This window comes from Sus scrofa, chromosome 1 (assembly GCF_054392235.1).
Source record: "Sus scrofa isolate SSC_HxYL_T2T_F1_AM1 chromosome 1, Sscrofa_HxYL_maternal_Yorkshire_Landrace_v2.0, whole genome shotgun sequence".
NCBI lineage: Eukaryota > Metazoa > Chordata > Mammalia > Artiodactyla > Suidae > Sus > Sus scrofa.
In genome coordinates this window covers 179299859-179588216 of record NC_139383.1, presented here as the reverse complement: position 1 = coordinate 179588216, position 288358 = coordinate 179299859, and the positions used below count along the sequence as shown (strand labels likewise).

Genomic DNA, 288358 nt, shown 5'->3' with positions numbered 1-288358 from the left:
GTGGGGGAAAAAATGTAATTGTAATGTATACATGTAAGGATAACCTGACCCCCTTGCTGTACAGTGGGAAAATAAAAAAAAATAAAAAATAAAATAAATCTGCTTTCCAGCAGCTTGCTTAAAAAAAAAAAAAAATACTGCCTAGCAATAAAAAGAAATGACGTCCTGATACATGCTACAAGAAAACATTATAAAGTCAAAGAAGCCAGGTACAAAAGGCGACATACTGTAGGATTCCATTCATAAGAAATATCCAGAATAAGCAAATCTATAGTGACCAAGAATACATTAGTGGTCACCACCGTCTAGAGGGTGGGGAGGGGCTGATGTGAGAGTATGAGATTTCCTGATACCCTCACATTGCAGGGGGGTGACAAAGATGTTCTAAAATTAGATTTGGTAATGGCTACACAACCCTGTGAATATACTTTCCAAAAGTTTAATTGTACGTGTCAAATGAATGAAGAACATGGTACATGAATTACATCTCAATAAAACTCTTCCCAAAACTTGGCCTGGAGAATAGAGGCGAGTTGTGAAGGTGAAATGAATGAGTGGACACATGTCATATGCTTAGCTCCATGCCTGGCACAGAGGACAGTCAATTAAAAGTAGCTCTGATGACACTGATGCAAGAGGTCAAGCGACACTTAAAAACAGGAAAGTAACAACCCCTCACCTACAAATACAAATACGACTTCATTCAGAAACCTTCACTAAACACAATTTCTTAACATTGTCAAATGAGCCAACAAGTTCAAAGGTAAATTCTAAAAAGCATCAGAAAGCCCAGGACGGGAGATTGGGTTGGAACGTAATGAAACTTGGGAAGAAAAAACATGGCCTATACGCCTCTCCTCCCAGACCTCCTTCCAGAGGAAGACAAAGAAGTGAGGCAGGGTGTCCGAGGTGCCCAGAAACCCTCTCTAATAAAGCCAGAATTTTCCAAAATCACTGGTTTCTGAATTCGGAGCTCAGGACTTTAAATTTCCTTCTCACTAGAAAGGCAAGATGGGGATAAATTACAAGGACTTGCAAAAAGACAGTCAGGAGAATCAGAAAATGCCATTTGCAGGGGGAAATACTCAAGATTTCAAAAGTTACCACCAGCCTTTTCTGGGGGTTACTAAGAAAGTGAAGCCTCTTGACTGTAATCATCCCTAATTAGCCATCAGCAACTCATGAAATTACTCATGGTATTGAAGACCCTTAAATTCTTGGGTCTCAGCCAAAAGTTACACTGAGATCCACCAGGAAGAAGGCCAACAAGTGCAAATTGGAACAGTTAAAATCCCTCTGAATCAGAGGCACAGTCATCTTGCTCTTGGCTGGGGAGCAGATACGCACAAAGACGGGATTTAACCTGGGAGTCAGATGAAAATCTTTGCCAGGCTCCTGATAATGATCAACTAATCAGCAACTATTTACTCAATCTGGGTCCAGGCCCTCTCCGAGGTGCTATGGAACTCAAGAGAAGGTGAGGTACTGCAGGCTCTGGCTTTACAACCTAGCTTACATGGATAAGAGTTATAGACATGAATTCACGCGGGAAAAGGTTGGTGTTATCCAGAACAACATAAGGTAAATAGAGTTATACAGAGACCCTAAGCATACATCAAGCTAGTTCAAGAGGAAGAAAATCACTAGAGAGGGCTGGTCAGGTATCAGCAAAGAAGGTGAGACTTAAAATCAGCCCTTAGCCTATGCAGGTTACAAAAAAAAAAAAAAAAATCCGGAGTGGCTGGTAAGAGTGTACACACTGTAATCTGAAAGATCTGGATCTGAGACCAATATCCTCATTTGTTAATGAGGTGACCTTAGGCAATTCACTCTTTTGGCTTTCAATATCCTCATCTGTAAAATGGGATACTGCCTATAACGACCCCATGCGGTTGTTGTACTAAATTTTTATTGAGACTACAAGACCTGGGGGCTACACACACACACTCACACACACGCACACACCAGGCATGATCCCTGCACTCAAGGAAATTACAATCTAGATGCTAAAGGGCCACACACACTTTAAAGAAACTGAAACATAAATAAGTATAAAAATAAAATTGTGACAAGAGCCATGGACAAAAGTGCAAGGTGTCTCAGTTTACCGGGCAGTGGTCAGAGAAGGTCCCTCTGAGGAGGACCTTTATGCTTGGCATTGAGGGGTGATTAGGAGTCACCCAGGTGAAGAGGGAGGTGGGCCAGGAAGACAGAATCGCACATGTGAAGGTGTGTGAGAGACTGGGAGGAAGAAGGGAGCCATGTGGTGGGAACATAAAAATGGGCTGAACACGGGAAGAGCTGACCCCCTATGGAGAGGCAAAACCCCCAGAATGTGGTAGATGAACGGCTGAGGTGACAAGGGACAGAGGTATTAAGACGTCCTCCAAACTTCTGGTGGACGGATGTAGCAAAAGGAAGTGATAACAGAACTCTCGGTTTCATCAGGGAAGGAAAGACACCGTTGAGGAAGAGCATGTGATGTAAAGCAGTCGTTTCCAATGCAGTAAGAAGTCAACCAGGAAAACATATTAAATTATCAAAATCATTTGAAAATAGATTTACAACTGCTGCTGATAACCATGAACCTCCTTCTCTCTGTGTATGTTGCCCTCAGATATTTGCTGATGATAGAATGAAACCATCACAATTAGCATGTCATTTTAAAATGCAGTTCTGGAGTTCCCGTTGTGGCTCAGTGGTTACTGACTCCAACTAGCATCCATGAGGACATGGGTTCAATCCCTGGCCTTGCTCAGTGGGTTAAGGATCTGGCATTGCCATGAGCTGTGGTGTAGGCTGGCAGCTTCAGCTCTGATTAGACCCCTAGCCTGGGAACCTCTATCCATATGCCATGGGTGTGGACCTTAAAAAAACCAACCAAACAAACAAACAAAAAAAAAAAAACGGTTCCTTTCATCTTTATGCCACCCTTTAAAAATGTAGCTTGAATATATCTTCCACATGGTCACATCATACATTGTTAGTTTAAAAAAAATAACCAAACATAGATGAGAGCTATATGCACAAACATTTTTTAATGCTGGGGTGTGCAACCAAAAAAAAAAAAAAATGGGGGGAGGCCACTACTCTTGAATGTTTTTGGACCAACTTCTTGTCAGATTTGACTGGTCACTTTTATTTCATAAGATGGCTGAAGAGTTTGTTCTGGTACCTGCCTTGCCATTTCCCTGTGTCCACTTGGGCTTCCGTGATTGTAACAGCAAAGAACAAATCTGACTCCAAACTGGATCTCTTTCTTTTACTTTAAACTTCGTATTCTACTGCTTTTGCTGTAAGATAATCACTGAAGGCATGTTGCCTATAGCTTCAAGGATACATCTCCCGGAACCCTGACTCACATGGCTGAGTGTTAGGCTAGAATACCTCTATTTAGCTCACGGGAAACCTCCTGACCAGGCCCACCTGAGAATGGCTGCAGGAAAGAAGAAATTAACACATCCCCTCTGGAGTGTGGCCAGAACAAGGAAATATTACCAACTCATCGGCATTTTTACTGTACCTCTTCACCTCCCCTCTTTGTTTTCTTTTGTTTGTCTGTTTGTTTTTGTTTTTGCTTTTTTGCTTTTTAGGGCCACACCCACGACATATGAAGGTTCCCAGGCTAGGGGTCCAATCAGAGCTATAGCTGCCGGCGGAGGCCAGCCACAGCAATGCAGGATCGAGCCACATCTGCAACCTACACCACAGCTCATGGCCACGCCAGACCCTTAACCCACTGAGCAGGGCCAGGGATCGAACCTGCAACCTCATGGTTACTAGTCAGATTCGTTTCCCCTGCGCCACAATGGGAACTCCACCCCTCTTTGTTCTATAAAAGAAACTAGCATCCAAACTTGGGTAAGATGGTTCTTTGAGACAAGTTCATCACCTTGGTCTGCTGGCTTTCCCAGTAAAGTCGCTATTCGCTGCCCAACAACTTGCCTCTTGATTGACTGGGCTGTCATGCGGCGAGCAGTATATGGATGATTAATAAATGTGTTAAATCAGCTCTGCTTTTCAAACTGTGGGTCACGACCCATTAGTTTGTCAGGAAATCAGCTGTGTTAAGTCATGACCTGCACTTTTCAAAATGAAACAGAAAAGAATGAAAGAGAAGAGAAAACACCAGTGTTTATCACACACAGTAAGGTTAATTAAGTGTGTCTGTCTGTGGCTCGCGGTCAGAAAAGTTTAAAAGCCCTGGGAGGATCAGAGTCACTGCAGGATTCTCGCTGTTACGGGGGAGTAAAATCCTGAAGGTGAGGCAAAGACATGTTATCCAAGCCTCAGCAAGTGCCAGGAGAATTTTGATGAAATGGGCAAGAAAGAGCCCTTGTAGGCCCTGAGCAGGGAGGAACCTGAGGAAGGTGAGGTTTCCCAAAAATCCATTTGGCAACAGCGCCATGGATTTGAGTAAACATGCTATCTGGGAGCCACTTGCTTTTGGGGGTTTGCTCCTGTTGATTTATAACTTTTTTGACAGGGAACAAAAAATTTGAACAATCTAGTTTCTGTTAGAATGTATGCTCCCCAGACGATGGAGTCCCCTCTCCCTGCTGCCCCACCGTCTTCCCTTTCCATAAAGACCCTGCAGGAAGGCTGGACCATCATCTGATCTGGATTGGGCCAGTCACAGTCCCCAAACACTGGGGGACATGGAAGGAGGCTCTAAGGCTCAGGATGGAGGGGAACGGAAAGAGCGGCCACTACAGATCTAACCCAGGGCAGGAGACGGCTCCCCTCACCCCCAGAAGGGGCCACTGTGCCCCAGGCACTGCCCCTTATCCCACACCCACCTCTCAGTATCCTTCCTGTCCCTCCTCTTTCTGCCCTGACCAGAACTCCTGGAAGATACCCCCTCATTTCCATGCTCCCAAAGAGAGGGATCTGCTCAGCCCACCTCGTGGCCACATCCCAACCGCAGGCGCCAGTTCCCTCTCCCTCCCTTCTTCCCTCCCACGTGCTGGCTTCTCCCTCTGGAACTCCCATAATGTAAAGCAACCACCCAGACAAACAAAAGCCCTAGTCCTTGGGGAGAGGAAGTGACTCAGCAGCACAAGAATGAGAACCAGAGGTTTCAAAGAGAGGTCTTCAGACCCCACATCAGCACCCAGGAACACGAGCACCTGCCTGCTTCTCTGTGAAAGCAGCCCCCGAGGGTCCAGAGACCGGAGCCCCCACACTGGACCTCCATCCATCCTTCCCTGTCCTGTCTTCACCAACATCACCCACACCTCCTCCTGCCCTGCCACCTTTTCTTCTTACGGCACTTTCTTCTCACAGAACCCTGGCCCCTACCTGACACTCCAGTTCTCTGTGGACCAAAGTACCAGGCTGGTGGCTCCCAACACCAGCATCAACCCACCTCTGTCTTCCATTATCAGGAAAGTAGAAGAAAAGAAAGTTAAGAATCAACTTGTACTACCGTACCTGACATGTTACCTAAGTCATATAATCTGATCATCCTAGCGAAACTGAGGCCACAGGACAGGTGAAGGGTAGGACCTGGATTTGAATACAGACCACCAATGACAAGGCTTTGCCTCTGTTCACTCACTGCCTCCCACCTAGAAGAGAATCTTGCAGAGTTAGACACTCAATTAATGAAGGAAAGAGCAGATGGATGAATGAATGGAGGGATGGATGCTAGCCCAAAGGGACTGGGTGCTCCTCACGTATTTGCCCGGAGATGAAACATTTCAGGACATGATCTGACTGCCATGAACATCACCTGGAGCAAACTGAGCCAAGATGAGCAATTTAATAACCTATCATTTCAGATAATAATAACAATGTGGCGGACACTAGCAAACATCTACTGAGCGGTGACCATGTGGCCGATGGTCTTCAAAGGGCTTTGTATGAACTCATTTCGTCCTCACAACAACCCCATGAAGGAGGCGCCATTGAGAAATGGAGGTACAGAGAAGTTAAGTAACTTTCTCAGTCACCCAGCTGGTAGGTAGGAGAATCAGGATTCAAACCCAGGCAACCTGAGTCTCGAATTTAAGCACTTAACCATCTTTTGATGCTGACCTCTACCCACAACAGAGGCTCTGTCTGCTGCTGGTCCATGTCTTTTCCCAGATATCATCTTGAGTACTAGTTTGGAGATAAAGGGCCATTCTAGGTCTCAGTGGATTCCTCAAGTCATGACACAGCAGAGTGGCCCGATGTCTCCTGTAAAGTTGGGCCCAGTCACCTTGAGGTCCCTGAGTATTTGTATGTGGGACAATCAGGTTACCAGCTAATGAGCTTTCAATACATATTGGGTCAGGCTTCGTGTAAGATACTACATATAACAAGGGGGGGATCCCTGCCCTTGAGGCACTTACGTGCTTACAGAAGCAGACCAATAAATGCACACATATAAAAGAGTATTTCTTTCACAAGAATACATTATCTGGAAGTTCCTGTTGTGGCACAGCGGAAACAAATCCAACTGGTACCCATGAGGATTCAGGTTCAATCCCTGGCCTCGCTCAGTGGGTCAGCAATCTGGCATTGCCATGAGCTGTGGTGTAGGTCTCAGACGCGGCTCAAATCCTGTGTTGCTGTGACTGTGGTGTAGGCCACCAGCTGCAGCTCAGATTCAACCCCTAGCCTGGAAACTTTCATATGCTGCAGGTGCGGTGCTAAAAAGCAAAAAATAAAAATAAAAATAAATACGTTATCTCAGACTGAGCACCCAGTGGCTGATATAGGCAAAGGGAATGCAAACATTCCAAGGAAGTAAACAGCAGAGCAGACTTTCATTGCTTTTTTTTTTCTTTTTTTTTTTTTTTTTGGTCTTTTTGCCTTTTTCTGGGGCCGCTCCTGCAGTATTTGGAGGTTCCCAGGCTAGCGGTCGAATTAGAGCTGCAGCTGCTGGCCTACGCCACAGCCACAGCAACGTGGGATCCAAGCCACGTCTGCAACCTACACCACAGCTCACGGCAACGCTGGATCCTTAACCCACTGAGCAAGGCCAGGAACCAAACCCACAACCTCATGGTTCATAGTCGGATTCGTTAACCACTGAGCCACGACGGGAACTCCCCAGACTTTCATTGTTAACACTTACATTACTCTCTCGAGAGAAGGATATCTTTTGAAGAGTCATCATAACAATGCAGTGGGCAAGTCTTCCAGTCAACAATGGGAGATACAGGACAGAGTCTAAAAGCTTCCAAGAGAAGGGACTGTCATCTTTTAACAGATGCTCTGTTTCTTCTTGTCCCTCACTGGATAGGGAGGCTTCTCAAGGCCAGGTATATGTTTTCTTCATCTTTACATCTTTTCTTATCTCTGCCTGGTACAGAGCGGGCATGCAAAAGAACTTTGATGATTGCAGGGAAAAATGTGTGAAGGATGAATAGTCTGTGTCTTAGGAATCGGGCCATGTCTGATTTCTACGTGCTGTTGCTGATGCTCTGGGAATGACTAGAGATAGCCCTGGGGACAGAACGAAGGCACCAGCCCACCTCAGATCTGTGCTGCCTTCACAGAGGGTCTGGCCCTCCCAAGCCCTCTGCTGGCCATCATCGCTCGCCACAGCCCTTTCAGCCCTTTACTTTCAGGAAATCCCACCCCTGGCAGCTGGGTATTCAAGAAAGCTGACCTTGAAGCCCTAGGCCTGGTCACATTTCCAGCTTCTCCTTCCTGGGCTGAAGCCAGCCAGAGGGATGTTCCCTTGACACTCCCTCTGCTGTCTTCTCTCCTACCTCTTCCACAGTTCATCCTTTTCCCCATCACTTTCAAACTCAGCCACAGAACTCATATCTTCCCAATGAACCTCCGTTCTGCAAACTGGCTGCCTTGCCCACCGCATCCTGAAAACCCAGAGAATCTGAATTAGGAAAAAATGTTGAGAAGATCCTAAAACCCCCTGGATAGTTTAAGCAAACATATTACAGTGGGTTTTGTTAACTCATGAAAGAAAACACCTTACTTCTCCTTTCTTCCCAGGAGAAACTAGATAATCAGCATAGATTAGTCAAGGACTTCTATGCAAATTACATCATTTTCATGGTCATCAACACTGATGTGGTGTATATTTGTTTTCAGTCCTAAAAAACGTTTCCCAGGTAACTAAGGGAAACAGTCAAGGGTAGAAATATTAGGCAGGCAAGATATTTTATATACATGAGCCATTTGTTCCTACTTCTGTACAGAGTTGCTTTTTCAATTTCCGATGACATGATACTGCAGATCAAAGAGAGAAATGCATTTGGAGTAAGAGCACTTTCTCTTCTCCAAATAGTACTTACTTAGTGACTTGTTTTACAGCACTTGATAAACCTGGCTAAATTTCCTTACTTCTGTGTGAGTCTTACATGCAGAACTCTGACCTAGCAATGGTCACATGCATCAGCATGATCTGTGCTTGCCTTTCCTCCCCATAACATGACACTACGGAAGAGAAAAACTCTTCTTGAAGACTTATTTTTTATTATTCCTGGTGCCTAGAAGAGTGCCTGGGGCACAGCAGGTGTTCTGTGAGGACGGAAGGAACTCACATTCAATCTCACTTGGAGGGCCTTCTCTTCAGTAATGATTATACTACATTCCCAGCGTACTGATGCCCAGCCCAGGATCTGAAGAGTCTTTCCTGTTTTGTAGTGACTGCTAGTTGTTTCTGAAATGAACACCCTCAATGACATCCTCCACTCTACTCCTAAAGTCTGAGACACATAAATAAACACATGTGAGGGGATGCAGGCTACTCTACCTAAGGAATCAAAGATGCCTAGAAACAGACTCCAGCCTTCCTCCCCACTCAGACTCAGCCTCTCCCCAGCATCCTCTGCCAAGGGTGACTTGTAATCCCTGGGTTGTAGTCATCAAAGGAAACAAGATCAGACAACCACAGCCTGAGCAAGGCATGGAAACCATGGATTTTCTAGTGTGCAGCCCAGGCCTTCTCCAAAACGATGATCCATCTCATTCTAAAACCCAATATTTTCTCCAGCCACTTTTGGTCAAAGGCAGGTGGCCATGGGACTAACAGCAGCTTTGGCTCAGGCTGAGCTACTCTCCTGGTCCACCTTCTCTTCCTTCTTTTTTTTTGCCATTTCTTGGGCTGCTCCCATGGCACTTCTCTACCTTTTGATACAAAGCCCAGGTCTTGGCATCTACAAACGGCTTCTTGGCACTCTGGCAAGTACCTGGGTACATCTGTGTGTGCACACATACACATGTACACACACACACCCCCCCCAAGTGCACTAACATTAAAAGAACAAATCAATTTTCAGTTGACTTTTTAAGAAGCTCCTCCTCTATTAGACATTAATCTTTATCTTGTCAAGTTCTTTCAGTTTGATTTTTGTCTTTTAATTTTGCTTCTAACTTTTATGCAAATATGTTTTTACTCTGACTTTAAAGCTATTGATTATTTCCTTTGTGAATTTTCTGATTGACATCTTATTACAGAACCACAAAGCATGAGAAAACTGGGAGAGGAGTTCTCATCATGGCATGGGTCACAGATGCAGCTCAGATCTGGCATTGCTGTGCCTGTGGCATAGGCCCCAGCTGCAGCTCCAACTGGACCCCCAGCCCAATGCCGCAGGTGTGGCTGTAAAAAGAAAAAAAAAAAACAAAAACCCGGGATGGGAGATTCTAATCCAACTCTCCAATTTCATTATTTTGTAACGATGACTCACAGATGAATAAACTGATGCTCAACGAAATAAGATGACTGGTAGAAAGCATCACAGCTCATTAGAGGCAAAGCTAGGACTAAAGATTTTAAATTTTTATTGATGTATACTACTTGATAGGCTGTGCTGAACACCTTTCAAACACTGTTTAATGAGGTAAGTACTATGGATAAACCCATTTTACACGGGAGGAAATGAGGCTGCGAGCAGTGACGTGCTGTGCCCTAGGTCACCATGAGCAATGGGCCCCTGGCAAGGGGCAGCAACAGGCTGGAACCCAAGCTCATCCGCTGTTGAGTCACGGCTTGTCTCAGCACTCCATTCAGCTGCCTCTCAGGTCCCCGGGCACCCACATCAGATACACATTTCCAAGAGAGCTTCTGAATTCACATAGACCTGGTGCACAACACAGGCTGCAACCCCCGCCCCGCCAGGAGAGCTGCTGTGCGTGAGCTTGTGCTTTGGTCTGTTCCCTCCATGACGGCTTTGGCCTTGAGTCCAAGATATCAACTCAGTGCCCCCACACACTTGCCCATCCAGAACACATCTCGGCTCTGTGGGCCTGGGCCACCATAAATCAGCCGGCCACACGTGCTGCTCTTGGTGCTTTTGAACATCAGAGGAAGGATTTGCCTTTTCCTGCTTGGCTCTCAGGGCTTTTGCATTGACATTTGAGTTATGTCATTATTTTTTTAAGCGATAGAAATCTAGTCAATGATTTGTAGCAATCACTGCTGTGCAATGTAGGCTGAAAGGCTCCATATATCCTTACAGAGGGAAGCAGAGACCCAGCAAATTAGTCTCACTTCCTCGACACAATTCTGTGATGGGCTGGTGCTAGGTAAAGCTGAAATCAGCTGCTGTGATTAAGAGATGGTGATAATGTAAAACAGATGGTCATCTTGTGAATCCGGAGATATTTTCAAGGAAACCAAGAGAGGCAAGGCCTTGGAGTCAAAGATCACCCAGAGGTCAAGGGGGCCAATAAAAGGCAATTGAGTTTAACAAGAATAAAACTGTGACCATACCCCTTTCCTTGAAGCCCACTGTCAGTGCCCATGCAAGTCTGTTCTCTTCCTGTCTCCTCTGTTTGCCTTGTTGGCTTTCCCTGTGACCAAAACCAGGACTGAAAAAAATATCAGCTATAGCCCACCCCCTACTAATGAGCTATGTACACTGCGTAAGGACTCCTACCCTCTGACCTCTCTGATTATTATCTCATGCTGAGGTCTCAAAAACCCAACAATTCAAGACCTGCCGTCTCACTCAGACTATTTTCCTATAGTTCCAGTTTCCTCCTGCGGTGGGCCCACCCAAGATGAATAATTGAAGAACCTGGTCACCAGCTCCAGGCCAAGCCCTCTTCCTACCGAACTTTTCTACTTTGGTGGTAGCATTGCTATTCTTCCAATGAATAAAGTGCAAAGCCTACCTGGGCTTCCTCAATGTCCTTCTCCCAGGAGCCCTTGACCCAGGCTCACCAATTCTCAATTCTTCATGTGTATTAACTCTCAGACAAACACTCCTCTCTTCTCTGTCTTCTACCAGACTCTTCCAAGCCATCATCCACATCATTATAGTTAATGTTTCTCTGATTTCCCTACACATCTTTATCAAAAAAAAAAGATGTGCAAATTTCTGCTCTGTGTGCTTGTCCCTCTGCCAATACCACACGGTCTTAACTACTGTGGCTGTTGGTCTTGAACCCTGGCAGACTGAGTCCTCCTACTTTCTTCTTTCTCAAAATTATTTTCAGAAGTCTAAGTATGACATACCTCAGTGTGGATTTCTTTGGGTTTATCCTGTTTGGAATTTACTAAGCTTCTTGAATCTGGAGGCATGTGTCTCATCCTCACCTAGAGAAGTTTTCAGCAATTAGTTCACTGAGTGCTTTTTCAGTCCCTCCCTTTATTGTCTCTCCTAGCATTTCAAAGATACATATGTTAGATCTTTTGTTCTAGCCTTTCAGGTCTATGAGGACCTGTTCTTTTTTTCTTCCCCCTATGATCTCTTTGTTGTTCAAATTAGGTCATTTTTATCATTTTGTCTTCGAATTCATGGATTCTTTCCTTTGTCATCTCCATTCTGCCAGTTAACTCATGCAGTGAGATTTTCCTTGTTATTGTATTTTTCAGGCCTAAAATTTTCATTTGGTTCTTCTTTATACCTCCCATTTCTTTGCTGAGATGTTCTGTTTTCTTCTCATTTGTTTCAAGTGTGTTCATAATTGCTCACTGAAGCATTTTTAGAATCATGGCTTTAAAATCTTTGTCAGGTAATTCCCACATCTCTGTCATCTCAGTGTTGGCATCAAGTGACTCCCTCTTCTCATGAAGTTTGAGATCTCTACGCCGCTTGGTATGACTAGTGATATTCAATTGAAACCTGGACATTTTAGGTATCACATTATGAGGCTCTAGATCTCACGTAAACCTTCCGTTTTAGCTGGCTTCCTTTGACACTGCTCCAGCAGAAGGGGGACCCTCCCTCATTACAGCCAGCTGGGGAAAGAAGGCCAGGTTCCCACCTGGCTTCCACTGACACCTGAAGATGGAGGGGATGCACCATTACTGCTGAGCCAGGGTCTCCCCAGCAGGTCTCCACTGATACTTCCCTGTGCCTCCTGTGGCCTCCACTGGCAGCACTAGTGGGGAGGGGAAGCAGGAAAGGATGCATGGCCTCCTTACTGCTGGGTGGTACCCCTTACTCCTGACTGTCCACTAGGCCTCGTCTGACCATCCAGTGCAGAGGGGCAAGGACATCTTCTTGCTACAGGGTGAGGGTGAAAGTCCAGGCTCCCCTACCTCCCCATGTCTCAACTGAGAAATGGGCCCTCAGAAATGGCTCTCACCTTCATTTAAGAGTGAAAAATCAGTGACCCCAGAGACAGAGTAGAATGGTTACTGGAAGTCAAACGGCAAGGTGGTGGCCAAGTCAGGACTCAATGCCCATGCCCTGGGCACCAAGACCACTTGTCTATAAATCATAGAGCTCCTAAACCACAGGAAGCATGCCAGCCCCCTGTCCCACGTAACAGTGCAAAATCTTACCAGCCAAAGGTCAGTGGCTGCCTCTCTTCACATCCTGCCAGACCTCCGGCCAGAAAGTACACGTGGTTATGCACCATCAGCCTCTGAACAACACAAAAACACGTCTGCTCAAGACGGGCCTTCCATCCAACACACACAGCAAAAGCACACTCGAGAGCCAAGATCCACGGCATCACAGTCACCTTCGGGGCTGGTGGTCTCTCGTCTGGAGAGGATCCTGGCTTTCCTACCATTGGAATCTCTGAAACCAAGATACACCCAGGAGCTTCGGAACTCAGAGCAGCCAGCAGGCCAGGCACCCCCCCTCCTGGCTGGAGAGCTGTGTCTGCACCCAGCTGGAGGCGCCTGCCTTGGACCTGGGGCCTCTCTTCTGGCCCCAGCCGCAGTCTCAGCACAGCACTGCCGATTATCTGAGTCTCCGGCAAGAGAAAGCTGGTGACCCAGGAGGGGAAACTGCTTTCTAACTGCCTTTGTTTTTGTTTCCATTTAAAAAGGTTAGTGACTTTACTGCATGTGGAAAGAACCAAAGTAACAATTTCAAAGAGGCTCAGCATGCTTTGGAGCTGACCAAATATACAGAACATTTGGGTGGGGAGGAAAAGAAAGGGAAGAGAGGGAACAAGTTTATCCCACATTTACCATGTGCCACACATACGCTTTGGTGCTCCTTCCCATGCCTTCCCCTGGCTTCTGCAACAAAAATCCCAGCCAGAACCAAGCTCCAAACCCCTTAACACAGGCCATCAGGCTGTCGAGAGGCAGGCAGGGTTGCTAGACTCCAGCATGGTATGCAATAATTAACAACAGTATGGGATACAATCTGAATCATGAAATAGAATGATCCAGCTCTTAATAAAGTCATTTGATGCCTATATTTGAAAATAATATGATTTAAAGTTTAAAATCCATTAGAATAACTACTTAAGGAATTACAGGTTAGGGAGCTCCCATCATGGCTCAGAGGAAACAAATCTGACTAGCATCCATGAGGATGCAGGTTCGATCCCTGGCCTCACTCAGTGGGTTATGGATTCCAGGTTGCCATGAGCTGTGGTACAGGTCACAGATGCGATTCAGGTCTGGAGTTGCTGTGGCTGTGGTGTAGGCTGGTGGCTACGGCTCCGATTGGACCACTGGCTTGGAAACCTCCATATGCTGTCAATATGGCCCTAAAAAGATTTAAAAGAAAAAAGGAATTTCAGCTTGTACTGAAGTACTTGCCTACGTTGGCATCACCCAGGCTGACAAATACCCACAATGTTTTGATAGAACCTGTGAACTAAGCTCTACTCTTATGAGCACTGCATCTTCTACGAGTGACTTTGTTGACCACAGGGAAAATTTAACATTCACTCTTTTTACTTTTTTAACATTCACTCAATGAAAATAAGTTTTCAAATACTAGAGTCATCTAGACCAGGGGTCAGCAAACTCTGGCCGGTGGGCTAGACCTGACCCACTGCCTGCTCTTGTCATGTTTTCAAATGTCTGAACAAATACCAAAAGAAGAACGCTATTTTACAATGTGAAAATTATATGAGACTCAAGTTGTGGTGTCCATAGATAAGGTTTTACCACCATTTATTTATGGATCTTTGATGGCTGCTGTCAGGCTCAAAAGGCAGAGTTGATTAGTTGCAACAAAGACCATACAGTCTACAAAGCCAAAATGTTAACTCTCTGGCCCTTTATCAAAAAAAAAAAAAAAAAAAAGGAGTTCCCATCATGGCGCAGTGGTTAACGAATCCGACTAGGAACCATGAGGTGGCGAGTTCGGTCCCTGACCTTCTCAGTAGGTTAAGGATCCGGCGTTGCCATGAGCTGTGGTGTAGGTTGCAGACGTGGCTCAGATCTGGTGTTGCTGTGGCTCTGGTGTAGGCCAGTGGCTACAGCTCTGATTGGTCCCCTAGCCTGGGACCCTCCATATGCCGCGGGAGTGGCCCTAGAAAAGGCAAAAAGACCAAAAAAAAAAAAGATTTTCAGACCCCTGATCTAGACAGCCTGTCACATGGTGGTGCTGGATTGAAAACACACTGAAATGATAACAGAAACAACCACCACCAGCAGCCTGGGATTAAGGAAGCCAAACCACTGTCCTGAGATACCGAGTGGGCCATTTATGAGTGAGCCCTCTGTGCCGTGCTGGAGATAACAGTGACAACATAAAAAGCCATGCTTCAGCAAAACTATGCATTCTGAGGATGCACCAAGCACACATGCACGCCCCGTACATTTCTTTTATGGGAAAATGTAGTCTGAATGATGAGAGATCCGAATCGTGTGAGGTCTTCAAGAATGCAGCCACCCCATGAAACAACAGACTTCGACTTTCTCCCTCACTCACCCCCCACACCCCAAGGCTGTTTCCCATATGAGGGTGTGGCCCCTCTTAAGGCTCTGTGACTTCCCTTCTATGTCAGTCTGATGCTCATCTCCCGGGCCTTCCTCCTGCATAAAGTTTACCACACTGTTTGCCTACCCGCCTTCCCCCTCCAGAGGTGTAACAGCTGCCAGTGCAGGACTGCCATCTTTCTCTTTAAGATGGACAGATGTTCCAATGCTCACAAAGGCAGGGGGCAGGCCCTTCATTTTGTTAGGGAAATGGACAAATGCTAAATGCTGTCCACATGCTGTCTCCTCTAGCTCCCACAGCAGGTATAGGGATCGTACAGATTGTCATTCCACTTCACAAAAGAGTGAAGTTCCAAGAAGTTAAGCTGTTCACAGCAATACGTGGCTGAGTCAGGACTGGAATGCATGGCACTTGCAATGCAGGGCTGGACCATGCATGGCAGTGACTCAGAAAGTACTGGAAGCAGGGGCAGTGAACACATGGCAAGGCCCACACAGAACCACGAAAGCACAGTCTCAGAAGTCACCAAGACCCGCCCCTTCCCTATGCCTAGTGAAAGCAGCCAGTCACAAGACCACCTATTGTACAATGCCAAGTATACATGATCACACACGAACACTGACATAATTTCACCGCATGGACCTCGGAAAGCCCCAACTCACACACCTCTTATATCCCTCGTAGGACCGAGGTGTTGAGTTCCTTGACGTGAGTCTGAGGAAAGAACAGTTCCTAATAAGGAGAGGAAAAGGGGAGGCCAAAACAAGCACTGGTTCTGTGTCTGGGTTCTCTCACCTGGGCCTCCCAGGTGCCTTTTCTCTGAAGGCCCCTCAGCAGCATTCACGTTATTACAACAGCTCCTGCTATGGACCTGGTGATGACATGACCAGGAACTGAATTCCCAAAATGGAATGTGAAGTCATGAAAACAAAACAAACAAACAAACAAAAAACCCAGCAACTTGAATGTTCAAGTTGGAAGGACGAATTTTTTCATTAAGAAAAAACTAGAAACAACCTTGATCCCTAACAAAGGATGGGGAAACGGCTAAGGAAATCATGATAGGGCAAGACGTTGGAAATGATCACTGCATTTAAAAATAGGAACCCCCAACTGTGTTCACATAAAAATCATTCCATGTGAAAAAAAAGACATGCTTACATTAAAATACGGGCAAACACCAAGGAGAAAACAAGATGAGCAGTTAGTGCACTATGCAGATGTGGCGGGGGGCGGGGGGGAGCTGGAGGAGGCGGGCAGAGGGGAATGAGAGATGCTTTGGGCAAGTTACATGTATAATAAAACTCATGTTAAAAAAAAATAACACAATTGTGGAATTATACAGTCTTCCTGGAAGGCCAATTTGACCATATGTGTCAAATACCTTAAGAGTATTTATATCTCTTGGGAGTTCCCGTCATGGTGCAGTGGTTAACAAATCCGACTAGGAACCATGAGGTTGTGGGTTTGGTCCCTGCCCTTGCTCAGTGGGTTAAGGATCCGGCATTGCCGTGAGCTGTGGTGTAGGTTGCAGATGCAGCTTGGATCCCGAGTTGCTGTGGCTGTGGTGTAGGCCAGGGGCCACAGCTCCGATTCAACCTCTAGACTGGGAACCTCCATATGCCATGGGAGCAGCCCTAGAAAAGGCAAAAAGATGAAAAAAAAAAAAAAAGAGTATTTATATATCTCTTGTCCCAGAAACAGCGCTATGCATTGACATAAGTACAAAAAAATGCACAAAAGAAGTTTTACTTATAAACAACATTGAAAAATGAAAAACAACCAGCATGGCCAGAGGACTGTTTAAGTGAACACTAATATTTTTAAAAATACAGTTCCAAAAATCATGCTTTGAACAATAGCAAATGTCAGTACATAAGAAAAATTTTTATGATGTATTAAGCAAAAACAGTAGTGAACAAAACAACATGTTTAGCATAATATCAATTTATAAAACTCTGTGCGTGTGTGTGTGTGTGTGTGTGTGTGTGCATGTGCTCAGAGAGAAACTAGGAAGATAAACATTCAAAGTAATGGTTGTCACTGGTTGGAGAATTATGGGCAATTTTCATTTTTCTCCTTTGTGTTTTCTGTATGTCCTATGTTTTCCACAATAAATATACCTTACCTTTATAATCAGAAAAAAATAAAGTGTTATAATATGCAGAAACTTCAAAATCAAATCAGCAATGTCGTCATCAGCCTGCAGCTTTTGACACCGGAGTCCACCTGGAGGTAAAAGCAATGTGACAGACAGTGCAGGGGTGGAAATGTCTACCCACCACTGAAACTAGGCAGCCTGGCAAAGAGGGCTCCAAAAGCCTCTAGCCCACCCCTCCAGGCAGGGGTCCACAGCACCCATGTAGCCTCTCCAGGATGCATCTCAACAGGCTTTGCCAATGGCACAAGCCAAGGGCAGCATGAGAAGCTGAGCACACCTGCCACCCCCAGACGTGGGGAACCAGCCAACCCCCACCTGCCTCCACCTCCGCACTCAGGCGGGAGGACTCTCTCCACCTGCCCCTGTGGCCACAGTCCTTTCACATCTGCCCACAGCAAAAAATAAGCACCCCTTTGTGCTGCATCTCTCCTGAGATTCTAATCCATCCCTTCTCTAAGCAAACCCATCAGCCTTACTCTTTAAGTGGGTTACACAGCAGTAAAAAGGAATGAAGCCCTAGTACATGCTTCAACATGGATGAACCCTTGAAGACATTATTCTTAATGAAAGAAGCCAGTCACGAAAGACCACATATTATATGATTCCACCTGTATAAAATATCTACAATCCATAGAGACAGAAAGTAAATTCATGGTTTCCATAGGCTATGGGGAGGAAGGAGCAGAGAGTGACTTCTCATGGGTGTGGAGTTTCTTTTAGAGGTGCTGAAGATATTCTGGAATTAGATCGTGGTGATGGTGGCACAACTTTATGAATAAACCAAAATCCACTGAACTGTGTACTTGAAAATGGTTAATTTTATGATATGTGAATTCTATTTAATTTTTTTAAAATTTCAAGTGGGTTACAATGAGACTTTTAAGCAGTTACACTTAGACTTCTCGGGGGTTATAATTAGACTGAAGCACAAATTGACCCATTAGCCCCACAGCACATATTTTGGAGTCAGATAACTTGGGATTCAAATATCACTCTGACATCCACTTGCTGTGTGAGCCTGTCTAATTTCCTTAACCTCTCTGAGCCTCAGCTTTCTACGCTGTAGGACAAGAAGACTCATGCCTAGCTCACATGGACAGTTGGGAGGATTAAATAAGTTAATGCAAGTAAATCCCAGTACCTGACATGGAGCTCCATAAACATCAGTTCCTTCTCCCTTACCTGGCCAGAAGAGCCTTTGAACTTCAAGCAGAATGAAACCCTGAGCCTTGACTAATGTCAAACAGGACCTGAGTACTTGTCTGTTCTGGAAAAGACACTAAGCTAGGATGTCAGTACACACCCTGTAATGAGACTTCAAAAGTTGAAGACACAGCTCCACATTCAAGGTTCACTTTTTAAATAGCAATAGACACAGCTCTACCCTCCAGACTCACCTTATAACTAGCAATAAACTCCCCTCCCCCAGTCTCAAAGAGCTCTGTGTCCGCTGCTGCGACCCTCTCAACTCTTAGATAAGTGTTACTATTCTTGTGTCAATTAAGGATGAGGCAACAGGAGCTCAGAGGAGCCAGAAGAGGAGGTGGGCAGAGCTGAGATTTGCACCCACATCAGACGGTCTCCACAGCGCCTCATCTTGCTTTCAGCTGTCCTCTCTATTCTCAGCCACTATGCTCTGGGCAGTCAGGTCACAGCAAGGCTGGCAATGGGCTTAGCGGGTGTGGAAGGGCCATGCCACGAGAGGACTGGCAGCCAAGCATAGAGGTGGGGGCAGGGGGCAGGCAGTGGAATCAAAAGGGCAGCTGGAGGCCAGGGAGCCAGCAGCAAAGGAAGGGGTGGGGGGACCAGAATTCAAGGCATGTGCGGGTCAGAGGTCAAACAAGTGAGAGATCAATCACCCTGAGCAAATCTGAGAGGTGCGGAGGAGAAGCTGCTTTCATCCTTCCCACTGAGGCTCTGGTCTCTGGATTTAGCCTGAGAAGTGAGAAAAAAAATGAAGGCCGCCCTTCGAGGGGCACTTCCACGCGTCTGAGACTGCTTGAAGCTTTTGACATTCTCATGAATCTCACCCACAGTATGTATGCTTTATGACTTGGCCCACCTTACAGGCCAGAAAACTGCAACACCAGAGACTGCGGAACTGTTCAGGGCTCCCAAGCAGGGCGGAGCCAAGGCCTGAACTCAGGGAACTGGCTGGAGAGTGCTCCCACCCTCCACACCCAGAGCCACCTGAAAGGAGGAGGGCCCCACTGCCCAGACGGTGCCCACCCAGTGCCTGAGGACTCCCTCTTCCATCCTCCTCAAAAGGACCAGCGGTCAGAGGCCCTGCCTTACAGAAGGAACAGTCTGTTTGGCAAGTACAAATTTGTAACTTGCTGATGTGATCAGAAGGTTTCCAAGAAGGAAGCAGGTAGGGCAGCCTCCCCTCAGTGGGCGTATCCATTTTCAGAAGAAATGAATCTGAGCTTCTGAGAAAAATGGTTAGGTCAAAGACGTCGCTTGTCACACCCTGCCTCCCTCCCCCTGTAGTCATGTGGCTGCATCCCTGCTGTAAATCAAAGGCCAAGCTGCCCTTTCATCAGATGCCTACAGATAATTCCCTTGTGATTTCCCTGCTGGGGCTCAGAGGGCCACGGCCTAAAGGGTTAACATCTCATTTCCTCTCATCTTTCAAGCCTTAATCCCCATCCTGAGCTGGGTGCATTCCAAGCCCACCTGGAGCAGGTCATGACGAGCCCCGGCCCACGGCTGCCCCTTCATTTCCCCTGGCAGGAGATTAGATGGGGCGCCCATTAATCACTCATTACTTGGGTCCTTGCAGCCGGCCAGCCCTCGGGCAGTGGGCCAGCTGGCTGGAGGGTAGGGCCGTCCTGCCCGCTGCCCAGCCCAGGTCGTGGGCTGCCGAGTGCCACCCTTCTGGGACAACTACAGTGTAAGCCGGCACTTAAGACCACGCCCAAGAGGAGAGGGTCTTAGGGAGAACACTACCGGGGTACCACTCGGCGATCACTGGACCAAGGCACCAGGGATCTCATGAGCATGCACAATTCCCTTCCCAATTAAGGGAAAAGAGAAAAAGGAAGGCAGAAAGGCACCAGTCTCTTCTGGAACAAGTAACCATCGGTAAAGAAACCTGCTGCATAGCTATTTCTTAGGTTCTTCTTGGAGGAAACTAAAGGGAAACTGGAGGAGAGAAATGGAGAGGTGAGAGGATGTTGACTGTGTAATTCATAATCATCATTATCATCATATAACTACACAGCTGGGGGTGTTCATTTCTCAGGTTTGAATATTTAGCCCTCCAGACACAAACCCCTTGGACTTGAGGGGGCCTGAAATCACTTTTTCTTTAGCACATATATTGAGCACTAATTGTCTGCCAAGCACTGAGGGGGTACAGAGCAGTTAAATGGGATGAGAACTGGCATGAGGCACCCACTAGATGCCAGGCTTTTGCCTAATGCTCTGTGTGCCTGTGCCTGGGTCCCCACACCAGGCCATAGCCACCCTTTGTTACAGATGGGGAAACCAAGGCTGGAGGTGTGAGGGGGGCCAAATAAAGGCCTGGAGAATGAAGGAGATGTGTCAATAACCAGAGCCCACCCTGGGGCAGAAGGTGTGACTCACCATGTGCGGAGGGAGGAAATGAAGGCTCTGATGCTCAGTCCTATTTGGGGAGTCCCAGGCCATTGTGACTCTAGGAGGCTTAGGGCCTCAAACCAATCCACCCTAGTCCTTCTCCTTCAGCACTTGCTCATCCCAGGAATGCCATGAGCCTGATGGCTAGGATTACCTGCTTTTGTGGCAAGGGGGCAGGGAGCGTGTTTTCAGGACTGAACTGAAGACCTCTTGGACCAAAAGAAGTCTCTGCTCTATGGTTTACTCTTCAGAGTCAAGGTCAAGGCCTCTGTTAAAAAAGACCTCTGCTACCTGGGATAAAGTGGCTTATTAACTCACCACCCACCCCTAGAACCTCACTGCAAAGGCAGCCTAGGGCAGTCGTCCTCAAACGTGAGAGTGCAGAAGCATTATCTGAGGCCATCTTTAAAATGCCCATTCTCAGGCCCTGCCTCCACCCTGGAATCTGGGTGGGTTTTTTTTCCCCCACCAGATCCATGTTCTGTTTCATGTATTCCAAAGATACCCCTTTCTGGTGCTCAGTGGAAAGAGCACCAGACTTAGAAAGCTGGGTTCTAAGACAGGTTCAAAACCTGAGTTAGTGACCTCAGGCAAGTAAGTGGAGTTTCCTTCCTTGTAAAATGCAGATGATACCATCTCTGTCACAGGTTGTTGGGAGGATTAGAGCATCAAGCACAGCACACACAGGGCTCATTAAACATGACCTGTATGCGTTCATCAGGCTAACAAGGCTCCAGAAACCAGAGAAGTCAGTTTTGATGGGCTGGGGAAAGAAAAGAAGGCAAATCAGGCCCAAAGATGAGGGGTGGCCCAGTATCACCTCCCTACAGAGAGTGGTAAAGGGGGAGGGGGGAATCCTGTAAAAGGGCAAGAGTCAGCAAAGCAGCCTCAAGACAGAGCCTCCCACCGAAGCTCCCCCACCAGCGTCAGCCTATGTCATGCAGTAGTTACGGGCATAACGTTTCTAATCCATTATCTTCAAAGAAAAGCCAGCCAATAAACACACATAAAGCCTTTAGATCTGCACATATGTAAATAAATATCACAATTCTGCACACACACGCACAAAATAAAGATAAGGGGTGGGAAAAGTGGAGAGGAGAAGGAAAAGGAGGGAAAATTAGCCTGGAAGGTCAAATCCAGTCACATTTTCAAGTTTGCTGGGGCCTGAACAGGAGAGGCTCCAGGAGCAGAAGCCCAGGAGCTACCCTGGAGAAACTTCAGGGTGGGAGATGAGGTTTGCCCACTAGGACATGTCCAGGCTGAATACAGGCAGCTGCAAAGAATGTAGGGCAGCACCTAAAATGGGTTCAGGGAAGAGAGGGGTGAGCATGTGCAAGAAGGGCTGGGGTCCACTTTCTGGCAAAATTCAGACCAGCAGAGCGGAAGTGTGAATTTCTGAGCTGGGGGAAGGGGGCATACAAAACCACGATTAAAAGACCAGGTAAGTGGAGTGAAGGATTTCAGACAGGGAAGAATTGGGCTGCCCTTGGATCAACAGAACAGACTCAAATTAAGGCAGGCTTTAAATGCCCAGATGAAGAATGGCCTTGATTGGCACCATGTCTGTACCGCACTTTGACATCTCTGGGTCTTCTCTTAAGCTCTGCCCTCTGCCTAACATGCCTTCCCTCCTTTCAGCCTGTCCCAGCTCCCTGAACTCCTCTTCATGCTTCAAAGCCCAGCTGAAACTTTCCTAGCTCCTTCCACACTGGAAAACATTTCTCCCTCATCTGTGTCTCCTTGATGTGTTGCACCCCCACCCCCTACCATGTTCCGCATTGTTTGTGGTTATTTCTTTATGTCTCTTTCTCTTCTGGGTGGCTATATATCATCTGCTGGCCTGTCAACAAAGCAAGGGCCAGGATATTGTCTTGTTCTTAGTTTAACAGTCCCTGGCACACAGCCGATGCCCCAAAATATCCGTTGGAGACGATTTAAATAGATGTGGATCCTGGGGAGTCATTGTGATTTCTTAAAAGGAAAGATGTGGTGAAATCAGAATTTTAGGAATATTAATCTGTCAGCATGAATGAAGACGGATTAAAATGAAGAAAGGGCCTGGTGGTCAGGAGTCAAGAGGGGGGACTATCACTGTAATGTGGACATGGTTTAAGGAGGGGGTAGAGGAAATTAAGACAGGAAGATAATTTCCTGTGATATCACAAAAGAATGTGGAAGGGACCTGATAATGAATTAGCTATAAATAAGAAAGATGGGAGGGGGAGTCGGGAGCCCTCAAACATTGAGACTCCCAGCAGCTGAGAGAAAGGTGGTGCCAGGGAGAGAAATGTGGGGATGGAGAAGGATGGATAATCAATAACCAGACTCTCTTTAGGGCAACTGACTACAATCACAACAAGCATCTCTAGGCCAAACAACAGCAACAACAACCCTCAAGTCAAAATAGCCAGTGCTGATTACTCCCAAACCCCCAGGCTGTATTTTATTTATTTATTTATTTCCTAACAGCCAGTTGGAACCATTTCTTCAAGGCAGGGGAGACTGAAATGAAGATAAGACCAATCTGGTGCCCTGCTGGGTGCCAGGCATGGAGGAGATCCCAGGAGCTCAAGGGACCAGCCCTCCCCACAAGAGGCCACCCAGATTGCTTGTTCAGTAGGGGATCCAGTATTTTGATCACCCAAACGCATTTCCAGGACCTCTGGGAAATTCCTGCTCCAGCCCTACAGAGATTTATAGGAAAGTCCCAAGACTCTCATCTGCTTCCTCACATTAATTTCAGGGCTAGGATTTTGTTTTCTAAAGGAATTCAACTGTGGTGCCAACAGAAATCTATAGGCATTGAGTAGTACTGTATCGAAATCATCTTTAAAATGTTTTCTTCTTTGTATTTTGAGACCCAATAAAATCCTATTAAGCCCAACCACTCCATCACTTTTATCAGTAAAGTAGAAGACATACGCAGGATATACAGGTTTTTAAGGGCTATGTGATCTTTGAAAAATCTTTAGCCTATCCTGTGGCTTCAGCTGTGAAAGGACAGTTGGACAGGATGATTCCTTAGAGCTCTCTCAGGTCTCTATTTCTCTTATTCCAACAGGCATCCCAGGATTGCTCCAGCTACCCTGGTCCAAGGCTTCAGATTTACTCACTGCCTGCCAAAGGACGCAGGGCTGCCTGGAGCGGGTCACAAAGGAGACGGGGAAAAAAACGCAAGCACGCACATTCAACAGGCACTAACCGAGGCCAGGGGGCGTGGGGCTGGGTGGGGACTGCTTTAGGAGACCCTGCCCCCAGACCCCACAAATTCCAGATACTAAGTGGGCCTGAGAATGACCTGAAAGCCTCTTTCCAAGTTAGAGCTGATGCTATTTCTAAGAAGCAGGAAAAAAAAAAAAAAAAAAAATGCTAACTTCCAGATCGCTAAAGCTCCATTATGGGCTAGTTTGGGAAAAGCGAGTTCTCTAAGCGCGCCAAGAGGCTGCAGGTACTTGGGCTGCACTTGAGGAAGTGTCCGGAGTTGGCAGAAACAGCCCATCCTCTCGGGCTTCACACACAGTTTTGAGGCTTCCTAGAAAACCGTGGGGCCGAGGCCCCAGGCTTCGGCTCGACGCGCGCGGACCGAGATTCAACCAGCTCTCTCTGGCCCTGGGCGGGAGGTTGGCGGGATGGGATGGAGGCGCGCAGGCTGGGTGTGCACTCTCCTATCCCCATCTACTCCGACCAAAAGCGCTCGGGGCCCCAACTCCACGATGGCCAAGGCTGACTGTCCTAGAGTTTCCGAGTGGAGAATGGAGTGGTGAGTGCCGGCACTGGGACAGAGCGAATCCTCCAGAAAGGGAAAGGGAGGCGCAGCCGTCCGCACGGAACAGGCGCGCGCTAGCTCCCTTTGCCCGGCTCGGGCGCAGACCCCTGGCGCCCCGGACACACCCACCGCACCTCGCGGGCCACGCCAGCCCACCCGGCCGTCCACAGGGGGCCCGAGAGGCGGGCAGCGGCCGGGTCGAGGCCCCGCGGGCTGGGGCAGGGGGCGCGCGGTGCGCGCGGCTCTGCTCACCTGGCGGTTCGCGTCCCGGAGCGGCGGACGGCCGCGTAGCCTCGCCCCCGTGTGGTTCCCGGCGCCGGGCAGCCCGGAGCCCGCCGCATGGACGGCCGCCGCTGCCGCCGCCCCGCGTTCGTCCTGCACCGGCTCCCGCTGCGGCCGGGTTCAGCGTCGGGCTGCGCGGGCGGCCAGCTGCTCGGGCGCGCGCAGAGCTCTGCCTCAGAGTTTGCTATCCCGAGAGCCGGGATCCGTGCTCCTTCGCTCCCTCCTCCCTTCCCTACTCACGGCCTTTTGCTGTCATCTGGAGCCGCTCCTGCCGCCCCCTGGCGGTCACCTTGGGAAGCACCGGCCTCTCAACCCACTCCCGCACCCCTGAGGGCCCCCTTACAAGGATGAGCACCCGGGATCCCTGGATCCCCAGAAAACAAAGGTCAGCCCGTCCTGGCCGTCCTGGCCCCCAGACAGTCTAGGCCAAGGAAACTAGGGAGGAGGGTGACAAGAGTGAAAGGAAGAGTGGTCCGGGCAGGCCAAGTAAGAGCAAAAAGCGGTGAGACTAGGAGGTAAGTAAGCTAGGGCCACATGGTAGAAGGTCTTGAATTCCGCACTAATCTTATCTTGAGGTTTATAGGAGCCATTGAAGGATCGAGGCACAGGAGGAATAGAGACATCCTTGCCTTTTGGAATAACCATTCTGGCTGCAACAGGGTGAAGATGAGGCTGAAGCAGGGAGCCAGCAAGAAAGTTTTTACTGTAAACAATAGCAGAAAAGAAGCCAGTGAACTCTGAGGACAGCCAAAGAGGAGCCCGGGTCTAAAAGGCACACACAATCACAATCTCACACTCACACACAAGACCCGACTCACTGGGCTCCTTCGAAGGCAAGGGAAAAGAGAATTGGGAGCCCTCCAAATTCTAACTAAGGTTAGACAGCATGGGGGAGAGAGAAGACACTTTCTGACAGCCAGAGGGATTCAGCATTTCCCTTATCTTAGGGTAATACTGTGTGGGACGAAAAAAGCCTGCTGCAAGACAATAATAAAAATCAAACTTTGATCTATATATCCAGGCCCTTCTTTTTACTATTATTTGGTAAATACTGTCCCAAAGAGGGCATGATGAAAGTAACCCAACTAGCTAATGGCAGGAAAATTACTAGAGCCCAGTTTCCTGGTTCCTAATGCAGTGCCATATTCTTTAAATTCAAAAGCAAATGTTTAGAGCTAGTGAGGTAGTAAATGGAGTGAGTGACTGTGAGAAAATGTCCCCCCTCCCAGGAGGGGGTGGCAGTGACCTTAAATATTTGAAGAGGCTGTCCAGAAACAGGTACCCTTGTCAGCTTGTTTGTTTATGACTGTCTCCAAAGCCTGCCTGCAGGCTGCACCTGCAGACAATGGAGGTAGCTGCAGAATGTAAGCTCACTGCCCCAGAGCCAGGCCAAACCAGGGACTGGTGGGGTGTGTGGGAGCAGAGAGGAGAAAAGCGGGGCAGGTAGAGGAGAAAGTGACAACCCATGAGATTAGGCCAAAGAAAAAGCCAGTTCTGCCTGATTCAAGCTGGTTCAAATGAGATGAACTAATTCCACACTCAAACATTTTGATTGGAGGCACCTGGTATGAGTGGGATTAAGTTAATTCTGAGTGTCACGAGTCCCTTGCCTCTAACAGCTCTGGCCAGTTTAAACTACCTAAAATGATAGAAAAATTATACAACATTGTGATACCAATGCCAGTGAATTGAACACTTAATTTGGTTAAAATGGTAAATTTTATGTAATGCATATTTTACCACAATTTTTAAAAAGAAAACAAAACTAATAAAATTTTTCAAATTGAACTGTTTTATTGATTTATTGAAGAAGTCTGTGCCGAGTGCCGAGTAGGGCCTTGGTACTCAGAGGTTAAAATGAAATAAAACATTCCAGCTTCCAAGACGCTCAGGGTAAGATGAGAGAGGAGCAAAATAGTCAAAAATATCATCCTGGTAGGTTGTAGGTATAACTGGGGCATCTGCAGAAGATCTGGGATCTCGTGAGAGGGGATGAGAAATCTGCGATGTTCTGCCTGAGCTGAGTTGTAAAGGATGAGGGAAGGTTGTTCCTCAGGCAGGGCATGTATGAGCTGGGGCAGGAGCAAAGGATATGAAGTTTGGTTTTGGTTTTGGTGTTTTTTTCTTTCATTAATTTTAGACATTCAGACAAGTTGCAAAAATAGTACAAAGAATTTCCTTATATTCCCACCTTTCTTCCCTTGATGTGAACATCTTACGTAGCCAGAATGCAATCGATATTGACCAGATCTGATCTGAGTGACCTAGGCTGGCTTTTCAGAACTGATTCTGATCCACTTCAAACTTGGTCACAGTCTTAGGACCAGGTTTTGCCTACATGCTACAGGATGTACTCTTTATTTAAAGTCAAGACTAAACTGTGAAATCTAGTCTCATTTTAAACAGAGATATATACATTTTGTATAGACGCAAGAGAATATTAATTATACAAAAACGGCAAGTTTTAAATCTTTCAGACCCGTTGCATTTCTAATTCTATCTGTGTGTGTGTGTCTGTGCGCAGATGGGCAGGATTTGGTCTTCATGTATGACATAGGCAACTATCCCTCACCAACAGAGAGGGCAAAGCAGACTGGGTGCCTCCAATCACAATTACAGGCCACCCCACTGTCATCCAGCCCCGGCAGTTCCCTGGCATGTCGATGTTTTTTATATACAACAACTTGGGGGGCCAGTTGTGGGCTACCTCATGCATATTTACAGTGCCCAGGTGCCCACCACTCATAAAACAGCCCATACTCTTTTCGGGGCTGTTAGAAAGCCCCTTTTAATAGTTCACCTTTTCCCTGTGACTATTGCCCATTCGCCTTAGAAGTGGCTCCTAAACTGAGAGGAAAAAAAAAAAACCTCTGGTCAGCTCCATACATGTAGGGCAGTCCTGGTTTCCACCTGCTGCCCAGTATAATTATGATTTATTAGTGCCACCTTCACTCTGTTGTCCCAGGTGCTATGATAGATGACCTGATCATCCTGCACAAGACTGCCGCCATGTCACCTCACTAAGTCTGCCCCCTGCCCAGCACCACATGCTCAGCATTCCCCCACTCCTCCTGGGGGCCCCCAGCCTGGAGCACGGCATCAGGCCTAGTGAGGGCTCCCAAATGTTGGAGGACCAATGGCATGATGCTGAGAGAATCTTCCTGGGATTTCAGAGCATGTGGGACTGAAGCAAAAGCCATGTGTGAACAGACTGCAGGAAGGCAGCTTGGGACAACCGGACCTTTGTGGGGGAACCTAGGAGTAATGCAGTTTCTTGTACCTCACTCGTAAGCACTGACCAGGAATCCTTTTATCAGCAGAGTATTTCTTAGGGCTAGAGTTCTAAAAATTACACCTTGAAAAATACTGCTCTCTCCTCTTGACAAACACTAGTGTTTTCATCCTAATGGCCCTTTAGGGAGTTGCATCCCAGCAGAGAAGAGAACCCCTTCATTATCCCTACTTTGTTAACAATCAGGACATGGAATGGAAGCAGATGTGTAATCAAACCTCTAATTTCAGGCTCCACTGAGATACCAGGGTCCATCATGAGGTTTGCAAAATTGTTCTTTTTGTTTTCTTGGTTGTAAACTTTTGTAGACTGTAAAGTCAAGGCAGGCTTGTGCCCAATAAATAAGAAGGAAAGAAGGGAAGTGTGATTTACACAAAATAAAACACAACAAAACACCACAATACAACATAGTGCCTTGCAAGCTGGTCAACATGTTGTTTTAAGCTGTTTCTAAGTAACTTGGATGAGTATTAAGAAGTCCTCTCTCCTCTGTTTACCTCCCTAACTTCTTTCTCTTCCTCTTTCAGGGCAAATGGGATATGGACCTGAAAACCAGGTTCCCCCTGAGGGCCTGCCTGGGGTTGGCCCCGACTTGACCTGGAATCTGCAACTACACAGGAGACTAGCCCCAAGCTCAGACAGAAGCAAAACAGCTTCTCCATGGAACACTGGGTTTCCAATGGAGTGTTGGGAGTCAGGTTATGTTCCAGTAAGATATCTAATTCCTGTTCACTCTCTTACTTTACTCTCATTCTCTTTCTTGCCTCATGGCCGGGAAGAGGAGACAGGAAACTTCAAGTTCCCTGGTACAAGACAACTTTTGGAATCCCAAATATTCAGATTATGTCTCTTTTCCCTCCTGGCAGCTAAGAGGCATCACCCAAGCTGAAGCCACATCTCTCCAGGAGTAGCAACGCTGAGCAAAGTGGAAGGTGGACATCTCAGCCTCGAGACCCACAGGCTCCCTTCCTCCTTCTGGCGATGATTAACTAGGCAAAGACAATGGACATGGAGGGAAGAAGTCCATGTGCAAGCACCTGCTCCTCTCAATCGTGAATGGTCCTTCCTTCATTCATCCATCCAACCTATATTTATTGAAGCTGACTCTGAACAATTGCAAGGAGGATGAGAAATGTTAACCCAAGTCAAAAGGGGACAGGGTGGGAGAGACCATCAAAGACAGACAAGCATACTTGCAAGGACCCCGAGGAAAGCACGATATAGCTGAGGATCATAAAGAAGGGCTGTTCGAGATGGCCAGCAAACACATGAAAAAATGCTCAACATCACTGATTATAAGAGAAATGCAAATCAAAACTACCATGAGATACCACCTCACACCAGTCAGAATGGCCATCATTAATAAATCCACAAATAACAAGTGCTGGAGGGGCTGTGGAGAAAAGGGAATCCTCCTGCACTGCTGGTGGGAATGTCAACTGGTACAGCCACTATGGAGAACAGTTTGGAGATACCTTAGAAATCTATACATAGAACTTCCATATGACCCTGCAATCCCACTCTTGGGCATCTATCCGGACAAAGCTCTACTTAAAAGAGACACATGCACCCGCATGTTCATTGCAGCACTATTCACAATAGCCAGGACATGGAAACAATCCAAATGTCCATCGACAGATGATTGGATTCGGAAGAGGTGGTATATATACACAATGGAATACTACTCAGCCATAAAAAAGGATGACATCATGCCATTTGTAGCAACATGGATGGAACTAGAGAATCTCATCCTGAGTGAAATGAGCCAGAAAGACAAAGGCAAATACCATATGATATCACTTATAACTGGAATCTAATATCCAGCACAAATGAACATCTCCTCAGAAGAGAAAATCATGGACTTGGAGAAGAGACTTGTGGTTGCCTGATGGGAGGGGGAGGGAGTGGGAGGGATCAGGAGCTTGGGCTTATCAGACACAACCTAGAATAGATTTACAAGGAGATCCCGCTGAATAGCATTGAGAACTATGTCTAGATACTCATGTTGCAACAGAAGAAAGAGTGGGGGAAAAACTGTAATTGCAATGTATACATGTAAGGATAACCTGACCCCCTTGCTGTACAGTGGGAAAATAAAATAAAAAAAAAATAAAAAAAAAAAAGAAGGGCTGTTCGGCCAGGGCTCTGGGAGACAAAGGGGGAAGTGGGGCAAAAGGATGGGTTTGACTGTGCTAAGCCTGCTGCAAAGGCTCAGGCACATCCCATCAAAAAAGACAAAAGCCACAGGCTGGAGCAATGTCCTGGGGCCCCTTGCTGTCCTAGATGCTGGATTTCAGGAAGGCCCAGGGATCCTGGAGGGGAAGAAGGGGTGGTGCAACTCGAGGTAGTGGCTATTAATCAACCAATAAAAAAGCATACCATTTTGTAATCGATAGGAAAAGCTGTCCTGTGCAAATCTGTTAAAGGTCAGTGATGCTCAGGGTCATTTTGGTGAGCTGGGGTATTTTCAAACAAGCAAGAGGGAAGCTTCTAAGGGGGTTGAAGCAGGGGCTGACCTGACCAGATCTGTATTCATCCACAGGGAGAGAAAAAAATAGCCCTTTTGTTAATTGGGGAGGAGGGGGAAGGTAATGCAAAAACATCATTCCACAATTCTTTTGTAATGAAAAAAAATAAATGCAAAATGAAACAAATCCATCATTCTAAAGGAATGCCTCGTGTTTGCCTTCCCCTGCTTCCTGGGAGACTCTCCTAATAAGGTCTTGGCCTTCACTCATTGCCCATGCTGCCCTCGTGACCAGCACTGCAAGTCTCCAAGACGGCCGTGGGCTTAGAGGTCTCGGCACCAGGAGCAGAGTCATTGTTTGAGGCTAATCAGCTTATATGGTGCCTGAAATTGCTGTCACCTTAGCCTTCCTGGCAATGTTCCCTCTTTTATCAAACCCACTTTCTTGTTGAATGAATTGACTTTTATAAAGTCTCTGAGGTGCCGCCTATCCAGTGAACACCGGCGAGATATACATTGTACATAAACCCAGGCACTACAGGCCACAAAGTCAGTCTCTAAGTTGGGTGCTTCACTCTGCCAGTCGCCTTCATCTTGCCTCTACTGGCAATATACAGAGACCTACTGTGTGCCATTTGTCAGATTTTGCTGCTAAGCGTTGCATGGGTTGTGCATTCCTTTTTTTTTTTTTCCTCTTTCCTGTTTCATACTCGCTGCATGATGGTCACATCTTCTCCTTGTGAGATGCAGCTCAGTGTAGCACATGGAGGCAGGTACCCCCAATGGTGTCAATGTAGAAATCACCAACCTCAGGACTGCAGTCGCCTTGTTTATAAAACAGGAAGAAGGCATTGAAACCTGTTGGAAGTAAAGGAGCTCACACCAACACCCAAAGCCTCTTCCAGCTCTCAGATCTATGATTCTCTCAGAAATTCTACAATAGGGAAATTCTGTGGTTCGTTTTGGATCCATCTGGGAAAAGACCACATACACAGAGAGGTATGTGACTTCCTTTTTAAAAATTTCAAGCTGCATTTGCAATGGCTTCTTTCATTCCTATAACATAGAGGATTACTACACAACTCTAGTGCCCCATTTTGGCATCAAGAGAAAATTCCCCACAGCCCACTTTTTGAGTCTTTAGGCTTCACTGACCTAGCTGCTGTGTTCATTTATCTGAGAAGGATGAGAGAAGACCTGCCCGTGCGGCATGAGCCCTGGAATGGGTTCCTATGTTCCCCTTGAAGTAACTGGCAGTCCAAAGTCTATAGGATCAATGACCATGGCCAGCTTCTTCCCAAGGTCACCTTTCTCTAGTTCAAATTATGGAATTTCAGAGGCGGAAGAGAGCATTTCCTCTTATACAGATAAGTGAGTGGCAAACATTCATACTACGCATATGTGTGTGTTTGATCAAGAACAAGAACCACTGATAAATGCTGGGCCAGTGTCCTTTCCATTACCCCACCGGGGCCAGCTCACTTGAGCTGTTTCAGTGAGCCCCCTTACATTGGCCTGCCCTAGTCAGCCCATGAATTGAGAAAGCTGGAGTCTCATGCTGACAGAAACAACTACCAAAGCCACTAAAAACATCTTGAGTTTCAGATCTCATACACATGAAAGGTGAAGACTCCAGGCCCTATTCAAAGCATATGTAATCAAGTAGTGTTTTTCCTTCTTTGGGGTGAAAACAAAAGCACTGCTGGATCTCCCTTGGGAGCTTGTCCAGAGGCTCAGCCTAGCAGTATGAACACAAATTTCTACTATTAGCCACGCCTCTTTCCAGAACTCACCTATGGATCTCAGATTTGTTCAGGAAGCGTTCTGAGGTCTGAGAAGCTTTCCCTTTTTTTTTTTTAGGGCTGCACCTGTAGCATATGGAAGTTCCCAAGCTAAGGGTGGAATTGGAGATGCAGTTGCTGGCCTACACCACAGCTCACAGCAACACCAGATCCTTAACCCACTGAGTGAGGCCAGGGATTGAACCCGCGTCCTCATGGATACTAGTCAGGTTTGTTATCACTGAGCCACAAACAGGAATTCCGAGGAACATTTCTTTTAAAGTGTTGGGAAGACTACCACCCCTGAGCAGTGGGGTTGTTGCCTCACCTCTGTAACTCCACGGGAAAGGGCTGCACCTGCTCTTGTACCCATCAGGGAGCAAGCCATGTAAAGCTGGAGGTCTTAGATAAGGCAGAGCTACCCCTGCATCAGCTGGCATGATATACTTAAGGGCAGGTGTGCCATGAGTAGGAGGGTAGACAGAAGGCTGCAGAGTAGGGTGGTCTGAAGCTATGATTCAGAAAAATACTAGCAGCTGGTTTTCATCTGGTTCCATGTACGTGACCTTGAACAATGTCTTAAGCTCTCTGAGCTTCAGGGTCCTCATCTGCAAAGACAAAACACTCACTACTGATTTGGCTCAAATTGGGCAGTGGATAGAGTGCTCCCATGCCCTCTGCCTTCCCTCTTTGAATTCAGAGAAGGTGGGCTGTGTGGACACCCCTTTTGTCTGCCTAGCTATATTGCTATTCTTCCATTGTCACGGGAACATTCCAAGGATAAATGAAGGGTATGGGATCCAGCAGAGAACAAACATAAGCAAGAACAAGCACGTAGATTAATATACAAACTTTTGACCTGGTCCTACGAATGGAAAATACCACACAGTGGGAAAGAAAGCAAATTACCCTGACATGCAATCAGATAGTGCTGTAGGTCAGGGGTGGGCAAAAGCCTGGTTTTTATTTTTTTTTCTTTTCTTTTTAATTTCTTTCTCTTTGCTTTTTTATTCTTTCTAAAAACAAACAAACAAACAAAAACAGACAGAAAATTCCCTTGTGCAGTGGGTTAAGGATCTCTTCTCCTTGTCACTGCAGCAGCCTGGGTCACTGCTGTGATGTAGGTTCCATCCTTGGCCTGGGGAACTTCCACATTTCTTGGGTGAAGCCAAGAAATTTTTAAAAAAATAAAAGACAGATTGTTTCAGAAAGAGAGAAAAAAGATACATTTTCACAAAATTAAATTGTGAAAATCAGGGGTTAAGCTTTTCACTTGTCTGCATCTGAAGTCCCCTTGAAACTAATAAGAACCATCTTCTGTGTAATGGTTTCCTGAAAAGGAGACATCCTAGCTGAACAAGTGGGCACCTGGATCCCTGCTCTGCTGACTTACTAACACTGTGACTTTGGGAAAAGGCCTTGGTAGAATCTGAGTTTTTCAACTCTAAACAGGAGATAACAATTCTTCAAGGCACCATTTGGGCAGTCATTACTGAGGCTCACTACTTTCCCCTTAGGGGAAGAGAGGATTTAAATTCCTTTTCCCTTTGAAGTTAAATGTGGCCCTGTGACTTGCTTTGGCCAATGGGTGTGACCCTTTTTTAAAAGAAAGAAGAAAAGAAGGAAAGAAGGGGAAAAGAAAGAAAGAAGAAAAGAAAGAAAGAAGTAAAAAAGAAAAGAAAGGAGTTCCTGTCGTGGCACAGCAGAAACAAATCTGACTAGGAACCATGAAGTTTCAGGTTCAATCCCTGGCCTTGCTCAGTGCATTAAGGATCAGACGTTGCCATGAGGTGTGGTATAGGTCGCAGATGCAGCTGGGATCTGGCATTACTGTGGCTGTGGTGTAGGCCAGCGGCTACAGCTCCAATTAGACTCCTAGCCTGGGAACCTGTGTATGCTGCAGGTGTGGCCCTAAAAAGGACAAAAAAGACAAAAAAAAAAGAAAAGAAAGAAAGAAAGAAAGAAAGAAAGAAAGAAAGAAAGAAAGAAAGAAAGAAAGAAAGAAAGAAAGAAAGAAAGAAAAGAAAGGAAGGAAGGAAGGAAGGAAGGGGAGGGGAGAGGAGGGGAGGAAGAGAAGCCAGCAGATGCTTTAAGTTTCCATGAACCAATCATGTTCTCCTCCCACTGGTGCTGAGATCATGGAAGCTACAGTTAAGATGTTGTCTTGATGGAATTCCCATTGTGGCTCAATGGTTTAAGAACCTGACTAGTATCCATGAGGATGCAGGTTTGATCCCAGCACAGTAATGGGAGGGTCTTGAAGAGCAGCAATACAGTCTGGGAACCCAACTGAGGAGGGAAGTCCTTAGCAGGGGGAAGTTAAGCAAACCTCTCTTGCCTTAACACTTTTGTCCTCACATCTTCCATGATAACTTCCATTAGAAGTATGGTTTTTCCTTAATCAAAGAAATCAAAGAAGATGTAAAGAAATGGAAAGATATTCCATGTTCCTGGATTGGAAAAATCAATATTGTGAAAATGGCCATCCTACCCAAAGCAATCTACAGATTCAATGCAATCCCTATCAAATTACCATGACATTTTTCACAGAACTAGAACAAACAATCCAAACATTTATATGGAACCACAAAAGACCCAGAATCGCCAAAGCAATCCTGAGAAACAAAAACCAAGCAGGAGGCATAACTCTCCCAGACTTCAAGAAATCCTACAAAGCCACAGTCATCAAAACAGTGTGGTACTGGTACCAAAACAGACAGACAGACCAATGGAACAGAATAGAGAATCTGGAAATTAACCCTGACACCTATGGTCAATTAATCTTTGACAAGGGAGGCAAGAACATCAAATGGGAAAAGGAAAGTCTATTCAGCAAGCATTGCTGGCAAACCTGGACAGCTGCATGCAAAGCAATGAAACTAGAACACACCCTCACACCATGCACAAAAATAAACTCCAAATGGCTGAAAGACTTAAATATACGACAGGACACCATCAAACTCCTAGAAGAAAACATAGGCAAAACACTCTCTGACATCAACATCATGAACATTTTCTCAGGTCAGTCTCCCAAAGCAATAGAAATTAGAGCAAAAATAAACCCATGGGACCTCATCAAACTGAAAAGCTTTTGCACAGCAAAGGAAACCAAAAAGAAAACAAAAAGACAACTTACAGAATGGGAGAAAATAGTTTCAAATGATGCAACCGACAAGGGCTTAATCTCTAGAATATATAAGCAACTTATACAACTCAACAGCAAAAAAGCCAATCAATCAATGGAAAAATGGGCAAAAGACATGAATAGACATTTCTCCAAAGAAGATACACAGATGGCCAGCAAACACATGAAAAAATGCTGAACATCGCTGATTATAAGAGAAATGCAAATCAAAACTACCATGAGATACCACCTCACACCAGTCAGAATGGCCATCATTAATAAATCCACAAATAACAAGTGCTGGAGGGGCTGTGGAGAAAAGGGAACCCTCCTGCACTGCTGGTGGGAATGTCAACTGGTACAGCCACTATGGAGAACAGTTTGGAGATACCTTAGAAATCTATACATAGAACTTCCATATGACCCTGCAATCCCACTCTTGGGCATCTATCCGGACAAAGCTCTACTTAAAAGAGACACATGCACCCGCATGTTCATTGCAGCCCTATTCACAATAGCCAGGACATGGAAACAATCCAAATGTCCATCGACAGATGATTGGATTCGGAAGAGGTGGTATATATACACAATGGAATACTACTCAGCCATGAAAAAGGATGACATCATGCCATTTGTAGCAACATGGATGGAACTAGAGAATCTCATCCTGAGTGAAATGAGCCAGAAAGACAAAGGCAAATACCATATGATATCACTTATAACTGGAATCTAATATCCAGCACAAATGAACATCTCCTCAGAAGAGAAAATCATGGACTTGGAGAAGAGACTTGTGGTTGCCTGATGGGAGGGGGAGGGAGTGGGAGGGATCAGGAGCTTGGGCTTATCAGACACAACCTAGAATAGATTTACAAGGAGATCCCGCTGAATAGCATTGAGAACTATGTCTAGATACTCATGTTGCAACAGAAGAAAGGGTGGGGGAAAAACTGTAATTGTAATGTATACATGTAAGGATAACCTGACCCCCTTGCTGTACAGTGGGAAAATAAAATTAAAAAAAAATACATATACTTTAAATAATAAAAAAAAAAGAAATGGAGTAGAACAGGAACTAAATGTGCTTTTAAATATTTTTATCACTTTTGCCATTAAAAATGTTAAGTATCCCATAGGTATTTAAAAAGCAAAGAAATAAATTATATTTTCACTATGGTAAAAAAAAAAAAAAAAAGAAGTGTGGTTTTTTTTTTTAATGGCTGTACCTGTGGTATATGGACTCTGCTGGGCTAGGGGTCAAATTGGAGCTGCAGCTGCAGCATATGCCACAGCCACAGCAACACAGGATCTAAGCTGGATCTGTGACCTATGCTGCAGCTTGAAGCAGCACTGGATCCTGAACCCACTGAGCAAGGCCAGGGATTGAACCCGCATCCTCACAGAGATAACATCAGGTCCTGAACACGCTGAGCCACAACAGGAACTCTAAGAAGTGATTCTTCATTCCAGCCAATCTGACTACAGATCGCCAATTCCAGGCTTCCATTTCATGGATATTTGGGGAGAGTCTTCTAGTCGAAGTGTTATAGACAGAGCATATCACTTCCCACCACCCAAACCACTGCTTCCTTCCATAGTCCACATCTGAGTGAAGGGCTGCTGTCCTCCCAATCACTTAGGCTTAAAATCTCAGCATTCTTATGGCTTTCTTGGAATATTCTCTTTCTTCCCATGAATGTAAAAGGGGAGAACATAAACAAGGAAAGCAACTGAAAGTATCGTGCAGGCCAGGTAAGATTCAGTTTTAGTGTGAATTTGTTCCTTTGAGATTTTGTCTTTGGGAGGAATGTCTCTGTAGATTCATAAATTAGGATGTGGACTGCCTAATTCTTGCAGGCCATACTAAAGAGCAACTGCTGGTCAATGAAATTTTAAAATGCAACTTCTGGGGGGGGGGCGATAAACACTGTATACATAAATCAAAATACCATTTTCCACATAGCAAAAACCCAATCATTTAAAAAGCAAAATGAGATGCTGCTTTCATAAGAGATGGAATAAGAAGGGCACTTAAATGCAACTATAAATTCTGGACAGAATGGACGGAGCAGCTCTCTGAGGGCTCTGAAATATAAATGTTAGCAGGCCGATTGGGGGAGACCAGAATTCAAAGTTCCACCAAGCCAGCAGTGATTTTACCATTTCTTCCCCTCCAGTGTTGTCCAGCCTGGACTCAAAGGCAGCCAGAAACCCAAAAGTGTGCACCAGGCATCAGAAAGGGCTCTAAGAGAAGTCCTCTGTCCCTGGTCCAGGAAACAAGAAAGGGGACTCCTAAGAGGCAGACAGAGAGATGGGGAAATCCTCTAGTTTTTGTTTCTTTTTTTCCTTCTTTTCAGCCTCTCTCACAGGCAACACTGTGGTGGCAGTGGTGGCAGGGGTGACAGGCAGGCACCTAAAGCCATGAGGGAGCGGGGTTGGGGGGCAGACCACTCTGTGTGACCAGAGGGGCAGGGATCTGAAGAATCGGAGCAAGAGTCCATCCCTTTTTTCTTCTCTGTCTTCCTTCTACTTTGCTTCAGACAAAATAGGAAGTGTGTGGCAGAGCAAGGAAACTCTAGTCCAAGCGTCCTGGCTTGAGGACTATGGTGAAGGCTCCAAGGAGCCAGGTGGTGTTGGGGAGATCATGGAGAGTCAGGAGATTGAGAAAGAAATCCCATGAACTTACTGTACAAACTCCTGGGTTCACCTCCAAGCTGAACATGTGTGGATCTGACTTTAAATAGCACACCACAGGATTTGAGAACTGAACTACAGGTTAGACCATGATTCTGCCCCAAGACTCTCGCCACTGGGTGGCACACACGCAGGACTAATCTGAATAGTGGTACACTTCGAAAACAACTGATATTGGAACCATACCCCACAGAGGCAAGTTGGAACTTACAGCCAGAGAATGATTAGTTGCTTGCTTAAAAAAAAAAAATCAACATTTCTTTCTGGAGTTATACAAGACTCAGAGCCTCATAATGTAATATTCAAAATATCAAAGATACAGTCCAAAATTACTCAGCCAATGAAGAATCCCCAAAGTCTCAACTGACAAGGAAAGAGAGAGCCAACAGATGTCAACCCTGAGAAGATGCAGATGTTAGAATAATCAAAGGTTTTTTTGTTTGTTTTTTGTCTTTTTAGGGCCTCATGTGTTTTTAGGCTAGGGGTCGAATCTGAGCTTCAGCTGCTGGCCTACACCACAGCTCATGGCAACAGCAGATTCTTAACCCACTGAGTGAGGCCAGGGATTGAACCTGCATCCTCATGGATACTAGTTGGGTTCATTACTGCTGAACCACAATGGGAACTCCAGAATAATCAAGATTTTTAAAGCAATGATTATAACCATGCTGCAAGAAGTAAGAGTAAGCACTCTTAAACAGAAGGAAAAATAGGAGGTCTCTGGGGAAAAAAGAGAAGATATAAAAACAAATCAACTAGAAATTTTAGGAAAGTACAATAAATGAAATTAAAAATGCAATGATTGGAAATTAACTTAAGGATAAATTGACAGAAAGTAATCTGAAAAGCAGAAGAAGAAAGACAAAACAAAACAGCTAACAGAGACTTAGGGACCCATGGAAAAAATACTAAAAAGTTTAATATTTGTGTTGTTAGACTCCCAGAGGGAAAGGAGAAAGAGTGTTGAATGGAGACAAATATCTTAAGAAATCTTGGTAGAAAATTTTCCCACCTTTCACAAAAGACGTAAATGTAGAGACTAAGGAAGCTCAATGAAATCCACAGAGGATAACTCCAAGAAACTGAGACCTAAAAATCAAACTGATGAAAACTAAAGACAAAGAAAATTCCTGAATGCAACCAATAGCAAATGATGTATTTCATACAGGTGAGCAAGATTTAAATGTGCATTTCTCTTCAGAAACCATGGAAGCTGAAGGAAGTAGAATAATATTTTTACCATGTTCAGGGAAAGAACTGTCAACCCAGAATTCTATATCCAGTGAAAATGGGCTTCAGAAATGAAGATAAAATAAAGACATTCTCAGATAAATAAATGGTAAGAAAACTCATTGCAACCAGACCTGTTCTATAAGAAATGCTAAGGAAATTCTTTAGACTAAAAGGAAATTATATCAGAAGAAAACTTATAACAACAATAATGAAGGAAGAGAAACTGAAATGGTAAATATCTGGAAAACATAATTTAAGTTTTTAAAAATATATATGATAGTTAAAATTATAATAGTATTTAATGGAGTTTTCAATGTATGTCAATGTAATAGTATGATGACTAATATAAATAGGGGATGTCAAAAGTACTTATGTGGTATTAAAATTTCTATAATTCACTTGAAATTGTGGAATAGAAGGTCTACATATGTGTGAAAGTTAAATATGTACACTCTAATTCCTAGAACAGCTACTAAAAACTTTTTTTCAAGGATATATAGTAAATCTCAATAGAAAAACAAAATATGGAGTACTCAAGTCATACCAAAAAATAGGAACAGGAACATGAAAAACAGAACAAACAGAAAATAGATAATAAAGTGGTATGTAAGTACAAACATATCAATCTTAAATTTAAATAGACACATATTAGTTATCTGTTGCTGTGAAACAAATTACTTCAAATCTAGTTTACAAAATTTATTATTTCAGTTTCTGCGGGCCAGGAGCCTAGGCATGGCTCAGCTGGGTCCTCCACCTCAGGGTCTCTGATGAAAGTGTTGGTCAGGGTGGCTGAAGTCTCCTTTGAAGGGCTGACTGTGGAAAGATCCACTTCCAAGCTCACCTACATGGTTGTTGAGACGATTCAGTTTCTTTTAGGCTAGTGAACCAAGAGCCTCAGTTCTTAGCTGGATGTTGACTGGCAGCTGTCCTCAGATCCTTGTCATGTGAGCCTCCCCATCATGGCAACTCGCTTCATCAAAGCCATCAAGAGAGTCTGCTAGAAAGATGGAAGTTATGCTCTTTGGTAACATAATTAAAGACATGACATCCCATCACCTTTGTCATATTCTATTGTTTAAAAGCAACTCATAGGATCTGTCCACTCAACAGAGGGGGTTAAGCAGGAACATAAATATAAGAGGCATGGATCACTGGGGACCATTTCAGAGTGTGTCCACCTTACCTACCAGTTAAAAGACAGAGACTGAAAAAAATGAATTAACAAAAACTATACTACCTAAGAGAAGATCACTTTTGGAATTTTCTGGTGGCCTAGCTGGTAAAGAATCTGGCATTGTCTGATCACTGCTGTGGCGCAGGTTCTAACCCAGGCCCAGGTACTTCCATATGCTGTGGGCACAGCCAAAAAGAAAGAAGGAAGGAAGGAAGGAAGGAAGGAAGGAAGGAAGGAAGGAAGGAAGGAAGGAAAGAAGGAAAGAGAAAGGAAGTAGCCTGGAATGGTTATTTTAGTATTAAAGTAGATGTTAGCACAAGGAAAATTACTACGTATAAAGAAGAGACATTCCATAATGATAAAAGAGCCACTTCACAAAGAAGACATGGCAATCTTAAATGCATGTGTGCCCAGAACAGAATTTCTGAATACAAAAACCAAAAACTGATAGAACTGAATGCAGATGTAACAAATTCACAATTAGAATTGAAGATTTCAAAACTCTCCCTGTAATTGATAGTATAAATAGACAGAAAATTAGCAAGACCGAAGACCTGAGGAACATCATCAACTGACTGAATCTAATTAATATTTATAGACTCTCCACCTAACAGCAGAATATACACTCCTTTCAAGTACACATAGGACATTTGGGGGCCCCTTTGCACAAAACAACTTTTCCTTGAGGGAATCAGAGATGGAGGTGTGATGGATGATGGGAGTAGAGTAGGGGAGAGGCATTTTCTTACTTCACATTCCAGCCTCTTAGAGGACTTTGGGGGACCACTCTCATTTTAATCCAGTTGCAAGCAGCTTAAAGAATTGAGAACAAATTCACCTGCATACAATTGTTTAAACGAGTTTGACTGATCAGACCAGGATTGCAGGTTTGTAGGTGTCTGGTTTTGAAATATAAAATCCAGTATTTTCTTTCAGTCTCTGAAATATATTTTTTAAAATGTAGTTCATCTAAATTACTTTTCCACTTCAGTTTTACAATTAATTGTATTATAACAACTCTTATTCTCATTCAATATAGCATATTGAATGCTATATTGAATATATTGAGTTTATAGAACATACTAGTCCTACTTCCATATTAGCTTGTCATTTGGATACCTAAGTATGATTAGGTATCAATTCAGGGGGCTCCTAAGCCATCAATCAACATAATAATTCTGAATACATTCATGTTTACACTGTCCATCAGTATCACATTATAATTCAATTAAGAATATTTTGAGAAAAAAATACAAAAAGGCTATTATTGGAGAGCTATATTCAGGTTATGGAAAGACGGTTCAGCAGTTCATGTAGTCAACATATTTTCCATAAAAGCAGCACCACCTTGGGACAGAGTTTTTACAGATCTGGAGAAATCATTTCTCTTTGAAAATGTGTTCTGTTGTAAGTCTGACTTCTCATTAAGGAGCTTCATTTTTGATGAAGCAATTCAGCTTAAACCGATGAAAAAAGAGGTTCTCCCAAAATACCAGTGAGAAGGTGGGAGCCTGGTCATATAGTTTACCTCCACTGAGAATCTCATCTCTAGAGGAATGGTGGGAAAAAAAAATTTTTTTTTTTTTTTTTTTTTGCAAAGAACTTGCCTTAGTTTTGATTAAAATCTGGGAAACTAAACAGTATAAGAAATAATTTTAATGCTGAGAGAAATCTGTAAACCAGTGAACAGTGCAGATTGCTGAATTGGTAAAGAGCTTGCTTTGGATTTTATATACCTTTCAATGATTCATGAAAGCAAAATGTAAATTATAAAATGCATGACATTATAACCTATCCATCTCTTCTCTTTCCTCAATAAATTATTAATAATATATATTTTTAAGTTATCTGGCAATGCTGCTATGTTGATCTGGTTTAAACTGGCCAAAGCTGGCTTAAATCAGCAAGGGCAATACTACTGAGATTAGAGCTGATTTTATCCAGTTTGAATCAAGCTGCTTTGACAAAAGCGACTCCCCACCTTCCAGGCCCCACCAGTGGCATATGGAGGTTCCCAGGCTAGGGGTCCAATTGGAGCTATAGCTGCAGACCTACACCACAGCCACAGCAACATGAGATCCATCCGAGCTAGCATCTGCAACCTACACCACTGCTCACAGCAGCACCGGATCCTTAACCCAATGAGTGAGACCAGGGATCGAACCCGCAACCTCATGGTTCCTGGTCAGATTTGTTTCTGCTGTACCACGATGAGAACTCCGACAAAGGTGACTTTTTTTTTTTTAAATGATTTTTATTTTTTTCATTATAGTTGGTTTACAGTGTTCTGTCAATTTCCTACTCTACAGCAAAGTGACCTAGTCAGACATACATATATACATTCTTTTTCTCACATTTTCCTCCATCATGCTCCACCACAAGTGACTAGATATAGCTCTCAGTGCTATACAGCAGGATTTCATTGCTTATCCACTCTAAATGCAATAGTTTTCATCTATTAACCACAGACTCCCAGTCCATCCCATCCCTCCCCCTCCCCCTTGGCAACCACAAGTCTGTTCTCCAAGTGCATGAGTTTCTTTTCTGTGGAAAGATTGATTTGGGGCCATATATTAGATTTTAGATATAATATCATATGGTATTTTTCTTTCTCTTTCTGACTTACTTTACTTAGTATGAGTCTCTAGTTCCATCCATCCATGTTGCTACAAATGGCATTATTTTTGTTCTTTTTATGGCTGAGTAGTATTCCATTGTTTATATGTACCATATCTTCTTTTTTTTTTTTTCTTTTTTTTTTTTCCCACTGTACAGCAAGGGGGTCAGGTTATCCTTACATGTATACATTGCAATTACAGTTTTTCCCCCACCATTTCTTCTGTTGCAACATGAGTATCTAGACATAGTTCTCAATGCTATTCAGCAGGATCTCCTTGTAAATCTATTCTAGGTTGTGTCTGATAAGCCCAAGCTCCCGATCCCTCCCACTCCCTCCCCCTCCCATCAGGCAACCACAAGTCTCTTCTCCAAGTCCATGATTTTCTCTTCTGAGGAGATGTTCATTTGTGCTGGATATTAGATTCCAGTTATAAGTGATATCATATGGTATTTGTCTTTGTCTTTCTGGCTCATTTCACTCAGGATGAGATTCTCTAGTTCCATCCATGTTGCTACAAATGGCATGATGTCATCCTTTTTTATGGCTGAGTAGTATTCCATTGTGTATATATACCACCTCTTCCGAATCCAATCATCTGTCGATGGACATTTGGGTTGTTTCCATGTCCTGGCTATTGTGAATAGTGCTGCAATGAACATGCGGGTGCAACTGTCTCTTTTAAGTAGAGCTTTGTCCGGATAGATGCCCAAGAGTGGGATTGCAGGGTCATATGGAAGTTCTATGTATAGATTTCTAAAAAGGTGACTTTAAACTGGTTTAATTTGGTTAAAATCTTTTTGCTAACAATCATTTTTTATTGTTTTTTCCTAATATGAAGCAGTATCACCTGGCTGAATCCACTTTTCTCCTTCTGAACCATTCCAACTCTATTCATGTGGGTCTGACCGAGCAAGGACAAGTTAGAACCAGGCTCATCTGGTCTCAATCAATCATGAATTGATCTGAATCTGATTTGTCCTGAGTTGGAATGTTTTATCCTGCTTGAGCTGACTTTATCCAATTTGAACCTGGAATGTTGGGTTTGACCTGGTTCAAACCAGTTAAAAACTGATTGTAAGCAATCAGTTTGCTACTTTGGTTACTGCTGAGAACCAGTTGGTTTCTGCTACAAAACTGACGTTCAGAAGTGGCTCAGCTACAATGAACCATACAGATTCAGATAAAGTCAGAACTCTTCAGTCTGATCTGAAACACCAAAAAAAATGGAGGAGGAGGGTTAGAAGCCCAGGTTACACAGGCAGGGACTAAAAGTGGTGGGGGAAAAACAGAAGGTATTGCATTTAGACTTTTCTAGATATAGGTTAAAATGAAGATTCAGGGTCAAGAGATGATTTTTTAAAATATGGATCAAGGTCCCCAAAGAGGTAGGAGGACAGAATAGAGAGACTGGGTCAGAAACAAAGTAGGAATACAGGAATATTGTAATTAAATTGGAGGGAGAGGGAACTTATATGGATGTGGTAATCATTTCAGTATCATAAGACAATTTTAATTTTTATCATAGCATTGTAACTTTGGTCAAACAATTTGTGTAGCTGACTGTAGTCTTTTGACAATTCCCTCAGTTTCTCAATAGCTACAGTTTTCCCCCTTGAGACATTTGGCAAGCACACGTGCATCTGTGTCCTTTCCTCACCATACCTGCCCTGTCCCCGAGGAAGGATGAAAAGATGGGAGAAGGGATAGAGGCCTTTGCCAGCCAAGGGAGGACAAGGTGCACTTCACCATGGCCCCCTCAGGCGTGCAGGTCATTTCTGCACTACAGTAAATGACCAGTTCTTCACCACTTTCTGATGTCATGTAAGGAGTGTCAGGGCTGTGGCAAAGGCAATCATCACCAGTCCTTCAATACAGGTGACCCTAAGTGTTAGGGGGACCACATGTCCTCGAGTGCCAAAGACAGTTCTGTCACTATTAACTGTAGCCCCTATCTCTCCGAAAGTTGTCTCAGTTTGGCCAACATATTATAGGATCAAGCTACCTGCGGCTCTATCTCCTTCCACCAGTCACACTCTACCCCTCTCTCTTTTTTCTGCTACAGAGATTGCATCCATTCTCATACCTTAAAATTTCTTCTCTCTGGAATTTTTATCTCCACTTTTTTCCCCTGGGTTTCAGTTTTCAATTTCCACCGGGATATTAAAACAGTAACCCAGTTGGTGCTGGTGAAATGGTCCTGACTGACAGGTATTGCTTTGGCCTCATCCACCCCTGCCACCCAGAAACATGTCACCCGAGTACTTATTTAGCCCAGCCCCCACACTAAAAAAAAGATAGGAAATATCTATTGCCAAGTTGGGAAATAAAAGGGAATTTGCACATGTTGCCAAGGTGCCTCTGGAAAGCATCCAAGAATCATTCTAGACATTTCATTTTCAGGTGTGTGTTTCTTTAAGGAAACGCTGTGCTGCTGAGAAGGAACACCCTGCGAGGTGCCACTGGCTGTAGGTGTTGCTATGGTAGATGGGCCTTATTGTGGAGCAGCAAAGGAGGACATGAACAGACAGGGCACACACTCTACCCCTGAGGAAGCCATAACCAGGCAGCTGATATGTTTCCAGAGATACCACCTTCTCAGGCTTCAGACCCACAGCAAGGACATGCTGGAAAGAGAGATGTGCTTCACTCCAGGATCAGGGAGTCAGCCCGTATTCCTGCTTGAACCTCGGGCTCCCACTCAAGGCCATTTTGCTCCAACCTAAGCCCTTAAGAGAACTGGGGTAACTGCCTTCTTCAGGAGCCTGAGAAGAAGCTTGGGGTAAGGTCAGAGGTGGTGGTCAGTAGCTTGTCCTGGAGGTGGGCAGCTTGTCCAGAGTCAAGTTTGAAACCTTGCCTGTGAAAAAGGAATGAATTCCAGTGGGGAATTTCTGAACCATGTGCATGTATTCACCTAAGAGAAGGAATGGCTTGAGGTGCCTCTATTTTTTGATTATGAAATATGGACCCAATTCCATTGACAAAATGGCTTGAAAACTTTTATTGGAGTAATAAAAGTTAGGAGAGAAAAGAGAGAGTTAGACTTTCTCCTGGATGCAGTATAGAGAGTTTATTTGATGTCTACATAAATCTCCTGGGGGAGTGGCAGCTGACCTGGAGTCCCTGTAGTCAGCAGCTTAATTTACCTCCCTGAGCCTTGGTTTTCACATACGTAGAATGGGCTGACCCTACCCCCAACCAGTGCCTACTACAGAATGATTGAGAGCATTAAATGAAATTATGGCAGAAGCTATGAAATATACAGCTTATTGAAATGTAATTTAAGGAGTTCCCGTTGTGGCGCAGTGGTTAACGAATCCGACTAGGAACCATGAGGTTGCGGGTTCGGTCCCTGCCCTTGCTCAGTGGGTTAACGATCCGGCGTTGCCGTGAGCTGTGGTGTAGGTTGCAGACGCGGCTCGGATCCCGCATTGCTGTGGCTCTGGCGTAGGCCGATGGCTACGGCTCCGATTCGACCCCTAGCCTGGGAACCTCCATATGCCGCAGGAGCGGCCCAAGAAATAGCAAAGACAAAAAAAAAAAAAAAAAAAAAAAATGTAATTTAACATGGAGGAAGGTAGGCTGATGACTCCTGGATATTATTCTGTTTAGGAGTTTTAGGAGAGGTGGTCTGTCTTGGGTCAGGTTTCCCCAAAGGCAGACAGAGGTGAGGATTCCAGCCCTCCTAACTTACTTGGGGGTGACAAAAGGAAGCATGTGAGGGAGAGAGGAGGTGAAACAGGGAAGAAAGGAAAGCCGATGATGGGTATGTTAGTGAGTGGATTACCACTGCAGGCAAGTTGAGGCTCCTTATGAGGAATTGTGTGCAAATGAACTCTAGGGCAGACCCAGGGGCTGTGGTTGGGGGACTGAGAGAGTCTCTTAAAGAGAGCCTCACTCTTCCATCCAGAAGAGGAGGAGGGAAAGCAGCAAGAGAGAAGTGAAGCTGGACGATGAAGACAGCAGGAGAACTTATGGAGTTTGCCCTACATCAAAGCCTAGACTGGAAAGATTAGAAATCTGGGTCTCCAGTAGTAGAGTGCTTCTATCCCATCCTACTTGTACTCTTCCCCCCACCCCACATTTGAAAATTGACAGAACACTGTAAATCAACTACAATAAAAAATGTTTTTAAAAAACAATTTTAAAAAGAGAAAAAAAAATGAATCCATTTGGAGAGGCAGTGCAGGAGAACTGGAGGCTGAGAGTCCTCATGACTCCTTCCTAAGCAACTATGGCTCTTTTCAGCCCTGTTAGACAATGGAAAGAGTGCTGATGGTGCCCACATGCAGAATTCATAAGCAGGGGCCCTTAATATGATTCCATTTAAATCTTAAAATGATTCCAGTTAAAGTCTGGTATGGGAGCTGCTTTCCTTGGGCACAGTATAATCTAAAGGGTTAGGAGTTGAAGCTTGAATGAGACCAAGCTGGTTTCAAGGTTCAGTTATATCTCCTGAATGTTGTGTAAATTTAGGCAAATGTCTTCAAATTTTTTTGCTGAAGTTTCCTCATTTCTGTAAAACTGAGTAAGAAAATAGTAAATTTCTCAAAGGGTTGCCATGAGAGTTAAATCAGACAATTCATATAACACCCTTATCACTTATATGGCACATAGTAAATACTCAATAAATTCTAGTTATTATTATTTCTCATTCATTTAACAAATATTTATTGAGTCTCTTCCATATACCAGGCCCTATTTCAGACACAAATGATACATCAGTGAACAAGACAGACTCAACGCTTGCCATGAAATTTAGACTCTATTGCATTAGATGCAGATAATAATCAAGTAAACAAATTAATAACCATTTATAATTTCAGGTAACAATAACTGCTTGAGATCTAAATAGTGTAAAGACATAAGAATGCAAAAAATCCTGGGCAGTGTTCTAGGCAGCGGGTATAGGAAATATGAAAGCAATGAGGTGAGAATAGTTAGTGGGTTGAGAAAAAGCAAGAAGGTTGGCATAGTGAGAATAGGAGAACAAGAGAAGGTGAGAATGAGAGGCAGCCATGGTAAGGAATTTGGGTTTCATTCTAAGTTTTGGGAAGGAGTTGCCACAATTTGATTTCCATTTTAGGAATATCCACTTGAGTGGCCATGGAGAGACTAGACTGGGGGAGGGATGGCAAGAGAGGAAGCAGAGAGATGAGTTATGAGGTTATCAGTGTTGCTCCAGAGAGAGAAGACAGTGTGCAGATGGGTGACATTAGTAGAGATGCTGAGAACTGACTTAATCTGGGATGTATTATGCAGATGGAACCAACCAAACTCACTGATGGTTTAGATGTGGAACATAGGATACAGAGAAGACTCAATTATGACTCACAGGTCTGGAGCCTGAGCATCTGGATAAAAGGTGGTGCCCTGGAAAGAGAGGGGAGAACTGGAAAAGACATGGGCATGAAGAGGGAGAAATTCAGAGTTCTATTTTGGACACACAAACTATGAACTGTACTGCAGATGTCCAAGTGGGCACAGTTAGAAAGCAGTTGGCTTAGGGGGGAGGTCTGGGCTATGTTTTGAGGGTCATTAGAGTATGAATAGTATTTAAAATCATGAGGCTGGATAAGATCACCTAAGAGTGACAGGAGATAGAAAACAAGTCTGATGACTGAGCCCTAGAACACCCCAACATTTAGAGGGAAGGATGAGGAAGAGAAGCCAGTAAAGGGTATGGAGGAGTAAGTAGTGAGTAAGAAAACCTGGAGAATGGGCTACCCCAAGATTCAAGAAAAGAAAGGGTTTCCAGGAGAAGGAAATGGCCTACTGCGTTAAATGTTAATGAGAGGTCAACAGATGTGAAGATAAGAATTGACCAGTGGATTTAGCAAGATGAAAGTTGTTGGTTCCTTTGAGAATTGTGGTTTCAGTATTGCTGTAGAAAATAAAGTCTGCCTGATAGGAGTCAAAGAAAGAGTAGGAAGAGGGGAAGTAGAGATAGGAGCAACAGCTGTTTGGAAGAGTTTTGCTACAAAGAGACCAAAATAAATAATAGATGAAGAATTGGAGGTTGAGAAGAGATTTTTTTTTTAATATCTTAAGGGATGTTACTACATATTGACATGCCAATGTGATAAACCATTTGAAATAGGAAAGTTAAGGATACAAAAGGAAGATGCAATGTCCTTAAAAGAAAGAAGGGATAAGCCCCTGTGAACAGGTAATGTGTTGCCCTGGACAGAGACAGAGACAGGCCATCCTTTGCAATAGGGAGAAATACAGAGGATACAAATACAGCTGCATGAAATATGTCTGTGTGCTTAGGGAACTTGCTTTCTTTTTCTCTAGAAAATTTCTAAAATTTCAACTTAAGCACCTATTAAATGGCTCAGCTGGGGCTGGAGGTTTTGTGCTGCTGGCCAAGCAATGACTTGGGGTTCACAGGCAATCTCAAGAGGATAAAAGGAGGGACCCTGAGGTTTCAGACCACATTCTTTCCCATTCTTGCAGGCCCTAATAAATGTTGGATTGACTTGAATTATGAGTAACTACAATTCACTTGTTGAAGACCTCCTTAAAAGAGATTTACAGATGGTGCAGAAAGCCATTATTCAGGGGAATGAATATAGCCTCTATGGTCTTCTGAGCAAATCTGTCTGCAGAGAGGAAATATGTAAGGATAGAATCCTCCACTGATGAGGGTTAGGATTGGTGCATGGACTTGTTCTCTGTTCAATAATACGGCATGTCTTAGTCCTACTCACTGATCTTACCATGTTAGATTACAAGCTCCCTGAAGGAAGAAGTTATGTCTTAGTCATACTCACTCTGTGGTTTCCCCAAACCACCCCAGGTGCTCAAAGTGTGTCAGTGCACATGATATGGCCTCTGCTCACAGTCATGGAGGTGGAGAGCAGATCCCCTAGATGTGAAAGGAGATCTTCACATCATATTCTCTTAAATACCTCAGATAAAGAGACTTTTGAAGTTAACCATGAGGAAAAGCTTCCAGATACGAAAGTTGGAGCTCTAGTACACTCCACTGATCATCTAACACTTCCTACAGTGCTACTTGTGAGATTTTCCTATTTTCCTACTTAGCTCATAATGTTGGAAGGGTAGGGAGCACATTATCCAAAAGTAATACTCTCAGCCTGTGCATCACAGAGGCAGAAAATGTGCAGTGGTTTCCCTTTTTGGATCTGAACCACTTGTAAGAATCCTCCTATAACATCCCATGAAAGTCCACATTGGGTTAACTATCATAATTGTCCCTTAATTCTATTCCACTGTTCAGTAGGGTGCTAAACTTCAATCAGAAAAAAAGTCCTTGGGGTTTCCTGGTCTCTCATCCATGGACACTCTTTCCTTTCCTACTACTCTTGTTGGGTCCTGCAACCACCTAGACACTTCTGTTCCTTTATTCCCCTCACCTGCAATCCAGGAGTCCCACTTTTTTTTTTTTTTTTGGCCTTCTATGTGGGCTGTCAGACCCCTGGACTGTTTTCTTCCAAAGCCAATCAGGGCTAGGACATTTAGAAAACTAGCTCTCGGAATCAAAAGTCTATAAGATAAACAAATCTTCCAGACTTCCAAGAATGGCCTCCTCTCAGCATGCCTCCTGTGTACTTCCCAAGTCCCCTTCTCATATCCTCATGGATATTTGCTACGTCTGCAGAAGGGGATGAGGCTGGAGAAACAGACTCATCCCGCTAGGAAGGCCTCCACATCTGAGTGGCTGTCTGGGAACCACAACTGGAGACATGGCAAGTTGCTCTCTAAGGCTCAGAACTGCATGTACAAGCTGACAACTTGCTTTTCTCTGTGGGAAGGTTCAGAAATGACACCAGGTGTCAAAGCAATTCTTCATGCAAGGTGGTGACTGCAGCTGGAGGAGGGAACCATGAGTCCGAGATGCCCCAAAACTCGGATCAATTTGCTCTCTGGGAGCCAAATCAACACATTGGCTTATGGACAGAAATAGCCGCTTACAGTAGCTAAAGCCACAGGCCAGAGCACACTCAGTGTTAATTAATTGACTACATCAGCATATCTAAGGAAAGAATGTGTAGAAACCAGGTAAAAGTAGGTCAGCTTGGAATCTAGAAAAACCTCAGTCAGAAAAGCACACTTGGGATCAAGTTATCCTTACATGTATACATTACAATTACATTTTTTTCCCCACCCTTTGTTCTGTTGCAACATGAGTATCTAGACAAAGTTCTCAATGCTATTCAGCAGGATCTCCTTGTAAATCTATTCTAAGTTGTGTCTGATAAGCCCAAGCTCCCGATCCCTCCTGTACAGTGGGGAAAACACACACACACACACACACACACACACACACACACACACACACACAAAAGGAAAAGCACACTTGGGACAAGCCCATCTATGCTCTGCTGAAAGGATCTGTCCTGAACTGAACCTGTAGGCCAGCTCATCATGGCCACTCTTCACTGGCTTAAGAGCTGAACTGCAAACACCGATGGAGTTCCTAGCATCAACCACTGATAGATCCAAACACTCTTCCCTTGTCTCTGATCTGCCTCTGCTCCATAGTAGCTAAGCAGAGACTGAGACTAGCCTGCACACAGTGGGGAGGGTCCAGGTACAGGGAAGCAATTACTCTGTGATTCAGGGCATGGGATAGGAATAATAGGGGTCACCAAGAATAGGTCAACAGAATTATCTAGACTGGAATCAACACCTCCCTTTAACCCTAATTAAAGAATACTTCAAATTCTTTAGTGTGGAGGAAGCTGATCATTAATTTCAGAACCTAGCCCTATAGTTTGTGTGGTTTAGTGATGTGTCAGGGTCCCTAAGACCACCTCCAGGTTCAGTGATATGCAAGGACTCACAGGAGTCCACATATGGCCACACTCACGCTCGGCTATGATGTATTACACTGAAATGATACAGAGCCAAATCAGCAAAGGGAAAAGGCATATGGGGAGAAGTCTGAAGGAAACCAGGTACAAGCTTCCAAGAGCCCTCTCCCAGTGGAGCCACACAGGACAAGCTTAATTCCTCCAGCAACAAGTTGTAATAACATATACGAAGCACTGTCTCTCAGGGAAGCTCATTAGAAACTCAGGGTCTTGGGAGTTCCAGTCATGGCTCAGTGGTTAACGAATCCGACTAGGAACCATGAGGTTACAGGTTTGATCCCTGGCCTTGCTCAGTGGGTTGAGGATCTGGTGTTGCCATGAGCTGTGGTGTAGGTTGCAGACACAGCTAGGATCCTGCGTTGCTGTGGCTCTGGTGTAGGCTGGTGGCTACGGCTCCCATTAGACCCCTAGCCTGGGAACCTCCATATGCCGTGGGATCAGCCCTAGAAAAGACAAAAAAAAAAAAAGAAACTCAGGGTCTAAGGTTTTATTGGGGGCTGGCCATATAGATACACTATGGTACCAACATTCCAGACTCCCAGAAAGAAACCAGGTGTTCAGCATAAACCACGTTACACAAACAGAAGAGGCACTAGGACCTACCCTTATCATATAGGCAGTTTAATATCGGTGTAGGGAACAGTTCACTAGCCAAGTTCCCACACACCAGCCAAGGGCCAACAAGACAATCTGGCCTTTCTAAGGACAGCAGTCTCAGGCTTGTTATGCTAACCCTTCTGCACAGTGCATATAATTAAACTTACATTATGTATATAGTAACAGTGTAAAGTTCTTATTCAAATGTATATGTTCAAGTACTGTCAACAAAATCTTCTGCTATCTTCTTAAAGTCCTAAAATAAAGCACTTCTCCAGATATTGCTGTGAATATAGTCTTCTCCCAGGAGGACCCCAAGTGCTGCTGCCACCAAAAACCTAGTGCTCCTAGGTGGCAAAACCGAATTCAGGCCATATCCCACCCTCCCCCATCCTTGCCTTCTACCACCACGTGCACCATGACCCCTTACCGAACTGGAATTTAAAACAGCCCACCTGACCTGGAGGGTTAAATATCGTTCATAGACCGTTTCTTTCTCAGCCTTCCCCAAACCAAAACTGACCAGCGTGGTGGTCCCAAGTCCTAGTTCTGAGACCTAGAAGGGTCACACCCCTCACCCTGCAGAACTGTTTCTGGGACTTTGCTGAAGCTCAGAGAGGAGCACTTTCCTCTGAGCCATCGAAGACCCCTTCACATGACTTCTTCCTTTGTATGTGTTCCAGTCTCTACCCCACCTCCTTCTATAGTTAGGATGTTACTTACTTATTTTTGCTTTTCTGAAGCAAGCTGTTGCTCTGGCTTAGGCTAGGTAGCAGTGAATTTTTCTTTAGACAGTTTCTCAAATATCCTGTAATATATGAATGTAGCCACTCTGAAATCAACTTTGAATCTACGCAATGATAACAACTCTATTGCTCTTGGACCCATGGAAATCCTAAACCCACCTACCAGCCCCATTTCACACAGTATGGACTTTTCCCAGTTTATTTTTCTTTTCTGTTTTCAAAGGACAGAATCTAGGGAAGCAGTGAGGGGAGATTAACCCTCTTGGGTCTACCTGGCTCAATCAGTCCATTCATGGGTCCCCTCCACCTCCAGCACATTACCCCAGTAGGAATTCCCCTTCTGTGTTTCTTTTTTCCCTCTAAATTTAGAATCTGGGCTGTCTGTGTGTGGGGCTGGGGGTGTTTCAGGACAAATGACATCATTTAGACCCATAGAAACAGATGTTCAGACTTTCTGTGCTCCATGAACTGAGTTTCGTGCCATCCACTGGAATGGAAACTGGCCAGGCCATCCAGAGGGAGTTTCTAAGATGAGTGGGTGGGACTGAACTGCTTTCCTTTCATTAAAACAGGAAGGGCCTGGCTTGGAATATATTAGTGAGGACATCCAGAAATGGGCATGGAAAGCCCGTGCTCATACTCACACACAGCAGGTAAAGATTCTAGTCCTCTGAGCAGATTTGTAAGTGAGATGCTGAAATAATTTTTCCGCTCCCCTACCTCCAGAAAGGCACAGGATATTTTTAGCAGGAAAAGTAAATGCCCCATAAAAATGAACATAAAAATACCATACAGAGGACAGGGCACCCTCCCAATGGTTTCCAAGAGATCCCTGGAGTGACCATGAAATTAAACAGGCCTCAAAGCCAGTACTGGGACTGCACTTGGAGTCCCTCTGCCAGGAACACTTTCCCCCCAGATAGCCTTACGGTTTGCCCTTCAATTTCTTCAGATCTTTACTCAAATGCCACTTAGTCACTTCTAAAAATATAACCATCCTGACATTTCTCTGTTCCTTTCTTTCCTTCATTTTTCTCCTTACTGCTTACCACCATTTATCCTACTCTAGAATAAACATACTTATCTTGTTTATCTGCCCCACCAAGAGAGTGAAAGCTCTGTAACAGCACAGGCCTTTTGTCTCTTTTTGTTTGCTTCTGCTGCTGCATCTCTAGTAGAATCTCTTATGGAATAGATAGAATGATATTTAGCTCTGTGCTAAATATCTACAATCTCTCCTAGTTCCCCACTCTAAATGTTGACACCACTACTTGTCACATCTCCCAGCTCACGGCAGCTCTCCTGAGCTGCTCACACCTAGCCAGACACTCAGTTGTGCTGTTTCTTCCCCCAACATATTTCTTCTTCCTTCTGAATTAATTCAGTCTCTGCTTAAGTCAGAAAAACCATGACAAAAAACTTCTCGAAGTGATGCCAAGGCAAGTGGCTTTGACAAACCCCAAGCCCTTAATTCCTCATGTGGAAAGTGGTTGTAATAACACCCTCTTCCATTAGATGGTTGGGAGAAGGAATTGAGGTGACCTGCCTAGAGCATTTCTCCTGGCACCTGATAGAAAAGTAAACACTGCTTCCCTTCCCTACTGTGTGTGTGCCATTCCGAAAGCCTATGGTAGTGGCTAGAGTCTCCTGAGGACCTCTCCCTTCAGCCCCTTTACCTTGTCCACTGCTTCACCTTTGCCTTGTCCACTGCTGCATGATTTCTTCAGTTATTATCTGGTTCACAAATCCTTCTGAAGAGGGAAATTTCGTTGAACCCCACCACCCAGAGTCACATATAATCAAGCCACATGAATTCACATGGCCAGCACAAACAAGCCAATTTCTAAGCAGAAGGGACTCAGGAAACACTGGGGTGAAGAAGAGGGTCCTAGCCCACACAGAAGCATGTGGTCAGTTCATCAGCTGAGCTCTGTGAACCACTTGGAGACTTCCAAGCCCCAGGTGCCCTTTCTTATCTCTCAGCCATCCTGAAAGCCGCCCCCGAGCCTAGAATGCACCTTCCTCCCCCTTCTCCCACCAAATAAACACCATTCTCTTTAGGACCCTTAAGGTAGGCCCTCCTTTGAAAAGCCCCCTGAGCCCCCTCCCAAAGGTGGCTTAGCTGCCCCTCTCCTGTGCTCTCACCACCTTTCCTTTTCACCCTACTCCTGTGCTTCCACCACCATTATCTGCTCCCTCCACAATGCTGTGGACCATGCTGAGCAGCATCTGCCTCCCCAACCTAGGCTCTGAGCCCTGGTGGGCAGAGACGGTGTCCTATCCCTCCATGTGAACTCAGTACCTAAGACAATATTTGGCACATGGTAGGTGCTGAAAAAAAGCTTTTTTGAATGAATAAGCAAGTGAGTAAGTGAAAGAATGGATGATTCAATAAGTGATGAAGAAATGCAACACTCCACTAGCTCAAATGGGAGTAGGTGAAGGCATGAATAGACTGGAAAAACATGCTTCCTAGGAACAGACCCAAGATGGCACCCACCCTACCAGTGCCTCTCCCAAGTCATCTCCCCTCACTGCACACACCTGTTCTCTCTGAGCTGCCTCACCCATCCCGGAGGCTTCCACTCCCATCTGGGTATTGATGACTCCCAAAGCAATGGTCCAAACTCTGTGCCAAACTTACGACAAGCTTTTCTTGCCTATGGCTTTTCCATTTGAATTTCTGCAGCCACCACTTCCTCCATGGGAGATCTCTTGTATCTTGGGATTTGGGGAGGGTCTGTATTCTAAGAACAAGCAACTCTTCTCGTACAGGCCACATTCCGAATTTCCACCAACTGAAAGGCAAATCTTGCTACATCACATTCTAGAAGGATTTTAGTAATTTTAATGAAAGTAAAGGTATTCTCTATTCCCATGGAGATAGGGTATTTCACAGTGACAGAGGACAAAGAAGCAAAATTAAAGTTACTTGCCTTGAAGTGTAGTAAAAAATGCAAAAGCCCAAAGCCTAGGTGGGTAGGGCAGGAGTGGGAACTTCTGGCCTCCAGCTCTTGGCTCAATTTTCTTCCAACCTTTGGCAAACACACCAAATCATGGTTACATTAATGAAGAGTGATGCTTATCAGTCAGTCCCCACCCAGTCTGGAAATTATCCAGAGCCAATTGGAAGGTACTTGGGTGGTGATACATTTTACAAGCACATTCTCATTGTCCTGCTTCATTTCAGAATTCTTTTTGGCTCCTTACCTTTCAAATCAGTCCTCTTTTTCCTCCAGAACCTTGCTAAGTTTTAAAGGAAGTCTTTTGCTTTCCATTCTTGTTTTATATTGTTGACTGAAGCCATAAAGTCACTAGATGTGAGAGCTGGAAAGACCCTGAGAGATTATCTGGTCTACCCTCCTCGTTTTACGGGCAAGGAAACTGTCAGCGGTGACTTTAACTTTGAATTTTATGAGGCCTATTTGTGTTGACAACATGATTGATTGCTCTGCTTCTGAGACTGAAGATTTGCAAGGGGAAATATAAAAAGAGTCAGTGCTCTTCCTGATGGGAGGGAGCATGGAGTAATAGCTCTCACTGCTGTAACTTTTCCTGTACCACACCCTCTGTGGATATAATGCAAGATCTCTTTACCTGGTGCAAGCCAACCACAGTGGGAATGGCTTATAGGAAGTTGCTGCTCTTCTTAAAGAGGAAAGTATTGAAAGGTCAGAGGTCAGTCCCCATCCTGGGGGTGATTCAGACTGACAGAAAGGAGTGAAGACCTCTGAAGCAATAAGATGTCCAGTCAGCACCTACTGTTCCCAAAGAGGGCTTCACTTAAGGGTTCTGGCTGTTTGGACCTTTGAAATGAATCTGCTCCTATACACCATAGCGTTAAATCTCCCTCCCCATTGAGCAGGGAGGCCACATAAAGTGGCCACAGAAGGTTCCCTGGTAGTGAGGCATGGCTTGGTTTAGGAGCAGTATACATCATAGACTATATGGTATGACACTGGAGGATTGATGCTTGAATCACCCTGGAAAAGGCATGAAGTTCAGAGCTAGAAAAGCAAAAGCAAAATCTTTTCACAACCAGTGAAAAAGATCAGGAATGGAGGACTGGTTTCATGTCAACTCTGACTGGTAGTGCCTGCCTAGAGTCCTGGATTGAGAAGGGTTGGGAGACTGTGAGTCAGTGGAAAGAAGCACTGTTATAGGTTACTGATGCCTGCATTAGGTCCAGGATGGGGAGGAATAGCAAGCACGTTAGACTTTTTCTTTTTCCTTTTAGATTTAATATTATTTTGTATAAGAATTACATGTATACAGTATAAAAAGTCAAATAGTGCTTCCAAAGTTTATAATGTAAAACAGCAGTCCTCTTCCCACAGTCTTGCCAGCAGGCTCCCTCTTCTCATTGAAGAAACTATGTTAACAATAAACTTGGGTTGGAGGGTACTCTGGAAATATTAAAGTATGGAGATTATTATGAAAAAAAATACGGGTGATTTGAGAGTAAAAGCACAACAGAACTAGCCCTAGATAGAGTACATAGGAAATAAAATGTAAGCTGGTAAGCTCCTTGACATAGATCTTGGCAATGATTTTTTGAATCTGACACCAAAAATAAACAAGTGGAGCTATATCAAACTAAAAACCTTCTGCACAGCAAAGGAAACCACTGACACAATGAAAAAACAATCTACTGAGTGGGAGAAAATATTTACAAATCATATATCTGATAAAAGGATAATGTCCAAAATATATAGAGAACTCAAAAAACTCGGTAGAGAAAAAATAAACATTTGGATGGATAATAGGCAAAGTATTTAAATAGACATTTTTTCCAAAGAAGACATGCAGATGGCCAATGGGTACATGAAACAATGCTCAACATCATTAATCAAAAGGAAATGCAAATCAAAACAATGAGATATCACTTCCACCTGTTAGAACACCTATTATAAAAACAAGAAATAAGCAGCTGGTGAGAATGTAGAGAAAAGGGAACTCTTGTGCACTGTTGGTGGGGATATAAATTGGTGTAGTCACTATAGAAAACAATATGGAGATTCCTCAAAAAATTTAAAAAAAATTAAAAATTAAAAATTGAACAACAAGTGGATCTAGAAATTCCACTTTAGGGTATTTATCCAAAGGAAAGGAAAACACTAACTTGAAAATATACATGCACCCATGTGTTCATTGCAACATTATTTACAGTAGCCAAGATATAAGTGTTTATTGATGGATGAATAAAGAAAGCAATATAGACAGAAAGAGAGAGAGAGAATGGAGTACTGTTCAATCATAAAAAACAATATCTTACCATTTGTGACAATGTGGATGAGCCTCAAGGGTATTATGCTAAGTGAAATAAGTCAGTCAGAGAAAAATAAATACCATATGATCTCTCTTATATGTGGAACCTAAATAGAAATGAACACAAAAACAAACAAAAACAAAACAGATTGGTGGTTGCCAAAGGCAAAGGGTCGGGGTTAGAAGAAATGGGTGAAGAGGGTCAAAAGGCAACAAAACAAACAAATAATATCCTCCAAGGCTATATTTACATGCATTCATGGAGACCTCACCCACATAGTCTGCTCAGTAAATATTTAATAAAAGAATGAATGAACACAACTTTAAAATTCCAACTTACTACTCCAAGAATAGGAACAGAAAGAATTTTCAGGGAAAAAATATAAACATACTTCGTCATCCATCCATGATGACAAAAGGGTAGGGTGGGTTAAATGGTAAACACTGTTCATCTGCCATAGCAAAGCCACTAAATGACTACTTAACCCTCATCAAGGGAATGCAGTGAGATAGTACCTTGGTGGTGGTGGTGGGTGTGTCAGTCCCTATGACTAGGGGAAAGATGATTGGTTGGAACACCTGGCCACATATAACCCTAAAATCAGAGGATGAAATTAGTAGCTCAAGATGGGGGCTACACGTCTGATGGATCAGGCAGTAGGTGGGAGCCATCACATAGGCAGATCTGGGAACTGCCATGGCAAGGCAAAGAGAAAGCCTCTCTGTCCACTCCCTGGACCCAACTCAGAGGCGAGAACCCCTTAGAGCAATCGGATGTCTGTGTGGAGGGGCTACTACACAGCCTCTTCCTGATGTTCCCCAGTCCCTGTGCATGGGCCACAGGGGAGGCTGTGAGTAACAACACCAAGTACTTTTTCTGCACCTACTCAGATAATCATATGGTTTTTTTCCTCTGTAGTCCATAATGTAGTGAATTACATTGATTAACAAATGTTAAACCAGCCTTATATTCCTGGAATAAAAGCCTCTTGGTCATGATGTATTATCTTTTCATATATCAGTGGATGTGATTTGCTAAAATATTGCTAAGAAGTTTTGGGTCTATGAGAGATTTTCAATTGTAATTTTCTTTCTTATAATGGCTGTCTGGTTTGGGGATCAGAGTAATGTTAAAGAATGAGTTGGGAAATGTTTTCAATTTTTTGCAGAGTTTATTTAAAATTAATGTTCTTTTCTTTCTTAAATATTTGATAGAATTCACTAGTGATGTCATCTGAGCCTAGAATCTTTTTAGTAGGAAGGATTTAAAAATTCAGTTCCTTTAATGGATACAGGGCCATGTGTGTTATCTATTTCTTCTTGAATGAGTTTTGCTAGTCTTCATCTTTCAGAGAATTGGTCCATTTAATGTAAATAGTCAAATTTATGTGTATAGTACTCCCTTGCAGTATTCCCTTATTATCCATTAAATGTCTGTTGAAACTGTGATTACATCACTTTCTTCTAGTATCTTCTTTTTATCTTAATCAGTCTGACTAGTGATTCATCAATTTTATGGTTTAAAACAGAATAGAACAAAACAAGAGTTTGGTTTTATTGGTTTTCTCTTTGAGTTTAAATTGCTCTATTTTTTTCTACTTTATTAAAGTGGAAACTCAGGCCATTAATTTGAGGACTTTCCAACAAATTCTCACTAAGCACCACTTTACTAGTATTCTACAATATTTGATATGATGTGTTTTCATTTTCATTCAGTTTAAAATGCTTTCGGAGTTCCTGTCATGGCACAGTGGTTAACAAATTCGACTAGGAACCATGAGGTTGCGGGTTCGGTCCCTGCCCTTGCTCAGTGGGTTAAGGATCCGGCGTTGCCGTGAGCTGTGGTGTAGGTTGCAGACGCGGCTCGGATCCCTCGTTGCTGTGGCTCTGGCGTAGGCTGGTGGCTACAGCTCTGATTTGACCCCTAGCCTGGGAACCTCCATATGCCGTGGGAGTGGCCCAAGAAATGGCAAAAAGACAAAAAAATAAAATAAATAAAATAAAATAAAATGCTTTCTAATTTCACTTTTGATGTCTTCTTTGATCCATGGGCTGTTTAGATGAATGTTAGTTTCCAAGTTTTTGGAGGTTTTTCTGGTATTTTTCTCTTGTCTTCTAGTTTAATTCCATTGTAGTCAGAGAACATATTTTGCATGAGTTGAATTGTTTTCAGTTTATAGAGGTTTTACATCCCAGAATATTGTCTTATTCAATATTCCATGGGCATTTGAAAAGAATGTGCATTATGGAGTTGTTGGGTGAAATGTTCTATAAATATAAATACATAAAGTTTGGGGTTATGGTATATTGTATTTTTCAAGCCTTCTATGCCCAAACAGATTTTCTACTTGTTCTACTTGTTCTATTAATTATTAAAAGAGGACACTGAAATCTCTGAATGTAACTGTAAAGTTGCCAATTTATCCTTTCAGGTCCATTGGTTTTTCACTTGATGTATTTTGATCCTCTGTTACTTGGTGCAAAAACATTAATTGCTATGTCCTTTAGTGAAATGACCCTTTTATCATGATGAAATTACCTTCTTTATCCTTACTAAGAAAGATTATTTGCAATGAATTCTACTTTGTCTGATATTAGCATAGCCACTTCAGCTTTAATTTGATCAGGGTTATTTTAGTGTATTTTTTCCATTTTTTTCTTTTTAACTGCTTGTGTCTTTATATTTAAAGTGAATTGCTTAGAGGCAGCATATAGTTAGATATTACTTTATTGCCCAATCTGACAATCTCTGCTTTTAATCTGGTGTTTATACCATTTGTACTTTATGTGATAAATCATATGCTTCTACCTTACTGTTTGATTTCTATTTGTTCCATCTTCATTTATGAACTCTTTTCCTATTTTATTGACTCTTTTTGGATTAATTGAATATTTTTATGAACCTATTTTTTGTCCTTCGGGGACTTACTAGTTATAACTCTTTTGTTTTTTATGTAGTAGTTGCTTTAGGGTAATACAGTAAACAGCTCTAATTCAGTCTATCTTATTAGCATAGCCACTTCAGCTTTAATTTGATCAGGGTTATTTTAGTGTATTTTTTAGTATAAGTCTATTTACACATATGTATATAAATGTATATATGTACCTGAATGTATATAAAAGAGTTTCACTCTGTGTCTACACATTCTATTGTTAACCAAAGACTGAGATGTTTTTATTCAGTTCTCTCTTCCCTGGAACTCTGCCTACAGAGCTTCTAGCTACCTCAGACTCCCAGAACTCCAATCTGGGCTCCTCAACTCAGAGAGAACACTGTGTTCTGCTGGAGAACTCCCTATACACTCTGCTATTCAGAATGTACCTCCAGGCAGAAAGCTACAGTGATGGCAGGACTCATCTCATTGCTTTCCCTTTGCTCCAGAATCACGGTCTTGACCTTCCTGCCATTTTATATCTTAAAACAGTTGTTCCACATAGTCTATCTCGTTTTTCTCATTGTTTAAGGCAGGAGGGTAAACCTGGTTTTGAGATATATTTTTAATACTGTTGTTGGATTCATTTAATGAATATTTATGGAGGATTTTTGAACTCATTTTCATAACTGAACATGACTCTATGTATCTACAGAGGCACAATTCACTTAAGAATAAAAATGCATATGTGTATGTAAATGTGTGCGTGTATATGTGTTCTTCTTATGCAGTTGTGGATTCAGTTATACTAGACTTTTAAAATGTTATAATGATCTGGGAAATTTTTGCTCTTTTTCTATTTTCTTGACTAAAATTAGGGAGTATTCCTTAATATATATTTTTTTTCATTAGCATCTCCCCCTCTCTCTGGAGCCTTTTTAGATGTTTTTTCCTCATCCCCCACCATGAAGTTTTAATACCACAGAGACACTTATATCTGTTTATGTACTGTGACCCCCTTGGAGGCCCACACACTATTTTAATATCTAACATTTTTCCCTCCCAAAACCTATGGATTTTGATACCATTGAAAAAATATAAAGTAGAGAATTACCCGTTCCTTAAAAGTTTGTAAAGCTTTCATCTAAAACACTTTCTGGGGAGTTCCGTCATGGCTCAGTGGTTAACGAATCTGACTAGGAACCATGAGGTTGCAGGTTTGATCCCTGGCCTTGCTCAGTGGGTTAAGGATCCGGCGTTGCCGTGAGCTGTGGTGTAAGTCGAGACGTGGCTCGAATCCCATGTTGCTGTGGCTCTGGTGTAGGCCAGTGGCTACAGTCCGATTCGACCCCTAGCCTGGGAACCTCCATATGCCGTGGGAATGGCCCAAGAAATGGTAAAAAGACAAAAAAAAAAAAAAATGAATAAATAAAACACTTTCTGGGCTGTAGCTTTTTGGAAAGTAAAAGCTTTAATACCCACTTTGCTTCTTAAGTGCTTACTGGCCTGTTTGATATTCATATTTCTCCTCAGGACAAACGCAAATTTAATTTTCATCTCAGAAATGCAGAGCTGTTGTTCAGGCAGGACACACCACTCTGGCATCTAGGCAGCACCCTTTCTGACTGGCACATGCTCATCCTGATTAGCCACCACCAACCTCTACCTGCTGTTGAGTAATTTAAACATTATTATTATTGTAGAGTAAAATCTACTATACCTACAGTTTCAAATATATTAGACTATAGTTTTCACAATATTCTTATTATTTTTAAAGTTCTTCTACATCTGCATTTTCCCCTTTTTATCATTCTGCATTTTGTTTTAAATGATCTCTATTTTTGACCAGTCCTCCCAGACCACCTTGTTTATTTTTTCAAAAAGTATTAAAGATTTGCCTTTAATTTTACTGACCTTCATTATTGTTGCTGTTGCTATTATTATATCTTGTATTATTATTGTTTTATTCTTTACTTTGATTTCTGCCTTTAATATTTCTTTCTTTTTGATTTCTTTACTTTTGCTCTAATGAAATTAGAGCAAAGTTTCCTTCTTCTTGAACTAAATACTTAACTCATTAGTTTTCAATCTTTCTTGATTCCCAAAATATTTATTTAAATCTATAAATTTCCCTCCAAATACTATTTTAGCTATGTTCATGCATTTTGGCTTAAAATACTTTCAGTTTATTCTGCTTTCTATATTATCTTCACAAATTCCTTTTTAATTTAAAGAGTATTTAGTTATATGCAATTTCATATCAGACTTAAAGGATTTTTAAACGTTATTATCAAGAACTGTGAAGTCTTGAATTTTCCTACTTGTAAACAACAAGGTAGCCAGTCACAATTTCAAAAACACAGGTAGAAGACATGAGACTCCTGGACTTAATGACTTTATTTTTTCACTGGTTCCCCTTGCTTCATAAGTCCTGCAAGAGTGACGCAAACTGGGTCCAGGAGGATGCTGCACCTGGAATGGGCTTCAGTCAACCCCCTAAGATTAGGATAAGCCAACCTATCCAATCTTTGTCCCACAGGGAGATATTATCTTCATTTTACTTGACAGCAAACAAACCTGCCCCCTGTCATAGAGGGAGATACTATATTTATTTTCCTCAGCTGTTTGCTATATAAACATCCTTGAAAAAGCAGTCCAAAGCCGACAATGCTTCTGTTCAGAAGACAAACATAAACATGAGAGACCATGGAGAACTGTCTCTAGACAATCATTCTTTTGTAATTTATTTCTAGCCCAATTGCATTGCAGTCAGAGCATAGTCTGTGTGATATTGGTCCTTAGGACTATCTGTGGAGGCTGGGGGAGTTCTCTAGGAATGATAGCATCACACATCACAGAACCTGCAGATCAACTCCTTTCCCAGTTTCTTCAGCAGGCACTACCTCCATCCAAAGAGTCTCCCTTAAATTCTTGGAAAGAAGCAGATTATCGCCAAGAGGAGATAAACTTCTTAGGTTGCAATCCACTGTCATTGAGGGTATGGGAATGAGGAAGCAAATGCCTTAGGGCAGCTGATCATCATGCATGTGTTCTTGCCAGATTCTCACCTTGGGAGGGCCTTGACATTGGCTTCAGCTACCCCAATGTCTCCACACCTCCCCAACAATTCCATGCCCCCACATGCATACCTGGTGTCTTGGCTGCTCTTGCTAATTTCCATTCCACAGAAGTGATGGGGCCAGAAAAAGTCCTGCCAAAGTAATGTAGGAAAAAGTAAGAGCAAAATTTACCCTCCATAGCTACACCTACTGCTCCACTATGTCCCCATCCCAGGCTGCCATGAACATCTCCACCAACTCATAGCTGTATTTGGTCTCCTCGTGATCTTTTCAAAGTTTTGATATTAGTTCCACAGACTCTTCCTTCTTTACTCCTCTATCAATTTCTCAACCCTAACTGCATACTAGTTGGAACTGAGGAGTTATTTTAAAAATTCTGGTGTCCAGAATCTGCCCCTGAAGATTGTGATACAAATGGCCCAAGGAGGGCTCCTGATTATCAACAGTTTTTAAAGCTTCCTGGGCAATTGTAGTGTGCAAGAAAAGTTTCCAATCACTGTCTCTAATTTCCTCCAGGATGATTTGGAGGGAGGGACCTCACAGTCCTGGTTTCTTAATTTTCCTATCAGGAGCTAGAAACTTGTATTTTGTTTAATGCTCAAATTATTGAACTCATATACCTAATAAACTGATATTTTAATAACAAATTATCTTGAAATTTTAAGATGACTATAATTTAAGTTCTCCTATATTATTTTAAATGCAATTGTGAATTGATTACAGCTGATATTTTTGAACACTTCAAATATCATACAACTTTCACAAATTCAGTGACTACAAACCTTATTTTTATACTTATACACATGAATGTATTCTAAAGCCTCAGAACAATAGACTTATTCATTTCTTTGATAATTTATGTGCTTGTTTTATACCTTCCTAGGGGATATTAGTATACTTATTTTAATATCTTCCTATGGTTTCAGTAATATATTTTTATTTCTTCCCAGGGGTAGGGTAACATTACTAGACTCAAAAGACAAGGTATACATACTCAGCCCAGCCAGGGCTGTAGGATGTGGATTACTGGCTGATCCATTTTTGGTCAGGGTGCAGGACTCATCATCTGGCTGCATTAACTTCCGGCCTTATTGCAAAATAATTTTTAAGGTCACACCTTCACTTGGGTTTTATTTTTATTTTTTTACAACCTGGTGTCTTTCAGGAAATGATGTACTTTTCAAGTCTCACTTTGCCAGAGTTACAAAAACCCAATCCTATCAGTATGATATATTGACTTGGTCTGTTAAATTTTTAAAGAATTATGTATTCCTTATTGGTGTTTTATTAAAATGAGTAGAGCCATCTAGTGGTTTAATTTCCTGTAAGATGAGGCATTGGGTCTGGGTTGTATATTCTTCCTCTTTGGGACATTTCACTAACTCATCTTTTTGGAAGACCCTGTTGACCCTTTCTTCTACTTGGTAATTTTGTGTGATTGCTGATCCTAAATGTCGAACATTCTTTCCACCTAGATTACATGTTAATCCCAGTACCAAATAAACCAGTCTTTCTTCCTCTTGATAGAATTCTGTTTTTTTTCCCCTAGATTATTGGTTTACTCAGTTCCAGAATTTTATTTTTTCCTTAGAAACAAATATGTGCATATATATATATGTGTGTATATATATGCAGTTTTAATACAAAACAATATGTGCGGAGTTCCCATCGTGGTGCAGTGGTTAACGAATCCGACTAGGAACCATGAGATTGCGGGTTCGATCCCTGGCCTTGCTCAGTGGGTTAAGGATCCGGCGTTGCCGTGAGCTGTGGTGTGGGTTGCAGATGCGGCTTGGATCCGGCGTTGCTGTGGCTCTGGCATAGGGCGGTGGCTACAGCTCCGATTTGACCCCTAGCCTGGGAACCTCCACATGCCGCGGGAGCGGCCCTAGAAAAGGCAAAAAGACAAATAAAAATAAAATAAAATAAAATAAGTTTAAGCCATGAAGTATTCAAGATACATGATAAGATGTCCCATTGATTGCAGTGACAACTTTGGATCCTTAACCCACAAGGCCACCAGGGAACTCCAAGTCCATGGTCTTTCTTAGACTCAAATTGCTCCAAATTGAGCAACAATAATAACAGTAATAACTATAATAAAATAATATTTTGTGCTCAAATTTTTACAACTTGGTCAACGGAAAACCTTAAATTGGGTCCTTTGGCTTTCTCATATTGTCCCTAACATTGAAAAAAAAAAAAAGATTCTTACTTTCTAGTGGCAGCAAAAGATTCCAAGCTTATTCTGATCTTTTTTTTTTTTTTTTTTTTTTTTTTTTCTCTTTTCTAGCCATTTATCCTCTGGTCAGTCCTATTTTTTTTTTTATACTTGATAATGGGTGTTAGAATTGTGGGCATGGGAGATGTATATGAAAGGTGGGCAAAAGTTCCACTACTGCTATTGAGCCATTTGCATTGAAAAAATATTATTTAGAAAAATAAACTATGGTTTCCAATAATTTTTCAAATTTAACATTATTGTTATATTGGTGTACCCTACTTTTCTCACAGTAAATGGTATCACCTGATACCCAGACCCCAGCAACAGCAACAATTATATAAATATATGTGCTCCTGATATGTCCCAGCACTGTCCCTGCTTTGAGGAATTCACGATCTAGTAGGAGACAAGCTGGATGTAATGTGTTTCTATTCTTCACACCATAGGACCTTGGACGTTTCTTGTCAGAATATCTCACTTCCTCTGGCACATAATACCCCTGAGAACAACTTCATAGAGATTGAGATCAACAGTGATTTTTTTAAAAAAAGCCACAGAGATCTTGAGAGAGTGACATACAAAGACTGTGGCTGGAGACACTCAGAAACCAAGAAACAAAAACAAAGACAGGAAGAGATGAATGGCAAGAGAGGGAGGGAGATGTGTTTTGTGATGAGAAGTGTGGGAAAGAGAGAGCACTGAGAGAGTGGAGCAGGAAAGACAGCAAGAGGATTACAGCAATATTTGAGACAAAAAAAAAATAAGGGGAAAAATATAGAAAATGTATATGGAAAAAATGATTAATTTTCAGAGTTTACAGCAAGATAGAAGTAGGGAGGGATGTAAGGACAGTAAAGGAAAGAAAACTGGACAGAATGAGAAAAAAAAAGTAGAGAGAAGTTGGTTCTCTTGTTGCCAACCATTTCTTCCTGTTAATAAGGGTTATATCACCTGGGGTTTGCTCAGGTTGACTTTCTCACGATGGTGAGGCTCAAGTGTATTCCTTTCCAGCCTACAGGGATAGGCCAAGGAGCTCATGGCTTCAATGTCAGCGTCTACTAAGCATTAGTCCCCAAATCTGATATGCACGAAAGTTATCTGGGAGTCTGTGAAAAAGGCAGGGACCCACCTGCAGGGATTTGGTCTGTGAAAAGGGAATGGGGACAGGCATCTGAATCATAAGACTCCCAGACATGAGTCTAATGTGAGCATGCCTATGCCATCCTTTGAGAAATGTTTCTCAGAGTAATGACAATATGTCTTTTTTTTTTTTTTTTTTTTTTGTCTTTTTGTCTTTTGTTGTTGTTGCTGCTGCTATTTCTTGGGCCGCTCCCGCGGCATATGGAGGTTCCCAGGCTAGGGGTTGAATTGGAGCTGAAGCCACCGGCCTACGCCAGAGCCACAGCAACGCGGGATCCGAGCCGCGTCTGCAACCTACACCACAGCTCACGGCAACGCCGGATCGTTAACCCACTGAGCAAGGGCAGGGACCGAACCCGCAACCTCATGGTTCCTAGTCGGATTCGTTAACCACTGCGCCACGACGGGAACTCCCAGTATGTCTTTACTTACAGTTTAGAAGATGCCTTGCCAGTCCTGAACCCTGTCTGATCCTCTGCTTCCGTCAGGCAGAGGAATATCTAAGTCTTCAAGTCTTCTTCCTGGACTGCATATCACACTATCATCATCTTCAACCTCAGTTTACAGCCTGGATACACTGTTAAACTTGACTTGCAGAGTTGATGTAAACTAATTATGAACTTTATTTCTCTTTTAGGATAGGCAGTCCACTCTTAGCACACAGTATATCCCTATACATCTGCTAGAAATCAAAAGTTCAACAGAAGGATTTATCTATTATTGAGTGGTTTCCATTCTGAGAGAGCTAAAATAAGTTATAAAATCCATAGTAACATCCCATCCTTTAGATTTCATCTTTGATGATGTATTTTCAGCATTTTGTATATGTTCTTCACATTTTGTTCTTTTCTTGTTCTTTATGGTACGTTCATCATTTTTTTTTTTTTTTTTTCATTTTAGGGCCCCATCTACGGTATATGGAAGCTCCCAGGCTAGGGGTCAAATCAGAGCTGCAGCTGCCAACTTACACACAGCTACAGCAACACAGGTGCCAAGCTACGTCTGTGAGCTACACCACAGCTTGCGGCAGATTGTAGACCCAACGGATTGCAGACCCACTGAGCGAGGCCAGGGACTGAACCCACATCCTCATGGATACTAGTTGGATTCTTAACCCACTCAGCCACAATGGGAACTCCACTTTCATCATTTTTGATAACTCTATTGTAGTACTTGTGAAGTTTCACTTCTTATCACTAGTATCAGAATTATATATTTTCCTTTTTCCACTTGCTCTGCTGTGCACACATGATGATGTTTATAAGACTGAACGGTTGGCTGCCAGGTATGACCACCATGAGGTAGCTCCGAACATTTTTGCTTCCCAACTTATAAAAGTTTGAACTTTGCATCTGGAAGTGCAAAGTGCTCAAAACTGCAGGATGTAAGGATATGAAAAGTCAGAAGTTGAGGGCTGTCTCAAAAATGAGAATCCAATTTAAATGAAATTGGTTTGCTATACAAAGTCCAAGATAGAACTCTATTACTCATCCGTAAATTTTGCTAACTATCCTGGATTACAGCAATGAAGACATGAAGACAGACATGGCCAGGGACCTGACAGACTGGTGGAGGAGATAAGCAGGTAAATTAAAAGTAAACTCTTTAAAAGAAGTACAGGGTGCTGTGTATACATTGATAGGGACTCCTCTCACCCAGATGAGGTTGAGCATGAAAAAGGTAGAAAGAAACAATGTAAAAATAGCCAAGGCCTTAGAAATAAGAAAGAGCATCATATTTGTGGCAAATGGTAGTTTTCAAAATCAATTCAATATTATTTCTCATTCACATGTTTTTCTGACAATGTGACTTTGCTAATCCACCAGACTAGAGCTAGATTGATGTGATCTCTGAGCTGAAAGTGATGCTATGTGACTTCTGAGGCTATGTCATAAAAGATGACAGAGCTTGGGATGCTTGCCCTTTGAACCCAGCCACTATGCTATGAGGAATCCCATTCAGCCACTTGAAGAAGCCATGTGTAGGTATTTTGGGTGACAGCACTAATAGAGGTCCCAGTCAATAGCTAGCATAACCACCAGACATGTGAGTGAATAATCCTTCAGATTATTCCAGACCCCAGCCTATGCCTCTTCCTTCCTGACATGAGATACCATTCAGGAGAGAAAAAGTTCAGCAATAGGGAGGGCTTTAAGCATAGTTTAAGCAGGACTCTTCCAGTCCTCTTCTAATTAATGGAAATAATAGAAACTTAAACAGTGAGCTGATTCCAATGTAAATAAAGAATGAGAAAATGAATATGCTGGGCAAATGGAACTGTGTAAAATGATGATTTGATATGAACAGATGACAAATAAAAGTTTATCAGCAATCCCCTTCTTGGTACGGCTTTATTCCCAATGATTCAAAGCATAAAACAAAACAGAACAAAACTGTACTATTCTCTGATTGGCCCTACTAAGACAATTACTGATCCTAGAGAAATCCCTTATGTTGATTAGCTTAAGTTTGATTCACTGCACAATGACTGCAGCAAGAGACCTGAAACTATGTTAACTAGCTTTTGTCAATCAAAGCTCAGCCCTGGAGCAAGGAAGTGAGGTCAATCCCACCTACCAAGATTCTGCTACATTGCTGAAGGGGGGAGGGTGTGTTTAAAAAAACACACCTAAATGTAATTTCTCAAATCATTTTCTCTAGATCACTGGTGATCCCCAGCAGTCTACATGAACGGGTTACAGATAGCTTGGTGGTTTCAGAGAGGTTGAAAATACTTTAAAAATTGTTTTTACATATATTCCACAAATTTGGAACATAAAATTTTCATGGAAGTGTGGACATATTCTTGTATTTTTATGCTTAAAGATTATCTATGTTCTAAACAGTTTTTTGCTGTTGTTGAAAATCAGTCAATAGACTTCCTCTGGGTTAATGTGGCTTTCACATTCACCGTTTACATTCTATTGTCCACTTGACTATGAATTCTATGAGGCTGCATCTATTATTGCTCACTTTTATATCCTTAGCCACAGCACAACGCCTGGCGTATACTCAATATACTGAATAAACATTTGTTGAATGAATGTTTCCATAATTTGCAAATTTCTCATTTCTATTATAATGTATTTAGCCACAATTTACAAAAATGGTTTATTGAAGGCCAAGAATAACGATGAACATATTAAATTAATGGAAATAATATAAACCTAAACAATGAGTTGATTCCAATGTAAATAAAGAATGAAAAAATCAATACACTGGGCAAATGGAACTGTGTAAAATGACGATTTGATATGAACAGATGACAACTAAAAGTGTGAACATGAGGTACAAATATACATTATTAAGACTATATAAAATCTGGGTTTTATTGAACTGGTGATGCTTTTACCTCTAACTCTCAATTCACTGTTTATTATAAAACTATCATATATATATACATATATTATACATATATATGTTCTAAGGAAATCACTCAAAAAATAGAAACAGGGTATAATTTCTAAATCCATACAGGGAAACTTGGAATCCTCTCTATACATGCTAGAGGAAGTGTTAACTTATAAAAACGCTTGGAAAAAAATGTTAAAACTCTTCTATGACCCAGCAGTCCCACTGTAAAAAGACTTGTATAAATGTCCTTATTCATAATAGCCTCAAAGTTAGAAACAACTTAATAGAATGGATAAATAAATTGTGGTATTTTCATACTATGTAATAAAAAAATATCAATTACTGATACATGAAGTAGTATAAGTGATTCTCAAAAACATACATTGGGTAAAAGAAGCCTGACACAAGTACATTCTGTATTTTTCTATTTACAGGAAGTTCTAGGAGTTCCTGCTGTGGCACAATATGATCAGTGTCTCTGCAGCGCCAGGACGCAGCAGCACCAGGATGCAGGTTTGATCCCCTGCCTGGCATAATTGGTTAAAGGATCTGGTGATGCACAGCAGCACTGCAGGTCGAAACTGCCTCTCGAATCTGATCCCTGGCCTTTTTTCCTTATGCCACAGGGCAGCCAAAAAATAAATAAATAAATAAAAACAATACAGGAAGTTCTGCAACAGGAAAAATTAATCAATCAACAGTGAAAGAAATTAGAAAAATAGTTGCTCATAGGGTAGGGCAAGGATTGACCAGAAGAACTTTTCTCAAGTGACTGAAATGTTTTATATCTTAATTTAGATGGTGATATTTTCAAAATTAAGCAAATTTTACACTGAAGTACATTTCACTGTATGTAAATTTCATCCTTTAAAAAAGTTCTTGGACAGTATCTTCTCTGCACAAAAGCCACCCTCAAGGACACACATATATCTCACATTAACACATCAGACTGCAAAAGTGAAAATCTAATTGTCATTGAGTATGTGGAACAACTAAACTTGTATTCTCTGCAAAGGGGAGTGTAAACTGATACTAAATGACTTCAGAAAGCAATCTGACAGTATTTAACAGAGTTGAGTGTGCACATATAACCTTGAAACTCTACCACTAATTGTGTACTCCTCTCGAACTCATATGAACAAGTATATTCAAAGCAGCATTGTGTGTAATAGTTATAAACTAGAAACCACCCAATGCCCACCAGCAGGAAAATAAATACATAAATCATGCCTTGACCATACAGTCAATGATCAAACAGCAGTAAAAAAGAAAGCAGAGTTATTCCCATCAGTTATGATTCTGGGTAGAGCTACTCAGAAACGGAACACTGAGTGGAAAAAAATATGCAGAAAAATACATATTGCATGATATTATTTATATAAAATTTGAAAATATAAAAAGTCAGTTCAATGAACTCCCTACGCATGTGTGCATAAATAGGAATGGTATGAAAACATGAATGAATGCTAAGTATCAAATTTAGGATACTGGTTACCTCTACGGAAAGAGGTACACAGAAGCTCCATTTCTACTTGTGATGTTTTATTTTTAAAACCTGAAGCAAATATGGAAAAATATTAATATCTGTTATGCTTGGTGATGGATACAGGGTATTTATTTGAGATACTATTCTATGTGTATCTCTGCATGTTGAAGTACTTTAAGATAAACAAAGAGAAGGAAAAGTCAACTGTCTGACAACTCAAGCTTAGAGAGATTGGTGTACGGAATTAAGAGTTTCATTGTCTACTGAAGAGAAACTCTAAAGTATTTCGTCACCTAAAAATATAGGAGTAATTTATTCTTTAGAATTTTGAGTACACTTTAGCTCATTTATTTATCCTTATCCTTATTTCAGAAAATATTTGTGGTAGCTTGCAACAAAAGATACATACAATGAGCCAGGAAAACCTAAGTAGAAAATCAGGATCAAAGATAACAAATATTCCATCAATACTAGTTTACCACAGTTGCTGTGATCAAGTTTCAAACTTGGCTCTGAACTTCTTCTTGGCAGCAGTAGCCATTCCATCTCCAGCTCACCCATAAAAGCAGATTAGCAAAACCAACCTTTGTTCTTCAAGATTTAACATAAAATTCTCCTGAGCAGTATCTCTGTATTCTGTTTTGCATTTTGCCTTGCTAACTAGCCAGGTCCTTCTTTCATTTGTTATTTTGTCCTTCTTACCTTTCCTTTCCTTCCTCTCTTTTCATTCTTTCATTTATTTTATTCAGATGTCAGATCCTTAAGACTAGCAGTGGTTATGAATGCAGATCCCATCTACTATTTACTGAATGAAATACCCTTGGGTCAAGTTTTTAACTTCTCTATGCCTCAGTGTTCTAATATTCAAATAAGGGTAACTACTACACATATATCACAGTGTGGGGAGATTAGCGAAGAGCTTAGAATAATGCAAGACACCACTCAATAAATCTTAGTTGCTGTTATGATTACTATGAGTCAATGGAGGAGAATAGGAATCCTAATGTAGTCCCTGCCCTGGTCAGGGATAGATCAGGAGCAGGGCAAGGTCTCAGTCTCACGTGCCAGGCCTTTAGTGGAGTGGAACTTGGGATGTGGGAGCTGATATCGGCACCATCCGTAGACAACAGCACAGTTAACTACCTCCAGATCCAAAAGCACACTGAGCAACCACCTCCAGATCTGGCAACATGCATAATCACCTAACTGCTAAACCAGAACATGGGGACAGTATCTCCCAAGATGGGGAATACTGGACAGTTCCTTTTGTGAGGCAATACTCTGTTTCTATTTGAGATTCCTTTTGGAGAAAAGCAATCCCTCACAACACCTTAGCCTAGACAGTCTCAGACTGTGGTGGTGGTGGGGGGTGCATCTCTTCCCCCTTCCCGGAGACCCTGGAAAACCCCAAGTAGAAATGGGGACTCGTTCCACTAGCAGCAGAGGGCCCTCACTTGATTTCAGACACAGTTGACCCTGGTCCCCTCGTCCTTTCTCCTGGGAAATTACCCTTACCCAGGAACTCCAGCGAGCATGGGAGAGGAAGCTGAGCTTCAGGGGATAAAAATTAGATGGGAGAACACAGCCATTGGGAGTTTGGGACCAGGCAAAATAAGGATTCAAGAAATAGAAATCAAACAGTCTGAGACAATAAGTGCAGACAAGAGGGAGTTCAGGTACAAGGGATGAGAGACCATGTGACTAAAGCCAGGGCATTAAGGAGGTTTGGTTTTAGGAACAGGACAGAAACCCTATTACTAGGCCTGAAGCAGGAGGTCTGGGTAGAGCCAGCAGTGCTTTCAGGCTTGTCACCAGGTCAGTGAGTGCTGATCTTGGGTTCCTTAAATTCCCAAGAGCACTGGGGAGGGCCAAGAAAGCATGTGCATGTGAGTCCCTTTAGCATCAGGGGTGGGAGGGTTAGGGGAGAAGAGGCAGCATTCAGGAAGCTAGGGAGGTCATTTATTAAACAGCCAGGCATTTACCTCCACAGCCTAGAGTGAGCAACCATTGCCCACAGGCCTGAGGACTCACATATTCTTACCTCTCCCATTTCCTAGAAGCCCACAAACAAGATATTCTTAGTTTCTTGTCTCAATATCACTGTCAAGGTGGGATCTCATTTCTATACCAAACAAGACAGAAACCCCAGAAGAGATCATCCTTTACCAGACAGATGAGATGGTCCGTATGTTTCAATTTAGAGAGACGGAGGATCATCAGGAAACACTAACAGTTCTTCCCATTCTGGGGCACCAATTCCATGGTTCAGCCTGTTTCTAGAAGAAGATGAAGAACAGTTTCATTTACTGGGTGGTCACGTTGTGCCAGGCGTTATGATAAATGCTGTAAGTGCATTATCTCATTTGATCCTTACAACATTCTTATGAAGTAGGTACTATTAGGAGGAAACTGAGGTGCAGATAGGTCATAAGCCAAGTTGGGAGCTGAAGTGCTGAGATGCAAACCCAAGACAGTGTGACTTAAAGGGCCAAGTTCTGAAACATGATGTTAATTAAACTCTTTGAACACTCCTTCTTGGGGGAGGGCAACCAGGAACCCTTAAGGATGCAAGCCTTTTTTAGAACCACAAAAGCAGCTTACCTGACTTCCTTCCAAGAATTCCTGTAGGACTTTGTTGTCCTATAACTTCTAGTCTCATTTTCCTACATCATGATGGTCCTGCTGCCATAGAGCTGCCAGGTGAAATCTGAGCAGATTGGAGAATTCCTGTTTATTGGCCTGTAAGATTGTTTCTGAAGTTGTATCACCTCTGGCTATGGTCATGGGCTCCAGACACTCTCCTACCCAGCATGAACTAGGACAACTCTCTGCTTACATCCTATTTACCTGCTTGATCTTCAAACGGAACTGGAAAAATCAGAACCTTTTCCTCAGGAATCTCTTATAATTCTGAGGCACAGGTAGACCTGCTTATCTGAAAAAAAGAGCCCCACCTGGAGAGCTACCAACAGAAGGAAACATGGTTCAGAGAAGCAGACTTACTGATTAGTCACATTTCACTCAGGATCTCTTAAAGTATTTTCTCCCTGCCCCTGTTTTGACTCATTTTCTGCCCAGAGTGACCCCCCAAACCCCTGTGGTGTCCTGAAGCTGCATCCCTAGAAGAAATGGGACCTCTTCCTACATAAGTGAGGAGAAGGGCTCCTACCCCCCGCAAAGAGGAGCATACAATAAATGGGACAATTCTGACTGGATTAAGGAGGCAAACACACTTCTTTTAAACTAATTTATTAATAAGTTTATTCTTCACTCATAAAAAAAGAACATATTTTTGGCTTTGAAATCATGACATAAAATAAAAAAGGCAAATAACTAAAAATTATCGGCTGAAAGTAGTTGGAAGCAACTCATGCTGAAGCATGAGCAAACACTACGTGCTTTGGGCTGTAGCGGGGGCACCAATCAAAGCAAGAACCAAAGATGTGGGGCCAATCCAAGGCCTACGCTATCTCTAAAGACTGCTTACTTCCCAAAGGTCATTTGGTCAACATACATAGGAAATTAATCCTCCATTTATCTCTCTTTCCTTCTTTCCTTCCTAACCTTTAACTAGAAGGGTAGGCAGTAATGCATTGATGCGTGTCTTTCTAGTTGGTAGGATAGTGTTGCTGTTTTAACATGTTTAACCTACATTTTTTCAACCTTTAAAAACATAAAACTGCTAATATCAACTGTAACTAAAAGCCATTTCTATTTTTGGTCAGTTATCTGCTGTAGGCAAAGCTTCATATAGGAATTTTTATTGCGAATTTCTATGACTGCATCTCTAACAAGCTCAATGAACATCTGAGGCCAAAGCTTCTGCAAAGCCTCATTTTTCATGTTGATTTCTGTAGCTTCCTTCACAAGGTCCTCGATATACATCTTGCAGAATTTCTTTTTTTCTTTTATTTCCTGTTAAAAAAAGAGGACATTTTGCATTGAATCATAATTAATCCCAAGCAGCTTACCTCCCAAACCAAAGCAACAATTAGCTGGACCAGAGATGCTTCTATATATTCTAGAAATAATCTCTTCTGACTCCACCCACTCAGAGCAGGAATAGTTCTCCACACACTCTCAACACAGAGCTTAACACACTCAACACAGTTGCTTGAGTAAAGACAGCAACTGGGAGCTCCCTTCTTCCCAGTCCACTCCACCTCTGTAGGAAAGCTCTGTAAAAAATGTGCTTCTTGGAATCTATAGGAAGAAAACTTCTAGTTGAACTAATATCAAACTCATTTGCTATTTGTGGGGGGCAATAAAGCTTTAAAATTCCAACAAAAAAAATGTTTCTTTATTGGAACCACCGGATCATAACTACTATTTTTCCATTGATAGACTTTTTCCTTTCTCAGTTCAGGTAGCTTACCTCACACAAGCCAGCTAAATGCACAGAATGATGGCTTCCAGTGGCAAGTAAATCAGGGCACAGATGCTGACAATCTTAGTTACTGTGAGGTCAGTTAATATCCATATACATACTTGAAATACCCATACTCTGAATCCACTCTGTATTCTAAGAATGCATGTAGTGGTACATTACAGAGACTTGTGGCTGAGACCATTTGGACAAAGTGGGGGAAAGGTGTACAAGGAAGAAGAGGAAATATATACAAGCCTGGGACCCAGAGAACGTTGCCTTCAAAAGCAACAGTGCTCCCACTCAATCTCTGGGTTTGGCAGTCTGTGAATGAAAAATCTGGGTTCAAAACAACAGAGGAAGTTTGGCGCCCAAGGCTATTGGGGCATTGGGCCCCCATTTCATCTTAGATCTGACACAAAGCCATTTTGTTTAACGCAGGAATTCAACATTTATTTTGGCTGTTGATACTTTTAGAGAGTATCTAGGCATGATGATGGAAAGTGCCAAAATATATATGGAAAAAAAACAATGAATAGGTCAGATAATGAGAATTATAGGGGAAGAAATTCACATCTGGAAAGAAATAATAAATGTCAATGAGATAATAGGTTTAACTACTTGGAAAAGGATCTATTGAAACCTCCAACTCAAATCAAAACACCAAAATAATTTTAAAATAAAAAGTTAAGTTTAAAATATCAACAAATATTGCCATTGAAATCACACTATGAAGATCTGCAATAACTTGAAAAATTCTTATATTACAATGTTAAGTAGAAAAAGAAAAATATAAAATGAAATTTTGATAGAGGTTAGGCTACATGAGTATGTATTTACTATATGTACTTAGAATTGGACACAAAATTTGTATTTCATTGTATATAAATATTACTTCAAAATAAACTATGTGAAATACCGAACTCTAATTAATGAACTGCATGTTAAATTATTTAAAGAAAAGCATGGCGGAGTTCCCGTCGTGGCGCAGTGGTTAACGAATCCGACTAGGAACCAAGAGGTTGCGGGTTCGGTCCCTGGCCTTGCTCAGTGGGTTAACGATCCGGCGTTGCCGTGAGCTGTGGTGTAGGTTGCAGACACGGCTCGGATCCTGCGTTGCTGTGGCTCTGGCGTAGGCCGGTGGCTACAGCTCCGACTCGACCCCTAGCCTGGGAACCTCCATATGCCGCAGGAGCGGCCCAAGAAATAGCAACAACAACAACAAAAAAAAATACAAAAAAAAAAAAAAAAAAAAAGAAAAGCATGGTAATGTCTGCAATTACTTGGAAATGAATTTTAAAAATAAGGCGGATTATTGATGGATAGAGAATGAGTAAATGCATAGATATGTGACAAAGCAAGTACATCATATAGTACAATATTAACAGTAGAATTTAGGTTTGAGTGTGATGAGTATTTACTATAAAATTCTTTCAACTTTGTTGCAAGTTTGACATTTTTATTAACAAGTTACAAAAATATATAGAAAGTTAATGGAAGAAAGTATATTGCAGTGTCATTAAGACTGTCTTTGGGTAGTGAGACCATGAGTGTTTTTGCTTTTTTTTTTTTTTTTTTCTTTTTTAGGGCCACACCCATGCCATGGAAGTTCCCAGGCTAGGGGTCGAATCAGAGCTGCAGTACTGGCCTATACCACAGCCACAGCAACACCAGCCCCTAGCTGCATCTGCAACCTACACAACAGCTCATGCAATGCTGGATCCTTAACCCACTACGCAAGGCCAGGGATTGAACATGCATCCTCATGGATCCTAGCTGGGTTCGTTTCCACTGAGCTACGATGGGAACTCCCTTTGCTACTTTTTGCTATTTCTCTTCCTTTTCCAAATTTTTACAATTTATAAAACAACAAAATAAATATGTTTTAGAATCCTGATTAATCAATATAAGTTAATGATGGGTCCCAACTGTCACTAACTCCCTTTTACAGAAGCATATTTTGGAAATTTCCTTATGACATATAAGATTTCTCTAAATAATCACTCACCATTCAGGGGTCAACATGCTGATCTGATTTAGTTGATGTGCTAAAAACAACAGGCCACAAATTGAACTATCATAAAAATATGTACAGATTTTGATGGGTGATAAATAACAAATGGTTCCAGCTGGAGACTTCTCTGGTGAACCTAACTTCTTTAACTCTGAAATACAGACTGGGACTTAGTCACCTGTACTAAGTTAGCTTGTTGGTAAGAATAACATTTTACTGCTCCCTTTTAATACTCTGTAAATCTGCACTACAAAGGGACTACCAGGAAGAAGGACAAGTGTGAATCACTAGAGATCAGTAACTACAATGAGCAATGTTTTACAATGAGTAATGTTTTTACGCAAGTAAAAGACCTCTCTTACAGATTTCCAACTTCCTTAAAACACGATTTTAAATTTCTGAAATCCTAGTTCCTAGCAGTAGAACTAGAAAATTTTTATAGCAATAAAGGATAAAAAAAATAAGAATTTTTAATGATGTATTTTGTTAAATAATTTATACATAATAAATTAAAATGAACTTTTCATAATTGGCATAGTGCAATTTTTGGTGCTTTAAAATTTCCTGCTATAGTTTCTTCCATGACGTCTTTATAAACATGTTGATACAGAATTGTATCTACTATAATAACCCTTAATTTAGTCAGTGTTTGAAAGCACCTTTACTTCGTCATTTCTTCTCTTGTCTAAGCCAATTACTCTGCATCTCCGTGCAGTATACTCTAAAACTCATTAGGTGCTGCCAGGACAACTCACTTGGCACCTCCACAATGATCCTGTTAAGAACACATCAGAGATGCATCTCTTGCCCTGACCCGTCAAGGAGTTGTTACTCTTTGAATAATGCCTTTTTTTCCATTCTCAAATGCTTTCATACACTTTTTTCCCCCCATCCCACAATATCCCTGTTGGGGGTCATAAAGCAAGTATTTTACAAGTTCAATCCTGATGAGGTGACTTCTATACAATATTTTTATATTATTTCTTCAAACTAAAATTTTGTCATGAAAGATAGGAAAAAAAGGTCAAAGGTGGATTTGTTATACAGCAATTTAAACTGTAATAACACTTGTATAGGGATTTAATCCATATCTCTATTTTATAAGGTCATTAAAGGTTGAGAGACTTGCTCAGGATTAGATATCATCTACTAATACTTAGAGAAAAGACTAATCTAGTCCTTGAAGAACCTGAAGTTTAGTTGGAGACCTGGCCTGCACACATTAAAACCTGACTAAAACAAATGAAAGAGTAAGTGCTGAACAAGATATTTAGGCAGCAAATACTATCACTGTTCAAAGAAGCCGGAGCCCTTTGCGCTGGGGTGGTCAAGAAGAAGTGAAAGTAGGAAGTAATATGACAGTATGAAAGAGGCCAAGGTCAGGAATCAGAAGTCTGAGCTCTAGAGGCAGCTCAGCCAGGAACTTACCATGTGATCACCATTAGTTCACCTAAGTTTGCAGTTTTCCTCACCTAAGAACAGGTATGGATTCTTTCAGCTTTCCAACTCTCCTGTCCATCTTAAATCTATTTAGAATGAGTCAGGAGATGGATGGACAACTACCAAGCAACAGAATTATACATGTCACATGTATAATTATACACATCATTCATACAATGAAAGGGTCTGCCTACCCTGATTTGTGAGGAACTTATTTCAATTAATTCCCTCAACAACTCAGGATGTACATAGAGGGCAGAGAATGAGTACTTTGTGTTGTAGTGATTTAAATATTCTTCAAGAAGTAGAGAATGCTGGGTTGTGAGTCAAGAGAAAGTGATTAAGGGACTAGGGCAAGGTCTTTCAGGTAATAAATAAGTGGAGGAATCATGGGCTCAGATCCAAGTCTCCTAATGTCATAGTATTCTTTCAAAATGTTATGTGGCTTCAGATTTTTTTCCCTTTGATATTTCTCAAAACAGGAGTCAACACTTGCTGTTTTTACTTCTTGATTGCTTATTTACTGCTCAACCCTTTAATCGAGGCTCTGCTTCTATGACTGCATTGAAACTATTCCTGATTTTGAAACAGCTCAATTGCTCAATGTATCAGATATCCCCCCTCTGGTTTGTGCCACTGTGGTGTTAAAAAACTGTAGCCTACCTAATCAAGGTTATATTTTCATCTATTTTTACAATGAGAACTTTAAAGTTTTGCTTTTTGTACTTGGGTTTTTATTTGATCTGGAGTTAATTTTTGTTGTAAGGTGTTAATAGGGGATCAATATGTATTTATGATTTGATAGTGCATATCCTCAGTAGCATTTAGTAGATAGGCTGTCTATACTGGTCTGTAATATCTGCTATCTTTACAAAGTTTCTCCTTACCCATGGGGTAGTTCTGGCTCTCTATTTTGTCCATAGGTCTATGTAATCTATTCCTAGCCTACTTTAACTACTACAGCTATAATACTCCTATCTGACAAGGCAAGTTCTCCCCACCTCTACTCTTGTGTTATTTTAGGTCCTCTGCTCTATCAGACAACTTTAGGATCAACTGGTGAAGTTCCACAAATAACCCTGTCCAACTTTTAATTAGAATTGCCTTGTATTGATAGATTTAGAAAGAACTACATCTTTACTATGGAGAAAGTTTCTTCCATAAAGCATCTATTTAGTTCTACAATGTCTTTCAATGTAATTTAATAACTTTCCCTATAGAAGGCCTATATATATTATTATTACTAATCTCTATATAGTGTTCATTTTTATGGTAAATTACATTATTTTAAATTTATTTTTGAATAGGTAATACAACCTATATTGGATTATTGGTTTGCTTTATTACTGACTTCTAAAAGCTTTTTACAATTCAGGGAGTTAGTTGCAATTTTTTCAGTTGGTTCTTGCTGCTTATTTTATCCCCCTGTAGGCCTTTCTCATCCCAATGCTAAATATTAATTATCCATGGTTTCTTGTGGGATTTTATGCTGCCCTTATAAACTTGAAATTGATGCTGATGTAAGATATCTGAATACAGCTTTTTTTTCTCAATTTCATAGTTATTCCCAAATCACTAATTGGATAGTCCATCTGACTTGAGATTACTCTTTATCACATAAAAATTCTCTTTCATATTTAGATGTGTATTTGAATTTTCTATTCTATTCTATTAGACTATCTTTTTATGACTATCTTGCTTTAACCGATAATACTTTATAATATAGTATATCTTAATACCTTATAGTGCTAGTCTTCTCATTATTTTTCTTGTTCAGTTTTTATGGCTGTTTATGTTTATTTTTCCACATGTACTGCAGGATCAAATTCAATGAAAAATTTTTGGTATTTTTACTGGAATATAAATTTTTAAATTAAGGAAAACTGACATTTTATATTAGGTCATAGCTATATGGTAGATTTCTCCATTTGCATACATCTTTTGTGTGCTTCATTAATATTTTAAAGTTTATTTCATATAGATCTTACATACTTATTAATTAGTTTGTTACTAAGTATTTTATCTTTTTGTGTTGCTGTTGTGAATTGGGTCTCTTTCCCATTATATTTTCCTATAGGCTGTCATTTACTTAAATGGAAGCTGTTGATTTCTGCTCCATTACTGAATTTTCTTATAGTTTTTTTTACAGTTTCTCAATTAACTCTCTTGGGATTTCCAGGTATCCAATGATATTGTCTGCAAATAGCCCTTTCTTTAAAGTTATCACCGATTTCTTTCTCTTGTCTAATTGTATTGTCTGTATTGATGAATAATAATGGTGATATTGGACATCTTGTCTTGAGGCTAACTTTATGATGCATTAGTGTTCTACTGCTATGCAAAAAAAAATTACTGCAAATTTGGGGGTTTAAAACAACACACATCTATTATCTCAGTTTCCCTTATCAAGAGTCCCAGGCAAGGCATAGCTGGGTGCCGTGCTCAGGCCTTCTTTGCAAGGCTGTAATCAGTGTGCTGGTCAGGCTGTGTACCTTTCTGAAGCTTGACGTCCTCTTCTAAATTCAAGTGGTTGTTGACAGAATTCAGTTCCTGAATTCCCATTTTGTTGTAGGCTGTCAGCAGAAGGGGCTGCTCTCAGCTCCCAGAAACTTCTGGAAGTTCCTTGCCATGTGACCCTCTCAAAATATAGTGGCTTACTTCTTCAAGACCAGCAGAAAAATCTCTCAGGAAAAGCTTGGATCCTCTTTTAAAGGATTTGCCTGATTGGGTCAGGCTTATCCAAGATAATCTCTCTTTCCATTAACTCAAAGACTTAGTTATATCTACAAAATTCTTTACCCTTGGCCATATTTCATTGGTTAGAAGCAAGTCACGGGTTTTATCTGCACTTAGGGAATTTTACCTGAGTGTTATCAGGATTATACCAGAAGACATCAGGGGGTGGGAATCAAGCCATCTTAGAATTCTGCTTACTATTAATGCTAATATTTCTAGAATTTCCCTATCAAGTATGATGCTTACTATCCAGTTTCTATTTATCCTATTTTTTGAGATGAAAAAAAATAAGGATTGATGTTGAATTGTGAGAAATGCCCTTTGAATGTCAATAGAAATAATCATAGATTTTCATATCAGATCTATTAATTTGCTAAAATTGAATTTTTCTCACATTCCTAGGAATAAATCACCCTTGGCTGTAATTTTTCATTATTAATTTAATCTTTTGCTATATTCTGCTTGATGTCATTTTTTAAGGATTTTTGGATTATCAATAGTCTTAGGTATCTGGTCTAGCTTTTCTTTTTCTGTGAAATCCTAGAAGATTTGGATTCAACATTACATTATAGGACTTAAAAAAATGAAAAAAGTTTTCCTTTTTTTTTAATACTGTTAAATAACTTAAAAATCATTTCAATTGTCCATTCCTTAAAGAGTTGTAGGTTTCTCTATGAAATTATTCTTATGTTATAATCAGTTCTTTGATATTTTTCTAATGTCTTTTATTGAAATCACTATTAATTTTTGACTCCTAGAACCAACCTCTTTCAGGAAGACAAGGACCCAATAATCCTGCCAGACTGGCTTTCATTTTCCTCTTTTGGCAATTCTCAAGAAGCTCCTCTTGGCCAAAGGATTAAGTTCCATCTCTTTGACATATCCCTCTTGCTACCTTTTCAGTCTTTTAACACCATCCACCTCAGTATCTGTGCTGCTAGAACAGTGAACTACTTATAATTCCTGGCCCTCTCCTTATCTATTTCATGCTCCCATACCTTTTATTCAAACTGTACTATTACCTAGAATTGCCCTTTTCACGTTCTCATATAGCTACATTTTATCCTTTAAGATTTCAGGAAGCTTCTTCTCTGGAAAGCCTCTCTTGACTGTATAAGCTCCTCTGTTTCCTCCTCTATTCTCTTGACATAGCGATTTACAATTATCCCTCCATATGTCTGCCTTCCCCATTAGAATGTTAGATTCATGAGGATAAGGACAATAATAACTTTTTACAGCCCAAGTGTTACGTGTGATAGGGGCTCAACACTTGATTTTGGAATGAGTGAAAGTATGACTGTAGAGTGGACTTCAAGAAATTGACTTCAAATATCTGAAGAAGTTTTCACAAGAAGAGGTGTTCTCTTTACATATGGCAATTCTAGGGTTACTAATAGAAAGTTATTATGAGGCAGATTTCAGTTTAATATGCATAAGAATTTCTTCACTGTTGGAGTTGTTCAGTGATATATAGCTACCTCATGAAGCAGTAACCTTTCTTGCACCAGAATTTAAAGCAGAATCTGAACATCTTTCAGGATGCTATAAAAATATTGTTGCATTGAGTTCTCAAGTACTTTTCAAGCTGTAATCCTTAGAGCCCTATGGGTTCCAAAAGATGCTTCAGGATTGAGGATGAGGTGAGAGGAAAGAAAAAGAATAGAAGATCCAGTCAAACAAAGCTCTGAACCAAGCCCTCCCCTTCCCTCTACAACAATAGCACTTCTGCTGTTTTGCTTTCTTTTGACATACTGAGTTTTCAGCTATGATATGGTTTGAATAAAGAATCTCACATCTGTTAAAAAATTTTGAAAAATGATTGGCCATTTTGTATATACACCACACACACACACAATGTTAGTTCCCTCAAAATCTCCTGTAGAATATTAATATTCTATTGCTTTTTAGATAACTTGTTTCTTCAGCTATCTCTGAGTTCCATCAAGGCAGTCACTACCTGGCTTTCTTCCTTGTAGCTCCTGCAGCACTCTAACATAGTATTTACCTCTGAACACATAAAGAAATAAAGAATTGGCTCCAGCTTTTCTGTCTAAATAGCTATAGTGGAAACAGAATAGGTTATGTGATTAAGAGCACATAATTTAATGGTGTAGGAAAAGAAAACAGTGAATTAAAACATCAAATACCTAAGCAAAGAGAACAGAAATGGGGGTTCTTCTATGTCTTCTGCCAGCCTGGCACAGACTAGTTAAGTACTCAGAGCAAGTGTATAACGACTTGGGCCCTTGGTTCTATTTTGGTCTAGATTTTTGGTACCTTTCTTTGGGGCATTTTTTTTGTATTTAAATATATTGAAACTATACACTCTAGTTCTTCCTTTTTTTTTTTTTTTTTTTTTTGTCTTTTTGTCTTTTGTCTTTTGTTGTTGTTGTTGCTATTTCTTGGGCCGCTCCCTCGGCATATGGAGGTTCCCAGGCTAGGGGTTGAATCGGAGCTGGAGCCACCGGCCTATGCCAGAGCCACAGCAACGCGGGATCCGAGCCACGTCTGCAACCTACACCACAGCTCACGGCAACGCCGGATCGTTAACCCACTGAGCAAGGGCAGGGATCGAACCCGCAACCTCATGGTTCCTAGTCGGATTCGTTAACCACTGCGCCACCACGGGAACTCCTCTAGTTCTTCTTAATACCTTGGTGCCTACTGTCCTCAGCTTTGTATACAAGGCTAGCTAACATTCCAGAACAAAAAAGGTTATCTTAACTGATTAAGGGAGAAACGTAGAAGTGCCAAGCCCCAAGACCTTTGGGATATATCCAGGCACCAGGTTCCAAAGATAATGGTAGTTTTACCTCTAGCTTTTCATTATAAAAGTCTCTTGTGGTATAATTTAGCGTAGCACGATTTGTATTTTCTCCTACAAGTCTCTTGCTATCATTATTTTCTTCACTGGCAATACCAGGCTTTTTCCCTTTGGTTTCTAAAAGATACCGGAATTGCTTCTTCCTATAAAAAGACAGTAAGGAGATTTAGAGAGTTACTAAATGTATGAATATATGTCTATTTCTGTTGACTTTATAGGGTAGCATATGCTTTTCTGAACATCTGTTGAGTTATTTATTTGAAAACAGTTCACTACCCCAATCTCTCTACTAATTAAGCTATACAGCTCAAATTCTTTTGTTTCATAACTACCAATCATTGACATACACATGTCTCAATCACTTCTAAAGTGAAAAAACTATCTTTAAAAATCAATGTAAAACTTAAATCACAGAGCACAAAAAACCCCAATTAAACATATAGTAGACCACATTTTCAAAGTCTTTATATCCCAGAAAACATGTTAGTTACATATCATATAAATCACACAAATAGTTCATAATTCCATTATGTGGCTCAGTAGTATTACTCATAGCTAGAAAACAAAATGGTATACTCGTTTAAGTTTAGGTAAAAACAAAGAAAAAACCCAAAACCCCCAAATTTTAGCATATCAGGGCAAGATTCTCGTAGGGGGTAAATAATGAAACAGGAAGCTTTGTTTGATTTTGAAGAATATAAACAGTGCTCACAGCATCACTCACAGACCCATAAGCCTAGAATTCCAGAGGACTGTCATGAAGGTCACTTTCTAGTTTCTACCACTAGGGTGTTTTTAAGGGAAGTGATATTACTTCTTTACTGTGAACTGAAGATTGGGAGCAGAAAATGAAGGTTTAAAAATTGTCTTCCTTTTTCCAACCTAAGGGTATAACACAACCATTTTAGAAACTGTAAGGAGTACAAAATTTGAAAAGTATAAAGAAATAGAATAAATCAACATCGTTCACTTTAGACATATTTCTTTGCAGGCTTTTTCTATGAATCTTTATAGAAAGTTAAGATTATATTTTACATTGAATTTTTTATACCATTTTCACTTAATGCTACATAATAAACATTGTCTATGTCACTGAAATTTTTTTTTCATTGTAAATCAACTATACTTCCATTTATTTATTTATTTATTTATTTTTGTCTTTTTAGGCCCACGGCATATGGAGGTTCCCAGGCTAGGGGTCAAATCAGAGCTGTAGCTGCAGACCTATGCCACAGCCACAGCAACATCAGATCCGAGCTGCACCTGGGACCTACGCCACAGCTCACTGCAACGCTGGATCCTTAACCCACTGAGTAAGGCCAGGGATCGAACCTGTGTCCACATGGATGCTAGTCAGATTTGTTTCCATTGAGCCATGTTGGGAACTCCCAGCATCCTGAATTTAACACCATCTTGAATTTACCATTTATTTCTTTTTTTTTTTTTTATTTTCCCACTGTACAGCAAGGGGGTCAGGTTATCCTTACATGTATACATTGCAATTACAGTTTTTCCCCCACCCTTTCTTCTGTTGCAACATGATTACCTAGACAAAGTTCGTAATGCTATTCAGCAGGATCTCCTTGTAAATCTATTCTAAGTCTGATAAGCCCAAGCTCCTGATCCCTCCTACTCCCTCCCTCTCCCATCAGGCCACCACAAGTCTCTTCTCCAAGTCCATGATTTTCTTTTCTGAGGAGATGTTCATTTGTGCTGGATATTAGATTCCAGTTATAAGTGATATCATACGGTATTTGTCTTTGTCTTTCTGACTCATTTCACTCAGGATGAGATTCTCTAGTTCCATCCATGTTGCTGCAAATGGCATCATGGCATTCTTTTTTATGGCTGAGTAGTATTCCATTGTGTATATATACCACCTCTTCCAAATCCAATCATCTGTCGATGGACATTTGGGTTGTTTCCATGTCCTGGTTATTGTGACTAGGGCTGCAATGAACACGTGGGTGCATGTGTCTCTTTTAAGTAGAGGTTTGTCCAGATATATGCCCAAGAGTGGAATTGTGGGGTCATATGGAAGTTCATATGTATGGATTTCTAAGGTATCTCCATTATGGTTCTCTATAGTGGCTGTACCAGTTTACATTCCCACCAGCAGTGCAGGAGGGTTCCCTTTTCTCCACAGCCCCTCCAGCACTTGTTATTTGTGGATTTATTAATGATGGCCATTCTGACTGGTGTGAGGTGGTATCTCATGGTAGTTGATTTGCATTTCTCTAATAATCAGCGATGTTGAGCATTTTCTCATGTGTTTGCTGGCCATCTGTATATCTTCCTTGGAGAACAGTCTATTCAGGTCTTTTGCCCATTTTTCCATTGATTGATTGGCTTTTTCGCTGTTGGGTTGTATAAGTTGCTTATATATTCTAGAGATTAAGCCCTTGTCCGTTGCATCATTTGAAACTATTTTCTCCCATTCTGAAAGTTGTCTTTTTGTTTTCTTTTGGGTTTCCTTTGCTGTGCAAAAGCTTTTCAGTTTGATGAGGTCCCATGGGTTTATTTTTGCTCTAATTTCTATTGCTTTGGGAGACTGACCTGAGAAAATATTCATGATGTTGATGTCAGAGAGTGTTTTGCCTATGTTTTCAGAATTCTAGGAGTTTGATGGTGTCCTGTCGTATATTTAAGTCTTTCAGCCATTTGGAGTTTATTTTTGTGCATGGTGTGAGGGTGTGTTCTAGTTTCATTGCTTTGCATGCAGCTGTCCAGGTTTCCCAGCAATGCTTGCTGAATAGACTTTCCTTTTCTCATTTTATGCTCTTGCCTCCCTTGTCAAAGATTAATTGACCATAGGTGTCAGGGTTTATTTCCAGGTTCTCTATTCTGTTCCATCGGTCTGTCTGTCTGTTTTGATACCAGTACCACACTGTTTTGATGACTGTGGCTTTGTAGTATTTCTTGAAGTCTGGGAGAGTTATGCCTCCTGCTTGGTTTTTGTTTCTCAGGATTGCTTTGGTGATTCTGGGTCTTTTGTGGTTCCATATAAATGTTTGGATTGTTTGTTCTAGTTCTGTGAAAAATGTCATGGGTAATTTGATAGGGATTGCATTGAATCTGTAGATTGCTTTGGGTAGTATGGCCATTTTCACAATATTGATTTTTCCAATCCAGGAACATGGAATATCTTTCCATTTCTTTACATCTTCTTTGATTTCTTTGATTATATTTTTATAGTTCTCGACATATAGGTCCTATACCTCTTTGGTCAGGTGTATTCCGAGGTATTTGATTTTGTGAGGTACAATTTTAAAAGGTATCGTATTTTTGTATTCCTTTTCTAATGTTTCATTGCTGGTATACAGAAATGCAATTGACTTCTGAATGTTAATCTTATATCCTGCCACTTTGCTGAATTTATTAATCAGTTCAAGGAGTTTTGGGGTTGAGTCCTTAGGGTTTTCTAGGTATAGTATCATGTCATCTGCATACAGTGTATGTCACTGAAATTAAAATTTTAAGGAATGAGTAACATTCAAATGGGATGTAGATTAATTCACCTCATCAGTCCCTTTTATTGGATATTTAGTAGCATAATTTTCTCACTGTTGTAAAGAAAAAAGTAACATATAGATATTTCCTGCATTTATTTTACTAATTTTAATTACAAAAATTATATACACATTTTCCATCAAATTTTCTTTAATTTTGTTTTTAATGGCATTATTTCTTTTCTTTAACTTCTTCAGGGTAGTCTTTCTGTTGTTTTTCTAACTTCTTGAGATAAATATTTAGCTCATCCATTTTCAGCCTTTATTATTTCCTAATGTACCCACTTCAAAGCTAAAATATTTCCACTTAGCACCACTGTAACTTAATCCCACAAGTTTTTAAATATTCTCTTTTTATGATATTTCAGTTCAAACTGGTCTCAAATTTCCATAATAAAACTGTCTTTAACCTGTAGGTTATTTAAAAACATGTTTCTTAATTTCCAAATATATGAGGATTTCCTGGTTAACATTTGTAATTGACTTAAAGCCTAATTGCATATTAATTGAGAGTATGATCAATATGAATCCCTTAGAATCTGTTGACATTTGCTTTCTGGATAGTATTGGGTCAATTGTTATAAATATTCCATGAATGCTTGAAAAGCTGTATTCTACAGCTGTTGGGAGCAATGTTCTCTAAATGTGTAAGTCAAATTTGTTAATCATGTCATTCAATTATTTTACATCCCTTTTTTATTAATTACTCAGAGGTATATTAAAACTTTCTGCTGCAACTGTGGGTTTGTAGCAATGTCAATTTTTGGTTTATAAGTTTTTAAGGATAATTCAGCTGACCCTATAGATTCAGGAAAAAAAAGCTCTTGTCTTAAGCCACTGAGTTTTGATACAAGTGTAGTTCCTGACAGACTAGTATTTAAATTAAATGTAACACTTTCTTTTCTTTCTATGTGACCCCAGTGTTCTATGTTTCTTTTTTTTTTTTTCTTCCCATTCCTCACCCCTGTCCTTCTTACTTATTCTTTGGCTACCAAAGAAATTACAACATTCACTCTTAACTTACTAACATCTAAACTTAATTACTATATCTTCATCTTAGATAACACAAGGACCTAGAAAACTATATCTCCGTCTACCCCTCCCATATACTTCTGTCATAGTATAATTCTATATCTTTAAATACAATGTATTATTATTATTATTGTTTTATATAGTAAATGTTCATTTAGTTTTATCCCACAAATTTAATACTTTCCTTGTTCTTTAGATCTTCTTATACCTCAGAATTTCTATTTGGAAACAATTTCTTTCTGCCTTAATCACAGGCCTTGTCATTTCTTTTAGTGCAGAAATACTGATGGGAAATCTTTTAGGTTTTATTTTTATTATTTTGCTTTAAAATAACTTTATTTCACCTTCATTCCTAAAAGATTTTTTTTTTTTTTGTCTTTTTGCTATTTCTTTGGGCCGCTCCTGCAGCATACGGAGGTTCCCAGGCTAGGGGTCGAATCGGAGCTGTAGCCACCGGCCTACGCCAGAGTCACAGCAACGCGGGATCCAAGCCGCGTCTGCAACCTACACCACAGCTCACGGCAACGCCGGATCGTTAACCCACTGAGCAAGGGCAGGGACCGAACCCACAACCTCATGGTTCCTAGTCGGATTCGTTAACCACTGCGCCACGATGGGAACTCCCCTAAAAGATTTTTTTGCTGTGTATAGAATACTAGCTTGGCAATTAATTTTCTTTTGTACACTGAACATATTTATTACCCTGTCTTCTGGCTTCCACTGTGGCTGTTATGAGGTCAACTGTTTTTTGTTTTGTTGCTTTTTAGGGCCACAACCACATCATATGGAGGTTCCCAGGTTAGGGGTCTAATTGGAGCTACAGCTGCTGGCCTATGCCACAGCAACTCCAGATCTGAGCCATGTCTGCAACTTGCACCACAGATCACAGCAATGTCAGATCTTTAACCCACTGAGCAAGGCCAGGGATCGAGCCCACAACCTCATGGTTCCTAGTCAGATTAATTTCCACTGCACCACAATGGGAACTCCATGAAGTCAACTCTTGATGTATACTCCTTTGAATATAATCTCTCTTTTTCTTAGTTGCTGCAAAAAAATTCACCTTATATTTGGTGCTCTGTAGTTTCACTGTGATTTAACTAGGTGTAGATTTCTTTTACTTTAACAAATTTTGGATGGTTGAGCTTACTTAATGTGTAGATTAGTGTATTTCATCATTTCTGAAAAATTCTTTGTCATTATCTCTACCCCATGCTCTCTATTGTGTCCTTTTTTCCCTTTTGGCCACACCTGAGGCATGTGGAAGTTCCTGGGCTAGGGATTGAATCCAAGCCACAGCAGTTATGCTGCTGAATCCTTAAACAAAAGACCACAGGGAACTCCTCTTTTGTGTCTTTTTGAAACTCCAATCAAACATATTTTAAATCTTCTAAGTCATTCCATCTTCAACCATTTTTCTATATGTTCTCTTTTCTCTTTGTGCTACATTCTGCAAACTCTTCTCTAGAGTATTTTTCAGTTTACTGATTCTTTTTTCAACTGTGTCTAATTGGCTGTTAAACCTCTTAAGATTTAATTTTGCTTATTGTATTTTTCATTTATAGTAGTTACCTTGGTTTCCTTTCAAATCTGCTTGATCACTTTTTAAAAATTTCCCATTTTTTTAAGACATTTTCAATCTTATCTTTATACCAGGAAATAAACTAGACATAGTCATTTTATAATCCATGAGTGATAATGTTAAATCTAAAGTATTTGTGGGACTGTTGCTGTGGTCCATTTTGTTCTGCTTGTTCTTATACATGGTGCCTGATTTCCTTGTGTGCTTGGCTATTCAAAAAAAAATTTTTTTTTTTCATTGTGTGCTGGTCATTATCCTTAAAAACTATCCATGGCGATTCTTTGAGATAGGATGAGAATAACTTCCTCTGGAGATAAAATGCATTTGCTTTTACTAGTTACCTAGAGGTAGTAATGTTTAAATTTTGATATTATTTTAAATTATGCATTTTAATTTAAATTACTGAATTTAGGCTATAAATCTGTATGAGGACTGGCTTTGGTTACAACTTCTTAGAGATAACTCTGCCCCTTCTCTGCTCACACCAAGGCAACTTTCCTTGTAAAGTTCTGAGAGTGGGAAGGAAGTGAGGTTTATTTCTGACACACCCTTCCTTTGATGGTGTTGTCATGGGGGTTCTAGCTTAATTCTGGGAATATCTCAATTTACATTCACTAATTTAGATGGGGCCCTGGGCTTTGATTTTTATTTTTCTTCCTTTGCACCTTGCAAAACCAAAATTTATGTTTACCTGAAATGTTTCCAGGTCAAACAGTCTGTGTCCTTGCCTTACTTTTTTTTATATCATATATATGTATATATATATATATATATATATATATATATATACTGTACAGCATGGTGACTCAGTTACACATACATGTATACATTCTTTTTTCTCACATTACATGTTCCATCATAAGTGACTAGACAGAGTTCCCAGTGCTACACAGCAGGATCCCATTGCTAATCCATCCCGAAGGCAACATTCTGCATCTATTTACCCCAAGCTTCCAGTCCCTCACACTCCCTCCCCTTCCCTCTTGGCAACCACAAGTCTATTCTCGAAGTCCTTACTTCTTAATGTTCTTTTTCTCATGATCTTGGTTTGGTAATTATTTTTTATCTTATAAGAAAATTCAATACTTTAATGGAGTGCTTTTTTTACTTTACTTAGTATTTTTAGTTGTTTTTAATGCAAAAGATTATCAAAACAACCAAACTCACCCTTTTCAGAAAAGAAATTCAATATATTCCCCCCAAATTTCAAATTACACAGACATACATGGAGTAAAACTTGAAAACCACTTTTCAACTATTCCACTACTCCAAACATCCATGTTCTGTCAGCTTTCAGCTGTTCATCCTTCTAGCTTCCTTTCTATGCTTTTATACTTATATACATACATATTTATTTTATTGATTTTTATAATAACTTATGTCACAATATAAATATTGTTTTATGCCCCATTTTATTTAATTAACTATCTTTCTCTGGATCATTTTATGCAAGAACAGGAGACCTACCTCAATATTTTCTTCTTCTTTTTTTTTTTTACAGTTATATGAATGTAATGCAGACAGTGTATAGATACTTCATTCATAGTGTAGAAATATCATAACTTATTTACTTTCCCTATTATTAGGCATTTAGTTATTTCCAAAGTTGGACTATTACAAAGAATAAAGTAATGGCAATCTTGTATATAAATCTTTTGTGCTCATATGTGTCATTACAATAAAATACACTCCTACTACTAGAACTTATGGGTTGGAAAAAGGCTGGATATTGCCAAAACACCTTGCTCCAAAAGTCAGCATCAAGTTATACTCCACCAGGAGTGTAGAATGTATATTCCCCTGAATACTAATAAACTATTGATTTTATTAAAGTCAATCTCATTGGCAAAAGTGACATGTAATTATTTTAATTTTTATTTCTCTGATTACAAGTGAGTTTGAGCTTATGTTATTTATCCACTTGTATTTCTAATTTTGAATTCTCTATTTATAAGCTTTGTCCTTTTTTTCTATCATGTTCACTGTCTTTTTCTTGTTAAATCTGTAGGACTTCTTTAAAAAATTGTTTAATATGTTGCAAACATATTCCTTCTGTCTGCTCATCTCTCTTTTTTTGGCTGTGCCTGTAGCATACAGAAGTTCCTGGGCCAGGGATCAAACCCATGCCACAGCAGGAACCATAGTCACAGCAGTGACAACACTGGATCCTTAACCCACCAAGCCACCAGGGAATCCTGCTCATGTGTTTTAACTTTATGGTGTTTTTTACCACACAAAACTTTTGAATTTTGTGAACTAAATGTGTCAGATCTTACAGAAGTAATAGAAAGTATAGCAGAATCATTTTTATAAACTTGGAATGATGAATACCTTTCTAAGATACAAATTTATCTTGTTTAGTTGGCTGAAAATATCACACTGGGGTTTTTGACTGGGAATTTAGTAAAATTTTATTTAATTTGAATAAGTTTTCATTTTTACAATATATTAAAAAATTAAAAAATATAGCAAAGGTGACAGTTTCCTTGGTGGAATGGTTCTGTGATATCGATCTGGGATCTTCTTCAGACCCAGTCTGGAGACTGCTTCGCCATCCTTCCCAATGGTTTTGTAGACAACTAATTTCCTGTATATCAATTGCTTTTTTTCCATACTCTAGCCAGAGTGATATCTCTCATGTACGAATGAATCATGACTGACACCCATCTTCAACTTTTCTCCGTCTATCCATGCCACATCCTGTCAGTCAGTGCTTTCTTTCAGGTATACTTTTTCTAAAGATTTTTCAAATTATCCTCTTCTCCATTCTCACTGTCTTAGTTCAGACCCTCATAATCTCTCTTCTGGACTACAGACTAGCGTCTTGATTGGTCCCCATTCCTTCCATCTCTATCCTCTCACATGGCAGCCTTTCTAGAATATGAATCCAACCATATGATTGTTGGGCTTAATTACAAAGCACAGTATTCATTGTCATTTTTCATGGACTTCCAGGCTTTTCAAAATCAGATCACAATCAATCTTTCTAGCTTCATTTCCTATTACAATTCCTAACCATCTAATGCACCAATTACAATGAACTATTTACAATTCCCTGTACCTTTGCAGATCTCTTTCTCCCATACTTTCTACCTGTATAATTCCTATTCATTCCTGAAGCACTAGAAAAATGTTTCTTTCTTTATGAAGGCTTTCCCAATGTCCTTCCAAAATGTAGTTAGTCTCTCCTATGCCCATATGGACCTCTCTTATAGCATCTGAAATGTTACACACCCTCAATTTATTAGCTTATAAGCCATGCAAGAGCAAAGACTTTATCTTATCATCTTTATATCTCCAATACTTTGGAGAGGGCCAGACACAAAACAAATTTATAATAAATGTTGGCAGGTTGCATAAATGGCACAATTAGGAGTTTGCAGAATGTATCCCCCTTTTCTAGTACAACAGTACTTCCATAAAAACTATAGAAATTAAGCTTACCTGGCATCACCCAGAATTGAAATCAGACGGTACTGGGGTAACTCAGAAGATGCTACATGTGCTAGGATTCCAAAGAGCCTTTCAGCCATTATCATATCATTTTGTGTTACCTGAAGAGATATAATGAGGAGGGGTCAAAAATGACATTGTATCTTAGCTTGATACCACTAACACAATTTCAAAAAAAATGTCCAGATTAAATATTTTCTTTTAGTCCAGGAAAGTACATATTCCTGGGCTGTAAGAGGACAGTTTTCCCTGATAGTTCTCTTTTCTCTCTGTGCTTGATTAGAATGGAGATGTTCAAATGTGGCTTGTAGTGATGCAGTATGGCTGAGAGGTGATGAGTTAGCTCTGACTTAGAAGCCATGTTTCCTGAGAATTATACTTGAGACACCTTAAATCTTAATGAATTTTTTTCAGAAATCCTATAGCTTCTTGGTTGCACCCATGGCTTAAGGAAGCTCCCAGGCTAGGGGCCAAACTGGAGGTATAACTGCTGGCCTACACCACAGCCACAGCCGCAGCCACAGCCACAGCCACAGCCACAGCCACACCAGATCTGAGTCTTGTCTGTGACCTACACCACAGCTCACAGCAACGCCGGATCCTTAATCCACTGTGCAAGGCCAGGGATCAAACCCGCATCCTCATGGATACTAGTCAGATTTGTTTCCACTGCACCACGATGGGAACTCCTAGATTAACTTTAATAATGTGGCAAAGGTAAGCTGAGGTGTTTTTCATACCTTGTTCCTAAAAGGATAATTTTGTCCCTTCTTCAGGGAATGAACATTGGATTAGGAAAGACATTCCTATTCATTCTGAAATTATATTTACCTTTTTCTCCCCATAAGGAATAATTTGTCACAGGTATATTCCCTGTGAGGGCTCATTCCTAAGTTAACCAAGAAACTACTAAAAGCTAAAAGAAGGACTTGTATTAATATCTGGGAAATACTTTTAATATAAAATAAGGTTGCTTGCATTTTAAGTACTATTAGTCTGTCTATATAATTCAGTGGTTCACAGCAGGGTCATTTTGACCCCTAGGGAACATTTGGCAATGTCTAGAGACATTTTTGGCTTATCGCAACTAGTGGAGGGGTACTACTAGAATCTTGTGGGTCGAAGCCAGGGATGTTGTTAAATGTCCTACAGTGCACAGGACAGTCCCCAAAACAAAGAATTATCTAATCCGAAACGTCAACAGTGCTGAGGTTGAGAAACTCTGGTATAGTTAAATTTTGGATCTTTAAAAAATATATTCCTAATACTAGCTATAATATACTCCACAGGCATTTTCAGGAAAATAAACTCATAATTCACAAGCATCTTATACCCATGTATGAATGCAGACTGACTCTTTCCCTTCCCTTCCTTAGAAGTTCATAGTTAATGATGCTGCTGCTCCCTGGAATCCTTCCTTCAGCTAATAACTGAGTTGTTTGGTCTAATATGGTCACCTAGTGGCCAATGCAGGCCACTACTCCATCTTCTTTTGATGCTCAAAATTCAATTTAATTCCACCTCTAGCAATATCATTCTTTCTTATACAAAGAGAAGTAGAAATAGAGTATAATAGTATTATATATCTTCAAGGATAAGATAAACAGGTTTAAGTCTTTTATTAAAAGGTCAAATATCCCTGGTATTGACATTTTTAGAACTTTAAATCACAATAAATTACATTGGTTCTTTCTCATTCTTCTCTACTTCATATGACTACATTATACTGTTCCTTCCTATTTCAAGGTTCTACAATAATTAGTGCATTTTTAGTAGTGGTGTACATTTGGGTAAATACATTATTTAGAGTTAACTGAGACAATGGTTTGGCCATTAATGAGGGAGAATTCCTCACTCATAGCTAAAATAACCATTCTACTTTTAGTCCAGTCTAGCTTTGGAAACTTTTGGAAATAACTATTAGCTCTGAGCAGTGACTCACAACCTCTCTGGGGAAGTACCATGAGGGTAACAAAACTGAACCAAATCTCTTGAGAACTAGTCAGTGAAATCAGTAGCCATCTGAAGGTTCTAGATTTGCACTACATCTTCAACGGATGGCTGAAACTGCTGTCACGGGCCTACCATGGTTGAGACAAATTTCACACGGCTCTTGTACATTGACCCAGAGGCCTCCAGTCACCCCCATGGTATGCTAGATTTTTGGAGTTTTACGCCAGAATTACTTGTAGTGTATCAGCTGCAGGGAAATACAGCTTCTATTACCACCATGCTAGCAAAGTTGATTATAGTTCATCTTACAATAAGGAGGTCTGAATTTTAAGAGACAATCACAAAGATACTAACAGCATATTAAAGTATTTTCCTTTGGGGGAATATTTTAATTCAGTTCTGGAATTCCACGGTAGAGGAAGAGGCATCGTTTCTCTCTTTTCTTCCAAAGTGATATTTTAAAGAGAATATGATCTTTGGATAGCTGGGGGATTACCTCTGATTCTGTGAAGCTCAGCAGAATCAATCTGAAAAATAACCCTTCACTAATAATCTTTCAATTATTCAGGCTCCAGGTCCAAGTTATACAAAGCAGATAGGCCACAAGCAGCTGTTATGAACTATTAACACAGCAATCCAGATGTTTACTTACAACTATTTTAGTTCCTTCTTCACTCATCTTTTCTTCCTCTTCTTTTACATTTCCCCCTTGCTTATTTCTCCTTCTCCTCTCCTCTGCTTTTTAAAATCACACATCTTTCCCTATGTACATTCTTTTTTCCCATGTTATTCTTTCCTTCCTTTATCACAACCCTGATTGATATTCAATATCACTTCCCCATGCCCTTTTGCATGCCAGATGGTTTGCAAAGCACTTTGAAAAATATGAAGATCACATTACTTACATAAATGTTATTTTTTTCTAAACTATCATTCTACCAACACTTTACTTCTCTGAAATCTTACAGGCAATATAAAAAGTACTATTCACCTTGACCTGGTTACTATTTTATTTTCAAAATCTGTCTGGTATCTTAGAAGTTTTTAGATAAATAGATTTTTAGCTTTTTGATATTTAAATATCACAATAAAAAAAATTGTTTCTCAAAAGTTCTATCACAGTTACTTAATTCCTGGCCATTTTTAAGACTATTTCCCCTATAAATGAACATTTTATTTATTTACTTATTTATTTTTTTTCCCCACTGTACAGCAAGGGGATCAAGTTATCCTTACATGTATACATTACAATTACATTTTTTTTCCCCACCCTTTGTTCTGTTGCAACATGATTACCTAGACAAAGTTCGTAATGCTATTCAGCAGGATCTCCTTGTAAATCTATTCTAAGTCTGATAAGCCCAAGCTCCTGATCCCTCCTACTCCCTCCCTCTCCCATCAGGCTACCACAAGTCTCTTCTCCAAGTCCATGATTTTCTTTTCTGAGGAGATGTTCATTTGTGCTGGATATTAGATTCCAGTTATAAGTGATATCATACGGTATTTGTCTTTGTCTTTCTGACTCATTTCACTCAGGATGAGATTCTCTAGTTCCATCCATGTTGCTGCAAATGGCATCATGGCATTCTTTTTTATGGCTGAGTAGTATTCCATTGTGTATATATACCACCTCTTCCAAATCCAATCATCTGTCGATGGACATTTGGGTTGTTTCCATGTCCTGGTTATTGTGACTAGGGCTGCAATGAACATGCGGGTGCATGTGTCTCTTTTAAGTAGAGCTTTGTCCAGATATATGCCCAAGAGTGGAATTGTGGGATCATATGGAAGTTCTATGTATGGATTTCTAAGGTATCTCCATTATGGTTCTCCATAGTGGCTGTACCAGTTTACATTCCCACCAGCAGTGCAGGAGGGTTCCCTTTTCTCCACAGCCCCTCCAGCACTTGTTATTTGTGGATTTATTAATGATGGCCATTCTGACTGGTGTGAGGTGGTATCTCATGGTAGTTGATTTGCATTTCTCTAATAATCAGCGATGTTGAGCATTTTCTCATGTGTTTGCTGGCCATCTGTATATCTTCCTTGGAGAACAGTCTATTCAGGTCTTTTGCCCATTTTTCCATTGATTGATTGGCTTTTTCGCTGTTGGGTTGTATAAGTTGCTTATATATTCTAGAGATTAAGCCCTTGTCCGTTGCATCATTTGAAACTATTTTCTCCCATTCTGAAAGTTGTCTTTTTGTTTTCTTTTGGGTTTCCTTTGCTGTGCAAAAGCTTTTCAGTTTGATGAGGTCCCATGGGTTTATTTTTGCTCTAATTTCTATTGCTTTGGGAGACTGACCTGAGAAAATATTCATGATGTTGATGTCAGAGAGTGTTTTGCCTATGTTTTCTTCTAGGAGTTTGATGGTGTCCTGTCGTATATTTAAGTCTTTCAGCCATTTTGAGTTTATTTTTGTGCATGGTGTGAGGGTGTGTTCTAGTTTCATTGCTTTGCATGCAGCTGTCCAGGTTTCCCAGCAATGCTTGCTGAATAGACTTTCCTTTTCCCATTTTATGTTCTTGCCTCCCTTGTCAAAGATTAATTGACCATAGGTGTCAGGGTTTATTTCCGATTCTCTATTCTGTTCCATTGGTCTGTCTGTCTGTTTTGGTACCAGTACCACACTGTTTTGATGACTGTGGCTTTGTAGTATTTCTTGAAGTCTGGGAGAGTTATGCCTCCTGCTTGGTTTTTGTTTCTCAGGATTGCTTTGGTGATTCTGGGTCTTTTGTGGTTCCATATAAATGTTTGGATTGTTTGTTCTAGTTCTGTGAAAAATGTCATGGGTAATTTGATAGGGATTGCATTGAATCTGTAGATTGCTTTGGGTAGTATGGCCATTTTCACAATATTGATTTTTCCAATCCAGGAACATGGAATATCTTTCCATTTCTTTACATCTTCTTTGATTTCTTTGATTAAATTTTTATAGTTCTCGGCATATAGGTCCTTTATCTCTTTGGTCAGGTGTATTCCGAGGTGTTTGATTTTGTGAGGTACAATTTTAAAAGGTATCGTATTTTTGTATTCTAAAGGAACATTTTAAATTCTACAGTTGACTTAGTGATTAGCTTACCTCTGTTCCATTTATTTTCTGCATGCTAAAATGACTCAGCCTAAATAGGACATAATATTTCCAGAGTGTAAAACTGACAACTGGATTTCCTTGAGGATCAACTGTCAACTGGTCAACACGACGGAGTTGTGCTAGTGCATTAAACTGCTGCAGCATTATAAGATTTGTTTCCTTGAATTTAAGGTGCTATAATAATAAAACAAACAAAAAAAGAGCTGAATATTGAGTTAAACCATCTTAAAATGTTCACAATATAGCTTCACTGATCATTTTCCAAATAAATCTATAAACTTCAGGCTTAGCTAATATGTTTTCAATTACAGTAAACCAACTGAATGTATTAAATTTATATTAACTTGAATTCATCTACTGCATCATTATTGCTAGACTACATTAATCTGTCCAGTATTGGATTCAAAGTGATTTTCCTTCTGCAAAGGACCTTTCCCTGTTTATTAACAAACTAAGATTCTTAAAAATTATATAAATATACAATAATTCAGACTTTTTCAGGCAGTACAATGATTTTAAATTCTTTACACTGAGATTAAATCTGCAAAGAAAATATTAGAAATGACATTTTTAGAACTTTATAAATACTGGGCTCACAGTGCTTCTGAGAATTAGTTAACCATTATTACTTCTATCTTGCTAATTAATATTTAGGCTACTTAAACTGGCTACTGGAAAATAAAATCATTAAAACTGAAATGCTAATTTAAATATTCTGTTTGTGAATTTAGATGATCTTTTCCAAACATACTGTCTCCACTTCTATCTTTCTTAGGGAGGAAAATATAACAAAAGAAAAAAATCGCTATAAAAGGGTAGGTAAGGGAAATCACTCGGCTAACAGAAAAACACAATGGTGTTAAAAACTCAAGCGAGAACTTATCATGGAAATCACATTTTCTGCAAGCACATACTCATAAATAATACAATAATACCATAATTGGAAGAAGCTAATTTCTCAAAGTAATTCTAATGAGCTGTTAAAATTATTTTAAATGTTGTAAGGGGATGACTATACAATTTATATGTAAATATACATGTCCCATTAATACCAGGTATAATAAATGAATATATAATATAGAGTTAAGTGAGGTTCTGTTGAATGCTTTATAAAGTAAAAACACATAATTTGAATAAAATTACATTAGTCCTTTATATTCCATAAGGAAGCATTTTCTAGAGAGATAATTTCCAACATTAACAGAAGACTGCAAGGCCATTTATAAATACTAATTTAAATCCCAGATTCAGAAAATCAACATAAGAACTTAGTCTCTCTGCCAAATAGAAGCCATATAAATAAAAGTTAAAACAGGTCTTTGGCCTGAATATAGAAGTCATGGCTGAGAATAATTCAAAAATACTACTAAAAGGAAGTGTTTACCAGAGAATTAGGAAACTTAATCTTCAATTTGGGAAGCACTTGGACAATTTCATCAAATTCTATGAAAGTGAAGGACACTGTTGTCACCATTCCTGCTGTTTGCACGCTCCAATTCCGATCCAGACATTCCAGTGCTCCTGAGCCATACAAGGAAAGTGTGTCCCCATCCACTTCAACAAGATGTGTGTCTGTGACAGACAGACCTTGTAAAGCACTGGTGAGTCCTGAGTCCAAAGACCTGGAAAACCCAACATATAATTTTAAATGAAAATCTTACCATGCAAAGTAAATTAACAGAATATAAAGACCTATTAGACAAGGTATTTGAAGTTTTATGTTCACTTTTTTCACTTCAATAATTAAACCCAGAGCACCAAAGACTAATTGTCAATAGAATATTACAAAAATTCTAAAATTCATATGTATTTTAGAATTCAAATAGTGTATTTTATTTTTAATGTATTTTAATTCAAAAAGAGGCACATGTGAACAAAAAAAATAGCACTTTTAAACCCAAATTATTTATATGAATGAGAGATGATTGATAGTTATTTACTTTTAAAACAATTCATTAGTATATAATGGATATTTTTATAGGTCAAATAAATAGGTTTTCCTAATCTATAAAGCATTCTACTCTCTGGCTGAAAAAAACTTTTTTTTTTATAGTAAGAACCATTTAATATAAAAATATATTTATAAAACACTTGGGAATTCATATAATAACTGCTAACAACAGCTTCTCTCTCTGAAATTGGATTAAGCAGTAACTTTGTCTGTTTTTGAATATTTCATTGTTGTTTGAAATTTTGCAAGTGTATTATACTACAGTTACAAGCAGTAAAACCAATGAAGATTTCCTCCCCATTTTGAAATAAGAAATGATAAAAACAATCTACCACTTACTCTCTCTATATATATGTGTGTGTTCATATATACATATATATATATGTAAAATTACCTTACATATATAGAGAATCACTTCACATACTCTACTGAATGTGATAATTGTTATTATTTTCAAAGTAGAGCCACATTTTTGTAAAAGGTTACCTAAATGATAACTCTTTGAAGGAGAAAAGAAATAGCTTGATCCAGCTCAAATTTTCTGCTTTGTAAATGCAGACATAACTATTTGTTTTACTCAATCTCAAAATTCAAACAATGTTTGGTTTTCATTCTGGAACTTTGCTTTTAGACAGTATTTATTTGCCCTTCATAATATTAGCACTTTGCTCTCCTTTGTGCTCCTGTGGAATTTTGTACACTTCTCCAACACATCACTTTTCATACTTAATTATGTATTTATAATTATAGGTACCTCCTCTACCAGGTAAATAAGTTCCTTGAGGCTAAAGATCACATTTTTTTTGGAGGATCTGGAACTTAGTAATGGATTTTTCACAATGCACTGTACTATTAAAAATCTTCAAAAGTTTTATAATGCTGATGTTGGAAGTAAGATGGACAAACCATCACCCTCTATTGGTTTATTATGCTTTACTAGAGTTACATGTACTTATTTCATAGGCACCTGTTATCGTGTAACACACTTATCTATACAACAAGAAGCTGGCTAAACAATCAACTCTAAGTGAATATGCAACCAAGAATGTACAACAAAGCTTGATTTATGCCAGACTAGTGCTCAAGACAACGATTACCACATGATAGTAATCAAACACTCAATGAAAGGTGGTGTGTGAATAATACTAGGTGATAATCCTATAAAGGAAAAGGCTGATAATAGACCAAAAATGAGTACCTTCTATTGCGCCTTGTGTGATAACTTTGTGTTGAGCTATGTAGAGCACATAAACATTTCTAGACTAGGATAAAGGATAGGAATTACACTTCAATGCCACTAAAATAAAGAAGGCTTGATGAAAAGAATACAAACCACTATTACAGCACTTACCACACTGCATGGCAAATACTTGTTTATGTGTCTGCCTTACTAAACACTGTGTGATCCTTGAGGGGTCAAACTCTGTCACATTCATTCTAGCAGATCCAGCACCTAGCACAGCTCACAACACATGTTGTGCTCAATAAGTATTTCGTCAATGAATTAATGAAATGAGACAATTATGAAGCTTCTTATGAGTATCTACTAAATCTTAAGGAGGGTGTTTTAACCATAAACTGGTTTGAGCAAAGGGGCAGAGCAGTGATACAGACACAGGCTAAGGGTTAGTAAAAAGGTTTTTACAGGTAAGGCAAAGAAAAATAATGAAGAAAGAAGTAAACTCAAGGCAAGAAAAATGATAGCTAATTGAGGTAATGAGGCCAGATGGTCATGATACCCAGCAAAAGAAGTCTGTTTTAAAAATAAGGAATCAGAGCTATGTACCAAAAATATAAGTAACTCCTTTGAGAAATGTCATGTTATTTTATATCACATATTTGGAAGTGTCCAGTTTACCTTTTTCCATATGATTAAAAGTTTAAGAATAAAAATTATAAAATTAAATGTCTATTACTAGAAAAGTATTACTCATTTTGTTTAAAGATTTGTCAAGCAAACTGTTAGGAAAATAAGTGCAATGATAAATCTAGGCTCAGCAAAACAGTTGTACAGTTACAAAACAAAGCAGAAAGAATTTCCAACTTTCATAAACCTTACCTGAAACAGTAAAAACAAATGGCAAGCTTCCTAGGCTCTAGATGGGAAACAAAGCCCCTGTTAAATAGGTCATACAAGACCAAACCCATTTCAGCTATTTTCTGAATAAGGCTTGAGGTTAGCCTCAAACTCTGGCCAATATGGAACAGAGGAACATATTCCCCAGGCAAAGTGTGCTCTAATTTCCATAAAAAATAATTTGGGAAGTGTCCTCATCATGTTCATATGTTGGCGATTGTCCTTGAGTTTTCCTTGTATGCTTAGTAGATATGTCCACATCTTTTTAGTCAAACGTACATATACAGTTTTTCATTTGTTCAGTCATTTATTTGCCAAATATTTGCTAAAAGCCCAGTTATACAGGGCACTGTTCTAAAAATTCTGTCACAGGCAACCAACTCATCTGCATTGGCAAGGACAGGCAGTAGAGAAATCATGTCTAACTTTTTTTGTTTTTATTTTTTATTTTGGCCATGCCTACAACATGCAGAAGTTCCCAGGCCAGGGATCAAACCCACACCACAGCTGCAAACTGCACCACAGCAGTGACAATGCTGGATCTTTGCCCCACTGAACCACCAGGGAACTCATGTGCAAGTTTTTAGATATATAAAAAATTTCTTCTCTTTTATTGGGCTATAATACCAGAAATATAACTGATCTTAATCATACTTTGCAATTAAATTTAACACTTTGGATATGTTTCTAAACTGTAATGACTTCAACCTTATTAAACAAATAGATTGATCTGGAGAGCTTATTATGTGTCAGGTATTGTGATGGACATCAAGGATATGAAGATAAATTGCTTTTTTGCCCTTAAAGTGCTCCCAATCTGGATGGAGGATGAAAAGCAATATAAATTTATACCTTAACTCTAATACAATACAGTTATTATCATACAATGAATATTAAACAATATGCTATGGAAACACAGAGGAAGAAACAACTAATTTTTCTAGGGGGGAGAAGTCAGGTTTCAAAGAGAGGCAGCATTAGGACTGGTCCTTGAAAAATGAATAGTATAATTTCAGCAGAAGTAGAAGGTGGAAACACACTTTAGATAAGAAAAATAGAATGAAGAAGGGCACAGAAGCCTAATTATAGATAACATATACAGTTAAAAACAATTTCAATATGGCTGAAACATTGAAACATATGGGGGAGTAGTAGCTGAAGCTGAAGATGAAAAGTCCTATAAGGTTGAGGAGTAGAAAAAGATTTTTAAGTAAAAAAAGTAAGAGAACCATATTCAATGAAAGTTTTTAAGCACCTCCAACATGCCATGCATGGAGCTAGGTGCTGATATTGGGGTAAAAAGATGAATAAGATATGTTCTCTGCCCATAAGAACCTACTTGAGACAGATAAACTGGTCAACGTTGTGGAGGATTTGACAGGGAGAGACTGGATGGAGGGAGATCAGTAAGAAGACCAGGGCAGTAGTGTCAACTAGTCCATATGAGAGCATAATAAAAAAGAAGGCATTGTGTAGTGGAAAAGGTGTTGGCCAGAAAATCAGACAGAGCTTAGTTCAAATCCCAGATCTGCTATAGATAAACAGATGACTTTGGGGGCAAGTTGTTTAATTTCTTTGTAGTTCCATTTCTTGGTATGTTAAATGGTGGTAGTTTTTTTCAGAGTTGTTATGAAGACTAGAAATTATATTCTAAACCATATTTCATGCTTAGTTAAATACATTTTACTGATAATTATTAATAAAAGAAGAGAACACAGATATATCAGATATTTAAGAGACCATGAAAGTAGGACTTAGGGGTTGTGGGGAGTGAAGGAGAAAGCGGATTCAAGGGTTATTTAAACTTTTTAGAGTAGGTGACAGGGTCACTTGGTCTAGGTTTTACCCCTGTCTAGTCTAAATTTATGCTCTAAGAAATGTGGTATTCCTCTTGGAGGATCTGTGCTTTAAAATTTGTTTTTCCATTAAGCCCAATACATTTCCACATTATTATTTATATAATGGTAGGCAGTCTGCCATCAAGTAGGAATTATCTTCAAGATCTTTAGTAATTAATTTCAAGTCCAAATCTTCATCTGAATCAATTTTTATATAAGAATGAATCAGAAAAATATACCATGTCTTCGTGAGTAGTAGAGGACTCTATGAAAAGATAGGGTGATTAACTTAATTCGATAAAGGAACAAGTTCCTGAAAGCCAAGCTAAATGGAGAACATATTCTTAAATGCCTAAATGGAAAAAAAGATAATATTTCAGAGGATTATGGGTTTTTTAAAAAATCTTTATGCATTTTATAACAGGTTAGAACAGAAAGACTTAAAGTATTTCGGAAGATTCTTTTCCCAATGAGTAAGTGGTGCTGATTCCTATAATAGCGTATTTTATGAATTTCTATTACAACATTTGTAGGTGTGGAAATTCATTTTATACATTATATTTTATTATAGTACTGTTGGCTAAAGTACCACAGTGTTCATAGACAGGAAATGACCAAAAATAAACCAGCTTCACCGCATGCATCCAATGTAAGCAAAGAAAACATTACACCAAGTACTTTCCCATTTCTGGCAGGGTAAAGAAACCTGTAATATGTCATTTTACTATAGAGCTGTCCCAAGTACAGTGAACAGTGAAATCATTAATGGGATATACCAAAGTTTTAGAGAATTTCTTCATTTTATGTGTCTATACTTTTTTCATGGATACTTATTTCCAGGCATTTAGTTACACACCCATAAGCCAAAGGTCACAGGCATTGTAACAAGAATTAGCCACTTTTTTGGCATGATGAAATACTAAAGACTATAAATGGGATTGTTAAAAGTAGAAAATCTTATGTAGCATTAAAAAACAAATTGGAACCCTAAGGAAGAGATTTTGTGGCCCTCTGATTAGCTTTCTATCTTCAGAAAGAGCCAGGTTTATATCATTCCCAAAAGATGAAATTTAATTATATTTTTAAAGACTTACAGAGAATGTAGTAATATAACTTCTAATATTTAAAATGGTTCACTTTGTGCTTTCAGATAAAATGGCAGACAGGCTGAGCACATGTGTTTGAAACCTCTCCCTCTAAGACCCCATTAATGTAACTGAAATGGTATAAACTGACAACAAGTAAAAAAGAAAGAGGGAGACAATCTTTAGCAAGAGGTTTCAGCAAATTTCTGGAAGCTAGAAGGTAGAAGGTAAAGAATTTTGAGTGAGGAAAAAGGGAGAAGGAAGCCATAGTTTTGAGTATGCACTGGAGACAAGAACAAAGATGGCAGCCAAGCTGCCCTGTAGAACTTTGGAAAGGAAAGAACAGAGATATGATGGAAAATGGGAGTGAAAACTGAGACTGACACAGGGAGGGACACTAATTGAAGATCTGCAAAAGGACCCTATCACCTACTTCTCCCACTGCCAATAAAACTGGCAAAGGGGCATTGCAGTGGGAAAGGAAAGAATACTCAAATAACACTGGGGCAAATGCTTATTCTTTAGGGGAAAAACAAAGAAATCTAACCTTAACTTCAAGCTTAAAAATCAACTTCAGGTGTAATAAAGGCTAAAATGTGATAGGCCAAATTTTAAACCTTCAGGAAGACAAAATGGTAGAAATTACTTTTATAATCTCCATGTAGTAAAAAAAATTTTCCCTTAAACACAACCCAAATGGGTAAACCATAAAAGAAAAATTATACATATTGTTATTTTCAAAATATAATGGTATTTAAAGTCAAAGACATATATGATATTGCTTAGGGGAAAGCAGAGAGTGAAAAGAAGGCCCAGGACCAAAATATGAGGAATTCTACCATCAGAAGTTGAGAGGTTAGAAGTACTTGAGGATATGAAAAAGATACATAATGCAAGTAAAAAAGCAAAGACTAGTAGTAATATGATGCAAAATAATAAACTATAAACAATGGGCCAAAAGGAAATAATGAATCTAAATTAAGTCAGGGAGATAGTAGACTTCAAGAAGAATGGATTCTATTCAACAGACAAATAAGAAGTTCAAAGAAATTGGAATGTGGTAAAGACAGCACAAATTTCTTTGTTAAACAACAACAACAACAAAAAAACCAGGTCATCAGAAACCCCAGATAAAAACAAACTATGTAAGAAAGGCATGGTTCAAATATGAAACAAGCTGAAGTGTGGCATGATTTTGAACAACCTGTGAAATGTAACCTTTGAATCTGATGCTAGGACTAGTCTTGAATGGTTTAGGAAGCAGAAAATGAGATATAATAATAGTATACTCCTTAACTCTCAACTTAAATGTAGTTACATGATAACAGAAATTTAAACACTGTTTACCAGTCTTTAGAGGCTCCCAACTGATAAATGTTATAGTTACAGAACATATATAAATAATATTGATCTTGAAATATAAAAGTACAGCAAAATTAGAGTACCAAAGGAAAGAAAATGGCAGAGTAGGGAACTCCAAAACTCCATCCCTCCACAAAAGCAATAAATGAGCTAGCAAAAACTGTCAGAACCAACTTTTCCAGATATCTGGAGTCTAAAAAAATTACAATAACCAAGCAGATGCTTAATGAAGGAAGAAAATAATGAATTTTAGTAAGAGAGTTCTGTGGCATTTTAACTTACCCTGTTACCATCCCCCACTCCCCAGCTCAGCAGCAACCTTGAAGATGGCAGGCCACGTTCCTTGTGTAGGAACAAACACATGGAAATAAACAATACACTCAAACAACCAGTAGGTCAATGAAGAAACGGCAAGAAAAATTAGAAAAATATAGAAGATGGAAGTTATAATGTAGAAAAGGTGGGAAGAAAAGTAGAAAGGATAGATTCATCTTGTAGACTTCGGGGCTACTCTCTACAGCAGAGGGAATAAGAAAGAGAGGTTTAATTACACATTACAAAAGCTTTCAGTAAAATAATTACAGGTATATAGTATTGGGAGGAGAGGAGGTGAATGAGTTGAATCTTCATCTATAGCCAAATCTTATAAATCAAGAAACAGCATGATATGCACTCACAGATCTGACAGAACTGAAGTTAGCAATACACACTTTAAAAAAAAAAGTAGCCACATAGGTAAAAGGAAAATCAGGTGAATGTTCTGTGTCAACTCTATCAACTGGTGTGGAGAGTTCAAGTAAAATAAGAACTTAAAGTTCAAAAAGTCACTCTGGATCCTCAGTTTAAGAGTCCTTCATGTAGGCATATGTAAGGTCCAATAAGCTCTTTTAGAAATATTTCTACCAGATTTACAAGGAGATCCTGCTGAATAGCATTGAGAACTTTGTCTAGATACTCATGTTGCAACAGAACAAAGGGTGGGGAAAAAATGTAATTGTAATGTATACATGTAAGGATAACTTGATCCCCTTGCTGTACAGTGGGAAAATAAAAAAAATAAAAATAAAAATAATAAAAAAATTAAAAAAAGAAATATTTCTACCTTTCTGATATAAGATTCATAGGAATCAGATAACTATCAACTAAATTGAAAAAATTATCTACAACCACTAGAAGTTATATATATCTAATTTTGCATTAGTCTCCACCAATAATTCATTGTTTATCCCTAAAGTTTTATTTTTCTGAGTTCATATATAAATACCATTTGTGTCCTTGATTTAAGTTTTTAGGTCACTAAAAAGGGTCAGACCACAAGAATGTAATGGTGTTTCCATGGCACTCTGAACTTAGATAAGTAGAAAATAGTTTTTTGTCAAAAATTGTGGAACCCTTTCCTAATGATTCATTACTATTTTCCATATCATCAAAACCACACATCACTTTCTCATCTCTTTCAAACTCTTCCTTTGTGCTCTTTGCTTAAAAAGACTCTTACTTTGGGGGACTCCTAATAAAAATTCTGAGACTCTTGACATTTAACTCCAAGTCACAACAATTTTTACTAGCAGACACCTCCCTGTTCTTTTGGAGCTGACTGCTTGTTTCCGAGACCATAAAAGTGAAGACTCTAAAATTTTAAATTATTTTAAAGGGTCACAAAATTTTGGGTTGTAAGTTGCTTTAAAAGCAACTTAGTTGAGAGTCCACCTATCAGAGATAGATTTGCCAGGTAAAAGTGCCAGTTAATAAACGAAGACATTCCTGTCAGTCACTGGCAAAACTTGAAGAGCGAATATGCCTGTGACAAGAGTACAGGATGCATGGCTAGACTGAAAGGAGATAAGGCTGGCCACTGTTGAATATTCTGGTCCCTGGCTCCACAACTAATGCTGGGATCAGTAACTTCAAAGTCTGCAATAATAGCCCCAACTGATCTTCTCTTCTCCTCTGAGTTGATTTCTACTCTTTTCCAACAACTCCCACAATGGCCTCCAAATTGCTTATGTTGTTATTACTTGTATTCCACTTGTAAAATCCTCAACTTCAGAAATTTCATCTGACCATAAATTCCCACTATTCCATCCCGCCATTAACCCTCTTACTTAATATACTTCTCATCTTCAATTTCATTTATTCTTTTAGTCCCAGAAATACCAAAAATTTTCCCAATCAACAACCTTCTGTTTTTTAATTCTTTAAAAATAGCATCAACCATATGACCCATCATTTCTTTCTTTTGTCATTACACTTGAATTTTTATTCCTTATCTTTGATCCTTTATCTCCCTATTTTTAATAAGACATTTAGCTTCTCTACTGATATAGTTTGCTACTCTATGCTCAGAGTAGCAATATTTACTCAACAATTCAGACTATGGTTACTATAATTTCATGGTCTATAACTTGTTTAGTTCAGAATTGTCCTTCATATTTCAGCACTTCCCATTAGCTCCCTAGTATACTTGAAAAATGGAGAGATACACCATGATTTTTAAAGTGATTATTTATTTATTTTAAGAATGCCAATCCCAGGAGTTCCTGTCGTGGTGCAGTGGTTAACGAATCCTACTGGGAACCATGAGGTTGCGGGTTCGACCCTGGCCCTTGCTCAGTGGGTTAACGATCCGGTGTTGCGGTGAGCTGTGGTGTAGGTTGAAGACGCGGCTTGGATCCCATGTTGCTGTGGCTCTGGCGTAGGCTGGTGACTACAGCTCCGATTGGACCCCTAGCCTGGGAACCTCCATGTGCCGCGAGAGTGGCCCAAGAAAATGGCAAAAAGACAAAAAAAAAAAAAAAAAAAAAAAAAAAAAAAAAGAATGCCAATCCCTCTGAAATTTAACAACTTAAATGCCATTTCAATAAGATTCTTAACATTACCACTTGGATTAACTGATTTTTAAAGTTCACATGGAAGAACAAATATGTGAGAAGTGAAACTATGAAAAGAATAGTGAAAGCATATTTCCCTTATTAGATATTAAAACATACTATAATTAGGGAGTTCCTGTCTTGGTGCAGTGGAAACGAATCCGACTAGGAACCATGAGGTTGTGGGTTTGATCCCTGACCTCACTCAGTGGGTTAAGGATCCGGCGTTGCCATGAGCTGTGGTGTAGGTCACAGACGTGGCTTGGATCTGGCGTTGTGTGGCTCTGGTGTAGGCTGGCAGCAACAGCTCCAATGAGACCCCTCACGTGGGAACCTCCATATGCTGCAAGTGCGGCCCTAAAAAGACAAAAAAACAAACAAACAAAAAAATACTATAATTAAAATAGTCTGGTATTGGCATTAAGACAGATAAGTAGATTAGTGAAATGGAATAGAAAGTCCAGAAATATATCCAAATATTTATGGAAACTTAATATAAGATAAAAATGGCATTCTCATAAAAAAAAGAAAATGATTTAATTGAGGAATGCTATTAGAAAACTGACTAGCCAATTGAAATAAAATCAAGTTAGACACTAACCTAACATTACATATAAAAATAAATTTGATATGTTAAAGGAGTAGTTTTTAAAACCTTATTAAAATTTTAGAATGAAATTTATGAGATCATTTGAATAAACTTGGAACTAGGAAACCTCTTTCAGGAAGCTAGAGAAAATATTTTTTTAAAAAAGAGAAATCTGAAATAGAATTGACTTATATTTCATAAATCTAATGCCTAGCGATATGTTTTAATTTTATATAGTTCTATCCAAGTAAATTATATTTTGACATTTAAGTAACATTAAATAAAGTTTCAGGGCAATATAAGTGATATATATGTTATATAATTTGTCACTTAATTAGAATATTCTTGTTTCCTTATTTTTCTAGCTGCAAGACCTAGAAACTCTAGATGTGGATACCCAAGTGAGCTGAAGGAGGCACACGGATCAATATAAATTAATCTTAGAACTAAAATTTTTAAATTATATTTGTCTTTAAAATATATGTCAAACTCTAACTCCAGTAAACTTTCAAAATATTATTTCAATGCTTTTTAAATGACTTTACTACATTCTTTGTATATGGAAAGCTTAATGAATACTGGCTAAAAACATGAAAATAAAACTGTATTATATTTAGTTTGAAATGTATTTCAGAATTTGGTTAGGTCATTAGATAACTGTGCTTCATCAAATGAAACAAAAGCATATATATAAATATTCTTTATATAAGATGTATACAAATATAACATATATATATATAAATAAGACAAAAACAAAAGGTAACATAACAAATGATATATATGTTTTATTTTCCTCTCATTTACTTGATTCTAGTATGCCTTTTTGAGAGGAAGAGAAATATGTAAAGAGAGTCTCCTCAAATTTGCTCATAAACCAAGGGATATGTGTTATATAACCCATGTGTCAGAGAAGAAAGAGGCTGTGAGCCACTGGAATAGACAAATATTGTAGAACACAACTGAAGTGACCATTTAGATTTTATGCCAAATTGCTTAATACTACTAGTTAAGGAGTAAGAATCTGGTCTAGCTGCTGGGAAAACAACAGAGGTCAAGACATTCAGGATTCTTTTCCTTGAGAAGTTTACATTCTAGTGGGGAAGAGAGATATGAAACAACTAAATACCCACTACTTATTTAATTATGGTCATGGTAAGTGCTAAGGAAGGGGAAATGCAGAGCACTGAGTGTTAAGAAAGGTATCTGATCTAGTCTAGTCTCTGGAAAGTTGTTAAGGAAGGTTTTTTGAAGGGACGTGAAGTTTAAATTTAAAACCTCCAAGCTGAGCTGTAGTTAGCCAGGGTAGGGTGAGGGAAGCAGGGCAGAATACACTTGTTTCTAGGAGAAGGGCTGTGAGGTACGAAGTAACTGAACTGGAAATCACTGAGGCTGCAGCATGAGTATACAGTGGGTGATGGTAGGGGATAAGATAGGTGAGGTGGGTAGAGGGCCCCATAGGCTATATTAGGTAATCTAGATTTAGTCCTAAGAAACATAAGAAGCTACTGAAGGGTTTTTAAATTAGGAGTCAGCTTATATTTTCAATATTTCCATCTTAACTTTTAAATTTAAACTGCTAATTTCAGTAGATTTTCTTAAGAGAACTATTTTGAAATAATTATATGCAAAATGTTTTTCCCTTCTGCTCCAAATTCATTTTTCCAAAGATACTCGTATCTGGAAAGAATACAATTGCATACCCTGTTTCCTCTGGAAATGCAGAGATGGTGCCTCCATCATTCTGAGAGTTGTCCTGAGAGTCAGAATCTTTTCTCTCTTGATTTGCAGCAATATTGGTTATTCGATTTTGTTGCAAGTCCCAGTTTCGAGCTACGTTGTTAATAGTCAACCTTTTCTTCTCCTATGAAAAATTTCATTGTGACAAGAATTATATAACGCACTTTTGTAATTTGCAGGAGAGTATACAGGGAGCATATTGTTTGTACTACTTACCCCATCTTCAGAAGGAGTCTATTACTTCAAAGTAGCTACCAAATATGTATTCTATTTGCTATTTCTTTGGGCTGCTCCTGCAGCATATGGAGGTTCCCAGGCTAGGGTTGAATCGGAGCTGTAGCTGCCAGCCTACGCCAGAGCCACAGCAATGCGGGATCCAAGCCGCTTCTGCAACCTACACCACAGCTCACGGCAATGCCGGATCGTTAACCCACTGAGCAAGGGCAGGGACCGAACCTGCACCTCATGGTTCCCAGTAGAACCCGCAACCTCATGGTTCCCAGTAGGATTCGTTAACCACTGCGCCATGACGGGAACTCCCAAATATGTATTCTAAAACACAGTACAAGTGGCCTTTACCCTATGCATTGAAACATCTCAACAATGCTTTATCACCCTTTAAAACAATCATGTACAAACAATAATTGCTGCCATTGGAGATAAGAAAGTTTACTATTTGAAAGTTTAATTTGATAGAAATTTATATACTCAAGTGTTATGTGTTTTAATTTGACAGAAAATTATGCCTTTGTGTTTAAACATAGCAAGGAAAGCTAATGATATTTTAATTTTCCTACCCGATAATTATTACAAATATGAAGGAATAATTTAGGAGGGGATTGATTAATGTTCCAAGCTTCACAATATAAATTACAATGTCTGAAAACCGGTAACTATACAGACAGCTGAGAGAAATTAAACTAGGTTGAAATATTTCTAGATAACTACTAGTATCATAGATCGTCCATTGTTAAAGTTAATATTTTAAAACGGTGTGTTGATTAAATCAGAATGCTGAAAATAGACAGTTTTCCTTTCCATAATTATTTCCTATAAAACAAGGTGTCTGGGGCCGACCCTTAGTAATAGTCCAGTATAGAAAAGATTAAAATCCTTTTGGCTAAATCAGTAAAAAGGTAGAACTGTCAAGGGGGACTTAAACTATCTAATTAATGGGATGAGGGAAAACAGGTAAAGGACCGGGAGAAGTCAAGAGGCTAGAGAAAACTGAAAAAGAAAACAAGAAAACTGAAGCATACTAACAGTTCTAACCACTTTTGAAGTAGTGGTCTGGAACTGAGAGGACTTGGGACCAAGTGGGTTTGGTTCGATTTGGTTTGTTAGTGTTCATAAAGTAAAATTCGCAGATTCAAATGTTCTCTTTGATCAGTTTTGACAAATGCAGGTACTTTTTAACTGAACAATTCCATCACCCCAATAAACTCCCTTGTTTCCTAAGTTTACCATATACAACTCTGTACCCTATTAGTCATTTTTAAAATTTTGAATGCAATTTTAATTATAAAAAGAAAAGCACCCACATAAGACAAGAATGGATAATGATAATCAGGATAATATCCTTAGTTTTAGAACATAGTATGAAGCACAGTACAAATTATAAACTTTAAGCTGTCTTTATTATACTTTTTTATGTTAATATAAAATATTTTAAATAAAACATTTTAATGAAAGCAACATCTGATATGTAAATCATTTAAAATGAGTTTAAAAAATTTTTAATTCCTAAATTCCTCAAAATCTTTACCACCTCTATATTAGAAAAGCTAATAAAGTTTTTAAATTTAAAAAGGCATCATTAAAAAAAAACCCCACTGCAGCTCATTAAAAAGATGACGGTCGATTATAGTGGCTTTGAAAATGAAATGCACATGTCATGAGGCTACACAAGGTGATGTACTGTGTGGAAAAAATTATAACTTGTTATATTTATTTTTATTTTTAATTTTCCCCAACTGGTAAAATAGATTTATTATAATTCTAATAAAAAATTATAATTCAGGCTTTAAAGTTTGACTGTCCCAATTATTTTTTTTTCCACAGCACTGTAATTGTAGTATTTCCCCCAAAGAAAAATTTTTAAACAGCTTTGTGGGGTTTAATTGATGTATAACAAACTGTATATGTTTAGAGAGTATTGACATCTGTATACACTGTGACATCAACATCTAAATCAAGAAACAGGTTCAGAGTTCCTGTTGTGGCTCACTGGTTAACGAATCCGACTAAGAACCATGAGGTTGCAGGTTCGATCCCTGGCCTTACTCAGTGGCGTTGCTGTGGCTGTGGTGTAGGCCGGCATTGCTGCGGCTATGGTGTAGGCCGGTGGCTACAGCTCTGATTAGACCCCTAGCCTGGGAACCTCCATATGTCACGGGAGCGGCCCCAGAAAAGACAAAAAAAAGAAAAAAAAAAAGAAACAGAAAGAAAAAGGAACAGGGAGTTTCCTTCGTGGCTCAGTGGTTAATGAATCTGACTAGGAACAACCATGAGGTTGCGGGTTCGGTCCCTGCCCTTTCTCAGTGGGTTAACGATCCGGCATTGCGGTGAGCTGTGGTGTAGGCCGCCGGCTACAGCTCAGATTAGACCCCTAGCCTGGGAACCTCCATATGCCTCGGAGCAGCCCTAGAAAAAAACAAACAACAACAAAAAAAGAAACAGGTCCGGAGTTCCCGTCGTGGCGCAGTGGTTAACAAATCCAACTAGGAACCATGAGGTTGCGGGTTCGGTCCCTGCCCTTGCTCAGTGGGTTAACGATCTGGCATTGCCGTGAGCTGTGGTGTAGGTTGCAGAAGCGGCTTGGATCCCGCATTGCTGTGGCTCTGGCGTAGGCTGGCAGCTACAGCTCCGATTGGACCCCTAGCCTGGGAACCTCCATATGCCATGGGAGCGGCCCAAGAAATAGCAAAAAAAGACAAAAAAAAAAAAAAAAAAAAAAAAGAAACAGGTCCATCTTCCATCATCCCCAAAAGTTTCCTCCTAGCCCTTTGTATTACATTCTACTGCCCTTCTATGCCTCCCCATCTACCACTGGTCAGCTTTGTCACTATAGATTAATTTTTATTTCTAGAATTTTATATAAATGGAATGATAGAGTCTACACTTTTTTTTTTTTTTTTTTGGTCTAATGACTTTCAGCATAATTATTTTGAGATCCAGTCATGGTTTTTGTGTGTGTGTGTGTGTTAATAGTTTATTTCTTTTCATCATTGAGTAGAATTATATTACATGGATTTACCACAATGTGTTTATCTATTTACCTCCTGATGGACATTTGGGTTATTTGCAGTTTTGAGCTATTACAAATAAGTATGCTATGAATATATGTGTTCAAGTCTTTGTGTGGACATATGTGTGGACATATGTTTTCATTTCTTTTGAGTAAATACCTAGAAGCGGAATGACTGGAGCAAATGAATAATTTATTAACTTTAAGAGGCTGTCAAGCTGTTTTCCAAAGTGGTTGTGCTGTTTTATATTATCATAAAACGTTATATTTATTTATTTTGTATCTGTTCTTTTACTTTCTAAAGTTTTCGCATGCGTTTTAAAATGTATGTAATATTGTGTTTCAGAAGTACAGGTTTATTTACAGGTATAACTTATAAAAGTTTTAACGGTGTTTGTTTATAAAAAACACTCTACTGACAGGAATGAAAAATTTACAAATTTTGGAAACCGCTTTTCTAGCTGATTAGCTAGCTAGCTTCAGTGTGTGTGACTGTATGTGAACACATATGCATGTAGACATGAGAGAAAATACCTTAAGCAAAGACTGCTTATGACTTTCCCGCTTCTTCTCTTCCTCTTTTTTGGCTACAACCGATGCCATACGCCTTTCTTCTTCCTAAAAGAAAAAAATGTAAAAAAGTATTATTAAGTATTTAACCTTTTTTATGCTAAATATCTTTGGTTCCCCAAGTCTGATTTTCTCTGTGAGAGGAATACTAGTTGCAAATAGAAAATATGCCGTCAAAGAAAAAGTTAGTATGTTTCTATTTATTCTCTTCTTCCTTCTTAATTCTAAAAAATCCTGTGCATTCTTAACTCTGCTCCCCACTCTTAATATGAAATAAACCAAACTGATAACTAGAAAGAAAAAAGAATGAGATGAGAAAGAAGAAATAAGGAGCAGGTTTGTATAATTTTTCTCTGTACTGTAGCTCCTCATGGAGAGGCTTAACAAACTTTCTTTCATAAAAAGGATAAAAATTGTATTTCTAACAATTTTTATTTAACTTATGGTTGTAAGTCGAAGCTTTTAAAATGACCAAACTGTGAAAACTTTCAAAAACTCTCCATTGATGTTAATGTTCTCCATTAATATCTGTACTTTCATTTTGTTTTTAAGTTGATTTGGCCAGTCTAATTTCTTCCTTCTAAAAGCTATGTAAACATTACAGTTTAGAAACATTTAAAAAAATCGATCATGGGAGTTTCCACAGTGGCTCAACGGGTTAAATTAATTTTAAAAAAGCTATTTCATTATGTTTAAAAAAAAAAGAAAAAAGAAATTAAAAAATTGGTCATAATCCCAACACTCTAACTCCAATTTTATTTATTTCTTCAGGCTATTCAGTTTGAGCAAATTTTTAAATGTTGCACTCTGTATACACAATCAGGATCATGCTTTTTTCTCCCCTCAAATGTTACACAATTTTAATAAAGTAAATTATAACCAAGTAACTTTTAATTTTTATTATCAAAAGACTTGTAAGCAATTCAAAATGATGTCACCACTTGAAAAAATAATTTATTCATAAAAGATAAACTTAAAATATCATCAGAGATACAAAGCTATAAAAAAGTAACTCGGTTTATTTGAAGGAAAACTTTTTAAGAAATAAAAAAATTACAAAAACTGAAATGAAAAATTCAACAAAGGTGGGTTGAAGAGCACATTTTTACACAGCTGAAAAGAATCAGTCAACTGAAAAATAGATCAAAAGAAATTCTCCTATATGCTCTCATACCACCCTATACTGCAACATCACAGTATAACCTATTTCACTTAAATTATTTCTGGTACTATCTCTCCGCTCTCCTGCAAAAGGCTCCATGAACGTATGGACATGTCAGCTCCCCAGCACAGAGTAGATACTCAAAAAACATATATTCAAAGAAAGAATTATTGAATGTACATCTTTATATTTATGTTTAATAATTTCCTAAAACTGAAACTACTAAGTCAAATGGTACACATATTTCTAGACCTTTAGATATGTTTGTAAATTTCCCTCCCTACACATAGTACTAATTTACACTTCTATTGGAAGTTAACATTTGATTTAAAACATGGTGAGCTGCTGGCCAGATATTCTTGTATCTTACCACATCCAGGACACATCGTTAGATAGCACTTTCTGACCCTTTGAAGTTAGGTATGGTCATGTGACTTGCTTTGGCCAATGTTATATGAACAAAAGTGACATGTGTTTACTTCCAGGTAGAAGATTTCAAAGGCAATGCATGATATAGCTATTCTCTCTCTCCTCTGCTACAGAATATGCAAAGCTCCAGATAGTGGGTACTTTTAAGGCCTTGCTCCTGGAATTACAACAACACAGAGTAAAGTTCCGAGACCATATACTATGGGCAGACCAACAGTATGAGTACGAAATAATCTTCGTTGCTTTAATCCACGGAGGTTAGAGAAATTGTTACTGTAATACAATCTAGCCTACTCGGATCAGTATACACGTTATATTAGAATTAAGGAAGGCCAAGGAGGTCCATTAAAACATATTCTAGGGGGTGAGCCAGTATAAATGCTTCTGAAAACAAAGAAAGGACCTAGACTAAAGAGGTAAATTTAAAATGTACAAAGAGGGAGCTCCTGTTGTGGCTCAGCAGTAATGAACCTGACTAGCATCCGTAAGGATGCGGGTTTGATCTCTGGCTTATACATGAGTCAACAATTGAACATCAATATATTTTGCTCTTTTACAAAGTTTTTTTTTTCCTCAGTAGGTTAAGAATCCGGCATTATCATGAGCTGTGGTGTAGGTTGCAGACACAGCTCGAATCTGGCGTTGCTGTGGCTGTGGTGTAGGTTGGCAGCTGCAGCTCTGATTGGACCCCTAGCTTGGGAACTTCCATACGACCTGGGTGCGGCCCTTAAAAAAAAAACCGTACAAAGAGAACCTAGTTACAGAGTAAAAAAGGAAAGTAGAAATGTATCCATTAGAAGACTCTAATTTTAGAAATGGGGAAATGAATGTTCTGAGAAGTTTGGTAATTTGCACAAGGTCACACAACTAGTGAAAAGGTCAGGATCAGGAAAAGAAGCCATTTATGAAATATGGAGTTTGTATTTTTTATAATAAGGATATACTTACATGTGTTTTACTGAGAGAAATAAAGAGATGAGGTGAAAATTCAGTAGTAATTTGCCATACGATTTAGTTGTTTTAAAGTGAATGGAAATTTATGTGCTTTTTTGTGAATTCAATGTGTTCTTTAACAATATGGAAAATATTCTTAATGTTTAGAGGCTGAATAAGGAAATGAGGAATAACAAACTAAATAAGAATACAGAACGCTGATTCCTAGCTCCAAAAAATAGCTAGATTAATAATCATATTAAACTCTTTTGTTCAGTAAATGCTGGTTTAGTACCTATTAAGTATAATCTGTTTCAGGAAAAAAAAAAACTTTCTAAAAGAGCAAAATATATTGATGTTCAATTGTTGATTCGTATAAAATGTGAGCTAGAAACAGATTGGTTATTCAAAGAGCCAATTTAAAACAGTACTGGAACCTGTATGGATCACGCACTACACATACTTAAGAGATGATTTCATCAGATTTTCAAAAAGAATTTGAGCTTCTATTAAAGGCAGTAGGGCTTTAAAAGGAAAGCCAAACCTAGGAAAACTGGATATATGCCAAATCAATTCAAATATTGAGTGTTTTTAAAAAATTTATACATTCGATGACTATATTTCAGCCCAACCAATTATAAAGCAACTAAACTTAGAAACAAAAATAAACCTCTACTTGTAAAGATAAGCTATAAATCTGTTGGTAAGAAAGAAAAAAACTGAAAAATTCTGGCACCTTCATGATAATAGTACAATTTCTGGGACAAAAGCCATATGCTTTACGTAGCAAAAGAAACAGATCTATCTGGGCCTGAAAATATACATATACTTTTTTCCTTATTTCAGTTTGTCATGAAGCCCCAGTATGGAAATGATTTCAAATTAATTAGAAAGTATAGTGATTTAGTAGGTATTTAATAACTTAGATTATACTCTGTTAGCAGATTATTAGTGTTCTAGAACAATGCATATGTGAGAAGTTTTGCTGTGAAATAAAAAAATAGCAGTCCTAATATAGGCAGTAATTTATTATATAGAATTTAAGGAAAATTCCAATGTGGGTTTTTAATCATATACTTTATATTAGTTATAAAAGACATTGTTTTCCTTGACACTAAATATTAAATAGACATTAAAATCACAGAGTTTTTGTCTAGAAGATAATAGCCCATATTTTCCATTAAGTCATTTTTACATTTCCATTAAGTCTTTTCTACAGAGAAGATAGATCTTTCCAGGGTCCAGAGTGAAGATTAGAAGACATGTCATCTGACTTCTACTGGCCCATGGATAACAGTCATATCCTTATATGTTGGGGAGGAAGCCTGAACAGTCTAGATTTTACTACCGTAACAACTTTAAAACTTAACACTGGCTTACAATAAGAAAAGTTTATTTCTTGATGATGCAAAGAATGCTGCAACTGTTCTTCATGTAGTGGCTATGTATTCCTGGATGCTGACCTGATGGCATCTTTGACTCAATACATGCCTCCACAATGACCAGCACATGGGAGAAAAGCACAGGAAATTGCACTTTGGCTTTTAAATGCTTCTGTCTGAAAATTATATACATTACTTCTGCTCACATTTCACTGGCCAAAGCAAGTTGCAAAACCACACCTTACTCCAAGGGAAAGGGAAATAAATAGCATCTTTCCACCTGTCAAAAAGAGGAGGAGAACCAGAACACAACGGTGAGCCTTCGTAATGGCTACCACGATAGGAAACGCACTTCCATCTCAGATGGGCTACCTCTGGTGGTGGTTTTTTTTTTTTTTTTTTGGAGAGCAAATTGTAAACAAGTTCATATGAAACCAACCAAATGTGAGTTTGAAATGAAAACTTTAGACACTGTGTCCATTTCAGAACTGTGAGAATAGCACTAAAGTCACAAAATACTGCCTTGGAAACAAAAACTTCTGGTGAGCAGAATTCTCTATACAACAGTCCTTGTTCTAGCCCTCAAAATGTGTCTGGTCTCTCCCTCTTTGGACAGTTGTAAAAATATTTGAAGAAAACTGTAATATCTTCCTCTGTAATATCTTCTCCTCTGTCAGTGAATTGTGTCAGGCTCTCTGGAAATACTCCAGTTTGCTCTCACCTCTCTAAAACTGACAATCCAGATGTAATTTGACCATTAAAGAAAAGGAGGATCAACTATACTTGTATAAAATTTTTAAGGGTCCCCCCCCAAAAAAAAGAAAAAAGGGGGACCATTGTCCATTTTCCCAAACTCTCTATTTCTATAAATGAATAGTTTTAAACTATATTAACTTCTAAAAATCATACCTCAATATGAATTTATCAATTCCAATGCATGTCTTTGTTACATATGCTGAGTCTCATTTCCCCAAACCCTGTATTTGGCTGAGAATTGTTATGCTTCTTGTATTGAAGTCCAGAATTTTCAACTTATATATTTTTTAATCTTGCTAAATTCTGCTTATTTTTGTAGACTAGAAGTCAGCAAACTTTTTCTGTAAAGGGCCAAATAGTAAATATTTTAAGCTTTGTGATCCATATAAAATCTCTATCACATACTCTTTTCTTTCCTCACAATGTTTCACAAATATAAAAACCATTCTCAGCTTGAGAGCAGTGAACAAATAACAACAACCCAGGTTGTGGGATAGATTTAGTCCATAGGCTGTAGTTTGCCAAACCTTGTTCTAGATTACTGAGCTACTTTTGCATTCTGATTTGATTAACCAATATATTAGGATCTCTAACATCTTCAGTTTGTTATTTATATATTTTACCAGAATAATATAAATGTCTCGACTAGTCAACATTTAAAAATGTTGAACAGAATAAGCCCAAGAAAAAAGCCTCATGGCATGCCAGTACAGATCTCTCTACAGGCTGGCATTAATCCATTTCTTTCTGTTCTGTAGGTATGCTTAAATCACAAATCTATACAACTGACTAAATGCACTATCATAAAACACTTTGTCAAGTGCTTTGGCTTAAGTACCAAAACACTTTCTCCCTATAGCACTCCTCTGAGAGGGTCTATTTATAATATATATATAAAATAATAACAATATTGTCTGGCACAAATTATTTTTAGTGAACTAATGCTGCCTCCTAGTGATCAATTCCTTAAGTACTCACAATCTATCTTAATCTAATTTAATAATCTTTCATAATCTACATTCAAGTTTGTCACAATTTCTGAAATTCATATTCTTTATTTCCATGATAAAACACAATTTAGTCCATCTTACCTTTCAGCTACTCTACTACTCTCTACTGTTTCCCAAATATAATTTTCAAAAGCCTAAGCAATTTACTCACTACATTTACTCATTACTCTGGATCAAACATTAGTAAATTCTAGAACAAAGGCCAAATCCAGTATGATACCTGCTTTTGTAAATAAAGCATTATTGGAATAGAGCCATGCTCATTCATTTGAATTGTCCATGCCCTGCTTTCACATTATAATGAAGGAGCTGAATAGTTTTCAACAGATACTGTATAGCCCTCAAAGCCTAAAATATTTACTATCAGGCCCTTTATAGGTAAAGCCTGCCAGCCTCTGCTCTAAATGAGTCTAGATGTCTGGATTCAGACTTTTTATTCACCTATCCTAAGCTTTACTTTCATTTTATTAATATTCGCTTACACTCTTTACTAACTAAATGCCATTCTTCCTAACAGAGGTAACAAAAGCAAAATAGTAATTGAGGCCAACAACTCACATTATCTTTTGACATCACATTATCTCTTGCCATGCCTCTGGATCAGACCCTCAGAAGCTCTTACCCTGATTAATCGCCCTGCTTCTCATTTTATCACCTACCCTGTCCTCCCCAATTCATCCTCAGGGCTGATACTCAGAAAGACAACCTTTTAAATACACAAATCCAATTTAAGTATCTTAAACTCTTCAAGGGTTTCCTATTATGTTCAAGACAAAAATCTAAACTCTTTCCTATGGCATAAAATACCCTTTCTGACCCAGCTCTTGCCAGTCATACATCCTTTTGCTCCTACTCCTCTTCTGCATGTACACTCAGTGGTCAGCCACGTTGAATTAGTTGCTATGTTCTCAAACTCCTCTGCATTTTGCATGCCTTCTCTCTCTCTGGAACACTTTCTACTGATACATCCTCCTTCTTCTTTGCCCCTCTTCAAGACTCAAGTCAAGTATTTTCTCCTTTGGAACTTTTCCTTTTTCTCCAGTAAACACAGGAGGGCTTTGCTTTTTGATAATCATCATTCAGTGTGTGTGTGTGTGTGTGTGTGTGTGTGTGTGTGTGTGTGTAAACACTAAACACATACATAGCTATCAATTTTATCTAACTATCGTGTCATTTTGCATTATAATCTGGCTGCATGCTTGCCTCTGTTTTTGACTATAAGTAACTTGAGGGTATGAATTATTATTCCTATCTTTTCATCTCTAGGGTCTAATACATACAGAAACTTTTCAGTTCGATGTGCCAAAGAATGTCTCAAGAATTTTCTCATGGTGTCTCTAGGTCAAAAGAGATAATGTTACAGCTCTGTTTACTATGTAATTAGTAAACAATTTAATAAGTATTCATGTTCTACTAACAGTGTAGCCATTTGAAACAATAATATATGTAATATAAAGAAAAAAATACCATTCAACATAGCCACGATCACTTATTAATGAAATGTGTGTAACTGTAGGGGATTACACAACTTCTCAAACATTAGAATTAGATTGGACACTGCCACCATCATTTCCTGCTCCATACTGACTTGGGTGTGGTATTTGTTTTAAACACAATAACCACTGAAAGCTCAGCTTTGCCAGGATATAATGCCATAGAGGAAATACACTGTCACTTAATAATGAAATGGTAAACTGCCTTAAGCTAGTAATTTTCTATGTCTTACAGGTATTAAATGTCACTGTGTTTTGTTTGAAAAATACAAATATTCCATAGTGCCCCTGAGAGTTCACTGCAGTATCCCTGGCACCAAGTTTGGGGAACCATAGCCCCAGTGCACAAAAGTTCATTAAATATTTGAGTAATACACCCCAGCTAGAATGTTCATATAGTAAGTTACACACAATTTAATCAAGATATTATCTTTAAAGAGAAAAAATAGTTACAGAACCAGTATCAGCAAATTTTTCCAGCCAGATGGTAAAACTTTAGAGTCATAGGCCATAGAGTTTCTTTAGCAACTACTCAATTCTGCCATTGTAGCATCAAAGCAGATATAGATAATGCATACATGAATTGACATGGCTATGTTCCAATATAACTTTATTTATAAAAACAGCTGGCCCACTCATGGGCTATTGTCTGGCAACACTGTTAATTAATAAGAAGTCTTTTAAAAGGTGCATTCTTTCCAAATCAAATAACTAAAAAGGTATAAACAAAAGGTGAGACAAAATACCAAGAGTCCATACTGATATGAATAAGTTAATAAATTGAATTTTTTATGAGGAATGGGATTACAAAAGTGTGATATTGTGGTTTATTATAAGAAATAAGTATTTGGTTTTCGTCCCAGTTTCTCCTTCACAGCTCCCCAAACCCTAGGAATTACCTAAGTGTCCAGAGTGGTAAAGGTATCTTTTGTTTTGTTAATGAGGTGACTTTTGGATCTCACCTAAGGATAAAGGCTGGTTGCCAGGAGAACAAACCAGGCAATTAAAGGGTTGGAACTTTCCATCCCACTCCTAGACCTCCAGAGGGAAGAGGAGCTGGAGGTTGAATCAATTGTCAATGGCCAATGATATAATCAATTGAGACTATGTAATGAAGCCTCCATAAAAATTCCACAAGGACAGAGTTTGGGAGGCTGGGGCTGGTGAAACCTGGAGATTTGGGGAGAGTGGCATGCTCAGAGAGAACATGGAAGCTCCGTGCTCCTTCCCACATACCTTGCCCTGTGCATCTCTTCCATCTGGCTGTTCATGAGTTATATCCTTTTACAATAAACTGGTGACCTAGTAAGTAAGTAAAATGTTTCTTTTTAGTTCTGTGAGTTCTTCAAACCCAAGGAAAGGGGCTTGTAGGAATATCTGATTTATAGCCAGTGGATAAGAAGTATAGCTAACAACTTGGACTTGTTACCTGTACCTGAAGGGGGGACAGCATGTCTTAATAGGACTGAGGCCTCAATCTGTAGAATCTGATGCTACCTCTGAGTAGATAGTGTCATGATTGAATTGAATTTTTGGACACTGGGCTAGTGTTCTGAGAATTGCTTTTGGAGGTGTGGGGTACCCTGCCTCCATGTTGGAGTCTGAGAATACCAGAAGAAAAGGGAATGAAAGTAACTTCACATGTTGAAGCCTGGCAGATACCACCTTAAAGTGAACAATATCAATAAAGAGGTAAAGACAAATTACATGTCACTTGACAGGATTCAATGAGAAGAATGCAAAATCACTTCTGTGATATATATACCAAAAATCTGTAAAAATTAATCATCAGCAAACACCAATAAAACCTGAATTGAGGGTCATCTACAAAATAACTGACCTTATAATCTTCACAAATGTCAAAGTCATGAAAATCAAGGAAAAACTGAGGAACTGTTCCGTAAAAATGGTGAAAATAGAAACATGACAACAAAAATGCACCTCTATGCAATGTATCATTCCAAAGTGAATCATTTTGCTTCACAGAACATTATTAGTATAATTGGTATAATTTGAATGTGGTATTATAATTAGACACTAGCAATTTTGCAATGTTCATTTCCTGATTTTGTGGGTTATACTCTGTTTACATGGGAGACTGTCTTTGCTTGCAAGAAATACACACTAAAGTATTTAAGGTGGTTGGGGAATGGAGTCAACAGCTTACTCTGAAATGGTCAAGAAAAAAAAAGTTCTTTGTACTGTACCTACAGCTTTCCTCTAACTTTGAGATTATTTTCATTAATTTTTTTTAACATTTCTAAAATTAAATGGTAGAAGAGCAGATGTGCAAGGATTGCTGCTCTGTTTTAGCAAAACAGCTGGCTCTGCTCTTATCCAAGGTGATTTTCCTCATTTCCTTACCAAGCAAACTCATCCTAGGGAATGTACAAGCATAATGATTATAGGCAGTATCATTCTTCTTTATTAAAGGCATGGAAGTAGATATATTTTACTCAACCAACAAATTTTTATTAAACATTACTACATCCTCAGCATTGTGTGAGATAAGAGAATAATCACTGTGTGAGGTAAGAGCATTATGTGAGATAAAAAGGAAATAAACATGTATAAAACACCTGCATGTATCAGACAAGGAAGAAGAATGGCTTCTGCCCTCAAGGACGATATACATTAGTTGAGTAGACAAGATTGACATATAAATTCACTATGAGAAACATAATATATAATTAAGCACTAATTTATTTAAATGAGTTAGCTTCATTTCTCACCCTGTTCATTGCAACCTCATCAGAAAGAGCAATGAGAAGGCTCAAAGATGCTTAATTAAGAAAGACATGGAGACAAGGGTAAGAGTACAAAACAGAGTTGACAGTGCAGATCAAACTGAGAGGACAAAGGACTTTATCTCCATACCAGAACAAAAAAGAGGTAGAACCCCAGAAGACTCCCAGTATTCATAGATTCATCAACACTTTGCCTATCTGTTAACCACCTTAGATGTCCATAATATTGCTGAGGTAATCATGTGAACGGCACACATTGTGAAACTAGTGTACAGGCAATGAGTCCAGTGGCAACTAAATAAACCTAGCTGATCACTCAGAATCCCATCAAAATTAGTACAGCCTAGAAGTAAGAAAATATGTGGAGGTTTAGTATAATTTTCTAGGTCAGAGATTATCAAATTGAGATCATTAACAGATATTTTCTGAGACAATAAAATAATCAAATGAATTTGGATACAATGAAACAAATTAAGGCAAGGTTCTTTATTTCAGAATGTCTTAGAGTCTAAAATATGCTAATGTGCATTTCATACCTAAGAGGAAGGGTACTGCATGCAGGATTTCACTTAGAGCAGGAGCCATTACCAAAACATCTAAGTATAGAAAATTTGTACAACAGAGATAGAATAAATAAAGACATAGCTACTTTGAGAGGTAGAGCATTAATAATAATAATAATAATAACAATAGCTTCCTACTATGATTCCTGGGAGCCTCACACTGTTCCAAGGTTTAGTTCTTAATTTTATCTTGACATCCTTATGACATAATATATTTATGATCCCCATTTTACTTTGAGGAAAATTAAATAGAAAGGTTAACTAAATTGCCAAATGTCATATGGCTAGAAAATGATCAAGCCAGGATTCAGACTCAAGCAGTCTGGCTCCAGGGCCCATGCTCTTAACTATTAAACTATGTACCTTATCAACAAAATTCTTACTCATCTACTCCAAAGTAAGTTATTAGTTGACTATTAAGCAAGAATGAAAAACAAGTATGATGATTAATTTAAATATTAGTCTAGGAATTTAAAAAGTTCTATTCAATGAAATTGGGAATAGGGGACAGGAAGTAAAAATGTGTCATAATTATGGAATATCTGGTCATGATACTCTATTAAAATTAATAAGCACTTTGAACAATTTCCTAAATCCACACTAAGAAAAACAATATGGTCAGCACTTTTTGGAAAAGTTCTCACCGTGATCCTCTTCATATCTAGCTGGCGTAGCTGCATCATATTCTGAAGGATAGTGTGCTTGTACCATGACTCTTGAGCTATTGGATTGCCATCAAAAGTGATGTCTGAGAGAGAAGTAGACTCAGCAAGGCAGCAAACACTCTCAAAACTGCAGGAGAGAAAGAAACTACCATATTACTGTGAGACCAACTAAATAGTAATTTATTAAAAACATTATTTTTTTTAGAATAGCTTTATATTTACAGTAAAACCGAGAAAATAGCAGAGTTCCCATATGCCCTGCATCATTTCCCCTATTATTAACATCATGTATCAGTATAACACATTTTTATAATTAATGACCTAATATCAATACATCCTTACTAACTCAAATCCATGTTTTATCCAGATTTACTTAGTTTTTACCTAACGTCCTTTTTCTGTTCCATGAACCCATCCAGCATATCACATTACATTTAGTTGTCATGTCGCCTTAGGCTCCTCTTGGCTGTGACATCTTCTTAGTTTCCTTTGTTTTTGAAAACCTTGACAATTTTGAGGAATACTGATCAGTTATTCTGTAGGCTTCTCCTCTACTGGAATTTGATTTTTTTCATGATTAGATTAGGGTTACAATACCGACTATTAATTAACATGACTTATCACTTGATGTTGACCTTAATCACCTGACAGAAGTAGTGTTTTTTAGGTCTCTCCAATGTAAAGTTACTCTTTTCTCCTCCTCTTCTCATACTGAATTCTTTGGAAGGCAGTCAGTATTTGTAGCCCACATACTTAGGGAATGGGAAGTTTAGTTTCTCCTTGCTGCGGGCAGAGAATTAATTGGAATTCTTCCCAAGAAGCTGTATTTCTTCCCTGTTTATTTATTTACATCACTTTCAATGCATGGATATTTCATTTCATTCTTTGGGTTATAATTCAGTACTACTTAATTAATTTTATTGTTCAAATTGTTCCATCTTTGGCTGTTGGAAACTCTGGTCCCCACCATCTCTCATCCATTTAGTTAATTATTCACTTTCAGAATATAAGTATAGTGGTATCAGAATTTTCAATTTGAACCCCCATGGAAACTAACTTTATTAACTAAAGCACAATGATTATGTGTAATTTCTTTTGCATCTAGACTTACAGACTCATTTCCAAAGTTACTTAGGTCACCACCTTCTCCTTCTACTCTTCTTCACTCACACCGTCAGGAATGTTGCTCTATATAACTGAAATACAGTTAGATTTTCCTGTCATTGTCTGTATTTATTCCTTGCTGGGATCTTCCAACATCCTAAATTATTTTTTAATACTCATACATTAAGATTCACTCTTTGTGCTGTAAAAGTCTGTGGGTTTTGACAAATGCACAATGTCATGAATGCACCAAGAAAGTATCAAACAGAAGAGTTTCATAGCCCTAAAAAGTCCCCTATTTAACCCTCCTCCTAACTCCCTGAAGGTCTGGCGACCACTGATTTTTTTCTGTCTATATAGTTTTGCCTTTTCCAGAGTGTCATATAGTTGGTCTCATATCATTTGTAACCTTTTCAGACTGACTTCTTTCTTTTTTTTTTAAATTTAATTTTTTTTCCCCGTTGTACAGCATGGGGATCAAGTTATTCTTACATGCATACATTTTTTCCCCCACCCTTTGTTCTGTTGCAACATGATTACCTAGACATAGTTCTCAATGCTATTCAGCAGGATCTCCTTGTAAATCTATTCTAAGTTGTATCTGACAACCCCAAGCTCCTGATCCCTCCCACTCCCTCCCTCTCCTGTCGGGCAGCCACAAGTCTCTTCTCCAAGTCCATGATTTTCTTTTCTGAGGAGATGTTCATTTGTGCTGGATATTAGATTCCAGTTATAAGTGATATCATATGGTATTTGTCTTTGTCTTTCTGACTCATTTCACTCAGTATGAGATTCTCTAGTTCCATCCATGTTGCTGCAAATGGCATCATGGCATTCTTTTTTATGGCTGAGTAGTATTCCATTGTGTATATATACCACCTCTTCCAAATCCAATCATCTGTCGATGGACATTTGGGTTGTTTCCATGTCCTGGCTATTGTGAATAGTGCTGCAATGAACATGCGGGTGCATGTGTCTGTTTTAAGTAGAGGTTTGTCCAGATATATGCCCAAGAGTGGGATTATGGGGTCATATGGAAGTTCATATGTATGGATTTCTAAGGTATCTCCACTATGATTCTCCATAGTGGCTGTACCAGTTGACATTCCCACCAGCAGTGCAGGAGGGTTCCCTTTCTCCACAGCCCCTCCAGCACTTGTTATCTGTGGATTTATTAATGATGGCCATTCTGACTGGTGTGAGGTGGTATCTCATGGTAGTTGATTTGCATTTCTCTAATAATCAGCGATGTTGAGCATTTTCTCATGTGTTTGCTGGCCATCTGTATATCTTCCTTGAGAACAGAGACTGACTTTCAATCAGCAGTATGCATTTAAGGTTTATCCATATCTTTTGTAGCTTCACAGCTTCTATTTTTTAAAAAAAAAATCACTGAGTTATAATATTACATTGTCCGGATGTACCACTGTTTATTCACCTATCAAAGACATATTGGCTGCTTCCAGTTTTTAATGATTATGAATAAAGCTGCTATACATACTTATCTGCAGGTTTTTGTGTGGATGTAAATTTTCATCTCAATTGAGTAAATACTTAAGAGTACAATTGCTGGATTGTATTTTAAGACTCTGTTTTTTAGCTTTCTAAGAAACTTCCAAATCATCTTCCAAAGTGACTGTACTATCTTGCATTCCTACTGGCACTACATTCTTACCAGCATTTGATATTTGTCAGGCTTTTTTTTTTTTTTTTCTTTTTTAGCCATTCCAATAGGTGTTAGTGGTCTCACTATTTTGATATGCAATTCCCTAATGACAAGGATGTTGAGCATCTTTCTACGTGTATATTTGTTATCTATATATCTTCTTCACATTTTCAGCTCTTGTGCCCATTTTTTAATTGGGTTCTTTGTTTCCTTACTGTTGAGTTTTAAGAGGTTTCTTTTTCTTTTGTTGTATATCATGAATACATATTCTATCAGATATATGATTTGTAAACATTTCTCCCAGTCTGACTTGTCTTCTCATTTTCTTAATAGTGTCTTTCACAGGGATGAAGTTTTTTATTTTAATTATATCCAATGTATCAATTTTCTCTTTCATGGATCATGCTTTTGGTGTTGTATCTAAAAACTCATTGCCAAAGCCAAGGTTGCCTAGACTTTTAAGTTTTCTCCTAGAAGTTCTATAGTTTCATGTCTTATATTTAGGTATGATCCATTTTTATGTAGGTCTATTTTTGGACCTTCTATTATTTTCCATTGATATATGTGTCCATTCTTTCACCAGTACCATGCTGTCAGGATTACTGTGCCTTTATAGTAAGTCTTGATATAGGTTAGTGTGAGTCCTCCAACTTTGTAGTCCTTCAGTATTGTATTGCTATTCTAGGTCTTAGCTTTTCCATATAAACTTTAGGATCCATTTGTCCATATTTACTTGCTGGGATTATGATCATAACTTTCATTTTTTTATTGAGGTACAGGGATATACAACAATGAATTAATTTCAAGTATACATGATTCAATATTTGCATATATTGCAAAATGGTTAATATGATAAGTCTAGTTAATGTCCATCACCATACATGTTACAGTTACAAAATATTTTTTCTTGTGATGAGAACTTTTAAGATCTATTATTTTAGCAATCTTCAAATATGCAATACAGTATTATTAACCACAGTCAACATACTGTACATTACATCTCCATGACTTCTTTATTTTATAACCAGAAATCTCTACCTTTTGACTCCCTCCACCCATTTCACCCACCCTCCACCCTCTGCCTCTGGCAACCATCGATCTGCTTTCTGTATATATGAGACTGGCATTTTTTACATATCTATATATTTCACATGTATGTGACATCATAGAGTATTGTCGTCCTCTGACTTATTTCGCTTAGCATAATGCCCTCAAGGTCCGTTCATGCCATTTCAAATGGCAAGATTTCATTCTTTCTTATGGCTGAACAATATTCCATTTTGACTAAGTGTGTGTGTGTGTGTGTGTGTGTGTGTGTGCACGCGCACACGTATCACATTTTCTTTACCCATTTATCCATCAGTGGTAACTTAGGTTGTTTCAATATCTTGGCTACTGTAAATAATGTTGTGATGAACATGAGGGAGTCTATATATTTTCAAGTTAGTGTTTTCCTTTTCTCCAGATAAATACCTAGAAGAGGAATTGCTGGATCGTGTTGTTCTATTTTTAATTTTTTGAGGACTTCCATTTTATAAAGAAGGGAATAATCACTTTTCTAAGCAATACTCCAGAGCAGGGTGGTAAAACTCATTTATATTAGAATAATTCCCATTCAGTGATATTCAAATAACTAATGTAAACAGGTCTAAAAGTATTTTAGAACTACTTAACTTATTTAGGAACTATAGTAAATACCTCTACTCTCTGTGTTAAGAAAAGCTAGAGGATATAGACTATTTATGGTATAGAGATAATCTATATACTTGACAATTAAGATTGAGAAATAAAGGCAAACTTTATTTCTATAGCTGAAATAAAGTTCATTATGGTTTTTGTTGTCATATTTAAATATTTCTTCTATGCTTTCCTCTCATTCAAGGTAGATATACTCTGCTATCAATTATTTTACCTCAGAGCTTATCTTTACCAATCTAAAAGGTAAATTTCATCATTCATATTCACATTATATTTTTGAGACATGTTTAGAGAATTAGGGAAGATAGTTTTCAAAAGGCTAGTATATGCAAATGAAAATGAGAGTTCATGAATTTAGACAATAATCACTGAGTATAAATAAACTTAAACAAAGATTGTAATTTTTCTGACCTAGAATTGATAAAATTCTCTTTTCATCAATATAAAATATCCTAAAACAGTTTCTCATGTTTGAGATGAATGTCTGAAAAATTCTTATCTCGTTCCCTCATAGTTGTTTACATAAAGCTAGAATCAAATAAAATGCTCTGATAATTTTAAAACTGAAACACAAGGCAAACTTTTACTTATTTCACTATTAAGTGAACTAATGCATCACTTTCCCTTCATAAATCTGCTTCTCCATGTATATTTTGTAATTGATAAATGATGTCATCAGCAAGTCAGTTGCCACTGTGAGCCAATCTCCTACTTAGAAACTGATGACTGAGAATGGGAACTGTGAAGGGTCATCGAGTGATTTTAAGCAAGCAGAGAAGGTGGCTAATGTGATTGGAATAATCAGAACTTAGTAACATTACAGAAGGTAAAAGAAATAAAAGTGAAAAACCAGTTACAGTAGATTGTAGTAAGTAACAGAGGTTAAAAAAAATTAAAAAATTGTAGTAAGTAACAGAGGTTAAAAAAAATCAAATTAAGGTAGTAGCCATGTAAAGAGGAGTAAAGAGGAAAAATAAGTTCTACAGAAATTCAGAGTGTAGTATGAATAGAAATTAGTAACCATTTGGACGTGAGGAAGAGAAGAATCTAGAATAACATTCAGCTCTCTCTCTTGGGGTTAGATGACTGAGGTGGTAGTTTCAAGGATGTATATACTTTGTTGAGGTTTATTAAACTATACACTTAAAATGGGTGAATTTACTACATGTAATATATCTAAATAAATTTATTTACAAAGAAATTTAAAGTACTAAAAAGTACATGTCCAACGGATCACCTTGTCACCTATCAGTTCTCCCTAATCAGGAACACTATGCTACACTGGGGCCCAATGGCTATTAGGACATGTTTCAAAAGGGCTTTCATAAGTTTTCCTCCAACTACCACAGGATGGGACAACTAATTTCAACCTTAATATATTATTAACTAACAAGAAGAACAGGGGCAAGAGAGCTCTTTTATGTTGAAGAGTATTTTTCTTTAATGGCCCAGCTTATCCAAACAGAATTAAACTGTAAGCTATGACCTGATATGACCACTATGACCTGATATCTGTCACTAAGTAAGTAGATACACTGAAAAGTGAAATTTATATGTCTAGAAGCACAGAGAAGCTGGAAAACCTTTCGTTGTAGCAATATTCTAATTTTATTGTATTTTCTATTTATTTACAAGCTGAACTGAAGATAGTCTATGATTTATTTCTTACTGCAGGTACAATTTTAACCTAAAATGAATGTAACTGTTCCAGCTCTACCTCTTAAGTATTCCTCTGGAGGTTGGATTTAGTCTAAAAATTTCTAAATGGGTGGTGTTAAACACAAAACAGCATCTTCACTGAATTCAAATACCATAAAGTATGTTAGTGAATACAGAAGAAAGCAGTATGCCCAGTGAATTTAGCTATCATGAAGCACTTCAGAGATCTAGAAGACCTCTTGATGCCCATCTGGTTTATGTGTGTAATTCAAGCACAACCAAAAAGAGGCACCAGGACTGGGAAAATCATTGCAACCCTTAGCAGGTACTTTCCTTAGCAATCCTTCCCAGGTACTTTCCTGGCAATCCTTCTCAGATCAGCAGCTAGCACTGACACCCAGACTGAAGTCTTTGTGCTTTAAATAGTTTTATTAAAGTAAAAATAGATCCATATGTGATCTGGAAGATTCCTCACCAAATTTCATTTCCATCTGCAAGTCATTTGACCAATAAACATGCCAGACATTCCTAGAAACTCACTGACAAAGTGTATATGATTTTAAAGACATTCTCTATTCAAATAAAACAAGACTCCTTAAGTACAAATACAGGCTAATGAAGGGTTATATCCTACCTAACCAAAGAAAGTCAAAATCAGATTTAAAAACAAAACAAAACAAAACAAAAAAACATTTGAAAATGAAACAGTAAATACAGCCGAGTAGTGCTGGTTTTTGAGAATAATCTCTCCCTTTTTAGGAACACTCAGTTGCTCGTCTCTTCAAAGTACAAAGAATGGAAAAGTTTTGGTCCAAAGACTGACACTGAACTCATAATTTGACTTTAATCTTTTTCCAGATTACTCATACATTTGTTCCTCCCCTAGCAGTCTCCTCCCAAAGCCACATCTGCTTCCTATCTGCTAAAGAACCTATGGAGGCCTACCAACAAACACTTAACATCTCAAAAGGAAAATAAACTACTTCAGTCCATTTAATGCTTGCTTCATAAAATACAGAGAAAAAATAAAATTCCTATATATGTATGTATACCATATAGATATTTAACTAATCCCCAAATACCAAATTTTTCTAATTTTTTATTTACAGAAGTAAGCTAGGTGCTTTAGTAAAAGGGGTTTTACCCTTTCTAATCAGTGAAGAACCATGTACTCTGGAATAATCTTAATGAAAATCTCACTTATTTTATATTGATCTGTGGGTATTTTACTGAAAAGTTACTATGTGTTTAGCAGGCCAAAATGAAATGGGATAGTGGAATACATCAAATGTGATACACAATTGATAAACATAAAAAGATCTTTAAGGTAATATCTAATTAAGTACTAAAGAATGAAACAGTGAATGAAAAAAGGCACATAATGAGAATGCTTGTATTTCTGATAAAATGAACCAAGTTTGTGGACTGAATGAAGCTCTTGCTAAAAATAACTAAAAATGCTGGCTAAAATATATTTTTAAAATCTTCTCTTTTTTTTTGTCTTTTTGCTATTTCTTGGGCCACTCCCGCGGCATATGGAGGTTCCCAGGCTAGGGGTCGAATCGGAGCTGTAGCCACCGGCCTACACCAGAGTCACAGCAACGCGGGATCCGAGCTGCGTCTGCAACCTACACCACAGCTCGCGGCAACGCCGGATCCTTAACCCACTGAGCAAGGCCTGGGATCAAACCCACAACCTCAGGGTTCCCAGTCAGATTCGTTAACCACTGCGCCACGACGGAAACTCCTTAAAATCTTCTTAAATGCATTCATGACCTGCTAAAAAATAAGAAATACATAGGACAGACAAAAGTAAAGGTGGGAAGCCAGAGAGGTAAGCAGAATGTTGAAACTGACCCTTTTGTTGTGAGGGCACTTACTGAACCCAATGAACCTGAGCTTTGGTTTACATTATTTTCAAAGCTGTAGGACAGAAGACAAATCCCAGGGGCAACTCAAGTTGGAGGGTCTAGTTGGAGACTTGTTCATAACTCTGATATCCCAGGGCTAGGTTCTCGGTATAGGGTGAGTTATAAACTTCACCTACCACCCCAGGAATATTGCATATCTCAAAACTTGAGGCTAAGAAGAGGAGAAAGATTCTTCCCTGGTTACTTATAACCACAAACCACAATTTGCAAGCTGAATTGACATTAAACGGGTGGTCTAAAATATTTCAAGAGGAGAATTGCTATTTTGAAGAGGTCTAAGGCTTGTTATGCCTACAGGCATCTGAAAGAAACACATGAAACTCCTCCATGGAGAAACCTACCCTTATACAAGACCCCAAAGAATTTCCAAAGATGGGTACCAAAAGAAATAAACAGTTCATAGTTCAAAAGGAAATAAAACACACTGACTGACAGCCAGCAGAAACAACAGGTGACACTGGCAAACTGGCTATGACTTCTTCATTTATGGGATAATTGAACAGAATATAAAAAATTATAATATATTTTAAGAAATAAAAACAGGTTTGAAAATAGAAGTATACTCCAAGAAGATCTGAAAAGGCACAAGATTTCTAGAGATCAAAAAAATTTTTTTACTTAAAAAAGGCAAAGGCAGTGGATGGAGATAAAGGGACTCAGGCACTTATCCTATCTTTCCTGCATAAACTGTTCTTCAGGGTAACAAAAAGTTAGTAAAAGTTTTCATTATAGAAGAAACATAGCTGAAAAAATGAAGAATGACAGAATATCACCATTTTGTAATCCCTAAAGAAACAATGGATCCAGACAAAGGTCATCAATGACTGCTAAAATACTTAGGTGACATTATAATAAAAATCACAAAAGTTAATGATAAAGAGAGGATCCTAAAGGCAGCAAGAGAAAAGCAAAGTGTCAATTATAAGGGAATCCCCATAAGGCTATCAGCTGATTTCTCAACAGAAACTCTACAGGCCAAGAGGGAATGGCAAGAGATATTTAAAGTGCTGAAAGGAAAAAATCTGCAACCTAGAATACTCTATCCAGCAAGAATATCATTTAAAATAGAAGGGGAAATAAAAATTTTTTCCAACAAACAAAAGCTAAAAGAATACAGCAATACAAATCCCATTCTAAGAGAAATATTGAAAGGGCTTCTCTAAATCAAAAAAAAAAAAAAAAGAGGAAGAAACTAGGATGGAAGAAACCACAATCAGAGAGCAGTCACTCAAATAAGCCAGCATACAGATCTAATCATGATGTTTAAAACAAAATAAAATTAAAAAGAAAAAAGAGACATCAAAATCATAAAATGTGGGCAAGGGAAGTAAGGAAATAAACAGATTCTTTTTTCAATTTTCCGTTTTTTTAATTTTATTATGATAATGAAGTGTTTGAACCTATAGGACTATCAGACTAAAACACACAATTATAGGAAGGGGTTAACATACTTAAAAAACAGGGCAAGCACAAATCAAAACCAAACATTACATTCACAAAAAATGAAAAGAAAAACATTCAAGCAGAAAATAACTGGAGACTATCCAACCAAAAAAAAGAAAGGAAGAACAGAGAAACATAGAATCAACTGGAAAATGAGGTTTAAAATGGCAATAAATAAACATCTATCAACTACCACCTTAAATGTCAATGGACTAAATGCTCCAATCAAAAGACACAGAGTGGCTGATTGGATAAAAAAGCAAAAACTTCAATCTGCTGCCTACAAGAAACTCACCTTAGGACAAAGTACACATATAGATTGAAAGTGAGGGGGTGGCTGATTGGATAAAAAAGCAAAAACTTCAATCTGCTGCCTACAAGAAATTCACCTTAGGACAAAGTACACATATAGATTGAAAGTGAGGGGGTGGGAAAAAATATTGCATGCCAATGGACATGACAGGAAAGCAGGAGTTGCAACACTCATATCAGACAAAATAGACTTTAAAACAAAGGCCATAAAGAAAGACAAAGAAGGACACTATTTAATGGTTAAAGGATCCATTCAAGAAGAGGCTATTATTATCACCAACATATATGCCCCAAATATAAGAGCACCCAGATACATACAACAAATATTAACAGACATAAAAGGAGAAATTGATGGGAATACAATCATAGTAGGAAACTTTAACACCCCACTCACATCAATGGACAGATCCTCTAGACAGAAAATCAATAAAGCAACAGAGATCCTAAAGGAAACAATAGAAAAGTTAGATTTAATTGACATCTTCAGGACACTACATCCAAAAAAATCGGAATACACATTCTTCTCAAGTGCACATGGAACATGCTCGAGAATTGATCACATATTGGGGCACAAAGCTAACCTCAACAAATTTAGGAGCATAGAAATTATTTCAGGTATCTTCTCTGACCGCAGTGGCATGGAACTAGAAATCAATCACAGGAAAAGAAATGAGAAATAAAACCTACTACATGGAGACTAAACAACATGCTACTAAAAAACCAATGGGTCAATGAGGAAATCAAGAAGGAAATGAAAAAATAGCTCAAGACAAACGATAATGAAGGCACAACCTTTCAAAATCTAAGGGATGCCACAAAAGCAGTGCTCAGGGGGAAATTCATAGCAACACAGGCCTTCCTCAAAAAAGAAGATCTCAAATTGAAAACTTAACCTACCACCTAAATGAATTAGAAAAAAAAAGAACAAAAAAAACCTAGAGACAGCAGAAGGAAGGAAATCATAAAGATCAAAGAGTAAATCAATAAAATAGAGATTCAAAAAACAATAGAGAAAATTAATAAAACCAAGAGCTGGTTCTTTAAAAAGGTAAACAAAATTGACAAACCTCTGGCTAGACTCACTAAGAAGAGAGACAGAACCCAAATAAACCAAATTAGAAATGAAAAAGGAGAAATCACAACGGATACTGCAGAAATACAAAAAAAAAAAAATAAGAGAATACTATGAACAATTATATGCCAACAAATTTGACAATCTGGAAGAAATGGACAACTTTCTAGAATCTTACAGCCTGCCAAAACTGAATCAAGAAGAAACAGACCAACTGAACAGACTGATCACTAGAAATGAAATTGAATACATCACAAAAACACTCCCTACAAATAAAAGCCCAGGACCAGATGGCTTCACAGGCGAATTCTACCAAACATACAAAGAGGATCTGGTGCCCATTCTCCTTAAACTTGTTCAAAAGGTTGAAGAAGAAGGAACACTCCCAAAGATATTCTATGATGCCACCATCACCCTAATTCCAAAACCAGACAAAGACACCACCAAAAAAGAAAACTATCGGCCAATATCCTTGATGGATATAGACGCAAAAATTCTCAACAAAATTCTAGCCAACCGAATCCAACAACATATCAAAAAGACTGTACACCATGACCAGCTGGGAGTCATCCCAGATTCACAAGGATGGTATAACATATGCAAATCAATCAACGTCATACAGCACATTAACAAAAAGAAAAGTCAAAATCATATGATCATCTCAATAGATGCAGAAAAAGCATTTGACAAAGTCCAACATCCATTTATGATAAAAACTCTCACCAAAGTGGGTACAGAGTGAACATTCCTTAACATAATCAAAGCCATTTATGACAAACCCACAGCCAATATAATACTCAATGGAGAAAAATTGAAAGCCTTTTCACTAAAATCTGGAAGAAGACAGGGATGCCCACTCTCACCACTGCTCTTCAACATAGTTTTGGAAGTCCTAGCCACAGCAATTAGACAAACAAAAGAAATAAAAGGCATCCAAATAGGAAGAGAAGAGGTAAAACTGTCACTGTATGCAGATGACATGATGCTATACATAGAAAACACTAAGGACTCAATTCAAAAACTACCTGAACTGATCAACAAGTTCTGCAAAGTAGCAGGATATAAGATTAACATTCAGAAATGAGTCACATTCCTAAATACTAACAATGAAATGTTAGAAAATACAAAAATAAAATACCTTTTAAAATTGCACCCCAAAAAATCAAATACCTCCGAATACACCTGACCAAAGAGGTAAGTTCTCTATATGCTGAGAACTATAAAACATCAATCAAGGAAATTAAAGAAGATGTAAAGAAATGGAAAGATATTCCATGTTCCTGGATTGGAAAAATCAATATTGTGAAAATGGCCATACTACCCAAAGCAATCTACAGATTCAATGCAATCCCTATCCAACTACCCATGACATTTTTCACAGAACTAGAACAAACAATCCAAACATTTATATGGAACCACAAAAGACCCAGAATCGCCAAGACAATCCTGAGAAACAAAAACCAAGCAGGAGGCATAACTCTCCCAGACTTCAAGAAATACTACAGGAGTTCCCGTCGTGGCGCAGTGGTTAACGAATCCGACTAGGAACTATGAGGTTGCGGGTTCGGTCCCTGCCCTTGCTCAGTGGGTCAACGATCCAGCGTTGCCCTTAGCTGTGGTGTAGGTTGCAGACGCAGCTCGGATCCCACGTTGCTGTGGCTCTGGTGTAGGCCGGTGGCTACAGCTCCGATTCAACCCCTAGCCTGGGAACCTCCATATGCCGCGGGAGCGGCCCAAGAAATAGCAACAACAACAACAACAACAACAACAACAAAAAAAAAAAAAAAAAAAAAAGAAATACTACAAAGCCACAGTCATGAAAACAGTGTGGTACTGGTATCAAAACAGACAGACAGACCAATGGAACAGAATAGAGAATCCAGAAATAAACCCTGAAGCCCATGGTCAATTAATCTTTGACAAAGGAGGCAAGAGCATAAAATGGGAAAAAGAAAGCCTATTCAGCAAGAATTGCTGGGAAACCTGGACAGATGCATGCAAAGCAATGAAACTAGAACACACCCTCACACCATGTACAAAAATAAACTCAAAATGGCTGAAATACTTAAATATAAGACAAGACACCATCAAACTCCTGGAAGACAACATAACCAAAACATTCTCTGACATCAGCCTCATGAATATTTTCTCAGGTCATTCTCCCAAGGCAATAGAAATAACAAAAATAAATTAATGGGACCTGATCAAATGGACAAGCTTTTGCACAGCAAAGGAAACCAAAAAGAAAACAAAAAGACAACTTTCAGAATGGGAGAAAATAGTTTCAAACGATGCAATGCACAAGGGCTTAATCTCTAGAATATATAAGCAACTTACACAACCCAACAGCAAAAAAGCCAATCAATCAATGGAAAAATGGGCAAAAGACCTGAATAGACTGTTCTCCAAGGAAGATATACAGATGGCCAACAAGCACATGAGAAAAGGCTCAACATCGCTGATTATTAGAGAAATGCAAATCAAAACTACCATGAGATACCACCTCACACCAGTCAGAATGGCCATCATTAATAAGTCCACAAATAACAAGTGCTGGAGGGGTTGTGGAGAAAAGGGAACCCTCCTGCACTGCTGGTGGGAATGTAAGCTGGTATAGCCACTATGGAGAACAGTTTGGAGATACCTTAGAAATCCATACATACAACTTCCATGTGACCCCATAATCCCACTCTTGGGCATATATCTGGACAAACCTCTACTTAAAACAGACACATGCACCCGCATGTTCATTGCAGCACTATTCACAATAGCCAGGACATGGAAACAACCCAAATGTCCATTGACAGATGATTGGATTTGGAAGAGGTGGTATATATACACAATGGAATACTACTCAGCCATAAAAAAGAATGCCATAATGCCATTTGCAGCAACATGGATGGAACTAGAGAATCTCATCCTGAGTAAAATGAGTCAGAAAGACAAAGACAAATACCATATGATATCACTTATAACTGGAATATAATATATAGTACAAATGAACATCTCCTCAGAAAAGAAAATCATAGATTTGGAGAATAGACTTGTGGCTGCCCAGGGGAAGAGGGAGGGAGTGGGAGAGATCAAGAGCTTGGGGTTAACAGATGCAAACTATTGTTCTTGGAATGGATTTACAATGAGATCCTGTTGTGTAGCATTGAGAACTATGTCTAGATACTTAAATCGCAACACAACAATGGGAGGAAAAAGTATGTGTAACTTGGTTCCCATGCTGCACAGTGGAAAAAAATAAATAAAAGTTAAAATTAAAAAAAAATAGGTGAAAAGATGATGGGGAATTTTATTAAAGAAGGAATAAGCTAACAACAGCTGAACCCAATAAGTTTTAATATCATAAGTGAGCAAAATATGAAATATACAAATATTTCATATTTATATATTTTTATTTATGTGGATACATATATATACATTTTCTTCCACTTTCCTGTTTCTTTTGGTGGTCTAAAACAAGTGATCATCAATATTTGATTCATGCTCATTAACATTAGTCACTATAATTCTTTTTTTTTTTTTTTAGGGCCACGCCCACAGCATATGGAATTTCCCAGGCTAGGGACTGAATAGGAACTATACCTGCCAGCCCACACCACAGCCATAGCAACATGGGATCCGAGCTGCATCTGCAACCTAAACCATAGCTCACAGCAATGCCAGATCCTTAACCCACTGAGCAAGGCCAGGGATCGAACCCCTATCCTCTTGTATACCAGTCAGATTCGTTTCCACTGTGCCACAACAGTGAAAGGTGGTAGTAGGGGTTCTTAGAAATGAATGGTTCTAAAGAATCTAAAAACATTTTCTATTAAATCATTATTTTTTGTCACAAAGCAAAAATACGCTGGAAAAAAAATTTAACATTACATGAAAGAGAACTCCAAGGTTCTCTTGGGGAAACTATTAAATAGTTTAACCCATTTGTCATGATATTGAAAAAATTTTGGAGTTCCCGCTGCGGTGCAACAGGATCAATGGCATCTTGGGAACGCTTGGACCTGGGTTTGATCTCTAGCCCGGCCCAATGGGTTAAAAATCGGTCATTGCCACAGCTGTGGCTTAGGTTGGTACTGCCCTGGGATCTGATCCCTGGCCCAGGAACTCCATGTGCCGCAGGGCAGCCAAAAATGAAAAAAAAAGAAAAAAAATTAATTTTGAGAAGCTAATGTAACACGAGAAATAAATAGAAGACTGTGCATATAGATAGAATGAAAAGAAAAAAAAAAAAAAGGTGAAAAAGAGAAGATAGGGACCTAAAGAGCAGAACAGAGTAATGGAGAAAAATGTTAAACTGTCTCTTTACATATCTTTGTTACAGCAATGTCATTGACAACAATTTGATTAAGAAAATATCTATTATGTCTGTATGCACCTGGATGACTGAAGACACCAGCACAGCACTGAGTGTCTCAGAATTGCAGGTGACAATTTTATCAGCTTTCTCCAGGCTACAATAATCATTTTCCAGTAGTAAAAAGAAAAAAAGCCAGATAGCTTTGGTCTCGGGTGATTCACAATAACTCTGATTATTGGGGGTAGATTTTGAGACCTGGTAATGTTCTTGTAATGCTAATTTGTGACACTGAAAACCAAATTTAAATGGCATATTTCCTCTTACTGAATTGATGTGTGAATGTAAATAAGCCTCCTCAAATTTACAAAAGAAAAAAAGGACACTTTGCAGTCTCAAAATATGATGATGGTTCCAAAAGCCACGCTCATTTTAGCCACTTTCAACATTTATATTAATTTTTTACTAATTCCACTAGCTACAAAGCAAGTTAAATAACATCCCCATGTGCAAAGAGATCTAAATTAAGTACTATATGGGTAAGTAGCTCTCTGAGAAAACAAAAATCTGATGTAGCATTTGCCAATTTCCATGGTGTAAATATTTAAAAGATGGCCAATTTCAAGCTCTGAAGATGATATTGCTTAATTGAGAAGATACATATAAATTGTTCTTGTGAGCCTGCACAAGACCAAATTCATACAACTGCAGACCAAATTCCGCTTATACAGTTAATGGGAGGACAGCTATTATTCTATCATAAAATAATTTTGTTATTTGGAAGAACTTCCTCCTAATGATAGTTTTACAACATTTTTCAAACTTTTTTCAACATATACACAGAAAGAGCACAAATCTCAAGTACACAGCTTGATGATTCTGCATAAACTGAGCGTACCCATGTAACCAGTACCCAGATCAAAATATAACTGTAATTGAGCTAGTACTCTGTGGGGCTCCTAGCAAAACCTTTCTGTGTCCTCATCCATGGCTTGTTTTTAGGGAATAAGCCTCAGCCTCCATGACCTTCTCTGAGTTTCAAAGCACAGTTGCTAATCAGGGGAGGGAGGGGATGCAGAGACTGGGGGAGAGAGCAGTGCAGCCCTGGGGCAGGGTCCTGGTTCCTCCTCAAGGAATATCCATAACAATATCTTTGTGCCTTTCTATAGAACTAAAACTCCCAACAAATGGAAGAACTACTTGATGAACCATTCTTCATTCCCAGAAGAAGGAGGACCATCAGAACCAGTCCTGGGGCCACTTAAACACCAGCTCTGAGAAAAAATGCAAACTTGCCTCTACCCTGATCCTTATCTAAGGCCCTAATCCTTCTTTCACTCCCCAGCTATAAAACCACCTCCTGACCCCTTCCAAAAGGGGCACAGTCTTTAAGGCATTAGCCTGCTGTGGCCCCCTTTGCCATGCAAAACATTATTGTTTTTTTCCTTTACCCAAAACTCTGTCTGCATTTCAGTTCGGCACTGGCAGACAGACGCCGAATTTTCGGCAACATTACCACGGACTGATGACCCCTGCTGTGTCTCTTAAAAGCCATTATACCTCTCTCCTGATTCTAACACTGTAGATACAGATTTGCCAGTTTTAGATAAATATAGATGTATATTTACTTGTTTGAATTTTATATATATATACACACTTGTTTGAATCTGGTTTCTTTTGCTCCACATTTTGTTTTTCTGAGATTCATCCACATTGTATGTAGCTGTAGTCTGAAGATTTTCATTGTTGGGGAGTATCCCATAACATAAAAATTGCGTTCAAATTACTTCTCTATTCTATATTAATGGACATTTGGCTTCTTTGCAGATTGGGATTATTACAAATGGTACAACCAAGAATATTCAAGTGAACATGTTAAGCATTTCTGTGGCATATAAACCTAGGAGTGGAACTAATGAGTGTAATGCATGCTATTAAATGCAACTTAAGAGATATAGCCAGAGTTTTACAAAATGATTTTACCTATTTATAGTATTAGTAGTAGTAGGTATGAGAGCCACATCTTCGCCAGTTCTTCTTATCATATGTTAGACACTGACAAATTATGCAAACTTGTCCTCTTTTAAATATTAATTCTTCCGTATTTCAGTAGCTGCTAATACTGGCTAGGCAACAGAATCATTTGTGGAGCTTACTGAAAAATACAAATACCTAGAACTTCTTAGGTGGAATCTAAAAGCAAGGCCTAAAAAAGAATAAGTCTGAAGGACTCACTGACTCACCCAGACCCAGACCTGCAGTCTCCACTTTATCAGATGTCTACAGGTGAAACAACCAGACCCATGAAGTGCTTGACTTTCCAAGGACAAAGACAGCCCCAAGGAGAAAGTTAAATTTTATACCATGATCTCAACTGCCATCCTGGACCTATAGAACTCAGCACATGACCCCCTGCCTATAAAACCGGATTCTTTCCCAACAGCAAGGGGCCTGAGTTTTACTTGCTCAGTGCTCTCGGCCACTCTGTTGGTCAATTAAACCCTGCTTGTGATCTCACTGCTCCAGCCTCTGCCTCCATCTTCCTGTGGCCTTAACAGAACTCATCTAGATCTAAATTGGAATCTCTGTGAGTACGGTCATAGATGAACAATTCCTAATAGTTCTACAGGTGATTCTAATGCAAAGACAAGGTTTGAGGCCACTTACCTAAACTTCAATATCCCCTTAGAGCTACAGATTTATAATGTGAATTTACACAATTCCTTGCTAGTATTAAGAAAGGATTCATAATTCTAGGAAGACAGATAATTTCTCCAAAGTCATATTGTGATATACTGGCTCATGTTCACAAAGATAATGTTTAAAAAGGTATATTATAACATTGCTTGTAACAACAAAATGCAAACTATCTAAATGACTATCAATAAGGGGCTCATTCAATAAATTAAGATTAATCCATATAGTGAAATCAAATATTGCCCATTAAAGAGAATGAGATGTACATGCAATCTGATATATACTTGGTATGACTAACTGCCTTATTTAAAATTCTGAAATCCTTCCATGCCAGTTAATAAAGGCCACTGCCTTCAAGATACTTAAATGCCCCTTCCTCATTGCTCCACTCTCAGCCCTGAGGTGCCTTGTACCTCCTATTGTTTTGGCAGCAAAAAAAGATTAACTCCTGACACAGCAGGGGCCTCAAGATTCAGTTTAGCATCTATTCTGACTGGACAGTGTCCATGTATTAAATAAATTTTTTTTGGAAAACCTCTCCTCCCTCCATAATTATGCAACAAAAAAATTTAAGTGTGGAATGAGATTAAATCAGAAATCTCCATAGCTGTTCCTTGCCTTTTTATTTTTCTGATTATAAAAGTAACATGTAATCATTGAAGAATTTGGAAAAGTATAAAACCAAAATCGGTAAAAAATAAATAAATAAAACCCTGTGAAATCTCCTTCTAAAGATATACTTTAGGTATATATATATATTATATATATAATGAAAATGTAGATCATGTTATATGAAATAGTTTTGTACAATGCTTCCTTAATACTCTACCAACACTTTTGCATGTCATTATTTAAAATTATTATTTTAATAAATGTATACTATTTCAATATTTTTAGAATATCCCAATTATTTAACCAGTTGAATTTTAGTCATCTATGGAAGAAATCTGCTATATTAAAACAGGGAGAAACTATAAGAAATAATACATATGAGAACTAGACCTTGAAAGATTTTTGTCTGTGGTAAGAAATCTTAGGCACTATCTTGTAAGGTTTTGTTGATAAAAACAGAAATATTTAATCAGATATAAAAAAGTATATCTTGGTCTTGACATGGTAATTAGAGACGTAGGGACAATAAAGAAGAATAAACTGGGCAGTTTAAATCTTAATTCAATGGAAACTCTGGAGGAAATTTGTATGGAAAACAAAGAATGAAATCATTTTGGTGAAAAAGGATATACTGAGCCTGTGTACTTAGCATTTCTAGGCATAGTACCTGTCTTTCTCTCTGGCACATTCATGATCAGCATAAATAAAACTAACATCTTAATCCATGGAGCCTTACTACTTTATCAACTGCATAGAGGAAACCATATACTGAAAGACAGTGGTACTCATTCTATGGATAATTTTCATGAATTGGCTCATGTTACTTACGATGATGGCAGCCTGCCTCCTTGACTACTCTTACTGCCCTTTGCTGCCATCAGAGAGACTGCCAGAGGAGGTAGGAGAGGTAGACCTGGATATGAATAAAACTAAGCCCCCACTATTGGACATTTATGTTGTTTCCATTTTAAGCTGCTATTAAAAAAATTCTGTGATGAGTATCCTTGGAGTAGTAGTTTGGTAGGGTTATCAACAAAGTACCACCAACTGGGTAGCTTAAACAACAGAAATTTAGTTCTTATAGTTCTGGAAGCTAGAAGTCTAAAACCATAGTTCTTATAGTTCTGGAAGCTAGAAGTCTAAAACCAAAGTGTCAGCAGTGTTTATTTCTTCTGAGGCCTCTCCCTTTGGCTTGTAGTTGGCCATCTCCTCTGTCTTCACATGGTTTTTCTTCTGTGTGCATAGGTGTCTTAATCTCTTCTTAACAGGATTAGGACCCACCCATATGACCTCATTTTACCTTAATTACTTCTTTAATGCCCCATCTCTAAATAAGGTCATATTCTGAGATATTGAGGCATTGAGTTATTGAGGGTTAGGACTTTAACATATGAATTTGGGGGTGGGAGACACATTTCAGCTCATAACACTTGTACATAAATCTTTATGCATATTCTTAAATTTGATCCCTATATCCATCACTTTCTCCTCACAAACTGACTAAAGTATCCATTTCCTACAGAAACTGAAGTTAATGTGGGCAAGTTACATTAAATTTCATTTGCTACATGACCCAGAGAGAATGACTGTCAGGAAGAGTTCAGTGTGAACCTGGTATTGGTGAATACAGCATCATTTCCCTTAGGATTTCATCAGAACATTAAATATTCATTGTAGCACTTCTGACCTTCCCAACCAATTTAGAATACAGTAGCGTAATACAGCACTGCTCTTTGTCTCTTCATTTGAACAAAAGTTTTCTGAAATCTCTCATTTAATTTCATAGTCATATCACAAGAATAATAATAATAATGTATTCATTCAGGAACCATGGGACTCTCTAAATTGAACGGCATCATCTTATAGTACTATATATGTCATATCCTTTCACTCATGAGCAACATGGCAATGTCTATATATATTCAGCTTCTCAAATAATAACTTCTAGTGCTGATTATCTAGCCCACTTGGGCATAGTTGCATAGTTAGAAGAGTTTTCACTTCATGTTACAATCCTTCAGCTATCTGCAGTCTTTGGAAAAGGGATAGATAACAGAGTAACATATTGTACTACAACTTTGTTTTAATTGTTAATAGGAGAAAGAAAGGTTTTAAGCACATTGTATATGATAGGCACTGGGATCACTGCTAAAGACAAATGAGTAAAACTGAACTGCTACTCTTAAGGAAATTACATTCTGATAGGAGAGATCAGTATATACATATAACATCCACATATATACATGCATATACACATACACATACATGTGAGGTAACTTCAGGGGGATAAGGTGAATGCCCCAGCACATCTTCCAAAAAATAATACAGAACTACAGGAACAATAAACAAATCACATAAAATCAATGCCAATAACATGACTAAAAGACAGAGAGTGCCCAAGTATCAAATTACCTATAAGTAGGTAATATGGAAGCACATTTTGGAAAAAACTGTGTGCAGGAAAGGAAAGGGCAACTTGTAGTGGGACTAAACTAATCTATAATCACCACCAGAAAGAGAAAGTCGACACTAGGTGCAAAAATATTGGAAGAGTGTCAGTAGATCAGAGTAAGTACCACAGAGAAGGGGCTTTTAAAAGCACGTGATCAGGTAGTAGTCTTCAAAGAGTCATTGCTTTTGATACAGTAGAAAGGAAGGCAGACGAGGTCTTTGGAAATTGGATAATGAAGATGAAAATGGGCAAAGGGGCAAAGAGGGAAAACGTAGAGGTTTGCAAAACAAAAGAGAACCAAAACCATAAAGATTAGAAAGAAGATACACAATCCCTTCTTCCCAACACACGCACACACACATGCACGCACAAATACACACACACACACAGTACTTTGCTACGCAGACCAAAGAAGGCACCCTTGACCTAAGATTCTTGTAAATCACTCAAACCCACAAAATAAATTGGCAAAAACTGACTAAATCTATACAAAATATTTTAAGAATAGGAAATTAAACCCACTCAAGCTGATGAAAATGTCCTCTGTCCTCAAAAGAAACATGAGGAATAAGAAAACTGCAACACAACATTCTACATTGAATTAAACATCTTCAAATAAGCATCTGAAGGTATGAAAAGCCACCTTGAATAAGAAATTCAAAAATTAACAGCAGAAATGGGCAATAAATAGGAAGAAATGAAAACAGAGTTGACTGAACTTAGGAAAGAAATGAAAGGAAGATATAAATCATTGTAAAATCAAATATTAATTTACAATGTCCCCAAAGGGAGACTAGATCAAAATAAAATTTTACTAAGGGACATTGAAGAAAGCCAGAAAAAACAACCCAGAGAATAAAAATGAGGCAAAGAAATGAAATGGATCAGAAGTAAAGTGGTCGAAAGAGAAAATCAAAGAAGAAAACAAGCATGTGTAATAGGAGATCATAAAGATAAAAACAAAGCAATTGAACAGAACTAACACTTACAGCTATAATCCAAGAAAACTTTCTGAAAATAATAAAAGACCAAAATGTACATACTGAAAAGGACCAACTGGTATTTGGGAAAACTTGAATCAGAATGATCAATTTGAAAACGTATCCTAAAATAACTGTTAGAATTTAAAAATTAAAAAAAAAAAATTTCAAGACCTCTAATCATAAAGACCAAAACTGAAATCAGACTGGCATCAGATGCCCTAAACACAACTTACAGTGCAAAGTAACAAAGGCAATACTTTAAAAAAAAAATTCACAGAAAGAATGAGTGAGCCAAGAATTTTATAGGTAGACAAGCTGTCCTTCAAGTGTCAAGGTATAGAACAAGTGTTTTTTTGGTTTTTGTTTTTTTTTTTTTTTGGTCTTTTTGCTTTTTGTAGGGCCACTCCTGCGGCATATGGAGGTTCCCAGGCTAGGGGTCCAATTGGAGCCGTAACCACAGGCCTACACCAGAGCCACAGCAACGCGGGATCCGAGCCACATCTGTGACCTACACCACAGCTCATGGCAACGCTGGATCCTTAACCCACTAAGGAAGGGCAGGGATCAAACCCACAACCTCATGGTTCCTAGTCAGATTCGTTAACCACTGAGCCATGACGGGAACTCCTAGAAAAACTTTTAAACACATAAGATATTAGAATATTTTGTAGCCATGAGCCCTTCTTGAGGAATATAGTGGATGAGTTTCATCCACTGAGAGGACTGAGGAAATCTGAATAGAAGGACTGGTGATGCACATTTGATAATTAACTGTAGATCCAAGACTGGAATAAAGGCATGAACCCTTTCGTACATATAATGCTATGTATTACATATAATCTGTTTAATGTGCAGGAAGGTAGAAATAACACAGCTGAAAAAATGGAAGGTGGGAGAAGGAAAGAGGAAAGTTACACAAGCTCCTGACAACTGAGTTTTAATGAAGTTAGAAAGTTGATATGAAAAGTAGTATCCCAAATCACTGGGGAAAAGATACGCTTTTTAATGTCTCTGGGACAATTGGGTAGACACTAGAAAACTTTAGCTTCAAACTTCACACTATCCAAAAAAAATAATCTCAAAGTAGATTAGGAAGCTAAAAATACAAATACTAGAAAAACCATACAAATTCTAGGGGGGAAAATGTGTCAGTTTCTCTACAGTACACATATATCTGCTGGATATGTGCACAAAGAAACATAAGAAGAATAAACCAGAAATTTATGAGATTATTTATCTATGAGAATAAGTGAAAACAGGATGGAAAGGAGGAAAGTGATAGATATCTAAGTGATACTTTTTTTTTTTTTCTTTTTAGGCCTGAAACCGTGGCATATGGAAGTTCCCAGATTAGAGGTCAAATCAGAGCTGCAGCTACCTATACCACAGCCATGGCAACACCAGATTCTTAACCCACTGAGCAAGGCCAGGGATCGAACTTGTATCCTCATGGATACCAATGGGGCTTGTTAACCACTGAGCCACAATGGGAACTCCTAAATGATACCTTTTTTCCATGGTTGAGTCTTGGAACCATGTTACTGTTACACAGACTGAAGACTTTAGTATGTCAAATTAGTAAGGTTGAGAGAAAACAACAAAAAGTGGAATATAAACAAGCAAATAAATTTTACTTTTTGTTGTTTTTGGCTGCACCTGAGCCATGCAGAAGTTCCAGGGCCAGGAAATCAAACCTGCACCACAACAGGGACACCACCAGATCTTTAACCCACTGAGCCACCAGGGAATTCCTAAATCTTACTGTTCAAATGAATAACACAATCAAGTAGAGGAGAACCGAAGCAACTCTGAATACCGTTTTCTTATTATATATCCTTAAGCTAAAAATAAAACACAGTGTAAAAAAAATTGAATTTTGGTTAGAAGTTTTGTTCCTCCCATAGAAAAAAAAATTGAATTTTGGTTAGAAGTTTTGTTCCATGGGTTGGAAATTCTGAAGCTACTTTCTATATAATGAAAGATTGAACAAATAAGTGAATAAGTAAATTTTTATATACATAAAGGGGAGGCAATGTCAGAGAAAGCAATTATAAATATAGAAAGGGAGTATGGCAAATGGCTAACATAAGGCCTGCAGAACTGAACTGTAATTCTAAGTTTCACTATTGAATTCACGAAGGTGTCAGTATAAAACCATAGTTTTAAATGTATACAAAGAGATAAATGTATATAATACACACACACACACACACACACACACACACACACACGTTTCCTAATTCTATCATTGAGAAGTCCTAGAAGCAATGATTCTCCAGTAACCATAAGCATACCTGGCACTCAATTCTTGATTTCTAAAAACAATTTTCCACTAAAATGAACAAAATTCCCCGCAAAAGATGAGCCTGGAACATCTTGTCCAGAAAGTAAGAAAGTGCTTAAAGAATGATAACATACCAAAAGATAACAGGAGACAGCCTGACTAATCCAGGAAAATTTGAGCATCAAAATACGATTGACCCTTGAACAATTTGAGCATCAAAATACAACTGACCCTTGAACATAGTTTGAACTATGCAGGTCCACTTACAAGCAGATATTTTTCAGTAATAAATACTATAGTACTACACGCGGTGTGATTGGTTGAATCTAAGGATGCTGAGGAACCTCACATACAGACAGCCAACTATAGCAGCGGATTAACCCTTCCATTTTTCAAGGGTCAACTTTTAATAATAATAGTAAAGGATTACAACCTTCTTTTTCCCTGTATATTAAACTTTATGTAAGGTAATCACTAGGAATTACAATTGCTGAGGGCTAAAATCATGACTCTCTATAGGAAATACAAATGCCATTTTAATAAAACAGTTCGCAGCTTGAAAAGGCATGACTCTGAGGCTTAATGCCTTAGTGGCAGAATGAAAAGCAGTAAGTGAGGGATATATGCTTACCAACACAGCAAGGAGGTGAATTCAGATTTAGCACAGGTATGTGTGTGCTTATCCTGAAGTATTCATATGTATTTGAGAAATATGTTTCTGAGAGGTGACAGAAGAACCATGCTGTGGAAGAAGCAGGAATCTCTCATATCTAGGTCAACCAGACAGATGGTACTATGACGTGAGGGAGATTGGAAGTAGCATACACACGGACACACACAGACACACACACACACACACACAAGAAAGGGAATGAAAAGACCCAAAGTGAAGAGGCTAGTAAACAGCTAGCCCTAACGTTAATGAAAGCTAAGACATGAAAGAGGAAATAAGTTTATTGGATATATCTTATTATCTCCCTGCTTCTGTTGGTAATAGAACACTTATTTTCTGTAGCAAACCCAGTCCACAAACTGATCCCACCAATACTGTCCTAGGGGACAGAGTATTCAGTGTGCCCTATGTGTCCCTGGCCAGAGTGACTAGTTCCAACTGGGTACTCCACCCAAATAACAAATAATCAAAATCAGAATCCTCTGCAACAGTGCTTCCCAGACTGTAATGTACACTTGAATTACTCAGGGATCTTTAAAAAATTCTGATCTAGTAGATCTAGGGTAAGGCTTAAGATTCTGAATTTCTTTCTTTCTTTCTTTCTTTCTTTCTTTCTTTCTTTCTTTCTTTCTTTCTTTCTTCCTTCCTTCCTTCCTTCCTTCCTTCCTTCGGCCATGCCTGCGGCATATGAAAGTTCCCAGGCCAGGGACTGAACCCATACCACAGCAATGACCTGAGCTGCTGCAGTGATAAAAACGGATCCTTAACCCACTGCGCCACAAGAGAACTCTGAAATTCTGGATTTGAATGATGCTGATACTACTGCTCCAGGGCCACAATTTTGAACATTAGGGCTCTTCAAAAACTTTTTGCCATATGTATGAAGAAAACTCTAATTTGAAAAGATACATGCACCCCAATATTCATAGCAGCACTATTTACAACAACCAAGACATGAAAGCAACCGAAACATCCATCAACAGAGGAATGGGTAAAGAAGATGTGGTACAAATATACAATGGAATATTACTCAGCGATAAGAAAGAAGGAAATAATGCCATCTGCAGCAACATGAATGGACCTAGAGATTATCATACTAGGTAAAATCAGACAGAGAAAGACAAATTTCACTTAAATGTGGAATCTAAAATATGATACAAATGAACTTCTTTACAAAGCAGAAAGAGACCTATAGATATAGAAAACATAGAAAACAGTTACCAAAGAGAAAAGGGGGTAGGGAAAAAGTAGGAGTTTGGGATTAACAAATATAAACTACTATATATAAAATAGACAAATAACAAGGTCATACTGTATAGCACAGGGAACTATATTCAGTATCCTATACTAAACCATAATGAGAAAATCTGAAAAAGAATATATATATAACTTTGCTGTATACCAGAAACACAATATTGTAAATAACTAACTATACCTCGATTTAAAAAGATCACCCCCCCCAAAAAAAAAACCCTTTTTGCCAGAGTTATCAGGGAAGAAGCACTCTTTATACACAGAGCTTCTAAGCTGATAACTATGATTCTGGGCTATTGGCTTTTCTATAGACAGCAGGGGTGGTGTGTTCAATGTTTATGTCACCCATATCTTTGTGTGCTCTCTGTCATTAGAGTACATGCTCATGGAGAATATAAGCCATTTATTTATCCTTTGTCACTCCCCATAATGCCTTATTTGGTGTTTTACATAGAGAAATGAACAATCAGTATTCTTCAACAACCAACTGGGAAGAAATTTTAAGTTTTTCAAATGAAAGAGATGGAGAAGACATTTCAATGAAACAGTAGAGGATATGAAGGAGGAGGCTCAGTTATTAGCCACCATCCTCTGGATATCCCTACTGTAGTCCTACCTCCTAAACCCACGCAGCTATGAAAAACTGCCACAATTTCTCAAGAGGGTTATTTTAGAAAATCACAAGCTAAAACTCCTGAAGTGCTAAACAGCAAATTCCAAAGACAAGATCAAAGGAGTTAGCAGAAAAATATTATTAATTTGCTTATGCACTTTAGTGTTTCCCAGGAGATCCCTAAATGAAAAGAAGTATGATCTCTAACATAGGGTCTACAACTCACATTGTCAACTTCTTTGAGGCCATAAAAAGGGAGTTATCTCAAAAAACAATTCCCAGAGACCAGGCAAGAGTTCTGAACTACCCGTTAAGATATCTTGGTATGTATAATTAAGCCACTGTAATATCTTTTTATGTGCCCAGGACAAACAAGCCTAACTGATTCACCTCCCTTCAAGGCAAGAACCCAGAAACATCCTCTTTATGTATAAAGAATCTCAACTCCCTTACTTGAGCAGGGCATTTAGAGAGGAAAATGCCCTGCTCTTTAATCAAGGCCTGATTGGAAGTTCTGTGACTATCAAGATCAGGTAGTAATTTTCCTTCCTGACCAAGATAAGTTTCAGCTCTTCATAAAAGTCATATTTAGGAGTTCCCATCATGGCTCAGTGAAAACAAATCTGACTAGCACCCATGAAGAACAAGTTTGATCACTGGCCTCACTCAGTGGGTTAAGGATCCGGCATTGCCATGAGCTGTGGTGTAGTTTGCAGATGCGGCTTGTATCTGGCATTGCTGTAGCTGTGGCATAGGCCAGTGGCTATAGCTCCGTTTCAACTCCTAGCCTGGGAAACTCCATATGCCACGAGTGTGGCCCTAAACAGACAAAAAAAATGAAAAATAAAATTTCATATTTAATACTGAAAACTAATATGGAGAAAGCAACTAATTTACCCCAGATGATAATCTATTCTCTCTCTCTCTCTCTCTCTCTCTCTCTCTCTCTCACACACACACACACACACACACACACACTTCCTATGAGGTAAACTCTCAAAAGGAGAAGTGCATATATAATAAGCCTAGGTTCTCTTATTTTTCTTTCAGGCAACCCAGGCTTCAGGATGGGAGTGCTGTCTTTAGCACCACTTCTCCCAGAGAGGGAGCTCTCTATTTTCCAATTCCTCTGCCAGTAGTTGAAAATCCAGTCCAGGAGAGATATATTAGGAAGCCTAATTGTAGGTGCATATCTACACTGCATCCTGCTGTTTTGTACTCCATTTGTCTGATTCCTGTATCTTTCAACTGATTCAAAATTTAGAGCAGAAGAGAAAGGGTATGCCAATCATCCATTAAAAGTCAAAAGTCAGCAGCTTCTGTAGAAATATACAATTCTTATAAATGTATTCTTAAATAATTTAACACATCTAACAGCTTTTAGATAACATGTAGTTCCACATGACAAATAGTAAAAACTATTTTTCTCTTGACATGATCCTGCAATCTCAGACATGGACTCAAGAATAACTGTATATAGACATATTTATTGTATGTGCATATGAAAAGGCACATTTAATCAAACACTCAAAGTGCTCCCTTTTCACTTTAACCCATAACAAAATCTTTGCTGAATTGCAGTATTTTTTACTAGCCAGAATTTTCCGGTTTAACTTAGTTCTTTCCTTGATCTCTTCAATAAATATTAAATATGATAAATCATAGTTTTTGAGGGAATTTCTATAGGGAGATAAAGTAATAAAGACAGAGCATAGAGATTTCTGGATGAATAATATGATACTGGAGTGGATTTTTACAGTAGATTTTTAGCTCATTCCTAAATTGTTTATTTTAACTATTAGGAAGGCTTTTGACTGAAACTGCAAATCTACCAATTCACGATTAAATTAAATCACTGATTCTTAGAAACAAGAATACAGTATTGCTAATTTAAAGAGAATTCATATCTTTTAATTACCAGACAGGTAGAGGGCAAAGATGATATATAACACAGTAATTTGAAAATAATGGCAGAAGGAACTTACAACTTTGGCTATGATGGTATCAGACCCAATTTCCCAATGTAAACAACTATAAAACTGGACAAAATGTTTGAAGCAAGTGTTGAACAACAGACAGAATAGAGCTGTGATCCTTGAAGAAGAGAAACACATGAAAGCCCACTTTCATCTTGCCTTCTGCCTGGAGGCACCTTCCAGATCACAGGACAAAGAAGTGGAATCAAAAAGAGGACAGAAGTGGAGTTCCTGCTGTGGTGCAGTGGCATAAGAAACTGACTGCAGGAGTTCCCACTGGCGCAGCAGGATAGGCAGTATCTCTGGAGTACTGGGATGCAGGTTCAATTCCTGGCCTAGCACAGTGGGTTCAGGATTCGGCATTGCCGCAGCTGCTGTGGCTCAGATCTGATCCCTGGCCTGGGAACTCCATATGTCTGGTGAGTGCAGCCATTAAAAAAAAGAGAGAGAGAGAGAGAGACAGAGAACAGATGTCCTAGTGGGTAAAACAGAGATCAGAGTTTGGGTCTGCTGAGGAATTATGGAGAGAAGAAACTCCAAGAATCTGCACAGAAGTCTTTTATTTGACTTAGAATATTAAGATGTACCAATACAGAGTGGTTCCAGGAAGCCCACGAAAATATAACTATTGAGAGCCTGTGAGATGAAGAGAGCACCTATAAGCCACACAGAACTGGGAGACATTGGAGCTCCAAACAGACATAGTGATGAGACCACAGTGAACACCCAGGTAATATAGTCGAGGCCCCAGACTGGCTATGCCTTAGGTGTTGGGCTGGTCCATATCAGGAAACAATGTTAAGATGTTCATATTTATACATGGGCAGGGCTTTCTGAGCAAAGAAAATTGGCACCTGGGTTAATGGGGACTGCAGAAGTAGAAACCTCTAGAGTGACAGAAAATTTTATCTCCCAGAACCATCGGTTTACACTCCAAAGGGTATGTGACAAGGAGCCTTCCACATCTCTCTCTGTCTCTGTCTCTCCTTCTTTCTCCAGAGGGGAGGAGGTGAAGCTGTGCAGCAGCTCCTATAAAAGCTCCAAAATTATGATTTGGGGTTTCCCTCATGCGCTAGAAACCACCCACCATGTACATGTGGGTGTCATTGGCCCTCATCACATAACCCTGTGGGGAAAAATGGAGCATAGGAACTAATGCAAAGATATTCTGTAGGTAAATGATCAGCCTGCATCTGATGCAGAAATCATGTTAGCTGTCAGGCTAAAATCAATATAGATATAAAGCTTTTATTACTCTATGTGTACAGTAAGATTACTTTAGACCTGCCCTAAAAATGCCTAAAAATAAGCCTCAACAGAATCAACCTGATTCTCCAGTAGGTTAACTACCTTACAGAGCAAAACTCAACAATCTTTAAATTAAGAAAACAAAAACCCAGATTTCAATAACATGACATTCACCATGCCCTGAATGCAATAAAAAATGCCAGATAAGTGAGAAAGCAAGAGAACATTACATATATAACATATAAAAACAGGAAAAACAAGTCACTATGAACAGTCCCTGAGATGATACAGATGTTGGAATGTCGGAATGAGTAAATAAGGACTTTAAAACAGCTATTATATATCATATATATTATAAATATTACATATTTATATTACTTATAATAAATGTTATATATATTTATAAATAAGAGGGCTATCTTATCTCTGCATCGGATAATTTAGAAACCACCTGAAGCAAAGTCTGTTTTCCTACAAGAATAACTATTTTTTTGTTTTTTGGAGGGTTTTGCTTTTTAGGTCCACACCCACGGCATATGGAGGTGCCTATGCTAGGGGTCAAAGCTGCTGGCCTACAGCACAGCCATAGCAACACGCAATCCAAGCCGCGTCTGCGACCTACACCACAGCTCACAGCAGCGCCAGATCCTTAACCCACTGAGGAAGGCCAGGGATTGAACCTGCAACCTCATGGTTCCTAGTCGGATCCATTTCCCCTGCACCACAATGGAAACTCCATCTACAAGAATAACCTTGGATCTACTCAAATGACCAAAAAGTATCACACTGAAATCTTAAATCACTGAAGAGTCTTTGGTCTGGAAGATCTTGTGACAGTTGTTTCTAATAATCCAAAGCTATCATAAAATAATTTTATTTGGCTTCCTTGTTTTATTTACTTTTTAGTAGTTTTTATCTGAGACAGCAAAGGCTCAAAAAAGGACTTTTGACACATCAATACCTTAAAATGTTAATTTACTGCCATGAATAGTTATCAGACTCTCGACTATGTATGTGTGAACCCAGTATGAGACTAGGTGTGCAAACAGCCTGCTCACAGGGTCTTAGTTTAATTTTAGTTCAAAAATCTTCCTTTTAGAAAAACTCACACATACACACATGGATAACATTATCCTTTCACTAATGAAAACGAAACTTTATGCTTACAAGAAGAGTACCTGGAAAACTTCCTATGAAGTTCCTTCAGGTTGTTATAAATAAAATCCATGACAGCATTTATATGAATTATTGTACTTACTGAATTAATGTTTTATATGACTATAGATGCTGTTAGAAGGAAAGAAGACAATAAAATAGGCTGGTAATAACAATAAAAAGTAACTGCCACCCAATAGATTTTTCCTGCCTTTTTCTCCTTCAAAGGTAGAACAAAAGGAATAAAACAAACATGATAAAGGATCCCCAGTTTCCCCACTTCCTTGTACCTTTTCTCTCCTTTCTTTCCTTTTGACTACCACCCCACTTTATGACATTTGACTGGTCAATAAACCACAAGGCTTGCAAAAACTGTCCTTAGAAAGTTCATTCTGATGATTATTGAGTCCTCAAGCAAGAGACATGAAAACAAGAATAACCTACAACTTCCAGAGGTGGTTAAAGTTGAAAACTGCTGCGTATGGTAAACCACAAGGTCACATACTCAACTTGCCAATGTCCTATAAAAGCTCTGACCCTGCAGCAGTCAGTCACCTGGTTCTCAGGTGCTCCCTGACAATATGTCTGACTGAAGCCTTTAACCTTTATTTGTGTCACTCCAATAATTTTCTCTTGGTAGCAGATCCAACTTAGTAAATTAGAAGATATAATCAAATACATTCTACACACTTTAAAATGCTAGCTTAAAGCAAAACATTTTTAGATTTTATAACTTTACAAAATACTATAAAGATGCACAAGGCATAGAAAAGCTGATTTCAGAGTTCCCACCATGGCGCAGTGGAAACGAATCTCTGACTAGGAACCATGAGGTTGCAGGTTCGATCTCTGGCCTCACTCAGTGGGTTAAGGATCCGGCATTGCCGTGAGCGGTGGTGTAGGTCGCAGATGTGGCTTGTATCTGGCACTGCTGTGGCTCTGGCGTAGGCCGGCAGCAACAGCTCCGATTAGACCCCTAGCCTGGGAACCTCCATATGCTATGGGTGCAGCCCTAAAAAGCCAAGAAGCCAAAAAAAAAAAAAAAGAAAGAAAAGAAAATAGTTGATTTCTAACACTTGTTCATCGACAGCTTAAACTTTACAGTTTAAAATCTTACAATTTTACTATGTGAGCAGCAGTAATGAATTGTGATAGACATAATTTTGTGGCATCAAAGTGTGGTTAAATGTGCAATTTAAATTCTGGTAAAGATCTATATGTGTATCTAAATCCTACATATTTTTTCTTCCAGTTTTATTGAGATATAATTGGCATACAACACTGTATAAGGTACACATCATAACGATTTGACTTGTATACCTCATTAAATGGTTTCCACAATGAGTTCAGTGAACATCCATTTACCTCATGGATACAAAATTAAAGAAAGAGAAATGTATATTTTTCCTTATGATAAGAACATTTAGGATTTACCCTCTTGACAACTTTCATATATAACATAGAGCAGTGTTAATTATACTTATCAAGTTGTACATTACATCCTTAGTACTTATTTATCTGGTAACTGGAAGTTTATATCTTTGACTACCTTCATCCAATTCCCCCTTCTTCCACTTCCTGCCCTCTGCTAACCACAAATCTGATCTCTTTTCCAAGAGGTTTTTCTATTTGTTTTTGAAGTATAAATGACCATATCATTGCCCTACTGCTGTAGATACTGCAGCTCCATATTGTCTGTACCCTGGAACAGACCACACCCAAAACCCTACCCTTGATACACCAACATCTAACAGGAAGGTTTAGTTACAGATTTTTCTTATGACTGAAATTTCTTGGCAAGATCCTTACTAACAAATCAGTATATTAACCTGGAAGTCAGAAACTACTACCAAAAGAATTTTGATTGCTTAAGCCTTTAAATTTCACATTCCAGACATTAAACAGTCCAAATGACTTAGTAATGACAAGAAAGAGGACCCTCCAAAACAAGACCACATAGAAAAACCTTTCTATTTGAGGGATCGAATCCTCAAACTTTTTCAATTAAGAACATATAGGTATATTAGATGCTGGAAAAACTGTAGTGAGCAAAAGACACATTCCTCTACCTTTGTCAAGTTTACAATCAAGCAGAGAGTAATTTTTTCTTTCTTTCTTTCCTTTTTTTTTTTTTTTTGGTCTTTTTAGGGCCACTCCTGCAGCATATAGAGGTTCCCAGGCTAGGGGTCTAATTGGAGCTGTTGCTGCCGGCCTACGCCAGAGCCACAGCAATGCCAAATCCGAGCTGGGTCTGCTCACCACAGCGCCAGATCCTCAACCCACTGAGCGAGGCCAGTGATCAAACCGGCAACCTCATGGTTCCTAGTTTGATTTGTTTCCTCTGCACCACCATGGGAACTCCAAAGAGAGAATAATTTTTTTTTTTTTTTTTTTTTTTTTTTGGTCTTTATAGGGCTACACCCACGGCATATGGAGGTTCCCAGGCTAGGGGTCTAATAGGAGCTGTTGCTGCCGGCCTATGCCATAGCCACAGCAACGCGGGATCCGAGGCCAGGGACTGAACACGCAACCTCATGGTTCCTAGTCGGATTCATTTCCACTGCGCCAAAAGGGGAACTCCCCCAAAGAGAATAATTTTAAATGAAGGTACAGGAGTTCTCTTCTGGTGCAGTGGATTAAAAATCCAGCATTGTCACTGCAGCAGCTCAGATCGCTACTGTGGTGCAGGTTCAGTCTCTAGCCTGGGGACTTCCACAAGCCATGGGCAAGGTCAAAAGGAATACAAATTTTTAAATAAATAAATAAAATGAAGGTATATAAACTATAAACACTGCAATAACAGTAGAAATATAGGAAGCTATGAAAGCAAGTAGCAAGAGTCCACAGTATTTTTCCAACTTTTTAAACCCAATCCATAATGAGAAATATATTTACACTGTAACCCAGTTCACAAATATCTGTGGTAAAATAATACTCACACATACAAATGCATGCATAGACACACACAGGCTGGAAAATTTTCTTGAGACAGTGTTCCCGCTTATAATGTGTGACAAACTAATATTTTCTATTCTGCTTTTATTTCTCCAGTCTCGAGCCATTAATTGATTTTAGGATCCTTGTGTGGTTTTGATTCAAAGTCTGAGAATCATAAACTAGTGGTATTTTTAAGTTAGCTTCATGACCTAATGAAGATACAAATTCCTGAATCTGAAGAGAATCCATGGAAGATGGACCCCAGAGCCCTGCATTTTATCAGGCTCTCCAGATGATTCTTAGGCATATTAAAGTTTAAGAACCCTCAGTGTCATTTAACCTGAGATATAAAGTATGCTCAGGTGTTATTCAGAGAGAGGACAGAAAAATGTTATTGCCAAAAGCCACAGTAGACACAAAGACTAAGTGTGCAAGGGGAAGCACATTATGTTTAAGGAAGTTCAGTGGACCAGGGCAAGTTCTAGGGCACTATGAAAAGACAATGAGGATGAAGAGGTAAGCATGGTTCATTCTGAAAGTTCCCTCTTCTAGTTAGTTCCATACCACCTCAAGAATAATACATGACTCTGCATCTTTTAGAAGGAATGAATTTTTTTTTTTTTTTTTTTTTTGCTTTTTAGGGCTGCACCCACAGCATATGGATGTTCCCAGGATAGGGGTCCAATAGGAGCTACAGCTGCTGGCCTATGCCACAGCCACAGCAATGCCAAATCCGAGCCACGTCTGCGACCTATACCACAGCTCACGGCAACGCCAGATCCTTAACCCACTAAGTGAGGCCAGGGATGGAACCTGCAACATCATGGTTTCTAGTCAGATTCATTTCCACTGAGCCACGACGGGAACTCCAAGGAATGAAATTTTTACGCATGCTACAACATGGATGAACTCTGAGGACATTATGCTAAGTGAAATGAGCCAGTCACAAAAAAGACAAATATTGCATGGTTCCACTTATGAGGTAACTAGAGTAGTCGAATTCATAGAAACAGAAGGTAGAATGGTGGTTGCCAGGAGCTTGGGGAGAGAGGAATGGTGAATAGTTGTTTAATGGATATAAAGTTTCGGTTTTGCCAGATGAAAAGTCCTACACACCTGAAGACTGGCGGCACAAGGATGTGGATACATTTAAACCCTCTGTGCTGTATACTTTAAAATGGTTAAGATGGTACTTTGATGAGTACTTTACCACAATTACAAAGAAAAAGTACATGAGACTAAGAATCCTAGGCTGATCCTTGACCTTGACTAGTATTTGACTCCTTCCCCAATGATACTGGATTTCTCTCAGTTCTGGAAGTAATAGTAACAATCTCTTTTAGGCAATGAAGGCACTAGAATTATAAATGCATATTTTTTGTTTGTTTGTTAAAAAAAATAGCTTGTAAAAACTTTTTACTTTGGAGAATGAAAGAAAAGAGAGACAAAAAGAAGAACCAATTATAACTTAACCTTGTAACAAAGAGCAGAACTCTGCAAATGTCTCAGTGGAAAAGAGATGAAACACCGTGGGTTTGGGCTACAGATCATAAAATACCTCCTGAGGGCAGCACATAATTATCCCTGACAAATATGTTTGTCTAAAAGCTTTTTGTGAAGGGAAATTTTACATGAAATAGTAACTTCAAAATTAACAAATATCCTCATTTGGGGGTGCCATAACGCAATAGTTCCCACATCTAGCACTGAGCTGCACATCAGAATTCTCTGAGAAGCCTTAAAAAAACACAGATCCCTAGCCCCACTCCAAATCTACTGGAGCAGGTTACCCAGCAGTGAAACAAGGACTATGTATTTCTAAAGCTACCAAGAATATTTTTATTTGTAGCCTATTTGGGTAAGTCAAAGTTAAGGTCAGTTATGAGAATGGCTGCCTGAAAATATGCTCTTACCTCTTTCTACCCTCTCAAAATCTCTTTGATGGCTGAACATAAAAGTATGAAAACATCCATAGCAATACTAGAAAACCAGGAAGAGTTCCATCAGCAGACCAGAACACTAAGGAATTTCTAGAAGATATAAAGCAGATGGAATCAGTAAAACCCCAAATTGCTAAAGAGCCTGAAATGAACAGGATCATTGTTAAGTAAGTGTTGCAGGCAGAACCTCAGAATATTCCCTAGGATCATAGCTAGAAAGTGCTGCCAGCAGATGTGGGTCATTTGTCCAGTAATTACTGGAGGGTTTGGTAACAATTTGCCACTCTCTCACTCTCAAAGCAGCTGACTCTTGAATTGTCCCCAGGTTGAAAATGCTGAGAGAAGAAGGACCGTGCTTTGGGTAAGCACATTGGGCCAGAATGTAAAGAGAGCTGCCCTTCCCAGAAAGCAAGTTTCTTGTGCACATCATACAAGAAAGTCCAACTGGGTAGATATAATTCCTCCTCCATCCTCTGCAGACAGAGATCTTATAATTTGTATTTACAGTGGTATTTCTAACTCGTGTTGAGGAAACAAATTCATCCAGATTCTCATTTATAAATATGAACTGCCAACCGCAAATCATGAAAGGAAGGAATGAGGGAAGGAAAGAAGGGATTTTGTTTTTTTTTGTTTTGTTTTGTTTTTTTAATTAATTAATTAATTAGTCTTTTTTTTTTTTTTTTTAGCTATTTCTTGGGCCGCTCCCACGGCATATGGAGGTTCCCAGGCTAGGGGTCGAATCGGAGCTGTAGCCACCAGCCTACGCCAGAGCCACAGCAACGCGGGATCCGAGCCCCGTCTGCGACCTACACCACAGCTCACGGCAACGCCGGATCGTTAACCCACTGAGCAAGGGCAGGGACCGAACCCGCAACCTCATGGTTCCTAGTCGGATTCGTTAACCACTGCGCCACAACGGGAACTCCGGGATTTTGTTTTGTTTAAAGAACAAATACGGGTAACAAGGGGGAAAAGTAAATTCTAAAAAACAAAGAAAACTTTATCTCATTCATAAAACAAGAATAAGCCATTATAAAATAATTGCATACCCATCAAATTGCCCATGACATTTTTCACAGAACTAGAACAAACAACCCAAACATTTATATGGAAACACAAAAGACCCAGAATCGCCAAAGCAATCCTGAGAAACAAAAACCAAGCAGGAGGCATCACTCTCCCAGACTTCAAGAAATACTACAAAGCCACAGTCATCAAAACAGTGTGGTACTGGTATCAAAACAGACAGACAAACCAATGGAAAAGAATAGAGAACCTGGAAACAAACCCTGACACCTATAGTCAATTAATCTTTGACAAGGGAGGCAAGAACATAAAATGGGAAAAAGAAAATCTGTTCAGCAAGCATTGCCGGGAAACCTGGACAGATGCATGCAAAGCAATGAAACTAGAACACACCCTCACACCATGCACAAAAATAAACTCAAAATGGCTGAAAGACTTAAATATACGACAGGACACCATCAAACTCCTAGAAGAAAACATAGGCAAAACACTCTCTGACATCAACATCATGAATATTTTCTCAGGTCAGTCTCCCAAAGCAATAGAAATTAGAGCAAAAATAAACCCATGGGACCTCATCAAACTGAAAAGCTTTTGCACAGCAAAGGAAACCAAAAAGAAAACAAAAAGACAACTTTCAGAATGGGAGAAAATAGTTTCAAATGGATGCAACGGACAAGGGCTTAATCTCTAGAATATATAAGCAACTTATACAACTCAACAGCAAAAAAGCCAATCAATCAATGGAAAAATGGGCAAAAGACCTGAATAGACTGTTCTCCAAAGAAGATATACAGATGGCCAGCAAACACATGAGAAAATGCTCAACATCGCTGATTATTAGAGAAATGCAAATCAAAACTACCATGAGATACCACCTCACACCAGTCAGAATGGCCATCATTAATAAGTCCACAAATAACAAGCGCTGGAGGGGCTGTGGAGAAAAGGGAACCCTCCTGCACTGTTGGTGGGAATGTAAACTGGTACAGCCACTATGGAGAACAGTTTGGAGATACCTTGGAAATCCATACATAGAACTTCCATATGACCCTATAATCCCACTCTTGGGCATACATCTGGACAAACCTCTACTTAAAAGAGACACATGCACCCACGTGTTCATTGCAGCCCTAGTCACAATAGCCAGGACATGGAAACAACCCAAATGTCCATTGACAGATGATTGGATTTGGAAGAGGTGGTATATATACACAATGGAATACTACTCAGCCATAAAAAAGAATGCCATAATGCCATTTGCAGCAACATGGATGGAACTAGAGAATCTCATACTGAGTGAAATGAGTCAGAAAGACAAAGACAAATACCGTATGATATCACTTATAACTGGAATCTAATATCCAGCACAAATGAACATCTCCTCAGAAAAGAAAATCATGGACTTGGAAAACAGACTTGTGGCTGCCCGACAGGAGAGGGAGGGAGTGGGAGGGATCAGGAGCTTGGGGTTATCAAACACAACTTAGGATAGATTTACAAGGAGATCCTGCTGAGTAGCATTGAGAACTATGTCTAGATACTCATATTGCAACAGAACAAAGGGTGGGGAAAAAATGTAATGTATACATGCAAGGATAACTTGATCCCCTTGCTGTACAGTGGGAAAATAAAATTTAAAAAAAAAATATATATATATAAATATCAAAAAGAAAAAAAGAAAAGAATTGCAGACACTTGGAAGGTAAGATCGTGAGAGCCAGGAAAAACAAATCAAGCAGACAACAGCACCTCAGAAGAGCTGAACAATGAAATGAGCATGTCTGAAGAATGAATTAGATATAAATGATTCTCTTGATTAAGCATAGAATATTTCTCTCAGGATGATCATTATAAAATATATTTCGCAGGTCCTTCTAGCATTCCATGGGCTGGAGGAAGGCCTGGGGCTAGTTCAGGAGTAGGGGAAGAGGAGGGGAAGGATTTCACTGCAGGTCCCCAGAAGGTGGACCTAGTGAGTCCACTCTGAGCCTCTGCATCACCTTTGCCCAGGTGGTGCCCTTGCCTGGAATGTCCAAGTATCCTTCACTTTACTAAGGTCCACTCCACTTAGAGCTCAGCCCAGGGGTCATCTGCCTCTGGAAAGGCTTCCTTTACCTTCCTTCCCCAAACTGACTTACATTTTCCTAGTATCCTTGCATATTACAACAACTAAGATTAATTCACTGTATTACAATCATTTATTCATGTCTCTGTCTTCCTCACACTCTGAGGAATATTTTAACCAGAGGCACTGGTTCTATTCAGATACATAGATGAGGATATATGTCATTCATTCTCTAAATATATCCTGCATGCCTGCAAGTTAAACTAAATGCACTGATCTAATATCTGCAGGAAAGTACAGAAAAATGGTTCTGTCCACCAAGGCCACAGGTCAACCCACCATTAAATATAGGTACCTATTTATCCCAAGCTGGAGCTCCCCGAATTCAGTAGGTAGCCATCACATTTTGGAAATTTCTGAATTTCTACCAGGTAATAGTTTATGCAAATAGACCTCTAAGAATCCAACAACATGGTCAAAATCTAGGAAGCCCTACAATATAATAGTCAATACATTTTTATTGCCCCATAATGGATATGCAGTTGGATATTTTCATTTGCTGGATGCTATGAGAGTTACCCAGAGAAAGGTGCTTTCACTTTCATACTGCTGTTTCTACTCTTCTTCTTTGTTACTCCTGAGCCACTGAACTATAAAACTGAGCAACTCCAGGACTATAGCAGGACACTTGGGACATTAAAGAATACCATAGTTATCATTACAGATAATCTGGTATCCCAGCTGAGTTATTTGTGTCTTGAGTAAAGTTCACAGTAATGTTTTCAAGGCTTGCACACTCCAATTTTCCCCCCAGATCCAATATGTTCTCTATACCATCTCCTGGACCACATGCACCAAATAGGAACAGAGCAAAAATGTACTTGACCTCAAAAGCAGACCATCTGGAAGCACTAGAGAAGGATAATGGGCTAAGCCTATGTAGAAACACAGAGAAAGTGATCAGTAAGAATTGTTTGCATCCTTCTATCTCAATTTCCTAAGAAATCATACTTTTGAAAGAAAGTTATAAATATTAATCCTGTTAATTATATCTTTATTTTTCTGTGTATGTGAAACTCCTTTTCTGATTGGGAGGAAAATTCCCTAAATATTAAATTTCCAAATAATTAAGAGCGACTCCCTACAGAGTTCAAGTATTCTGGGAAACTGGGAACATCGTAATCCCTGTACGCCCAAATTTATATCTGTTTAGGTTACTCCTATAAATAAGACAAGAAGCAAAATTAATAAGTTCCACCATGGGCTGGGGGAATGAAGGGTTTGCATCACCTTAAACAGCTAATATTGTGAGACATGAAAAACAACATACTGTGAGAATGAGAAACTACCTTCTCAAAGCAGTTGTTAATGGCATTTAGGTAGACATTCCCTAAAGAAAACTGAGTGTCCCTTCAATTGCCATTTAAAATAAATCTTACCTCACAACAAGATGGAAAGGCAGCTGGAACAGCATTCAACATAAACTGAAAATAATACTAACAGTCTTTCAGAAAACGTCAACATTTTTTCCACAGAAAGGAGAGAAAGACTAAGGATAATTTTTAAAAAAATAATGTTATCTGCAGAATTCACCATTGGAATTAAAAAAAATTTTAATCACAGTTGATTTACAATGTTCTGTCAATTTTTGCTATACAGCAAAGTGACCCAGTTATAATAAATATATGCACATTCTTTTTCTCGCATTATCCTCCATCATGTTCCAACACAAGTGATTAGATATAGTCCCCTGTGCTATACAGCAGGATCTCATTGCTTATTCACACCAAATGCAAGAGTTTGCATCTACCAATCCCAAACTCCCAGTCCATCCCACTTCTTTCCACCTTCCCCTTGGCAACCATAAGTCAGTTCCATGTCCATGAGTTCGTTTTTTTCTGTAGATAGGCTCATTTGTGCCATATATTAGACTCCAGATATAAATGATATCATATGGCATTTGTCTTTCTCTTTCTGACTTCACTTTAATCTCAACCTTTTAGAGATACAGGGTTGTAGGGTTAACCTAGGAAAAAGATGTGGACAGAAAATGTGCAAAAGCACAGCTGGTTTTTAATCAGAAGCACAGACCCAGAACTCAGGAAGAGATGTGCTCTGAACTCTTTTATACTTAGTTCTTGCCCTGCTATAAAAGTGGGTTCAAAGAACGGTCTTAGAGTGAAACCAAAGAACTGAGAGGCAAGGGGGAAGGAGAAGGAGAGAATTAGGGAAGGACCGCTACTCTTTCTGCATTGAAAAGTCTGACTGCACATTTCAGCTCCAGTTCTGAAGCTTTCCACATTGACAATGAGTGAGACATCATCACAAAAGAAACAAAGATATATTTCAAATTTTTGGAAAACAAAATTTATACACTGATATATTCTAATATACAGTCTCTTAGCTGCATTAGTTCTCTAAACAGGGATACCGCATAAGAAGTTATGGAATAATTAGCAAGTGCCTTAGTGACAAATATAGCCTGTTATATCAAAATTGCTTAGTAGCTATACAGATCGTAGATGACAATTTAAAATTCTAATTCAACTGACTAATGAAGTAAGTGTCAAACAAAGGGCAGCAAAATACATTTTAAAATTTCCCCATACATGTTTTACAAAGGAGTAACTCTAAAGTATAATTATAAAAAGCGTATACTATACTAAGTTCATCATTTTAGCCTTAGAGGTACTAATATATACCAAAGCTTTGTTTTTCCACAAAGAACTTTGTCACAGACAGCATTATCCTTTTCCAATTTAAAACCCTGTATGTCATGAAAATTCTCCTAGGTATTTACAATCTTAATATAAAGCACTAGAAACCACAAAATCAAGTTATTAATAAATGACTAGTTGGGAGTTTCCACTTACGTAGATATATTGTTGAAGCTGAGAAACAGACGTTGGAGGCAGGGCAAATTATCCACATCTCTCTAAAAGGAAACAGAAAGCAAAAATTTATCAGCTGAAAGAAAAATATATATTATAAAATGTCTTCTTGCTCAGCTGTTGAAATATATAGTCATTTCTGTTTACTGCAACCTTGCTAAACCATTGATTTCTACTGGACATTGAGCTCCATTCTTCTCCACTGCAGATTAAATGGGAGTGTTTCAGTACATCCGCAGAACAAGCTGCACCACTTGCAAGGTAAAAAGCACTGAAGAGAACAGAGGGAGATGCTGCTGCTAGCCTCTTCAAGCATGCTTTTGGGAAAGAAGCCAAAATGCTACTTCAGCATTTCAACTGTAGCACAAATACAGTATGATCAAACATTTGTTAAAAATCATTTTAAAAAGAAAACTATTCAAATGCTTTAAATTTTAAATTTATGCCATCAGCTTTCCAAACAATACTGAATGTCAAAGCTCTCTACCTCACTATTCTCAAACCCACGGAAATATACCACTCAGTTACAAATGAACCAATACTGACATCCCCTATAACACTGAAAGTAGATCACGACTGTCAATGAAGGGCACCATAAGGGTAATTTCCAATCTAAGCAAGAAACAGAGATTCTTAAAATTGGACATCTATGCTGTTCTGTTGAGGTACAGCACCCCAGAGCAAAACAGTGCTGTATAAACAGAATTATCCTTAGCAAACACTGAAGTGTTCTGGTCCAAATAATTTTAAAAATCACAGTTACCTAATTTCATTAAGTGAAAACTATGACATATTCTGGAGTACTAGAATCTTAAGAGGATGCTTAATAAATGCTAAGTCTACAACCTCATTTATCACCTGAGTTTTAAAAAGTAAACAGTTGAGGAGTTCCCATCGTGGCGCAGTGGTTAACGAATCTGACTAGGAACCATGAGGTTGCAGGTTCGATCCCTGCTCTTGCTCAGTGGGTTAAGGATCCGGCGTTGCCGTGAGCTGTGGTGTAGGTCGCAGACATGGCTCGGATCCTGCGTTGCTGTGGCTCTGGCGTAGGCTGGTGGCTACAGCTCCGATTCGACCCCTAGCCTGGGAACCTCCATATGCCGTGGGAGCGGCCCAAGAAATGGCAAAAAGACAAAAAATTAAAAAAAAAAATAAAAAAATAAATTAATTTAAAAAAAAAAGTAAACAGTTGAGGTTGTCACAGGGGCAGAGTGGGAATGTGACCCAGGATACACACTGTCCCACATGCATACAGAACCAAGAGGGTACAAGATTCCACTTATCCTGACTTCCAATGCTCTGGTCTTTAAAGTACTACACACACTGATACTCCTCATATTAAATGTTTTTCATTTTTAAGGGCAAAATTATTTATAATAATTCCTAGTTAAATGAGGTTGAATGATGCTAATCTCATCTCAAAATGTATATACATTTTACATATCGTGACTAATATTTAAACTCAATCAAAACATGTTTTACTGTTTCCATAAGTCATCATCTTTTTTCCTCCCTCCTTTACTTCCTCCCTTTTAAAACTACGATTCCCAAGACCCAATAAAAATTGTAGGCAATGCATTAAAAGTACAGGTAAGCACAGCTTTTCCAAAAACTGTTCATTTATTTATTTTTAAAAGCTTGTTATACATAGAAAATATTAAAGTGATAGAATTGTGCAGATCCATGCCTCACTGGTTTTTGAGAGGACACAGGAGAAATGAATCTGATTTAAGACATTCTCCCACACAGCCTCCCTTGTATACCATTCTTCAACCTTCTCTCTTACCCTAATCTGGGTAAGTGAATACAGCTACCAGTGATCAAAACACGGCCTCTGTATACCATTCATCTGGCATTACCATTCTCAGGCCCAGCCCAGAAAAGCCTATCCCACAGATATGAGTTAGTGAGTTTTAGCACTTTGCAAACATGGTCAAGGAATAAGTCTTTAGAAAACAGGAAGGCAGCCAAATTCCTCTCAGTGGGTGATAGGCTTTCCATGTTGGCAAACATCTTGAATCATCTCCACCAGCTACCTCTCTTTGATATTCCCATAAATGAGAGTGGAGTAGGGGAGGGGAGGGGTGATGGACTGGTCATAGGGCTCTTTTTGTTCCAGGGCCCTAATTTCCAAAGGAAATGGTAGCTTTCTTCCTATCTGGTCTCTAGAAGTTTGGAGTTGCAGAAAATTGAAAGCCCTCTGTGTACTCTTGAGAAATCTCTTCTCCTAAATTCTTCCTGGAATCAGTCTGAGATATTTCTGGGCACAAGCACTGTTTGCTGACATTTAACTGAGAGAAACTGAGAAGCAATAGCCTGAATCTCCTTCAAATTAAGGCACCTTAAAAAAGTACATTTGTCTCTTCAGCCTCAGCCTACTACCTTCAAAGATTACAGACACAGGCACCTTTCGAGACATAAATTTTACAATTAAAATATAAACTCAAATTATATCAAGCTATAATTTGTGAAAAAAACAAACTTTGTTTTTAAAGTCTGTTTGATTACAGTATTTTGTATCTATCTTCATTTAAAAGACAAAACTTTACCAAAAGTTCTTTATCAAATTTTCAAATTATTAACTATCATTACCTGATAGAGCTATACAAAAAATCTTCACAAGTTGAAAAACTAGAATTCAATTACATATATCCCCAAATAATTTTAGTATATAGCCTTTCCAGAATTTTAAAAAGCAAAATAATTTCCCACAATCATTTTCGTTATTCCAAATTTCATTTCTATAAGAAAATTATAACTTTAATTTTTGTAGCAATTCTAAGATATATTTTATAATGAATTCCTAGTGTTACAATAGACAAAAACATCCTATTTATCCTATCATTTTATTATATCTCTGTATTTTATTTACAAAAAAATTGCTAAAAGCTACTAGAAGATGACCCCTCAAACACAGGCAAGTAAGCCAAAGATGTACACACATAAGATCCAAGAAATTTATTCACTACTGGAGGGAGGCAAGAGAAATTCAAGGATGTCATCTCTATAGCAGCCCTAAGGGCAATCAGTCTATATTAGAGACAGAGGACAGAAGGCTCTAGAAGGGGCCCAAGAGAGAAAATGAATACATATAGTACCTGAGATCTTTGCCTATACTGAAAGAACTTTCAGAGTTCTGTTGAGGAGTTTGGACATGAATTAATGTATTTAAATAGAACCCTCAATTAACAGGAGAAATGAGATAGTTATTAATGCCAGAGAAAACAAAAGTTTAATATGATGGTCCAATATTCACTTTGAAAAGCTCATCTTGCTGTGCTGGACAATCCTACTCTACTGTGTTATAAATTCCTCAATCTGAAGCTGCTGCACTTGAAGACCCACCTTAAAACAGACCCTCAAGAAATCTCAATAATAAAAATCTTTCCTGGACCTTTAAAGACATGACTAAAGCTGTATCAAAGAAATGTGTTCTTCTTGCCAGTAGGTAATAATTTCAGCTTTTCTTTATTAGGAGGTTATTCTGATGCTATGTGGGGGGAGGTAGCATTCAACAATCAGCTTATCCAAAAAATATAATTATTTTGGAATGATGAGGAAAGGAGAAATAGGGAGTTAAAGATAACTTAAGAAAGCTAAATCCTCATAAATTTGAGAAGTCAACACATTTATTCCATTGTTAAGTGTTAAACCCTCCCAACAATTCTTTTCTGAAAGTAACTATGCCACAGGCAGTGAAACTATTGCAAAAAGGCAATAACATTAACATACCTAAGAAAAGAAGATGAAGTTAAAATATTTACATATAAGGGAATATTTATAGCTCATCTCTTAACCTACTCTTAGTGTTAAATTTATTACAGTTAACACAATTCTGGGAATCACATTTAAAACATGTTTTGAAGTAAGATTCAAACTATTTTATATTTTTAAAAATATAATCCTGGAGTTCCCGTCGTGGCGCAGTGGTTAACGAATCCGACTAGGAACCATGAGGTTGCGGGTTCGGTCCCTGCCCTTGCTCAGTGGGTTAACGATCCGGCGTTGCCGTGAGCTGTGGTGTAGGTCGCAGACGCGGCTCGGATCCCGCGTTGCTGTGGCTCTGGCGTAGGCCAGTGGCTACAGCTCCGATTGGACCCCTAGCCTGGGAACCTCCATATGCCGCGGGAGCGGCCCAAGAAATAGCAACAACAACAAAAAAGACAAAAAAAAAAAATTAAAAAAAATATACAATCCTTTAAAATGGACTTAAAAATTACTTACTGCAAAATCATTGACAGAATTATAATTCTTTATTTTTCAAAAGAATAATGACCTGCCATTTGAGAAACATGCTTGTCCTACTCATCTCAGACACTGTTTTCCATAGTCCTAAACTTCACAAAAGAACTAAATGATTCAGCAATCTGACCATGTGTAGAACATCTATTACTGGAGCTATTTTTAGAGCAGCCTCCTGTGGAGGAATTAGGAAGGAGAAGGGTGAAGAGATAGAGGCCTTGACATGCATCAAGGAGGGCAAAGATGACTCTCATTTTGTTACCTATTCTGTTATACAAAAAAGTCAGAGTAAAAATATGTAGGGGTAACTATTTTGATTTTGAGAACTAAACATATTTATTAGCAAACATTGAATAGGTCTGAAAAAAAAGAAAAAAGATTATTTCTTATAAAAAGTTTATTAAATTAATTCTAAAATAACTACTTGCTATAGCCATCACTCTGTAACACAGACACATATTATATTAGGAATAATACATGTAAGCCATGATACCAACAAATCTAATTATACATTTATAGGCCATGAAAAAAGTCCATTATCTGCCTCTATTATTCAAAGGCACGTGCATATCTGCTTTTTATTTTTTTTTAATTTTTTTTTTTGTCTTTTTGCTATTTCTTTGAGCCACTCCCGAGGCATATGGAGGTTCCCAGGCTAGGGGTCAAATCGGAGCTGTAGCCACCGGCCTATGCCAGAGCCACAGCAACGCGGGATCCGAGCTGTGTCTGCAACCTACACCACAACTCATGGCAACACCGGATCGTTAACCCACTGAGCAAGGGCAGGGACCGAACCCGCAACCTCATGGTTCCTAGTCGGATTCCTTAACCACTGCGCGACGACGGAAACTCCCATATCTGCTTTTTATATTTATTTACTACACATTATATAGTAATAGACATCCATCTAGCTGCAAGCTACTCATTCAGACTGATTTTCTTCTATACACTGTTGTAATCCCCCCCAAAACAAGAGAACTAAAAACAAAGTAGGCACTCATGCTCTGACTACAGAGAATTCCAGTCTTTATAATCTAGAAGCAGTAGATATAATAAACACAAGGAAAAATAGAAAAAGCCTCAACTTCATAATTACAGGCCTTTCCTCATTTGAATCTGTAGTTCAAGTTTACATCACAAATATAATCTAATAAGACTCATTATAAAAAATGGTCCCTGACATTCATCCTCCTACCACTCCAGGCAAAACTCACTGGAAAGACACAAACTCAACCCCAACTTTAAACCATTTGGACTATCCCCAAGTGAGTAACCTAAGAAATAAAAATTACCATGAGCAAGATTTCAGGCAACAAATGTAGAATTACCAAAAAATTAAGAAAATACAATAAGTTGATAAAGACTATGGAATATCTATGTTTAAAATTATTAGAGAAAAAAATGAATCAAAAAAAGAAATGTTATGAATAAAGAAATCTAGGCATTTATTTTAAAAAAAACCCATGCAGAACTTCTAGAAACAAAAAATGTGGTCATATTAAAAACTCAATGGATGGATTGAAAATCAGATTAGACAAAACTGAGGAGAAAGTGACTGGAAGATAGCATTAAAGACATAAAAGTAATGCAGAAATGTAGCAGAGAAAAATAAGAATGATGGAAATTTTAAGAAACAAAGAATAGAACAAGAAGGTCCATACCATGTCTAGCAGGTGTTTAAGAAGAAGAAAGAGAGAAAGTGGGAGGAAGTGATATTTAAAAATATAAAGACACAGGAGTTCCCGTCATGGCGCAGTGGTTAACGAATCCGACTAGGAACCATGAGGTTGCGGGTTCGAGCCCTGCCCTTGCTCAGTGGGTTAACGATCCGACATTGCCGTGAGCTGTGGTGTAGGTTGCAGACGCGGCTCGGATCCCGCATTGCTGTGGCTCTGGCGTAGGCTGGCAGCTACAGCTCCGATTAGACCCCTAGCCTGGGAACCTCCATATGCCGCAGGAGCAGCCCAACAAACGGCAAAAGACAAAAAAAAAAAAAAAAAAAAAAAAAAAAAGAGTAAAAATATAAAGACTCAGAATGTCCCCAAAATTAGTGAAAGAAATGAATCTGTAGATTCATAGACCACAGAGAATATTAGGTTTGCTAATGAAATTACCACACTTGATCAAATCTAAGATACCATCTCACTATTATTTTATGTAACACTTGGTAAAAATAAACTGATTAACAACAAAATTTTGGAGTTCCCATCGTGGCTCAGTGGTTAATGAACCCGACTAGTTTCCATGAGGATGCATGTTTGATCCCTGGTCTTGCTCAATGGGTTAAGGATCTGGCATTGCCATGAACTGTGGTGTAGGTCACAGACATGGCTCAGATCCCTCATCGCTGTGGCTGTGGCATAGGCCAGCAGCTACAGCTCTGATTTGACCCTTAGCCTGGGAACCTCCATATGCTGTAGGTGTGGCCCTAAAAAGACAAAAGACAAAAAAAAAAAAAAAAAAAAAAAAAAAGTCTCTGAGAATTTTTATTTCGTTATTATGAAAGAACTCTTTTAGATTTACTTAATCATATTTTAACCAAGCATCATTCTTATTCACAAATAAAAAGCTAGTATTACAAAGTTAGATAAGTTAGACAGTATAGTATTGGCATAATGGTAGACAAATAGATGGAAGAGAATAGAAGGTCCAAGGAGTTCCTAGTGGAAATGAATCCAACTAGTATCCATAAGGATTCGGATTTGATCCCTGGCCTTGCTCTGCAGGTCAGGGATCCAGCGTTGCAGAGAGCTGTGGTGTAGGTCACAAACATAGCTCAGATCCTGCATTGCTGTGGCTGTGGCACAGGTTGGCAGCTGTAGCTCCAATTTGATACCCAGCCTAGGAAACCCCATACATTGCAGGTGCAGCCCTAAAAAAAAAAAAAAACAAAAAAAAAGAATATAAAGTCCAAAATATAAATAAATAAATAGAGATGCATCTAATTATAACTCAATTTTGAGAAAGAAACCAATTTAATTCAATGGGGAGAGCAAGGTCTTCTGAATAAAATGTGATAAATACCTATCCCTATTTGGGAAAAATGAACCATGACCGCTATACCTCACAACATAAACAATTTAAAAAATTTTTATGTCAGATAACTAATTTATTTTTAAAATTTTATTATAGTTGACTTACAATGTTCTGTCAATTTCTGCTGTACAGCAAAGTGACCTAGTCATTCACATACATATATATATACACACACACACACATTCTTTTTTTCACATTATCCTCCATCCTGTTGCATCACAAGTGATTAGATATAGACCTCTGTGCTGTACAACAGAATCTCATTGCTTATCCACTCCAAATGCAATAGTTTGCATCTACTAACCCCCAAAATCCCAGTCCAACCCACTCCCTCTCCCTCCCCCTTGGCAACTGCAAGACTGTTCTCCATGTCCATGAATTTGTTTCCTTTCTGTAGATAGGTTCATTTTGTGCCTACATTGGATTCCAGATATAAGTGATATCATATGGTATTTATCTTTACCTTTCTGACTTACTTAAAAATATGGAATGCTTCAAGAATTTGCATGTCATCCTTGCTTAGAGGCCATGCTAATCTTCTCTGTATTATTCTAATCTTAGTATATATGCTGCTGAAGCAAGCACCACAAACTTATAAACATATTTAAATAAAATGCATACTTCTAAAGATGTACTGTTTTAAAGAAGGGAGAATAAAAACATGAACACAAATTTATTTATTTATTTATTTCTGCTTTTTAGGGCCACGTCCACAGCATACAGAGATTCCCAGGCAAGGGGTCGAATTGGGACTGTAGCCGCCAGCCTACACCACAGCCACAGCAATGCGGGATCCAAGCCACGTCTGCAACCTACACCACAGCTCATGGCAATGCCAGATCCTTAACCCACCGAGCGACACCAGGGATTGAACCCACAACCTCACGGTTACTGGTCGGATTTGTTTCTGCTGTGCCACAACAGGACCTTCCCCAACACAAAAATATTTTAAATGAACCAACAGAACTTCTGGGAAATAAAAATATAATAATTTAAACTTCATGGGAAGTCTTAAATGGTGGCTTAGGTGTTGCTCATGAGAAACATGGTGAGCTGACAGACCTGAAGGAATTATCCAGAAAGCAACATTGAGACAGATAATGTGATAGAAAATCAAAAAGAACATATGTAAAGGGAGCTGTAAAATCCATTTAATCAATATTCCAGAGAATTGGGGATGATTTGGGCGTGAACAGCTGACCTTTCAATCAAAGCTGACTTCCAGACCACAGTGTGAATCTCAACTTAGAAAGCAGTGAACACATAACTTCTACCTTCAAATTACTGAGGAAAAATAGCTGTCACTTGGAATTCTATATCCAGCAAAACTATTTCAAACATTAGGGCAAAATAAAAACATTCTCGGGCACACAAAAATTCGAGAGAATTTATCATCAGTGGCAAAGCCACTGCTAAAGATTATCCTAGAGGGAGTTACCATCATGGCTCAGTGGTTAACGAATCCAACTAGGAACCATAAGGTTGTGGGTTCAATCCGTGGCCTCACTCAGTGGGTTAAGGATCTGGCATTGCTATGAGCTATGGTGTAGGTTGCAGATGTGGCTCGGATCCCCGGTGTGGCTCTGGTATAGGCCGGCGGCTACAGCTCCAATTAGACCCCTAGCCTGGGAACCTCCATATGCCAAGGGTGTGGCCCTGGAAAAGACAAAAAGAAAAGAAAAAAAAAGATTATCCTAGAAAGAACAAAAATAACCCCCAAAAGAAATGTATATAAACATGATGAGCAAGAAAATGGTAAACATGGGAGTTCTTCTTGTGGCTCAGTGGGTTAAGAACCCAACTAGTATCCATGAGGATGTGGGTTTGATCCCTGGCCTTACTTTAGCGGGTAAAGGATCAATCATCCCCACAAGCTGTGGCATAGGTCGTAGACACAGCTTGGATCCCTTGTTGCTGTGGCTGTGGTGTAGGCCGGCAGCTACAGCTCCAATTTGAGCCCTAGCCTAGGAACTTCCATATTTAATTAAAGACGGATCACAGACCTAAAATGAAAGGTAAAAGCTATAAATCTTCTGGAAGAAAACAGAGGGGAACATATTTATGACACTGGAATAAACAAAGACTCTTGGATGAGACAAAAAAGGCACTACTGATAAAAGAAATTGATAACTTGGGGAGTTCCTGTCATGGCGCAGTGGTTAATGAATCTGACTAGGAACCATGAGGTTGTGGGTTCAGTCCCTGGCCTTGCTCAGTGGATTAAGGATCCGGCATTGCCTTGAGCTGTGGTGTAGGTCACAGATGAGGCTCGGATCCCGCGTTGCTATGGCTCTGGCATAGGCCGGTGGCTACAGCTCCGATTCGACCCCTAGCCTGGGAACCTCCATATGCCGCGGGAGTGGCCCAAGAAATGGCAAAAAGACCAAAAAAAAAAAAAAAAAAAAGGAAAAATAAACTGATAACTATGTCACTAAAACATAAAGCTTCTACATACAAAAATCTTGTTAAGAAAGCAAAAAGGAAATCATCAGAAAATATATTCAATACATATATCAGACAAAGGACTGAATCTAGAATAAAGATCCATCACATTCAATGACAAAAACATAAGCCTTTTTTTAATAGGCAAAAGACTTTAACTGATACTTCACAAAAAGATATGTCAGAATGTCCAATAAGTACTTGAAGAGATGCTAAACATCATTAGTCAACAAGTAACTACAATGAGAATCATGCAATCACTAAAATTATAAAGACTGTCAATGTCAAATATGGCAAGGATGTGGAGCAATTAGAATTCTCATTTATTGCTTGTGGGAGTGTAAAATGGTATAATCACTTTGTAAAGCTGGCAATTTCTAATAAATTTCGACACCCAGCTGCATTATGGCTCAGTAATGACACTCCTACATACTTACCTAAGAGATAATAAGAGTATATGTCCACCAAAGTATGTAAAAGACCACAAGAATATTTATGGCAGCTTTATTTTTAAGAGTCAAAAATTGGAAATAACCAAGATGCTTGTGAACAGAAGATGGAAAAGGCACTCTGGGGTAGGGAAAGGCACTGACTAGAAAAGGGAAAAAGGGAACTTTCTGGAATGATAGATACGTTTTCTGTCTTAATCTGGGTGGTAGTCAAATGAAAATACACTGACAAAAAAATTACTGAAATTTACAGTTAAGATTTGTGCATCTTACTGTATATAATTATACTCTAATAAAGTCTGAAGGAAAAGTCTTCACATTTAGAGTTCAACTTCTGAATCCCTATTTCATGCTTTTCATGCCCATGCTTTTCACACAATATTGTCTCCTATGCCATCAAGAACATTGGCGAGGCAATATATCCTAAAGCATGTTTTATTATTATCTACAGAATTTTCTTTCAAGCTACTGACAACCATTCTTATGCTCTGATATTGTTAAAGTACAGAAATACTAATGCTATGGTCTGAATGTTTGTGTCCTCCAAATTCTTACGTTGAATTTCTAACCACCAAACACGATGGTATTAGGTGAGACTTTTGGGAGGTGCTTAAATTATGAAGGTAAAGCCCTCATGAGTAGAATCAGTGCCTTATCAAAGAGACTCCACAGAGATCTCCAGCCTCTTCTACCATGTGAGGACACAGAGAGAAAGCACCAGCTATGGACCAGGAAGGGGGCTTTCTTCAGAATGTAACCAAGCTGGCATCCTGATCTTAGATTTCCTAAACTCTAGAACTATGAGAAATAAATTTCTGTTGTTTGTAAGCTATCTGGTCTGGGCTATTTTATTATAACAGCCCAAATGGACTAAGACACAAACATTAATTATTCATACTTCTTGTTGATCTGAAATTTCTTTCATCTATTCCAAGGAGGTTGCTCACTACCTGGCATGTGATAAGCAACCTCTGAATCTATCTCAGTAACAAAATGTAACACAGCTTTGCTAAACATAGCTATCTTCCTTTTAAAAGTATTTGATTACTAATTAGCAAGAAAATGTGAATTGCAATCATTCCTTCAATGAAAAGTATATTTCACTAATATTAAATTGTCTTTAATGTTCTATCTCCATGCCTTTTTGAATAAGGTTTCATTTCAATTCCAAACCACAGTGTAATCTTTTAAAATACATTGTGAAGAATGATTAAGTTCAAAACATGTAACACCAACAGCTGAAATGACAGTGATATAAACAGCTATAACCACATTCACATATAGGTAGGCAATGAAATTTCTGTAGCCTGCCCAATAGTGGTTTTAAGATGCCATATGTAGACTGTAAGACATATCGTAAGGACTTCAAAGTAAAATCTTATAATCTTAAAAGCAAACAGAGAAAGAAAAAGACTACCTACAAAAAATGACAGTAGACATTTAATGACAATAATAGAAAGCTGAAGACAATGGAATATGAGCTTCAAACGTGGGAGAAAAATAACTGTAAGCCAAATCAAACAATCAGTTATGAGTAAAAGTAAAATAAATACATTATGAGACAAACAAAAACTGAGAGAGCTTATTACCACCATATTTATTTTAAAGGAACTTTATCTAAATTATATATTTTGGGAAGAGTGGTGAACCCAAACAAGCATGTAGGTGAATCCAAATAAGCACTGACTGAAAACATAGGAATTAAAATATCTAATTTGGGGAGTAAAAAGATAAGATGGAAATACTAGCACAACAAAAGCATGCAAAATGGGAGGGAGTTACTGGATTAAATGATTCTAAGATCCTTATTTGAGAAGCGGGTAGGAATGTGTATTAACACTATAATTTAAGTCAAGTTTGTATTTTTAAATGTTAAGACCAACCATTAAAGAGAAGAGTAGAGAAAAAAACTCCATCAACTTGAAATAAGACATAAGAAAAAATAGCACAGGAAATAGCACAAATAGAAAACATGAAATAACACCAAATGAAAAATCTAGATATATCCATAATCACAATTAGTACAACAGACTCTGGTCAGAAGATCGATTCTCAGATTGTAAGTTTAAAAAGGAGTCGTGCATTTTTTATAAGAAAAAGGTTAGGAATTCCTGTTACAGCACAGTGGGAACAAATCTGACCAGTATCCATCAGGATGTGGGTTTGATCCCTGGCCTCGCTCATTGGGTCAGGGATCCAGCATTGTCATGAGCTATGGTGTAGGTTGCAGACACTGCTTGGATCCCAAGTTGCTGTGGCTGTGGTGTAGCACCTGCAGCTCCTATTCAACCCCTAGCCTGGGAACTTCCATATGATGTGGGTGCAGCCCTGAAAAGCAAAAGAAAGAAAGAAAGACAGAAAGACAGAAAGACAGAAAGACAGAAAGACAGAAAGAAAGAAAGAAAGAAAGAAAGAAAGAAAGACAGAAAGAAAGACAGAAAGAAAGACAGAAAGAAGGAAAGAAAGAAAGAAAGAAAGACAGACAGACAGACAGACAGACAGAAAGAAAGAAAGAAAGAAAGAAAAGAAAAAGGGAGGAAGGGTAGAAGGAAGGAAGGAGGAAGAAAGAAAAAGGTTAAAGAACTCTTAATATGATTGATTCATTGAGATGAACTCGTCATCACTACTATTAACATTCCTGCCTGAAGTCCATAACCAGAATCTAATTATAAAGAAACAATTAGACCAGCCCAAATTGAGTAACATTCTACAAAATAATAAACTGATATTCTTTTTTTTTTCTTTTTATGGCCATACTTGCAGCATATGGAAATTCTTGGGCTAGGGGTTCAATGAGAGCTGCAGCTGCAGGCCTACACCATAGCCACGGCTACATAGGATCTAAGCCTCATCTGCCATCTACACTGCAGTCTGCAGCAATGTTGTATCCATAACCCATTGAGCAAGGCCAGGGATTGAACCCACATCCTCACAGAATCAAAGTCAGGTTCTTAACTCACTGAGCCACAATGGGAACTCCTAAACTGGTATTCTTCAAAATGGTCAATGTCAGGAAATACAAAGAAAGACTCCAGTACCATCCCAGGTTAAAGACAACTAGGGAGACATAAAATCTCACTGAAATGTGTAGTCTTGGATTTTCTTTTGCTATAAAGAAAACTATTGAGTTAACTGAGAAACTGTGAATGGGATCTATAGATTATATATTAGTATCATATCAACGTTAATTTCATGATTTTGACAATTATAATATAGTTATGTAAGAGAATTCCTTGTTTTTAAGAAATACACACTGAAGTAATGAAGATAAAAAGGTATTATTGTCTACAACTTACTATTAAATGGTTCAGAAAAATATATACATAAATACAAAGAAAGAGACTGGTACATATAAAGAAAAGGGAACAAACAGAATGATCAAAAGAAAAGATAAAGCAAATGTACTAAAATGTTATCATTTAAGGACTCTGAGGGGGTCTTGGGATTCTTCATACTATTGTTGCAACATTTTCCAAAATGATGTCAAAATTAAAAATCTTAGAAAGGGTAAGGGATCAAAAATATATACTAGAAAAAATTAACCAAAAGAAAATGGATATTAAATTAGACTAAGTAGGAGTTCCCATCGTGGGGCTGCGGAAATGAATCTGACTAGGAAACATGAGGTTGCAGGTTTGATCCCTGGCCTTGCTCAGTGGGTTGGGGATCTGGCATTGCCATGAGTTGTGGTGTAGGTTGCAGACACGGCTCAGATCTGGCATTGCTGTGGCTCTGGAGTAGGCCAGCAGGTACAGCTCTGATCAGACCCCTAGCCTGGGAACCTCCATATGTCGTGTGTGTGGCCCTAAAGGGACAAAAAGACAAAAAAAAAAAAAAAATTAGACTAAGTAAATATTAAGGCAAGAAGTATTACTAGCTTCCTGATTTATAATACCTACTAAGACCACTGATCAGCATATAATCCATGCTCACAAAATACTTACTCAATGAAGGAGTTAGTAATTAAGATAGCTAATAATGATAAAAGAAACAATTTACCAGAAAGATACATCAACTTAAAACTTGTAAGCACCTAGAAATATAGCTTTAAATACTGACCACATACTAAGCAAATACTATATTGATAGTAAGTTTGACTAGAAATTAACTGCATACTAGGCAATAAAGCAAACCTCAACAAATTTCAAAAATCAGTTACATATAATCTACATTCACTGGCCATAATTCAATTAAATTAAAAATGATAAAAAGTAATAAATCCATATATAGCAAAAAGTTTAAATATACTTCTAAATATGCACTTGCATCAGAAAAAAAACATAATGGGAACTTAGAAAATACTTAGAACTAAGTGAAAATAAAAATACTAAAGTGCAAAACTTGTGTGAAGAAACCGAAGTGGAAGCTAGAAATACATAGCCTTATGTGTTTATATCATAAAAATAAAAATACTGAAAACTTATGTATCAAATATTCAACACAAAACTTTAGAGTGAAAATTTTTTAAACAGAGGAAATAAGAATAAGAACAAAAATCAGGAGTTCCCGTTGTGGCACAGTGGTTAACGAATCCAACTAGGAACCATGAGGTTGCGGGTTCGGTCCCTGACCTTGCTCAGTGGGTTAAGGATCCGGCGTTGCCGTGAGCTGTGGTGTAGGTTGCAGACGCAGCTCGGATCCCGCATTGCTATGGCTCTGGCATAGGCCGGTGGCTACAGCTCCGATTCGACCCCTAGCCTGGGAACCTCCATATGCCGCGGGAGTGGCCCAAGAAATGGCAAAAAGACCAAAAAAAAAAAAAGAATAAGAACAAAAATCAGTAAAATACTTTTTAGAAGTTGTAAGAGAGATTCAATAAAGCCAAAATTGGTTCTTTGAAATTACTAGTAAAATAAACAAACCTCAGGTAATATTGATGAAGAAATAAGAAAGCATAAATAAGCATTATTAGAAGTGACAAGGGGAACATGACTACAGATAGAGCAGCCAAAAATTAAAAGAATTTAGATGAAAGGAAACTACAATGTATCAAAACTTATGTCCACTATTACACTGATTCAATAGTTTAAAGCTATCCAGACTATTTTACAAGATAGATTCCACCAAAACAGGAGTATCTTGGCACAATGGTATCGGCAGTATCTTGAGAGTGCTGGGATGCAGGTCGATCCCTGGCCTGGCACAGTGGGTTAAGGATCTGGTATTGCTGCAGCTGCAGCTTAGGTTGCAACTGTGGCTCGGATCTGATCCCTGGCCCAGAGCCTCCATGTGCCGTGGGATGGCAAAAAAAGGAAAAGAGAAAAAAATTCCACCAAAATATTCCAGGAAAAGATCATCTTTATCTCAGATAAACCAATATTTATACTAAATAGGAACCAAAATAGGGAATCACAGAATACTAAAATAGGAAGCACTCTCCAATTTATTTTATGAGGCTAGTGTGACCTTGATAGCAGAAAAGAATAATAAAAAGAAATTACAAGCCAATATAATTTATTATCATAGACGTAAATATTATGAATCAAATATTAGCAAACAAGGAATGTATATGATACATAGCCAATAATAAACATAACAAACTAAAATGCTAGAATGACCTTTTGTTATAAAAATGTTATAATTTTCAAAATTAAGATCAAAGAAAAATCCATATGATCAACCTAAGAGTTGCAGGAAAATTATTTAATAAAATCCAACAACCATTCATAAGCAAACTAAAAATAGAGGATAATTTCTTCAGACTTTATCACACAGCCGGTGATGTGTTTCCTTTAAAATCAAGAATAGGAGTTCCCATCATGGCTCAGTGGTTAACAAATCCAACTAGGAACCATGAGGTTGTGGGTTCAATCCCTGGCCTTGCTCAGTGGGTTAATGATCTGGCATTGCCATGAGCTGTGGTGTAGGTCGCAGACATGGCTCGGATCCTGAGTTGCTATGTCTCTGGTGTAGGCCGGTGGTTACAGCTCCGATTCAACTCCTAGCCTAGGAATCTCCATATGCCGCAGGAGCAGTCCTAGAAAAGGCAAAAAGGCAAAAAAATAAAAAAATTTTAAAAAGTAAATAAAATCAAGAATAAGGCAAGGATGACTTTTATTCAGCTTTGTACTAGAGGTTAAGTGAAACTTCAGACTAGCTCAGTCAAATAAGCAGAAACAAAACATATAATGATTAAAGAAAACCAATAATTATGCAAAAAATTATAATTGCCTAACCAGAAAAGACAATCTAGAGATACATTATTAGAATTATTAAGTGTCTGAGCAAGGTTGCTGGATTTATGGTCAATAAACCAAAAATCAACTGTGGTTCCACATACTAGTAACAATAAAAAGTCTATTACTGACAAAAAAAATTTTTACTATTAAAAAAGTACACAATATGTGGAGAGATATCTTACAAAAAACAAATAAGTGATCTATGGAAAAAAGCATGAAAATCATTAAATGAGACATGAATTGAGGGATGTGCTATAGTCATACTATGCCATTCATATTAATATGCCATGTTCATATTATGATATTGTGTCTGCAATGTCATGAAAACATCAAGGGTTTTCAAATTCAAAGATATTCCATTGGCAGAAGGATCAAGATGGTGGAGGAGTAAGACATTGCACTCATCTTCTCTCACAAACACATCAAAAAAACACGTCTACATGTAGAGCAATTTGCACAGAACATTTACTGAACGCTGGCAGAAGAACTTAAACCTTCAAAAAGGCCAAGAAATCCTCCACATAACTGGGTAGAACAAAAGAGAAGAAAAAAAGAGAGACATAGAGAATCAGGATGAGACTAGCATTCCTGAGAGGGAGCTGTGAAAGAGAAAAGGAACCCACACCCTGGGAAGCCACTTAACTGATGGGGAGATCAGCCAAGACGGAGGGACCTCAAAGTCACCAAGAAAAGTGCAGCAGCTGGACTGAAGAGGGCAAAACAGAGTGAGAGCTGCAAAGACCAACTGCACCACCACCCCAGACACAACATCCTGAGATGCTTGGGCAGGGACTGGGTGCTGAGACTCAGGCACCAGAGGTGGTGGGGACAAACCACAGCAGTCATCTCAGAAACCAGAGGGAGTCGTGGCCTGCCACCACTAGGGGTCTGTGAATAGGCTCCACCTGTGACCCCAGTCACCACAGAGGTCAGCAAAAAAGAGGGCATTACAACTGAGCAACACCCATTGTTGCTCTCACTCCCCTGGGAACACACCTGCCCTGCTGCTGCTACTGCCAAATGCTCTGGGCAGCACCCACACATGCTTGATCACTGTCACTTCCCAGGACCCTGCAACTAGGAGCAGCCTGTGCAGTACTTCCTGCATGGGCTAAGTGGGACAGGGGGCTTCTTGCGTGGTCTACAAGTGGCAGGGGAAAACCACCAGTTATCTCTGACTCCAGAGGTGGGTGTGGCCCGCCACCACTAGGGGTCCCTGAAGAGGCACTGCATGCGGCTCCAATCACCTCAGAGGGCACCACAGAGGAGGGTATTGCAACTGAACACCACCTGTTGTTGCTCTCACTCCCCTGGGAGCTCACACACCCTGCCACTGCCGCTGTCAAATGCTCTAGAGACCACCTAAATCTGCCTGAGGCTCATTACCACTTCCCAGGGCCCTGCAATTATGAGTAGCCTGCACCGTCTTCCTGCAGGTCCTTGCTACTGTCAAGAGCCCAGCAACCAGGCACTGACTACTGGCCCTACCCATTGCCTCCTTCTCCCTGGAAACACACTCAGCACCTTGGGGATAATAGCCTGCTTACACCAAAGAAAGAGACAGCAAATATCCAAACTCCCACACCAAAAATAAATAGTAATCCCCCACAAAATACAAAGGGGTGCTCTTGCATAGAAATAGCCCTTCAAGACTACTGTTTGATCTCCCTAAACTCACAGAAAAAGAAAAATATAAGCAAAATGAAGCAGCTCAGGAACCACTCCCAGTTGAAAGAACAGGACAATTCACACGAAGCAGCAAACAATGAAACAGACTTCTGCAGTTTAATAGACAGAGTTTGAAAGGGAGATAGTGAAAAGACTGAAGGAATTAAGGCCAAATATCAAGGAATTAAGAGCAGATATAAACAGTAATGCAGATCACTTTAGAAAGGAACTAGAAAATATAAGGAGGGACCAAGAAAAATTAGAAAATTCATTTGCGGAGATGCAAACTGAGCTAAAGGCACCAAAGAGCAGAATGAATAATGCAGAGGAATGAATTAGTGACTTGGAGGATAGAATAATGGAAATCACCCAATCAGGACAGCAGACAGAAAACCAAATGAAAAAATATGAAAGCAATATAAGAGATCTATGGGATAATATAAAGTAGGCCAAATCTACGCATATAGGAATTCCATAAAGAGAAGAAAAAGAAAGGGGATTGAAAATATATTTGAAGAAATTATGTCTGAAAACTTTCCAAATCTAAAGAAAAAAGATAATCAAGATATAGGAAGCACAGAGGGCTCCAAACAAGTTGAACTCAAACAGGCCCACACCAAAACATGTTATAATAAAAATGGCAAAAAACTAAAGATAAAGAGAGGATTCTGAAGCTAGCAAGAGAAACACAAAGCATATCATAAGGGCCCCCCCCCAAAAGGCTATTAGCTGATTTCTCTACAGAATCACTATAGGCTAGAAGAGAGTGTGGCAAGATATATTCAAATTTCTAAAAGGGAAAAATTTTCAGCCTAGAATACTCTACCCAGCAATAATATTATTTAAAATAGAAGTAGAAATAAATAATTTCTCCAACAAAAAACAAAAAAAAATTTTTTTTTTTTTAATTTTAGAGTTCCCGTCATGATGCAGTGGAAATGAGTCCGACTAAGAACCATGAGATTGCGGGTTCAATCCTTGGCCTTGCTCAGTGGGTTAAGGATCTAGCCTTGCTGTGAGCTGTGGTGTAGGTCACAGATGCGACTTGGATCTGGCATTGCTGTGGCTCTGATGTAGGCTGGCAGCTGTAGCTCCAACTAGACCCCTAGCCTGGGAACTTTCATATGCCACGGGTGTGGCCCTAAAAAGAAAAAAGACCAAAAAAAAAAATTAAAAAAAAAAAAGAAAGAATTTCTTCAACAAACAAAAGCTAAAAGAGTATAACAATACTAAACCCATTGTAAAAGAAATACCGAAAGGGCTTCTCTAAATAAAAAAGAAGTAAGAAAGCTATCAGGCTAAAGCAAGCAGCTATAGGAAGGGGTTAACATACAAATATGTTATGCAACCACAAATCAAAACCAAACATTACATTCACAAAAACTAAAATGAAAAGTACACAAACATAAAATAGATGGAAATCATCCAACCAAAAAAAGAAAAGAACAAAGGAGAAAAACTTTCCTTGAAAAAGACACATATACCTGTATGTTCACTGCAGCACTATCCACAATAGTCAGGCCATGGAGACGACCTAAATGTTCATCAACAGAAGAATGGATTAAGAAGATGTGGTATATATGCATGATGGAACACTACTCAGCCATAAAAAAGAACAAAATAATGCCATGTGCAGCAACATGGATGGAAGCAGAGACTCTCATACTAAGTGAAGTAAGTCAGAAAGAGAAAGACAAATACCATATGATATCACTTATATCTGGAATCTAATATATGGCACAAATGAACCTTTCCAGAGAAAAGAAACTCATGGACTTGGAGAACAGACTTGTGGTTGCCAAGGGGGAGGGGGAGGGAGTGGGATGGACTGGGAATCTGGGGTTAATAAATGTAAACTATTGCATTTGGAATGGATTAACAATGAGATCCTGCTGTATAGCCCTGGGAACTATAGTCATTTGCGATGGAGGATAATGTGAGAAAAAGAGCTATATATATGTGTATATATAAAACACACATATATAACACATATATATATGTATATGACTGGGTCACATACATGTGTATATATGTGACTGGGTCACTTTGCTGTACAGTAAAAAGTTGATAAAACACTGTAACCCAACTATAATGGAAAAAATAAAAATCACTAAAACAAAAAAAAATCCCAATCAAACAGACCAGTAGGGTTATTCATGAAATTTGACATGCTATTTTAGAAAGCATATAGAAAAAGACAAAGATAATTAAAAAAAAAAAAAGGAAAGAAGGAAGGCAGGCTAGAAAAGGAAGGAAAAGCAAAGATTGAGGATCTTATTCTACTAACTCTTAGGACATAATAGAAAGTTACAGTTGTTAAGGCAAAGTTACACTGAAACATGGATGATCATCAAACAGACCAGAAAGGCCAGGTACAGACCTATGCATAAGTGGATACTTAATTTACTAAAAGAAGATATTGCTAAGGGGAGAAGAATGCACAGAAAGAATTCACTTTTCAATAAAAGGTGCTGGGACAATTGGTAATCCACATGAAAAAAAAATGGATTTCAACCACACACCACAAGCAAAAATCAAATCCAAATGGTGAAACACCTCCATGAGAAGAACTTTAAAACTCTTGTAAGATAACATTAAAAAATATCTTTATATCCTCAACCCCTAAGAAAAGAATTTTCAAACAAAAAAAGAAATGATAGACAGGAAACTAGTAATAATTTTTATTTCTGTTCCTCGAAAGACAGCAGAAACAAAAGAAATACTACTGATCAATGGAAGAAGGAAAAAAAACATTATTACAATGGGCAAAAGATAAGGCTATTTGCAGAAGAGGCAATCTCAATTTCAAAAACCAAAAGATGAAAGGCATTCAATCTCAGTGGAAATTCAAATTAAAATCTCAATACAATACAATTTCATAGCTATATGATGGCGAAAATTAAAAGATCTGAAACTATCAAGTCAATAAAGTTGTGAACTTAAAGGAACTATCAGGTAATGCTGATGGAAAGGTAACTTGGTACAACCATCTTGGAGGAAACTTGGCAATATCTGATAAAGTGAAATGATAAGCATGATCCTGGCACCCAGCAACACTTCTCCATCATTGAGCATTATTTTTCAAATGCAGGTTACACCCAATTTTTCATTAGTTAAGAAATCAATTCAGTAGATTGAAATTAACTTTTTTTGAGACCAATATTTTTAAATGAGATACTCTAGAATAGAATAGGATATACCAAAATGTACTGCAGTAAAAGTAGGTATAGTCATAAAATGCTTGTTTTCATTATTTATAATGTATCTATATAAATACATATTTAATGAATTTCAATGTATATTTTATTACCACTGATAACAGCTAAAAATGTCTGAAAGCCACTATCCTAGAGAAATTGTCATAATTATGCACAAAAAGACATATGCAAAAATTTTATTTCTCTTTCATAACAAAAAATTAGAATATTACTGTTCATAAATAGGATAAATATTTAATTACAATAAGTGGAGTACTATTTAACAATGAAATTAGTGAACTAGAGCTACAGATATAAATATAGATAAATCTCAAAGCATAATAAAGCAACTTACAGAAGATATGTACAATATGATGTTACCATTTTACAGAACACTTAAAACATGCAAAATAATTACTTCATATTGGAGTTCCTATTGTGGCACAGTGGAAATGAATCTGACTAGGAACCATGAGGTTGAGGGTTTGATACCTGCCCTCGCTTAGTGGGTTAAGGATCCGGCATTGCCGTGAGCTGTGTTGTAGGCTGCAGATGCAGCTCGGATCCCGCATTGCTGTAGCTGTGGTTGTGGCCAGCAGCTGTGACTCTGATTTTACCCCTAGCCTGGGAACCTCCATATGCCGCGGGTGAGGCCTTAAAAAGCAATAAATAAATAAATAAATAAATATTGCAATTACTTCATATTGCTTAGGAATACATGCGGAATTATTTAGGGATATATATGGGAAAAGGAAACAGACATGCAGAGGAATAAAGACCAAATTCGTAATTGTGGTTACCTCTGCAAAGAAGGGAGGGAATGTATTGGGGAGAGGTTATATAGTAGGCCTCAACTATATTAAAAGGTTTTTTATTTATTAAGTTCACTGGTAAATATGCAAATGTTGTTAATATTATTTCCTATTCTTTTGGGAATGTCTGAAATAGTTCATAATGTTTTAAAAGGAAAAATACCATTTAAACTAGAAAAACATTTGCTTTGAAATTTACAAAATTTTCAAGAAAAAGATCAATGAATTTAATACAATAAATAATGATTTTTCTATATCAAAAAATCAGAGAAGGTTTCTGATATGATGGTAAAGTAGGTAATACATTTATTTCATCATCTGCCCAAGATACAATATGTAAAAAAAAAAAAATCCAAAATACACAAAATGAGTAAATCCATGGAATTGATTTAAAAAAAAAAAACCCAACTAGAGATGTACTAATAAATCCACATTTTTGATGATTTTCAGGGAAGTGGAAAGCAGACAGGATCTTATTGGAGATAACCCTAAACAGAAAAAACTGCAACTCAAAACTGGCAAGAGAGATGCTGCACGGCAAATGCAGCAGTTCCTTCCAACAGAAGGCCATCTTCCATGCTCAGATCAGTACATACAAAGAACAGACATGGACTGTGGGCAACTATGGCTGATCAAGTAGAAGTATAATTAAAGATCTGTCTACTCAACAGCAATTCCTAGAACACCAACAAACCCACCCTGCCCCCAGCCTACTCCCACCCCTGCCACGCACATATGCAACCATGCACAGAGCAGCAGGCTGAAGAAACCTTCAGCGAGAGCCTCAGGATCTGTTCTCTAAACAAAATAGAGTATCTGTCAAGGAAGGATGGAGAGTTTTACCTATGGAGATGGCTAATAATTGCTACAGTAAAACCAGAGGGGAAAAGGAATGGCAATTTCACCTGGCACAAAGGATACTCAAGTCCTCTACCCCTGTGCCCAAAGTAGTTTGTCTTATTTTGGAAGCTATAGAGTGAGCCTTCCTGCTCCCTTCCACTTACTTTAAAGAGACGTCTGCCAATGGGTGGGGTTCAAAAACTTACATAAATCCAGTGATCATTCTAGGGAGAGATTCTATGGTTAAAAAGATCTATTAAGCTGCACAGGAGAGACAACCACTCTTTAACACAGTCTTTCATCTAAGGATTACTAGCTATTGAGGAAAATCAAAACCATAAGAGAAAAAAAAAAAGAAAGTATAAGTATGGTAACTGACCCTGGAGAAAAGAAGAGATAGGTTGAAAAAAAGACTTCAGATTTAAGTCTCTTGACTCTTTTAGGAAAAAGATATTTCAAAAAAATATGATATCACTTAAAACTGGAATCTAATATACAGCATAAACGAACATTTCCACAGAAAAGAAAATCATAGACTTGAAGAATAGACTTGTGGCTGCCCTGGGGGGAGAGGGAGGGAGTAGGAGGGATCTGGAGCTTGGGGTTAACGGATGCAAACTATTGCTCTTGGAATGAATTTACAATGAGATCCTGCTGTGTAGCATTGAGAACTACGTCTAGATACTTAAATCGCAACACAACAATGGGAGGAAAAAGTATATATACATGTATGTGTAACTTGGTCCTCATGCTGTACAGCAGAAAAATAAATAAATAAATAAATAAATAAATAAATAAAAAAGAAATAGAGTTGTATAGTTTCTTATTTATTCTTATATATACTCATAATTTCTAATAAGTTAATATGCATGAGCATGATAATTATGATAATTACATCATATGCACAATTCTTAATAAATCTTTTTAAATTTTAGCAATTAATATGATTTCCTTTTCCTTAAGATGTTTATTGCTGCCTAATATATAACAGTAATGATTAGACATAATACTCAATGGGAAATTCAAGAAGCAATTTCCTGGATGTATATCATACATTTTCCAAATGAGAAACAAAATGTAGATGGGAATATGCTAGGGCCAAGAGATTTCTGTACCCCATTCTACCAAAGCTTTTTGGATTCTTACCACACCAAATATCCCGAGGACAGATTAAGGTCAGCCTGAGCACTTCTTAGAGACTCAGCAATGTTAACAGATTAACTCAATCTGAATGTCTTTTAAAATAAACAAGCCATTTTCAATCTTAAACTCAATCTGGGGAGGGCTGGCAGAATTTAGAGGCTCTGGAATAAATCCATGTCTTGGAGAAGGTTTCAAAATTATCCCAACCTCCTAGAAAATATGAGCATTACTTGGCTCAGATTTTCTGGGAAAACACCAAAATGAAACCAATCTACACAAGGATACCTAGAGGTAAAGCAACATCTACCCCCCAACTTTTTCAAGTGTACCACTTATAGTACATTTAACTGTTTACTAAGGAATTCAATATCTTGAAAAAGTTAAAAATTAGATCGTGCCTTTAAAAGTGCTGATATCCAGCGAAAATTTAATACAGCTTTTCTACTGCACTTAAAATGTTAAAAGAACATGTTTTTATAAATCCTTAGATGTCCTCTTGGCTGGCATTGTATAATACAGCTGAAAGCCATATTTCCAGAGCTGTTCACATGTGTAAAAGTACAAAATAACTGAGCATTAAGCTGTTATTTAGTTGCTAAACTTGAGTAAAACTATAAATCTAAATGAAGTTCATCTCCAGAGTTCAAGTAGCCTTTCTATGGCTTGTCCCCATAATACTAACTCTATCTCTCTTGCTCACATGCCAGCTGCTCTCTACCACATTTATGTCTTATTTTCAGGGTCAGGAAGCCAAAAAGGACTCAAGAAACAATCTAGCCCAATAACCTCACTTTAGAGAAAACTAAACTGAGGCTTACAAACTTTAAGTGATTTACCTAAGGTTGCACAGCTAAGGAGAGATGAAGCTGAGACCAGCACTAGGCCTCTGATGTCCTGTGCAACCATGCTCTTTCCACCACATCAAGCTGCCTTTTGAAAAACTGCAAAGAATATATTTACGTATGTCTTCAAAGCCTTCAACCTCTCCTCTGTGCCTTTTCCCTCTCAGTGCAAAAATTTATCTACTTTTAGTCACCAATAACCTTCTTTCTTATTAATTCTATTCCTACAACAACACAGGAAAGGAATCAGTAGCCATCTACCCCTAGCTGATTCATTTATTGATAACACTTTTCTAATTTTATATTTGTCTTTTAGAATGGAAAACACCTAACATTTCCCAAATCAAAATATGATAAAGCATAACAATTATATCCACAATTAAAATTCAGGAAAAAACTAAAGTACTTTAGATTTTTACTTTGTAGAAAACAATAGTACAACATTTATTTCATTTTCTCAAAAAAGAAAAGCCAAAAATCACATACTGATTCCATTTTAATACTCACCACAAAAGTGATTTGATTGTGTCGCAGGTTAAGTTCAGTCAGTGAATCCAGCCCATTAAGATTGTCAACGTGACTTAAAAGGTTCCTGGCAAGATTTAAAACTCTCAAATCACACAAATGATTGACATTTTCAATTTTGGTAATCTGTTAAAAAATAAGGAAGGGATGATTAGCAGGCATAAATCTCAAATATGCTGTTATAAAAATCCTAAAATAAAATAGACATTGGATTCAGTGACAAGTTTATAGGAAAACATTTAAAAATCTATTTCCAACTTCAACATAGTTCTGGAAGTCCTAGCCACAGCAATCAGAGAAGTAAAAGAAATAAAAGGAATCCAAATTGGAAAGGAAGAAGTAAAACTATCACTATTTGCAGATGACATGATACTATACCTAGAGAATCCTAAAGGTTCTACCAGAAAACTGTTAGAGCTCATCCACGAATTTGGCAAAGTCGCAGGATACAAAATCAATACACATAAATCGACAGCATTTCTATACACTAACAATGAAAGAGCAAAAAGAGAAATTAGGGAAGCAATCCTGTTTACCATCACATCCAAAAGAATAAAATACCTAGGAGTAAACCTACCTAAAGAGACAAAAGACCTGTACCCTGAAAACTATAAGACACTGATGAAAGAAATCAAAAGATGACACAAATAGATGGAAAGATATACCATGCTCGTGGATTGTAAGAGTTAATATTATCAAAATGACTATACTACCTAAGGCAATCTACAGATTCAATGCAATCCCTATCAAATTACCAAGGACATTTTTCACAGAACTCAAACAAAATATTTTAAAGTTTGTTTCAAAGCACAAAAGACCCAGAATAGCCAAAGACATCCTGAAAAAGAAAAACGGAGATGGAGGAATCAGGCTCCCGCACTTCAGACTATACTACAAAGCAACAATCATCAAAACCGCATGGTACTGGCACAAAGACAGACATATAGATCAGTGGAACAGGTTAGAAAGTCCAGAATTAAACCCACGCACCTACAGCCAACTAATCTATGACCAAGGAGGCAAGAATATACAATGGAGAAAGGACAGCTTGTTCAATAAGTGGTGCTGGGAAAACTGGACAGTCACATGGAAAAGAATGAAATTAGAACACTCCCTAACACCAGACACAAAAATAAATTCCAAATGGATTAAAGACCTAGGTATAAGACCAGACACTATAAAATTCTTAGAGGAAAACATAGGCCAAACACTCTCTGACATAAATGACAGCAACATCTTCTCAGATCCACCTCTCAGAGTATTGTTAACAAAAACAAAAATAAGCAAATGGGACCTAATCAAACTTAAAAGTTTCTGCACAGCAAAGGAAACCCTAAACGACACAAAAAGACAACCCACAGAATGGGAGAAAATCTTTGCAAGTGAATCAAATGACAAGGGATTCATCTCCAAAATTTATAAACAACTTCTGCAGCTCCATACCAAAAATACAAACAACCCCATCAAAAAATGGGCAGAAGATCTAAACAGACAGTTCTCCAAAGAAGACGTACAGATGACCAAAAACACATGAAAAGATGTTCAACATCACTCATTCTTAGAGAAATGCCAATCAAAACCACTCTGAGGTACCACCTTACACCAGCCAGAATGGCCATCATCAAAAAGTCTACAAACAATAAGTGCTGGGGAGGGTGTGGAGAAAAAGGAACACTGGTACACTGTTGGTGGGATTGTAAATTGGTGCAACCACTGTGGAAAGCAGTATGGCGATTCCTCAGAAAACTGAACATAGAACTACCATTTGATCCAGCAATCCCACTCCTGGGCATCTACCCAGAGAAAACCATCACTCACAAAGACACATGTACTCCAATGTTCATTGCAGCACTGTTTACCATAGCCAAAGCATGGAAACAACCTAAATGTCCATCGTCAGAGGAGTGGATCAAGAAGATGTGGTACATATACATAATGGAATATTACTCAGCCATTAAAAAGAACGAAATACTGGCATTTTTTGCAACATGGATGGACCTAGAAACTATCATGCTAAGTGAAGTCAGCCATACAATGAGACACCAACATCAAATGCTGTCACTGACATGTGGAATCCGAAAAAAGGACAGACTGAACTTCTTTGCAGAACAGATGCTGACTCACAGACATTGAAAAACTTATGGTCTCCAGAGGAGACAGTTTGGGGGGGTGGGGGGATGTGCCTGGTCTATGGAATGGAAATCCTGTGAAATCAGATTGTTATGATCATTATACAACTACAGATGTGATAAATTCATTTGAGTAATTTAAAAAAATCTATTTCCAGCTTCCTCTGTTGTAGATATTATGTGGTAACTTGTGAAAGTTAACTAAAAGAACATATTTTATAATTTGACCATGGTAATTATTTTAAGTATTTTATCAAATAATCAATAAATCCAGTGTTTGGGCATCTCTAAGTGCCCAACCCTGTGCCAGGTCTCATGAAGGTACAGAGAAGTACATGTACCAGCTATGAAATTGTAACTACTGTGAGCCCAAGGCATAAGCTCACAATGTTTTGACCACACACTACTACCCTCTGAGAGAAGAGGCAAGGAAAAGGATGATACCAAATTTTCCTTGTTAATTCTCCATTTATGCTGCAGGATCCTGCAAGCAGGCAAGAGTCTGAATGGAAAAGATTCAAGGAACTAGGATCCCCAGTGGAGGGTGAGGATAGATATTCTTTATTAGTGGAAGTGCTTAGATAGGAGACAGATAATATTTAGTCAGGGTACAATATGGTGGACACTGACTGTTTAGAACAAGAGGATTTGAATCATGGAATATACACATGCACATAAGCACATGCACATTCCTACAGCAGAGGAATTCTAGTAGCACAAGTAAGGGTAGTTAAAGGGTATAGCCTGTAAAACAATGAGAGCTCAGCATGATTTTAAGCCTCAGAATTGTAATATAGCAAGCATAGCACAATGGGATGAGTTTTTGTATGACCCAGAAGTTGACCTCTTTGTAGAGGACTACATCAACTTTTAACGCAATGTACTAAAGTAACAATGAGTTATACACATAACATTTTTCTTCTGAACATTAAAAAAAAAAAAAAAATACTTCCGGAGTTTCCATTGTGGCTCCGCAGAAATGAATCCGACTAGGAACCATGCGGTTGTGGGTTCAATCCCTGGCCTCACTCAGTGGGTTAAGGATCTGGTGTTGCCTTGAGCTGTGGTGTAGATTGCAGACACAGCTTGGATCTAGCATTGCTGTGTCTGTGGCATAGGCCAGTAGCTGCAACTCCAATTGGACCCCTAGCCTGGGAACTTCCATGTGTCATGGGTGTGGCCCTAAAAAGCAGAAAACAAATAAACAAAACAAGAGAAACTTATTTCAAATAAAATAGTTCTATATAAAAAAACACTTCACAATCACTAGAGTTTAATTTTCTCATCTGTATTGCCATCATGATATCATCTAAATATTTATATTTAATACTTCAAAACAGATATTGGCTAAAATAGCTTTTTTTAAAATTTATAATCCAGTTTCTATACTATTGTTTGGAACTTCTCTAACATTTAAGAAATACCTAAACATCTAATTCATTTAGGTTCAAGAGGAGAAACCTAAGCATATTTATGACAAATTCAATAATATATAAAGATAACATCTGACCATGCTTTAAAATTTGTTCTTAAGATTTTTGATCTGAAGTTCGCCCTGTGTCACAATGGGATGGGTGGCATCTTGGGAGCACTGGGGCAGCCCAACACAGTGGGTTAAGGATCCAGCACTGCCGCAGCTGTGGCTTAGGTCACAACTATGGCCCAGATCTAATCCCTGGCTCAGGAGCTCCTTACGCTGCAGGGTGGCCCCCCTATACCAAAAGAAAAAAAAAAAAAAAGATTTTTGCTCCAACTAATGTAAAATGAAAATAAATTAAAATCTGCAAAATAAGAAACAAGGTTATCAGCATTTGCAGATGACAGAACTGTAAAACAAGATATAGACAAAAACATTTCAAAACTAAATAGGGGACAGAATTTGAAATGTATAGAATCAGTTAAAAGCAAAATAGACACTGTAGGAAATCAGTTATATCAGCATAAGCTTGAGAAATTCTCCTAAGAAAAAAGAGATAGGTACATAGAAAAGCAATATGTAAACATATATGTATACATTTTATACATATACTTTGTATATATAAAACTTTTCTGAACTCAAGAATGATATACAGAATGAGGCAGCACCTGATCTGTATATGATATCTTTCCCCTTCTACAAACAATCCTGGGGCATTTCTTTCTGAAGATAACTTTTCTCCAGTTCCATTTGGTCCTGGTGGGACTTATAATTAGAACGCCTATATTTTAGAGTTCCTTTTCAGTCCGGTGACCCTGAAAAGATACGTTAACTCTCATATATAGGTATCAAGCTGTAATTTAAAAAAAAAAAATCACTGGAGAATTGTTCAGCCTTTTGGTTTGTAATCAGACAGGCCAAAATTGTGTGCAACATCAATAAATGGAATAAAGTCTGTTACTAGTTGCAGCCATGGACAAAGTCATAGGCATATAACAAATGACAAAAACTCCAGGCAAACGCCAGCGTAGGGTAAGAGCAGAGTTCTTCATTAGTTAATAAATTTTTACAGCCAGAAGAACAGGTGATAGGAATGTTCAAAAGCCCAATCCTGGGTCACACTGATCAGAAAGGGTCTCAAGGTAGACAGCGGAGCTTCTTAATACCTCCAGGAAAGCCATATACTCTAGTCCTATGTATGTGTATAAGAGTAACTCAGACTGCTCCAACTGAATGAAAGCAACCTTCCTACTCAGCAATACTGAACGGAAAGATGTCTCCTTACAAGCAAGTAATAACAGAAAGGGCAACTCTCCCTGAAGGAAACGATGTCACCGAAAAAAAGATTCTTCTTGAAGCACATTTGTGTCCATGTTAAAGCAAGTATTTACCAAGAAAACATTTTCTGGTAGATTAAAAAAAAGATCTAGGTCATAAATTGAGAGTCAACCTCCCATATTTCTCTGTATTCTTCCTACTCACATATAACCAATTGCTAAATCTTGATGTTTCTACTTTTTAAATATTTCTCCAACTGCCCCTGTTATATTCCTATTGCTACTACTTTAAGTTGCCATCACTTCTCACCAAAATTAGTGAATTAGTCTCAGCTGTTCTGTCTCTGCTTTCACCTCCCCCCAGTTCTTTTCATTCCCCGGTCTGCTTCTTGCACACTGTTACTATTCCTCCGAATGTTTTCACATTCGCAAACCAATTATATTTCATTTCACAATGTATACCAAGTATCATTTTTATTTCCAATGGAAATAAATTCAAAACACAAAAAAACCCACTTAATTTTCTTTTCGTTTTTTAACTGATACTTAATTTTTAGTTTTTTTTTTTTTAGAGTTGTACATTGTTTCATCTTGAATACTATATATTCTGACTTCTTAGTTACTAAGACTGTCTTTTACTTTGAAATACTCCAAATTTCTAGTTATTGGATTTAAGTATTTTAAAACCAGGCTCAGATTTTCACTTAAAATGGCTCTCTTATAGTTACAGAACCTTGAATAATTTGTGTGGTACAAATGTTTAATCTTAATACACAGAATATCACAAACTTACGCTAAAGTTATAAGACACATAACACAGGTCAGCTAAAAAGGAATGAAGCATTTTTCGTCAACATAATGGTTGGTAAATAATCTCTACACGTAATATATAGATGAAGTGATGTTATTCATTTACCAATTTCTCTCATAGATCTTGCATGATGCCTATGAATTATTAGAGATACACTATAATATAAAAACCACATAAATGCTTATTTCTCATATATACATTTTAACTTTAGAAAAACTATCACTAACACAAAAGGTTTCTTATAATTATGAACAGATTTAAAACAGTGGGCTACACAAAGATAAAATAGCAGTTCCTTAGTATGCCATTCAGAGCCCTCTGTAATCTGGCCCTATTCCTACATCTCTTGCCTCATGTCTCACTATCCCTCATCATGTGCTAAATTCTCTAGCAGTAAAAATTTTTTTTTTTTTTTTTTTTTTTTTTGTCTTTTGTTGTTGTTGTTGTTGCTATCTCTCTTGGGCCGCTTCCGCGGCATATGTAGGTTCCCAGGCTAGGGGTCGAATCGGAGCTGTAGCCACCGGCCTATGCCAGAGCCACAGCAACGCGGGATCCGAGCCGCGTCTGCAACCTACACCACAGCTCACGGCAATGCCGGATCGTTAACCCACTGAGCAAGGGCAGGGACCGAACCCGCAACCTCATGGTTCCTAGTCGGATTCGTTAACCACTGCGCCACGACGGGAACTTCCTAGCAGTAAAAAATATTTAACATACTGTTTTTAGTCTCAGTGTTTTTGCACATAATCTCTTACTATTAACACTTTAATTCTTCTTCTCCTTCCGCCACCATCTAACTAACTGGGTAACTATCCCTCTACTAGAGTGACACTAACCAGCATGTAGAGCCGGACAATTCCTGGGCCAACAACACTCCTCCTTCTGTGTGCATCCAGAGGTAGACATAGAGATGGAGCTGGGATGAGATTTGAGCCTAGCAGATGTGGCCTATTAATTACATTTGCTTTTCAACAAAGCCATTATGACTAAGAGCTATTAGAAGGCCTAGAGAGATAACAATGAGGTTTATGCCTGCTCGACTGCAAGTGGCAGATCTTGTTCAATAGGCAGGGCCTCCCAGATCATCCCACAATGTACACTTACCACCTCAGGTGAGGTTTTACCTTCTGCATGAGTATGTAGCCCATGTAACTACTCATGAATAGGTACTCACATTGCAAGGACTAAAATTTAAGAGCAAAGGGTTTAAAAAATAGCCAGGATGCTCTGAGAGAGAAGAATAAGGAGGGAGAACACAACAAACCAGAGAAATTAAGACAAATATACAGGAAGACAAGTTGATCAAAGAGAATAATCATCCCAGATTACATAGTAACCAGGGATATATAAATCAAAACCATAAGGAGACGCCACTTCATACCAATTCAACTGGCAAACATTAAGAAGTTTGACAAGGGAGCTCCTGTCGTGGCTCAGTGGAAACGAATCTGACTAGTATCCATGAGGACACAGGTTTGACCCGTGGCCTCGCTCAGAGGGTTAAGGATCCAGCGTTGCCGTGAACTGCAGTGTAGGTCACAGGCTCAGACCTGGTGTTGCTACGGCTATGGTGTAGGCCAGTGGCTACAGCTCTGATTCGACCCCTAGCCTGGGAACCTCCATGTGCCATGGATGTGGCCCTAAAAAGACAAAGAAAAAGATGTGTCCTAATCCATTATGACTGATAGCTTCATAAGAAGAGGGAAAACTGGACACTAACACACAGAGGAGAATGCCATATGGAAACAAAGAGACATAAGGACAAGGCCATGTGACAATGGAAGCCGAAGGATGTATCTACAAGCAAAGGAATGCCAAGGATTGCCAAAAAAAACCCAGATGCTAGGGAAAAAAAAAAAAAAAGTCTGACAATTCCAAATGTTGAAAAGGATATGAAGCAACAGGATCTATTATGTGTTACTGGTGGGAATATAAACTGGTACAATCACTTTGTGAACAATTTGGCATTACCTTTGAAAGTTAGATGTTTAAATAACCTGTGACCCATCAGTTTCGCTCCTAGATATATACCTTAAAGTACATATGATGTATGGAATAAACATGTACAAGAATGTTCCTAGAAATACTACCCTAGTAGGAAACAAAACAAAAAACAACCAAAAAGGAGTCAACCCAAATGTATTTCAAAAATAAAATGGAGAAAAAGGTTTTTGTATAATCAAAACATGGAACATAACAATAAAGATAAATAAACTAAAGCTACATAGTCGAAATAGGAGAATCTCAGTAACATAATGTTGTATCCAAAAAGCAATACTCAATGACAATATATAGCTTGACATCTTTTTAAAATTAAAAGACAATACTACTAAACAATATTTTATTTAGACACACATATGTGTGATAAAACCAACTAAAAACACCCACAAAGGAATGATACATGGGAAATATAGAATATTGATATCTTAGAATAAAGAAGGAATACTTAAGTAGAAGAAAATCATTAGCAACATTTTAATTCTTGGGTTGAGGTTGGCTATAAATTAATAAAAGAGTAAATAAGAAACAAAATTGTCATAAATATAAGAATTCTAAATGTTTTATAGGTTTTATCTATCATTTGCTACTGAAAAATACCATATGTTAGATGAAGGGTTTAACACCTTAATATCACACCTAATTTCAGTGACTCAGGAAAGGAACTCTTAAAAAATTCAACAAAGGTTTAATTCTTAAAACCTTTATACCAAATTTCCTAGACTTTTGTCAAAAAAGAAAGAAATGAAAGGGGTTTAACAATACCTGATTTCCATGAAGGTCTAAGACATCTAAGCTTTTTAGATTCTCCAGATTTGAAATTTTCTTGATTCTGAAAACCAGAATAAGTAGAGTGGAAATAAAGATGCATCACATTTATTGTAAATCAAAACACGCAATAGCATAATTCATTTTAATGTATTCTTTCTCTCCAGATTGACAGAGATAAATAGACACAGAAAGGGGGTAGGGAGATTTTATATAATTATACATATTTAAAAATATTTTTCCACTGATTTAATTATAATGTTAAAGATGGCATCCCACTGGGGGAAATGTCCCAAAGACAGATTAAAAGTCCTATCTTTATTAAAAAGCCATTCTACTTCTAAGAATTGTAGCACAAGGCATTTATTCAAGGGAATTCCCTTCACTTTCAGAATATAGTCTAAACTTCTTACCTCAGTCCAAGGCCCTCACCTAGCTGGCTGCTGACTTCTTCCACCCTATCTCCTACCATGGCTCAGGCTCACCCACTCACTCTGCTCCAGTCATAAGGGCTTTCTCGCTATCTCTAACTAGACAATTCATTTCTGCCTCGGGGTGTTTACCCCTTGCTGTTCCTTCTTCTTTCATATTCTTCCCCCAGAATTTCAAATGGCTCACTCTTCACATTATTCAAGTCTCAGCTCTAATATCTTCATAGATCAGCATTTCCAGATGACCCTATCAAAAATAGCTCCTCCTCCCTGTCTCCATCACACTCTCCTTCCCCTGTTTTAATGGACTTCACTGCATTTATCCATGCCTAAAATTTTATTATTTATGTGGATACTTTTTTTATGACCTTCTTCCTCAAACCAAAATGTGAACTTCAAGACAATAGAAACTTTGACATGTCCTCTGCTTTATCCCCAGCACTCATGATAATGCCTGGCACCCAATAAATATTTGTTTAATCAAGGAATGAACATATGGACTAAATGAGTTTTATGTACAAGGCTTTTCATAACAGGTGATTTATGAATTTGTCACCTACATCACAGCCACAGCAACACAGGATTCAAGCCACATCTGCGACCTACACCACAGTTCACAGCAATGCTGGATCCTTAACCCACTGAGCGAGGCCAAGGATCGAACCCGCAACCTCATGATTACTAGTTGGGTTTGTTAACCACTGAGACACGATGGGAACTCCAAAGAGAGAATAATAATAGTGAATATTAATAATAAAAAGAATAATCATAATGGCAGCCGAACCAGATGGTAAAACAGACAAAACTTTGAACAAAATTACTCCTCTGTCTACTTTGCTCCTAGAACAATTGGAGAAAATTAGAAGTACCCTAATAATATGACTTAGGACAGAGTGATGCTTTCTAACTGTAACTTAACCTCATAGCTATTAGAGAAGACTTTTATTCAATTCTTTTATAATCCCACGCTCACATTCTCTAAAATAGTAGTTCTCAAACTTTTGTCTATGTCAGAATCATTCGGAGGGCTTGCTAAAACACAAATCACCGAGTTTTTGGAATAGGGTCCAAAAATTTGCATTTCTAACAAGTTCTTGGATGGTGCTGATGATGCTGGAACTAGAATCACATTCTGACAAGTATCCTAAAATACAGACATTCTTCCTTATCAAATCTCAAATCCCCCCTCATATAAGCTTTATACTAAAGACTAGTCTGAGGAAATAATCCGATATGGAGACAAAGATTTATGAACAAGGATATTCATCACAATACACACACAAAGGAAACAATATAAATCTAACAAAAGGGAAATAAGTAAATTATTACATATATCCATATATATTATGTAGCTCTTAAAAATATTTTTAAAAAACATTTAATGACAAGAGAAGACATAAATAATAAAATACATAAATATTCAGGTGAAAAACACTTGGAATAAAAATTAATTCTATAAAACTGTAATATATGAGTATAGAATGGTTTACTCAGTGTTGATAACCAAAACTTAGAAATATAACAAAGGGATGACAACATGCCCTTTCCTTTTATCACAGCACCGCCAACAAGCCTACCTAAGGGTCATCTGACTATTTACAACTGAAGTGCTCAAACTCTGTAAAATTATATATTAACTTATAGAAAACTAATAAGATGTAATGATAATTTTTGCCAAATAGGAATGTAGTTTGTTTCTGTCTGATAAAGGATAACATAGAGGGTTATGATTTCAGTGCTTTGTAGGATATTAACCTGCTTTATAACAATCTTATTCCAGCATTATTTTTCATTGATTCTATGTCAGTTTCTCTTATCCTCCTTTGAACCAGCTTTGTCATCCTACTGGTTCCCTCACTATTGAGTTAATTAAAACTTTGGCCTGTAATTACTATCTATTGGTCTGAGAATTTTATATATATATATTTTTTTTTTTGCTATTTCTTGGGCCGCTCCCACGGCATATGGAGGTTCCCAGGCTAGGGGTCGAATCGGAGCTGCAGCCACCGGCCTACGGCCTAGGCCGGAGCCACAGCAACGCGGGATCCGAGCTGCATCTGCAACCTACACCACAATTCACGGCAACACCGGATCGTTAACCCACTGAGCAAGGGCAGGGACCGAACCCGCAACCTCATGGTTCCTAGTCGGATTCGTTAACCACTGCACCACGACGGGAACTCCTATATTTTTAACATGTTTTAAATGATACACAAAGGATGGAGACTGTCTCAGCCCAAGGTCCTTGATTTGGAGGACCAATGAAATCTGTTTCGTATTTATCAGAAACTCTGGCACCTTTAAGGCACTTTAATCACAGAAGCCTTCTGATGTGCTATGTCTTCTCACAGCATTCCACCAGGGCCACATATATGGTTAAGCTATCCAGTAATACAGTTCCTATCTGTTGTGACTTCAAGCATTTTCTTAGCTTTAACATACAATGGCTTTATGACTCTCACTTCAGATTCTGATTTCCCAAGTGAACAGGAATAAAAATAAATAAGTCACTCAGTTAAACCCAAGGCCAGTAAAACATCTTGCTATCTCGCTCTCATAAACTGCCTTAGCCATAGATTCTTTCCCTACCCCTGGCTCCTAAAGTAACATAAAAACAAATCCAATTCTAAAGAATTCAGAAGCAAATGAAGGCATCAATTGACATAGGAAGCTACTGGCCAGACTAAGTACTGATGTTAGGAATCTGAAGAATCCTAATCAGTTCTTAAATAATTGAGGATTTTTACACTGAAAACAATGACCTGAAAGATTTTATTGAAAAAGTTCTCCCATTAAACAGAACTGAACTAGACAAAGACAAGGCTCACTCATCACCTCAGCAGCTACAGATCTCTGGGGATACACCACATCTTGTCTCTGCAGCTGCATTATGTGACTGATGCCAGAATAAGGACCCCGCTGTAGGATCTGTATAAAGGCTAGGCTTTTCAGGTGTCAGAGACAAATCCTTAAGTGGGAACCTTTAAGAAATCAAAAGGAAAGAAATATGGAATCCCAGGTCTGGTAGAGAATTCTGTTATCTATAGTCCTGGGGGATAAGAAGAAAATCCAGAGAAGTTCTATTTATTAGCCTGTGATCATCAGCACAGCAGAAGATCTTACAAGGATTAAGGGATATAGAAAGCAGAAGAGTTAGATGTCAAGAACTTCAATAGCAAAGTCATAGAGAGTGTTGGGAGATCTTCTGTAGCAATGTAAATTTCATATACGGAATCTGAGCATAGTCTTTCTAGCTTTGGGGCAGAAATTTGTTGGCTCTGCTTGATTTCAAAGGCATATGGTTGCACTGGACTTTTCAATATGTGGTTCCATTGCTTTGGACTGAAAGACAGTACAGTGCTTTGCAATGTGGGAGAGAAGATACTTTCTAGATTTAACCAGCAGGGGGCAAGAAGTCATCCAAGACAAACATGAAGAGACAGTGTGGCAGATGTGTTTCTCTCTTTTTTAGCATCCCTCAGCCAGGATTGCCTATCTTCACCAAAGTACTGCTTCAGTATAGATTTGTATCTTCAAGGCTCACAGGCCCCTTGTGATGACAAAGTCAGCTGGCTGGAGAGCAGCTGGCATATGTTTTAGGGATCGGATTTGTATTGTTCTGATATGTCAGAAATATGCAATTTGGAAGAATGAAATGTAATCTTCCATGTTTTCTTTTCAAGAACACTAACAGTTCTATAACTGTCAAGCAGCTATTTTAGGTGAAAGGCAAAGTAAAATATGAACAAAAGCAAACAAACAAAAAGATGGATGGGTAGGAAGAGAAAGACAGACTAGTGTCTTCAAGGCACAAATTATTTAAAAAATAAAATAAAATAAGGGAGTTCCCACTGTGGCTCAGTGGTTAATGAACCCGACTAGCATGCATGAGGACTTGGCCTCAATCCTTGGCCTCGCTCAGTGGGTTAAGGATCCAGCGTTGCCGTGAGCTGTGGTATAGGTCGCAGATGAACCTCAGACCTGGTGTTTCTGTGTCTACAGCTGCGATAGGACCCCTAGACTGGGAACCTCCATGTGCTGTGGGTACAGCCCTAAAAAAGAAAAAAAATACATGAATAAATAAATAAATAAAATATGAGTTTCCATCGTGGCTCAGTGGTTAACGAACCTGACTAGTAACTATGAGGTTTTGGGTTCAGTCCTCGGCTTCGCTCAGAGGGTTAAGGATCCGGCATTGCCATGAACTGTGGTGTAGGTCACAGATGTGGCTTGGATCCTGCATTGCTGTGGCTGTGATGTAGGCCAGCAGCTGTAGCTCCGATGCAACCACTAGCCCAGGAACTTCCATATGCCACAGGTGCAGCCTTAACAAAAACAAATAAAATAAAAAATTGTTAAGAATGTAAAAGGTTATTTCCAAGAAGCCAGAGAAGCTGAAACAAAGAAGCAGGAATGTGGGGGGAAAACGGGAGCTCTCGTGCACTGTTAGTGGGAATGTAAACTGGTGTAGCCACTTTGGAAAACATTATAAAAGTTCCTCAAAAAATTAAAAGTGGAACTACCATATGATCCAGTAATTCCACTCCTGGCTATATATCTGAAGAAAGCAAAAACACAATTGAAAAGATAGATGCACCGCTATGCTCACTGCAGCCTTACTTACAATAGCTAAGATATGCATGCAATTCAAGTGCCCATCAATAGATGAATGGATAAAAAAGACATGAATATATACACAATGGATTATTACTCAACCATAAAAAGAATGAAATTTTGCCATTTTCAGTAACATGGATAGACCTAGAGGGTATTACAATAGGTGCAACAAATCAGACAGAGATTTCACTTATACATGGAAATTAAAAGGCAAAACAAATGAAGAAATACAACAAAACAAAAACAGTTATAGATAAAGAGAACAAACAGGTAGTTGCCAGAAGGGAAATGGTGGGGGAAAAAGAAGTAGGTGAGGGAGATTAAGAAGCATAAACTTCCAGTTGCAAAATAAATGACTCATGGGTAGGAAATGTATAGTGTGAGAAATATAGTCAATAATTATATAATACATTTATATGGTGACATATCATAACTGTACTTATTGTGGTGATCATTTTGAAACACAGAAATATCAAATCACTATGCTGCATAACACAGTGTTGAAGGTCAGTTATACTTCAAAACAAACAAACTTATAGAAAAGGAGGTTGTATTTGTGGTCATCAAAGAAGACAGGTAAGGGGGGAGTGGGGAGACTCAAGGCAGTCAAAGGTACAAACTTCCAGTTATAAGATAAAGTACTAGGGATGGAATGTACCACATGATAAATATAATTAACACTACTGTATGTTATATATGAAATTTGTTAAGAAAATAAATCCTGAGTTCTCACTACAAGAAAAAATTCTATTTGTATTTCTTTAATTTTGTATCTATATGAATGATGATGGATAGTCACTAAACTTATTTTGATAATCATTTCATGATGTATGTAAGTCAAATAATTATACTGCACATCTTAAACTTATACAATGTTGTATGTCAATTATATCTCAATGAAAACTGGAAGAAAACAAAAACAAAAAACTATGTACTCAAGGACTAAAATCAGGGCCTAAAAACCATGATGCTAAAGAACAAAGAGAAGCTAGACAAACAAATCAAAATAAATGGAATAAAGAAAACAAAAACAAAAAAACTATTTATCTTGCAACTCTAATACTCTTGATCCTATAATTCCCCTAAATGCCTCTATGCTACCATAATGCTTGATTTAACACTTGAATCAACTATAAGTGATAAACCACATTGATGGGAACTTTCAAGAAACCAAAGAGAACAAACATAAGCCTAGAATTCTGGGACATGATCCTGGAAAAGGGATCTTATGTTACCATTGGACAGTGAGAATAAAGAGGTAATTTAAGGAGTTCCTATCCTGGCTCAGTGGAAATGAATGTGACTAGTATCCATGAGGATGCAGGTTTGATCCCTGGCCTTGCTCAGTGGGTTAAGGATCTGGCGCTGCCGTCAGCTGTGGTATAGGTCACAGACACGGCTCAGACCTGGTGTTGCTGTGGCTTAGGCCAGTGGCTAGAGCTCCAATTCAACCCCTAGCCTGAGAACCTCCATATGCCATGGATATGGCCCTAAAAAAGACCAAAAAAGAAAAAAAAAAAAAAAAAGGTAATTCAAAGTCCATGCTGGGGTGGAGAGAAGGGAGAATAGGAAGGAGAGAAACCAAACTTGGGTATAACACTGTAGCTAAACTTCGTGATAATATAAAAATCTCTTTTTTTTCTGTCTTTTCTCTTTTAAGGGCCACACCCGCAGCATATGGAGGTTCCCAGGCTAGGGGTCTAATTGGAGCTGTAGCCTCCGGCCTACACCACAGCCACAGCAATGCCAGATCCGAGCTGCGTCTATGACCTACGCCACAGCTTCCAGCAACACCGGATCCTTAACCCATTGAGCAAGGCCAGGGATTGAACCTGCAACCTCATGGTTCCTGTCTGATTTGTTTCCACTGCATCACAACGGAAACTCCGTAAAAATCATTTTTGGATCTTGCTAAACAGCCCTTCTTTGTAGGCATTATTAAAACTACTCAGTAAAACAGAATGATGAGAAAAGACCCAAACAAGTCTCAAGGAAATCAGTCAGAAATTGTGTGGCTGCCCTAAAAAATAGTGCCTTACAGAAGGCACATACAAGGGGAAGTTCATACAAGATGTAATATTAAATACATATGAAATACCATCTGAACAAGAATAAATTAGTATAGTTGTCACTGAGTATCAGCCAAGTATTGGTTCCTGGATCCCCATGGATATCAAAATCTGTAGATGCTCAAGTCATTTGTGTGAAACAGCAGAGTATATATAGACTTTAAATCATCTCTAGACTACTCATAATATGTACTACAATGTAAATGCTATATAAGTAGTTTCTATGAGCATGGCAAATTCGAATTTTGCTTTTTGGAACTTCCTGAAATATTTTTTTCAAATATTTTCAATCCTTAGTTGGTTGAATCATGGATGAGAAACTAGATACAGACAGCTGACCACAATTTGACAATCACATGGTATCAAATGTCTATTCTTAGATGTTCCCTTCATGGCTCAGCGGTTAATGAACCCAGCTGGGATCCATGAGGATGTGGGTTCGATCCCTGGCCTTGCTCAGTGGGTTAAGGATCTGGCATTGCCATGAACTGTAGCGTAGGTCGCAGATGCAGTTAAGATCTTGTGTTGCTATGGCTGTGGCAGAGGCCGGCAGTTGTGGCTCCAGTTTGATCCCTAGCCTGGGAACCTCCATATATCACAGGTATGGCCCTAAAATAGCAAAAACAAAACAAAACAAAAAAAGTCTACCCTTAGTTGAGAACCAAGAGAATCACAAGTAAAACATATAGGCTAATGTGATTACACATGTTTAAAATATAGTCTAGAAAACATAAAGGCCAAAGTCTGCTATTAACTTCCATATAAGATAAGGCACTGGATGGTGTTCCCATCTTGGCGCAGCAGAAATAAATCCAACTAGGAACCATGCGGTTGCAGGTTCGAACCCTGGCCTCACTCAGTGGGTTAAAGATCCAGTGTTGCTGTGAGCTGTGGTATAGGTCACAGACACAGCTGGGATCTGGCGTTGCTGGGGCTCTGGTGTAGGCTGGCAGCAACAGCTCCAATTGGACGCCTAGCCTGGGAACCTCCATATGCTGTGGGAGCAGCCCCCCAAAAAATACAAAAAGACAACAAAATAAAATTTAAAAAAATTTAAAAATATGGCACTGGAAAACAATGGAAATAATAAAATACACAATAAATGTCAGTTGGTTTGACTGTCAGACTGAATCATAGAACAAATTATGATTGAATCTTTATTTTTGGCCACACTTGTGGCATGGCAAAGTTCCTGGACCAGAGATCGAACATAAGCCACAACAGCAACCAGAGCTACAGCAGGGAAAATGCCAAGTCCTTAACCACTAGGGCACCAGGGAACTCCTTGATTGAATCTTAATCCATTTGAGTAATCATTCAAAAATTTTAGTCTATTAGTTTCTTAAGTATTATTCAATTTTGAGTTGCCATCTAAACACTATAGAACTCAACACTGTCCTAAGTATAACAAACAAAAACCATCCACAGAGATTACCTGTTTTTTCCCAATAGAAGGACTCGGAGGGATCTCAGAGTAGAAAGGCCACTAATTTCTTCAATCTGGTTATCATATAAATCCAAGAATATTAGCCTCTGTAGATTAGAAATATTTTGGATCCGAGTTATAAAATTGTGTTGGAAGTTCAACAAACGAAGGTGTTCTTCCCCATCGATGATAGGACATACAGTCAGCTTTTGCCTAGAAAATATTTTCTGAAGTTAATCAGGTTCTGATTTGGTAGCCTGCCTCCTCTTACAAACATTAATACTAGGATCTTTGTGCTCCCATACTATGAGGAGAAAAAGATAAATAGAACCACTTCTTGCCTCCATGAACTAAGCATTCTAGATCTAAGTGTAAATCACTCATATAAAGGCCAACATACTTTGGCAAGGGTAATTATTAAAGTTAAGTCACAGTTACCGTAGTGGTTCAGCGGAAATAAATCTGACTAGCATCCATGAGAACGCAGGTTGAATCCCTGGCCTTGCTCAGTGGGTTAAGGACCAGGCATTGCCATGAGCTGTGGTATATGTCACAGACGGGGCTCAGATCCGACGTTGCTGGGGTTGTGGTGTAGGCTGGCAGCTGCAGCTCCAATTAGACCCCTAGCTTGGGAAACTCCATATGCCATGGGTGCGTACCTAAAAAGACAAAACACAAAAAAAAAAGACAAAAAAAATCAAGTCTAAGCTCTCATGATATTAAAAAAATCTCCAATATTAATTATTTCAAATAAAATTAATATCAGAAAACACTCCATGTAATTGTCTTCTATGATAGAGGTTGAGGGATTCAAAGAACCATGTTATATAACCAGAGAAATGTATCTGCCAACAGTCCATTAATATAAAGACTTCTCAGGCACTGCAAAGCTAAGAAGTTGGCTTAACCACTTGTAGTTAGATGTGCACTGCTAAGCTAAAGGCATGCACAGCAAAGACAGTTCTCTGTTGGTTACAGTGTAATGGTAAGGTTGAAATCCTTCATTCACCATTCTACTGCAGATACTTTCCTAGATTTAAAGATGGGGATCAAGTCCTAAATATACCTATCCATTCAAAATTTTTCAAGAGTTTATTATGTCATAGGCTCTGTCCTAGTTTAGGGATACAGAACTGAGCAAAACTCCCATTGTCTATAGAGCTTCTATTCCAGTAGGAGGAGCCAAACAATAAACTTGCTAAGTCAAACATTTAATATTAGAGGGTAATAAGTGCTAAGCAGAAAAATAAAGCAGAGAAAAGAGCCGAGGGCTGTCAGGGTTGAAGGAGTTACAGCTTTGGAGAAGATGGCCAGGAAGGCTGTCTGTTATGTGATGACATTCAAGTAAAGACCTGAAGGAGATAAGAGAGTGAGCCTACAGATATGTGGTGGAACAGCATTCCAGGCAGAGGGAACATCAAATGCAGAAACTCTGAGGTTCAAGCATGCTTGGTGTATTCCAGGAGCAGCAAGGAGGCAGGTATGGCTGTAACAGGGTGAGTGAAGGAGAGATTAGGAGAAGGTGAGGCCAATAAGGTCACAGAGAACTCAACTGGATAGGGCCCAGCAGCCCATGTAAGGACTATATTTTGAAGGTTTTTTTCTATCCTGAAATTCATTTTTATCAATGTCATATTTTAGAATTGCTATAGTACTCTTTTAGAGTATAATCAAGCTTTTTTACATTAAATAGGCATAAAATTTCTCCACATACCCCTGGAAGGGTAAATTTTAAAATGGTAACAGTGATTATACCTAGTAGAAGAACTGGATAGCTAAGAAATAGGAGGATTGAGAGAGATTTTTGTACATTTCAAATCTTGTACCGTGTCTATATATTATCCAGCACAAAAAATAACAAGTTGTCTTTACCTTTCTAGAGTCAACCTGTCTGAATAAAGAATTTTCTCTTCAGAAGACCGTTGGAGAATGGGAAATGATGGCATTGAGGAGCTCACCAAATTAATATGGTCACCTATTGAAAACAATATACAAATTACTTGATTAAAAAAACCTGTAAAATCTTGAAACATAAGTCACCTTATATTTGGAGAACCTACAAATATCCCTTCTAGAAAATATAGCTTCCACAGATCTCTATATTTGAAATTAGCTACTGAACCTGAGCTTATTTCTTTCCTCTTTAAACCTAAATTATGTGTTCTGTGCATGTCAAATAATTTCTCCTTTGCCTTATAGACTGGCTGAAAGTACTGAACTACTCTAGTGCTAGCTTTATCCCTTTATAATCCTGATTCCTAGTACTAAGTTTTAATTCTCTTACAACAGTCCCTCATTACCAGATACATTTGGGCCAGCACTATGACAGCCCTGCCGGATTCTGGACTTTGAAGGTGTCTGAATGGAAGAATCTCCAAATGCTGATAAGGAGCTCGTGGTAGTTTTCATTTCCAGCCCATATAGTTCTGTCATATTTGTTGTGGATGAGATGCAGGATGATTTATTACGAGGCGAAGGGCTTATTACTCTTCCATCTCCTTCAAAATATCAAAAAATTTATCACAAAGCTACACAATACATAACTTTGCTACAGGAAATATAGAGAAAATAGTTTTGGATAGCAAATGTAAACCTCGTATCATCTCTTTGTCTTTGTGTGTTCAGCTACTATTAGGAGAGAATACTGCAGAGCTCAAAGTGGATGTCAATAAATCTTATACCCTTGTAGTCAGGCTTATAGTTAGGATCCACAAGGTATATGACACTCCTAAGAGGTTTAGAGGCTGTTGGTTAAATGCTGGCACTGCCATTAAGTAGCTTTCAATCTAGTGGGCAAACACATTAATTAATAAAATTAATAAACTGTACAGAACAACATGCACAAAATGCAGAATGAAAAATAATACCTATTTATATACTCACACATAAATGTGTCTGTTATTTTTCACTTTAAAGAAGATAGTTACAGATGAGTTTTGGGGGAGGTGGATATTAAGATATATTCTAAAGACCTAGAATAATATACACTACCTAATAAAAGATGCTAGAAGGTTCCAGAAATGAGGTAAGACTTGAGCAATAGGTCTCAGAGGAAATACAGAGGAAAGCAACTGTATTTTCTTCTACAAAGAGAAAATTTCCTGAAAGAAGAAATAGAAGTTCAGGAGAGAGATAAGCAGAAAAACAGCATCTAAGCTACCACAGAATTTTGCTGCCTAATGTGACCAATAAGGCAATAAGCCCAAATCTAGAAGCTAGTATACTCTTTGGGAGACCATCTTAAAATTAAGTTCCATGTACATCATATTAAAGATCAGTAAAGCAATGGTATTTGCTAACTTTTTCAGGTGAGCAAGATAAAAACCAAAGTATCACAACCTAGCCTCCTGAACAAAATCAACAGTGCTCACATCCCACTTTTCTGATCATTATGAAATATCAAGATAACTAATAATGATGTTCCCAAGTATAAGCATTCAGAATGACATCATGTTCATAAATGTGAACTGGTCTTTGTGACATTGCAGTTGCTAGCAAGATACCTAAGAACAGCAATTCAGTAAACTGATAGGGAAATCAAAATTAGATGGCTATGGATGGTTAAAAAAAAAAAAAAACTAGTGTAAGGATTAACTCATTAAGGATTGACTGGCCAGCTAAAGATGATAAAGGGAAAACTCCAAACAATAGACAACCTTGATTTCTCTTATTAGCATCAGAATTAGGTTTTTTAAATTATTTTGTTAAGGTTTCAAGTCATCCTCAATTTAGAAGGCAGATTTAAATTTAATAAGACTTGGGATGTAGAGCAATAATCAAAGAGTAAATTTCACTTACATTTAGTGAATAAAGGAATTTCATCCTCATGCTTTTCAGCCCTTATTATACCCAGAAGTCATAACCACTATCCCCATGATGGGCTTACTATCACAGTCAGTATGACATACATCTTACAATAAACAGCAAGAGATGAGAATGATTTGATAGAAAGGCCTTAAAATCCACAAACAAGATCCTCTAAATGACTGGCAAACAAAGTGATCTGCAGTTGAAATATCTACATATTTATGTGGATATACAAACACCCAAACATATACATATATGTGTGTATCAAACACCTACATATAGATGTGGAATGTTTCATCCTGCATATATATTATTTCTGTTAAAAAAGAGAATCAGAAATTAGAAAAAAGCTGAATGAATTCTTTCACAATTTGATCTCAAAGTGTTTTAGATGCGTAATGGCCTCTTTTTGGTAAGAGTTTTCACTGCACTGTACCCTAGATACATGGACGGATGGATGGGTGAGTGGATGTGTTCACTTAGCCTTAAATTTGAGATTGTTTTGGTAACCAAAATCCTGGTTCTACATTTTCTATAATTTATTATGATTTAAAGAGTCAAGCATTGCCTCTTCCTCTCTATATACATATTTTAGAATTCTTAAGGGATTTAATCAATTAAGGTCTGGTTAACTAAGATTTTACTGTATAGCAGTCCCTGGCTCTTACAAAATCTCAAGGATTCAGGGATTATCTTAACACTAATATAAAAAGCCTAAAAGAAATCACATGGCAAGTTTTAGATTAAGAAGCCTAACTAACCATAGAGCTCCTTTACTTTGGACCAAGAGCACCATCAGTTAACTTACAGTGACAGGTTATTATATATGTTCAATTAATTTCAAAAAATAGAAAAAATAAGAAATTATGTGAAATTATTTATACTAATTGGGGATCATGATGCAGTTTATTAGATAGAGGTTCCCCAACTCTTCAGGATAAATTGCTACTTATAATTTTCCCACAGTTGGGACCTTTGGGGAAAAAAACAGTAAATACAAAAGGTAAGAAAACCGCTATACACTGTGTAGCCTTCTTTACATGAAACTGCCTGGAGGTGGCACACTTGGAAGTAATCAGGTATAAGTGTCACAGAGAATGACTGAATAAAATCTGTTAATGAAAAGCAATAGGTTTATTTTTCCCTAAAGAATTAATTTGTATTTTATGTGGCATTATTTATGTCTAAGACTTCATTCATATTTCAGGTTCACAAAATTTAGTGCCTCCATACTACTTCCTCATTAGCAAATATCTAGTAATACCTTACCACTTAAAAAAATCTACCTAGCCAGACACCCACAAATCTAACAACTTCCTCCTCTAACTCAAGAATATCTTTTGTAAAGGATTTGACTCAAGATTTAGAAAAAAAAGCTAAGATTTATTAGCAAAAGGTGAAGGAAATTCACAATGCAAATGTAAAACACTCCTACTTGAGAATTTTCAGCGTCATGTCTATAGTTCTGTGCCTAATACAGTGTCTGGCACACAGTATACCCTAGATAGATATGTGCTGAACTGAACCAAAGAAAATACAGATGCTTCCTGCACTATGGGACAACAGTCAGGTTGATGTCATGTCTAGCAACTGATCAGGACAAGAATTCAGGATATAGGAAAGAGAAAAGTCATGTCAGATTAGATGGGCCCAAGACCAAAGTCCAAAAGTAATGAAATAAAAAAGGAAAACTAACAAAATATTCAAAGTTGTGACATGTTCATGCAGTAATGAGGTATAGAAATGCCCATACTGATCAGCCCTCTCATACAAACTGCTGGTTGGGGCGGGGGCGGGGGGGTGTTATCGTAGGTAAGGATTCTACAGTGCTTAACACCCAACACAGTGCAGACAGCCCACAGTTGTTAACAACCAAGTGACAATGCAAATGCGCTAAAGAAAATTTCTCCTTGAATTGAGAAATACATTTCAGAAATATAACCAGGTCGTATGAAGCTGTTTTTCAAAGAGTGGCCACAAATCGCATCCATCAGAATCATGTGAGATGTTATTAAAACACACATTTCCAAATCCCACCCAAGACCTACAAAATCAGAACAGGGAAGGGGCAAAGGGAAGGGAAGAAATAAAATCTGCTTTTCTAACAAAATCTCAAGTGATACACATGAAAATGTAAGGCCTTTGATATAAAATATCTATAATTACATGTACTAGTAAGGGAAAGAGTTACTTTTCTACTCCTGACTTTTCATTCTTTCCACTGCTTCCTTATTTCCTAAAGATCTTTGTTCCCATACTCTTACCCTTACTAATAAGTTATCTTTCCTAGTTCTAAGACATTATTTGGAAGATTTTGTCCCATTCTCTTGTGCATAGCCCACCCCAAACTGAAATACAATACAATCTACTATGCTGTGTATATAAAATCAATTCCAATTTAAACAAATGCATAACCAATCTGGTAACCAATGAACAATGTCATTTTAATTCAAGTCTATTTGGATCTAGAGAGTCGACATTATTAAACAATATTACTTAAAGAAGATAAACCATATCTTATCTATACTCTCTGACAATACCTTGCCTACTTGAGTAGTTTCTCTCAAGATCATGTTGTAAGAGTCGACCAGGGAATGATGATGTTTCTTTATTTAGCCTGAATTCAACCTAAAAAACATTATTTAAGAAAAAAAAATTTGGAGATTTACAGTAAGTAATGAATATAACTATAAAATAACATAATAACTGATAGATGTTACAACATGGATGAACCTTGAAAACATCATGCTAAGTGAAGAAAGCCAGGCATAAAAAGTTACATATAGTATGACTCCACTTATGAAATATCGAGAATAGTAAAATCTATAGAGACAGAAGGCAGGTTTGTGGCTTCCAAGAGGGCTGGGGAGGCAGAATGGGGAGTGACTGGGTTACAGGTAAGGTAACTCCCTTTCCAGTGATTAAAAAAAAAAATTCTGAATTACATGGTGGTGATGGCTGCACAACATTGTGAATGTATTTAATTGGAAAACTTTCCCAATTAGACCACTGATTTGCACAATTTAAAATAGTTAAAGTGGTAAATTGTATGTGATGTGTATTTTACCCCACACACATACACACAAATTTGAGTCGGTTTCATGAGGTCAGATGAAACAATGCTTCAATCTGAGGCATCTGCAATTCCTCCAAACTCTCACCACAACTGAATGATTACAAGAATCATCTTCTTGAAAGCAAGAGCAAAACACACGCAATAGAAATTAATTCTCTTGGGAAAAATCACAATGATGATAATATTTTTATCATTAGAATTCCTTTAAGAGTCCAGTTATAACATAATAAAGTTGTATATCTAAACCTTCTAAATTTTCTAAATTTATTTTAAATTATTTGATAGGAGGACTGAAAAAAAAAATCAAAATTATCTCCTATGATTAGCTACAAAGAAACCCTAAATATATATCTTAGCATTATGATGCTTCTGACTCACCCATACTATAAAAATTATGATACCATTTATATTATATCCTGAATTATATAAACTAAAAGTATTTTCTTGTAATATATATCCACTCAAGAGAAAATGAATGGTTTGGAAAGAATCTGGATGAGGCACATAGTTCCTAGAAATACATTATGTATAATAGTAGACTAGGATTTGTCTAGTGAAATCAATCAGCAAACTTTGGAGGAAATCCATTTTGTCCAATTACAGTAAGGAATATTTTCAATTAATCTAGCTAACTACTGTTTACTCAAGATTATCAAATGGTCTATTTTTCCAAGTGTTTATTTTCAGATACATAATGTAATCAACAGCTGCCTCCCTGACCAGTGGTGTCCTTACATCCACTCTCCTTGGGCCCCTCCTTATCCTCCTCATGCTTTTACCTGTAAATTCTGCCCTTCACTTTCGAGTTCCTCCAGTAACATCTATTTAACAACTTTTTAGGAACAATCTGAACTGTGCCAATTGGAGGTGTCCAATTTGGTCAAAGAAGGAAAAATTGTGTTGTGTTTTGAGACACAGTTGTGTGGGAGATGGATGAGTATATTTGAGGGCTAGGGTGAGACAGGAGGGAAAGAAAAACATACGTATCTCAAAAATCAAATCAAAAGCCCTAAGTTATGGAAATGCCAGGGATAATGACGGCAAATTGTTTGGGAAAAAGAATCTCATGTTCCTATCTTATGAACTTCTAAATCATATGCTGCCAAATAGCATTAGGCTAATATATTTCCATGGCTAATCATTTTTCTCTGGAATGTTAGATATATGCCCCCAGATTATCACATTTTATCTATTATAAGACTCCATCAGTAGTAAGACATGCCATCATTTTACCTACTACTAAGAAAGAAAAACTTTCCCAATTAAACTATGATGTGCCATCAGTTTTAAGAAGGATCCTGATTCAAGAAATGCTTACATGTCAAAAAATAAAAAATAAACCTTACCTCTTGTAATTGATGAAATAAGATTCAGTTTTTACAAGAGGTGGTTTTTTGGTTTTGTTTTGTTTGATTTTTAAATTGATGTATAGTTTATTTACAATATTATGTTATTTTCATGTGTACAACATTGTGATTAAGTATTTTTATAGATGATACTCCATTAAAAGTTACTGCAAAATAATGGTTATAATTCCCTGAACTAGATACCATATATCTTTTTGATTTCTATTTTATGTATAGTAGTTTGTATCTCTTAATCCTATACCCAATTTGCTCCTCCCCCCCTTCCTTCTCTTCTTTGGTAACCACTAGTTAGCTTTATGTAGGCAGAAAATAAAATTTAGCTTTAGATTAGTGATCAAAATAAATATACTCAAAATTTCTAGTTCAGATTCTACTCTAAATCATGCTGTTTGTTCAGAATATAAAACAGTTTATATTCAATTTTAATACAAATCTGCTTAAATCTTACTTTGTTTTTTTCAGGAAGCGATGATGTCTGAATAACCAGATGAAGCCCACAATTCACCTACAATGTAAAAATTAAAATATGCTTTTAACACACACACACTCCTCCCCAAAACAGTACAGCTAAAGATATAACAAAAATTAGAATAAAATGGAATGCTTGCTTTTTGTTTCTTTTTTGTGGTAAACTATCATGTTCTGGGAATTTGCTGAAAACAATAAAATCAAGACTAAGAATTAGAAGGTTTCACTGTGGTTTATTTTCCAAAATGTCTGCAGCAATTTAACCCTCTACTTAGCACCTCAGGCTTTTGACACTTGCCATTTCAAGTCTAGGCAAATACCTCAGTGAGACAGGTGAAGGAGTTGGGGGTGCCTGTTAATAATAAATTATTTTCTTAATTTTAAAAAAAGTAATTGGCCAGTTAAAGGAATTTAAATGAACCCTAGCCTTTCACAGCAGACCAGCTCCACCTTCTGGGAAGCCCAGATCTACGACAAGACTTTGAATACCCATCACAATATAAAATACCCTCCAAGTGTCTTGGTCCAGTCCATGAATCTCAAGCCTCGGTCAGACAATAGCTTGAGTAGACTCAGCGGTCCGGGACCCAATAATACAGCCCATCACCTAGGACAAAGACGCCAGTTAGAAAGGACGCTACGAATGTGAGAAAAGTAGAAGACTCAACCTACGTTGCTCGCAGCTCGGCCAGAAACAGAGCGGTATTTTCCGGGAATCATGGCAGGAGACTGTCCAAGAAGATCTGTTAGATCTGCCTTAAAAGTGACGCTACAGCACAGATTCAAAGAGACCGAAAGGGGTCATCTCCCAGGCAACCCGCTCAGCAGTTACCATGGAAACTACCATTTCCGGTCTGGTCCTCTACCAAATCAACCGGCCAGTGCACCCGTTGGAGCCTCTGGTTATATTTGGAGGGCCCAATACGTCACTACTCCCTTGTTCTATTTTCCTGGCCAGAAAACAAGGGAGCAGGAATGTGGAGAGGAGGATAAGACCGGGAGAAGGCCGGCCACCTGGGTAGCTATGACAACCACCACTTCCGGTCCGTCCTTCTTTACGGCCCACCTCAGCTGGGCCCGCGCGAAATTTGTATCTCTGCCTGTGACCACTCTCCGGGGAGGATTGGAGGCAAGAGGAGGAGAAGGAGGATCTGCAAGAGCCTGGTACTCTCCGAGGTGGGGCCGCAGTTCGGCACTTCCGGCGGCTGGAGGTGGGGGGAAGACACGAGGCCGACGCTGCCTCTGCAGGTGAGGGCGCAGGCCCCCAGCTCCCCAGCCCCCTAGGCAGCTACTATTCCCGCCCGCTGCGTGGCCGCCCACTGCGGCAACACCACCAAGTCAGGGAAGTCGCTGTTCCGCTTCCCCAAAGACCGGGCGGTGCGGTGCAACCACTTCGTACGGGGCCGCCGCGCCGACTGGTATGGGGGCCGTGACCGCTCTGTCAATTGTTCTGACCACTTCGCTCCAGCCTATTTCAGTGTCTCTTCGGTGATCCAGAAGAACTTGGGCTTCTCCCAGCGCCTGAGACTCGTGGCGGGCGCGGTGCCCATCCTGCACTGGCTGTCCTCCCCTGCACCTAAAGGGGAAGAAGAAGGCGACCGAACGGGTGGCCCCGAAAAGGGAGAAGAACCCCAGACAGGCAGGCAGCCCGAGACCGCCCCGGGGCCGGCCTCCTGTACTGCCCTCTAAGCCAGGAAGAAGGTTGTGGCTTCACAGGTAAAGGGCTTCTTCACAGTAGTCCATCGAGGGTCGTAAAAGCATCCCGGATCTGTGGCTAGGCTCCTCCATTTAGTGTCATCTTGGGAAAGTCACCTCATCTCGAAGTTTTCTATTTACTCAGTGATATCCAAGAGCCTATTTAGCACTGACACTTTGGAATTAGAATTCCTTCTACCTCCTCTTCCCCAAACTAACTCTCACTCTCTCTTCTCTCTTCCTCCCTCTCTCATCCTTCACAGTTACCTCCACTCTCTGCTCCTGAGATTTTAACAGAAAGGGTTTAATTTGAGCACATCTCAAGGAATGAGGTGTTTAAAACTATTTCTGTACAGCATAGTACATAAGCATACTGTCAAAACAATGGGGGAAGTAGAGATGCTGATGAGGTTGAGTCTTGCTGACAACCCCTTCCCACTCCTAAACTTCCTCTTGACCAGCTGCCTTTAAATTAAATCATTCTAAAGAGATGAATTTTCCTACCTTGCTCTCTTCTGCCTGCTTTCTCCGGTATTCATAAGCATTGATTATACTTATTTTGCACCGGGTCACTACTGTCTTCCCCACTTCCCATCTTAATACTTCCTAGCCTTCTTTGAGTTAGTCAAACTTCAGCCCTACCACCATAACATAGATTAAATTATGACTGTTAACTGGATCTAAAAGGTGTTCAGTTTTAGAGATAGAAAGAATTCACCAATAAATCAAATGATCTGTAAGTGACATTTTGGCTTTGAATATAAAGTGGTAGCTGTAGAATTTTAGAGCTGAAGGAAACCTAGGTGCTCATCTAGTCCAAACTCACAATTTATGCAGAAGGAAGCCAATATAGGAGGTTAATTTACTCAAGAGCCTATAATCTTTTCTCTAGGTCTAATTCCCAGATAAAATCTCCTCCTACAATACCAACCTACTTCCTACATTGGGATGGGTGCTTAAGATCCTTTAACAGTATCCTGCAATTAATAGGATGAAGAACAAAATTATTAGCACAATTTACAGGGCCCTGCATGTTTTTTGCCCCTGCGTACCACACCAGTCCTATCCCAGTCCACAGTCCTTGTTGCTCACTGTGCACCAGTTATGGTGATCTTTCAAATGTTTTATTAGAGTCTAGTTGATTTACAGTATTGTGTCAATTTCTATTCTTTCCAATTTTTGAACATATTATAACATGAACATACTGTCTTTCCTACAAATAAGCCTTTTCTTAGTTGTTTCATATAATACCCTGGAATTTCCCCCCCCATTCCCCATCATCATCAGTTAAGTCCTTTTACATAAAAAATTAGTTCAAACTTCCTTCCCTTTTGACCCCCTAATTATATACTCTCATTCTTCATATGCTTCAATACCACATACATTTCAGTTGCGCTTATCACAGTTGTCATGAAGTAATTATGTAATTTGCTTAATGTTTGTCCTTAGATTAGAGTGTAAGCTATATGAGAGCAGGGTTCTTATCTGATTTGTTCATTATTGTATTGCCAGTACCTAGAACAATATTTTGCAAGTTTTTTTTTTTTTTTTTTTTTTTGGTCTTTTTGCTATTTCTTGGGCCGCTCCCGCGGCATATGGAGGTTCCCAGGATAGGGGTCTAATCGGAGCCATAGCCACCGGCCTACGCCAGAGCCACAGCAACACGGGATCCGAGCCGCGTCTGCAACCTACACCACAGCTCATGGCAATGCCGGATCGTTAACCCACTGAGCAAGGGCAGGGACCGAACCCGCAACCTCATGGTTCCTAGTCGGATTCGTTAACCACTGCGCCACGACGGGAACTCCAATATTTTGCAAGTTTTAAGGAATTCAGTAAATATTGTGGAATGATTATGAGATTGTGAGAACAATTTTTTTAGTATAGAAGAATTTTCAGTTTTTACCAGTTACCCTTCTCACCAAGCTGTATATATATACAGGAAAGTGCACAAATCTTAAATCAAGAAACTGAACATGTGTAACCACTACCTAGGTCAAAGAAATAGAAAATTACTAGCAACTCAAAAGCCCCAGCTTCAGCCCTTCCTTCTTCTTCAAAGGAACCAAATTTGCTTTCTTTTTTTTTTTTTTTTTTTTTTTTTGTCTTTTTACCTTTTCTAGTGCTGCTTCGGCACCATATGAAGGTTCCCAGGCTAGGGGTCTAATCAGAGCTCTAGACGCTGGCCTACGCTAGAGTCACAGCAATGTGGGATCTGAGCCATGTCTTCGACCTACACCACAGCTCACAGCAACGCCAGATCCTTAACCCACTGAGCAAGGCCAGGGATCGAACCGGCAACCTCATGGTTCCTATTCGGATTCGTTAACCACTGCACCACGACAGGAACTACCAAATTGGTTTTCTTTTGAACTTAATATAAGTGGAATCATACTGTAGGCATTTCTTGCATCTAGCTTTTTTGTTCAACATTATATTTGTGAGATTCATCCATATTGTTGCATATAGCAGTAATTTGTTTTCATTATTTTATAGCAGTCTATTGTATGAGTATACTCAATTTTTTTACTCTGTTCTGTTGGATATTTGTATTGTTATCATATGGGGGCTATTGTAAATAATGCTGCTGTAAACATCCTTCTGCAAGTCTTTTTCATATGTGCACACATTTCTGATTACATATACCTAGGATTGTTGGCATGTAGTGTTATATTAAATTTTACTAAATAAAACCAAGTAGTTTTCTAAAATAGTGCTAATTTACACTACTAGCAGCACAGAGTTTACGTTATTCCGTATTCTTGACTTGACAATCTTGAATGATTGTATGTCATTCACATTAAGTCCTTTTGAAGGGTGTGTAGTGCTGGTTTACTTTGCATTTCCCGTTTCATAAATGAAATTAGTAAGGGAACAACTTTTCAGCTGTTAATTTTTTTTTTTGTCTTTTGTCCTTCTAGAGCTGCACCCACAGCACGTGGAAGTTGCCATGCTAGGGGTTGAATTGGAGCTATGGTCGCCGTCCTACTCTATCAACATGTAAATGGATAAATTGTAGTATATCCAAACAATGAATTCTTTCAGCAATAAAATAGAGGAAGCACATACCTAACACCATGGATGAATTTTGAAAACATGCCGAGAGAAAAAGCCCAGACTCAAAAAGAGAGTACATACTCAGTATTTCCATTTGAGTGAAATTCTAGAAAAGAGAAAAAACTAATCTGTAGTAACAGAAAGAAAATCAGTGATTGCCTAGGACTGGGACAGGCTGGACAGACACTGCCTGCAGAGGGGCAGAAGGAAATGTTTGGGGTCTATGCAAGTGTTTTATATGCTGATGTGATGACAGTTACATTGGTACACACAGCTGTTGTGTAATTCATACCTTTATAAAGTTGATGGAAGAAAATGGGAATACGTGCTAATTGCCAAATGACTAGCACAAACAAATTCTGTGGTGTTATTTTATTTATTTATTTATTTTTTTAATTTTAGGGCCACACCCGCAGCACATGGAAATTCCCAGGTTAGGGTCGAATCAAAGCTGCAACTGCCAGTCTACATCACAGCCATGCCAGATCTGAGCCACAACTGCAACCTACACCAGAGCTCACAGCAACACCAGGTCCTTAACCCACTGAGCAAGGCCAGGGATCAAATCCAAGTCCTCATGGATACTAGTTGGGTTCGTTACTGCTGAGCCATGCTAGGAGCTCCTAAATTCTGTAGATTTTTAAGGTAAGCTTCACGGAATAGGTAAAATTGAAGTGGCCCTTTGAGGAAAAAATAGGATATAGATATGCAATACTTAGAAAGAAAGGAAGGAAGGAGGAAGGAAACTGATGGCAAAGAAAAAGTCAACACAGACATGAATACAGAAAGGGCAGAGAGTGGGTGGGTTAGAGGGATAGAGGTGTCATTAGATTGAAGGAAAAGGCCCTTACAAGGGAACTATGGGAGATTCAGAGGATGGGAGAGGAGAAAGCTAGAGGCAGAATGTTGCCAGAATGAGGAGACTGGTACTGAATGACATTTTGAGATTTTTTTTGTTGTTGCTGTTTTAGGGCCACACCTGTGGCATATGTAGGTTCCCAGGCTAGGAGTCTAATCAGAGCTGCATCTGCCGGCCTACGCCATAGCCACAGCAACGCCAGATACGAGCTGCGTCTGTGACGTAAACCACAGCTTGAAGCAACGCTGGATCCTTAACCCACTGAGCGAGGCCAGGGGTCAAACCTATAACCTCGTGGTTCCTAGTCGGATTCATTTCCACTGCACCACGACAGGAACTCCAACATTTTCACATTTTTGAGTAAGTATGTTAGGCAAATGAATCTGGAATACAGTGCAGGAAGAATTGACAAAAAGAGAATTTGCTAGGGTTAAAGTGACAGACTTTTGTAATGGTCCTGGCTTGAGAAGATAAAGGATTAAACTAGAGTGGGGGAAAGTAAAGAATGGAGGTGATGTTGAGAAAGAAGAATTGACTGGACACAATTATTTAGACACTGGATTTGTGAACAAGGAGAACCTCATATACAGTGACTGAGTTTTCAAGCCTGGGTACATAAAAACAGCAGTGCAATTAGTAGGAGCCAATCTGAGGTGAAAGATAGTGAATTCAATTTGAGGAGTCAGTTGTCTCAGAAACCTCCCCTGACCCTACTCTTACCTCTATCTTAAGACTGGATGAAATGTCACTGAAGCAAATCATGTTTAGCCTATCATGGCATTTATCACCTTGTTCTAAAGGACTGTTTACCAATCTCCCTCCACTAGACTATATAACTTGAAACTAAAATTGTCTTTCACTGATATTCCCATATGCCCATCACTGTTCTAAGGATTTTGCATATGTGCATGGCATGCTTGTAAGTATTTGCTAAATGGATACTGAACATTGAGTTTGAGAGGATAATGGAACAGGAAAGCAGATGCATTTCTCAGACAATTAGAGTAGTGAGGCATAGAGATGTTACCTGGGAAGGCATTGACATAAAAGTAAGAGTTGAAGCCGTGATGTAGAATCTCTAAAGGAGAACTTATAATCCTCTGGTGGCACTCGATGTCTTCATTACTTACCTGGCAAAATTGCTCCAAAATAAGAAGCAGGAAAGACCAAGAAAATTACAGAGGCCTGCATTATCTATTAATTGAATTACCAACTTCTGAATATTCAGAAGTTAGCTGTTCAGATAATTGGCAAAAACAAAAAGAAACAAGCCAACAAATCCCCAACTCTGTCTGGTGTTTTATGCTTACCTCTTCCCTTTATGTACCAATAATAATGAAGCCGTGACATTGAGAAAATAGAAAAAAATTCTAGGGAGATGACAGCAACCTGAATGTACCTCTTGGTCTGCTGCCTTCAACCTGGCTGAGTATGGAAGCTTGAACTTGAACTGAACCACTTATTAACTATATGAGCTCAGACAAGTTGTTTCTTCTGTCTGGGCCTCAGTCATCTTGTCTGAGAAACTGTGATTTTAGTACCTATATCCTATTTTTGTTGAGAAGTTTAAGTGAGTTACAGTATGCAAAACTCATAGAACAGTGCTTGACACATGGTTAGGATTCCTTAACCCTTAACTAGAGGCTAGAGGCAGGGAAGTGTGGTGGTTAAGAGAATGGACTCTGTATCCCACTATCTGGGCTTGAATTCTGGCTCTACCATTTGCCAGGCAAGTTATGTTACCCTCTGTGCCCTGTTTCTTCATCTGCAAAGTATAGCAGTTGTTAGCACTTTTATCATAGATTTTTTGTGGAAATTAAATGAACATTAGCTACTAAGAACAGTACCAACACAAGGTAAACATTGTATCAGTGTTAGCTGGAATCACCATCAGTCCTTCATGCTATATCTTGATTATCAGGCCTGTCTTCAGTTACGTCCAGACTCTTTAGTGGCCTCTCATCAGTCAATAGGACTATAGGAGGTTTTTTCTGCTAAGTTCACACAATGACACTAGATGGAGCTGCTGAGACAAAGCACCTAAGATGAGCTGGGCAGCCAAATCAGAATTGGGGCAATGAATTAGACTCTAGGGATGATCTAGTCTGCCCTTTCTATTTTGCAGATGAAGAAACTAAAAATCAGAAAAGTTACCTGATACAATCCCTACCTGCAGTTGTCTCAGCAATCCAGTACTCCCCATTTCTGTCAAACCCAATCCCCTTCTTTATCAGAAATGATTGAATAATGAAGCTGGATATGTTTTTATAAATCCTACATTTTCTCCAAAATAATTTGATCAAGCCCAAATGATTCTGTATGCTCCACAGGTGTAGGACCAAGCTGTTGTCATTCACTGACTGCTCTGTCTGGCAAATAGTAGATCCTCAGTATTTGTGAGTAAGTGATATCATGTTTTTAAAGCTCTAGAGATATCTCAGATCTTCCTCAACACATGTTTCAGTACTCTCTGAACTGGATTCCCCCAACATAGCCTTGACATTCCTTTGACATATATGTCAGTCCTTTCCTCTTTGTCTAGCTTCTGTGAAGATGTTAGAGCTGGAAAGAACTTTGGGAAAATCATGCAATTAAAATCCTTCATTTTGTCAATGACAAAAACAAATGAGTTAATTTGTCCATGGTCTATAACTAACCAGTTAGTGGCAGAGATGAGATTAATACCTTCCCTAACTCATCATCTCAAAAAAACTTTTAAACTCCTTCAAGAGACTATCACATTTCTTCCACTTGTCCTGTAAACGTTCCCTAACCTTTCCTCCAGGTCATCGATTCCAGCTTATTATGAATTTTGATTGCTTCCCTTTGGGAGCAGGCTTATCATTCTTACCCTATCCTTCTTTTTCCTGATTCCAGTTCAAACAGCTCACCTACCCTATCATTACTACTCACCCATCTACCCTTTGCATCTCCTGGATTTTTTTTTTTTTTTTTTTTGTCTTTTCTAGGGCCGCTCCCATGGCATATGGAGGCTCCCAGGCTAGGGGTCTAATCGGAGCTGTAGCCACCAGCCTGTGCCAGAGCCACGGCAATGCCAGATCCGAGCTGCATCTGCAACCTACACCACAGCTCACAGCAAAGCCAGATCTTTAACCACTGAGCAAGGCCAGGGATCGAACCCACAACCCCATGGTTCCTAGTCAGATTCCTTAACCACTGAGCCATGATGGGAACTCCTACATCTCCTGGATCTTAATCCCTCACCTTGAAAAGAAATAGTAAGTCCTCTTTCCCACCTGAAACAGCAGGAATGGGTCTTCAGTTATTCCAAGGAAGTTATCCCTGCCTCATTAGTTTCAGAGCAGAGGGACCCCAGACACCTAGGACACCTCCAGGATTGTTCTGAGATGGTGTTTGTAGTTTTATTCAAAGCCTCAAAAGTTATGTTGAGCTCTGTGATAACATAAACCAGGGAAATCCCCAAACAGATCATCCCTAGCTGGACTAAATGACATTTAGGTCCTGTTTTGCTAACACCACCCAGGAAATGAAGAATTTTTAGTCCAAAAACTGTTTCCTTGATATCCCAATACTTTTTCTATAAGTTCTAAGGACTGGTTGGTTTATTTATTTATCAACCCTACTATCTAGTTGTAGATTTTTTAAGTGACCGTAAATTCTTCTACTCTCATCAAGAGGTAAAATCTATTGTCCACTCCTTAAATCTGACTTGGCCAAATGACTCACTTTCACCAATGGGACATTAGCAAAAGTGATGTAAGCTGAGACTTTGAAAGTGCTGGAATACTGGGCTTGTCCTCTTGCTATGCTTGGAACCCTAACATTACCATGTGAATGAGCTCAAGCTAGCCTGCTAGAGGATGAGAGGCCATGTGCAGAAGCAACCAGACCCTTACCAAGAGCCTTGTAAAATAGCAAACATCTGAGAGAGGCCATCCTAATCATCCAGCTGCTGCCAACATGCCAGCTGATTGGAGAAGCTTGAGAAAGCCTGGTAGCATCAGCCAAGTCTGTCTAAACAACTTCCCAACCAACCCAAGGAATTGTGAGTTTCATTATTTGTTGTGTTTTTTTTTTTTTAAGTCATTACATTGTGGGGCAGCATGTTACACAGCAAACACTACCTGATATATATGTCATGGTAAAGACTCCCTAAGGAAAAGGCAATTAGTATTTTCTTCTCCCTCCTCATCTTAACCTTCATCCTCCTATTCTTTAGCACCATAAGTTTAGTTAGCTATTTTCACTATACATGATGTTTAACCTCACTCAGTGAGGGAATAGGAGAATATAGTTATTATTACTGGGTCAACCTCAGGTTTAGACTTAGGTTTCCTCTGCTTGACAATCCATTGTTAAGAGTTGTTTTTCTCTTAGACCTTGGAATCTCTTGGGAAATAATGTCCTCCTTCTCCCTAGGCATAGAACCACTCCAGTTTCAGATCCAAAGTAGTCTTCTCATGAACAGAACATCTTTCTTGGATTCTGCTTATGGAATTTCTCTGTCTAAATTCCCTCTTTTATTAAAATGACAATAATTTTTGCCCTATGGACAATTTTCTTATCCTTTTAGAACACACACTTTTGGAAACCCTAAACTATATTACAGCTTTATCCCCAGTATCTTTCTAGGCTTCTAAACCACAATTCTGGATCCCTACACCTGACTATTCTGGAAGTTGCTTCTAAGTACTCATCCCCTAATTTCATTTCCTACCACTATGTGATTGTTTTTCACTCATACGACAAACTGAGGATAAAATCAAACATGACAGAAGCAGCCCTTCCCTTAAAGTCCTTATAGCATATCTTGAAATTCTTAAAACTGATTCCAATCATGTTTTAGTTAGAATTTGATTCCCATTGGGGAGAGGATGAGATGATGACCTTGAGAGGAATAGGAATTATCTAATAGACTTATTCCAAATGCTTCTGTTTTGAACTGTTCTACCCTTTGGGATTGATGCAACTTCACATGAATCTGATGTGTCATGAAAAAGCTGTAAGCAACTATATGGCATCCACTCATATTTCTAAAAATGAAAAACCACAGTTGAGCTAGCGTGATATTGCAGCAGGATTTTTATGACAAAGTGTGGGCTGCTCTGCAGCAATCCCTCCCAATTTAATTTGCTGATGATTCACCCCTTCCAATCTGAGTCTATAAATCAATGAGGAAAACCATGCTCTTCATCTCTGAAGCTGCATCAGTCTTTGCTGATGGAATCCTCGGAGAGTTGCTGGGGGAAACGAGGGCTTAGCTCTGCACAGGACAAGAATTTTGCTTGGGAAAATTCCAAACTTAAAATAAACTGTCCCTTGGATTTTGAACCAAACTGAAAGAAACCAAAGAAAAACTCTCAGTTTTTGAAGCTCAGAGTGTCAAAAAATAGGAAGTTTTGGGAGAGAGGGCAAGTACTAAATAGGAAATATTCCAGTAAATAATTATTTTTCCAGCTGCCACTCAGCATTTTAATTATAAAATACTTTCCTGTTAATAAAAGCAACAATACACTGAGTGTGGGAGATTAACAAAAAAACAAACATGTATGAATAAATAAAAGTCACCTGCTAATTTAAGACCCTACCCAATTAGCTCAAGGCAAAAAAGGGAGATTGTTGGAGACATAACAGAGACAAAAGTATTATAGTTTAATGTTTAACCTGTCCTCACCCATGCCTTTTTTTTTTTTTTTTTTGGTCGCCCATGCTTTTTAAAGAGAATCTGTGTGTGTGTGTGTGCACATGTGCTGCTTAGCTACTGAGTCTGTAGATGGTAATAACCAGTAGAGCTACAGATCAGCACCAGCCCTCTCTGTGTGCAATCTGAGATGGTCACCAGCCCTAAGTCTACATATATCCCACAGCTACCTAACCACAGTTTCTGGGTTTAGCAGTCCAGTTTTGTGTCAGAGTCTCTGATAGGTTCACCTTGGTTCAGGTGTCTATACAGATCCAATCACCTATCACTGGAAGGGTAGGATCACTTGGTATAAATATGGCAGCCTAAAATTTCCCTTTTGGACTTGGAAGGGTTGGGGCTATGGGCATGACATGTTATTTTAGAAGATCAAGTAAGGAGGAAATGATTAATATCTACTGTACAAATATAATGTGATCCAGAATTCATCATTGTTAACATTTCAGCATATTTCCTTAGTTCATATGCTATTTATAGCAGTATGTATTATGTATTTGCTATATATGTAGCTCTGTGCCTTGGGCTTTCATTAATAGTATATCAGAAGCATTTGTTCTCATCATTAAAAACATTTCCTAAATATTTTGGTGGTGGCATAATACTCCATTGTATGGACATTATTATTATAATTTTATTGCTAATTTAGAGTTTATGTCATTTCCAAGTCCCTACCATTTTATAGAAAGCTACAATAAATATCCCTATACCTTAATATTTGCGCATATTTCCTTAGAGATATTATTTCCTTAGAGATATCTGGAAGTGAGATTGCTAGTTCTATGCCTATAAATATTTATGTACCGACAATTCGTATTTTAGAAAGTTTGTCCTAAAGGGTCCTCCCACCACCAATGACTAAGTATCATCATCTCAATTTTAGCACCAACTCTTTCTTATGAAAGTATTTATGAAAATAAAGCAGAGCATGAGACTAGGCATTACCACTGTATACAGTTTTTGCCAATCTATGTATTGTATTCACTTCCTCACTTAGGTTGACCAAGGTTTAAAGCTGAGATTCTCAAAATATGGTCCCCAGACCAGTGGCCCAAGTATCACCTGGGAACTTACTGGAAATGCAGATTCTTGAGCTTTACTTTTGACCTACTGAATCAGAAACTCTGAGGATAGAAGCCAATCTGAATTTTAACAGGTCCAGCAGACTCTGATGCCCATTCGAGTTTGAGGACCACCAGTTGAAAGCATCTAAGAGTCCTTTCTAGTCGCTCTCAAATGTTTACTGTTTTAAGTGCCCAAATTCCATTTTCTGGGCCCTAACCATTTATTTATAAAGGACACTATGATATAAGATAAAGGCAGTGGGTTTTATTTTAGAGTGCCTGAGATTTAAGTCCTGGGTGACTCCCTACCGAGTATGCATCCAAATAAATGTAATAATGACTTATTACATTGTTAGAGCTCACATTTCAAGGTAAATATTTTTCTATATCATTTAGCCCAAATGTGACACTGGAGGGAAGTTTTAAGCTAAGTTACCCCAGATGTTTCATGGTTACGCAAGAGTGCAAAACAAAACATGTTTTCCACACTGAATGAAAACACAATATAAGTTTTCTTTAGCAGCTGTGGCTGGAGATTACAAAATGGAATAATCTGGCCATCCTCCAGGCAATTAGCACCCCTCCCCCTCCCCCAAGGGCGAAGGACAATCATACCAAAGAGAAGGGAAAACACAGTGCTCTCAAGTTTGCCGCTAATATTGAGAAATGGAGCTGCTGGAGCATCTGGAACATATCAGAGTAGAGGTGACAGAGAGGAGGAATACAGAGCACCTTATCCTATGACCTCTGATTAGACCAGTTCATTTAGAATGGCTCTGAGCATCATGACCCCAATATTCATCTCAAGGCAATGAATGCCATTTCAAGCAGTGTGGTAGGTGTGGTAGAGAAAAACTGAGAAAAAATTCTTTCCAGTGCCCTTCAAAGTGCATGGCAGCTGTGAAGATCTGCTTCACTGAGATTTAATAATGCCCCAACTTCTGAGGCTGTTTAGGCCTTAGTCCCATTGCCTCTCCAGAAAAGGCAGGGTGGTATAGTGGGACAGGTGTAAACTTGAAGTTAAACAGTACAGGTACAACTCTTCACGTCTGCCACATCCCAGCTGTATAACCTTTAGAAAGTCACTTAATTCTGCTAAACCTCAGTTTCCCTGAAAAAGATCTCATTGGATTGTTACAAGGATTAAGTGAGGTTATATGCATAGCACACTGTATCTGCTTCTTAAATGGTCATTCCCTTTATCTCCTCTACTGTACTTTGGTGTCTTTTCAGTACCTCTGTCCCCCACTTTAGTGTGAGAGACACATGGAAAATATTCTATTGATGCTTAAAAAGAAAACAAATCTCATCACTCATTTCAAAATTCCTCCACTGTTAGGAAGTTCTTTTCTAAATGCTCTTGTCTGTCAGTCTTTAGTTGATATTTCGTAGTGTCCCTCACACCTCTTTCTCTGGTGAGCATCTGAACTGAGGATTCTTGCCACTAGATGATCCCTTTATGAGTTAGCCTGAGTCTCACCCAGACTTCCTCTGGACAGGGAGAAAGAGGTGAGAGAGCATGTATTGAAATGTGCTGTCTTCCACTTGGACCTGGCCAGTCCAGGGCACGGGGCCTTCAAGATTCTAGTTCAGATCAGCCTCCAACCGATTCAGTACTACCTCAAGTGTGTCACCAAATCCCCAGCCCACAAGACCTCCCAAAGGCTAGATGTAACCTTGGGTCCACCTGAAGTTCAGGCGAGGTTCAGAAACATACCATATTTCAACTGCTCTCCTAACCCTAACCCCTCCTTCTTGGCCTCTCAGAAACCAGTCATTTAATGGCGCTGAGGGGTTCAACTCTAGAGAATGGGACAAGGACTGAATAGAATTATTATTTTAACTTCTGCTTGATTTAATTGAATTTTCTTGCAGTGTTATTGGTTTCCTTAGGACTCTTATGACATGAACCAGTCCTACTCAGCATTAAGTGTCCCTTAAACCCTTACTTTTATCTGTACCCTCACTGTATGAAACCTTGAGGACTTAGAAGCTAAGGTCTGAAGCTGATGTTGAGGGTTATTTCAACTTCCAGAGTCTTACCTATAAGGCTAGGACAATTGCACAGGATGCTTGTTAAGATCTCCGTGTAGGCCACATAACCTGACAATACTCAGTGATCAGGGGCATGGAGATTACCAACCAGAGCTACTGTTTAAAAATATCTTAGCTGGGCATTCAGAAAATAGATGCTGAATTCTACTTTATACATTCAATTGTGAAACACCTTGATATCATTTAGTTATTCCTTCATGCATTAAATATTTAATAAACACTTGTTATGTACTAGGACTGTGGGGATACAGTGGGATTAGAGTAATGAGAAAGACATACATTTCCCCACCTTCATGGAGTTTACTATCTACTGAGAAATTAGACAGTAAAACAGAGTCAAAAATATGATGAGTGTTGCAAAAGGGTAACCATGGGATGCTAAGAAAACATTTATCGATCAAGTGTGGATGCATAATATTGGGTTATTATTTTGAGGGTTTTACCTTGTAACCATACCAGCAGATTTCCAATTCTATGCCTCCTTGCCTCTAGGGTAACCAGCTCATTCTGGTTTGCCTAGGACTTTGTTAGTTTGAGTACTAAAATTTCCATGGTCAGAGAAAACCCTCAATCCTGAGCAAACCAGGAAGAGTTGGTCACACTTCTTGCCTTAGGGAAAGTTTGGAGCAGAGTTCTCTGGCTTTTTGCCCACAAAAGCCTGAGTCTTTCAGCTTAACTGATGTGACGCCTTCAAAAAAGTCAATTTCGTAAAGAAACAGCATAAAAAGTCAGAGGAAATATTCTAGATTAAAACAGACTAGAGGGAATTCCCATTGTGGCACAACAGAAACAAATCCGACTAGGAACCATGAAGTTGTGGGTTCGATCCCTGGCCTCGCTCAGTGGGTTAAGGATCCGGTGTTGCTGTGAGCTGTGGTGTAGGTCACAGACGTGACTCAGATCTGACGTTGCTGTGGCTGTGGTATAGGCCTGCAGCTCTAGCTCCTGTTCAGCCCCTAGCCTGGAAACCTCCACATGAGACGAGTTCGGCCCTAAAAAGCAAAAACAAAAAAAAGAAAAAAGAAAAACAGTCTAGAAAGGTATAAAGAAAAAATGCAATATGTGACTCAGCTGTATGCTGGATTTTGTTTTTAAGCATTACAAAATTATTGGAATGGAACATTTGGGGGAAATTTTAATATGACCTAGATATTGGATATTTTGTGGAAATGTTGATAATTTTATAGGTGTGATACGGGCGTTGTGATTATGGAGGTGAATGCCTTTATTTTTAGAAGAGATAGGCTGGAGTACCTCTACCTTACCTCTAATGTGAGAAAGCAATGATGAAAAATATTAACAATGTTTTAATCCAGTAGAATTTATAAGGATGATCATTTTATTGTTCTTTCAATCTTTCTGTACCTGTACCTATGAAAATAATAAAAAGTTTTGGCAAAAAAGTGAGCAACTGTTGATCAGAATAAGGTTTGAGAGGAGAGTAACCTCTCTAGGAACCAGAAAATGATTCCTACAGATTGAAAGCAAGGAGAAAAGAAGAAGAAAATGGTTGCGTGTCAGTGGTGTCGGTCCTGGGCACACAGTATCATGGCAAAGCCAGCAAAGATCCCTGTGCTCCAGTCTTGACTTTGAAGCAGCAGTCTTGGCATTGAGGCAGCCAAGAGAGCCCCAGACTAATGATTCCTGGGTAAATCAACAACTGGTGGCCAGATGATGTGTGGAATTTTGTTTCAAGACCAAGTTGAGAAGAGCACAAACTAAAACTGATTCCGTTTCCATCACCCCAGAGAGTTACATTTTCTTCACATCTGAGTTTATGGACTGCTTTTTTTTTTTTTTTTTTTTTTTTTTTGCTATTTCTTGGGCATATGGAGGTTCCCAGGCTAGGGGTCGAATCGGGGCTGTAGCTGCCAGCCTCCGCCAGAGCCACAGCAGCGTGGGATCCAAGCCGCATCTGTGACCTACACCACAGCTCACGGCAATGCCGGATCCTTAACCCACTGAGCAAGACCAGGGATCGAACCCGCAACCCCAAGGTTCCTAGTTGGATTTGTTAACCACTGAGCCATGATGGGAACTCCTGGACTACTTTTAATGTCCTAGACATGAAACTGGTAACCTCAGAAAGTTCTACCTGAGTGAGTGACATTTTGCTGACAGATTTGTAGGAGTGGACCAGTGAAAGGGGGAGAAAAAGCATTGCAAGCCTCTGTATATACATTTAAAGACAGAAAGCTAAAGAGAGTGGTAGTGTCTTGGAGTAAACCGAGAGAAGTTCCATATGGCTGAAGCAGAGACCAGGGTGACATGAGATAAGGGTGGGAAGGTGGCAGGGGCCAGGATGTGCTAGATCTTCCAAACAGGGCAAAGGGAATGACCTGCACCTCCTCAGGAACCCCAGAGACCTTCTCTCAACACTGCTGCCTTGTGCCGGTGCTCACACCTCTGGGTTTTTCCGAGTGCTTGGTCTGACATACAAATTAGAGGTCACTCTGACTGGACACCAAGATCCTTCTGCAAAAGGGATGATAATGAAGAAAAGCCCAATCTTCTGAATCTGTTTTCTGGACTCCTGCCACTTGCCCCCTCTCACCCACTAATGCCGATAATACATAATCCTCACTCCCCTCTCAACACTTATCAAGTATCTGTGGGAATTCTCAGGGCGGGCGTCTCACGTGTGTTCACAGACAAATCTAGCTACTCATCACCTGGTGTCTGTCAATCATCCCTTCTCTGCTGTCACAATACTTCTTGGCTAGAGAGTACCCTCTTCCCTGGGCACAGCTGTGTTCATTAGGCACCATAGGCTCCTTCTTGCAGCTGAAGAGGGGCACAGAAGGTGCCAAACCTTGAGATGTTGTTCTGTGCAGTGGCAAAGAGTGCCTCCCCCTTTATGTGTATGTTCAATCAGCAGGGTCCCAAAGTCATTTTCCTTCTGCCAAATGGTTTATACTGGTTGTAGGAAAATAACTTCTTTCAGGTTTGATGCACAGGCCCCCAGCTTTCCATGGAACTTGGATATATAACCACAGAGCATAAACAGGGGCTGTGTTGCAGAGCTTTGGCCCACGAGCAAATGCATGTCAAACACTAAGTGATCCCCCAAATCACTCCTCCTTTGGGACAGTGGGGCCTTTGTTGTGGGTCAGGCGTGTGGTGCCTGGCTCCTTCATCCCCGGGATGACTAGTCTTCTGGGAGGAGCTTCTTCCTGTAGAGATTTCTGGGTCTGCTCACTCACTTTCTCCAAAAGTGCCAGACCCATTTGAACCACAGCAGAGCTCATAACTTGGGCTACTCCCACTACCCACACTTTTTGTCTGTGTATCCCACTAGATCAGGATGCTCAAGGAAGAGACAGGGTCTTATTTGCTCTTGTATCCCTGAAAGGTGGCATGGACCTGGCATTTAGGAGGTGCTCAATTTATTTTTATTGAAAGACCATCCCCATCAGTGGTCACCAACTCTAGCTTGATGGAAACCACTTGGGGTATTGTTAAAAACACAGATTTCTAAGCTCCATCCCCAGAGGTCCAATTCATTATATCTTGGATGAGGGCCCAGAAAACTGTGTTTTAGTAAGATCCCAGGTAATTCAAGTGCAGATGGTTCTGGAACCTACCTTTGCCTCTACCTCAGGTAGGCCTGAAACAGAGACACTGTTGGCCCTTTAGCTCCTATGTGAGAATTAGAAATAGGCACTCCTTCCCCTTCTAGTTGCATCAAGTTCAAGGCCAAGATGACAGTTTGGTGAGCATAGTTTAGGCTGTAGTTTCAGTCCCTTCTTCCCCTTTACCAAGCATCCTTTGCTCTGAATAACCTGGTTAGAAGCCTGCTTCTGCCAGGAAATTGTACACTAGAGAAATTCATCTTTGAGTCACCCAATCTCTAAGTAAACTTTAAGAAACCACTGAGGTAGAATTGGGCTCTTTACTCATACCAGAATTGGGCTCTTTACTCATACCTGGAGATCAGGTGAGCCAGTAGTCAGTCTCACTGGCTGTTAAAGGAGACCTGTTAAAAGGAGTCTAAGGAACATAAACTTGAAAGATCTAATACAGAAGCTCTTAACCTTTGCCATATACTGGAATTACATTGGGAGCTTTGGGAGATTTTGATGCCTCAGTTTACCTCTAGAACTTAATTGAGGGAGGTGTAGCCTGAGCATCAGACTTTTTCAGAGCACCCTAGGTGATAGTAATATCCAGAATCTCAGGCCTGATAGAGTCCCCACCCCAGTCAGGTTGAAGCTTTAGCTGCTATGTGTCTTCCTAGGAATTGGAGGACCAGGGATGCCCTCACCTTTCTGACCAGAAAGCAGCTGATTCTCTTGTTGGTGTGATCCAGCTTTGTGTAAGTTCTCAGGTGTTCCCTCAGTGAGTACCTCTGTTTGTGCTTCTTGGCACTTCTGTCAATCACCTTTACCCCTGAAATTTCTGAACACTCTCCAAGAACTAGCCCTCATCTCACTTCTCCTCCCCTGAACAAAATCTATTTTTAATGTTTTATATTCCCCCATCAGTTTGAAAACTAGCCTTGGGTGTTCCCTGGTGGCTCACTGGGTTAAGGATCTGGCTGTGGCTTGGGTCGCTGCTGTAGCGTGGGTTTGATCCCTGGCCCGGGAATTTCCACATACTGTGGGTGAGGAAAGAAAGAGAGAGAGAGAGAGAGGAAGGAAGGAAGGAAGGAAAGAAGGAAGGAAAAAACTAGTCTTCTACAAATTCTAGAAATCATAAATGATAGGCAAAAACTGTCTCTCTGAAATATGGGCAAAAGCAATTTGATAATATGCCACAAAAAAATTAATGTTAGAATAGAAAAGTGTTATTTTTAAGTGGTGGAAGCCAAACTTGGGATGTTGCGTTTTGAGGGAAGAAGAAATCTCAAACTTAAGGGAGTAGGAGACAGTAGCTGAGAGCCTTCCGCAAGCCCCCTCTGTTTTTGCCACTTGCAAAAATGGCTGGACTTCCACTAGTAATGCTGGTGATACTATTCTTTTGTTTGTTTGTTTGTTTTTGTTTTTGTTTTTATTTTATTTTTGGTGATACTATTCTTGCAAAGGTATTAGGAGAAGGAGTAAAGAATTCAGTTCCCCCGTTAGAACAGGAGCTCTTAGAAAGTCCATATTCTATCCCTTTTTTAATTCTGCATCATTCTTACCATACAGTTTGTGTGTGTGTGTGTTTTTTTTTTTTTTTTTTTTTTTTGCCACACCTGTGGCATATGGAAGTTCCTAGGCCAGGGATTGAACTCTCTCCACAGCAGCAACCCAGGATTCTGCAGTGACAACACCAGATCCTTAACCACTGCATCATAAGAGAACTCCAGTTTGTATACTTTTGTCATCCAATAAGTGTTGTTGAGTCGCCAAATTTTTGTTGTTGTTGTTGTTGTTGTTGTTGTTATTGTTGCTATTTCTTGGGCCGCTCCCACGGCATATGGATGTTCCCAGGCTAGGGGTTGAATCGGAGCTGTAGCCACCGGCCTACGCCAGAGCCACAGCAACGTGGAATCCGAGCCGCGTCTGCAACCTACACCACAGCTCACGGCAACGTCGGATCGTTAACCCACTGAGCAAGGGCAGGGATCGAACCTGCAACCTCATGGTTCCTAGTTGGATTTGTTAACCACTGCGCCACGACGGGAACTCCTGAGTCGCCAAATTTTTTAAGTTAAAACTTAACACCAATTTATTGAGTGGTTACAATATCCTGATCCCTAGATCCCTGATAACTAGATGCTTCCATATGTTATTTCACTGAATCTTAGTAAATCCTCAGGTATTGATTAGGATTCTGGATAAGCTACTATAACAAAGATATCTCAAAACACAAAGTTAAGCAAGGTGTGAGTTTCTTTTTTTCTCAAATGAGGGTCCAGATTATGGTTCACTAAATAAGTCTGGGATTTCACTCTAGCATCTTTAACATATGATTTCTATCCTTGAGGCCAACATGGTTGCTTCAGTCAATGAGCAAAGGAAAAAGTCCTGGAAGCGCATCTGCATTTCTAGAAGCACAACCCAGAAGTAAGAGAAAGCATTTTACTCCTATCTTATTGGCCAGAATTTAGTCACATGTTTAGAACAGAATATATAAAACATTCTGGGAAATGTAATTTCTGGTTAGGTGGCCAGTGGAGGTTGATATTATTCAACAGGGAGAATGTCTTGATGGACAGATCTCAAAAACCAGCTCATATCTGTGGATGGATATCTTAATTCTTATTGAAACTGAGAATGAACTATGGAAAGATGCTGATTTCCTGCCCAGAGAGGTTCTGTTTGTCAGTGTATTCAGAATTAAGTTGGCTGTGAAAAGTGACCTCAATATATGAAGATTTTTGCATTTAGGAAAAATATACCAATTTCTTGATTTACAATGGAGGAGGATACATATGCAGTAACTAGAATGTTTGTGTTCCCCCTACAGCCTAAGACTTTCCCAGTATGAAGGTACTTAGAAGGCCACATCACAGTGAATACAAGCACATGCTGAGCATCTAACCTGGGCCAAGTATCATGCTAGACATTTTCCACAAACAATCTGATTTGCTCTACCTCCCCAACTTGATGAGGTAAGGATCATTCGAACCATTTTATAGGTAAGAAAACTGAACAGCAGGAGGTTATGTAGCTAAGATGTGGCAAGGCTGGTGTCTAACTCCAGGTATGTTTGATACCAAAGCAAGCGTTTTTTCCACTACACTCCGCTGTTTACGCAGAAGCTTTTCTAATAAGCATCAAGACATCCTTGGTGATGTTTTTACAGGCTGTGCCTCTTTGTTCAGATTTCTGCTGCAACATTTATTATTGAAGGCTCTCTTTTCCAGGCTCCCTCCATCTCCTTGTTTTCATGGATCATGTCTTAATCACTTTACAAAACTGAGGCCAACACAGGGCCTGGTATTTGTTACATGCTGAAACAAATGATTATATGAGTAAATAAAATGCCTCCTTCACCTATAGTTATTGGAACGGTCTTACACGGTTGAGTTTTTGCTTTAACTTAATATCAGGCCATCACGATACCTTGTCAATGTTTTAACTTTTGTTTCATCCTCAGAAACTGTGGGAAAACGTAATGTCCCAGTTTGAGTTTACTATAAAAATGAGCTCTCAAGATTCCAGGGAAAGGGAATGATGCCAAGTGTGGGTAGAGGTCATGATTTTGTTGAAGGAGACTGCTAATCATCGCAATACTGATATAAACTCCCTGATGCTCAACACAGGCCTGGGAAAAACTGGCCTCATTCCCTGGCCACAGCTGTGAAGGAAGGAGCTGGAAATGAGAAGGGGCCTTTTAAAAGGCTTGGTTGCTTCATCAGTGACACACATGATGAGGTGTGTGGGTAGGGCTAATCAAATCAAATGTGAAGTTGGCTTAAAAATTTCATGCAAATTTTGCATTTGATTCTCTCAGTGGGGCCCTGGAAGAAAGGTTTGTACTCTTGGGGATATCTAGTTCAGGACAGGAGGAGCTCAGGGCTAGATGGTGTATAGCATCCTCTCTAGATCCAAAATTCCTTTATGCGGAGTCAGAAATAAATAATACCAGAATAAGCATAGGTAGAAATATTTGGATCTAATGGCATATAAATTCAATTTATTTTTTCAAAACTCCAATCAAATAAACACCTCTGCAGATCTGATTCACCCACCAATTGCCAGTTCTCAAACTACAGGGGACTAGGAATCTATATTTTCAGAAGAGTCCCCAGGGGACTCTTATGATCAGGCAATTGGAAACCCTGAAATAAAGTATATATATGAATTCTACATAAAGTAAAATCTGGTACAGATATGAGCTTTTATCATGGGTAGGCATAATAATCCCCACAGTCTTTGCCACCTAGAACAGTTTAAATGAGATGATACATGTTGTGTTGTGAATTTAGGAACTAAAGTTATCAGATCAGGAGGCTTGAAGGGCCTTGAAAACCTCTCTCCTCTTAATCTTCACCACAATGGTGGACCAGGTATATGCAGTCCCGGAGGGAGGCACAGCTGACTTGGAAAAAGATCCTCTCAACTTCTTGCCTCTTCCTCCCAGTAACTGAGACTCAAGGCTGTGAGCTGTTCTGGGGCAGAACACCAAGGATCCCTGTCTTCCTTCATTTACTCATTCTAGGACTTCTTTCAAAAGAGAGATCTGAAAAAGAAAGTCAGACCTTAAGAGGGGCTGTCCTTGCTGTACCCCTGGGTCTCTCCTGGCCCAGTCCAGCTGCCCAGAGCCCTATGCATGGTGTTCTTTTAGAGGGACCCTGCTTTCTTAGGACCCCATTTCTTGAGCTTCTCTTGAATCAATAGTATTGGTCCAGGGTTCCATTCTCTTTTTGGGGTGGGAGGCATCCCGCAGCATATGGAGTTCCCAGGCCAGGGATCAGATACTAGCTGCAGCTGTGACCTAAGCCACAGTCACAGCAACGCTGGTTCCTTAAACCACTGTAAGGGAGTGTCCCAGTGCTCCCAAGATGCCACTGATCCCATTGCACCACAGTGGGCACTCCTGGGTTCCATTCTTTTGAAGCCCTAGTGTGGCATATTAACACAACAGATTATGTGTAAGGTGCTAAATCAAGACCTTTATGAAAGCAGGTTGAGGTTTTAGGCATTTCTATTCCCTTGTCCCTCGTTTCCCGGTCACAGTGGAAGGGTTGAGTTGGAACTCAATTTAAAGGTAAATATAAAAAAGTGGCAAGGTAGTCCCTGTCGTGGCTCAGTGATTAACGAATCTGACTAGCATCCATGAGGTTGCAGGTTCCATCCCTGGCCTTACTCAGTAGGTTAAGGATCCGGCCTTGCCTTGAGCTGTAGTGTAAGTCATAGGTGGGGCTCAGATCCCTGTGGCTGTGGTGTAAGCCAGTGGGTAGAGCTCAGATTTGACCCCTAGCTTGGGAACCTCCATATGCCGCGTTTGCGCCCCTAAAAAGCAAAAAAAAAAAAAAAAAAAAAAAAAAAAGGAGGGAGACAGGGTTTCGAATATATGGCTATAGCTTCCTTTATTCATTCAACAAATATGTGGATACTTACTATGTGTAGGGTAGGGTACAGTCTAAGAGGCATATAGGGCAGTGGATTTCAGACTTCAGTGAACTTCAACATCACTTGGAGGGCTTGATAAAACACAAAGTTCTGAATCATAGCATAGCTTCTACTCAGGAGGCCTGGGTGGGTCCTGAGAATGTTCATATCTAACAAATTCTCAGGTAAAGCTGGTGCAGGGGGTCTGGAGACGAACTCTGGGAACCACTGGTAGGGGGCATGGCGGGAGCTAGTTCCCGATCTCACTGACTCACAGTGAAGCGTGGTTACCAGAGACACATGGAGATTTCGGTCGTCTGGGCAAGTCAGAAGGGGAGATGAGCTAAAGCCAAAGAAGCCCTCAGGCTGCTGTCTGTGCCTAACACCCCCAGCTTCATCCACAAACTGTGAAGTCAGATGTGCCGCTCCCCTCCCCACCTCCAGGCAGCCTGGAAGGGAGCGGGTGGGAGCAGGGAGCCGTGGCACGTCCTCCCGGGCTTGCGCCGCGCACTGGAAGGATCCGGGGTCGGGGTTCAGTACCAGAGAGGCCTCCGCGCGAGGAAAGCAGAGGAAGGCGCCCTCCCCCTTTGGCGGCCCCGCCTGCGCGGGCAGCCGGGGAGGAGGCGGTAGCGGCGCGGGGCGGGGCGCCGCGACCCCAGTGCTTCCCCCGCCTAGGCGCTCGCGCTGCCTCCGCCCCCTCGTCGCTGTCGCCGCCGCCCGGCTGGCTTGGCCTCGCAGCGCGGCGACCCGGCGGCGCTGCAGTCCCGGCTGGCCCGTGAGCCATGGCTCAACCCTGCGAGGAGGCTCTGCCCACGCCCGAGACGGCGGTGCAGATTCGCGTCGCCATCCAGGAGGCCGAGGACGTGGAGGAGCTGGAGGACGAGGAGGAGGGGGCGGAGGCGCGGAGCGCGGGAGACCCAGCTCGGTACCTCAGCCCCGGCTGGGGCAGCGCCAGCGAGGAGGAGCCGAGCCGCGGGCACAGGTAGGCAAGGCGGCGCGGCGGTGCGGCGGCGCGGCCGGGCCCGGGTTGGAGCCGCCGACCCCGAGTCCTGGCCGAACGGGAGTTGGGGGACCACAACTCTGCGGGCACAGTGGGTTGTCAACCCGCCAACCAGGCGCTGCTCTGGCCTGTCCCACGGAGTCAGACCCAGTTTTTGGCGGTTGTTTGTGCCCGAGTCCGGAGCCTGTAACCCCACCGAGGCTTCAGGGCTGGCGGCGGGGATCTTAGGGGCCTGAACGTGGTTATCCTCTGGGACCCAGGGGAAGTCCTTCCTGGGCCGACCTCGCCATCTCCCCAAAGGGAGATTTTCCTTCTCTGAGCTCTCCTTAAGACCCTCCAAAAAGCCCAGCCTAGCCTACACTTCCGAAGCCACCGACTTCCCCGTGAAAGTGGTCCCACCTGCCACTTTCACTGCCATCGTTGCCCCGTCTGCTTATCAGTCCAGATGGGGTCGGGGGCAGGCCAGGCACAACTGACACTTGCTGCTGAGGGATCTGAGGAGTGATTTTATGGTGTGGAAACTCTTGCCCAGATTCGAGATCAGTTTGGGGCTTACTGCTTCATCCTCCCCTACCGGGGATTCCCATTTCGTGCACCTTCTCCATCTGTCTTCTGTGCTTGCATCATCATCTTGCTGCCTTGGCATTGGGTTCCTGGGTAATGGGTAGTCTGGAGTTGGTATGGCACCTGTCTAACCTCGCCTCTGGGCCCTGAGTTTTGTTATCAGCCAGAGACCTTAGTCTTGTGTCCACTAACACCCAGTCCTTTTAGGGCAGTGATTTTGTCAGTACTGTTGAGAGAATGTGCAATGTGTCCTATCCATAGAAATCAGAGTAGGGCAGTGATAGAACTTGCAAATTTCGGGGAATGCCAAGAGGCAGTATTAAGAGCCCTCTTTCTTCTGGGACTCTGTGCACATGCTTTGAGCTGTCAGGGCTCTCAGGGTTATTCCTTGGCAGGCATATATTTACTTCACTGGGAGAATACTCAACTGAAGGGCTGGGGCGGGAGCCATTCCCCATTACTGCCTGCTGGAAGAGGTCTGGATTTAAGGACCCAAAGTTTTAGGATCGTTCAGTGGAGATGGGTGTTCAAGGAGGAATGTCCAGCCTAGTGGTTTTGTTCAGGAAAGCCGAACCACAGCAGATGATACAATAGATCAGTACATAATATCAGCACTTTACTGTAAAGCCTGATTCATTCATTCACTCAGCTCTGTGCTGAGTATCAAGAGTATGAAAATAATGAGTCACTAACATCTCACAATCTTGAGGAGAAGGCAGCTACCTAGTCAGATCATTTCAGAGATCATGTAAAATAGCCCTGAGTGACTTACTCTGTAGGTTTTATTTGCCTGTGACTGTGACAAAGAGCTGTCCTCTTTCCTGGACTAAATTTTGTGATTGTCCCATTAACGGGGAACAAAATCCTGCTTATTTCTTGGGAACCCCTATGGAGATCTAGGAGAACACAATCATTTCTTCAGGTGGGGGTGGGCTTCCTGCCGTTACCCCCTGCACCGACACTCTTACTCCAAAGCCACCCTTCTGCCCTAGCTCCAGGGGCCAGAGTCTCATGGAGCATTCAGTCTGAAGCTTTTCCTGCTGCCCACTGGCATAGAGTTGACCCCAGAAAATTCCTGGGCCTCTTTAGGGTACTGGAACTGACAGAGCCCAGCGGGCAAACATCCAGAGCACAAGGAGAGTACAGGCAAGAACAGGAACCATGCTGTCCACTATGTGGGCCAGCCTGGGACAACAGTAGCCACCACCCTGTGCAAACACTTCTGGGTTCCCAGAGCCTGCAGGAGAAAGCCCAGGTTCCTAAATCTGCTTGTTGAGATGTGGCAGCTGCCCACATCATCCCTCAGCCCATTGCTTCCTTCCCTGCCTATTGTAACCATTCATGCCCCCTCTCCCTCCGCCCAGTAAGGACCCCCTCTTGGTCCCTGAACACCAGGTGCTGTTTTGTGTCTGCTTGTCTTTATGCTCCCACCTCAGGTCCCTCTGATTGCTTTCTAGTCACCTTAGAACTTCATTGCCTCAAACCCTCTATCCCCAGTCCTGCCCCAAAGCCGAGTTTACCTCCTCTTTGTGTGGCCGTCGTACTCCATACACACCGTATTGTAATTCTATAGTTCTGTCTCCTTCACAAGAATATGAGCTCCATGAATTTGGGGACAATGCTTATCTTGTTCTCTTCTCATCCTCAGCACCCAGCATGTAGTGGGTGCTCCATAAATGCTTGTTGGATGAATATATATCTCTCTCATCATACTCACTCCATCAAGTTGAAATATTTGTGTGTTTCTCCTCTCTTAGTGAGATCCTTAAAGACAGTGATCTTGTCTTAATCTTCCCTGTATCTCCAGTCCCTAGCCCAGTACTTGATGTATGCATGGGGAACAAGCAGTAAATGGGGAGAAGAAAAAATCTTTATAACCTCCAACTGTTCACTGGTCTTACTCCCCACCCCCACCATCTTGCTGTCTTTTCTTTTATTCTCACGTTTTTAACATAAAAATTTTCAGACATAAAATCTGAAAGAGTAGTAATGTGAGCATTTGTATACCTGCTATCTAGATTAAACAGTTGTTAGCATTTTGCCATATTTATTTGATGGATATATGATGCGTGTGGTTTTTCCTGAACTATTTGAAAGTGTGTTGTACACAAGACTGATGCCCTAAGTACTTCATATTGTAGTTCTTAATAATGACATTCTCCTATAAAAATCATAATACTATTATTGCAACTAAGAAAATTAACAATAATTCCCTAATATAATACCTAAAATAACCTAATAGCCAACTTCCACAGTCATGGTTCCCCCAGTTGTGCCACATTCTGATGTTATAGCTGTCACATTTTCCCCTCAAACCAGAATCCAAGCCAGATCGAGACACTTGCCTATTATATTACTCCTTAGAATCTTTTAATCTAGAGCAACCCACTTTTTTTTTTTTTTTTTAATGCTGTGCTCTTTTAGAAATAAAATTCCAGATGTCTTGTTGAAAGTTTCACAGTTTGAACTGGTCTGGTTATGTTCTCATCATCTAGTTTAATTCACTCCTTTGTGCCATGTGTTTCCTGTGAACTGAAAGTTAGAGCCAAAGGCTTGTTTAGATTCAGTTAAATATTTTGACAAGAACACTTGGTGGGCAGTACCATGAACCTGTCATTGTATCACCTCAGGTAGCATCTAAATTTGATTTCTTGGTTAAGGTGATGGTTGCATTGTGACCAACAAGCAATATAAGGACTCATGAGTATTCTTTCACCAGCAACCTTCCACCTAATGATGATCCTTCTTTACTTAAGTCACTTCATTGGGGATTACATATTGGTGATTTTCTCATTATCATTCTTTGCACATGTATTAGCTGGCATTATTATGTAAAATAGAGCTTTTTCTGATTATCTGGGATTCAACAAGCGTTCCTTCTAAAGAGGCAAGCAGAAAGGAGTACTTCCTGACTTTCTTTTTTTTCCAACTCAGTTAATTTTTATTTTCTTGCAGTTTTATTGAGATATAATTGACTGCAGCACTGTGTAAGGTGTACAAAATAGTGATTTGACCACCATACAGCATGAAATGAATACCACAGTAAGTTTAGTGAACATCCACGATCTCATTCAGATACAAAATTAAAGAAATAAAAAATTTTCCTTGTGGCGAGAACTCTTAGGCTTAACTCTCTTAACATCTTTCATGTATAACATACAGCAGTGTTAATTTTGTTTACCATGTTGTACGTTCCGTCCTTAGTACTTATTTATCTTATAACTGAACGTTTGTGCCTTTTGACTGCTTTCATCCAATTCCCCCTCCTCCCACTCATCCCCCGCCTCTGGTAACCAAAAATCTGATTTCTTTTTCTGACTTTGTTTTTGAAGTATAATCAACCTACAGCACTATATTAGTTCCTGTTACACAACATAGTGATTTGATACATCTATACATTTCAAAATGATCACCACGACAAGTCTAGTTACCATCTTTCACCATACAAAAATAGAACATGATTGTTGACTGTATTCTCTGCACTATGCATTTCATACCTGTGACTCATTTATTTTGCACCTGGAAGTGTGGACCTCTTAATCTCCCTTAGCTACTTCTCTCCTCCCTCTACCTCCCCCCCCAACAGCCACCAGTTTATTCTCTGAATCTATGACTCCGTTTTTGTTTTATTATGTTTGTTCATTTTTTTTTCTTTTAGATTTCACATGTAAGTGAAATCATACAGTATTTGTCATTTTCTGTCTGGCTTATTTCATTTAGCTTAATACCCTCTAGATCCATTTATGTTGTACAAATGGCAAGATTTTATTCTTTTTATGGCTGAGTAATATTCCTGTGTGTGTGTGTGTGTGTGTGTGTGTGTGTGTGTGTGCCACATCTTCTTTATGCATTCATCCGTTTATGGACACTTAGGTTTCCTCCATATCTTGGCTTTGTAAATTATGCTGTGGTTGGCACAGGGGTGCATATATTTTTTCTTTTTTCTTTATTTTCTTTTTAGGGCCACATATGTAGCATATGAAAGTTCCCAGGCTAGGGCATCAGAGCTGCAGCTGCTGGCTTATACCACAGCCACAGCAACATGCAATCCCAGCCACACCTAAGACCTACACCAAAGCTCACAGCAACACTGGATACTTAACCCACTGAATGGGGCCGGGGATCAAACCCACATCCTTGTGGATACTAGTTTGGTTCATTACTGCTGAGCCACAATGGGAACTCCCCATATATCGTTTCTAATTTTATTTTCTTCAAATAAATACCCAGGAATGGAATTGCTGGATCATATGATAGTTCTATTTTTAATTTTTGAGGAATGTCCATACTGTTTTCCATGGTGGCTGCACCAAGTTACATTCCCATCAGTGGTGCCTAAGAGTTCTCTTTTCTCCACATCCTTGCCAACACTTGTTATTTGTTGACTTTTTGATAATATCCACTATGATAAGTGTGATGTGATATTTTATTGGGGTTTTGATTCACATTTTCCTGATGATTAGTGATTTGAACGTCTTTTTATGTGTCTTTTGGCCATCTGTATGTCTTCTTTGCTTTCCGATAATAGATATTCTAGACTTAATTTGTGCTTTTGTCACGGAATCCATCCATTTCCACAGGAATCCCTGGTTTTTCAAATACTAGCAAGAAGGTATTTAGAAATGAAGACCTAGAATAGAAAGTTCTAATTTCTGCTAGGACATCATTGCTTTCAAGCTCTTTCAATAGAGCTGGGAAATGTATATTTTTAGGAATAAGTTTATGTTGCTAATTCTAATTCAAATTTAACATTTTAGGGTTTTTGCTTTACTTCTTTTATTTTTTACACTGAAAATCTTGATTCCTAATAACATTAACAGTGTCTAAAGGTGATTTAAAACTGTAATATTAAATATTAGTATTCACCACTAAGCACATCTGCTTTTCATTTAACAAGTAAAAACGTTTAGGTTTCATTTTCTCTATAATGTTGTATGTACACTGCACTGCACAAGGCTGTCTTTTCCCTGTTCTGGATGATGATAATGTAAGCTTTCATTTGTTAATGCCAATTATGTGCCAGATGTGGAACTAAGTACTTTGTACACATTATCTCTGCTCCCACACCAAAAACCATTATTTTGATCTGCAGAGACATCTACTAGTTACACTCTTTTCCCAGGCCCTAAGCAATACATCAGAACAGCATAGCAGACGAGAGGGTTAGAGAGGAAGGTCTTGATGATAGTCAATAAATATGTAGGAACTCATAGACCATCCAGACATAGCATATGGCCTCTGCTAGTGGCATCTAAAATGTAATTGGTCCCGTGATGCCTTTTTCAGAGTTGGTACATATCTGTATGTGTTTGCAGCCTGTCTCCCTGAACCTTTATCTTTGAATCTGCCCTTATGGTTTTGTTTTTTTCCCTTTTGGCCAAGCCTGTGGAAGTTCCAGGGCCAGGGATCGAACCCATGCCACAGCAGTGATGATGCTACATACTTAACTCAATGAGCCACCAGTGAACCCACTCTGCCCTCATGTTTTTTTGTTTTTTCCTTTTTATGGTCACACCTGCAGCATATGAAAGTTCCTAGGCTAGGGGTTGAATCAGAGCTGCAGCTGAGGCCTGTGCCATAGCCACAGCACTGGATCTGAGCCACATCTGTGACCTACACCGTGGCTTGCAGTGATGCTGGATCCTTAACCCACTGAGTGAGGCCAGGGATTTAATCCGCATCGTCACGGAGGCTACATGGGGTCCTTAACCTGCTGATTCACAATGGGAACTCCTGCCATCATGTTTTTATATTTTAAATCTGGTTGCCTTTTTGAGCCTTTTCAGATTCATTTTCTTTTTCTAGAGGCAAGTTAAAAGCAATGGGTACTGAACTCTAGTGTTTTTATAACATTTTCTCCTTTGTGTTCAGTATCCTCCATGTTGTTGTCCATCATTTTCCTGGTCTTGGTGACCCAACTACCATATATTAGGCCATCCACAAGGATAGATGACAAGTCCAAGAAATCTTTTCTGTATCAGAAATCTTAGTGAAGAGCTCATTATGCCATTATTTTAGTTTGAATATTTTCTTTCTCAAGGTATCATTTGACTAACCACTCAATTAACATCCACAGTAGCTTGAGATTTTATGAGAAAAGCAGCCTTGGAGATTTTATCCTGCCCTTGATTCTCTAAATCATCTACAAATATAATAAATATTTCAACACTGGCCGGTAGAGCCCAATTATCTGTTGTACCCCTTATTTCTACACTGTGATTCCATTTCTAGTAGGTTTACAGTCATAACAAAAGAACTCATCATCACTCCCAATTTATAATGCTTTATTTAAAGCAAAACTGTAATGCAGATGCAAAACTTTTCACAGTGAGTCCTCCTAAAAGGCCACTAATGACACATTCACCAGGAATTGTACTTTCTCTTTAAAAGAATCCTGCTAATTGTGATTTGCCCATACAGAAACAATTCATTTCACCTTGATGATGCTTTTTAAATTCGACCATGCACAAAGCTCTGGGTAGAATGAAAGAAACCAATGTGAATCCTACCTTCCCAGAACTCAGAGTTCAGGACTCTAATAAGATACACACACAAGTCGCTGTGATACAAGTATAGACAAGTTGAAATGATTTCCTTCCTGGAAGAGTTGCATTTGAGGGGGGACCTTGATGTGTGACTAGGATTCACACCTGAGGGAGAGGGGCAAGGCCTTCAAGAAAATGGGAACAGCATGTGCAAAGACATAGAGTCCAGAAACTTTGTGATACTTAACAAGGAACTCTTAGTCTTTTCTTTGCTTGGAGCAAAGATCTATAAAGAAATGGAAATAAATTTAGAAAGTGGTTGCTGCCAGATTTTAAGTGGATCTGAATAAAGAGCTAAGGATTTTGGATTTTATTTAATAGGAAATAGACAACATTATTAGCATTAGAGCAGAGCAGTGGCATTTTATATCTGTTCTTGAAAACCTGAGATAAGGCACAGTGTGGAAGAGACTGTAGCCCCAAATACAACAACAGGAAGTGGCAGGAGGTGGGAAGACAACCCTGGAAAGTCTGTGGTTGGGAAATATGCAAAGGGTGCAAGGGTGAAAAGGGATACTAATATCTGAGAAGTGATTTAGATTCTTCCTTTAGAGAATTTGCCCTGCTTTTCTGCCTGCCATTGAAAGGTAGCAGGCAGCATACCCTTTACTTCCTGGAGGATAAAAAGAGAAGATTATTCTCTAAAGGAATTGAATGAAGTAAGTGGTGAAGTAGGTCTGCTAAGGTAGAGCTGATACCTGATATAGGGCTCCTGCTTAACAACTCCCATCCTATTCACTCTAAAGTGAAGCCTGCCAGTTGGCATGCCTCACCTGGGCATATAGAGCTGTCTAAGGAAGGAATGCAGTAGGAGTGTACATCTGCCAAGGGAGCCCACACAAACCACCAAGAAAATGCAACCCAGACGTTCCTTCTAAAAAATGAAAAGCTGGAGTTCCCGTCGTGGCGCAGTGGTTAACGAATCCGACTAGGAACCATGAGGTTGCGGGTTCAGTCCCTGGCCTTGCTCAGTGGGTTAACGATCCGATGTTGCCGTGAGCTGTGGTGTAGGTTGCAGACGTGGCTCGGGTCCCGAGTTGCTGTGGCTCTGGCGTAGGCTGGCAGCTACAGCTCCAATTCGCCCCCTAGCCTGGGAACCTCCATATGCCGCGGGAGCGGCCCAAGAAATGGCAAAAAGACAAAAAAATAAAAATAAAAATAAAAATAAAGAAATAAAAAATGAAAAGCTATGGAGCTATAGCTCCCTACTTCTTATATGTGGGCTTCCTTCCAAGGTTTACAGTATGGAAAAGGGGAAAAAAGAAAGGCACTTTACAGTGGAGTCACCTGAAAAACACTACCTTAGTCAGGTGATCAGAGTCAACATCCACAGTGATCAGTCACTCATGTTGATAGTAGGTGCCCTTGATATGATGTGATGAAAATGGGAAATTTACAACTGTGGTCCTCTTCCCAAAACCCATATCCCCATGAGAAAAATACCAGACAAATCCCAACTAAAGGACATTCTACAGTATACCTGACGGTTACTCCACAACACTGTCAAGGTCATCAAAAACAAGGAAAGTCTAAGAAGTTGTCACAGCCAAGAGGAAAGAGGAGCCTAAAGAGACATGATGACCCAGTGTAATGCGGGATGGGATCCTGAAATAGAAAAAGGACATTAGGAGTTCCCGTCGTGGCGCAGTGGTTAACGAATCCGACTAGGAACCATGAGGTTGCGGGTTCGGTCCCTGCCCTTGCTCAGTGGGTTAACGATCCGGCGTTGCCGTGAGCTGTGGTGTAGGTTGCAGACGCGGCTCGGATCCCGCGTTGCTGTGGCTCTGGCGTAGGCCGGTGGCTACAGCTCCGATTGGACCCCTAGCCTGGGAATCTCCATATGCCGCAGGAGCGGCCCAAGAAATAGCAACAACAACAACAAAAGACAAAAAGACAAAAAAAAAAAAAAAGAAAAAGGACATTAAGTAAAAACTAAGGAAATTTGAATAAAGTATGGACTGTGATAATAATATTTTAATATTAATTCATTAACTTACTATATTAATGCAAGATATTAATAACAAGAATTCTGGTATGGGGTATATAGGAACTCAATGCTATTTTCACAATTTTTCTGTCAATCTAAAACTATTCTAAAATAGGTTTATTTTTCTTTTTTTTTTTTTTTTTTTGTCTTTTTGTCTTTTTGTTGTTGTTGTTGTTGTTGTTGCTATTTCTTGGGCCGCTCCCGCGGCATATGGAGGTTCCCAGGCTAGGGGTCCAATCGGAGCTGTAGCCACTGGCCTACGCCAGAGCCACAGCAACGCGGGATCCGAGCCGCGTCTGCAACCTACACCACAGCTCACGGCAACATCGGATCGTTAACCCACTGAGCAAGGCCAGGGACCGAACCCGCAACCTCATGGTTCCTAGTCGGATTCGTTAACCACTGCGCCACGACGGGAACTCCAGGTTTATTTTTCTTAATGTTTAATAAAGAAAAAGATGACTCATTTACCAGTCACATGAAGAAAATCAATGACATGAAAGTTAAAGGAAAAACTGACCCTATAGGTACAGAGATGACACTGTTGAATACAAAAGAGATTGTCAAAAATTATATATACTCCGGATAGTACCCTGAGAGAATTTAAGATACTGCATCCACAAAACAAGAATAAGATGCTCTTAAAAAGGAATAGTCTGAGGACAAAATAATTTTTAGAGACTAAATAATTACTGAAAATTTTAAAATTCACAGGGAAAGATTGGAAGATAATGTCAAGGATATCTCTTAGAATATAAATCAAAGACAAAGATAGACTATATGAGAGAAAGTAATAGACATAGACAATCAATGCAAGTGGTCAGTCAACTAATAGGACTTTAAGAAAAGAATTGTAATCTTAGGAAATGCCTTCTCCTTGCAGCAACCAGTGTTTATGTAGTCATAATAATAACCTACAACTGACTGAGTTTTAGCAATTAGTACCTATTTATAGACAAAGCATGGGAGAGTAGTTCCAGGATAGATTGTAAATATTATGAAGAAAATGAAATATACGCACATCTGGCTGAGCAGTTAATGAACCCTCTCCATGAGGACAAGTGTTCTGTCCCTGGCCTTACTCAGTGGGTTAAGGATCTGGCATTGCTGTGAGCTGTGATGTAGGTCGCAGATGTGGCTTGGATCCCATATTGCTGTGGCTGTGGCATAGCCCGGCAGCTACAGCTCCAATTCGACCCATAGCCTGGGAACCTCCATGTGCCGTGGGTGGAGCCCTAAAAAGACCAAAAAATAAAATAAATTTGAAAAAAATCTGGGAAGTTGGAAATGTAAGGCGAGAGAAAGGAAAAGGAAAGATAATAATATGAACATCATATGTAGTAAGAAACTGAATTATTTTTTAGTGATAGTAGAATAAGAAACAGAATTTTAAGTGTGTTATTTAAAAGCATATGTGGAAGGCTAATAGAAAAACCAAAAATAATATAAAGACTGTAAAATTGTAATAAGAAGCTTTTAAGTGACCCCCAAATCATTTTCTTTTTTTTTTTCTATCTCCTTTCTATGCTTTATTTTCCACCATAGCACATCAGCTGAAAAACTATGCACTTTTTTTTTTTTTTCCCACTGTACAGCAAGGGGGTCAGGTTATCCTTACATGTATACATTACAATTACATTTTTCCCCCACCCTTTCTTCTGTTGCAACATGAGTATCTAGACAAAGTTCTCAATGCTATTCAGCAGGATCTCCTTGTAAATCCAAACCATTTTCTTATATAGTACAATATGAACAGAGACTCTTGGAAATTGGCAAGTGATCCATAGAGCTATGAATTTATTTTATAGGACTAGAAGGCAACTTTCATAGGAATTAAAAGGTTACATGGAGGCTGCATCTAGGAAAGAGGAGTGGAGTGTGGAATTGTTGCTTTCTTTTTAAGTTCTCTACCATTTTACTCTAGTTTTTGAAATGTATGTTATTACATTAATGTTTAAGAATTATTTTTTGATGAGCTATTAATAGTGTGCAAGGGAGAAGTAATGAGGACAGTTGGAATGGAAAAGAGAGAACAGATGGGAGGTGCTGCAGAATAACACCGACACTGATAACTGACTCAATGTGGGGGCAAAAGAGAATTGGAAATGCATCTTGGGTTTTGAGCCTAAGCACATAGACGAGAGAATATGGAAAGTCATTGGTGGTCAGTTTAGGAGGGAAACTATATTACAGGATGGTTGTAATTGACAAGAAGTTGCCAATGTTCATCTTTAAAGAATGTAAACTTCTTTAATGTTTGTGAAGGATAATGTATTGTCTTGTCTGTTGAAAATCTTGTGCAAGAACCAGGGAACAGTGCAGCTGGCTTCCTGATATAAAACAGGCTTTCCTGCTGCTTCTCTCTTGGGAGATACACAGTTGCTGCTGTCGGCACCCATGCAGAGGGAGAGGTCCTCTGGGTGCCAGAAGCTTGTCTCTGCATTTGCACAGGGGTTTTCTATCACCTCCGAGCACTGCCCACCTATTCTGGAATTTCTGGCTACCTGCCTGTGTGCTCACCGGGTGCAAATAACTGATGCAGAGTTACTCCCCACAACACATTATGTATTGTTTGCTGTGAGACTGTGTGAACGGAAGATGAACTTCCCAGGTAGAATGTCTCTTGGTAAGCAGACCGAGGTTTCAGTCCTACCTGAGACAAGTTCCACAGAAGGTGATGGGTTGATTCTGGACATTTTGACATTGAAGCAATATCAGGCTGTCCACGTGGAAACAAAAAGCAGGCAGTTAAAAACTGAGGACTGGAGCTCAGGAGTGAGAGCAGATGGGGTGAGTGGGGAGGAGAGGCAGATTTGAATTGGATGAGCTAACCAGTGGCTGAAGTTTAGAAGTTGCCAGAGGATAAAGAACCAAGGAAAGATGCTTGGGGAGTACCTATATATTTAGAAATGGGAGGAGAAAGAGGAGCCTAAAAGGGCAGTCAAATGGGGAGAAAAACCAGAAAAGAACAAGTCATATAAGCTCAGGGGAGAATATCAAGAAGGTGGCCAACTCTGTCCCATTCTGCAGCAGAGGCAAGAGACCAAGATGCCTTATATAGCAAATAAATTCTTTGGTGTATGTCCAGACATGCAGAACAAGCCTGAGAAAGGGCTGGGCAAGTCTGATTGGATGAACTTCATTTTCTCAATCAAGCTGCCGGTAGGATCATCTGTAGGAAGTAAGGTCTTCCCATGATCAACCTTGGGGAAAATGGGAAGATCTAGAATAGGCTCTGGAGAAACTGAGAAGTTGTTTCATCTTCCTTCCATTATTTTATTTGTAGGTTACTTTTAATGATAGTACCAACTGCTCTGGTTTGGAAGTAGGCCTTACTAGTCTGTGAGTCCCTGTGACGGTCTGGTCACCTCTGACATACTAGCCACTTGTAGTAAGTTAGGCTATTTTGCTTTTACTCCTAAGTTCACCCAAAGCTCATTACTGGTCATTATCAAACACCTCACTTCATCCTCTCCTATTTATTTTCATCCTTGTCAGCTGGGCTCAGAATTTTCTATTCATGTTTTTGTAGTTATTTTATTTGGCATATTCATCCTCTCTGTTCTAGCTACTATCTAGAGTGTAAATTTTCTCTAATAAAGTGAAAATTTGTTCATTCCATCTCTCATCTCCTTTTTCAATTGATTGTCCCACAGACACTTTTCCTTTGGCAGGTTTTAAGGACCTTTTTTCTCAGTGTAGTGTTACTATCCTAGTATTTATCTATAAGTAGAAAACTCAACTAACAAGTGAATGAAACAGATAGGATTTTATCTCTCTTACGTAATAACCACCATTCTGTATGTAGGTAGTTTTAGCGGTTGGTTTGGTAACTCAGTAATGTCAAAACCAATAATGTCAATAAATCAGGCCAAGCTGACTCTCTTGACCTTTTCCTTATGGTAGTAAAATAGCTGCTACAGCTCCAACCATTATACCCACACTCAAAGCAGATAAAAGCGGACGGGCTGAGGCCAAGAAAATTTCAGTTGTATGTTATTGGCCATAACATGGCAAAGAGCTACTGCCTGTAAGTGGGACCGGTAAAGCGAGCATTTAGTTTTTATAATCTCGGTAGTAAAGGAGGACAAGTGAGGAAGTTTGCTCTGAGATACGAGGTGAGTCAGACTGATATCTGGCACAGCTACCTTTTAGGGACTTCTAAAATATTCAGCTTATTGAATGTTTAAGTTTTGACCTGTATATGTTATGGGCTGCCTTAATATATTCCCTGAATTTATCATCTCATTTTTAAAAGGCCTTTAAAAAACTCGTATTTTTAAAGTTAGTCCCTCAGACTGTTTTTTTTCCCCTTTGGTACAGTTTTGTCTTGTGACATCAGTAAGGTATTTTAAAAGCCCACTTGCAGAGTTTCTATAGGCAAATAATGAAAATACTTCATTTTTAAAATCATCCAGTGCCTGTATTTTATGCTAAATATAATTCCTGAATCTGAAAAATTGGGAGATGTATTATTTAGTTTTTTCTCTCCTACTAGAATATTTGATTTTTGTTCTCATTTTTACTCTTACACAATTGCTTTTTTTTTTTTTTATGGTGTCAAGCCAATGAAATTTTTATTGGAGTTGAAGGACATTTATTTATATGCCTTTTCTGGCCTTAAACTATCATATTCATAGGTTCTTTTACTTTCTGAGTCCCCCTGTTTTTTGGCCACACTCTCAGCATGCAGAATTTACTGAGCCAGGGATTGAACCCATGCCTCAGGACTGACCTGAGCCACAGCAGTGCCAGTGCCAGATTGTTAACCCACTGAGTCACCAGGGGAACTCCCTGAATCTTTTTTTTTTTTTTCTTTTTTTTTTTTTTTTTTTGGTTGACTATATGAACTCTCTGAGCCTTTTTAGGAGCCTGGCAATTTCTCCCAACACAGTGGAAGTGCCCTGGATGCTTCAGAAAACCACGATGCTTTAGAAGGTCAGGGCGTTCACATGTCCCAATATGCTCTCTGCTCAGAACATATGGTTGGAGGCTGTGGGGCCAATGGTCATGTTATCAGACATTAAGCTGCCACATTGGAAAGTAATTCTTTTTCTTTTTTCTGTAAGTAAATTTTTAATCAGTACTTTTTATTGAATAATAAATACAGTGTTTATGTAATATGTCATTTAAATTCAGAAAGAAATATACAAAAGAGAATTCACCTTTGATAACTCATAATGTGTCAGATATGATGTGGATAATCACAAATTCCTTAAATGATTATGGTTTTGAAGATTTTATAATCTCTTTGTGAAGACTGGCCTTCCTAAAGAAGCTTTGCCCAGGAGTTCTTTGCATTGTTCTCATATCCCAGTATTTTCAGAGAGAGGGAGAAGTCTGTCCAGGTGGAGCTGCTGGAGGTGAGGGGTTCATTTAGAAGGGCCCCAGTGAGTGGGATTGTTTCCAAATTCCATGCAGTGTCCCAGCAAAGTGTGGAAGGTGTTATGTGTGCTGACTTTAGAAAGAGAAATTTTGAATTTGAATCCTAGATCTGCCTTTTATGAATGAATAAATTGAATGTTTTCTTTTACTTACTGAGCATGAAGGATATGCCAAGCACCCTTCTAGATATTTCCTTATATTAATTCACTTAAACTTCACAACAACCCTATCGGGAGAGTGACTCATGATTCCCAATTTATAGATGATGGAATTGAGATGTGGCGGTGGAGTTCCCTGCCTAAGTCGACGCAGCTAATAAATGGTGGTGTCAGGATTCAAACCCAGGCAGCCTAACTCTGGAACCAGGCCCCTTAGTTACTCTGCTAAACTGTTTTCTAGAAGTTGGGATTTGTGGAGGGGAGTGTGGAAGGAAGAATAAGGATTGTGTCTGAAAAGCATCCTGTCAGTGGAAGAGCAGCATGGAAATGTCAGTAGAGGGTGTTGTTGTTGTTGTTGTTGTTTTTAATGATCCTCTGTCCTTGTTAAAAACAAAAGCTTGATTTCTTAGCTAGTTGGGGGCAAAATCTATCCCCCAATGGCCAGGTGATCCCCCACCCCTGAAAACTCCAGTTCAGATATGACCCAGGACAGTTACCTAGGGCTGTTGTAACAAAGTGCCACAAACTGGGTGGCTTAGAACAACAGGAATTTATTGCTTCACTGTTCTGGAGGTTGGAAGTCCGAGACTGAGATATCAGCAGGGGCATCCTTCCTGTCCAGGTGCTAGGGAAGGGTCTGTTCCAGGCCTGTCCCCTAACTTCTGGTGGTTGGCCAGCAATCTCAGACACTCCTTGACTTCTGCTGCATCACCCTGATCTCCGCCTTCATCTCCATGTGGTGTTCTCCCTGAGTGCCTGTGGATTAGGGCCCTCCCTACCCTGCTATGACCTCAACTTTAATTTCATTCGCAAAGGCCTTTTTTCCAAATACCATCACACTTTGACTACATATTGGGTTGGGACTTCAGCCTGTGAAACTTGGGGGAATACAGTGCAACCACTAACACCCTGTGTCTCCTTCTGGTCTCAGTGGCGCCACAACAAGTGGAGGCGAGAACGAGCGTGAGGACCTGGAGCAGGAGTGGCAGCCACCAGATGAGGAGTTAATCAAGAAACTGGTGGATCAGATCGAGTTTTACTTTTCTGATGAAAACCTGGAGAAGGATGCCTTCCTGCTAAAGCACGTGAGGAGGAACAAGCTGGGATATGTGAGTGTCAAGCTACTCACATCCTTCAAAAAGGTGAGGCTTCATTCTCAAAAACCGCTTTGAAGATTTCAGGGGTGCTTTGGGTTGCGATGCTAAATATGTTTTATCCCCTTGAAACCTTAGGACTAACAATTTTTTATTTCCCCTGAGCCCTGAAAAAGAGAAAAATGATCCAGAGAAGGGATTTAGGGCCATTATAAAGACTATCCTCCCACACTATTAAAAGGGTCCTAGGTGTTGGGACAAATCTCAGCTAGTGGCAGTTATGAAATGACATGGCTTATTCTTAGTAAAGTTCAGGCATGCTTGCTGGGCAAGTAGGTTGGCTAGCCAGGACAGAGCTGAGCCAGGACAGCAGGACTCAGTGGCCTTGGGAGACACCTACCAGACCTAGAATTATATGAAGTCCAAGCTTTTTGTTTTCCCAATTGAATAAATAAGAGGAGGAAGGAGCTCTGAGAAGTGAGCCTTTTCCAAGATCCCAGCCGCCTTGGCTATGTAATGCCAACATCCTCATCTATAGGATGGAGATGAGACGTCTCTTGCATGCCTCTGCTATTTAGATCCAGCAACTGAGCTGTGAATCCTCTACTTCTTGAAGAGTTGATGGGCTAGCTAGAGTAAGAACTCTGTGTTTCCCCGGGGGAATTGTATTTACTAGAATGGAAAAGCCCACGCAGGCTGTTGCATAACGGGATGTGTAATGAGTGGGTCCCAGCCAAGTTGCCTGTGCCCTTTGTCAGTGAGCGCTGGAGAATGTTCCTTGCGGAACTCTTTTCTGCCTCACCTGCTGGTACTCTGCCCTCTTCTCTTGATCTCTTTCCTTTATTCATTCATCAAACATATTTGTTCTATACACTGAGTGTTGTGTTAGGCATAAGATATACAAAATGAATGGCATTCCCCCTGCCCTGGCAAAATTCTGTAAAGGAGAGAGAGCAGTAAAGGATCACAATAAAACCATTGACAGTACTGCAATAGAAGGAACAAGGTACTGTTTGGAACTAGTTGATCAGAGCAACTAACCCTGCATGGAGAATTGAAAAGTGTTCCCAGAAGTGGTGAAATCGAAATAGGATCTCGAAGGATGAGTAGGAGTTTTCAAGGTACAAGAGAATGAATGGAAGGGGCATTTCATGCTGTACAGGAAAATGGAAGGGAAAACCTGCTCTTCCTTCTCTCAGTACTTATACTTATCAGATCTGTGCAAGTTTTTCTTTTTCTTTTTTTTTTTTCTTTCTTTTTTGCTTAAAAACACCCATGGCATATGGAAGTTCCCAGGTTACGGGTCGAATTGGAGCTATAGCTGCTGGCCTGTGCCACAGCCCCACAGCATGGGATCTGAGCCACGTCGGCAGCCTACAGCATAGCTCATGGCAACACCAGATCCCCGACCCACTGAGCAAGGCCAGGAATCAAACCTGCGTCCTCATAGATACTAGTCAGATTTGTTTCTGCTGAGCTACTATGGGAACTCCGTGCAAGTTTTTCTTCACCAGCTGAGTGTGCTACAATTTAACCCAATTCAGGCACTGAGATAGCATCAGATCGAGCATCAGATTCCACAGGTTAAGGGTTCAGTCCCACGAGGCTACTCCCCACTTAAGATGCCAGTCACAGGTAGTAGGTCCCCAGGCATCCACACCTTCTGTCCAGCTTGGCCACAAATCAGAGGTTCCCATGACCTCCACCCTTTTGGATTCAGTTATTTGCTAGAACAGTTCACAGAACTCAGGAAAAGACTTAATTACATTTACCAGTTTATTAAAGAATATCATAAAGGATACAGATGAACTGCCAGATGGAGAGATACATAGGGCAAGGCCTGGGAGGGTCTCGAGTGCAGGAGCTTCTGTCCCCATGGAGCTGGCATGTGACACCTTCCCTAGGATGCATTCACCAACCTAGATGCTCTCTGAACCCTTTGGGGTTTTTTGCTTTGGGGATTTTTATGGAGCTTTCACCACGTAATTATGATCAATTACTCACTCTGTTTCTTGCCCTCTCCCCTCTCTGGAGAATGAGGGCCAGAGCTAAAAGTTCCAAGCTACTAATCGTCACTCTTTCTGGAGACAGCACCCCCTTCCCATCCAGGAGCCTACCTAGAAACTCCTACCCAGATGCTCCTTTGCTCTTATCACTCAGGAATTTACAAAGAATTCAGGAACCCGGTTTAATAAATAGGAATGAAAACCAAATATATATGTGTGTATAAAGCACAGTATTGCACAGGTCCTAAGAACAGTAAGCAAGCTCTCAGATAAAAAGTGTTGGACCCCAAAATGGAGGAGCCAGTGGAATCATCACTCTAGGGTCATTATCATCACTTTTAGAGTCCCTGTTCCTCCCCAGGGACCTTAAAAGAGAACCTAATTTTCTGTCCTTTTTAAGCTGTTACTTATTGGATCTATTCAGGAGAGTTTTCCTCTGCTGAATCCTGGCTTCAGAGTAGACACAAACTCCCCAACAGCTCCAAGATGATACCAAAGACCCTCCTCATTCTCAAGGGTTTCCTGCTAATAATAGGAAACATATATGACAAAGGTAACAAAATTTGGACACCTTACCAAGTTCTTCTACTAATTGCACAAAGACTGTGCTCTTTGGGTCCTCTTCCTAGGTGATGCCTAGACACCCTTCCCCAGGCTCACAGACCCAGGCCTGGGTTGCTCACACCTACTTGAAGTTTCCCAGTGGACCTGACTCCTGGCTCGAGAGGGGCAATGGGTCCTGCCTCTCTGGGTTGGCCCTGGCCTTCCAGCAGCTTCTCTAGCTCCCTGAGTAAGACCACCTTGGCCTCCCCCCACAGTCCTCGCCCAGGCTTCCCCTCCTCTCCTGAGGGCTTCCTCCCTGACTAGTGATAGAAAAGGCTTCTCCATTCTAACTCCTGGAGCACTATTGCTTGGGTATCTCCATGACCCGGTACCGTCCTGCAGTCGTCCTCTTCACCCTTTCTGGATCCCTCATTGTCTCTGTCCACCTGAAGTCTGACCCTTTGCCTGGACCTGCTTCTCTTGCCCATGGTGATCAGCCCATTGCTTCTGTGTGTGGATGACTCACTCTAAGCCCCAGTCTGGGCCATATCATCCAGAAGCCACAAGCCACTCTCTCCAGGAGCCTGCCAGTACTACTGAGAGTTCTGCCAGGGTCCTCCCATCCCACTCTGTTAGGGTGCCCTCCCTTCTGAGTTCTGCCAAGTTCCTGTTTGGGTCAGGGTACCTCTGCAGAGCAGCTGCACTGGCCTGGCCTCAGGGGAGGACCCTGGGTGATCTGGCCATTTCTGGCTCAGGTTACCCGCCCCACCCACCTCCACCGTTTCTCTGGGATGACTCATTCTCCCTGGCATTCCCTACACCGGAAGCGGGCTTCTCGAAAATTACTGTTTTACTGTATAAATATAGCTTCCATGGGCTGCAACATTGATACGCATAGTTTCCACTAAGGGAAGAGAAGGGAGGGACTATTTCATCATTCTCCTTGAATTTAAATCCTGAGTTGAATTTAATTCGATTTGAAACAGCCCACATTATTTTCAGGAGATATTGAAAGATCTTTTGGAATCTTCTGTGAATCAAATGCAGAAATGTGGAAATAGGACATCAGAGAAGAATTCAAATGTTAAAATCTCCGTGTCCTGTCAAAACGGTAGCATGTGATATTTGAAATAACGATAATGCATAATATTTATTGAGTACTCACCATAAGCTGGACACTCTCCTGAGCTTTATGTATGTAAAATCCATGGCTGGGTGTAGATATGTATATATTTATTTATTCTTTTAATCCTTATGACAGCTCTATAAGATAGGCACTATTACCATCTCCATTTTACGGAAGGTGAGGTAACAAGAGGTCGAATAGCTCTTCAGGTCTTAATGCCATCAGAGGTGGACCTTGGATTTGCGTATCCAATAGCCTTGTTCCAGAACCTGCGGATTTAACCTGTCAACTTGTACAGAATGGAATATTTCCATCCCCATGGAAAGATCTGTTGGACATGCTACCTTGTTTGTAATTGTAGAAAGTGTGTTTGTTCACTTACTATAAGGCTTTTGAGTGCCTGCACTCACCAAGTATGATTCTAGATACTGGTGTTACAGTAGGGAAAAGAGAGGGAGATTTTAGAGGACACTGGGAGGACAAGGACAATAGATGCCATTTTCCATTTGCTTTGTGTTCTTCAGGTGAAACATCTTACACGGGACTGGAGAACCACAGCACATGCCTTGAAGTACTCAGTGACCCTTGAGTTGAATGAGGACCATCGGAAGGTGAGGAGGACCACCCCTGTCCCACTCTTCCCTAATGAGAACCTCCCTAGCAAGATGCTCCTGGTCTATGACCTCTACCTGTCCCCCAAGCTATGGGCCCTGGCCACCCCCCAGAAGAACGGAAGGGTGCAGGAGAAGGTGATGGAACACCTGCTCAAGCTCTTTGGGACCTTTGGAGTCATCTCGTCAGTGCGAATCCTCAAACCTGGAAGAGAGCTGCCCCCTGATATCCGGAGGATCAGCAGCCGTTATAGCCAGGTGGGCACCCAAGAGTGTGCCATTGTGGAGTTTGAAGAGGTGGAAGCCGCCATCAAAGCCCATGAGTTCATGATCTCAGAGTCTCAGGGCAAAGAGAGCATGAAAGCTGTCCTGATTGGTATGAAGCCACCCAAAAAGAAACCATCCAAAGAGAAGAACCAGGATGAAGAGTCCACTTCGAGCATCCACCTGAACAAGTCCCTGAACAGGAGAGTTGAGGAGCTTCAGTACATGGGGGATGAGTCTTCTGCCAATAGCTCCTCTGACCCGGAGAGCAACCCCACGTCCCCTCTGGCTGGCCGGAGACACGTGGTCACCAACAAGCTCAGCCCTTCTGGCCACCAGAATCTCTTTCTGAGCCCAAATGCCTCCCCGTGCACGAGTCCTTGGAACAGCCCCTTGGCTCAACGCAAAGGCATTTCCAGAAAATCCCCACTGGCCGAAGAAGGTAGGCTGAACTTGAGTGCCAGTCCTGAGATCTTTCGCAAGTGCATGGATTATTCCTCGGACAGCAGCGTCACTCCCTCTGGCAGCCCCTGGGTACGGAGGCGCCGCCAAGCTGAGATGGGGACACAGGAGAAGAGCCCCAGAGTGAGTCCCCTGCTCTCTCGGAAGATGCAGACTGCAGATGGGCTACCTGTGGGGGTGCTGAGATTGCCCAGAGGCCCTGACAACACCAGAGGATTCCATGGCGGACATGAGAGGAGCAGGGCCTATGTTTAAATACCTTCTATTTTTAATACCAGCTCCCATGAAAACCTCCTTTCTTTTCAAGGTTCTGACAAATACCTGGCATGATGTAGAATGAAATTAAGTCCTCTTTGAAAGATTTTGTATACCTGTAGACCTCTTAATTTATATATTTGTAATATATACTTAAATTGCCTGGTATGCTCTGGTTTTAAGACCATCTTCTAGTTCAGAACACCTGTTCCTCCCAGCATGACCGTTATTTTGATGATGCCTGACATGTGTGAATGTTGTGGCTCTGCAGGGCTGTGGGACAGAGGCTGCCCAGAGAGGGCCTGACAGAGGCTGTCTTTCTCGGAGCAAGGTTCTTCTCTTTAGTGACTAAGCTCGCCTCAGTTGGCCATGCAAGGGCTTCCCCAAAGCCCAGAGGAGTTCTCTTGTTCAACAGCAACTAATTAAGCCAGTAGCATGGTGTTTTTATAGGACCAAATGTATGTTTCCTGTCAAGTGAATAAATAATAAAAACACCTAACTGGGAGTGCTGGCTCTGAACCCATAGACTTGTGCGTGAGCAAATCTGTGCGCCTCTGACAAGGCTGTGGGTGGTGTCATGTGGCTCTGAGGAGATTAACTGAAACCCATTTCCTGATTTTGCCCCAGGGCTCTGCTTGGGCCTCCTGGCGGCCCGAGAGGGTGACAGAGTCTGCGCAGATGTCAGAGCACCAGGTCTCTCATCACAGTGAATCATACTGAGTGAAGGCAGCTTAGTATAGACCATGTTCTCTAGACGTGGACCCCAGACCAGCCGCATTGACATCACCTGGGAACTTCCTAGGAATGCATGTTCTCAGGCCTACTGAATCAAAAACTCTGGGAGAAGGGCCTGGAATCTGGATTTTAGCAGATCCTCCAGGTGATTCTGATGCATGCTAGAATTTGAGAAACACTGGAATGAACAATGGTTGTGAGACTTGAGAGTTGACTCCATATCCCTCGCTTACTCTTCCGTGACCTGAGGAGAGTTACTCACCCGCTCGGCCTCATTATGTCAGTGTGCTTTGCTTCAATGTCAGTGTCTGAGATGCATTTGGCCTCCATCAGTATTAGCTCCTTTTCAGTGGAAGCTGCCTGGGTGTGGCAGAAAGAGCGCTGGCCTAGATTCCAGTGTTGGCTATTGGGGGGATTTTAGGCAAGTCACATTTAACGGAATTTGTTAATAACTACTGAACAGTGATTGGATGCCAGCGACCATGCTAAGAGTTTTCCAAGCATTATCTCATTTAATCCTCCCAACCACAGAGGGGTTCAGAGTTTATTCTGTTTGACACTGAAAGAAACAGAAGTTTTATGGGGGAAACTAACTTGTCTAAGATTTAAGGGCTCGATGGTGGAGCTGGCTTGAACCTAGCAGTCTGGCTCTGGAGCCCATACTCTTAACCACCAGATGGGACTCAGAATGTGGAATGGCACCATCCACATTCCAAAAAGAAGCTAATGTTTATTCAGCACTTCCTATGTGCTAGGCATTTGGCTAGACACATTCCTTCTTTGATCCTTTCAATGTCCCTCTGAGATATTATTATTACCAGTTTTATTCATGAAGCTGCTGAGGTAGGATAATACCTCAAGCCATTGTGAACACAGAAAAGGGGAGTGTATTTTTAATTGTACAGCTCTATACAAATTAGGAGGTGATGATTATCTGGTTAATAAGAGAGTGTCCCTAATGTCCCAGAAGAATTCCTATCAACTGGTAAGGGCCTCTAGGAATTACGTGGGTTTGCTCTTTCCACCATTACAACTGTAGGTAACCCAAAGGCTTATGTCTGGCTACCAGGCCTCCTGACCCTGGGCAATACTACGGCCCATTCCAGGTCCCGCCCTGGGCTTCCCTCTCCAACCCTCAGTCCCACTCATACCTGCTTCATCCTTCCACCCCTTTTATGCCCTGGCACACAGCTGCAGCTCTATTTTAAGATTTGCTCCTTTGGATCATGATGACTTTAAAAGTACCGACACTCTCACCTTTTTATGTGAATACAGATGAGGTTGGCCTTCCATCCGTGGCCCTGTGTGGCCTCATAAAAGAACCCTGAATTTGAGGTCAGCAGATCTGGATTCTAGTCGTGGCTTTTCTGGTAAGTAACTGTTTGACATTGAGCAAGTCATTTCTGTTTTGGAGTCATGGTTTTCCCTTCCAGCCAGTAGATGACAATATGATGCTCCTTAAATAAGGCCGTATATGGAGAGGGTTTTATGAATTGAAAAGTATTCGGTAGGTATTAGTCATTCCCTTGCTCCCTGATCATCTCCAAAGACAAGTCCTCCTTCTGTGCTCTGGTGCTTAACCTGGGCCTCCCTTGGAAATCACCTAAAGAGCTTTTCAAAACTGCCTGGGCCCACCTGAGATAGCCTGACTTAATTGGTTCCCAGGTGCGGCCTGAGTGACAGTGGTTTTTAGACTCCCAGGATGATTCTGATGAGCAGGCAGCGCTGAGAAGCACTGATCCATTGGAATGAGGAGGGGACTTGGGATAAATTGAGGGAGTCTTGGAGACACCCTTCTTATTTGGGGCTGGGCTGTGGGCTCCTTTGTAGACCTCCGTGTGGCCCAGAGACCCTGAGCACCTTGCTTAGGGACCTGGTCTTCCTAAATCTCTGGCCAAACCTTCAGCCAGGGCATGGGCTTCCTGTTTGTGAGCATATCAGGACTTTCTTGAATAGCTTGACTGGGAAAGTCAGCCAACAGCATTTCTACAGATGTTTCATTATTTTTAATGAAAACCAGCTTCCTCTCCACGCTGGGGCCCAAAGCCTGCCGTACATCTCGACTTGAGGTGCTGGCAGAACATCCAAATTCCAAACACATGCAAAACACCACCCTCCACATGTGTCCAAAGTACACCTCATCTGCCACCCCCCCATCCCACTGCCCCTCCCCGCCACCTGCTCCTTCTGACTTCCCAGCTCAGCCAGTGACACCGCTGTCTTCCGTGTCACCCAGACTGGAGAAGAGGCTCTGTGAGATATGTGACAGATGTAGGTTCTGGACTTCGACAGCCTGGATTCAAATCCTGGTGACTTTTGACAAATGGCTTAGCTTCTCTGTGCCTCTGTTTCCTATCCCAGGAAAGGTGGATGATAATAATTCCTACTTGCGATTTGTCAGAACGAGTTAATTCCTATAAAATGCTTTCTAACTTGCACATAGTAAATGCTCCAAGGATGTGAGGTTGTCATATTTATACCTTCTTCCTCCCTTTTTCCCACACTCAGTCAACAACTCAGAGGTGTTGGTTCCAGCCCCGAAACGTTCCTTACATGCTCTTTCACTCCTCACATGCTTACTTCTATACACCCTCGTCCCAAGATCTTCCTGTCTCCAGTCCTTCTCTTTAATACATCCCCCATTGTGCCACCAAACCTGTCTTACTAAAGCAGAGTTCTGTTTGCATAACTTGACTACTTAAAAACAAAAAATTGCTGGCTGTTCCTTCCTGACTATAGCGTAAGGTCCAAACTGCCCCAATTTCCTGCTGTGCTGTGCATCTTGCCGGGAAGTCTCTCTGAACATTAGCTCAGTTGGTCCACAGCCCGTCGGGCTGTAGAGTGACCAAGCTGCAGGCCAGCTTCACATTCAGAATCACATTCATGCCTGTGTCTCGTTTACTATTGCATCACCCCTGGGTGTGGCTGGGTTGAAAAGGCTCTGGTTTTTGCCACACGGGACTGAACCACATGAGAAAACACTTTTTTAAGACACATTAGTCATTGATTATTTTTAAATGTTTTCCCTAAAATGTGAACTAGCTTTTTCCAGTAGTTTTTAGCTACATATTCTACTTCTTATGAGTTGTAAACATGCTGGAAAAGCTATCTAGAAACCATTGGCAAAACTCTAAGGAGGGAAGGATTGAAACAGCAGCACAGGTTTTGACTTCTTGTCTCTGATGCTGACTGATCCTGTTGAGTGCTCCTTCCCTCAGCAGAGAGGTAACCCTGCAGGTGACAGCCTGAGTACTTCCACCTCATGGAGCATCCCTCAGGAGGAGGATCATGCTGATGGGTCAGTCCTTTGCAATGCTGCCAGTGGAGCAGGGTCATGCCAGCCACTCATTTCTCTGGGAGCTGGAATAAATGGGGTGGTGAGGAACATGTCGGAAATGTGTACGCAGCCCACAGGTGAACTGGGCTACTTTCACGTGGACCAATTTCTAGTTAAGAAGCTGTTTAATTTCTGGTTTGCACAGCTGCTGGTTTGGAATCAGCTATAGGATAAGGAGAAGTAAGAGAGTCGTGTTATGACTGTATATAGACATCCAATTAAATTCCACAAACATTCTCTACTATGGGTAAAAAAGCAGCAGGCCGAAGAGCTTTGGATGAAAGATGAATCCTAAGTGATCCTTGCCCTTGCTGTAGCTGGAGTGTGTGGTAGCTTCATCATTGCAATTATGGTTAATCCACCTTCAAAGATAAATTTGGGAAGGTCAATTTGTGGCTGTTCAGAGAGGTAGCCCAGGGGCAAATTCCTCTCATTACTTCACTCTCTTAGTGCCCTCTAGTGTCCAAACTGGGACATAGCCCTGTCTGAAAGGAATATACCTGGCACTTGCAGAGTCCAGCTTACACTCACCATGGTTGGGAAACAAGAAAGACCCTAAATTCCAAACTGTGGGGACTATCTCATCTCTCTAAGCTCTAGTTTCCTCATGTGTAAAATGAGAATGATAATACCTACAACATCAGTGTTCTTGTGAGGGTGAAAGGGGATACTGTAATACATGCAAGGTACTCCAGAATAAAGAAATAGCTTCAAAACATACATCGTCGTTATAACTCTTGGTCATATACTCACCCTAAGAAGGGTGGGAAAGGCTTTTCCAGAGCACTGATCTCTTTGCATTATAGCAATTGTTTATGCACCATTTCTCAGCCGGATTATGAACAATGAGGTAAGAACCACATATCTCTCAACACATGGCATCTGGCCCATGGCCAGAGCTCAGGAAGTGTTTCTTGAATGGATACTGTAATAACTTATTTTCCTCAGTCTTTTTTTTTTCCTTTTTTTTTTTTTGCTTCTGTTTCCCCATGTCCCCTTTCCGTCTGAACTCCCCTGTTGTGAACCCTCCCGACCCCCAGGAAGGACCACCCATGACAGTGGGGTTCTGAGGCTCCCCTATGGGGACAGTTCCATTCTTGAAGTGTCAGTGTTGGGGAATATCTGTGGCCTGCGAGGCCCATCTCAGGTTTGGGGATTCCCCCAGTCCCTATGCTCAGAATTGGGGTGCCCTCTGGAAGCCTCGTTTCTTTAAGGCTCCAGCCCCTCTTTTAGCTACCCTTGAATGGGTGTCACTCCTGTATTTATGGAAATAAAGTATCATTTACTCAGTGTGGCTTGATTCATTTCCAGGTGAAGGGGACCTGGCTCCCCAAGGAGGGTGGGGAGGGAGGGCCTGAGGCCTAGGTGCCCGGATAACTGCTCTGGGGTGGGACCCCCTTGGTGTTTCTGCTCTCTCAATGCCCATTCTCTGTGGGTTCCTGATTCTCTGCGGGTTCTTTCCTGCTGTGGACAATTCTTTTCCTGTCCCAGCCTATGATAGGGGGCTGAGCCCAGGGCACCAGTGGTTTGAGCCCCAGCCTCATGGGTGGAATGTGCCAGCCACCCCCAGGCTAGACGAGGGGGCTAAGGGTCAGGGTGGGCATTTGCTGCGCCCCTTTTCGACCTTTGTATGCCAGAACTGGGTGAGGGGCTGCACAATGAGCCTCCTCTTCCTTGAGAGAAGGAATCTTGGTGGAGACAATAAGGCCCTGTCTGCTCTGGCATGGGGGGCGGCAGCTGACTCAACTCTGCCCCCCTCCCCCCAAGGCCCTCACAAATGTCATCAAGAAATGGGGCAATTTTGCCCTCATTGCCCTGGGCAGCCCCCCTCCCTCGCCCCTTTGTGATGTCCCCTTCTTTCTTTCCTCGGCGAGCTTGCTTTCTCTCCCATGACCTGACCCACTTTGTTCTCTGCCTCTCCCTGCCCCCCAGTTCCCCGGTCTGTGTTGGGTTGAAGGGCAGGGGACAAGGGCCAGGGGTACTGCTGGCGGTATAAAGCCAGCAGCCTCTGCTGATCTGGGAGAGGTCCAGAAATAAGGGGCCGCAGAGGGTTGAGAAGAGACTTCTAGGGCGCCCTTTGCTCGGCTGGAGGTGAAGGTAGCGGAATTTGGCCTCCACTGAATGGACCAAGCTCAAACTATGTAGGAGGCTTGCGGGAGGGGACAGGAATGGGAGGGCTCTGTCTGCCCGCCCCTCCTCTCCCTTGCAGCCCGTGTAGCCCGCCCACCAGTCTGAGCTGCTACTGTTGAGGCTGGTCGGCCTGAAGTCTCCCGGACAGAGGCACAGACAGGTGGGGAGAGAAAGTCAGTGGGGAAAGAGTGGGATCACTCAGAGTCTTAGAGTGCTTGTGCATTTGGGGGTGGTGTCGGAGGGGAGGGGAGTGGGTCCAGGGTGAATGGTGCTGTGGGGTGTGAGGGTAGAAGAAACATGTTTAAGGTGGGGTTTCTGGGAGTTCCTGTCGCGGCGCAGCGGAATAAAATCCGACTAGGAACCATGAGGTTGCGGGTTCGATCCCTGACCTCGCTCAGTAGGTTAAGGATCTGGCGTTGCCGTGAGCTGTGGTGTAGGTCACAGATGCAGCTCAGATCTGGCGTTGCTGTGCCTGTGGCATAGGCTGGCAGCTGTAGCTCCAAATAGACCCCTAGCCTGGGAACCTCCATATGCCGCGGGTGCAGCCCTAAAGAGCAAAAAAAAAGGTAGGGTTTCCGGGTGTGTGGGTTTGTGCACAAGTGTGAAGGGGTGGCATGATGAGAACTGAGATTTTGAAGGTGAGAAGATGAGGATAGAGGAGAGGAGGTTCGAGATAGGAGGGTCATGAAGGGAGATGGAGGGAGCGTTGTCGGGGTGTGCGCTTGTCGGATGATGCAGGCACCGTGATGTGCTAAAAGAAGGGGTGGTGTGAGTTAAATGTACGTGCAGGTGTAGATAATCCTGGCCAATGCAAGGGTGCAAATGAATGTCCTGGCCCCCTTAAAGGGCACCCGCAGATTGTTCTTAGAAGGGCTGGAGCTGGAGAAGTTATCTGGGGAAGGGAAGGGCCTTCATTAACCTCTTCTTGCCTGCAGCTGAAGAGTCTGGAATTAAGGAGAATCATGGGGTCCAGGGCTGAGCTGCACACCCTCTTAGGTGGACTCTCATTCCTCCTGCTACTGATGTCAGGCCAGGGGGCCAAGGGTGGCTCCTTCAAAGAGAGGTGACAACAGAGGGGGCAGGGCCAGGGGTGAGGTCTTCATGAAACCTGCTGGAGGTGGGGCTTCACAGGGCAAAAAAAAGTTCGGAATGGGGGTGAGGCTGTCATTTCTAGGGAGGGTGGGCCTCGGTGGAGCCTGAAGGGAAGTGGGGGGCTCCTGGCTCTCCAGGGCCTGGGCCACTCAGTGTCTCTCACCTTCTCCGGCACGGGCGCAGTCAGGGGGTCTGCTCCAGGCAGACGCTGGTGGTCCCACTCCTGTTACAACGAGTCCTACAGCCAACCGATATATAAGCCCTACTTGACCCTGTGCCCTGGAAGGCGTGTCTGCAGCACCTACAGGTGAGGGATGGGGAGCCTGGACTCCGGGGTCTCCCAAGAGGAACCCCAAGAACCGGGACCGGGACCCATGTGCCAATGTCCAGAGCCCGGCGCTGTGTTCCAGGACCACCTACCGCGTGGCCTGGCGGGAGGTGCGGAGAGAAGTGCAGCAGACCCACGCCGTGTGCTGCCAGGGCTGGAAAAAGCGGCATCCCGGGGCGCTCACCTGTGATGAAGGTGAGGTTGGATCTTCCTAGGCCTCTTTGGAGGTTCGCCCCACCGGGCTGGGGAGCCAGGCAGTCTGCCCGGTTCTGAATCCCACGTCCTGCGCCCGCAGCCATCTGCGCCAAGCCCTGCCAGAACGGAGGCGTTTGCGTGCGGCCGGACCAGTGCGAGTGTGCCCCGGGCTGGGTTGGGGGGGAGGCCTCCTCAGTCTTAAAAATATGTACATGGTGATATAAATTTAGTGTTTCCAAACATCCAAGCAGGGCATATAGATTCAAAGTCTCTACAGTTGAGCACTGACAACTTCACTCTGACCTGAAACACTCTGGCCCTAGAATCCACCTTGGAGTGTCCAGATTTCCTATACAAGTTATGGGAAAACATATTCAGTGTGATTAAGACTGGAGTGGGAACTCCTGAACTCTGAACTGCTGAGGAATCTGGGTACCTAGGATGGATACAGAGGAGCTCAGTGATCGAGCAGAGGTCACTTTTAAGGACCTAAATTTTGGAAGAGAAAAGTGCTTATTCTGAGTTGCACAGCCCCTTCACAAGATGGGGAAGCTGACTTTGACACAGAGAACTGACAGGAAGCTGGTAATTGCAGATATTTTTTTTTTTTTTTTTTTTTTTTTTTTGTTATTTCTTGGGCCACCCCTGCGGCATATGGAGGTTCCCAGGCTAGGGGTCGAATCGGAGCCATAGCCACCGGCCTACGCCAGAGCCACAGCAACGCGGGATCCGAGCCGCGTCTGCAACCTACCACAGCTCACGGCAATGCCGGATCGTTAACCCACTGAGCAAGGGCAGGTTCCGAACCCTCAACCTCATGGTTCCTAGTCGGATTCGTTAACCACTGCGCCACGACGGGAACTCCTAATTGCAGATTTATAGAGTGTACCATCTGTTCTTTGTTTTATAGACTTAAAACAATGTAAGGAAGATGGAGCCTATAAAACCCAAACCTTTTTTTTTTTTTTTTTAAATTAACAGCCTCTCAGGGGAACTTAACAGTAGGTCAGATTAAAGTACTGGGTTTTGTAGCCTATACACACTGGCAAATAACCAGATTTGGGGGCTATGAAATGATGAAGAACTCCTCGAGAGAATATAGTCTCTGAATTACCAAAATCTTGCCATCTCTCCAAGGAGAAAAGAGCTGGAATTCCTTTGAGACTAAAAGTAGGCTATCCTGTGATCTTATTCTTTAAATAATATAAAAAATAAAATACCCATCAGCTGCAACATATCTCCTGTTTGAAAATCATATTAGACAAAAGATGCTGATGCACTTCATTCTTTAAATTGTTTTAGTTGCTCAGAGTAAAGGAGCAAACATAGCTCAGGTACATCCTGTTTTCATGGTGCTTGTATTCTTCTGGGTGGAGGCAGACAACACACCAATAAACAAGATAATTTCAGATAGTATGTTAGAAAAAAGTAAAACAATGTAATGGAGTAGAAAATGATAACAGGTGAGGGTGAATGGCTATTTTATTTATTTTTATAATGAAAATATTTCAAGCAAATACAAAAGTAAAGTGTAATGAGTTCTAATACTTTCCCCATAATCAACAATTATCAATTTTTCCCACATTTATTTCATTGGGCCCTTTTCCTACTTTCCCTCCTTTTTTCCTTTCTTTTCTTTTTTTTTCTCTGAAATACTTTAAAACAAATTCCAGATTTCATTAACTTCACCCCTAAATAGTTCCATATGTATCCTGACTAATTAAGGGCCAGTAAGGTTTTTTTAACTTGTTGAAATAAACCTACAATTCATAAAATTGTATAAATTATAAAATTATAAATGTGTAACAACATAACTTGACATTTTAATGGTAGAGTTATAGAAATTATATAGCATACTATACTAAATTATAAATTATAAAACACATTAAAAATAAAATTATATAAATAGCTATAATCACCCCAACTTAGTAATTGTTTGAATTTAGAAACTTTTTCTTCCTTCTTTTAAAAAGAGATTTTTAATCATAATATAACAGACTGTTGAAAAGTACACATATCATAAGGTTATAGTTTCCTGAAGCGTCCTCGAATGAACATATCTATGTAACTACCAGTCTGGCACTCCAGGGTTGATTTTTTTTTTTTTTCTTGCAATGTATTTATTGAAGAAATTTATCACCATCCTGTAGTTCCCCACATACTGGATTCATTCAGCCTTTCTTTTATTTCTATATTCTCTGTAAGATGGTAATTAGATCCAGATTCTAGACCAGGGTCAAGATTAGTAATAGTACTGAGCCATAATGGAGCCTGGGGCAAAGGAAAAACCAGTAATACTGATTCTGTCTTTATTTAAATGTTGGATATTTTGTGTTGCGGTCTGCATGTGGGTTGGAAAAGAATTTCCAGGCTCAAAGCAGGGTAAAGAGAAAGATGAGTTTATTGAGATAAGAAACACTGCTAGCACAGTGGAATGACTTCCTGATGATCAGGGACAGCAGACCCTGAGTGTGTGGTTGTGTCTGTTTTTATAGCCCAGGAACAAAGGAGAGAGGGGAGGTCTCAGGATATACTTGCTGGTTGGTTGGAGGTACATAATTTCCCTTAGGGGCAGGAAGAGGAGCAGGCCAAATACCTTTACTGATATGGGACAAGAGGGAGTAGGCCAGGTTGCTGAAGTGGAGGAGGGGACTCAAGAACTCTATAATAGTTGCAGTGAGACTGGTGGATCTGGTAATTTTATCCCGGCCAGAGATTCTTTGAATTTATCTCTTTAGAGAGGGCCTGAAGTCCCACATTTTGTTCATAAATGTTTTGCATTGATTTCAGTTTTTAAAAATATTGCATTAAAATATTGTTTATCTTGATGATTGAGTTTTTCTGCATCCCCAGTATCAGCTCTGGCTAGAGGCTTGGTCAGTCTCAGGCTCAGTTTTTTTCTTCAGTAATAATTCATAGCTGATTGTGTATCCCTTGTGCCTCACATTAAGAGGGACTGGCTGTCTGACTGTCTCTCTTTGTTACATTAGGAATGATCAGTGGAAGATGTCAGCTTTAACTCCAGGTGTTCCATATTGTACTGGAAATCCTAGCATGTAATAAGACAAGAAATAAAAGGCATTTGGATGGAAAGAAGGAAATAAAACTGTGCTATCTCAGATGACATTATTGTCTGCACAAACAATCTCAAAGAATCTATAAAAAACACTTCTAGAACTAAGTGTGTTTAGCGGGGTCGTGGAATAGGTCAACATACAAAAATCAATCATTTTTCTATACCTACAAGTGAACAATTGAAAACTGATATTCAAAACATTCAAAACATTCAAAAACATTAACATCTAAAATAGCTCCAAAAGAATATGATATAGTCAGCTACAACTCTAACAAAATGTGTGATGGAAAAGAAACCACAAAACACTGGTGAAAGAAATCAAAAAAGACCTGAAATGGGGAGACATATTCTGTTTATGTATTAGAAGATTCATTGTGGCTAAAATGTCAAACTTACCTAGTTGATCCATAGATTTAAGGCAGTCTCGAATCCCAGTGTGAGTTTTTGTAGATATAGACGAGCAGTTTATAAAATCTGTATATAAAAGTAGAGGCAGTAGAATACCCAAAACAATGTTGAAAAAGAAGTTGAAAGACACTACCTGATATATACCTGTATATCAGGTAATATGTAGATACATACATAAAATGAAACTACAGTGATCAAAATGGTACAGTATTGGCTAAAAAACAGACACAGACAAGTAGAACAGAATAGAGACTCCAAAAATAGATTCAAAAAATAAGGTCAATTTTAAAGAATTTTATTGATGTATAATTGACTTACAACTTGCACACACGTGAAGTGTATGATTTGATGAGTTTGATATACGTGTACATCTATAAAACCATTACCTCAATCAAGGTAACAAACATATCTTTTACCCCCAAAAGTCATCACACTCACACACACACACACACACACACACACGTGTGTGTGTATATATATATATATATATATATATATCTTTTGTCTTTTTAGGGCTGCACCCTTTTTAGAGCATATTAGGGCATATGGAGGTTCCCAGGCTAGGGGTCGAATCGGAGCTGTAGCTGCTGGCCTATGCCACAGCCACAGCAACGCCATATACGAGCCACCTCTGCAACCTACAGCACAGCTCACAGCATCACCAGATCTTTAACCCACTGAGAAAGGTCAGGAATCAAATCCACGTCCTCATGGGTACTAGTCAGGTTCGTTAACCACTGAGCCACTGAGCCACGACGGGAACGCCAGTCGTCTTATGTTTTTTATTAATTCTTTCTTTTCACCCCTCTTCACTTCCCTATCTTATCTCCTATCAATCATTGATATGCTTTCTGTCATTTATGTTAGTTTATAGCTCCTGAAATTTCATATTGATGGAGTCATAGTAAATGTACTTGTCTTGTCTCTGACATAATCATTTTGAGAATCATCCATGTTGAAGCATGTATCAGTAGTTCATTCTTTTTTTTTTCTGTCTTAATGTTTTACTAATCCTGTCAATTAAAAATGGTGATATTATGAGAAATAACTGTTTAGTTTAATCTGAGGAATCGAGTCGGTTCTTTTTTATTTCTGTGCAGTGTTCCATTGTAACCAGGCTTATTCAAATTTACTTGCTGATAGGTTGATAGGTATATCCTGTTTTGCTTGTTAGAGGTAAAGGTGCTTAGAACATTCCTCTACAAGTATTTGTATGGAAATATGATTTCATTTCTCTTGGGTAAATACCTAGGAGTAGAATAGCTGGGTTATATGGTTACTGTGTATTTTGCTTTTAAAGAAATTGACAAACTATTTTCCAAAGTGGTTATACCATTTTATATTTATACCAGCAGCCTGTGAGAGTTCCAGGTCTGTCACACATGTGCCAGCCTAGAAGTTGCATGATGATAATTCATTGCGGTTTTAATTTGCATTTTCCTGACATTGAAGATCTTTGCCTAACATTGAAGATTTTTTTTACCTGCTTATTTGCCATCTGCATATCTTCTTTTGTGAAGTGTTTGTTTAAAGTTTGAAAGCAATTCAATAGATGTCTTTCAACATATCAAGCTGGAACAATTGGATATTAATATGTAAATTTTGAACCTCAGCCTACACCATATACAAATATTAACTGAAAATGAATAACAGATATGAATGTAAAATTTAAAAATTATGAAATTCAGGTTTAAAAAATAAGAGAGGAGTTCCCGTCATGGCTCCGTGGTTAACGAATCTGACTAGGAACCATGAGGTTGAGGGTTTGATCCCTGGCGTCGCTCAGTGGGTTAAGGATCTGGCATTGCTGTGGGCTGTGGTGTAGGTTGCAGACGTGGCTCGGATCCCATGTTGCTGTGGCTGTGGCGTAGGCTGGCAGCTATAGCTCCATTAGACCCCTAGCCTGGGAACTTCCATATGCCGCGGGTGTGGCCCTAGAAAAGACAAAAAAAAAAATAATAATAATAATTAAAATTTAAAAATTAAAAAAATTAAAAATAAGAGAAAATATTTGTGCTCTTAAATCACAAAGGAAGGTCCTTAAAAATTTTGAATTCATTGAACTTGCTCTGCAAAAGACATTGTTAAGAGAATGAAAAGATAAGCCACAGACAGTTATCTAGAATATGTAAATAACTCTCAAAACTCAACAATCCAATTTTTTTAAATGGTCAAAAGCTTTGGAAATGTACCTCACCAAAAAAGATATATAGATGGCAAATAAATGTATGAACAGCTGTTCACATCCGTAGTCATCAGGGAAATGCAAATTAAAAACCATAGTGAAATACCATTGCATACCTATTAGAATGGATAATATTAAAAAATTCTGATAATACAAAGAGCTGATGAGGATGTGGAGCAACTAGAACTCTCAAACAGGGCTGATGAGAATGCAGTATGAGACAGGACAGGCACTCTAGAGAGCAGTTTGATATTTTCTTACAAAGGTAAACAAAAATTAAACATGTATTTACCATTTACCATTTGACTGAGCAATCTCAGCAATAACTATTATAGAGAAATGAAAACTTGTATGCATACAAAGACCTGTACACTAATGTTTAATAGCAGCGTTAATAGCAGCATTATTATTCATAATTGCCCCAAACTGGAAACTACTCAAATATTCTCCAATGAGTAAATGGATTTGAAGAAAAAACAAGACAAAACAAAACACTGATACATCAATGCAATGGAATACTACTCAGAAAAAAAGAAAAAGGAACAGACGATTGCTACAACACAGCAGTGTGGATGGCTCTCAAATGCATTATGCTCAGTGAAAAGAAGCTAGCCTTAAAAGATAATATACTAGGGGAGTTCCCTCTTGGCTCAGCAGAAATGGATCTGTCTAGCATCCATGAGGACGCAGGTTCAATCCCTGGCCTCGATTAGTGGGTTAAGGATACGGTGTTGCCATGAGCTGTGGTGTAGGTTGCAGATGCAACTCCAATCTGACGTTGCTGTGGCTGTGGTGTAGGCCAGTGGCTACAGCTCCGATTCGACCTCTAGCCTGGGAACCTCTGTATGCTGTGGGTGAAGCCCTAAAAAAGACAAAAAAAAAAATCATATAGTATATAATGCCCTTCATATCACAGTCCGGAAAAGGCAAAACCCTAAGCATAGAAGCCCTAAAAAAGACAAAAAAAAAAAAAATCATATAGTATATAATGCCCTTCATATCACAGTCCGGAAAAGGCAAAACCCAGTGGTTGCCATGGGGTGGGGGCAGAAACTAACCACAAGGGGGAGCATGAGGGAATTCTTTTAGGTGTTGGCATTGATTTATTTATAGCCTGAACATGCTGGTGATTACAAAAACCTATGCATGTGTAAAACCTCATAGGACTGAACAACAAAAATGAAATTTACTGTGTGTAAATTTTTAAAAAAGTGATGAAAATGATTTTATGCGTGGTTTTAGGTGTGTATGCCACTTAATCCGTCTTTATCAGTCCCCCCAAATCAGAAGTGCTTGGTAAATAAACCAAGGCCAGTGTGGCTGAAGCTAAGTCTTAAGGGGAGAGACAGTGAAGTCAGAGAGAAGGACAGAGCCAAGCCAGGTAGAGCTGTAGAAAGAGTTGGAAAGGAATCTGTTCTAGCTGCTATGTGGAGAAAGCATGTATAATAGTGAATTGTGGAAAAGGGGATTTTTCATTTTAAAAGTGATGAATTAAAGAGGAAAGTAATCATACCTTAAGAAGAGAGGTACAGATATTTACAACATTGAACTGGAACTGAGGACTGGGAGGGACAAGGGAACAGTTTGGGTTTAAAATGTGATTTTGTCTTGTGGTTAGAGAGAATTTCTTTGTCTGGCTAACTATGAGGATGAAGGGTCAGGACTTCTTCCAGTGTGTTTTCTGGCCTCTCTGTCTCAGAATAAACAAACATGGTGTCTCCAAGCTTTTCAGGAAGTCCCAGATACAGGGTGACCCCAATCCAGACCACGGAAGCTTTATTGCCAGCTTACAGCTTGCATCCTGTTGCTATAAACACACCACTCAGGAGGTCCAGGCAAGTTTGTACACCTCCTGGAACTTGTTTCCAAGGCCATCCCATCTCCTCATGGACGAGTGAGGCAAACCGTGGAGAACAGAGCACCACCGAAAGGGCTGGCATCTCTAACCTCAGAAAACATTGGAAAATGAGTATGATCAGGGCTCTTGGGGTCCATGAGTCACTACTTGAAGTGCATTCTCTTTTAATGCAGAAAGAGATACCTGAGCACCCCTAGATGTGTCTATTTGCTGGACCTTGTGGCTGGCAGCAAAAATGCCAACTCAAATGCCAACAAAATGGCTATACAGACATCATTAATCCTGTGTGTGTGTGAGAGAGAGAGAGAAAGAGAGAGGTTTAAGCTTGAGTTTTAAGAATCACTGACTCCTCTTTTTGTTGCCCCAGGGTAGCCAGTTCCCATTCAAAGAAGGTATTTCTTTAGGTTCCTGGGTTGTTTCTGCATCTCTTTCCTGCTTAGTTTCTTGTCTTCAAATCCCCGGTCACCTTGGTCATGAGCAAATGTCTCCTCTTAGAATCACTTAGCATGAGGACCGCTGCCAAGCTCCGTGGCTCAAATTCAAGTTCCTTTTTAAATGGAACCATTGGATATACTTTGCCAATCGCAGGCCTAGTCTTTGAGTATACTGAAAACAAAGGGGAGACTCTGACTCAGGGATTTAATTCTCTGCTTACACAAACAGGGATAATTACTCTATTAAAAACAAAACAAGACAAAAGTCAACTTTAAAAAAACAGAAGATGAAATCTTCCTTTAATTAGTATCAGAAAACCCAATGAAGGAGTATTAGTTGGTGAGTTCCCCAGAATATCCAATGCATTGCCCCCCATGTGTTCACCATAGTCAGTGTTCAAATGACCAGGACTAAGACGACACTTGGGAAATTAGCAAGCAAAAACCGGACCTGAACTGGAAGTCAGGAGAGGTGGGTTCAAGCCCTGAATCTCAGCTCAGATACCTCTGTAGCTTTGGGGATGCAGTGACCCTGGCCCCTCAGCATCTCAGTTTCCTCCTGTGGAAGACAAAGGACTAGGATTTGGTCTATGTGTCCAAAACCTCCTAGACCTGGATTAGACTCTTCGATTTTTATTTTTGGTTTTAAATTTTTTTAAACCTTCCCTTTACCATGTATGTACTTATATCTGTGGAAAGTCTCTACTTGAACGTCCTGCTGTTGCCCCAAACTAGTTAAGTTAAAATCACATCTCTGGATCAGCCCTCTCAGTCCACTGCCCTTTTTCTCCTCCTTTATCTCAGCAATGAAAGAATGTATGTTATAAGCCAAATGAGAGTTTTCCACACCTTCTTGACTTGTCCCTTCCTCCCTCTATTTTTGGGAGAGAAATAGGGGTTGTATCCCTTCTCCCATGTCCATGTTTCCCTGTCCTCTGTTCCTCTGAGTTCCTCTCTCTTCCCTGCAGCTCTGGGTTCTGTGTGGGTCCATGACCCAGGTCAGCACTGGGCAGGTGCCCCAGCATCCTGCTGCTTCCCAAATAATGGTCTATGTACAGGGAAGGCAGATGAATGCATCTCTTCTCTCTTCACGCATTCGTCACACAAACACAAATAAGTAAATGCCTTAGACTTCACTAAAGGTTGGAAAAATTAAAGTCACAACATATAAGAGAGAGAATTTTAAACAACCATTAGGATCTTTTTTTTTCCTGGAAAAACATCCAAGAAATTGAATGTTTTTCAGGAGGAGACTCTTTAGGTGGGGGCTCTCCTGAACCTAATTTTGTTCACTTGACCTTATCTCTGCCTTCCTTTTGGAAAAACAGCCTCCCTCTTCAAACCTGCCTCTCTGGGTGGGGTGTGTATCCTCCCCATGATGAAGAAATACCACTTCCACCTATAGGGAGGGTCTATCTCAAGTCTCCCCATCCCCCAACTTCCCAGAAGTTTATTAAGCCAAGTCTTTGGTATTCCATACAGAATATCTCAGCAAAATGGTCCACGGTGCACTTGAGCTCTCCAAGTCCTTCAGAGCCAGATAAGCTGTGAGGGGATGGGGACCCCATACCTGGCCCTCTTTAAGTTCTCCCATCCATGTGAATTGAAAATGGACCTCGTTATTCTTCAAATATCCGTGGACTATCAGCTGGTGCACACGCATTCGTGCACACACACAAACACACCCCTTTCCCAATGACAAACATTAATTCCCAGAATATCATAGACAAACTTTGAACCCTTAAGGAGAAAAGAAAAATGTTTTTTCACTTAATTTCCCATACTTTGCAAGGCTGCCCCTTGGAATTTTACCTTTTTTTTTCTTTCTTTCTTTTTTTTTTTTGGCGACCAGAATATGCTTCTATGCTCAACTCTTCCCCCACCCATTCTTCTTTCATTTTTTTTTTTTTTTTGTCTTTTATCTTTTTTTTTTTTTTTTGTCTGTTGTTGTTGTTGTTGCTGTTGTTGCTATTTCTTGGGCCGCTCCCGCGGCATATGGAGGTTCCCAGGCTAGGGGTTGAATCGGAGCTGTAGCCACCGGCCTACGCCAGAGCCACAGCAACGCGGGATCCGAGCCGCGTCTGCGACCTACACCACAGCTCACGGCAACGCCGGATCGTTAACCCACTGAGCAAGGGTAGGGACCGAACCCGCAACCTCATGGTTCCTAGTCGGATTCGTTAACCACTGCGCCACGACGGGAACTCCCCATTCTTCTTTCAAATTGCACTCCCTTAGTCTGGCCAAGAATAAGAACAAGGGGCCTACTGGTCATATGCCTTTTAATAGTAGCTTGTGGAGCTTCTCAAAGACCCCCCCTGGAAATTTGGAAAATATTCCTTGAAATGTAAAAGACAGATGAAATTCTTCGATGAGGGGCCATGCTGCTCTCAATTCCTGTCTGAGTGGGAGGAGTGAGGAAGGCATGTGTATGTAAGGGAGTACTTCTCCCAGTTATAAGAGCAATAAAAAGGGTGATATCTGACCCATGCTTACCAATTTTTACAGCATCTCTCAGTCCTGACTGCACATTAGAATCACCTGGAGAGCTTTAAAAAGACCACTGCCTCACCCCTGAACTATTAAATCAGAATCTCTGGAAGTGAGATCTGGGCATCACTGTTTTTAAAAGCCCGTTGGTGATTCTGATGTGCAGCAGGGCTAAGAACTACTGACATGTAGGGATGGGAAATTACCACAGCAGGAAAAGATCACGTTTTGTTGCACCTGAATTGAATTCTGCAGCCCCAGGCAGCCTTGTTCCATCAGACTCCTTTCAGCATCCAGGATTCTCAGTGAAATTTCAAATGGAGCGGAGAGTGAGGTACTGGGTTCCTAAGATGTAGCTCTTATGGAGGGTCTGGAATGACAGTTATCAGAAGTTTCCTACCACACATGCAGACTCTTATTTTAATGTAAAGGGATGGCTGCAGTTAGCATACAATGCCTGATAGAGAGTAGACTCTCAGCAAATACAGTTGTTGAAATAATGAGTTATTTCAACAGAGCATACGTAGTCAGTTACCCTTTTCTACCACGAGATGGCAACATACCAAGGATCACTTTGAACAAGCTTTCAACTCTGCCAAAAACAAAGGAATGAATAGCAGAACCTGTAGATAAACAATGTAGCATAGGTGTGGGTGTATAGGGATGTGTTGAGGGGGTTGGGGGGATATTGGCTTTTGTTTGGGGCTCTTCATCCTTTTAGATAAATGTATCAACAAAATTCAAAGTGTTTTTAAAAAGTATGAACACAGTGAGTTCATATAGCTCCTCTCTCTCCTAGGAGGCTAAGCCCCTTTGTTGACATCTGTGTGCTCAAGGCATCTAGGGAAGGTAGGCCAAGGCCCAGCACTAAGCGACTTTACACATGAGGACAGTCAGTGACCCCAATTCAGTTGCTCTGCCAATAGATCCTCTGCCAGGAAACAAGTTTCCAAGTCACGCTGGTCCTTAGCTCCCCCTTCCCACCCACTCACATGGAGAGTTTTAGGAAAAAATCTGTGGAAACACAGATACAGTTTTCCGTCAATTAATAAAACCTCTGAACATACCCTTTTAATCAAGCTGGTCTTGGCACCAGGGAATGTTGATAGGACTTCTTGTCTACATGTTGGTCCTAGGAGAGGAGGTGGGGTGACATCTTATGAGCAGTGTTTATTTTTTATTTAAAAAAATTTCTTTTAGGGCCACACATGCAGCACATGGAAGTTCCTGGGCTGGGGTGGTGTTTGAGCTACAGCTGCCAGGCCTACACCACAGCCACAGCAACTTGGGATCCAAGCCAGCCATATCTGGCCTGCACCACAGCTCAAGGCAATGCCAGATCCTTAACCCACTGAGCAAGGCCAGGGATCAAACCCGCATCCTCATGGATTCTAGTTGGGTTCATTACCTCTGAACCAGGACAGGAACTCCCCATGAGCAATGTTTGATTGACAGACTGAGATCTAGGCCTAGTGTTTAAAGAGCCTATGTACTCCAGGTGTTGGGTGGCACCACCCTGCCTTGGCTGGGTGCAGCCTCTGGGACACTGAGCAGGGCCTACCTACCTGTCCTCTGCTCCTGCATCACCTGAGCTGTCCACAAAAGCTTTGGGAGTGGAGAGGAGTCAGAGATGGTACATGGGGATGGCCTGCTGGTAACTCAAGTCTTGGTACTGCTGGATGGTCTCTACTGCTGGCTGCTGCTGAAGAGGAAATCATAAACTCAGTCTTCCGTGCATCTGAGCCATCTTTGGACATGTCACTAGAAAGTATCCTGTCCTTTTCCCATGATGGCTATTCCAGTTCTTCACCACTAGTCTCTAAGTCCATCCTTACTTCAACTCCCATGTCAACAGATGGCTTTGCCTCCTACTTCCCAGAGAAAACTGTGACCAGGAGGCATGAAATCCCTCAACTCCCAGCTTCCCTTCTACAAACTTAGCGTGTCTGTGCCCCCCATGCCTGCCCACTGTTGTCAGAGAACAGAGGTGTGCCAGAATCTCCTCACCTGTATCCTGGATTCCGGAGCCCTCAACCCCTCTCAGGGTTCCTCTTGGTCTTTGCTCCACCAACTTTCATCTCCGTGTCTTTCTGGCTTTTCTGTATGTAAGCTCCCTCATAATCAAAAAAATGAAACAGAACAAAACAAAACTTACATTACCTCATCCTCAAGCCTGCCTCAGTTCCCTCACACCCGAATGCCCCTTCCCCTCCTCTCTCCATCTCACCCACCCCTCCCCACCAGCGGTCTGTTACCACTCAGCAATGGAGCAGTGAGAATAGACACAGAGCCCCAGCAGCAGCACTGCTGTGCAGATGTGGCAGTGACC

The 288358-nt window shown here is 39.7% G+C and overlaps 4 protein-coding genes, 2 long non-coding RNA genes and 1 other non-coding gene across 14 annotated transcripts in view; 3 read left to right on the top strand and 4 right to left on the bottom strand.

Annotated features, from left to right (window-relative positions):
• Nucleotides 1-25102, bottom strand: part of THSD4 (thrombospondin type 1 domain containing 4) — a 576503-nt gene extending 551401 nt beyond the window's left edge. The window contains exons 1-3 of one of the 4 annotated variants that reach the window (XM_084979881.1): nucleotides 24833-25102; nucleotides 17179-17279; nucleotides 15846-15921 (exon numbers count right to left, since the gene is read on the bottom strand). The gene's annotated coding sequence lies outside the window, so the exon portion shown is untranslated. Of the gene's footprint in view, nucleotides 1-12697; nucleotides 12781-15845; nucleotides 15922-17178; nucleotides 17280-24832 lie in introns of those variants that run through there. The other 3 variants (XM_021073928.2, XM_021073924.2, XM_084979888.1) reach the window with 3 other exon arrangements.
• A 28528-nt stretch (nucleotides 25103-53630) lies between these two features.
• Nucleotides 53631-75155, bottom strand: LOC146406889 (uncharacterized). The gene is made up of 4 exons (XR_014817921.1): nucleotides 75025-75155; nucleotides 64724-64785; nucleotides 58709-58808; nucleotides 53631-56468 (listed from the first exon to the last, which is right to left on the bottom strand). It is a non-coding gene; the product is annotated as an uncharacterized LOC146406889 (long non-coding RNA).
• A 939-nt stretch (nucleotides 75156-76094) lies between these two features.
• On the bottom strand, nucleotides 76095-223121 carry LRRC49 (leucine rich repeat containing 49). 5 transcript variants are annotated; one of them, XM_005659880.4, is made up of 17 exons: nucleotides 223040-223121; nucleotides 222348-222404; nucleotides 219997-220084; nucleotides 215950-216147; nucleotides 215522-215624; nucleotides 213659-213862; nucleotides 205104-205170; nucleotides 196689-196832; nucleotides 171314-171375; nucleotides 129308-129455; nucleotides 118153-118236; nucleotides 114335-114495; nucleotides 102247-102484; nucleotides 100851-101036; nucleotides 95806-95915; nucleotides 86228-86381; nucleotides 76095-76773 (listed from the first exon to the last, which is right to left on the bottom strand). In XM_005659880.4, exons 1-17 carry the CDS (start codon nucleotides 223085-223087, stop codon nucleotides 76570-76572), a joined length of 2256 nt encoding a protein of 751 aa, XP_005659937.2. In that variant the 5' UTR covers nucleotides 223088-223121; the 3' UTR covers nucleotides 76095-76569. The 5 variants fall into 5 exon arrangements, 4 of the variants coding, with proteins under 4 accessions (XP_005659937.2, XP_001928516.2, XP_084836197.1 ...); XR_014817832.1 differs by lacking the exon at nucleotides 76095-76773 and adding an exon at nucleotides 83935-85741 and having other exon boundaries at nucleotides 86041-86381; XM_001928481.8 differs by lacking the exon at nucleotides 215950-216147.
• Nucleotides 179088-179194, bottom strand: LOC146406888 (U6 spliceosomal RNA). Its single transcript, XR_014833636.1, has one exon. It is a non-coding gene; the product is annotated as a U6 spliceosomal RNA (small nuclear RNA).
• Nucleotides 223086-224231, top strand: THAP10 (THAP domain containing 10). The gene is given in 3 exon segments (XM_085014008.1): nucleotides 223086-223496; nucleotides 223652-223978; nucleotides 223980-224231. Coding segments are annotated over 3 exon segments (846 nt in total). The 3' UTR covers nucleotides 224088-224231.
• A 22236-nt stretch (nucleotides 224232-246467) lies between these two features.
• Nucleotides 246468-268266, top strand: LARP6 (La ribonucleoprotein 6, translational regulator). Its single transcript, XM_003121764.7, has 3 exons — nucleotides 246468-246743; nucleotides 262332-262542; nucleotides 266694-268266. The coding sequence occupies exons 1-3, from the start codon at nucleotides 246544-246546 to the stop codon at nucleotides 267759-267761; spliced, it is 1479 nt and encodes a 492-aa protein (XP_003121812.3). The 5' UTR covers nucleotides 246468-246543; the 3' UTR covers nucleotides 267762-268266.
• Nucleotides 268267-275295: 7029 nt separating this feature from the next.
• Nucleotides 275296-275738, top strand: LOC100522295 (uncharacterized). The gene is made up of 3 exons (XR_014817594.1): nucleotides 275296-275362; nucleotides 275466-275578; nucleotides 275679-275738. It is a non-coding gene; the product is annotated as an uncharacterized LOC100522295 (long non-coding RNA).
• The last annotated feature ends 12620 nt before the right edge of the window (nucleotides 275739-288358 follow it).

Excerpts from the sequence above, each read along its gene's own strand:
- LRRC49 (XM_005659880.4), bottom strand. The coding sequence starts at position 223,087 with ATGATTCCCGGAAAATACCGCTCTGTTTCTGGCCGAGCTGCGAGCAAC. Across the intron at positions 216,148-219,996 it reads AAACTACTCAAGTAGGCAAG|GAGATGGAAGAGTAATAAGC; the intron begins GTATTGTCAGAG and ends GATATTTTGAAG. Across the intron at positions 118,237-129,307 it reads TAGATATGAAGAGGATCACG|GAAGAAGAAAGGCGTATGGC; the intron begins GTGAGAACTTTT and ends TTTTTCTTTTAG.
- LARP6 (XM_003121764.7), top strand. The coding sequence starts at position 246,544 with ATGGCTCAACCCTGCGAGGAGGCTCTGCCCACGCCCGAGACGGCGGTG. Across the intron at positions 246,744-262,331 it reads GAGCCGAGCCGCGGGCACAG|TGGCGCCACAACAAGTGGAG; the intron begins GTAGGCAAGGCG and ends TTCTGGTCTCAG. Across the intron at positions 262,543-266,693 it reads TACTCACATCCTTCAAAAAG|GTGAAACATCTTACACGGGA; the intron begins GTGAGGCTTCAT and ends TGTGTTCTTCAG.